The sequence below is a fragment of the Salmo salar genome, chromosome 14 (assembly GCF_965601325.2).
Source record: "Salmo salar chromosome 14, fSalSal1, whole genome shotgun sequence".
NCBI lineage: Eukaryota > Metazoa > Chordata > Actinopteri > Salmoniformes > Salmonidae > Salmo > Salmo salar.
Genome location: NC_138304.1, coordinates 88,555,438 through 88,843,795, shown reverse-complemented (window position 1 = coordinate 88,843,795; position 288,358 = coordinate 88,555,438). Strand labels below are relative to the sequence as shown.

General features: G+C 43.4%; 7 protein-coding genes and 2 long non-coding RNA genes across 10 annotated transcripts in view; 7 read left to right on the top strand and 2 right to left on the bottom strand.

Annotated features, from left to right (window-relative positions):
- Nucleotides 1-27,429, bottom strand: part of LOC106570409 (TBC1 domain family member 20) — a 42,381-nt gene extending 14,952 nt beyond the window's left edge. Inside the window, exons 1-4 of the mRNA XM_082961251.1 lie at nt 27,180-27,429; nt 22,272-22,406; nt 18,439-18,628; nt 18,023-18,121 (exon numbers count right to left, since the gene is read on the bottom strand). Coding sequence (XP_082817377.1) covers nt 18,023-18,121; nt 18,439-18,628; nt 22,272-22,406; nt 27,180-27,207 — 452 coding nt within the window. The 5' untranslated portion in view covers nt 27,208-27,429. The remainder of the gene's footprint in view (nt 1-18,022; nt 18,122-18,438; nt 18,629-22,271; nt 22,407-27,179) is intronic.
- Nucleotides 27,430-27,806: 377 nt separating this feature from the next.
- On the top strand, nt 27,807-56,296 carry dgat1a (diacylglycerol O-acyltransferase 1a). The gene is made up of 17 exons (XM_014142702.3): nt 27,807-28,161; nt 29,496-29,583; nt 39,624-39,664; nt 39,826-39,911; nt 40,172-40,224; nt 43,294-43,399; nt 43,599-43,727; nt 45,111-45,185; nt 45,360-45,463; nt 45,611-45,649; nt 46,031-46,072; nt 46,177-46,221; nt 52,568-52,680; nt 52,936-53,001; nt 53,212-53,299; nt 53,782-53,844; nt 53,989-56,296. The coding sequence occupies exons 1-17, from the start codon at nt 27,935-27,937 to the stop codon at nt 54,133-54,135; spliced, it is 1,512 nt and encodes a 503-aa protein (XP_013998177.1). The 5' UTR covers nt 27,807-27,934; the 3' UTR covers nt 54,136-56,296.
- Nucleotides 29,590-30,774, top strand: LOC106570410 (uncharacterized). Its single transcript, XR_001320664.2, has 2 exons — nt 29,590-29,936; nt 30,359-30,774. It is a non-coding gene; the product is annotated as an uncharacterized LOC106570410 (long non-coding RNA).
- A 113-nt stretch (nt 56,297-56,409) lies between the features above and the next one.
- Nucleotides 56,410-61,172, bottom strand: cfap20 (cilia and flagella associated protein 20). 2 transcript variants are annotated; one of them, XM_014142699.3, is made up of 6 exons: nt 60,728-61,172; nt 60,151-60,230; nt 59,938-60,049; nt 57,340-57,528; nt 56,778-56,888; nt 56,410-56,548 (listed from the first exon to the last, which is right to left on the bottom strand). In XM_014142699.3, the coding sequence occupies exons 1-6, from the start codon at nt 60,809-60,811 to the stop codon at nt 56,543-56,545; spliced, it is 582 nt and encodes a 193-aa protein (XP_013998174.1). In that variant the 5' UTR covers nt 60,812-61,172; the 3' UTR covers nt 56,410-56,542. The 2 variants fall into 2 exon arrangements, with proteins under 2 accessions (XP_013998174.1, XP_013998175.1); XM_014142700.3 differs by having other exon boundaries at nt 56,410-56,545.
- A 401-nt stretch (nt 61,173-61,573) lies between these two features.
- On the top strand, nt 61,574-105,856 carry trpn1 (transient receptor potential cation channel, subfamily N, member 1). Its single transcript, XM_014142698.3, has 30 exons — nt 61,574-62,018; nt 62,418-62,519; nt 67,127-67,222; nt 68,963-69,076; nt 69,476-69,580; nt 71,732-71,830; nt 72,046-72,147; nt 72,441-72,542; nt 73,157-73,255; nt 73,544-73,744; nt 73,921-74,022; nt 74,191-74,289; nt 76,034-76,162; nt 76,514-76,642; nt 77,065-77,181; nt 77,391-77,489; nt 77,854-78,054; nt 78,426-78,524; nt 79,008-79,214; nt 83,221-83,322; nt 83,557-83,655; nt 83,760-83,909; nt 84,164-84,271; nt 90,303-90,500; nt 95,748-95,957; nt 97,691-98,145; nt 100,214-100,636; nt 101,780-102,237; nt 102,928-103,080; nt 103,372-105,856. Exons 1-30 carry the CDS (start codon nt 61,881-61,883, stop codon nt 103,542-103,544), a joined length of 4,869 nt encoding a protein of 1,622 aa, XP_013998173.3. The 5' UTR covers nt 61,574-61,880; the 3' UTR covers nt 103,545-105,856.
- A 40,177-nt stretch (nt 105,857-146,033) lies between these two features.
- LOC145860400 (uncharacterized) lies at nt 146,034-175,210 on the top strand. Its single transcript, XR_014380440.1, has 3 exons — nt 146,034-146,184; nt 147,302-147,423; nt 174,678-175,210. It is a non-coding gene; the product is annotated as an uncharacterized LOC145860400 (long non-coding RNA).
- Nucleotides 175,211-175,282: 72 nt separating this feature from the next.
- Nucleotides 175,283-237,922, top strand: LOC106570404 (polyamine-transporter SLC45A4). Its single transcript, XM_014142697.3, has 7 exons — nt 175,283-175,515; nt 221,826-222,014; nt 226,014-226,193; nt 226,396-227,579; nt 228,074-228,173; nt 229,538-229,749; nt 232,775-237,922. Exons 1-7 carry the CDS (start codon nt 175,434-175,436, stop codon nt 233,135-233,137), a joined length of 2,310 nt encoding a protein of 769 aa, XP_013998172.3. The 5' UTR covers nt 175,283-175,433; the 3' UTR covers nt 233,138-237,922.
- Nucleotides 237,923-245,233: 7,311 nt separating this feature from the next.
- LOC123726821 (DENN domain-containing protein 3) lies at nt 245,234-279,593 on the top strand. The gene is made up of 23 exons (XM_045694871.2): nt 245,234-245,552; nt 256,485-256,889; nt 257,261-257,555; nt 257,869-257,984; nt 258,601-258,675; nt 259,005-259,126; nt 259,336-259,447; nt 259,658-259,777; nt 260,084-260,302; nt 261,265-261,276; nt 261,563-261,678; nt 266,334-266,489; nt 266,989-267,085; nt 267,208-267,311; nt 267,767-267,951; nt 269,133-269,660; nt 269,940-270,032; nt 270,914-271,173; nt 272,032-272,202; nt 273,241-273,370; nt 273,623-273,730; nt 278,968-279,110; nt 279,429-279,593. Exons 2-23 carry the CDS (start codon nt 256,809-256,811, stop codon nt 279,444-279,446), a joined length of 3,261 nt encoding a protein of 1,086 aa, XP_045550827.2. The 5' UTR covers nt 245,234-245,552; nt 256,485-256,808; the 3' UTR covers nt 279,447-279,593.
- A 4,561-nt stretch (nt 279,594-284,154) lies between these two features.
- The window catches only part of hnrpl (heterogeneous nuclear ribonucleoprotein L), a gene marked incomplete at its 5' end in the record, with an annotated part of 6,309 nt that continues 2,105 nt past the window's right edge, over nt 284,155-288,358 (top strand). The window contains 1 exon segment of the mRNA NM_001141048.1: nt 284,155-284,223. Within this exon segment, the coding sequence (NP_001134520.1) occupies nt 284,155-284,223 (69 nt within the window).

Here is a 288,358-nt window from a genome sequence, read left to right as displayed (position 1 = left end):
ACACCATTATACCTGTGAGCTTCCATCTCCTTGGCTCTGTCTCAAATAGCACCCTAGTGCACTACTTCCAAGAGGCCTTCCAAGACGCACCCATATTCAATATTTATCACTAGCCCTCTTATTCTCTACATTTTACATGGCGCCACTATCAAAAATAACTTTCTTTTATCAAGAACTGGGGAGGAACTGCACGCAACACAGAGAGAGAGAGAGAGAGAGAGAGAGAGAGAGAGAGAGAGAGAGAGAGAGAGAGAGAGAGATTTATGTGCTACAGCTTACCCCATAACATTTCAACACAACACACACCCAGGACACAGTGTAAATAAGACTAGGAGAATATCTAATACCATGGTAGTGTGTTTTAGTACATCACACACAACGCTGGAGTTTTAGAGGGATATAGTCACACAACTTTGACGAGCAGTCAAATAAAACACTGCTTCAGTTCGAGTCAAAATATCGTTCCTTGTCTGCTGCATTCCTTTTCTCCTCGGAGATGGATGAAAAACATGCCTAGCGTACAAAAAGGAAGTCCTCAACCATGCTCATAGTGACTTGTCAGTGCAGCAATCATATTGACGTGGAGACATCTTAAGAAGGTTGACAATCAAGACCCAATGTGACATTGAGAAAACAGAGAACAAAGTGACAGCACATCGGAAGGCGGTGGAATCCTTTGACTGGCTGACAGTTAGCTGTGGAGACAGGAAACCAGGGCCCGCTCTTAACTCAAAGTCTTCCCAATTAAATCTCACAGCATACATTCTTGTCAGACCATCAATTATACAAATGCATCAGGAGCCCCAAAAAATCTCTGTGATAAATAAGAAATCCACAGTCTTCCATCCTTTCTCCCTCATTTCTGTAGTCTCATACTACACACTAGTCCAGCTGGCTCAGGGGTACAGTAGCCTAGCTGATGGCAAGGCAGGTGGAGAGAGATAGAAGCAATCGATCGGGTGGATTTTTACTCCATATATCTTAGTTTGACTCAATTGTATATCCTGGCTGCGACAACCTACCTTTCCAAGAAGAACATACAGACTCTTACTGCCCCCTTCAGGAGAAAAGAGTGGGAAGCAGGACCTGTATTAATAAAGTATTACAGAATAGGTGCTGCTCTAGGATCAGTTTTGTATTTTGGATCATCATGAACAAGATTACATGAACAGGAGGGACCTGATCCTAGATCAGCACTCCTACTCTGAGTTCTTCATGAATATGGACACCGATCATTAGTCGCAAATGCAAATATACAGTGAGCTACAAAAGTATTGGGAGAGTGACAAACGTTTTGTTGTTTTGGCTCTGTACTCTTCGGATCTGAAATTATACAATGACTATGAGGTGAAAGTGCAGACAAAACAAACAGCAAATGCATCCAACAAGTTTATAGAGTCACAAGCTTGATGTAATCATTGTGTGCAAGGAATATGGGACCAAACACCAAACTTTTTACCCCTTGACTTTCTCCACATTTTGTTACCTTACAGCCGTATTCTAAAATGGATAAAATAAAACAAATCCTCATCAATCTACACACAAAACCCCACAATGACAAAGCTAAAACAGGGTTTTAGAAAAGTTAGCTAATTTATTAAAAATAAAAACAGAAATATCTTATTTACATACGTTTTCAGACCCTTTGCTATGAGACACGAAATTTAGCTCAGGTGCATCCTGTTTCCATTGATCATCCTTGAGATGTTTCTACAACTTGATTGGAGTCCACCCCTGTGGTAAATTAATTTGATTGGACATGATTTGGAAAGGCACACACCTGTCTATATAAGGCCCCACAGTTGACAGTGCATGTCAGAGCAAAAACCAAGCCATGAGGTGAAAGGAATTGTCCGTAGAGCTCCGAGACAGGATTGTGTCGAGGCACAAATCTGGGGAAGGGTACTGAAAAATGTCTGCAATGTTGAAGGTCCCCAAGAACACAGTGGCCTCCATCATTCATAAATGGAAGAAATTTGAAACCACCAAGACTCTTCCTAGAGCTGGCCGCCCAGCCAAACTGAGAAATCGGGGGAGAAGGGCCTTGGTCAGGGAGGTGACCAACAACCCGATGGTCACTCTGACAGAGCTCCAGAGTTCCTCTGTGGAGATGGGAGAACCTTCCAGAAGGACAACCATCTCTGCAGCACTCCACCAGTCAGGCCTTTATGGTACAGTGGCCAGACGGAAGCCACTCCTCAGTAAAAGCCACATGACAGCCCTCTTGGAGTTTTCCAAAAGGCACCTAAAGACTCTCAGACCATGAGAAACAAGATTCTCTGGTCTGATGAAACCATGATTGAACTATTTGGCCTGAATGCCAAGTGTCACATCTGGAGGAAACATGGCACCATCCCTACAGTGAAGCATGGTGGCAGAATCATGCTGTGGGGATGTTTTTCAGCGCCAGGGACTGGGAGACTAGTCAGGATCAAGAAGAATGCCCCTCTTCCCACAGGTGTTATTACTACCTCAGAGGGTTTAGAGCTTGAGGTAGTCACCTCATACAAGTACTTGGGAGTATGGCTAGACAGTGCACTGTCCTTCTCTCAGCACATATCAAAGCTGCAGGCTAAAGTTTAATCTAGACTTGATTTGCTCTATCGTAATCGCTCCTCTTTCACCCCAGCTGCCAAACTAACCCTGATTCAGATGACCATCCTACCCATGCTAGATTACGGAGACGTCATTTATAGATATGCAGGTAAGGGTGCTCTGGAGCGGCTAGATGTTCTTTACCATTCGGCCATCAGATTTGCCACCAATACTCCTTATAGGACACATCACTGCACTCTATACTCCTCTGAGATGGCGGCCTCGCTTCGCGTTCCTAGGAAACTATGCAGTATTTTGTTTTTTTATGTGTTATTTCTTACTTTGTTACCCCAGGTAATCTTAGGTTTTATTACATACAGACGGGAGAAACTATTGGATATATGAGCAACGTCAATTCACCAACATTACGACCAGGAATACGACTTTCCCGAAGCGGGTCCTCTGTTTGGTCCATCACCCAGGACAATGGATCGGATCCCAGCCGGCGACCCAAAACAACGGCGCCGCAGAAGGGGCAGACGGAGCGGTCTTCTGGTCAGGCTCCGTAGACGGGCACATCGCGCACCACTCCCGAGCATACTACTCGCCAATGTCCAGTCTCTTGACAACAAGGTAGACGAAATCCAAGCAAGGGTTGCCTTCCAGATAGACATCAGAGACTGTAACGTTCTTTGTTTCACGGAAACATGGCTCACTCGAGACTGGCTATCGGAGTCGATACAGCCACCTGGTTTCTTCACGCATCGCGCCAACAGAAACAAGCATCTCTCTGGTAAGAAGAAGGGCGGGGGTGTATGCCTTATGATTAACGAGACGTGGTGTGATCATAACAACATACAGGAACTCAAATCCTTTTGTTCACCTGACTTAGAATTGCTTATAATCTAATGCCAACCGCATTATCTACCAAGAGAATTCTCTTCGATCATAATCACAGTCGTATATATTCCCCCCCAAGCAGACACATCGACGGCCCTGAGAGAACTTCATTTGACTCTATGTAAACTGGAAACCACATATCCTGAGGCTGCATTTATTGTAGCTGGAGATTTTAACAAGGCTAATCTGAAAACAAGGCTCCCTAAATTTTACCAGCATATCGATTGCGCGACCCGGGCTGGCAAAACCCTGGATCATTGTTACTCTAACTTCCAGGACACATATAAATCCCTCCACCGCCCTCCTTTTGGAAAAGCTGACCACGACTCCATTTTGTTGCTCCAGCCTATAGACAGAAACTAAAACAGGAAGCACCTGTGCGTGCTCAGGTCTGTTCAACGCTGGTCCGACCAATCGGATTCCACGCTTCAAGATTGCTTCGATCACGTGGACTGGGATATGTTCCGCATAGCGTCGAACAACAAGATTGATGAATACGCTGATTCGGTGAGCGAGTTTATTAGCAAGTGCATCGGTGATGTTGTACCCACAGCATCTATTAAAACATTCCCCAACCAGAAACTGTGGATTGATGGCAGCATTCACGCAAAATTGAAAGCGCGAACCACTGCTTTTAATCAGGGCAAGGTGACCGGAAACATGACCGAATACAAACAGTGTAGCTATTCCCTACGCAAGGCAATCAAACAAGCTAAGCGTCAGTATAGAGACAAAGTAGAGTCGCTATTCAATGGCTCAGACACAAGAGGTATGTGGCAGGGTCTACAGTCAATCACAGACTACAAAAGAAAAACCAACCCCGTCGCGGATCATGATGTCTTGCTCCCAGACAAACTAAACAACTTCTTTGCTCGCTTTGAGGACATTACAGTGCCACTGACACGGCCCGCTACCAAAACCTGCGGGCTCTTCTTCACTGCAGCCAATGTAAAACAAGTAAAACATTTAAACGTGTTAACCCTCACAAGGCTGCAGGCCCAGACGGCATCCCCGGCCGCGTCCTCAGAGCATGCGCAGACCAGCTGGCTGGTGTGTTTACGGACATATTCAATCAATCCTTATCCCAGTCTGCTGTTCTCACATGCTTCAAGAGGGCCACCATTGTTCCTGTTCCCAAGAAAGCTAAGGTAACTGAGCTAAATGACTACCGCCCCGTAGCACTCACTTCCATCATCATGAAGTGCATTGAGAGACTAGTCAAGGACCATATCACCTCCACTCTACCTGACACCCTAGACCCACTCCAATTTGCTTACCGCCACAGACGACGCAATCGCAATCACTGCACACTGCCGTAACCCATCTGGACAAGAGGAATACCTATGTAAGAATGCTGTTCATCGACTACAGCTCAGCATTTAACACCATAGTACCCTCCAAACTCGTCATTAAGCTCACCCTGGGTCTCGACCCCGCCCTGTGCAACTGGGTCCTGGATGTCCTGATGGGCCGCCCCCAGGTGGTGAGGGTAGGTAACAACATCTCCACCCCGCTGATCCTCAACACTGGGGCCCCACAACGGTGCGTTCTCAGCCCTCTCCTGTACTCCCTGTTCACCAATGACTGCGTGGCCATGCACGCCTCCAACTCAATCATCAAGTTTGCAGACGACACTACAGTGGTAGGCTTGATTACCAACAACGACGAGACGACCTACAGGGAGGAGGTGAGGGCCCTCGGAGTGTGGTGTTTGGAAAATAACCTCACACTCAATGTCAACAAAACAAAGGAGATGATCGTGGAATTCAGGAAACAGCAGAGGGAGCAGCCCCCTATCCACATCGACGGGACAGCAGTGGAGAAGGTGGAAAGTTTAAAGTTCCTCGGCGTACACATCACGCACAAACTGAAATGGTCCACCGACACAGACAGCGTGGTGAAGAAGGCGCAGCTGCGCCTCTTCAACCTCAGGAGGCTGAAGAAATTCGGCTTGTCACCAAAAACACTCAAACTTTTACAGATGCACAATCGAGAGCATCCTGTCGGGCTGTATCACCGCCTGGTACGGCAACTGCTCCGCCCACAACCGTAAGGCTCTCCAGAGGGTAGTGAGGTCTGCACAACGCATCACCGGGGGCAAACTACCTGCCCTCCAGGACACCTACACCACCCGATGTCACAGGAAGGCCAAAAAGATCATCAAGGACAACAACCACCCGAGCCACTGCCTGTTCACCCCGCTATCATCCAGAAGGCGAGGTCAGTACAGGTGCATCAAAGCTGGGACTGAGAGACTGAAAAACAGCTTCTATCTCAAGGCCATCAGACTGTTAAACAGCCATCACTAACATTGAGTGGCTGCTGCCAACATACTGACTCAACTCTAGCCACTTTAATAATGGAAAAATGCATGTAATAAATGTATCACTAGCCACTTTAAACAATGCCACTTTATATCATGTTTACATACCCTACATTACTCATCTCATATGTATATACTGTACTCTATACCATCTCCTGCATCTTGCCTATGCCGTTCGGCCATCACTCATTCATATATTTTTATGTACATATTCTTATTCATTCTTTTACACTTGTGTGTGTATAAGGTTGTTGTTGTGAAATTCTTAGGTTAGATTACCCTCCTCTTGTCGTGTCCCGTGTATATATATATTTACATTTTTTTTTTCACTTATCTTTATATATATATATATATATTTTTTTTATTCTAAATACTCAACCTCAAAGCACTCTCCTGCAACCCGCCTCACCAATTTAAAAAAGAAAGTATTATTTACCTCATCTGAATTCCACAACAGAAGCTAGCAAGTGTTTAGCCATTTTCACTGGCTAACGTTGAAGTTCAGCTAGCCACGGTTAGCTGTCCTCAGCTATCCATTAGCTCGAATAGCTATCGCCAGTTTTTGTACAGCGCAACTCAGACCAGAGCATACCGGACCTATTCTCTCTCCTTTCCCCGATTTCTACCGCAGGCTCTGGACATTTACACCTGGATCTTGCAGCTAACTAGCTGCTACCTGAGTGACTATTGGCAACGTCGGTCACGGAATTAACACACATTATTACGGAGCTAGCCAGCTAGCCAGCTGAAGAGTTCCGTCAGCCACTCCTGGGCTATTCCTGAGCTAGCCAGCTGAAGTGTCTCCTGGGCTACAACTCACCTATCCTGACCCGTTTTACTGCCGATGCGGAGCCCCATCGGGTCTTCACGAATGGACCACCGACGTTATCTGCCCGAGGGAGTTATCCAACTGGCCCCTCCGTCGCGACGTAACCTGATCGCCCATCTGCGGCCCGCTAATCGTTAGCTGTCTTTTCGGCTGCGATCTGAATAGGTCTATCGGACACTTTTCTTGGGCCACTATAACTAACTATTTTGCCAACTTGGACTGGTCCCCCCTTCCACACGGAACCCCACTAACCCACAGACGGAAACGCACGAGGTGGCTAAAAACAGACCTCCCTCCCATCTTCCACCAGCTTGCTACCTATGGCCCGGCTAGCTGTCTGAATCTCACTGGACCCTTTGATCACTCGGCTAAGCATGCCTCTCCTTAATGTCAATATGCCTTCTCCATTGCTGTTCTGGTTAGTGTTTATTGGCTTATTTCACTGTAGAGCCTCTAGCCCTGCTCATTATACCTTATCCAACCTCTCAGTTCCTCCACCCACACATGCTATTGTAACAGTGTAGGTTCCGTCCCTCTCTTCGCCCCAACCTGGGCTCGAACCAGGGACCCTTGCACACATCAACAACTGACACCCCACGAAGCATCGTTACCCATCGCGCCACAAAAGCCGCGGCCCTTGCAACGCAAGGGGCAACCCTACTTCAAGTCTCAAAGCGAGTGACGTCACCGATTGAAACGCTATTAGCGCGCACCACCGCTAACTAACTAGCCATTTCACATCAGTTACACTATGACATCTTCTGGTTTCAATGATGTTTCTAGAGACAATATCTCTCTCATAATCACTAAATGCCTAGGTTTACCTCCTCTGTACTCACATCCCACCATACCTTTGTCTGTACATTATACCTTGAAGCTATTTTATCGCCCCCAGAAACCTGCTCCTTTTTCTCTCTATTCTGGACGTCACAGACGACCAATTCTTATAGCTTTTAGCCGTACCCTCATACTTATTCTTCTCTGCTCCTCTGGGGATGTAGAGGTGAATCCAGGCCCTGCAGTGCCTGGCTCCACTCCTACTCCCCAGGCGCTCTCTTTTGATGACTTCTGTAACCGTAATAACCTTGGTTTCATGCATGTTAACATTAGAAGCCTCCTCCCTAAGTTTGTTTTATTCACTGCTTTAGCACACTCTGCCAACCCGGATGTCCTAGCTGTGTCTGAATCTTGGCTTAGGAAGTCCACCAAAAACTCTGAAATCTTCATCCCTAACTACAACGTTTTCAGACAAGATAGAACGACCAAAGGGGGCGGTGTTGCAATCTACTGCAGAGATAGCCTGCAGAGTTCTGTCCTGCTATCCAGGTCTGTACCCAAACAATTTGAACTTCTACTTTTAAAAATCCACCTCTCCAAAAACAAGTCTCTCACCGTTGCCGCCTGCTATAGACCCCCCTCGGCCCCTAGTTGTGCTCTGGACACCATATGTTAACTGATTGCCCCCCATCTATCTTCAGAGCTCGTGCTACTAGGTGACCTAAACTGGGACATGCTTAACACCCCAGCCATCCTACAATCCAAGCTTGATGCCCTCAATCTCACACAAATTATTAATGAACCCACCAGATACAACCCCAAAGCCGCAAACACTGGCACCCTCATAGATATCATCCTAACCAACGTGCCCTCTAAATACACCTCTGCTGTTTTCAACCAAGATCTCAGCGATCACTGCCTCATTGCCTGTACCCGTAATGGGTCAGCGGTCAAACGACCTCCACTCATCACTGTCAAACGCTCCCTGAAACATTTCAACGAGCAAGCCTTTCTATTCGACCTGGCCCTGGTATCCTGGAAGGATATTGACCTCATCCCGTCAGTAGAGGATGCCTGGTTATTTTTTTAAAATGCCTTCCTCTCCATCTTAAATAAGCATGCCCCTTTCAAGAAATTTAGAACCAGGAACAGGTATAGCCCTTGGTTCTCCCCAGACCTGACTGCCCTTAACCAACACAAAAATATCCTGTGGCGTTCTGCATTAGCATCGAACTGCCCCCGCGATATGCAACTTTTTAGGGAAGTTAGAAACCAATACACACAGGCAGTTAGAAACGCCAAGGCTAGCTTTTTCAAACAGAAATTCGCTTCGTGCAACTCCAACTCTAAAAAGTTCTGGGACATTGTAAAGTCCATGGAGAATAATAATACCTCCTCCCAACTGCCCACTGCACTGAGGATAGGAAACTCTGTCACCACCGATAAGCCCACTATAATTGAGAATTTCAATAAGCATTTTTCTACGGCTGGCCATGCTTTCCACCTAACTACCCCTACTGCATTCAACAGCACTGCACCCCCCACAGCTACTCGCCCAAGCCTCCCCCATTTCTCCTTCTCCCAAATCCATTCAGCTGATGTTCTGAAAGAGCTGCAAAATCTAGACCCCTACAAATCAGCTGGGCTTGACAATCTGGACCCTTTCTTTCTAAAATTATCTGCCGAAATTATTGCAACCCCTATTACTAGCCTGTTCAACCTCTCTTTCGTGTCGTCTGAGATTCCCATAGATTGGAAAGCAGCTGCTGTCATCCCCCTCTTCAAAGGAGGTGACACTCTTGACCCAAATTGCTACAGACCTATATCCATCCTACCCTGCCTTTCTAAGGTCTTCGAAAGCCAAGTCAACAAACAGATTACCGACCATTTCGAATCCCACCGCACCCTCTCCGCTATGCAATCTGGTTTCAGAGCTGGTCATGGGTGCACCTCAGCCACGCTCAAGGTCCTAAACGACATCGTAACCGCCATCGATAAGAAACAATACTGTGCTGCCGTATTCATTGACCTGGCCAAAGCTTTTGACTCTGTTAATCACCACATCCTCATCGGCAGACTCAGTAGCCTTGGTTTCTCAAACGATTGCGTCGCCTGGTTCACCAACTACTTCTCTGACAGAGTTCAGTGTGTCAAATCGGAGGGCCTACTGTCTGGACCTCTGGCAGTCTCTATGGGGGTACCACAGGGTTCAATTCTTGGGCCAACTCTTTTCTCTGTATACATAAATGATGTCGCTCTTGCTGCTGGTGAATCTGATCCACCTCTACGCAGACGACACCATTCTGTACACTTCTGGCCCTTCTTTGGACACTGTGTTAACAACCCTCCAGACGAGCTTCAATGCCATTCAACTCTCCTTCCGTGGTCTCCAACTGCTCCTAAACACAAGTAAAACTAAATGCATGCTCTTCAACCGATCGCTGCCTGCACCTGCCCGCATCACTTCTCTGGACGGTTCTAACTTAGAATTTGTGGACAACTACAAATACCTAGGTGTCTGGTTAGACTGTAAACTCTCCTTCCAGACTCACATCAATCATCTCCAATCCAAAGTGAAATCTCGAATTGGCTTCCTATTTCGCAACAAAGCATCCTTCACTCATGCTGCCAAACATACCCTCGTAAAACTGACCATCCTACCAATCCTCGACTTCGGCGATGTCATTTACAAAATAGCTTCCAATACCCTACTCAACAAGCTGGATGCAGTCTATCACAGTGCCATCCGTTTTGTCACCAAAGCCCCATATACTACCCACCACTGCGACCTGTACGCTCTCGTTGGCTGGCCTTCGCTTCATAATCGTCGCCAAACACATTGGCTCCAGGTCATCTACAAGACCCTGCAAGGTAAAGTCCCCCCTTATCTCCGCTCACTGGTCACCATAGCAGCACCCACCTGTAGCACGCGCTCCAGCAGGTATATCTCTCTGGTCACCCCTAAAGCCAACTCCTCCTTTGGTCGTCTCTCCTTCCAGTTCTCTGCTGCCAATGACTGGAACGAACTACAAAAATCTCTGAAACTGGAAACACTTATCTCCCTCACTAGCTTTAAGCACCAGCTGTCAGAGCAGCTCACAGATCACTGCACCTGTACATAGCCCATCTATAATTTAGCCCAAACTACTACCTCTTCCCCTACTGTATTTATTTATTTTATTTTGCTCCTTTACACCATATTATTTATATTTTATCTCTGAACTTTCTTCAAACTACAAATCTACCATTCCAGTGTTTTTCTTGCTATACTTTATTTACTTTGCCACCATGGCATTTTTTTGCCTTTACCTCCCTTATCTCACATCATTTGCTCACATTGTATATAGTCTTATTTTTATTTTATTATTTTTTTTATTTTTTTTTCCTACTGCATTCATTGATTGTATGTTGTTTTACTCCATGTGTAACTCTGTGTTTTTGTATGTTGTCGAACTGCTTTGCTTTATCTTGGCCAGGTCGCAATTGTAAATGAGAACTTGTTCTCAACTTGCCTACCTGGTTAAATAAAGGTGAAATAAAAAATAAATTAAAAAAAGATTACTTGTTAGATATTACTGCATGGTCGGAACCAGAAGCACAAGCATTTCGCTACACTTGCATTAACATCTGCTAACCATGTGTATGTGACAAATAAAATTTGATTTGTAAACTGGTCATCTCTGTATAGCCGTCGCAAGACCCACTGGTTGATGCTTATTTATAAAAACCCACTTAGGCCGCACTCCCCCCATCTGAGATATCTACTGCAGCCCTCATCCTCCACATACAACACCCGTTCTGCCAGTTACATTCTGTTAAAGGTCCCCAAAGCACACACATCCCTGGGCCACTCCTCTTTTCAGTTCGCTGCAGCTAGCGACTGGAACGAGCTGCAACAAACACTCAAACTGGACAGTTTTATCTCAATCTAGTCATTCAAAGGACAATCATGGACACTCATGGACACTCTTACTGACAGTTGTGGCTGCTTGTGTGATGTATTGTTGTCTCTACCTTCTTGACCTTTGTGCTGTTGACTGTGCCCTATACCATGTTTTGTGCTACTACCATGTTGTGCTGCTACCATGTTGTTGTTATGTTGTGTTACTACCATGATGTGCTGTCATGTGTTACTGTCTTGCTATGTTGTTGTCTTAGGTCTCTCTTTATGTAGTGTTGTGTTTTCTCTCGTTGTGATGTGTGTTTTGTCCTATATTTATATTTTATTTTTTATTTTATTTTTTATCCCAGGCCTCCGTCCCCACAGGAGGCCTTTTGCACGTTGGTAGGCCGTCATTGTAAATAACAATTATTTCTTAACTGACTTGCCTAGTTAAATAAAGGTTAAATAAAAGGGATAGATGAACGGAGCAAAGTAGAGAGAGATCCTTGATGTAAACCTGCTCCAGAGCGCTCAGGACATCAGACTGGGGCGAAGGTTCACCTTCCAACAGGATAACGACCCTAAGCACACAGATAAGACAACGCAGGAGTGGCTTCGGAACAAGTCTCTGAATGTCCTTGAGTGGCCCAGCCAGAGCCCGGACTTGAACTCGATCTAACATCTCTGGAGAAACCTGAAAATAGCTGTGCAGCGACGCTCCTCATCCAACCTGACAGAGCTTGAGAGGATCTGCAGAGAAGAATGGAAGAAACTCCCCAATTACAGGTGTGCCAAGCTTGTATTGTCCTACCCAAGAAGACTCGAGGCTGTAATCGCTGCCAAAGGGCTTCAACAATGTACTGAGTGAAGGGTCTGAATACTTATGTAAATGTGATATTTCAGTCTTTTACTTTTAACAAATTTGCAAAAAAATATTTATCTGCTTTTGCTTTGTCATTATGGGATATTGTGTGTAGATTGATGAGGGTAAAAAAATATTTCATACATTTTAGAATAAGGCGGTAGCATAACAAAATATGGAAAAAGTCAAGGGGTCTAAATACTTTCCGAATCACATAAGTATTTACACCCGAGTCAGGGATTACATCTGTGAGTCTTTCTGTGTAAGTCTCTAAAAGCATTCCATACATGAATTTTACAATATTTGCACATTCTTTTTAAATTCGTTGCTGATCATTGCTAGACAGCCATTTTCAAGTCTTGCCATAGATTTTTCAAGCCGTACCTCAGGAACATTCCAATGTTGTCTTGGTAAGCAACTCCAGTGTATATTTGGCCTTGTGTTTTAAGTTATTGTCCTGCTGAAAGGTGAATTTGCCTCCCAATGTCTGTTGGAAAGCAGACAACCAGAATTTCCTCTAGGATTTTGCCTGTGCTTAGCTCTATTCCATTTCTTTTTATCCTAAAAAAAACTCCCTAAAACTGACCAATGACAAGCATACCCATAACATGATAGAGCCATGCTTGAAAATATGAAGAGTGGTACTCAGTGATGTGTTGAATTGGATTTGCCCCAAACATAACACTTTGTATTTAGGACAAAGTTCATTTCATTGCCACATTTCTTGCAGTTTTACTTTAGTGCCTTGTTGCAAACAGGATACATATTTTGGAATATTTTTATTCTGCACAGGCTTCCTTCTTTTCACTCTGCCATTTAGGTTAGTATTGTGGAGAAACTACAATGTTGTTGATCCATGCATTATCCTTCCTCTCCAGCAACTGAGTTAGGAAGGACATCTGTATCTTTGTAGTGACTGGTTGTATTGATAGACCATCAAAAGTGAAACTTCACCATGCTCAAAGGAATATTCAATGTCTGCTTTTTTTATTTGTATCCATCTACCAATAGCTGCCCTCCCTGGTCTTTGTAGTTGAATCTGTGTTTGAAATTCACTGATCCACTGAGGGACCTTACAGATAATTGTATGTGTGGGGTACAGAGATGAGTCACTCAAGTCATTCAAAAATCATTTTAAACACTATTATTGCACACAGAGTGAGTCCATGCAACTTATTATGTGACTTGTTAAGCACATTTTTACTCCTGAACTTATTCAGGTTTGCCATAACTGTCCTGACTTGCCCTCCTGGATGGAGGTCAAAGGTGCCAGCTAACCAACAGTTTCAAGACTCCCCTCTCCTGGGGGGAGTTGGCCAGTTTTATGACAGTCGTAAATACCTTGCAGGAACTGTCTCTCACTGGCCATGCAGTATTGAGGTGAAATAACCCTTTTGTTACAAGGAGATTCTTCCTGCCAAAACTACAACATCCAAAAGTGGAAAATTAAACAATATTCCTAACACAAAGAATGTGGGAAATGGTCGGGAGGGACTTAAAGAACAATCAAGTCAGAACATTTATTGTTTGGTGATATCATTTTTATTTATTTAACCATTATATAAATAGGCAAGTCAGTTAAGAACAAATTCTTATTTACAATGATGGACTAGGAACAGGAACTGCCTTGTTCAGAATGACATATTTTTACCTTGTCAGCTCGGGGATTCGATCTAGCAACCTTTCGGTTACTGGCCCAACGCTCTAACCACTAGGCTACCTGCCGCCCCAAGACGTTAGAACGGAAACGTTGGAACTTTAAGAGCTTTCACAATGTATATGTCAGAGATGCAGCAGGTGGAGGCGGCAGGTAGCCTAGTGGTTAGAGCATTGGACTAGTAACTGAAAGGTTGCAAGATCAAATCCCCGAGCTGACAAGGTAAAAATCTGTCGTTCTGCCCCTGAACAAGGCAGTTAACCCACCGTTCCTAGACCATCATTGAAAATAAGAATCTTCTTAACAGACTTGCCTAGTTAAATAAAGGACAAAATAAACATTTTGTAAAACGTATATGATGAACTATTTGTGAAAAGATATGAATGTGATTTTAGCCTTCTAAATGAGAAATTGTATTTCATATAAAGTTTTATCCAGTCAGTAACCACGCCCAGGTGAACACAGACATTATGCCGGCGTGATGGAACGCCCCCTTTGACCAGAGTGCTTAAAAAGGACTCGTAACTAAATGTACATGAGACCAAGCAGGCGGACGGTGTAAGCCCGACATCATGAATGGTTAGACTCTACTAGACCAGACAGAGTGGAGCGGGCTACACAGCTGATAAATGGTTTAAAACTACTAGACCAGACAGAGTGGAGCGGTGGCTACACAGCTGATAAATGGTTTAAAACTACTAGACCAGTATACGTGGAGCGCGGGCTGAATACGTGACAAATGGTCTAAAACTACAAGACCCTCTGAAACTCAACAGAGAAGACTAGACATGCACCGCCTGAAATGTAACGTAGTCTAGGAAATTCGACCGAAGACGAGAAAAGAAGAACATTTCCCTATCAAACAAGTCTGATGTATCCATTCCAACACACACTTCCAGAACAAAGGAAACCTACTACAACTACGAAGGACATGATGACCTCTGGTGGACAACTAGAGACTTACACAACCAGAGACTTTCTGTCGAACTATTCGTCACAGAAGGATCCGGCGATTTCAACAGAGAGACGACAAAGACATTCAAGCATAAATATGCACATTGCATTTCTAAATCTGAATGAGCGGTTGATAGGGTGCTAAATATCCATATTTACGATGAGCATATTATTCAAATGTATGTACAATAGTTGAATTCCTTTGTCTCTCCTTCTCCCGCTCTTTCTTTCCCCACCCCTTTCATTGTGTAACCAGCCGTCATATCGGGTTAGTCCACTAGGGACCTTTACATTTACATTTAAGTCATTTAGCAGACGCTCTTATCCAGAGCGACTTACAAATTGGTGCATTCGCCTTATGATATCCAGTGGAACAACCACTTTATAATAGTGCATCTAAATGTTTTAGGGGGGGGGGGGTTTAGAAGGATTACTTTATCCTATCCTAGGTATTCCTTAAAGAGGTGGGGTTTCAGGTGTCTCCGGAAGGTGGTGATTGACTCCGCTGTCCTGGCGTCGTGAGGGAGCTTGTTCCACCATTGGGGTGCCAGAGCAGCGAACAGTTTTGACTGGGCTGAGCGGGAACTGTGCTTCCTCAGAGGTAGGGAGGCGAGCAGGCCAGAGGTGGATGAACGCAGTGCCCTTGTTTGGGTGTAGGGCCTGATCAGAGCCTGAAGGTACGGAGGTGCCGTTCCCCTCACAGCTCCGTAGGCAAGCACCATGGTCTTGTAGCGGATGCGAGCTTCAACTGGAAGCCAGTGGAGAGAGCGGAGGAGCGGGGTGACGTGAGAGAACTTGGGAAGGTTGAACACCAGACGGGCTGCGGCGTTCTGGATGAGTTGTAGGGGTTTAATGGCACAGGCAGGGAGCCCAGCCAACAGCGAGTTGCAGTAATCCAGACGGGAGATGACAAGTGCCTGGATTAGGACCTGCGCCGCTTCCTGTGTGAGGCAGGGTCGTACTCTGCGAATGTTGTAGAGCATGAACCTACAGGATCGGGTCACCGCCTTGATGTTAGTGGAGAACGACAGGGTGTTGTCCAGGGTCACGCCAAGGTTCTTAGCACTCTGGGAGGAGGACACAATGGAGTTGTCAACCGTGATGGCGAGATCATGGAACGGGCAGTCCTTCCCCGGGAGGAAGAGCAGCTCCGTCTTGCCGAGGTTCAGCTTGAGGAGGTGATCCGTCATCCACACTGATATGTCTGCCAGACATGCAGAGATGCGATTCGCCACCTGGTTATCAGAAGGGGGAAAGGAGAAGATTAATTGTGTGTCGTCTGCATAGCAATGATAGGAGAGACCATGTGAGGATATGACAGAGCCAAGTGACTTGGTGTATAGCGAGAATAGGAGAGGGCCTAGAACAGAGCCCTGGGGGACACCAGTGGTGAGAGCACGTGGTGCGGAGACAGATTCTCGCCACGCCACCTGGTAGGAGCGACCTGTCAGGTAGGACGCAATCCTAGCGTGGGCCGCGCCGGAGATGCCCAACTCGGAGAGGGTGGAGAGGAGGATCTGATGGTTCACAGTATCAAAGGCAGCTTTCATTGCATTATTTAGTAATCAATGTATAATCTATCCTGTGTGTGTTTATGTGTGATTATTTAGTTAGTAAATAAATAATTAGGCCAATTTGTGTATCGCTGAATCATCATTTAGACTACCGTTCGTGCCGATTTGAAGTCAACGATGTTTAGAATGAGGTAATAATAATTAATAGATGACTAATGTAAGGATATATTCTGATATTCTTGAGTTAATTCGGGAAAGGGTAACTAATTAAACAAACTTTTTCCGAGGTGCGCCAAGATTGCTAATGACTTCATTGTTACATGATTAATTTAATCATCGTAATAATTAAACATATTTAATTGATTTGATAAAATAATCATCATCACATTAATGATATTCACGTCACAACATAACAAAGGAGTTGAATACTTATTGACATGAAAATAAAGGAGAGATGCACACTCTAGGAGCGCAGATGCAAAAATGTAATGTCTAACGTTTCGACAGACAAGCCGTCTTCATCTGGGTATAATCGCAAACACTGCAGGGTGACTCGTTTATATAGTGTCAAAAGACACAGGTGTCTGTAATCATGGCCAAGTGTGGCCTAATATCATTGGTTAATTCTCAAATATTAAAATGACATACAAAGAACAGCATACAAAAACAAATGGATAGCATACAATCATAGATTCATTTTAGACTACACAAGCTTACAAACAATTACAATGGCAAAGTCACAATAATCACAAGAATGGCTTCAGATCAAAGTCTACGTTGAGACCGAAGGGAGCAAGGGTCTTTAAATTAAAGATCCAGGCAGCCTCTCGTTTTAAAAAGAAATTATTCTTCTAGAATACTTATTGACAAACATTTCAGCTTTTCATTTTTAATTCATTTGTAAAAATGTAACTTGTGGGGTATTGTGTGTAGATCAGTAACACAGAACCTCTATCCATTTTAAATGCAGGCTGTAACACAACGAAATGCGGAAAAAGTCAAGGGGTGTGAATACTTTCTGAAGGCACTGTAAGTGAATTTGTCCCAATACATTTGGTTGAAAAAGTGCTGTAATTTCTAAACAGTTCACCCGATATGGGTGAAAATACCCTCCAATTAAAGCCGACAGTCTGCACTTTAACTTTGTATCATTTCAAATCCAAAGTGCTGGATTAGAGCCAAAACAACAAAAAAATGTGTCACTGTCCCAATACTTTTGGGCTCACTGTAGAAACTGATGTTGCTGATAGAAAATATATTATCACAAGGCAACAAGGTAAAACATCTGAATGTTTTTTCTTTAACACATAATAAAACAAAATAGATTCCACTGCTATCAACTGAAAAAACTTCAAAACTCTTGCTATGAATCAGAGTTTGATGTTGGGGAAAACTGGTAGAATTACTTCAAAGTGAACATGTATTCCTTGCAGCCATGCCTCGCTTCTTATCTGCCATTCAAACCTGCTATTTGATCTTTTCTCAAATAATCTGGAAAACTGTCTCTCCAATTTCCCTAAAGGACACAAGTAGACACAGATTTGGAGTTGAAGTCACACGAACTGTGATCTGTGCCTCTCTCACTGCAACAAATCCACTTAGGACGGCAGGTAGCCTAGCGGTTAAGAGCGTTGGGCAAGTAACCGAAAGGTTGCTGGTTCGAAACCCCGATCCAACTAGGTGGAAAATTTGCCGATGTGCCCTTGAGCAAGGCACTTAACCCTAATTCCTCCTGTAAGTCACTCTGGATAAGAGTGTCTATTAAAATGTTTAATAACAAAGATTTACCCGAGCATAAAATCATGTAGTTTTGGATCAACATGCTCCAGTATTGGCATCAGGCAGTTCAGTATGTGCTTGGTGCTGTCCATGGTAGGATCTATGAAACGAGGATAATGTGACCATGATAGAGAGGGGAAGCCATCTTTGGTGGTCAGAATAGGGTAATAAGCGCATAATAAGGGATATAATAACAGACCTGGGTTCAAATAATATTTGAAATCATTAAAATACTTGAGCTTGCCTGGTACAATGGAAGAGTTTCAAAATTGCCATGCCTGCCATGAAGCACTACAGGAAGGCTCAAGCAAATGATCAAAGTATTTTGGGAATCTTTCAAATATTACTTGAACCCAGGTCTGGAGGCCTGTGCCCTTATGTATTCATAAAGAGTCTCATAGTAAGTGTGCCTATTTTCTCATATCGACCTGAGTTGGTGGTTAGAGAGGGTCTCCACCATGGCGATGGCCATGCACTCCCCTACCACCAGTAGGAAGGTGACCACGATGTCATGGTAACCCTGGTAGTAGTGCAACGCAGGGTTCTTCTGTAGGACAACCAGGATGCTATCAATCAGCTGTTCCTGTAATACGTGCCTCTCGTCCACACGCATGCCTGAGGAGAGGGGGAGAGAGCAAAACTGTATCTGAAGAGATAGCCACAAAATCTATTGCGCTGATGCAATACATTTACGAACAACCAACATTTTGAAAGCAAGCTGCAATCACAAGGGTTTCAGATAATTGTGTCTAGATGTCAGTGTCTCAATACTTGGCAATAGCTTGCTTTCATCATCTACTTTACTTCAAGAGCGCTGTCTAGACACTGATACACACTGCCCATCTCTGGTCGATAGAAGGATTGGATTGTATTCTGTTTCCACCATATTAGTATTATTTTATCAGTGGGCATCATAAAGGGACGGAGATAAGTTAATGAGAAGGACATGTTTAAGGAAGCCACTTAACACAATATTGAGATGCCCCCCATGATGGGTAAGGCCCTGAGTTAACTGAGAGGGAGGACAGACAGTGACCTATCAGATCAATGCCACAGAGAGGGAGTTACCTCTATTTTATTCTATCAATGACACACTGAGTGAGTTAACAACTCTACTCTATCAATGACACACTGAGTGAGTTAACAACTCTATCAATGACACACTGAGTGAGTTAACAACTCTATCAATGACACACTGAGTGAGTTAACAACTCTATCAATGACACACTGAGTGAGTTAACAACTCTATCAATGACACACTGAGTGAGTTAACAACTCTATCAATGACACACTGAGTGAGTTAACAACTCTACTCTATCAATGACACACTGAGTGAGTTAACAACTCTACTCTATCAATGACACACTGAGTGAGTTAACAACTCTACTCTATCAATGACACACTGAGTGAGTTAACAACTCTACTCTATCAATGACACACTGAGTGAGTTCAAATCAAAGTTTATTTGTCACGTGCGTCGAATACAACAGGTGTAGACCTTACAGTGAAATGCTTACTTACAGGCTCTAACCAATAGTGCAAAAAAGGTATTAGGTGAACAATAGGTAAGTAAAGAAATAAAAACAACAGTAAAAAGACAGTGAAAAATAGCAGAAGCGAGGCTATATACAGTAGCGGGGCTATAACACTAGTGAGGCTACATACAGGCACCGGTTAGTTGGGCTGATTGAGGTAGTATGTACATGTAGACATAGTTAAAGTGACTATGCATATATGATGAACAGAGAGTAGCAGTAGCGTAAAAGAGGGGTTGGCGGGTGGTGGGACACAGTGCAGATAGCCCGGTTAGCCAATGTGCGGGGGCACTGGTTGGTCGGGCCAATTGAGGTAGTATGTACATGAATGCATTGTTAAAGTGACTATGCATATGATAAACAGAGCGTAGCAGCAGCGTAAAAGAGGGGTTGGGGGGAGGGGCACACAATGCAAATAGTCCGGGTAGCCATTTGATTACCTGTTCAGGAGTCTTATGGCTTGGGGGTAAAAACTGTTGAGAAGCCTTTTTGTCCTAGACTTGGCACTCTGGTACCGCTTGCCATGCGGTAGTAGAGAGAACAGTCTATGACTGGGGTGGCTGGGGTCTTTGACAATTTTTAGGGCCTTCCTCTGACACCGCCTGGTGTAGAGGTCCTGGATGGCAGGAAGCTTAGCCCCAGTGATGTACTGGGCCGTACGCACTACCCTCTGTAGTGCCTTGCGGTCGGAGGCCGAGCAATTGCCGTACGAGGCAGTGATGCAACCAGTCAGGATGCTCTCGATGTTGCAGCTGTAGAACCTTTTGAGGATCTGAGGACCCATGCCAAATCTTTTGTTTCCTGAGGGGGAACAGGCTTTGTCGTGCCCTCTTCACGACTGTCTTGCTGTGTTTGGACCATTCTAGTTTGTTGGTGATGTGGACACCAAGAAACTTGAAGCTCTCAACCTGCTCCACTACAGCCCCGTCGATGAGAATGGGGATGTGCTCGGTCCTTCTTTTCCTGTAGTCCACAATCATCTCCTTAGTCTTGGTTACGTTGAGAGATAGGTTGTTATTCTGACACCATCCGGCCAGGTCTCTGACCTCCTCCCTATAGGCTCATCGTTGTCGGTGATCAGGCTGTTGTGTCGTCTGCAAACTTAATGATGGTGTTGGAGTCGTGCCTGGTCATGCAGTCGTGGGTGAACAGGGAGTACAGGAGGGGACTGAGCACACACCCCTGGGGGGCTTCAGTGTTGCTACCTACCCTCACCACCTGGGGGCGGCCGGTCAGGAAGTCCAGGATCCAGGTGCAGAGGGAGGAGTTTAGTCCCAGGATCATTAGCTTAATGATGAGCTTTGAGGGTACTATGGTGTTGAACGCTGAGCTGTAGTCAATGAATAGCATTCTCACATAGGTGTTCCTTTTGTCAAGGTGGGAAAGGGCAGTGTGGAGTGCAATAGAGATTGCATCATCTGTGGATCTGTTTGGGCGGTATGCAAATTGGAGTGGGTCTAGGGTTTCTGGGATAATGGTGTTGACGTTAGCCATTACCGGCCTTTCAAAGCACTTTATGACTACGGACGTGAGTGCTACGGGTGTGTAGTCATTTAGGCAGGTTGCCTTCGTGTTCTTGGGCACAGGGACTATGGTGGTCTGCTTGAAACATGTTGGTATTACAGACTCAATCAGGGACATGTTGAAAACATCAGTGAAGACACCTGCCCGTTGGTCAGCACATGCCCAGAGCACATGTCCTGGTAATCCATCCGGCCCCGCAGCCATGTGAATGTTGACCTGTTTAAAGGTCTTACTCACATCGGCTACGGTGAGCGTGATCACACAGTCATCCGGAACAGCTGATGCTCTCAGGCATGCCTCAGTGTTGCTTGCCTCGAAGCAAGCATAGAAGTGATTGAGCTCGTCTGGTAGGCTTGTTTCACTGGGCAGCTCACGGCTGTGCTTCCTTTTGTAGTCTGTAATAGTTTGCAAGCCCTGCCACATCTGACGAGCGCCGGAGCCAGTGTAGTACGATTCAATCTTAGCCCTGTATTGACGGTTCGTCGGAGGGCATAGCAGGATTTCTTATAAGCTTCCGGGTCCCGCACCTTGAAAGCGGGGGTATGGGGTATGTACGTACAGACACTGTGGGGGGGACGTCCTCGATGCACTTATTGATAAAGCCAGTGACTGATGTGGTGTACTCCTCAATGCCATCGGAAGAATCCCGGAACATGTTCCAGTCGGTGATAGCAAAACAGTCCTGTAGTTTAGCCTCTGCTTCATCTGACCACTTTTTTTATAGACCGGGTCACTGGTGCTTCCTGCTTTAATTTTTGCTTGTAAGCAGGAATCAGGAGGATAGAGTTGTGGTCGGAATTACCAAATGGAAGGCGAGGGAGAGCTTTGTATGCGTCTCTGTGTGTGGAGTAGAGGTGATCTAGAATTCTTTTCCCTCTGGTTGAACATTTAACATGTTGATGGAAATTAGGTAGAACTGTGTTAAGTTTCCCTGCATTAAAGTCTCCGGCCACTAGGAGCGCCGCCTCTGGGTGAGTGGTTTCCTGTTTGCTTATTTCATTATACAGCTGACTGAGTGCGGTCTTAGTGCCAGCATCTGTCTGTGGTGGTAAATAAACAGCCACGAAAAGTATAGCTGAAAACTCTTTAGGCAAGTAGTGTGGTCTGCAATTTATCACAAGATACTCTACCTCTTGTGAGTCAAATCTAGACTTCCTTCGATTTCGTGCACCAGCTGTTGTTTACAAATATGCACAGACCTTCCCTCCTGATCTCGTCTGTTAGGAGGCCTCCCTCGCTGACGACCGCCCTCCGCAGGGTCTCAATGTCCACCGGGTCACTGTTCAGGGCCTGGAGGATCTCCACCAGCTTCAGCTTCTTCCACGACTCGTGCTCTGCTTGACAACAGAAAATATGAATTGAGATTATACATGTTGTTCAGATAGCAATACGGTCTTGACTGTGGGTGGACAGGGTTTGCTTGGATGATAAGATAACGCCAGAGCAAGGGCTTGTCTATGCTGGTACTGCAGGTTGATATCACTTTTTGTTAGTCAATTCCTTCCACAAAATGCTATTCAGTGTCAATTGTGCAAGTTAAAAGTGTGTACTTTCACACATTCTACTGTTACTAATTTACAGTGTGGCACATAACTAGTAAATATTAGTATCCCACCTGGGTCATTCCTACTATGCGGTGCCTTTTGGACCACATAACATTTGTGAAAAAAAGTATATATTTTTAATTTGTTTTGTATTCTATCAGAAAAAGGACATGTTTGACTTTCAGAAAAACATATTGTTCAAGCTCAGACACTTATCACCATATATATATATTAGGATTTATTGTTCACACATGGACCATGGGATATTTACACCCTGTTAGGGACATACACATAACTATCTGAAAGTGTTAACAATGCATGTATATATCTAGATTTAGATTTAAGACATTCAAAGTCCCTTACTCTATTACGTTAATTTATTTTCTTTAAATAATTAGACATCAATGATTATTGAGCGAAACGTGTGTTATTTTCGGAACCAGCGCTTCATTTGCACATTTTTCCTAATAAGAGTGAATAACAACAGAATTTGGTCAACATTTTTGCGTATGTATTTGACCCCTTCTATTTCTACAAGTTACCACAAAGATACACATAACATTTGATGATATTTTTTAATTATGATTTTTTTTTTAACACTGACCTAACAGGGTGGAATGAAGCATAACAGGGTGGAAAGCAATAACAGGGTAGAACTAACAACAATAATGAACAAAATATTGACACAATTAAAGATCTTTTGACCTTTGAAATCTGTGAAATGGTTAAAAAAAACATTAGATTTATAATTAGAACCACTTCCTTTTTATTTAATTTTCAATTTACTTCTTTGTCTTTTTAAAACATTGTCAACCTAAGTTGGTAAAACAACAAAAACATATTAAAACACGAGTATTCCATTAGAACAACATAGCTACATGTAAAACAATTCGATTGCATTTGAAAATCACTGTTAGTTCAAGTTTAATAACACTAATCAGGCACTTTATGATAAACAGACCCTACACATATTGCTCCTAACAATTCTGGGCTTACGGTTCAAGCTTAATAAAACGGTTATTCAAAAAGTTTAACAGCATTTATAAAATCTCTCATACATATAAAGATACATGAACCTTTAAAAAGTCCCCCCCTCCCCTTCTTCCCTCTCACCTCTCCTCCACTTCACTCCCTTCCAAAACTCTTCCCACTCCACCCCTCTCGCCTTTTCTCCACTCCATCCCCCCTCCACATACTGCAAGTCCCTTTGCTCCAGTTGTAGATAAATGGTTTCCAATGTGGTCTTTTATGTACCTCCAAGCTCTGGGATCAGCCATACTACCTGGTGGTCAGCGTACTTTGCGTGGGCTTGGTCTGAATAATTTGTTTATTCCATTACGGTGCATGCACTTGACCTGGATGTTATCCTCCTCCACATCTGTTATGATTCCAGGGTATGGCTCATTGTCATAGGACACCACACACCACTGACCAATACAGTGAGAGTGAATAGCCTCTGGTCACCACAGGGTTTCAACGGTGCAGACAGATCTTGGAGCATCAGGAGCTTCTAGAGTTGCTTCTGTGGGCTCCCGAGTGGCGCAGCGGTCTAAGGCACTGCAGTGTAAGAGGCATCACTACAGTCCCTGCTTTGTATCCAGGCTGTATCACATCCGGCTGTGATTGGGAGTTCCATAGGGCGGTGCACAACTGGCCCAGCGTTGTCCAGGTTTGGCCGGGATAGGCTGTCATTGTAAATAAGAATTTGTTCTTAACTGACTTGCCTAGTTAAATAAATAAAATAAAATCTCAAAGCAGGGACAGTCCATGACCCCCTCATCTCTTTGGCTGAGACAGGTTATGTCTCTGTACTTGATGTGACCTGGCAACACACATTTCACTTGATGCATCTTCATTGTGCTTTTCACTGCAGTTTTTGGATGAGAAAATCCCACGGCTGTAAAGGCCGTTAGCCATGAATTGGAGATTCTCGTGGGTTTAACATTGGTGCCACAACCCAAAATGGCATAAAGGTGCTGAAGAATGAGTCTTGACTTTCTGACAGGAACTTCCTGAGTAGATTCTTCATTGTCTGCCAGTGACCTTTTTTGCATCTTCTGTTTGTTTCGTGTGACAGTTTGTTTCCTCCCTGTAGTCATGTGACTCAGATCATCCCTTCTTGGATTCAGCAGTTGCCCAGTTTCTCTTCGTCCACACAAAAGGTACAAATATATCCATCCAATCCCGCCCTCTCCTTTGAAAAACCTAGTCGGTTCTTATTCACCATGTTCCCAATAGTTACTCTTGCAATCATCTGCCTCTCCTTTTCTGTTGTTGCGATATTTAGTTCTAATGTCTTCAAGCAATGAGTGTAACAGAAGGGTTCTTCTAATGGTTGGATGGACAGGATGATGCCTCAGCGTGGCATTCACTTTTAAGCGAGGAGATTTGGAATTTCCTTAACGCATTGGAATGTCTCGTATTTTTCTTTTTATCTTTTTCCAAGGTGGCTTGAAGTTTCTTGATCTCTTTCATAAGCCTTTTCTTTGTTTCTTTGATCTTGATGTCTTTGCCTAAAACACAGTAAGCACTGCTAGTATTGTAATCAGTAAACTAATCAATAAATCAAATTGACCAATCAGTTAATCAATTATTCAATGAATGAATCAATAAACCAATCAATAAAAACATGGGTATGTTTAGTAATATAGAATAGAGCACAAATATTGTGTACACAAAGCATTAAAGTGCCCAGTTTGAAGCTTGCTCTAACCTTGAGGGCCCTGGCATTGAGTCATGTTCAGGAAGTGGGGGAGGTGTGGGGGAGTGGGAAAAGATGCCTTGGCTGTTGCGCTGGTCTTTTCTTCTCTCTCTCACTGATATCTGCTATCCTCTTTTTGCTGTCTCAAGGTACTTTTGTCGTCTCTCTGGGTCTGCATCACGGCGTGCTCGGTAACACCGCTGCATTTCAGGAGCACTGAGTGATGGTGCCATTCCCTAACAAATGCATGTAACCGTTATAATAACTTAGACATAAACTCAGCAAAAAAAGAAACGTCCCTTCTTCAGGACCCTGTCTTCAAAGATAATTTTAAAAAATCCAAATAACTTTACAGATCTTCATTGTAAAGGATTTAAACACTGTTTCACATGCTTGTTCAATGAACCATAAACAATTAATGAACATGCACCTGTGGAACGGTCGTTAAGACACTAACAGACGGTAGGCAATTAAGGTCACAGTTATGAAAACTTAGGACACTAAAGAGGCGTTTCTACTGACTCTGAAAAACACCAAAAGAAAGATGCCCAAGGTCCCTGCTCATCTGCGTGAACGTGCCTTAGGCATGCTGCAAGGAGGCATGAGGACTGTAAATGTGGCCAGGGCAATAAAATCCAATGTCCGTACTGTGAGACTCCTAAGACAGCGCTACAGGGAGACAGGACGGACAGCTGATCGTCCTCGCAGTGGCAGACCACGTGTAACAACACCTGCACAGGATCGGTACATCCAAACATCACACCTGCGGGACAGGTACAGGATGGGAACAACAACTGCCCGAGTTACACTAGGATCGCACAATCCCTCCATCAGCGCTACAATGTAGAAAATAGTAAAAAAGAAAGAAAAACCATGGAAAAACTCAGCTGTATCACAACCGGCCGCGATCGGGAGTCCCATAAGGCGGTGCACAATTGGCCCAGCATCGTCCGGGTTTGGGGAAGGTTTGGCTGGCGTAAGCCGTCATTGTAAAAGAAAAATTTGTTCTTAACTAACTTGACTGTAAAGGTTAAATACAAGAACGGTTGTTATCTCTCCCAAAAATATTTTGACAGGGGCTGTTTTTTGAAGGGGTATTACTACAAACTAACAGTGGAAAGTGAAATCTGGGAAACAGAAAATCTTAAATACAGTAACAATAAATACAATAATCATGAAAAAAAGTATTGATGACAGATATTTTAAGTAGGACTATAAAATAATTAATAAATATTGTATTATTTAATGGCTTATTTCTCGTAGTCGATTAATAGCACCCGGCGACATGGTAAAAATGCATCAAATTCCTTTTGAGATCCATATCTTTGTGTTTTTATGGTAAAGGACATTAACTTTATACTGTAAGACCTTTGGAATCCACATTTTACACAAAATAAGGTGATATTTCCTGGGGACAGAAAAGGCAATACATAACAGGAATGACCCACTTATATTTTGCAGTCTTGCTTTGCTTCAACTGCATTGGCAACTTGACTGACTGACAGTATCAACTTTGACCTGTTTTGATGAAGAATACGTGATGATGATTCTAAAATGTAAATGTGTATATTGCCATTTAAGAATGGAAGGCTATTCTTATGGGGATTATTAATATAGGTAAATCCCATCCACGCTCTACTCTGGGTCAATCGATGGTCACGTTGCTTTGCTGTTCCACGTAGCATGTATGGCAGCTGACCAGCCGATATGCATTCACACAGGATTCAAACAGAGATCTGCTAAATACTAGTGAAACTATTCGTCTATTCAACTGTCAACTATCTATAAAACGATTCCCAACGTGCAATGTATGAGTACTTTATCTGCTATTTGTTAATTGAATACTGATTTAGTTAACTTACCTCTGTCTCTGAGTATTTCCATACCCATTCTCCCGATTTCCTGTACTTTGCTGGTGTTTCTTCCCCTTTTTCATAGCCTGTTAAAATTAATAACACATCAACAATACATATGTTGTGATACCGTCACTTGCTGAAGTAAATACAGGTTTATAATCGTTTGTCTAACAACAGAAAATAACAATTACACCGAATCCTCAGTTCGAATTGTGATCTACCACACAGCTGTTAATGTATCATCTGCTATTGTCCCAGGAAATCCACTTAACTTCTTTTGAGGAGGGATTTATCATTTCATGTTATCTGATTGGTGCAAAAGGATCCCAATTTAAAAATGCATGCATCTCATTGGCTCATTCACTTTCAATTGGATATCCATGAAGGCGGGCTCAGTGCACTAGCGCTTGTAACGTTTCACTACTCTTGTCTTCTGGCATGCAAATGAGTTGCCATGTGTGCACTTTGAGGAAAATCAGACTTTGATAAACAATATTCCCCACATTTTATACGCCATTTTTTTATTTAAAAAAAATAATGACTGTGCGCCGCGTCACAGCACAGAAAGAACTTCAACCCCCCCAGCACCTCCTATCAAGTATTGCTCCTCCCTCCTCAATCAGAATAATGTTGAGGTTTAAAACTGGGACTGCAGCCTTCTCCTCGACAGCATGTCGGGCTGGACTGTACAGCAGAGGCTGGAGGGAGACACGTCTAGTTCAATTCTAGCAAGGTACGGTTGAATGAATCAAATTTAAAAAATGGGTGACAGAAACGATAGAGTCCCCATGATGACACGCAGAACAAGGAGAACCACCATCTGCGCTACGCCAGCGGGTGCCAATTCTAAACAAGCCAACGGCAGCGCAGGGGAAAAAACTTCAAGCCAACCGAGCCACAGCAACCGGAAAGTGAAGGAGGAAAAACGGGTGAACGAGCCGGTCACTACACCACGCAAGGAGAGGAACAAAACCAGCGAAAGGTTTAGGTAAGCTTTTTGTGAGCTCAGCTCACAAACATGTCTTTAATTTACAGCTGTCGCTCATCTTTTGTTTAGAATTATATTTGTGTCATTTAGTAGACGCTCTTACCCAGAGAAATGTACAGGAGCAGTTGGGATTTAGTGCTTTGTTCAGGAATTCGAACCAGCAACCTTTTGGTTACTGACCCAATGCTCTTAACCGCAAAGCTACATGCCGCCAAATGTTTTCTAAACTTTAGGTGCAGGTTACTCATAATACAAGTTACAGGTACAAGCTACAGGTTCTTCATAATATAGGTCAAAAGGACTAATCTTTCATAGGTTCACTTACATCATGTATGATCTCACATCATGTATGATCTCTTTGCTTACATGTTTGCAAGAAATCTAGGCCAAATGTCCATAGGTTACCTTTGCAGATCAGGTAACTAGTTATGCTGCAGGAAATGTTAAATGTGCTAGACTAGTGCGACTGTGGCTGTACACTATTCAGTGATCCTCCAGCCTGGGCTTGTTTTGTGTAAGCCTATCACTTCCACTGCGAGGTGTCTTCTGGTTTCGCAATACCAAACAAACCCCCTTTACTCCAGTTTTCACAACTGGTGTCCTTGGCCTTCTGGCTTGGCCTTCTGGGAATTTCCAAAGTCCTAACAAAGTTTACAATCCCAAAGTGCAATATCCAGTGTTTTGGGAAATTAAATCTCGGCTATAGGCCTACTGCCAGGAAATATCTGTGACAAATGATGCAATGAATTCTGAACATTTATAATTCCCCCCCTAAAGCAATGTCATTCCTACAATCAACTATATGATCGCTGTAGACCTGTTTTAGCCTCTATTTATTTTTTTAAAGATATTATTTTATGAGACCATTCGTGATGTCTTCTGCTGTAAAAAGTGAACTGTGGGACGCCCTTCTCTCATTAAAGAGTCTGTAACCTCACATTCCTGCTCTCCAGAGACTACGTATTCCGACTGACACAAGTAGTCTGTCTCTCTCTCTCTGTTAATAACCTCTCTGGCTTCCTCCTCATCCATTGGCTACACAGTATTCCAGAAGCACCGCAGCGCGGGAACATGCTGGCATGTTCAGACACACACACACACACACTTAATTGTGCGCCGCCCTATGGGACTCCCAATCACGGCCGGATGTGATACAGCCTGGATTCTAACCAGGGACTGTAGTGACCGCTGCGCCACTCGGGTGCCCGCATATTAGGTGGGAGTAGAGGGTTGCCGCAGTGCAGCGCCAATGAGCAGTTTTTTTATTTGTATTTATTGAACTGAAGTTGATTAGTTGTACCTAATACTGTACATCCTTATTACTGTCTCTTCAGCTGCCATGTCCTCCAGGAGTCCCTGCTCAGCTCAGCCAGTGGTTACAGTAACTATAGAGGCATCCTCAACTGGTGTGTGGTCATGCTGGTAGGTGATAGCCTGCCTTCATTTTTCTGTAAGATTTGATCATTAATAATTATACTAAGCTATGTGGAATTGTTTTAAGAAATTCATACCAAGGATCATTTTGCTATTTCATTTTTATTGAAGTATCAAAAAAATATCTAAATGAATTGATCATTTTTGGCCTTACTGCTATAGCGGTCTTGAAGTTGCGTCACAAATCACCTAGCAACCGCACCAGGCACCATGTTGGAAGACGAGTTAGTCTGTTGGATGGCTGGCTATTTTTTGCTACCACAGGAAACTTCGGGAAGATTGCCTATTATTTAGTTTTTCATAAGACCCAGAAAATGGAGGCAGTGGGAGAACCTATTAAAGTAAGTAAATATATTTTGAAAATTATGTATTGCTAGCTAGCTAGAGCTTGCTACAGAAACTCAGTGTGCAGGCTAACTCAAATGAGCTGCTAACATAAAGTTCAGTAGTTAACATTAGCTGGCTATACAGCATGTAAAGTTAGCTAAGTGAATTAAATATCACCAGCTAACTATCTTGATGTATGTATAGTTGTAACTCCGAATGCATTTGTTGTTAGCTACCTAGATAATAGCCATGGAAGAAGGTGAAAGGATTAGTTAGTTCCAGCTGTCAGAGAAGGGGGAGTAGACATTGTGAAAATATTCTCCAGTTCCAGTCCCTAGTGAAAAACTGAGGACAGAAAGATATAGTAACATAATATTCAGTGCTGTTTAATTTGAGTATAATGCAGCCTGTTTCTTTTGATGTTTTCTGTCCTCAGATAGAGAGCCGTCAAACCCTGTCTGCAGATGAAGTCCCAAGAGAATAAGGGTACATCCTTGTATACCATGAATTATGCTGTATGTGTACCTACGTTAGCACATTTTGTGAACAGAAATACAGTTTAAAAGTCACACAATGTATAAACGTATTACAACTGGAGCTGGCCAACCCTGCTGGGTGTGCCGGCTACTGTTACAGCTCAGCACTAACACACCTGATTCAATGTATCAAACCTAATTAGTTAATAATAGAGTGTGCTATTGCTGGGCTGGAACAGAAGTCTGCTCCCCTGTGGATCAGTGGAGAGAGGCTGGTCACCTCTGGTATTGACTTTTTGTTGTTCACCTAAAATAATGATGCTTTAGTAATAGCCTACTTGTTAATAAAGTGTTAGCTTACTTGTACACTTTGAAATGGTGTGGATTTTTTTTAAAGTTAAGTGTTTTAATTGTTAACTTAACTATTACTCGAGATGAACTAGTGTGTTTTGATTAATCACAGATCACAATCCTGCAATAAACAGTGGAAGGGGAAGCTCTCATGTGTCTGTTTCTTTGTTGTATTCTCAAATGAACATTATCTTTCTGTTCAGTCATAAACTCTCCAGTTTTATTTGATTGTCACAATTTTCAGGATATCAGACATGTGAACCCATTTTGCAGCTGATAATGGCATGTAATGCAGCCATAGGCCTACAGCAGTGGTTCCCAACTCCAGTCCTCAAATACCCCCAACAACACACATTTTTGTTGAATCAGGTGTGTTTGTCCGGGGCTACAATGTACTGTTGGGGTACTCGAGGACCAGTTTTGGGAACCACTGGCCTAAAGTATGATGGCATTAGCCTTATGGACATTTGCAATGCACCCCTTGACATGGTGCATATGAAGCTGAGAATAGCTTAGCTCACACATTGTTTACATAATGTTCAGCTATATGTTCTCAATTTTTAAAAACCATTCCAGTGAACAATGTATATGGGGCTAATCATTATGCTGGATGTTGTACATGCCTTGTGCTGACATGAAATTGTTTAGTGCAAATCCAACCCTTGTAATCTAGGTGGTGAAATGTATGGAAGCAAGAGCTGATGGGATCCTTAGCTTTAATCATACACACAACTACTACCAAATTCAATGCCAGATACTTTTCTCCCAGAAGGTCTGAGTGGCACTTGGAGGTGCTACTGTGATAATGAAGATGGTTTGCCTAAGACTACCACAATTACATTGTCTATGCAAAATGTGTTTTTAAATTGTAAAAGAAAATAGTAGGGCTATAAGAAATACTTTTTATTCAATGGGGCGGGGCAAAGCAGATGACAATACTATTTATTTCACCCATACAACAATATAGCCTATTGTTAAAGTACAGTATGTTTACAATAGTATTTTAAACATTCCAAATTACATTTGAGATATACATATGGTTTAATAGGGCACTTTTGTCATGATGTGAAGGTGCTCTCGACTCATGGCACAACAGAATAATTCAGTCAAAAGCACAGCATATGACAACCAACTGAGGGATGTCTCCTTTTCATATCTGGAAAATAAGTAGACCCTGATGCCCCTGCAGCACTGCTCATCTTCACAGTGGGAGTCCAGTTGACATGGGTGTATTGATGGAGGTCCGTTGGTGAACCTACAGTAGTACATAAACAAATGAAAAGCACTCCTAATGTTAGAATATCACTTCTTCAGGTTACCTTTACCTTCATGGCACTTAAGTGTTTGGTGTTTTTAATTCATTCAGGTTTAAGTTTCATATAAATATTACATCTATTGCTGGGCTGGAACAACCAATAGTCAACACAGCAGGTTGTCCTATCCCATTGAGGCCTTTGTCCTATGCTGTAATGTCCATACATTGTCCCTCCTTCTGAATAAAGTTCTCAACAAATTATCATTGGGTTATTACATGATAACCACAAGTTTTTTTGGACAATATTCTCTAGGGACAATTTGCATCTACAATTTGCGTCTCCTGTTTTCATGGTCACGGCAAGAAGGGATCCAGCTTTTGTCAAGCGAACGTAAAATTTGATATTTCGTAGCAGATTAGGAGAATTTACGCAGCAGGTTAGGTTTAGGAAAAGGATTAGGGTTAGCTAAAATGTAAAAAAGCCGGATCCCTTTTCGGCATAGATCACAAGGTTATTTTATTGATCTGTTGTCAGTGTCGGTAGATGCTGAAGTGCGACATGGGTGGATGCGGTGGATTGAGATGCATCCAATGCAATAAAACCGATACTGTATCTCTGGTTTAAACAGATTTTTTTTGATTTTTTATGGGGATGTTTTGATTATGCAAATTATAGAGAATACAGTGCTGGCAACTGAGCAGTCATATTGGAGCCATTGATATAAATCTGCATGAACCCACATTGTCCTTTTAGACTCTCGAACTTCGACTGCAATTTTGTAGAACATTGAATACTCTTGTCAATTACTTCTCTCCTGTCTGAGGAAATCTGAAGACTCAACTCTGATCAGCTTTGGATGGATGGATGGATGGATAGTTGGTTCTGTCTGTCTCAGTAGGCCTACATTCCTTGCTTTCCTGCCAATAGCTACAGTTTTATTGATAGGCAGATATCAGTTTATCTTGGGCTGTTGTCTACACAGTGAGAATCATCAGTAACCCAACGATGTGTTATTGTCCTTCAGAGCTGTCTCTCAATAGCAATGGTAAACATTGTTGACTTATCTTATCCACACTACACCTGTGCATGGCAAACACAACAATAATCAGTTTGATAAGAGAAGAAACTTATCCCTGGCCCTCTTATATGTTCTTATGAGAGAGGAGTTGTATATGAACTGTGAAGAGACTTGGACTTTGAATGAGAGCTGAAGCATCTTGGTCATGTGTCACACAGCTTGCAACATTCAACTGGAAAGGCTAGCCAAGTCATTCAATCACTCTTTCTCCTTCGTGCTCTTTCACAATCTTTCTTGATCTCTCTCTTGCCGTTTTTAGAAAAACAAACTTCACTTTTTATATTATAGCAGTCAAAGAAAAGACGGTCACCACTCCTCTCTTGGCACTCTGGCAGTTAGGCTCTGTGGTGGGCATTTTAACACTAACGTGTCGTCTACCTGTTTCTTTTTACTGAGAGGAGCCTGTTAAGAATCTCTCCAGTGTGTCACCTTACAAACGTTGCCTGTTTTTACTAATACACCTTATCTGGTTCATGTAGCCTGCTGGAGGCTGTAGCCTACTGTATGTTAATCAGCACAACCAGGCATGCACAAATGTCCATCAGACAAACTGGAGGTCCACAATACCTAGGTTTAGCCTAATGCAGTCTCTGAAATTTGATCAATTTAAGTTTGCACTGTTCAGATAGGCAAGGTTCAAGTCATTGACATGGTCTGTCAGGTATGCTAGGCTGCTGGCATTGTTTAATGGAGTGGGCAGTAGCCAGAGCATTCATAACTCCTGTCAAGCATTTGATTTGTCAGTTGATGTGTTGCAGTTAATTCTGTCCCCCTGGGTAAGGTCAAATGAGGACTCTGAGGAGAGAATTTCTTCTTCCTCTGAGGATAGACATTTCCTGTTCTACTTCAAAAGTGTTAATGGAAGTTCAATGATATTTTATTTTTCCTGCAGAATATCCAATGATACGCATTTCTAACATGAGAATTTATTAAATTAATATGGACAGAATCTCATGTATTATAACTAAAAATAAACACCCAATTCTTTCTGTTTTGAAGAGAGACTGCAGGAAAAATCTTGCTGTTGCCTTCAAAGCATCTGGGCGAGAGAAGTTTAATTTCCAAAGCCGGCATTAATCCAGTCTTTGAAACATGATCGCTATGACATTCAAACAGCCCCCCCCCCCCCAATCATATTCCCTGGGAATCATTCCTACATTCTTTGTACCCACTAATGAATGGGTCTGAAACTCAAGTGGAAAGTTGCTGGCTAGAGGATGTGAGCTAGAGAAGAGATGTAACTGTTGCACGGAGGACCCTCTGTAGCGATCTTTTACATTGCTGGCTCACCAAGGATATTTTTCGGACATTATGATGCCCAGCCAGTTCGAAAGGGTTGGTTCCTCTGCACGTGCTGCTTAATGTAGGCCTGACCAGATATGCCTATTTCAATAAAGGGCTCTAGTCCTAGGCAATATATACAGTATGTAGACTGTTTCAATGGACCACAAATATTGCAGTTTCTGTATCTTATAGGTCATGCGTGTTAGGCTAGGTAGCCTTTGGCTACATGCATAATTGATGCTAAGCTATGTTGGTGTGCTTTAGGTTGATATTTTGAAGGGGCTCAAACATACAGGTAACCCACAGCTATAATTATTGTTTGGGAGAAATGGGAGTAATTTAGCGATTAGTATTTTTTATTTTTTTTTGTATTTATAAAAATATTTAAATTTTATTTTTTTTATTTATATGTTGCTCCTCAAATTGAACAAGCCCTTCTGAATAATGTAGTAAAGAAGTTGCTGCTGCAGAAACGATCCTAACCTTGTAATGAAGCAGTCTGTCTGGTATGCTGCTTGTACGTTGACTCCTGCTTTTCTTTTTTTAATATGGCAACAACAGCATGTCTATTTTCAGTTTGGAAATCAAACGGGGTCTGCACGTCTCCACTATCCAGGGCCAAGGTTTTGGGAACAGGGTTTGCTCTTTGTGTTGTCTCTCTGTGTGTGTGACTATCAGCTTTAGATGAACGTGACACCACCAGTGAGTGACCGCTGTGATATAGTCTATGGATAGCCTGCTAACATTTTAGCTTCAGTGAAACAATGTGAGCTATTGCAAGATCAGTCTGGTTTCACAAGGCTAGTCTATGGACCTGTTTTGTTAACAGCTCAGGGATGGGGCTAGAGAAATGTAACCACTCTCCAATTCATAGACCAGACAATAGATGCAAGGACTGACCATCCATGAAATCAAATGTGTAGTTTTAACCATGTTTTGAGGCTATACAGTGCTGGTTTACAATTACATTCTTTACAAACAGGGTAAAACAAATGTATATTTTTGGTTCTGATGAGGTACGACAGCTGAACTAAGTTCAAGACTCAAGTTATATTCTTCCAAGAATCAATGGGTATAGAAATACATTTTACAGTATAAGTTCCAAAAGGGATATATAAATCAGATTAAACCTTTAATCGAAGTGCTAGCTAGCCTGTGTGTAGCCTAACCAATCTAAAGAAAGATAACAGCTACACCATTGCATGGTGAGAAACACAAGGACGATTAGCCTAGATATTTCACCTCGATTGATCCCACATCTCAACCCGTTTTGTTTTTGCTGTAGTACAGAAGCAAGCTATGAACATATACTGTGTCATGTGCCGCTGCCTGATGTGGGTTGGTCCCCAGGGTTAGGTTCTGTTGCCAGAATGGATGATTGTTCTTATCAGCCTTTATAGCATTGAGATTAACATTTAAACTGCCGGGCCTCTCTTTACCCTCCCTTTACTAAGCCAATGGGCAGGCATTTTCACTGCAACATTCCAAAGTGTGGAGCGCAAAGGATCAGGGGTTATTCTTGGAAAAAGTGATATTTTGAAAGGGAGTTCATCTCTTAAATTGTAAGTTGTTTGGCAAAGGTAAGTGTTTTGGAAACCTTAATCTGCTCTTTCTGATACTATGTGAAATCAGAATGTCTTAACTGCATGTGACTCAAGAAGGATTATAAAGTCACTTTTTAACTGCTTATGACACATTATTTTTGATATTGAAAGTCAAACAACATGTGTTTTTTTTAATTTTTTATTTCACCTTTATTTAACCAGGTAGGCAAGTTGAGAACAAGTTCTCATTTACAATTGCGACCTGGCCAAGATAAAGCAAAGCAGTTCGACACATACAACAACACAGAGTTACACATGGAGTAAAACAAACATACAGTCAATAATACAGTAGAAAAATAAGTCTATATACAATGTGAGCAAATGAGGTGAGAAGGGAGGTAAAGGCCATGGTGGCAAAGTAAATACAATATAGCAAGTAAAACACTGGAATAGTAGATTTGTAGTGGAAGGAAGTGCAAAGTAGAAATATAAATAATGGGGTGCAAAGGAGCTAAATAAATACAGTAGGGGAAGAGGTAGTTGTTTGGGCTAAATTATAGATGGGCTATGTACAGGTGCAGTGATCTGTGAGCTGCTCTGACAGCTGGTGCTTAAAGCTAGTGAGGGAGATAAGTGTTTCCAGTTTCAGAGATTTTTGTAGTTCGTTCCAGTCATTGGCAGCAGAGAACTGGAAGGAGAGACGGCCAAAGGAGGAATTGGCTTTGGGGGTGACCAGAGAGATATACCTGCTGGAGCGCGTGCTACAGGTGGGTGCTGCTACGGTGACCAGTGAGCGGAGATAAGGGGGGACTTTACCTAGCAGAGTCTTGTAGATGACGTAGAGCCAGTGGGTTTAGCGACGAGTATGAAGCGAGGGCCAGCCAACGAGAGCGTACAGGTCGCAGTGGTGGGTAGTATATGGGGCTTTGGTGACAAAACGGATGGCACTGTGATAGACTGCATCCAGTTTATTGAGTAGGGTATTGGAGGCTATTTTGTAAATGACATCGCCAAAGTCGAGGATCGGTAGGATGGTCAGTTTTACGAGGGTATGTTTGGCAGCATGAGTGAAGGATGCTTTGTTGTGAAATAGGAAGCCAGTTGTAGATTTAACTTTGGATTGGAGATGTTTGATGTGAGTCTGGAAGGAGAGTTTACAGTCTAACCAGACACCTAGGTATTTGTCGTTGTCCACATATTCTAAGTCAGAACCATCCAGAGTAGTGATACTGGACGGGCAGGCAGGTGCAGGCAGCGATCGGTTGAAGAGCATGCATTTAGTTTTATTTGTATTTAAGAGCAGTTGGAGGACACGGAAGGAGAGTTGTATGGCATTGAAGCTCGTCTGGAGGGTTGTTATTAACAGTGTCCAAAGAAGGGCCAGAAGTATACAGAATGGTGTTGTCTGCGTAGAGGTGGATCAGAGACTCACCAGCAGCAAGAGCGACATCATTGATGTATACAGAGAAAAGAGTTGGCCAAGGAATTGAACCCTGTGGCACCCCCATAGAGACTACCAGAGGCCCGGACAACAGGCCATCCGATTTGACACATTGAACTCTATCATAGAAGTAGTTGGTGAACCAGGCGAGGCAATCATTTGAGAAACCAAGGCTATTGAGTCTGCCGATGAGGATGTGGTGATTGACAGAGTCGAAAGCCTTGGCCATGTCAATGAATACGGCAGCACAGTATTGTTTCTTATGGATGGCGGTTACGATATCGTTTAGGACCTTGAGCGTGGCTGAGGTGCACCCATGACCAGCTCTGAAACCAGATTGCATAGCGGAGAAGGTGCGGTGGGATTCGAAATGGTCGGTAATCTGTTTGTTGACTTGGCTTTCGAAGACCTTAGAAAGGCAGGGTAGGATAGATATAGGTCTGTAGCAGTTTGGGTCAAGAGTGTCCCCTCCTTTGAAGAGGGGGATGACAGCAGCTGCTTTCCAATGTTTGGGAATCTCAGACGACACGAAAGAGAGGTTGAACAGGCTAGTAATAGGGGTTGCAAAAATTTCAGCAGATAATTTTAGAAAGGGTCCAGATTGTCTAGCCCGGCTGATTTGTAGGGGTCCAGATTTTGCAGCTCTTTCAGAACATCAGCTGACTGGATTTGGGAGAAGGAGAAATGGGGAAGGCTTGGGCGAGTAGCTGTGGGGGGTGCAGTGCTGTTGACCGCGGTAGGGATAGCCAGGTGGAAAGCATGGCCAGCCGTAGAAAAATGCTTATTGAAATTCTCAATTATAGTGGATTTATTGGAGGTGACAGAGTTTCCAACCTCAGTGCAGTGGGCAGCTGGGAGGAGGTGTTAAATAGATTCAGGAAAATTCAAGGACAAAGAGGAGTGTGACTTTTAAAAATTGCAGAAATATGTTTGAAATTACAATTCACATGCAGTCTGTCGTGTCTTTGGCATCATTAAACTGAAGACTTTTATTTTTAGTTTATCAAATCAATTCTCTGAAAATTATTATTATTAAGTGATTAACTAATCAGGTAGATGTAATTAACTAGGAAGTCGGGGCACCAAGGAAAATATTCAGGTTACAAAGTTAAAGTTTTCCTAATATAACTTTCAGATATTTTAATATCTGATCAATTAGTCTTCTAATTAATGAATTATTCTTTACCTCACGTTTAGTCTCATTCCAAACGTCGTAAATTGTTGGTTATCTGCACGAACTCAGTCTTCACTATGAGTCATCCATACATCAATTGTCTTAAATAATGTATTTACTATCTAAATAATCACAGAAATGTATAAACAAACAGTAGATATAGTTATAAGGAAATGGAAATGGGTAGTTCAGAGTAACATTCAGCTATGTTGTTATAGAATAGATGTTTCGGCAGTTGTTGGTCTTCGCGTTCAATGATACCCGAATTCCTAGCTGCAGACTAGTAATTAGTATCAAAGATTTGTTCTTATTCTGTCGGTTCAATAGTCTCAGAGTTTAACCACATGGTATGGTTAAGAATTCAGCGATGGACTCAAACCTTAGCCCTCTCGTAATTGAGAGAAGCATGGTCTGAAGATAAATTCCCAAGGTGGGGGTTATATTCGGAAGAGCAGAAAGGGGCTGTCCCATGACGCCAGATCAATGTCTGTGCTCATGGGGCGGGCCTATGATTTAGTTGAACTCCAAAGGGAATTGGTTTCCTTCATTAAACAGTTTAAAATCACATTACATAATTTCACAAATAGTTTCATCTTTACTCATTCATTTTATACAGCAATTAGATGCAAGCCTCACAACTGAGACTCTTGTATAAACAGGGATATGGTAATGTGGCTGTATTGTCTCATGAGTTTCACAAAATTGTACCAAACGGACCAGTTCGTAGCTGGCTACTTCACCGACCGTTTATACATTCTCCAGAACATGAATATTGTTCAGTTCTGTGAGGTGGAAGAAGTTCCTTTGTGCTCTATGAAAACTCTCTCTCTCTCTACTGTCTGGCCATGAGGAAGAATCTCCTCCAGGAATTTATGACCTGCTTAACAGCGAGCGAGTGAGTGAGCTGTACCCAAAGAGGGCAACGTCATGACAAGTCAAAATGACTGCCTCGGCACTTGTAGTGTGTGGCGGAAGACTGACCTGTGACCAGTCTGTCTGTGTTGGTAATGAATGATCACTGGTCAGTCTTTTCCTTCATACAATTTTGTTTGTATGAATTTTGTTTACTTCTGATTGCAAAATCTCTTCTGTTGCAGGTCTTGTGCAATGCACGCCTTTTCCTGGAGAATCTAATAAAGTAAGTATCTGCAGCTTTAAATGACTAAAACAATTAGGCTGTCAACTTCAATATCATTTGTTAATCACTTCTGTCACGACTGCCGATCCTTTCATTTTGACCACAGCTTCTTTTGTAAAAGTAGTATCCATCAATATCTTCTTCTTTCCCTCCTCTGATAGATATGGGATACTGGTGGACCCCATCCAAGTGGTTTCACTGTTCTTAAAAGACCCATATAGCTGGCCTGCATCTTGCCTTATCATTGGTATGTAGACTAAACCGCTCTCCTCTTTGGCATGCTAGCTGTAGTATTGTGATTGTTGTACATCTTCCCAAATGTATTTATTTTAATGTCTTATTGTCTGGTTTTGGTTGCTTAGCAACCTAAGTCATTATACCCACTAAAATATCAACTGTTTTCCCACCAAGTGGGGGCTAATTTTCTAATTTGGAACAATATTGTATCAATATTACACAGCTGCCTTTTGTGGAGTACCCGAATCTAATGTGTTTATTTTTCCTCAGTTTCGAACGTGTTCATAATGGCAGCTTTGTACACGGAGCGGAGGCTATCAGTGGTGAGTGTCATGCCATAATGTCTGGGACTAATGTGAAGGATGTGCTGTGAAATCTCACGAATCTCTCTGTTGCTTGTGAACAAGTATTTCAGACCCCTGTTAGGTAGAGATGGTGGGGGACATCTGTTAAATAGGTTTTGTCAAGCATTCCCCCCCCTAATAAAAACCTGTGTGTGTGTGTGTGTGTGTGTGTGTGTAAATGCAACACGTAAAGTGTTGGTTTCATGAGCTGAAATAAAAGATCCCAGATATGTTCCATGTACACAAAGCTTATTTCTCTAATTTTGTGCACAAATTTGTTTACATCCCTGTTTGTGAGCATTTCTCCTTTGCCAAGGTAATCCTTCCACCTGACCGGTGTGGCAGAAGCTGATTTTGAACAGCATGATTACTACACAGGTGCACCTTGTGCTGGGGACAAAAAGGCCACTCTAAAATGTGCAGTTTTGTCACACAACACAATGCCACAGATGTCTGAAGTTGAGGAAGCATGTATTTGGCATGCTGACTGCAGGAATGTCCAACAGAGCTACTGCCACAGAATAATGTTAATTTCTCTACCATAAGCCGCCTCCAACGTCGTTTTTTAAAGAATTTGGCAGTATATCCAACCATCTCAGAACCACAGACCACGTGTAACCAAGCCAGACCAGGACCTCTACACCTGGCTTATTCACCTGCGGGATCATCTGAGACCAGCCACCCGGACAGCTGATGAAACGGAGGAGTATTTCTGTCTGTAATGAAGCCCGTTTGTGGGGGAAAATGTACTCTGATTGGCTGGGCCTGGCTTCCCCAAGGGCTAGGCCTATGCCCTCCCAGGCCCACCCATGGCTGCGTCCCTGACAAGTGAAGTGAAATCCATAAATTAGGGCCTAATGAATTTATTTATATTTACTGTTTTCCTTATATGAATGAAAAAGGAAACCGCACACTGCTCTTGACACTATCACTGATCTTTAATAAGCTTACGTATCGGCCTCACGGCCTTCATCAAAGCTCTGACTAAGGCCGTGAGGCCGATACGTAAGCTTATTAAAGATCAGTGATACTATCAAGAGCAGTGTGCGGTTTCCTTTTTCATTTCATTCATCTTTCATTCAACTGTTGCCATGCACCTGCAAACAGTTTGCTCAGATGTGTGAGTGCCTTTTTGATTTACTGTTTTCCTTATATGAAATGTAACTCAGTAAAATTGTTAGTTGCGTTTTTATGTTTTTGTTCAGTATATGTACAGTGCATTCAGAAAGTATTCGGACCCCTTTTTCCACATTTTGTTACGTTACAGCCTTATTCTAGAATGGATTACATTTTGTTTTCCCCCTCATCAATCTACACACAATACCCCATAATGACAAAGCAAAAACAGGTTTTTAGAAATTTGTGCAAATGTATAAAAAATAAACTATCACATTTGCATAAGTATTCAGAACCTTTACTCAGTACTTTGTTGAAGCACCTTTGATGGCGATTACAGCCTTGAGTCTTCTTGGGTATGACACTACAAGCTTGGTACACCTGTATTTGGGGAATTTCTTCCATTCTCTGCAGATCCCCTCAAGCTCTGTCAGGTTGGATGGGGAGTGTCCCTGCACAGCTATTTTCAGGTCTCTCCAGAGAAGTTAGATCGGGTTCAAGTTCGGGCTCTGGCTGGGTCACTCAAGGACATTCAGAGACTTGTCCCGAAGCCATGCATGCGTTGTCTTGGCTGTGTGCTTAGGGTTGTGGTCTTGTGGAGCGAAGGTTCACATTCCAAGTCTGAGGTCCTGAGCGCTCTGGAGCAGGATTTCATTAAGGATCTTTCTGTACTTTGTTCCGTTCATATTTCCCTCAATCCTGACTAGTCTCCTAGTCCCTGCTACTGACAAACATCCCCACAACATGATGCTGCCGCCACCATGCTTCACCGTAGGGATGATGCCAGGTTTCCTCCAGACATGACGCTTGGAATTTCAACTTAATCATACCGGAGAATCTTGTTTCTCATGGTCTGAGTCCTTTTTAGTGGCCTTTTGGCAAACACCAAGCAGGCTGTCATGTGGCTTTTTACTGAGGAGTGGCTTCCATCTGGCCAACTCTACAATAAATGCCTGATTGGTGGAGTGCTGCAGAGATGGTTGTCCTTCTGGAAGATTCTCCCATCTCCACAGAGGAACTCTGGAGCTCTGTCAGAGTGACCATCGGGTTCTTGGTCACCTCCCTGACTAAGGCCCTTCTCTCCCGATTGCTCAGTTTGGCCGGGCGGCCAGCTCTAGGAAGAGTCTTGGTGGTTCCAAACTTCTACCATTTAAGAATAATGGAGGCCACTGTGTTCTTGGGGACCTTCAATGCTGCAGAAATGTTTTGGTACCCTTCCCCTGATCTGTGCCTCGACACAATGCTGTCTCGGAGCTCTACGGACAATTCCTTTGACCTCATGGCTTGGTTTTTGATATGACATGCACTGTCAACTGTGGGGCCTTATATAGACAGATGTGTGCCTTTCCAAATCATGTCCAATCAATTAAATTTACCATAGGTGGACTCCAAGTTGTAGAAACGTCTCAAGGATGATCAATGGAAACAGGATGCACCTGAGGTCAATTTCGAGTCTCATAGGGTCTGAATACTTATGTAAATAAGATATTTCTGGTTTTTATTTGTAATAAATGTGCATATTTCTGAACCTGTTCACTTTAATTATGGAGTGTTGTATGTAGATTGAGTTTTTTTTTTAAATATAATTGTAGAATAAGGCTGTAACGTAACAAAATGTGAAAGTCAAGGGGTCTGAATGCACTGTATGTATGGAGTGAGTCAGTCCCTCTCCATTTTGTATTTTCCCCTCCATATGTATTCGATAGGACAGTGACTGACATGAAAGGAAGGAGAGGGTTTGCTAGAATAGCAGTGGGTTGGATTTGAAACCACACTCGCACAGGTACATGTATTCTGGAGGCACCAGTTTAGACCACTAGATCACCCCAGGCCCACAAAGGCCCATAAATTATTATACTGTATGTAGTAATTCTGTGCCCAGAGCACACGGTGTTTAACAATGTTTTTTTTTTGTTTTCTGTTGCTCTGCAGGGCACCATCTCAGAGACTACCGGAACATTCCTTTACTTGGTCAATCTGACCACCCTACTCTTTTTCCCATCAGCCACTGTGCTCATGCTGACCTCCATTACCCCAGGTGAGATGGCCTGATCATGATCTCACACACACACTTACACTGCATGGCCATATAAATAGGCCTAATGTTTCTGTGAGTAACAGTATATCTACTCCTTGACCTTATCAAAAATACTAAATGCCCCTCAGAGGATTTGTCTACTTCTAAAATAGTGTTGTAGTATTGTAAAGCTTGATAATATCTATTTTGTCTTGTGCAGTGGGTGGAGCCTTTGCCCTGTGTGTGTATACCATCCTCTTCATGAAGTTGTATTCGTATAAGGATGTGAACATGTGGTGCAGAGAGATTAGGCATACCAAAGCCCGCACCCTGACCCGCTCCCATTCATGTGAGTACTCCTGACCAGGTGTTTCTTCACACTTCTGTTTGTGTGTGCCTGCGTGTATAATCGAATAAGGAAAGTACAAATGGCAAATGGTACGAACAAAGTATACTGAACAAAAATATAAACACAATATGTAAAGTGTTGGTTTCATGAGCTGAACTAAAATATCCATATTTAGAAAAAGCTTTTCTCTCATTCTGTGCACAGATTTGTTTACATCCCTGTTAGTGAGCATTTCTCCATTGCCAAGATAATCCATCCACCTGACAGTTGTGGCATATCAAGAAGCTGATCTAACAGCATGATCATTACACAGGTGCACCTTGTGCTGGGTACAATAAAAGGCCACTCTAAAATGTGCAGTTGTGTCACACAACACAATGCCACAGATGTCTGAAGTTTTGAGGGAGCGTGCAATTGGCATGCTGACTGCAGGAATGTCCACCAGAGCTGTTGCCAGAGAATTTAATATTAATTTCTCTACCATAAGCCGCCTCAATGGAATTTTATCGAATTTGGCAGTACTTCCAACCGGCCACACAACCATATACCGTATGTAACCACACCAGCCCAGGACCTCCACATCCGGCTTCTTCATGGGTCGTCTGAGACCAGCCACCCGGACAGCTTATGAAACTGTGGGTTTGCACAACCAAAGAATATCTGCACAAACTGTCAAACCGTCTCAGGAAAATTCATCTGCGTGCTCGTCGTCCTGACCAGGTTTTAACTGCAGCCTAATGAATTTATTTCAATTGACAGATTTTCCTTATGAACTGTAATTCAGTGAAATCTTTGCAATTGTTGCATGTTGTGATTATTATTTTTTTTTTATATATATTTTTGTTCAGTGTACCAATGGCAGCAACTAAAATAAAGTGCTAAGGGTGCCATCTTTGTACACCCTCCTGAGAAAAATATCAACATTGTCCATCCTGGTTGATTGTATTTGATCTTTTCTCCAGTGCTGGTGTAATAATGTCAACTGGTTAGCATCTTCAAATTAGCCCTCTCAGTAACACAGATGCTGCCCGAGATCTGATTGGCTGTCCTAATTACTTTGACCTCCCCAAAAATGCGTGTGACGTGAGAAATATACGGGTATTTAATGAGCTGTATGACCCATTGCTGTATGAGTAACTTCTGTGACCTGTCTTTGGCTGGGCTGTTTACTGCGAAAAGCTTTCAGCGTTTGTTTAAATATGTATCTTTTGCCCCCTGAATAAATACGAACACACGCGCACACATGATTAAATGCACCCTTGTGCGGCAATGTCCCACTTTCTGAAACGTTACTGTGCTGCCATCTCCATCTACTGGTTGTTTAGAAGTACTGCTGTCAGAAATAATCTGTTTTGTACATCCATACGTTTTGTGTACCCATAGGTCCATCAGTCGCCCAATCAAATGGGTCAGCTGTACATACTCATGTGTCCTACCCTGGGAATCTCACACACAGAGGTCAGAACAGAAAGAGATATTGAACATAATGAGTATGACTAGTAGCTGTTTACAATTAAGTTAAATTAAATCCATACAGATTATACATTTCTGCATACAAAATTCTTATTTCAAAAGATGTACAATGAATTAATTACTTGAATGTGTTTTATTTTTACTGTCCACCCTCCATAGATATATATTACTTTGTGTTTGCCCCAACTCTCTGCTATGAGCTGAACTTCCCCCGGTCACCACGGATACGCAAGAGCTTCCTGCTCAGGAGACTCTTTGAGATGGTGAGGTCAAAGATCACAAGGAAAATGGAGAGACCTGGGAATGTGCAATTTGCGTGCTCCCTAAATAATATACACTACTGTCATGACAACATACTGTGTATGTAAATGCATTTTTAAAATCTAAAAGTGATCCGAAATCTTTTCCAGCTGTTCTTCATACAGTTACTGATTGGATTGGTACAACAGGTATGTTCATTATTATTACCTTGGTTAGTATTTGGTTTATTTTCACTCATCAAATTAGTACATTTTGATTAATGTGTGGCTTTATTATCAAGTAACAAGATAGTTAGAGTCAGCTAAATGACGTTGCAAGAGCAGCAGCAGCGATATTGCGACGCAAGACTTCGCTCTCACACAGTAACAGCATCTGCACATATGCATGGGTTCGCTTCACGCTCTTACGTGGTAGCCACGGGACCAAATCAGAGAAGTTGAGCCTCACGCTCCAACTCTTAGCTGTTGCGGATATTGACCAACTATACTTTTTACTTTGTACATCTGCATCATATCGCTGAGTCTACCTTAACCATGTCTCACAAAAACCTTTAACCATGTTTCTTTCAGTGGATGGTGCCGACTATTCAGAACTCCATGAAACCATTCCAGGTAAATATTAACGTTCTCCGTCTGTTAGACTTTTGTCTATTGGACTTCTCCATTTCTCTGTGCTTAAGGGTGACTTTGTTTCATGTACCCCCCCCCCATGGCAGGATATGGACTTTTCCAGAATGATAGAGCGCATGCTGAAACTGGCTGTGAGTGCAAATAAAGACATTACCTAAATCCATGTCACTTAACACTTAATCCATTTAATTTCTATCATTTTTCACATTTGTCATATTTTCCCATTGAAAAGATGTTGGTTCACCATACATACGTCATGAGCCATTTTCCCAGACAAAGCCTAGTCCAGGACTGAAAATACTTTCTCAATATACACTGAGTGTACAAAACATTATGAACACCTGCTTTTTCCATCATACTGTCCAGGTGAAGGCTATGATCCCTTATTGATGTCACATGTTAAATCCACTTCAATCAGTGTAGAAGAAGGGGAGGAGATTGGTTAAAAAAGTATCTTGAGACCTGAGCTGTGTTCGAATACTCCTACTAACCACACTAACTGTACAATTTGTGATGTGAACTGAGTATATTGTATGCTTATTGGTCATAGTATAGATAGTTAGTATGCCAGAAGTTTCTGGATGTTGTACTAAATTCTCCAAAATACGAAGGCAGCATTCCAAACACAAGACACACCCTCACCCCTCAAATTAAGTGGACACTTCTTCTGATGACGTCTGAGTATACACTTGCAGGGCGACGGAGGCAGGAAGGATTTTTTTTTGGACCGCCCTTGCCCGGAAATTTGTCACTCGGTCATCCCGCGATGGTTGTTTTCAGCCACCGGTAGCTTTTTGGTTGCTTTTATATGCACTACTGTCAGTTATGATAGCATGTCTACTTATATTAATTATATAATTATTTATACGCCTACTGTATGATTGCAAATTTAATGAGCTAACTAACATTAGCCTGCCTAGCTTGAACATCTGAAGAAGGAAAACATTTTATTTATACAATTTTCAAAAGCTAACCAAACATTACTTTTACGAAGTGTTTGTGCCGTCATGTGCATTAATACCACAATTTTTATAACTTATTTACATTTGTTTTTACTTATACTTGTATGTTAACTTCTCCATATTGATGTTGAGGGCTGCGTTTCAGTTATAAAAGACACACCCTCGTCCACTTAACCTCGCCTTATGGCCTTGGGGGAATCCCTGCGGCCATATTTGTCATAGGTCCAAATTATTAGCCAAGCAAGGGAAGTTTGCAATGTAAGCCCCTCTGCCCTTGTTTGTGAGTGTACAACTATGTTCACTTCAGGGCCTGAAACACCCCATAATTCAATTTGTGATGATAAAAACGAATGTATTAAGTTAGAAATGGTGCTGCTAATGCACACACGTTTCGTAAAAGTAATGTTTTTGTTTGATTAGCTTTTGGAAATTGTAGAAATAAAACATTTTCCTTCAGAAGTAGCTAGGCAGACTAATGTTAGTTATCTAATTAATTTGCTAGCTATCATACAGCAGGCATATATTAATAGTTAATATTTTTTTATTTAACCAGGTAAGCTAGTTGAGAACAAGTTCTCATTTACAACTGCGACCTGGCCAAGATAAAGCAAAGCAGTGCGACACAAACAACAACACAGAGTTACACATGGAATAAACAAGCATACAGTCAATAACACAATAGAGAAAAAAAGTCTATATACAGTGTGTGCAAATGGCGTGAGGAGGTAAGGCAATAAATAGGCCATAGTAGCGAAATAATTACAGTTCAGCAAATTAACACTGGAGTGATAGATGAGCAGATGATGATGTGCAAGTAGAAATACTGGTGTGCAAAAGAGCAGAAAAGTAAATAAAAACAGTGTGGGGATGAGGTAGGTAGATTGGGTGGGCTATTTACAGATGGGCTATGTACAGCTGCAGCGATCGGTTGGTTAGCTGCTCAGATAGCTGATGTTTAAAGTTAGTGAGGGAAATATAAGTCTCCAGCTTCAGCGATTTTTATATTTATTATTTATTTATTTTTATTTTTTAATATATATATATTTTTATTATATATATTTTTTGCAATTCGTTCGTCATTGGCAGCAGAGAACTGGAAGGAAAGGCGGCCAAAGGAGGTGTTGGCTTTGGGGATGACCAGCGAGATATACCTGCTGGAGCGAATGCTACGGGTGGGTGTTGTTATCGTGACCAGTGGGCTGAGATAAGGCGGAGCGTTACCTGGCATAGACTTATAGATGACCTGGAGCCAGTGGATCTGGCGACGAATATGTAGGGAGGGCCAGCGGACTAGAGCATACAGGTCGCAGTGGTGGGTGGAATAAAGGGCTTTGTGGACAAAATGGATGGCACTGTGATAGCAAACTGGATGCAGTCTAAATAGAGTATTGGAAGCTATTTTGTAAATGACATCGTTGAGGATCGGTAGGATGGTCAGTTTTATGAGGGTATGTTTGGCGGTGTGAGTGAAGGAGGCTTTGTTGCGAAATACGAAGCCGATTCTAGATTTAATTTTGGATTGGAGATGTTTAATATGAGTCTGGAAGGAGAGTTTACAGTCTAGCCAGACACCTAGGTATTTGTAGTTGTCCACATATTCTAAGTCAGAACCGTCCAGAGTAGTGATGCTAGTCGGGCGGGCGGATGGGTACAGGCAGCGAACGGTTGAAAAGCATGCATTTGGTTTTACTAGCGTTTAAGAGCAGTTGGAGGCCACGGAAGGAGTGTTGTATGGCATTGAAGCTCGTTTGGAGGTTAGTTAAGTGTCCAAAGAAGGGCCAGATGTATACAGAATGGTGTTGTCTGCATAGAGGTGGATCAGGTAATCACCCGCAGCAAGAGCGACATCGTTGATATATTGTAATGAAACAGCAGGGAGCAGGTTTCGAACCCTCGACCTTCAAGCCCGAAGTCCGGCGCGCTATCGACTGTGCCGCAAAAGCATGCTCGTCCGGCAGAGTCGATTTCCGCGCTTATAAACCCAGGGTCGTTACACTACTCCCTCCTTTCAAAGAGCGCGTCCTCGCGCTAGCTTGCGACTCAACGTCTTACAGGAACGCGCTCACCGGCCAAGCACACGCACTGTCGTGGATGCAAGGTCCGATCCCACTTCTGACACCAATGTAAAGAAACAGCAGGGAGCAGGTTTCGAACCCTCGACCTTCAAGTCCGAAGTCCAGCGCGCTATCGACTGTGCCGCAAAAGCGTGCTCGTCCGGCAGAGTCGATTTCCCCGCTTATAAACCCAGGGTCGTTACAATATAGAGAAAAGAGTCGGCCCGAGAATTGAACCCTGTGGTAGGTATAAAGTGTAAGTATAAATATAAGTAGACATGCAATCATAATTGACTGTAGAGCATATAAAGCAACCACAAGCTACTGGTTGTTGAAAACACTTATCACGGGATTGACGAATTTCTGGTCAAGGGCTGTCCATTTAAAATTAATTCCTTCCTCTTAATTACACTGCTAGTGTAAACTCGTTATGACACGTCATCAGAAGTGTCCACTTAATTTGAGTGCTGAGGGTGTTTGGAATGCAGCCAAGGTTTTACGTTTTGGCGGACTTTTCTTAGCAGATGTACAATCATCGGAATGTAATTATGGGGGGGGGGGTTTCAGGCCCCGAAGTGAACATAATTGTACACGGGCAAACTCGATCAAAAACGGCTGAGGGGCTTATGTTGCGAACTTCCCTTGCTTGGCTAATCGTTTGGACCGACGGTCATCGCGGGGATTCCCCCAGGGCATAAAGCGAGGGTTGTAGACGAGGGTGTTGAGTTTTAAACGTTAATGCAGTTCTTCAGAAAATGGGCGCGGCTTCAAGTTTTCAGAGTTGATGAAAATTGCGGAAAATATGCAGCTAAAGTCCGACGAGCGGACACATTCATTGTTTGAACTATGACAAATGTTTAAAAAAATGCTGAGCAATGTAATAAAGTAATGACTTTTCGAATACATTACGTTACACGTTAGGTTGGGTGCTTAAATGCTTGGATAAACCCTACTCCTCCGACAGAACTTGTGTGCTCTCAACGTTCCAAGAGCGAAACGCTCGCACAAGCTGATTGCTCTGGATTTACGAGCGCACTCTGGCACTCCAGATTGAATTTACAATTACACCCGAAATTGTAAATTGTTTAGCTAGACAGTTGTTATGCTAACAAGCTAGCAAGAGGTTGCATAGCAACAGCAACTTTCCGTAGACATGCGAAGCTCTAGTAAGCTCAACTGAAACGATCGTTTGTTTACAGTATACTAAAATAAACGAATGGTAAGTATTGTGTATATACTCATTAAGTATGTAGTATACAGTATGTTAGTATGGGTATTCGAACACAGCTATGGATTGTGTATGTGTGCCATTCAGAGAGTGAATGGGCAAGACAAACAATAAGTGCCTTTGAATGGGGTAGGGTAGTAGTATCCAGGTGCACTGGTTTGAGAGTGTCAAGAACTGCAACGCTGCTGGGGGTATTTTACGCTGAACAGCTTCCTATGTGCAACTCAATATTAGGAAGGTGTTCCTAATGTTTTTTTTACATTCTATGTACAGCATGTGTATATACTGCATCAGAAGTGTTTCTTAGTCCAAGACCAGGCTTAATTTGTGTTTGGGAAACTGGCCCTATAACTAAAGATGTAGAGAGAGTGCATTTGGAAAGTATTCAGACCAATTCACTTTTCCCACATTTTGTTACAGCCTTATTCTAAAATGGATTAAATAGTCCTCCCCTTCAATCTACACACAATACCCCATAATAAAGGAAAAACAAGTTCAGACATTTTTCATATATATATATATATATAGGGAAAGGGTCTGAATACTTATTTAAATGTGTATTTAAATAAGTATTCAGACCCTTTCTTTACTTTGTTGCACCTTTGCTAGCAATTACAGCTTTAAGTAATATTTTGGTATGACGCTACAAGCTTGGCACACCTGTATTTGGGGAGTTTCTCCCATTCTTCCCTGCAGGTCCTCTCAAGCTCTGTCAGGTTGGATGGGGAGTGTTGCAGCACATCCATTTTCAGGTCTCTCCAGAGATGTTGATCAGGTTCAAGTCCGGGCTCTAGCTGGACAACTCAAGGACATTCAGAGACTTGTCCCGAAGGCACTCCTGCGTTGTCTTGGATGTGTGCTTAGGGTCGTTGTCCTGTTGGAAGGTGAACCTTCGCCCCCAATCTGGAGCAGGTTTTCATCAAGGATCTCTGTACTTTGCTCTGTTCGTTTTTACCCTCGAGCCTGACTAGTCTCCCAGTCCCTGCTGCTAAAAAAACATCCCCACAGCATGATGCTGTCAACACCATGCTTCACCGTACAGACGGTGCAGTGGTTGGAAAAAGTACCCAATTGTCATACTTGAGTAAAGGTAAAGATGGCTTAATAGAAAATGACTAAAGTAAGTCATTCAGTAAAAGTCTAAAAGTATTTGGTTTTAAATATACTTAAGTATCAAAAGTAAAAGTATACATAATTTCTTACATTAAGCAAACCAGCCGGCACCATTTTCTTTTCTTTTTTACGGCTAGCTAGGGTATGCCCCTGGCTATCCATGGGGGAAAAAAACACACTGACATTTACAAACAATGCATTTGTGTTTGGTGAATCTGCCAGATCAGAGGCAGTAGAGATGAGCAGGAATGTTCTCTTGATAAGTGTGTGAATTGGAACATTTTCCTGTCCTGCTAAGCATTCAAAATGTAATGAGTACTTTTGGGTGTCGTGGAAAATGTATGGAGTAAAAAGTACATTATTTTCTTTAGGAATGTATTGAAGTAAAAGTTGTCAAATATAAATACAAAAAAACCTACTTAAGTAGTATTTTACACCAATGGGATGGTGCCAGGTGTCCTCCAGATGTAACGCTTGGCATTCTCCCCCGATTGCTGTTTGGCAGGGCGGCCAGCTCTAGGAAGAGTCTTGGTGGTTCCAAACTTCTTCCATTTATGAATGATGGAGCCCACTGTGTCCTTGGGGACCTTCAATGCTGCAGAAATGTTTTGGTACCCTTCCCCTGATCTGTGCCTCGACACAATCCTGTCTCGGAGCTCTACGGACAATTCCTTCGACCTCATGGCTTGGTTTTTGATCTGACATGCACTGTCAACTGTAGGACCTTTTTATATAGACAGGTGTGTGTGCCTTTCCAAATCATACCCAATCAATAGAATTTACCACAGGTGGATTCCAATCAAGTTGTAGAAACATCTCAAGGATGATCAATGGAAACAGGATGCACTGGAGCTCAATTTCGAGTCTCCTAGGAAAGGGTCTAAATACTTATGTAAATAAGGTATTTCAGTTTTTTTATTTGTAATACATTTGCTAAAATGTCTAAACCTGTTTTAGCTTTGTCATTATGGGGTATTGTGTGTAGATTGAGGATAAAAAAAGGTTTAATCCATTTTAGAATAAGGCTGTATTGTGAAAAAGTGAAGGTCAAAATACTTTTCCGATGTCCAGACTGTCTAATGGCACAAGGCTTTCCCTCCTCTCCCCTCTACCCCAACAGGTTCCCAATCATTTAATCTGGCTCATCTTTTTCTATTGGTTTTTCCACTCTTCCATGAACTTCGTAGCTGAGCTGATGCGGTTCGGCGACAGGGAGTTTTACCAGGACTGGTGGTAAGTGGATGACGATTCCCAGTTAGCCTTGCGTTATTTGTGCAGTGATACCATGTGAATTGTGCCATCTGTTTGGATTACATGTAGTGCTAGATGTAATGGTAAAGTAGCTTAGTCAAAACTCTTCTAAATAAAGGATTTTTTTACTTCAAGAATGAGGCTGCCCTGCGCCTCCTTCCCTCCATATCATGTACAGTAGTGACTAGATATTGAACTGCAACTTTGTCTCTGACCGAGTCACTTGTTGTTTTGCAGGAACTCTGAGACGGTCACTTATTTCTGGTCTAACTGGAACATTCCTGTGCACAAGTGGTGCCTCCGGTGAGTAGGAGTTGAAGAAATAAACATTGTGATTGGAACAATACCACCTCCTACAGTACTGACTTTGTGTGTGTTGTGAGTTGTATACAGTAAGTCCTGTAAACTTGTGACATTATAGCAGTTTTTAAGATGGCTATAAACAACGCTCTTGGTTATTGTCTACAGTTCCCAACTAATAAATAATTTATTTTCATCTCTTGTACTCCACAGCCACTTTTACAAGCCTCTCATGAGGAGAGGTGTGAATAAGTGGATCGCTCAAACAGCCATCTTCCTGGTCTCCGCCTTCTTTCACGAGGTTTGTGTGGGTGGCTGTGATTTGTGATGCCATCTAACACTCTGGGCGTGTTCGACATTGCAGCCGACTGACTGATCTACATAAATAACTACTCGGGCTCCCGAGTGGTGTAGCGGTCTAAGGCACTACATCTCAGTGCAAGAGGTGTCACTACAGTCCCTGGTTCGAATCCAGGCTGTATCACATCCGGCCTTGATTGTGAGTCCCATAGGGTGGCGCACAATTGGCCCAGTGTCATCCGGGTTTGGCCGGGGTAGACGTCACTGTAAATAAGAATTTGTTCTTAACTGACTTACCTAGTTAAAGGTTCAATATTATTTGTAGATCAGTCAGTCACAATTTACCCATGATATATATTATGGTTTTGATCCTCTCCAACATGGCCACTGACTCATAGTTTCACACTTGACTTAATCTGATGGCGTACATGTCAGTGTTTTTAAAGGCTGCATCGATTTGATAATCTTCCTCTCTCTTTTCAGTACTTGGTGAGCGTTCCTCTGAAAATGTTCCGACTGTGGGCGTTCATGGGCATGATGTCTCAGGTCAGAAACCCTTTCCTAAAAACAAAATGTATTTTTATAATCAAACAGTGGGTTTGACAACATGGTCCTCTGTTAATGGTTATACGCACATTTTAAAGCAGGTGGTTTTAGATTTTTCAATGATTGCCTCAACTTTTCTTTCAGATTCCACTCGCCTGGTTCGTCGGCCGCTTCCTGAGAGGTAACTATGGCAATGCGGCAGTCTGGATCTCGCTCATCATTGGCCAGCCCATCGCCGTACTGATGTACGTCCACGACTTCTACGTATTACATTACGTGTCACAATCATGAGCAGTTGGCCGCAAGCAGAGGAGCAATATATTATACTAAATAAGGAAAAATGTAAATGTTTATTTTGAAAGGGAAATGTTTTATATGAAGCTCGACTGATTAGTAAGAATGTACTACAAAAAGTTCTTGGCCTTCAGATGCCATTTCTCGAATGCACTGATACACTAGAGACACTTGGCTCTCGTCCTGTCATGTGCAATTGTTGTGAACCACTGCCCTGCCAAAGCTACAGAACATTTGTATGCCTTTTCTCTGTTTCTTACTTTAATAGTCTACAACTATGAAGATCAATGCAAAAAACTCTACAATACCTGTCAAAGTTTTGGACACACCTACTCATTCAAGGGTTTTTCCTTTATTTTTACTATTTTCTACATTGTAGAATATTAGTGAAGACATCAAAACTAATAACACATGGAATCATGTAGTAACCAAAAAAGTGTTAAACAAATCAAAATATATTTGAGATTCTTCAAAGTAGACACTTTTTGCCTTTGACAGCTTTGCACACTATTGGCATTCTCTCAACCAGCTTCACCTGGAATGCTTTTCCAACAGTCTTGAAGGAGCTCCCACATATGCTGAGCACTTGTTGGCTGCTTTTCCTTCTCTCCGGTCCAACTCATCCCAAACTCTCAATTGGGTTGAGGTCGGGTGATTGTGGAGGCCAGGTCATCTGATGCAGCACTCCATTCTCCTTGGTCAAATAGCCCTTACACAGCCTGGAGGTGTGTTAGGTCATTGTCCTCTCGAAAAACAAATGATAGTCCCACTAAGCGCAAATCAGATGGGATGGTATATCGCTGCAGAATTCAGTGGTAGCAATGCTGGTTAAGTGTGCCTTGAATTCTAAATAAATCAGACGGTTTCACCCGCAAAGCACCATCACACCACCACCTCCATGCTTCACCCAAGCAAGCCTCTTCTTCTTATTGGTGTCCTTTAGTGGTTTCTTTGCAGAATTTCTTTAACTTTTAACCATGCACACCTGTTAATTGAAATGCATTCCAGGTGACTACCTCATGAAGCTGGTTGAGAGAATGCGAAGTGTGCAAAGCTGTCAAGGCAAAGGGTGGCTACTTTGAAGAATCTCATAACATATTTCAAATATATTAACACTTTTTTTGGTTACTACGTTATTCCATAGTTTAGATGTCTTCACCATTATTCAACAATGTAGTAAAAATAAAAACCCTGAAATGAGTAGGTGTCCAAAATTGACTGGTACTGTACACCTATCGATATGCTGTTTATCATGGCTTTGATTATTTCATGATCTGAGTATTAAGTTGTGTATTTCATGTGGCTGCAGTAATAACCAGTTAAATGTTTGGGTGAACTATCCCTTTAATCTGTTTGCACTAAAATGCATGGTGTTTTCCAAGAAATTAGTGCTCTTTGAATGTATCCGCTAAAGGAACATGGTCCTCGTAAAATAAGTTGGGTGTTTTATTTGCCAATAGACATCTCATTATAAATAAATGGTGATCCAAACAGTAACAAACACAGTATGCATTTATATTTGCACTTCAAGTATACTCGTGACAAAGGTTCATTGAACTCATCTAGTTTCAATATGACATGTCTATACATGCTTTTCTTCAGCAAATATCTTACTGGTGCCTGACATCTCTACATGAGCCACAAACCAAATCGAGCCTGCATTTCACTTGTTTTACTTACTCCAAAGTGCTTAGTATTTTTTTCCTCCGGCTTCTATTGTCATGTGTTGTAGGAAATAAATATTGCGTGACTTCAGTTTGTTTTTGTACATGTTATTTTCATTCAGGACAGTTGTAAGAAATAATATGCTTCTATCCTCACCAAGTTAAAACAGAATGTATTATTTTGTTAATTTACAATTTCAACCCAAGTGTGTTTGATGGGCAGGTAATAGGTATTTTTAAAGCCTCAACATGTGACATTTGATAAATATTGTAATCTAATTTAAGTCCCATCTAGCAGGTGACATTTTCCCAGCACAGTCAGATTGGGTAAGTAGGTGAGGGCACGTTGTTTTCCATGCGGCTCCTATCACTTAGGAGACTGTTTCAGAACATGGCGTGTGTTTTATGTTTCTTTCATGTTCTCTGTGCTAAGAGTTTTGTAACAGATGCTGTCACTGCACAAGTTAAATAAAATCCTGCCTGTGGAACTGGAACCTGGCTATTTGTTTTCTTGTATGTAATAACCATGAGCTTACACTGACCAGTGCTTGTCAATCATTCTGAGGGTTTTCTCAGAATTGCAGATGTTCATGCTAAACAAAAAAACTGTGCATACAAAATGTTTATTGTGCAGAGAAAACAATCGCATGGTTCCAAAGCAAAAACATTACAACAAATGTAGACTATCTGCAAATATAATATTCACATCTGGAATGGGGAGGAGAATCGATTCAGCTGCCTTACTGCTGGAAAGAAACGTGTCAATTAGCTACAAGAACTGCAACAGATATTGTACTTTGACAGATCTTGCTCATTCTTTGAGATGCATACGAGACAGTGTTTGTATCCCTATATAGTGCACTACTTTTGCTCTATGGGCCTTGGTCAAAAGTAGTGCACTATAAAAGGAATAGGGAGAAACAGTCTGAGCTGTAAGCCTATATGACAACTGGCATGGACATTATTTGTACTCACCTTTGCTTTGTTCTGAACGGGTAGATAAAGTTTGAACTCCGCAGGGAGCTCATCTTCTGAGTACAGTCTGTCAGAGAAGTACACTCTCCGTATGCGGCAGTTTGCATGGATCTGGAACAAAAACACAGGCAAGGTATTGCAATATCGTATCTTGTCCAGAACATACCCTTACTGATATTTTAAAGCGTGGGGGAGAGAACTCAATATACATTAAAATGACTAAGACCAAATAGAAACATTGTAGAAATAATGGACCAACATTTCTACCATTTCACTAACAATCACCAAAATTACTTTAAAAATGGGGTGTCAAAGTGTGTATTACAGTAACAATGAGTTCAGTATCTTATTATTCCTCCACACACATTTGATGTAAGAGCTAGCCTGGTCCCAGATCTGTGTGTGCTGTCTCACCAACTCCTATGGTCACCAAACTTGCCATGGCAATGACCATAAGAGTCGGCAAGGCAGCACAAAGATCTGGGACCAGACTAGGTAAGAGATCCGTATATTGCATCTTGGACCATGACCCTACCCTGGTCCATGAGCCTTTCTGACTGACCTGTACGCGGAGTGTCTCGATGTAGTTGGTGCCATAGGCCCGCCGTGTGAAGTCAGACAGGTTAAACTGGATCTGGTTCCAGCCGTCGTCCAGCCTCATGGGCATGGTACAGATGAAGGGTTTCACCCGAGTGGTGCTCTGGTAGTTACTGGCCCGGAACCGCCTCCTCACATTCTTGTCATCCAACACCTGGGATTGTATTAAAACTTTCAGGTTTCAAACTGCATACTGCCTCCAGCTCCTTGCAAAGTTGTGTGTGATGCACTGATGAAGCCAGCCTTCCATTGGCGTTTGATGCCGCATTCAAAACAACTGGGAACTCTGAAATATCCAACCTCCGACTTCAGTGCGTTCTGGGAACTGGGAAAAAATAAAAAAGCTCTGACTGGGAAAAATAGTTTTGACCGGTCATCTAACTCGGAATTCCAACTCAGGAACTTGGGCCTAGAGCTCCGACTTTCCGACCTGAAGATCACTGACATGATTTGAACTCGTATTTTTCAGAGTTCCCAGTTGTCTTGAAAGAATCACAAGATGCTTCAGCAGTAGCTCTTGCAATATCTGACATATTTTCCACTCAAAGGCGCTACAGTGGGGGAAAAAAGTATTTGATCCCCTGCTGATTTTGTACGTTTGCCCACTTACAAAGAAATGATCAGTCTATCATTTTAATAGTAGGTTTATTTGAACAGTGAGAGACAGAAGAATAACAACAAAAAAATCCAGAAAAACACATGTCAAAAATGTTATAAAATGATTTGCATTTTAATGAGGGAAATAAGTATTTGACCCCTCTGCAAAACATGACTTAGTACTTGGTGGCAAAACCCTTGTTGGCAATCACAGAGATCAGACGTTTCTTGTAGTTGGCCACCAGGTTTGCACACATCTCAGGAGGGATTTTGTCCCACTCCTCTTTGCAGATCTTCTCCAAGTCATTAAGGTTTCGAGGCTGACATTTGGCAACTCGAACCTTCAGCTCCCTCCACAGATGTTCTATGTGATTAAGGTCTGGAGACTGGCTAGGCCACTCCAGGACCTTAATGTGCTTCTTCTTGAGCCACTCCTTTGTTGCCAAGGCCGTGTGTTTTGGGTCATTGTCATGCTGGAATACCCATCCACGACCCATTTTCATAGCCCTGGCTGAGGGAAGGAGGTTCTCACCCAAGATTTGACGGTACATGGCCCCGTCCATCGTCCCTTTGATGCGGTGAAGTTGTCCTGTCCCCTTAGCAGAAAAACACCCCCAAAGCATAATGTTTCCACCTCCATGTTTGACGGTGGAGATGGTGTTCTTGGGGTCATAGGCAGCATTCCTCCTCCTCCAAACACGGCGAGTTGAGTTGATGTCAAAGAGCTCCATTTTGGTCTCATCTGACCACAACACTTTCACCAGTTGTCCTCTGAGTCATTCAGATGTTCATTGGCAAACTTCAGACGGGCATGCATATGTATTCTTGAGCAGGGGGACCTTGCGGGCGCTGCAGGATTTCAGTCCTTCACGGCGTAGTGTGTTACCAATTGTTTTCTTGGTGACTATGGTCCCAGCTGCCTTGAGATCATTGACAAGATCCTCCCGTGTAGGTCTGGGCTGATTCCTCACCGTTCTCATGATCATTGCAACTCCACGAGGTGAGATCTTGCATGGAGCCCCAGGCCGAGGGACATTGACAGTTCTTTTGTGTTTCTTCCATTTGCGAATAATCGCACCAAATGTTGTCACCTTCTCACCAAGCTGCTTGGCGATGGTCTTGTAGCCCATTCCAGCCTTGTGTAGGTCTACAATCTTGTCCCTGACATCCTTGGAGAGCTCTTTGGTCTTGGCCATGGTGGAGAGTTTGGAATCTGATTGATTGCTTCTGTGGACAGGTGTATTTTTTACAGGTAACAAGCTGCGGTAAGGAGCACTCCCTTTAAGAGTGTGCTCCTAATCTCAGCTCGTTACCTGTATAAAAGACGCCTGGGAGCCAGAAATCTTTCTGATTGAGAGGGGGTCAAATACTTATTTCCCTCATTAAAATGCAAATCAATTTATAACATTTTTGAGATGCGTTTTTCTGGATATTTTTGTTGTTATTCTGTCTCTCACTGTTCAAATAAACCTACTATTAAAATTATAGACTGATCATTTCTTTGTAAGTGGGCAAACGTACAAAATCAGCAGGGGATCAAATACTTTTTTCCCCCACTGTATATCTGTATGCTGTAAGCATGTGATAAATAATATGCATACAAATATAATATGCATACAAATACTGTACACACCCGCCAATTTAATTCCACAAAATGATGCAAATTAATCTATAGACTGATAAGCATGACCAGTCAAATGTATTTATATCGACTGGTATTTACACCAATGAATAAGATAAATGATTATTTTGCAATGGGATTTTTTCTTATTCTCCTGGACAATTGACCAGCAGCAAATGTTATTTATCGCTTTTCCCCAAAAAATTGCATCTGACAAAAGCAGTCTATTACCGGCTAACGGAAACCTATTAAGACTTGATTAAAATAATTATAATACAATAAAGCACAGCTTTCATGATTGTACAGATGCAATGGCTCTGATTGTTGACTTGGATGATAACCTACCTGGACTTCAAAGGTGAAATACTTCTTCAAATTCTTTATGATCATAACCAAAAACGGGAGTTTGATGCCAAGTGTCTTCTTCGGGTCTGCCGGACAAGTGATGTAGGTTGTGCTGTTGAATTTAAGGACACATGGTTGGATGTAGTTGACTAAAGAAGAGATGCACAAACAGCAGACCTGCCAAAACGGGCTATGAAGATGGAACAAGCTTACCTGACATTTGTACCCTCCACTTCAAGCACCAGCGACTGAATGTCGTTGTCTGTAATCCGCTTTATATGGCCGTTCCTGACCTGTAACAGCACAAGCAACCGTTTGTAATGGGTTAGCTAGCTTGTACTAGCTAACGTTACTACTTTTAAGAAATGTGTGTGATTATTGAATGTGAACCCAGGAAAATAAGGGAAGCCCTGGAGAACTAATGGATATCTAACCAAGCTAATAAACAAACGTTAGCTTGCTAGCTAAGCCTTGATTAAGACAGTATGATTATGACAATACTGTAACATTGCTGTCAAATCTGAGCTAAAACAAGACGTCCTAGTGCTAGCTAAACACAGGGCAGTTTGAGGAACACAAAACCAGCTAACGTTAGCAAACTAGCTTATAGGTTTCTATTGCCATTGTCATGAGTAAGCTGGTTAGTTAGATGGCTAACGTTAGTTGCTTGCTCCCTGGAGCTTAGCACCATACCAAGCCCTGCTCTTTAGCTACCTAGCTAGCAAGCCGATGTCAAATTTGCTAGTTAGCAAGCTAATTTATGCGTAGGCTTGTGTAAGTCGTTGCTTACCTTTTTATCCCATATCTGAAGAGGTTTGCTCCCAATGCTATACAAGATAGATAGGAATCCACTTTGAAAGGTGTTTTTAAACATTTGCGCGTTTATAACACCGTCTCATCCACATCTGTTGTTACTAGTAACGTTACTTGTTGCTGATGTTACTTTAGTTTACTTGATTGATATTTTGCCTCAACTTCAAGTTCCGTGTGGCACAAAATAATGGTCATTCGTTCCGCCTAGCCAAACGACAAAAAAGAAAAGCGTCTTACATGAAAAGGAACTTCAGAAACCCCTCAATGTTACTAGTAATAAAGTATGCCGTCCAGCCCCACTGTCTATCTCCAGCAATATGAACAATGCCCTTGTTCGCTGTCTCCCCTTCTGCTATTTTTGAGTTGCTATGAAACGCAAGGCGTTTCACTTAGGACTTAATTGTTGACGCATATCAGTTACTATGGTAACACAAAGCTTTGGCGGGGATAACTGATGATGGTTTGCAACATTGTAACCTTATAATATAGCTCAATGACTGTATCACCATGCCAATTTCTACAAAGATTATTGCAACATTGTAACACCGTGTCACCCCCCCAACAAAAAATTATTGCAACCTCTGAATAAACAATGCTTATTGTTTTTTTTGTATTAGCCATGAAATAAAACAAATGATGTATTCTTCTAATCACAGGTGAAGGTTAAGTATGTGTTCTACTAACACAGACACAGGATGAGGATGAGGAAATGGAGGAGGAACAGTAAACTACCAAAAGGAGTTTACTAAAGCGCGTAGGCCTATCAGAGCTCTATGGTCATAATCATCATGTTTAGCCTACAAAATAGAGGGAAAAGTGGGGTTCTTGGCTAGTCTACAGACGAATCCAAGGTAACAAGAGCACAAAGGCGGAGTTATAAAAGTTTAACTAGTGGTGGATAGGGGCGGTGGATTTTCCCATGTTGGAGTTAACGGAATGCTGGTTATTATACCTCATACAAAGACGGGGAAACTTGAAGCACACATTCTACAATCAGAATGCTAATTTCGAATTACACCTGCCACGAGGACATAGCTTTTAACCACGCGCAATAAGAAAAAACAATATTCTCATTAGATGTACTAGTGTAAATTGTGCATTTAAAAAACGAATGGTAGCCTATGTAAAAGATGTCTGAGACATGTTCAGTCAACTCTGGGTCCAGCCAGCGACTCTTGCAGCTGTCTCTGAAGGGTGAATGGATTGCGCTCGAGCAGACAATCAAAGGGTTGGACAAGGGAGACCCAGAACTGACCGTAATCGATGAGGTAAATGGTTGTGGTTGTTTTTTTAAATAAACTGGGTTTTTTACCGGTTTATTATTATGATGTGCATCTGTATGATATGTAATGAAGGGTGGGACTTCGGTAAAGTCAATACATACAATTAGCTTAATGTTAATCAAATATATTTGGGCTATTAATTTATATATATATATATATTTATAGCCTACACATATTTGTGGGCTATAAAGAAAGATATGATTATTAGTATCTTAAAACCAGCATAATTTGCCAACATAATTTTTTTGGGGAAAAAATATATGCAACATTTTTATTTCAAGCATATCAAATAATTTATTTGAATTATGAAATGTTGGTGGATAGCTATTTGATACTATTGAGTCAGCTAATGAGATAGATATGGTTGATTCTTCTCTTTTCCAGGAGTCTGGCTTCAGTCTCCTGATGATTGCAGTGAGGGAGAACCGCCTGTCTGCAGTAGACAGACTACTGGAGTTAGGAGGCAGCCCTAGTGAAAGGACAAAGGTAAGAAATTACTCAAACTGGAAAGTGTTAATGATGATGAGGATGATGATGGACTGATCCAAGGGCAGCAGTCGGATTGTTTCCGACTGCTGTAAGCATATACCATAACGATGATGGACTGATCCAAGGGCAGCAATTCGACTGCTGTAAGCATATACCGTAACACCGTGATAAACTCATTGTAAAATTACATTGCAGGATGACTCCCAAGTTTATTTCCAGGCTACATATTAAGAAACAACTATGTAAGTATGCACCACTATTCTCATTCTAACTGGACACGAGGGTAGTGCAGAGGACTAGTGGGTAATGGGGTAGATCATAGGAATAGAATTGGTGGTATTGCTATTAGAACTCTATCTGTGGGGTAGATCAGGGTTGCTTCTGAGCTAAAGGTTGTTGGCAGAGGAGTGGGCGTACTGGCGGCACTGACCTTTACAGTAGAGACACTCACTAGGCATCTCTTCTGGGTCCTATTCTATTGCATTTATGATCCAGCTGGGCACAGCGAGTCACAATCAAAACAACACAATGATGAGAATGACAAAACAATAATTTGGTGTTCTATATCTCCTCATGAATAGCCAAACTTTTGGAAAATTACATTTTTTCACACATTTTATTTTTGTGGTGGAACAGGGATAGTAGGAACCTCCAGAATGTGTGATATAATATCTGCAGCCTCCCTTATTAAATAACGCACACTGCCATAAAGTGGTGACATAACTAGACAGACTAATCATTTCAGTAGGTGTTTTTCTCCCCATGTTCACTATAAAATAAATGATGTCACGTGTACAGCAGCTGTGATAGGCAGTAAAAATCTATGAAATCTTGAGCATTGAAGCAGATTGAGCACAAAAGCAGTTGAATATCTAAAAATACCATAGGCCTACTGACAGTGGGAATTGTTCCTTTATTGGGTGACATTTTTTAAAGCTTGTTTAGGAAAGTAGACTGCCCTTCCCACAGCGTCCACATACAATACTGCTTTATATGGCAATATTAACTCTTTGGAATTAGGATGATGTAGGCTACACAATTTTGTTGTTTATTTAAAGCTTTTATTTTAAGCATCCTGTTGACTTTTTCCCAAAGACAGAATGGGTTTTTCTGCTGATTACTTAGCCTGATTACAGATTTGTCTGCCGTCTTGTCCACTCCTATGGTAAACACCATAGACAGATCTGGGATCAGGCTGAGTAATCAGCAGAAAAACACATTCTTTCTTGTGGGAAAAAGTAAACATGATGCTTTTATTAGGTTATTTGTTTTTTTAAAGAACATTTTGTTTATCCTCTTGCCGATTCCTTAGGTAAATAGCGCAGACAGATCTGGGATCAGGCTAAGACTGACTGATGCCTAACAAATTCACCCCTCAATAAACTTAGTCAATCAGGATTTGCAAGTGTTTCATTGTTGGCCATTCATTGTGTTTAGCCTGATTGCAGACTTCAGGGTTACTCATGTGCTATGCCAGGCTGCCAGTGGCAGTAGCCATGACTTTAACCAGCCATAAGAGATAATCAAAGGCTCTTTTATAGACCTTTGCTGCCCAGATGGCTGACCGAGCAAGACATAATTAGCTGTAGCTTACCATAGGGAAAAATAGGAAATTATGAATCATTATAAAGGTTTACTGTATGCATCATAGTCTCCATTGTAAAGTCCCGGGCATGTTTCTATTTAGTATGAGCTCAAGTGTTGTATTTTCCGATAAATTTGCTCCCGGGTTCAGTTCATTTCATATTTTCATTTGATGCGTTATAGTTTATGATTGTAGTCTATTGTTGCTGTTCTACCCTAATGTTTCCACTTCAGCTCAAACCTACAATCCATGGAAACCCTTACTGACTTATGACTTATGGGGGAATTTAATGGTGTGCAAATGCAATCTCTCCACTCTATGCACAAAACCACCAGAAGTCTGGATTTAAGCCTGTAGCAATTTATTTTCATTGTATCTAGTGAAGCCACTTAAAACATTAATCATTGGTAGATATATTGGTAGATATATTGGTAGACATATTGGTAGATATATGGGTAGATATATTGGTAGACATATTGGTAGATATAGTGATAGACATATTGGTAGACATATTGGTAGATATATTGGTAGATATAGTGATAGATATATTGGTAGGCATATTCTGCAATTGGAATACAGTACATTACTATCATTCTCACTTTGCACAGTAGGCCTAGTCTGCAGCCAGCATGGCTAGGCCAAAACAAAGATCACATTTCCTGTAGGACTGCAGGATTACTTTTATTCAACTTATTTTTGTTCATTTTAATTCTTTTTTTAAATGCTTAATATCTTGGCATAATGTATTTGGCAATGTAGCCCAAAAAGTTGATGGTCCAAATAGCATCTGAGTCTAATATTTGCACAATTGACTCATTATTTATTTACACATCTTGACATCTTGACCAGAGCCCCATGCTATCTTAATTTGAACAGTTTCTCACAGCAGGACAATTATCCTGCAGCAACAGGAAATGTGAATTATCCATTATAATTAATTTAAATTTTTGTAGGGGTTGATACATTTTTAGATAGGATAAATCAATTCTGACTTTTTAAACTGGAAATTACAAACTTTCGAAGGGTTTTTTAAACCTTGAATACACTACAATTTGCATTACCTGCATTATTCTGTGACAACAGAGTGATCAAATTAAGATAGTACATCTGTAAGCAGAGACTTAATAAATGGTTTGTCCTAGTCGGTCCAGTAAACACTGTGTGTGCTGAGACATTAATCCCTTGTCCCTTGCAGTAGTGTGTGCAGATGTGCACAGCCCACAGCCCTGTCTGGAATGATTTAGAGCCGTTTGTCTGAGGCCAGAGAGCCAGAGAGCCAGAGAGCCAGCAGAGAACGTCTGATCTGAGAGGGTTTCTCTCGGGGTTTGGCAGTCTCGTCCCGTTGGGGTGGCAGAATGCAACGTCTGACCATGCCAACGTGTGTGTGTGTGTGTGTGTGTGTGTGTGTGTGTGTGTGTGTGTGTGTGTGTGTGTGTGTGTGTGTGTGTGTGTGTGTGTGTGTGTGTGTGTGTGTGTGTGTGTGTGTGTGTCTGAACATGCCAGCGTGTTCCCGCGCTGCGGTGCTTCTGGAATACTGTGTAGCCAATGGATGAGGAGGAAGCCAGAGAGGTTATTAACAGAGAGAGAGAGACGGACTACTTGTGTCAGTCGGAATACGTAGACTCTGGAGAGCAGGAATGTGAGGTTACAGACTCTTTAATGAGAGAAGGGCTGTCCCACAGTTCACTTTTTACAGTCTCTGTGTCACTTCCTAAAATCTTTGTTTTTATCCTGTCATTTTCTGGCCATTCTTTATGTTAGTTCAAAGATAGTTCTTATTCATTATTGAGTCGTTCTGTCCTTTATATAGAATATTTAGCTTCTCACCATTGCGCTGGTGTGTAACAAAGAATTTACTCTATATGAATTATGGCACTGGTAGAAAATCAGTCATGCTGTCAATTTTTTCCACACTGTTTGACAAGTTGTGTGTTTCCAAACATACTTTAATACTTTAATAAGCTTGCTACAATATGCATTTTTTTATGTGGAGCCAAGAAGTATTTTTACTGGGTCTCTTCAGTTAGAGAGAGGATGTATTTTGTAGATCATCATACATACACTCTTAGAAAAAAAAGGGCCATCTAGAACCAAAAAGGGTTCTTTGGTTGTTCCCATAGGAGAACCCTTTGAAGAACCCCTTTTGGCTCCAGGTAGAACCCTTTCCACAGAGGGTTTTACATGGAACCAAAAAGGGTTCTACCTGGAACCAAAAAGGGTTATCCAATGGGGACAGCTGCAGGACCCTTTTGGAACGTTTTTTGTAAGAGTGTACACGTAGCTAGCTTTCACACTGCTCCTCCTCTCCTTCTTTTTGTTGGCATGGCCTCATTGGAGTCCTTTCCAACTCGGTAAGTATTGGTATTTACTCTCAAACAAGGCTATTGTTGCACCCCAACAGAGCACTTACATTTCAGATTTGGACAGAAGTAAAACATTTGATAATAAAAATATAAAAATGATAGGTGGCTTGTGAAATATCTCATGGCCGGGTTGCAGACTGTCCTAAGGATTTTCTCTGTGGTGTGCCTCAATGTGAGGTTACAGACGTTATACATTACTCCACAAAGCAGCATGGGTAAAAAATGCTTCCCTCATAGAAAAACTGTAATCCCAGACTGATGGATTGGTGGCTGCAACCACATCTGCACTCGTTTGAGCAACTCTGAATCACATTATAGACTGATCATCATACTTCAATCATACATTAAGTCAGACTGCACAATGGAAGGATAATATTTACTGAGACCTGGCATGATCTTAAATGCAAATTAGGGTGGTGTGTGTGTGTGTGTGTGTGTGTGTGTGTGTGTGTGTGTGTGTGTGTGTGTGTGTGTGTGTGTGTGTGTGTGTGTGTGTGTGTGTGTGTGCGTGTGTGTGTGTGTGTGTGTGTGTGTGTGTGTGTGTGTGTGTGTGTGTGTGTGTGTGTGCGCGCAGTCTGAGCTAATCATCAATCTGCAATAATGATATTATGTTCGGCCAGAATTGACTATGTAGTCTCTCTGTTTGTGTCCTATAGGATGGCAGGACTGCATTGCATGTAGCTGCAGCACACTCCAAGGAAGACATTGTGAAGCTCCTGGTCAGAAAGGCAGATCCTGACTCACTAGGAGGGGTAGGTTGTCTCTAGCCCCAGTGTAAGCCTCTTTGTATTCTTTATTCTATATTGAATACATTTTATTTTATTCTATTCCATTCTCAATCTCACCCTTCTACTTTTACCTCCAAACCTATTCCCCCAGACATTGTGCTAAGGACAGCCCAGAGAGGATAGCATTTCTAAACAGGCCTGTGGTTTGGCTTACTTGGCCCTTTTTTCTCCTCAGTGGTAACTGAAAACTGCTATTATTTGTGTAAGTTTTGGCCGAGCTGACCTGTTATGACATCCTGAGTCTGTCTGACGGACAGGAACCACTATGGGCTTAGAGGACACAAATGATAGCCTGGTATCTTCAATAGGATCAAACTGTCTAGTGGGGTTTTGATGACTAATCTATAAGGTGGTTTGTTATAGCAATGTCTGCCCATACAAACATCTGCAGGTATTCATAGTTTCTGTTAAGCAGAGGCCCAACTCAGCCAACACTATACAGCATGAAAAGATGATTTTACATAAAGTGAGAGAGAGACAGAGAGAAAGTGAGAGAGTGTGAGTGTGAGAGAGTGAAAGAGAGGGAGCGAGAGTGAGAGAGAGAGGAGAGAGAGAGAGAGAGAGAGAGAGAGAGAGAGAGAGAGAGAAAAGAAAGAAAGAGAAAGAAAGAAAGAAAGAAGAGAAAGAAAGAAAGAAAGAGAGAAAGAAAGAAAGAAAGAAAGAAAGAAAGAAAGAAAGAAAGAAAGAAAGAAAGAAAGAAAGAAAGAAAGAAAGAAAGAAAGAAAGAAAGAAAGTGAGACAGTGTGAGTGAGAGAGAGAGGGAGCGAGAGGAGAGAGAGAGAGAAAGTGAGAGAGTGTGAGTGTGAGAGAGGAGGGAGAGGAGAGAGAGAAGTGAGAGAGTGTGAGTGTGAGAGAGTGAGAGGGAGAGGGAGCGAGCGTGAGGGAGAGAGGAGAGAGAGGGAGAGAGAGGGAGAGAGAGAGAGAGAGAGAGAGAGAGAGAGAGAGAGAGAGAGATAGTGGGAGAAAGTGAGAGAGTGAGAGGGAGAGAGAGAAACAGAGAGAAATAAAGAAAGAGAGAAATGTGCTTGAGGTAATCTCCAGAGGAAGAAAAGAGCCATGGTGGTTCTTGGCTCACAGCCATCGTACAGACCCATATTCCCAAGGGTGCTGACAATCCTGGACTCTCTAAGGAAACTAGTGGTGGGAAAAGTGCAGTCAAAATAATCAGCTGTTTCCCATACAGACAAAAATACAGAAACTGTGAACCGAACTGAATAATCCCCCAGTGTGATCCAAAAAAATGCCAAGATGATGATGTTTAGATAAATAATTAATCAAGTGGACAAAATGTGTTGGACTCAGACGCATCTTTGACATGGATTTTGGCTACATCACCAAAACACATTCCTAGCCATATCGCAGGTTGACGTTTATTGTCATACGTCTTGCCTTGGAGGCAGACCTGAGCAAATTCCACTAGATGGGGTAGCTGCAAAGTCAAACTTGGCTATATTGTAAAAAGTCATGAAAACACAAATGAACTTTTTGGTCTTACTTTAAGGTTAGGGTTAGGCATTATGGTTAGCAGTGTGGTTAAGGTTATGGTTAAGGTTAGTGTTAGGTTTAAAATCAGATTTTAGGACTTTATGGCTGTGCCAGCTAGTGACCACTCTGTAGTGCTCCCTCCAGAACAAGATTCTTGACAAAAAAACACTAACCTGCAACCATATCCCTCATTCTGTCCTCTTTTCTTCATTATACCAGCCCAAGGACCAGCTGCCTCTCCACTTTGCTGCCTCCCGAGCTACCCCATCCCTCGGTACCATCCAGACACTGCTCAAATTCTCCAGCAAAGAGGCCCGGCTCGTACCAGACAAGGTAGGGTATCTGCCACATGATACCGCAGCGGGACGCACTCTTCTCCGCCCTCTCATCCATCACTTCTCACCTCATCCGTCAATCAAATGTATTACTGTGTGGTCTCGAATGACTGGAATAACCGACTGTGCTGCATATATAAGCTAAGCACAGGCTGTGTCCCAAGTGGCACTCTATTCCCTATATAGTGCACTACTTTTGACCAGAGCCCTATGGGCCCTGCCTATGGACCATGGTCAAAAGCAGTGCACTATATAGGGAATAGGGTGCCATTTCAGATGCACCCACTGATTTTCACAGTATATTATCTTTACCCTGAGGAGATTTTCTGGCTCTTGACTGTGCTGGGTTGCAGCTCACAGACAGTCATTGTTTCCATCTCTTTGTGTCTGTGTCCAGGATGGCTGCATTCCACTGCTCTTAGCCGTCGAAGCCGGGAATGTTGGAATCGTTAGGGAGCTCCTTGGAACTCTAGCTGAGCCTCAGCTTAGGGCTCAGAAAACAGTAAGAGCCAACTAAGGTGTCTGGGGTTACATGGTTTCATTTAGGAATAAGAACTATACTGTATATATAGCATTCATAATAATAGCTACCTAATGTTTTTTGTCAAATATTAAAGTAAAGGTTAAGGTTTTAAAATAAGTTAGAAGCTCTGGATAGGAAATCTGTGTAGGTAAAATGAATGGACAGTTACATAAATCAAAATTAATTTGATATTAGGTTAGACCAAAATATATGCATTGGCCCAAAATGTACAACTTATCGTGTACTTTACAAACAATCAAAGTACAGAAGTGCGTTGGATACACCCACGCATGTCACATAACACCAGTCTAGTGTTTATAACATTATGTCACATAACACCAGTCTAGTATGTATAACACTATGTCACATAACACCAGTCTAGTGTTTATAACACTATGTCACATAACACCAGTCAAGTGTTTATAACACTATGTCACATAACACCAGTCTAGCATGTATAACACTATGTCACATAACACCAGTCTAGTGTTTATAACACTATGTCACATAACACCAGTCTAGTGTTTATAACACTATGTCACATAACACCAGTCTAGTGTTTATAACATTATGTCACATAACACCAGTCTAGTGTTTATAACATTATGTCACATAACACCAGTCTAGTGTTTATAACACAGTCACATAACACCAGTCTAGTGTTTATAACATTATGTCACATAACACCAGTCTAGTATGTATAACACTATGTCACATAACACCAGTCTAGTGTTTATAACACTATGTCACATAACACCAGTCAAGTGTTTATAACACTATGTCACATAACACCAGTCTAGCATGTATAACACTATGTCACATAACACCAGTCTAGTGTTTATAACACTATGTCACATAACACCAGTCTAGTGTTTATAACACTATGTCACATAACACCAGTCTAGTGTTTATAACATTATGTCACATAACACCAGTCTAGTGTTTATAACATTATGTCACATAACACCAGTCTAGTGTTTATAACATTATGTCACATAACACCAGTCTAGTGTTTATAACATTATGTCACATAACACCAGTCTAGTGTTTATAACATTATGTCACATAACACCAGTCTAGTGTTTATAACATTATGTCACATAACACCAGTCTAGTGTTTATAACATTATGTCACATAACACCAGTCTAGTGTTTATAACACTATGTCACATAACACCAGTCTAGTGTTTATAACATTACGTCACATAACACCAGTCTAGTGTTTATAACATTATGTCACATAACACCCAGTCTAGTGTTTATAACACTATGTCACATAACACCAGTCTAGTGTTTATAACATTGTCACATAACACTAGTCTAGTGTTTATAACATTATGTCACATAACACCAGTCTAGTGTTTATAACATTATGTCATATGACACCAGTCTTTTGATTCCCTCCCTCCCTTCATGCTCTAATGGCACTATTAAACTGCTCTCTGTGACATATTAAACCATGACTTGGTAATACAGCCCAAAGTAGGAGCATGTTTCCAATTGTGGCTAGCCTTGTAATAAGTCATGGTGAAAATGGGATAATAGGTTAACCGAGCACTTACAGAAAAAGAGCCCAGTTTTAAAGGAAAATCTGTGCAAATCTCCCAAACCACTTTATCGGGGTGTTTAATATGTTTTTAGTGTTTTTCAGTTTTTTATCATTTCTTGTTTGGGTGATTTACTGACCCGTGTGTCTTCTGAGGATTGTGTTCTGGGCTCCACCTCCAGGGGTTTACAGGCTTGGTCTGGCCTTTCTATTTACATGTGGTGTTTATGACACAACGCACAATGATTGTAATGTAATTATGTTCACTATTAAAATCGATTTTTTTACACATTACATATGGCAGCAACGTGCTGGCCTGGGAGAGAGGGAACATTGTTAAAGAGTAGATCTGGCTGACCATTTTTCTTCGAAACTGAGGATATAGTGGCCATTCTGTCCACATTGATAGGTAGCCTGGTCCCAGATGTCTTTGTGCTGTATTGCCAACTCCTATATTCTTTGCCATGACAACAGCTGTAGGAGTTGGCAGTACAGCACAAAAAGATCTGGGACCAGGCTACTGTGTAGAAACATTGCAACAAAGTGAGTCTGTGCAACATGATGTGTTTGATACTGTACTTCAGGGGAGTGGAGATGCAGCTCTCCATGTCTGCTGCCGAAAAACGGACCTGGAGATGGCCAAGGTCCTCATTGAGAATGGGGCCAATGTAGACATCCAAAATGTGAGTAGGCAGTGTATTAGTTTCCCCTTGCAAACAGGGAGACAAGACTATCACAGGCATGAGTAATCCAAGTTAATATACTGTTCTTTGCACTGCATTCTGTTCTGGTAAACTTTAATAGACAAGACATTGGTATGGAGACAGTAAAAACATCTAGCACAGCTATTGGATGTGGTTATTGTAGAGTTGTACATCTGTTGTTTCCTGTCTGACAGGAGGAAGGACAGACTCCTCTCCACATAGCTGCCTGGGAGGGAGATGTGCTGCTGCTGAAACTGTTCTACCAGAGCAAGGCCAACCCTAATATCACTGACAAGGTGGGGGAGGAAGGATGGAAGCCCAACTGTATTATACAAAAAACCCTATCTTCTGAATCCCATTGTTTCAGCCATGTTTTAGGCCGGGTTTTTTCCGGACAATGATTAGGCCTAGTCCTAATCAAAAGCATGCTCAATGGAGATTTTCCATTGAAAGTGCCTCTTAATCCAAGACCAGGGTTCATCTGTGTCTGGGAAACTGGCCCAATTATGTATTATATTGTAGTCCACCAGTGAGTTTCAATAGTTTTTTGCCATGTGCACCATAACATTATCTGACCTCTAACCTCCAGATGGACAGGTCACCTCTGCACATCGCTGCAGAGCGTGGCCACACCAACGTGGTGGAGGTCCTCACAGAGAAGTTCAAGTCCAATGTCCTGGCCAGAACTAAGGTAGGTTACCACCACTACATCTTAACAAGCCATATGTGCAGTTACAGTATAGGACTATGATCTCATATGGAACCATGATTAAGATAATAAAGTATATGAGTCTTGTGGCAGTTGTTAGATATACATTACATCTGTGTTTGGTTGGTACTGTAGTTACTGTGATGGTGTCTGGCTATAGAAGCTGTAGTAGTCATTAGTTACTGTGATGGTGTCTGGCTATAGAAGCTGTAGTAGTCATTAGTTACTGTGATGGTGTCTGGCTATAGAAGCTGTAGTAGTCATTAGTTACTGTGATGGTGTCTGGCTATAGAAGCTGTAGTAGTCATTAGTTACTGTGATGGTGTCTGGCTATAGAAGCTGTAGTAGTCATTAGTTACTGTGATGGTGTCTGGCTATAGAAGCTGTAGTAGTCATTAGTTACTGTGATGGTGTCTGGCTATAGAAGCTGTAGTAGTCATTAGCATGAATAATGTAAAGGTCAGAGTTGGAAATCCCAAGCATTTGACCCTCAAATTATAAAAATATCACATTTGTTTCTGTCTCTTTGTATGACCTTCTAAAACCAGTGTTCAGTTTTCCAGAGACTGTATATAAATGACAGTGTCTTCTCTTAGGATGGCAGCACCCTGATGCATATAGCCTCCCAGTGTGGACATCCAGAGACCGCCCTCACCTTCCTGAAGAAAGGGGTCCCACTGCACATGCCCAATAAGGTACAGGAAGTCCAGGTGTCCAATGGGCACTTTAAAAAAAAGTAGCATAAATCACTGGCCTGAAATTGTATTTGAGTATCACGTCTTCGAATGCACTGCATTGTACAGATACTGTATGAGAATATCCAAATATTTAGAATACATCATTATATATATATATATATATATATATATATATATATATATATATATATATATGATCCTTTCTTACTATGTTATTTAATGTATCCTATCAAATGAACCCTACCTATAATTGATGTATCATACCCTGGCATCACACCTCCACAGTCAGGTGCAATGTGTCTCCATGCTGCAGCCAAGCAAGGTCACACGGCTGTAGTGAAGTCTCTTCTCCTGAAGGGGGCACACGTGGACACCACCACTAAAGACGGCCTGACGGGCCTACACATCGCTGTGCAGAACTGCAAGCCCCTCGTGGTGCAGATGCTACTGGGCTTTGGGGCTCAGGTCCAACTCAATGGAGGCAAGGTGAGACATACACTTATGTCCTAGAAACATACACAATACAACATTTGTTCATTTGTGCTGTATATTTGACGATGGTGTGGAAAGTAATATGGTTTTTGTACCATAGTAACTGCTATTGTTGGCATGTGCTGCTAACCTTTACCCTGCCTTTGTCCTCCCTCTGCCCCTGCATGAAGGCCCGGGAGACCCCGCTGCACATTGCTGCCAGAGTGAAGGAGGGGGAAAAGGTGGCTGAGATGCTGCTGAAGAGCGGGGCTGATGTCAACGCAGAGCAGGAGGTTAGAGCTCTCCCTTCACTGTGGCCAGAGATGAGTGGGTTTATGAGATCAGAGGGCTTATCTGAATCTGAAAGCAAGGCTGTTTGATTGTGTTCCACATAAACTTCCAGCTTCTCTGTCTGTGTCTCTCTCTCTCTCTCTCTCTCTCTCTCTCTCCCGCTCTGTCAGAATGGGGAGACGGCAATGCATGTTGCTGCTCGCCACGGTGGACTGCGGATGATGAGAGCCCTGAAAGAGGAGGGAGGAGACCTCACCTGGAGATCTAAGGTAAAGTAGAAACACTTTTCTGTGTCTAACCAGTGTAACAATGACACATTGAGTCTATTTCCCGCTTTCAGTAGTCTAAAACACTTCCTTTTTGTGGTCATGTATGTGTTTTTTTCATGTTGTTGTACTGTATGTACAGTGGCTTTGGAAAGTATTCAGACCCCTTTACCTTTTCCACATTTTGTTATGTTGCAGCCTTATTCTTAAATGGATTCAATCCCCAAAAAATCCTCATCAATCTACACACAATACCCCATAATGACAAAGAGAAAACAGTTTTTTTGAAATTTTTGCAAATATAAAACAGAAATACCTTATTTACGTAAGTATACAGACCCTTTGCTATGAGACTCGATATTGAGCTCAGGTGCATCCTGTTTCCATTTATCATCCTTAAGATGTTTCTACAACTTGATTGGAGCCCACCTGTGGTAAATTAAATTGATTGGACAGGATTTGGAAAGGCAAACACCTGTCAATATAAGGTCCCACAGTTGACAGAGCATGTCAGAGCAAAACCCAAGCCATGAGGTCGAAGGAATTGTCAGTAGAGCTCTGAGACAGGATTGTGTCAAGGCACACATCTGGGGAAGGGTACCAAAAAAATGTCTGCAGTGTTGAAGGTCCCCAAGAACACAGTGGCCTCCATCATTCATAAATGGAAGAAATTTGGAACCACCAAGACTCTTCCCAAGACTCTTCCTAGAGCTGACCACCCCGCCAAACTGAGCATTCGGGGGAGAAGGGCCTTGGTCAGGGAGGTGACCAAGAACCCGATGGTCACTCTGACAGAGCTCCAGAGTTCCTCTGTGGAGATGGGAGAAACTTCCAGAAGGACAACCATCTCTGCAGCACTCCACCAATCAGGCCTTTATGGTAGAGTGGCCAGACGGAAGCCGCTACTCAGTAAAAGGCACATGACAGCCCGCTTGGAGTTTTCCAAAAGGCACCTAAAGGACTCTCAGACCATGAGAAACAAGATTCTCTTGTCTGATGAAACCAAGATTGAACTCTTTGGCCTGAATGCCAAGCACCACGTCTGGAGGAAACCTGACACCATCCCTACGGTGAAGCATGGTGGCGGCAGCATCATGCTGTGGGGATGATTTTCAGCGGCAAGGACTAGTCAGGGTCGAGGCAAAGATGAACGGAGCAAAGTACAGAAAGATCCTTGATGAAAACCTGCTCCAGAGCACTCAGGACCTCAGACTGGGGCGAAGGTTCACCTTCCAACAGGATAACGACCCTAAGCACACTGCCAAGACAATGCAGGAGTGGCTTCAGGACAAGTCTCTGAATGTCCTTGAGTGGCCCATCCAGAGCCCGACCTTAACCCGATCGAACATCTCTGGAGAGACCTGAAAATAGTTGTGCAGCAATGCTGCCCATCCAACGTGACAGAGCTTGAGAGAATCTACAGAGAAGAATGGGAGAAACACCCCAAATAGAGATGTGCCAAGCTTGTAGTGTCATACCCAAGAAGACTCAATGCTGTAATTGCTGCCAAAGATGCTTCAACAAAGTACTGAGTAAAGGGTCTGAATACTTATGTAAATGTCATATTTCAGTTTTTTATGGAGTATTGTTTGTAGATTGATGAGGGGGAAAAAACGATTTAAGCCATTTTAGAATAAGGCTGTAACCTAACAAAATGGAGAAAGTCAAGGGGTCTTAATACTTTCCGAAAGCACTGTATGTGCATGCATGTGTGTGTTTATATATGTGTGTGTTTCTGTATTCATAGGCTGGAGAGAACCCTCTCCATGTCGCTGTGCGCCACTGTCATGCCCATGTGGTGGAGGATATTCTCACCTATCTGACCAGTGAGAGAAGCCGTGAGGAAGCCCAGTGCTGTGTGAGCCAGGGGAATAGGGTGAGAATATGACTCATGATAATCATCAACATTTATGCCATTTCACAGACAGTTTTTATCCAAAGAGACTTATAGTCATGCGTGCATAAATGTTCATATGGGTGGTTCCAGTGGGATTAAAACCCGCCATTCTGACGTTGCAAGCGCCGTGCTCTACCGACTGAGCCACACAGGACCAGATGATGGGATAGCGGTTCTATTATAGAAATATTACTGTGATTGTTGTTCTATTATAGAAATGTTTTTCCATTTTCCATTTACATTTCACATGCAATTTTGCCAACTCCTCTTTGTATGTCACTTTATTTCTTGATTTTGACGTACCAGTCTTCTATTGTTGTGTGACTGCAGAAAGGGGAGACATCGTTGCACTTGGCTGCTGAGCTGCAGAAGGAGAGTGTCCACAGAGAAGGAGAAGACGTACACATTATCAAGACTCTGATGGAATATGACGCAGACATCACTGCAGCAACCAGAGAGGTATGGCACAAGGAACAGTCTGATGTCATGATTTGAATCTTTGTATTTTTGTGTCAACAATAGCTATAGCATTTTATTAATTTGTCCACAAACACCCTATGCATGGTGCCGATAGTGTTAAACAACTTGGTGGGAATTGTAACATGGATCATATTATGGAGGATCGCTACAATACAATCCCAAAAAATGTCAAGTTTTCAAGATAATACTTTCAGTATAGAGTAAAAACTGTGATGTTGATGTGTTTTGAGTGAATTATCCCTTTAAGCAATGCTGTACACTACAGCAGATGGAGGTACAGTACAATACGTTCTGTTTGGTTGCTGAATAGTAGTTAGATGTTCTGGTGTATGTTATTGAGGTGTACAGGTAAATCTGTGTCTCACTCTGTTGTTTCTCCCTGCTCTCGGCTGGTCCTGTAGTCCTGTGAGACTCCCTTTCACTACTGTGCCAGAGTGGGCAACACTGACATCCTACAGGAGATGCTCAACAGTGTTCCCTCCAGTCGCCTGCAGATGGCAGTCAACAAGCACTCCAAGGTACTGATAGAATTATGTTACTTGGGTGTTACTGGAGAGTTTCACATGATATTTAAATATTGGTTTACTGCTGTAAAATAACTTGTACTACTGTTAAATGTGTATTTTGCGGGTGAGTATAATTCCGAAGTGGCATGAACTGCCTTCTGCCTTTTGGTTATGTAGTGTTATTGTTTTACTGAGAGGGCACTCTCTGTGGGCCCATACAGAACGGCTGGTCCCCGTTGTTATTGGCTTCTGAGAGAGGTCACACAGAGGTTGTTAGAATCCTGCTTCAGAACCACGCCAGGGTGGACGTCTTTGATGAGGTGAGGGCCCTGGAATGTTTCAGACTTTTCCATTGGCTAATTCAATATACTGTACCACAACTTAACTCTGTCTCTTAAACTCTGCCACTGCCTGCTGAGCTGTAAAACGTTCATTTTGCTGAGTCACTGCAATGTGGTCATCTTGACTCAAGCAGGATAAAAGCCAAAGAAGATATGACATCGTCATGTCTGTGCTGCGTGCCCTAATAAACAAAACCCTGATGTATCCTACAGGACGGCGAGGCAAATCTCCACTTACAAAACCAAAACTAGGGTTTGTTATTGGACAAGTTTACATTGTCCCTCCCTGTTTCGGTTTCTTCCGTTTGGAGCCTAATGAACACAACTCTGATGTATCCGACAGGACGGCAAGGCAGCTCTCCACTTGGCAGCGGAGCGGGGCCACGAGGACATTGCTGACATTCTGCTGTCCCATAAGGCCTTTGTGAATGCCAAGACCAAGCTGGGCCTCACTCCACTACACCTGGGGGCCCAGAACGGCTCTGCCAGCCTGGTCAGACAACTGGTGGAGACACACCTAGCCAGCGTCGATGCTCTCTCCCTGGTCAGTGAGCTGAGCAATGACCCCTCATCTATGGAGGTCTTGAGAACATGTCCCTAGTCATAGGAAATAAAAGAGTACATTTGGTTATTATTGGGGCAGATGTATATATATTCTCGTAGGCATCTGTGTGTAACCTTGTTTAACCTGATCTCACAAGCTCACATTCTGTTCTATTATATTGAAGTGAAACGAAACGAGCGTTGTGGTCAGTCGAGTTTCACAAGGCTAATCTGTGTGCTCAGGGGAAATAAAGTTATTATCAAACACCTACCAAAGTCTCTTGCCATATCTTCCTCTTTCTTAAGAAACACTTTTATTTGTCCACTCCTGAGAAATAAGGTGTTCTGAACCTCTGTGTGTTTGACCCCCAGACTAAGCAGACACCTCTCCACCTCGCTGCCATCAGTGGACAGCTGGATGTGTGCAGCAGCCTGCTGCATCTCAGAGCAGACATCACTGCCACAGACATAGTGAGTCTGTTTCTCTGTCTGACACTGCCTTTGTCTGTGTGTGGCTGTCTGTGCCTATTTAAATCTTGTCTGTGCTAAATAGACAAATTAAAATGTAAATCTTTCCTGAAGGAAATTTCTCTGTAGTTGTAACTTCAACAATCTCATTTTACATACCAAGTCCTGGTCTAATTTCTTTGTTATTTTACCTGTGCCTTTCCTATCAGCATGGCCAGATTCCCCCCTGGTTGCATTTAACTATCATTCATTCATCCTAGCAGATGCACTTATCCAGAGCAATTAGGGTCAAGTGCCTTATTCAAGGGCACATCGACAGATTTGCCACATAGTCAGCTCTGGGATTTGAACCAGCAACTTTTCAGTTATTGGCCCAACACGCTTAACCACTAGGCTACCGGCCGCCTATCCATACATCCATTCATTGGTTAATTCAGTCAGTCATCCATCCATCCTTCCTTTCATTTATGTCTCTCTTGTCCCCAGCACGGCCAGACGCCCCTCCACCTGGCTGCAGAGAACGACCATTCTGAGGTGGTCAAGCTGTTCCTGAAGCACCGTCCAGAGCTGGCCACCCTGGCCAACGTGAAGGGGGCCACCTGCACCCATATCGCTGCGGCCAAGGGCAGCCTGGCAGTCATCAGGGAACTGCTCAAGTTCAAACAGGGGGGAGTGACCACGCTGAGTAACAAGGTCAGAGATCAGGGGTTAGAAGTCACAAGGAGTCAGGAAGTACTGTTTCTCTGTGCTTGGCTGAAAATGTAACATGGAAACAGAACAATAGAGAATGACAATGTTATAGAATAACACAATAATTACACATAGTGCTGCTCTATTTTTTGTTGTTGTTTTTTTACCTTTATTTATACAGGTTTTTCTCATTGAGATAACATCTCTTTTCCAAGAGAGACCTGGTCCAATAGCAGCAGGGGGAACAACATTTCAGACAAAACAACTTGCATACACTAACACAACATTAAACAAAACACATACAGTACAACAAAAACATTTTACGTAAAAAACACAAAAGTCTTGACTAAAACAGCTGTCCTAAAAATAATTACACTCTTCTATGATATATACATCGATCAAGTATTTAAACTCCACCAACAAAACTAGATCATCAAATTTTTAAATGTTCAGAAGAGAATTCTAGGACCACAGAGCTAAGTAACTAAAACTACCATGACCTGTCCTAATTTTTGGTACTGTTAGAAGCAAATGAGAATGGGACCGTAATTTATATTTATTTACCGACCTGACTAAAAAAGAGAAAGAGATAAAATGGCATTTTACCCAATATGGCCTTATAAATCAGTGTACAGTCGTGGCCAAAAGTTTTGAGAATGACACAAATTTTAATTTCCACAAGTTTGCTGCTTCAGTGTCTTTAGATATTTTTGTCTGATGTTACTATGGAATACTGAAGTATAATTACAAGCATTTCATAAGTGTCAAAGGCTTTTATTGACAATTACATGAAGTTGATGCAAAGAGTCAATATTTGCATTGTTGACCCTTCTTTTTCAAGACCTCTGCAATCCGCCCTGGCATACTGTCAATTAACTTCTGGGCCACATCCTGACTGATGGCAGCCCATTCTTGCATAATCAATGCTTAGAGTTTGTCAGAATTTGTGGGTTTTTGTTTGTCCACCCACCTCTTGAGGATTGACCACAAGTTCTCAATGGGATTAAGGTCTGGGGAGTTTCATGGTCTTGGACCCAAAATATTGATGTTTTGTTCCCCGAGCCACTTAGTTATCACTTTTTCCTTATGGCAAGGTGCTCCATCATGCTGGAAAAGGCATTGTTCGTCACCAAACTGTTCCTGTATGGTTGGGAGAAGTTGCTCTCGGAGGATGTGTTGGTACCATTCTTTATTCATGGCTGTGTTCTTAGGCAAAATTGTGAGTGAGCCCACTCCCTTGGCTGAGAAGCAACCCCACACATGAATGGTCTCAGGATGCTTTACTGTTGGCATGACACAGGACTGATGGTAGTGCTCACCTTGTCTTCTCCGGATACCCCAAACTATCGGAAAGGGGATTCATAAGAGAAAATAACTTTACCCCAGTCCTCAGCAGTTCAATCCCTGTACCTTTTGCAGAATATCAGTCTGTCCCCGATGTTTTTCCTGGAGAGAAGTGGCTTCTTTGCTGCCCTTCTTGACACCAGGCCATCCTCCAAAAGTCTTTGCCTCACTGTGCGTGCAGATGCACTCACACATGCCTTCTGCCATTCCTGAGCAAGCTCTGTACTGGTGGTGCCCCGATCCTGCAGCTGAATCAACGTTAGGAGACATCCTGGCGCTTGCTGGACTTTCTTGGGCACCCTGAAGCCTTCTTCACAACATTTGAACCGCTCTCCTTGAAGTTCTTGATGATCCGATAAATGGTTGATTTAAGTGCAATCTTACTGGCAGCAATATCCTTGCCTGTGAAGCCCTTTTTGTGCAAAGCAATGATGACGGCACGTGTTTCCTTGCAGGTAGCCATGGTTGACAGAGGAAGAACAATGATTCCAAGCACCACCCTCCTTTTGAAGCTTCCAGTCTGTTATTCGAACTCAATCAGCATGACAGAGTGATCTCCAGCCTTGTCCTCGTCAACACTCACACCTGTGTTAATGAGAGAATCACTGACATGATGTCAGCTGGTCCTTTTGTGGCAGGGCTGAAATGCAGTGGAATTTTTTTTGGGGGGGGGATTCAGTTCAATTGCATGGCAAAGAGGGACTTTGCAATAAATTGCAATTCATCTGATCACTCTTCATAACATTCTGGAGTATATGCAAATTGCCATCATACAAACTGAGGTAGCAGACTTTGTGAAAATTAATATTTGTGTCATTCTCAACTTTTGGCCACGACTGTATACCAGTGTTTCACCCTACGCAAGGTCAATGACGACCAGCCAACAGCGCTGTAGAGATCAAAATGATGTGTTATACGTTTTGATTTGTAATGAACCTGAGGGCTGCATGATACACTGAATCAAGTGGTCTCAGGGTAGTGGTTGAGCCCTGCATATATATAACATCACTAAAATCTAATTCCGCACATAATGTACATCGTACCAGTACCTTCCTGGCCTCAAAAGAAAAACAAGCCTTATGCCGGTAATAAAAACTATTCTCAGCTTGAGCTTCCTTGCTCTATAGTATGTCCAGCCAATGTAGCAATGACATGATTAGTAACATGCCTGGCATTTGAAAATACCATGCATTTTGTTTTACCCGAATTTAGAACCAGCTTTAAATCATACAGATTCTGTTGTATGATGTTAAATGCTCTTTGGGCATTTTCAAAAGCTAAAGCTAAACTACTACCACTTGAATAAAGAACAGTATCATCTGCATAAAAATGAACATCCGCTGTTTCAATAAGATCCCCAATGTTGTTGATATACAAAATTAACAACAGTGGGCCCAAAATAGAACCTTGCGGAACACTTGAGCACACCTCTTTGGACTCAGATTTACAACCATCCGCCATTACACATTGTGTAGGATTTGATAGGTAATTTATAAACCAATCTAGAGCATGACCAGTAATTCCACAACATGTTCTTGTCTGAAATGGAACATAGTACTGTAACGGTGTATGAATTATAATATGAATGGCCTGGCTGGCCATAGAAAGGAAAGGAAGGTGACAGAGAAAATATTCCCTTATTGATGCGCAATGAATCGGCTGAAAAGATTTGGCATGGGCCCTCGGATCCTCAAAAGGTTCTACAGCTGCACCATCGAAGATCTTGTTATGGCAAATGCTTGTTATGGCAAATGCACCGCCCTCAAGCGCAAAGCGTTACAGAGGGTGGTGCGGATGGCCCAGTAACTCACTGGAGAGTGATGGTGTCCTGCATCAGATGACTTGGCCTCTACAATCCCCCGACCTCAACCAAATTGAGATGGTTTGGGATATGTCAAACCGCAGATTGAAGGAAAAGCAGCCAACAAGTGCTCAGCGTATGTGGGAACTCCTTCAAGACTGTTGGAAAAAAAGCTGGTTGAGAGAATGCCAAGAGTGTGCAAAGCTGTCATCAGGGCAAAGGGTAGCTACTTTGAAGAATCTCAAATATAAAATATATTTTGATTTATTTAACACTTTTTTGGATACTACATGATTCCATTTGTGTTATTTCATAGTTTTAATGTCTTCACTATTACATTGGTCTGGTACTGGTACTCCCTGTAACAGCAGCACATTGATCTGGTACTGGTACTACCTGTAATAGCAGCACATTGATCTGGTACTGGTACTCCCTGTAACAGCAGCACATTGATCTGGTACTGGTACTCCCTGTAACAGCAGCACATTGATCTGATACTGGTACTCCCTGTAATAGCAGGACATTGATCTGGTACTGGTACTCCCTGTAATAGCAGGACATTGATCTGGTACTGGTACTCCCTGTAATAGCAGGACATTGATCTGGTACTGGTACTCCCTGTTTATAGCTCTATTCTTGTGTATTTCATTCCTCTTGTGTTACTATGTATATTTTCTGTATTTTTTAAACTCTGCATTGTTGGGAAGTAAGAATTTCACCTTAAAGTCTACACCTGTTGTATTCGGCACATGTGACAAATAGAATTTGATTTGATGTGATAATCAAAGGGATAAGGGGTGATTGATAAGCTTAGTCACCAGCTTGACTGTTTTATCCATTCTGTCCACTTTCCTTCATCCCCAGACCAATGGCTCCTGTCCTCTGCACCTGGCGTCTGCTGGGGGACACACCGAGGTGGTGAAGGTCCTCCTGGAGGCTGGGGCGTCTGTAGCTGAAGAGGACGCAGTGAGTGATGGAGAGAACACACAGCCTCACCTGGGGGGGACTGACCAAAGACTGACCACAGACTGACCAGAAATTATGCACTGTTACTGACTGTAGCTACATTTATTCAATTCATTTTTAGGGTGTCATACAAAACCCAGTCTACAGTAAAGAATAGCTCAGCAGAGATTGATTCATTCAAAAGTAGCTCAGATCAATTCATTCAAAAGCTCATTAACTTTCTCATCTTCCCAGGAAGGGATGACAGCCATTCACTTGGCAGCCAAGAACGGTCACACACACATCATGGACGTGCTGAAGGGAAGCCTCTCCTTTAAGATCACCAGCTCCAAGGTATCTGTCCCTACTCTTAAAACTAGAAAATGTTAACTACCTTATATACTGTAGTAGATACATTTGTTTAGGTATGTTGATTTAATGTGTAACTATGATCCCAGACAGGGTTGACTGCGTTGCATGTAGCAGCCCGTTTTGGTCAGGTGGACTTTGTCAGAGAGATCCTTACCAAGGTGCCGGCCACCATGCGCAGTGGCATCCCAAACAGCAACAGTGGGGAGGGAATACCAGTGCAGCAGCCCCCTTCAGAGGTAGGTAACTTTATAGTGCCAACCCCACAACTCACTTATGACCAGAAAATCAACAGTCTTCCCCCATGAATAAAAGAGTCCTTCATAAAAAGTCCTTCATTGTGTGTGTGTGTGTGTGTGTGTGTGTGTGTGTGTGTGTGTGTGGTGTGTGTGTGTGTGTGTGTGTGTGTGTGTGTGTGTGTGTGTGTGTGTGTGTGTGTGTGTGTGTGTGTGTGTGTGTGTGTGTGGGGGGGGGGGGGGGGGGGGGGCTCCAGTCAGGATACACTCCCCTGCACCTGGCTGCCCAGTCTGGCCATGAGAGTGTGGTGAGGATGCTGCTCAACTCCCCTGGTGTACAGGCAGACAAAGTGACAGACATACAGGTAAGCTTTTTTTCGTGTGTGTGCGCATGCGCGTAAGTGAATATGTGTAACGTTCGTCGTTATGGGTAGACCAAGGCGCAGCGTGAGTTGGGTTCATCATAATTTTATTTAAGGTGAACCAGAAAAAAACAATAAACAACACAACGAACGAAAAGTCTTGCAGGCTTCTAACAGCTATACAAAAACAAGATCCCACAACTGAAGGTGGGAAAAAGGGCTGCCTAAGTATGATTCCCAATCAGAGACAACGATAGACAGCTGCCTCTGATTGGAAACCATACTAGGCCAAACACAAAGAAATAGAAAACATAGAATAGAACATAGAAATACAAAATCTAGAATGCCCACCCAAATCACACCCTGACCTAACCAAAATAGAGAAATAAAAGTGCTCTCTATGGTCAGGGTGTGACAATATGTGTGAATATAGCAATGCGCAAGCCCCGCTCACCTGAGGATCTGTCTTTTTCAGGCATCAATTTCCTGTGTTTGAGGGGTGCAAAATCCACTAACCTTTTACTGCAGTGTGCTAAATCAGGGTCACACAGAGTGTTTCTTGGTAGTCTTAAACAAATCTACATTGAACAAAAGTTTACACCTCACACACATGGTTATGGGCTTAAAAATTATATATAGATATAGAGCTGAAATATACACAAGTTTTAGTTTGCATCCCAATACTTTATGTAAATCACAGAAAATTAAAATACAGGATTTTCTGAAAAAAAATAACAAAAGAAAAGTGTTTTAATTGAATTATGAAAAATATTAATAACATTCCTCCCATGAGGCCACTAGAGGGCACTTTGGTCATTTGACTGCAGGACTGGGCATCTCGCTGGGTTGATTGCTTTCCTTTTACTCTTCATACCTTTGCCTGTTGGTTTTTACCGTTAACGTTACGACCGCAGTGTCAAACACGTGTCAAACACATTCTGGTAATGGCTGAAATGGGCCAATGGAATACATTGTCTTTCTGTTGCATCTATAAGAACGCTAAACCTTCATCTGGGATTTAACGCATCATCTCGGCACTTACATCACAAGAAAGAAAAGAATTGTGGAATACATTTTTTGTGGAATTTAAAAAAGTAATAATTTCATACAGTTGAAATGTTTACAAATTAGATGCACTAAAATGAAAGTAACTTCCAAAAATGAACACTTGGATTATAGTGATATTATATCTGATCTCACAAACAATGTAAAGGATGTATAGATAGGTGTAATCTAGACCCAAGCCTGTTGATTTTTAATCTGAGGGTATCCTGCTATTGACACACTTGTTGAATTATGCAACAGAACGTGACAACAACAGTAATTCATTAATGAGGCAGTCTAGACAGAGCAGGTGAGTACAGGTAGACCTAGACAGAGCAGGTGAGTACAGGTAGGCCTAGACAGAGCAGGTGAGTACAGGTAGGCCTAGACAGAGCAGGTGAGTACAGGTAGACCTAGACAGAGCAGGTGACTACAGGTAGACCTAGACATAGCAGGTGAGTACAGGTAGGCCTAGACAGAGCAGGTGAGTACAGGTAGACAACCTAGACAGAGCAGGTGAGTACAGGTAGACAACCTAGACAGAGCAGGTGAGTACAGGTAGGCCTAGACAGAGCAGGTGAGTACAGGTAGACCTAGACAGAGCAGGTAAGTACAGGTAGACCTAGACAGAGCAGGTGTCTACAGGTAGACCTAGACAGAGCAGGTGACTACAGGTAGACCTAGACAGAGCAGGTAAGTACAGGTAGACCTAGACAGAGCAGGTGTCTACAGGTAGACCTAGACAGAGCAGGTGAGTACAGGTAGACCTAGACAGAGCAGGTGAGTACAGGTAGACCTAGACAGAGCAGGTGAGTACAGGTAGGCCTAGACAGAGCAGGTGAGTACAGGTAGACAACCTAGACAGAGCAGGTGAGTACAGGTAGACAACCTAGACAGAGCAGGTGAGTACAGGTAGACTTAGACAGAGCAGGTGAGTACAGGTAGACCTAGACAGAGCAGGTGACTACAGATAGACCTAGACAGAGCAGGTGGGTACAGGTAGGCATAGACAGAGCAGGTGAGTACAGGTAGACCTAGACAGAGCAGGTGAGTACAGGTAGACCTAGACAGAGCAGGTGAGTACAGGTAGACCTAGACAGAGCAGGTGAGTACAGGTAGACCTAGACAGAGCAGGTGAGTACAGGTAGACCTAGACAGAGCAGGTGAGTACAGGTAGACCTAGACAGAGCAGGTGAGTACAGGTAGACCTAGACAGAGCAGGTGAGTACAGGTAGACCTAGACAGAGCAGGTGAGTACAGGTAGACCTAGACAGAGCAGGTGAGTACAGGTAGACCTAGACAGAGACAGTTTTTCATGGTTGCGGCCCTGTTCAATCGCTTTATGTTAATGTATTAATATATGCAAATACCCCCAGTGTATTTATGCAAATTATGCATATATCAATTTCTTCAGTTTAACACAAAATAAATAAAAATACCTGATACCATTAGAAAATGTATATATGAGTGAATTATAAGAATTACAATATATATTATAGGAAAACTAATTGAATACCTGAATTACCACCAACATCCCTGAACTCTTTGTCTGTGGCAGTAAAATGTTTTAGGTGCTATAATTGTTTTAAAAACCTTTTAACAATTGTGATGGCCCCCCAAGTGGCACAGTGGTCGCACGACTCTCGACTCTCGACCTTCGCATCTCCCGAGTCCGTACGGGAGTTGCAGCCATGAGACAAGACTGTAACTACCAATTGGATACCATGAAATTGGGGAGAAAAGGGGTAAAAGTAAACACAAAAAAATATATATATATAAATAAACAATTGTGATGACCATTGCTAGTGCATTCGGAAATTATTCAGACCCCTTGACTTTTTCTACATTTAGTTACGTTACAGCCTTCTTCTAAAATGGATTACATTTTTTTTAAACTCATCAATTTACACACAATACCCCATAATGACAAAGCAAAAAATGTTTTTATTTTAGCAAATGTATTAAAATAAAAAACAGAAGTATCTTATTTACATAAGTATTCAGACCCTTTGCTATGAGACTCAAAATTGCGTTTAGGTGCATCCTGTTTCCATTGATCATCCTTGATATGTTTCTACAACTTGATTGGAGTCCACCTGTGGGAAATAAAATATATTGGACATGATTTGGAAAGGCACACACCTGTCTATATAAGGTCTCACAGTTGACAGTGCATGTCAAAGCAAAAACCAAGCCATGAGGTCAAAGGAATTGTCCGTAGAGCACCGAGGCAGGATTGTGTCGAGGTACAGATCTGGAGAAGGGTACCAAAAAATGTCTGCAGCATTGAATGTCCCCAAGAACACAGTGGCCTCCATCATTCTTAAATGGAAGAAATTTGGAACCACCAAGACTCTTCCAAGAGCTGGCCACCTGGCCAAACTGAGCAACCGGGGGAGAAAGGCCTTGGTCAGGGAGGTGACCAAGAACCTGATGGCCACTCTGACAAAGCTCCAGAGTTCCTCTGTGGAGATGGCAGAAACTTCCAGAAGGACAACCATCTCTGCAGCACTCCACCAATCAGGCCTTTATGGTAGAGTGGCCAGACGGAAGCCACTCCTCAGTAAAAGGCACATTACAGCCCACTTAGAGTTTGCCAAAAGGTACCTAAAGGACTGTCAGACCATGAGAAACAAGATTCTCTGGTCTGATGAAACCGAGATTGAACTCTTTGGCCTGAATGCCAAGCATCATGTCTGGAAGAAGCATGGTTGTGGCAGCATCATGCTGTGGGGATGTTTTTCAGCGGCAGGGACTGGGAGACTAGTCAGGATCGAGGGGAAAAATGAACAGAGCAAAGTACAGAGAGATCCTTGATGAAAACCTGCTCTAGAGCACTCAGGACCTCAGACTGGGACTAAGGTTCACCTTCCAACAGTACAAGGACTCTAAGCACACAGCCAAGACAACAAAGGAATGGTTTCAGGACAAGTCTCTGAATGTCCTTGAGTGGTCCAGCCAGAGCCCGGACTTGAACCTGATCGAACATCTCTGGAGAGACCTGAAAATATCTGATCAGTGACACTCCCCATCCAACCTAACAGAGCTTGAGATGATCTGCAGAGAAGAATGGAAGAAACTCCCCAAATACAGGTGTGCCAAGCCTGTAGCGTCATACCCAAGAAGACTTGAAGGCTGTAATCGCTGCCAAAGGTGCTTCAGCAAAGTACTGAGTAAAGGGTCTGAATACTTATGTAAATGTGATATTTCAGTGTTTTAGGTTTAATAAATTAGCAAAAAAATATATATATATGTTTTTGTTTTGTCATTATGGGCTATTGTGTGTAGATTGATGAGGAATAAAAACAATGTAATCCATTTTAGAATAAGGCTGTAAGGTAACAAAATGTTGGAAAAATCAAGGGGTCTGAATACTTTCTCAATGCATTTTACATGAGTGTATTGTCGTGTCTTTGGGGTACCATTAAACTGAAGACATGTTTATCAATTAACTCCCTGTAATTATTATCACGCGATCAAACTGATTCATCGTTTAATTGTAATTAACTAGGAGATCGGGGCACCAAGGAAAATAGTCAGATTACAAAGTTATAATTTTCCTATATTATAACATTATATATTATATTCTATCATAGTATAGGCCGATTATCTTCTGGTTTAAATGGTGTATTTTACCTCGCGTCCAGTCTCATTCCAAACGTCGTAAATTGTTGCATCTGCACGAACCCAGTCTTTACTAAGAGTCATCCATACATCAATTGTCTTAAAATCATTTATTTACTAAACTAATTAATTCACAGAAAGTATACAAACAGTAATTATCATCACAAAGAATTGGTAGAGTAATGTGCCCTAGTGGTCTAAAACAGGCATGGCTGGTCTGTTAGACAATGGGTCATAAACGGTCAGCTGAGGAGGTACACAGAGTTCATTAATATTAACAATTGACAATTGAACGCTCACTCATTCGGGAACAATTGCAATCAATATATATTTACGCTCAGTGTGTCGTCGGGATCCTTGTTGGAGCGTCGTTCTGTTGAAGAGTTCTCTCTCTCTCTCTCTCTCTCTCTCTCTCGGTTAGAATGGATCTTTCAAAGCGACATTCATTAATGTCGTCATAGAATGGATGTTTCGTTGGTCTTCGCGTTCAATGATATAATTTACTTAGCTGCAGACTAATAATTAATATCAAAGACTTGTTCTTATTCTGTCGGTATCAATAGTCTAAAAGTTAACCACGTGGTATGGTTCACTTTCAGTAGATGGGTTGGATGGTCAAACCTATTGGCCAACTCATCAATTGAGTGGAGGCCTGGTCTGGAGAAATGTAAATCAGGGTATAGTTTTATAGTGACCATAGGACAGGCTTGTCAAATGACGCCTGGTCCTGTCTGTGTACCTGGGGGCGTGCCGATGACTGAGTTAAGCTTGGTACAGAAATATAATTATATCACATTAACATCAGTACATAGCATCTCAATGTATTACAAATAGCTTTATCCTTATTAATACATTCTATACAACCATGTGATGCAAGTCTCATCTCTGAGGCTATTATATAAACCGTTTTATGGTGATATGGCTATATTGTCTCTTCTGAGTATCACAAAATTGTACCAAGCGGACCAGTTCGTAGCTGGATTCTTCACCAATCTTCCATACCTTCTCCAGAACACAAATGTTGCTTGGCTCCCCAATTCTGTGAGTTGGAAGAATTTCCTGTGTCTCTCTATGGGCCATGTGGCAAGAGATTCTCCTCTTAGAGTTTTTACAACCCTTTCACACAGGGCCTGGGTGGGGGAAGGTAGGTTGGGGGATGGTGCAAAGGGGGGAGGGGGTCAGCTGTCCTCCCTGTACTCAAAGAGGCCAACGTCATGACAGTATGCATTTTGTGCAAGGGTTTATGTGTAAATGTTTGTGTGCATGTGCGCGTTTTGCAAGCTTGTGTGTGAGCATATGTGTACGGTATATATGTGTGGGGATCTGTCAGACTGACCGTCCTCCTGTCCCTCCCCCTTCTCCTCAGGGCTCCACCCCCCTTCACCTGGCGGCCCAGAGTGGTCACATGTCTGTGGTGGGGCTGCTGCTGAGCCGCTCCAGCTCTCTGCTGCACCTGAGGGACAAGCAGGGCCGCACCTGTCTGCACCTGGCTGCCGCCAGCGGCCACGTGGCCATGGTCAGAGTGCTGCTGGGCCAGGGAGCCGAGATCAACCACACCGAAGAGGTAAGACTGACCTGGAGATGGAGATGTTATGGGGAGAATATGTGGATGTTATAGAACCATTATGGGGAGAGTATGAGGATGTTATGGAAACATTATGGGGAGAGTATGAGGATGTTATGGAAACATTATGGGGAGAGTATGAGGATGTTATGAGGATGTAAGGGGATGTTATGTAAACATTATGGAGAGAGTATGAAGATGTAAGGGGATGTTATGGAAACAGTATGGGGAACGTATGGGGATGTTATGAGGAGAGTATGAGGATGTTATGGAAACATTATGGGGAGAGTATGAGGATGTTATGGAAACGTTAAAGGGAGAGTATGAGGATGTAAGGGGATGTTATGGAAACATTATGGGGAGAGTATGAGAATGTTATGGAAACATTATGTGGAGAGTATGAGGATGTTATGGAAACATTATGGGGAGAGTATGAGGATGTTATGGAAACGTTAAAGGGAGAGTATGAGGATGTAAGGGGATGTTATGGAAACATTATGGGGAGAGTATGAGGATGTAAGGGGATGTTATGGAAACATTATGGAGAGAGTATGAGGATGTTATGGAAACATTATGGGAGAGTATGAGGATGTAAGAGGATGTTATGGAAACGTTATGGGGAGAGTATGAGAATGTTATGGAAACATTATGGGGAGAATATGAGGATGTTATGGAAACATTATGGGGAGAGTATGAGGATGTAAGGGGATGTTATGGAAACATTATGGAGAGAGTATGAGGATGTTATAGAAACATTATGGGGAGAGTATGAGGATGTTATGGAAACATTATGGGGAGAGTATGAGGATGTTATGGAAACATTAAAGGGAGAGTATGAGGATGTAAGGGGATGTTATGGAAACGTTATGGGGAGAGTATGAGGATGTTATGAGGATGTAAGGGAATGTTATGGAAACATTATGGGGAGAGTATAGGGATGTTATGAGGATGTAAGGGGATTTTATGGAAACATTATGGGGAGAGTATGGGGGTATAAGGGGATATTATGGAAACATTATGGGTAAAGTATTGGGATGTTATGGGGAGAGTATGAGGATGTTATGGAAACATTATGGGGAGAGTATGAGGATGTAAGGGGATGTTATGGAAACGTTATGGGAAGAGTATGAGGATGTAAGGGGATGTTACGGAAACATTATGGGGAGAGTATGAGGATGATATGAGGATATAAGGGAATGTTATGGAAACATTATGGGGAGAGTATAGGGATGTTATGAGGATGTAAGTGTCACGGGCAGGGGGTGTTTGTTTAGGGTGTTTCGGGGTGTTTTGTTTAATGTTCTATGTTAGTGTAATTCTATGTTCACTCTATTTGTTATATTTCTATGCGTAGTTTATTGGGTTGCCCTTCAATTGGAGGCAGCTGTTCCTCGTTGCCTCTAATTGAAGGTCCTATTTAATAGAGGTGTTTTTGTGATGGGATTTGTGCGTAGTTGTTTCTCTGTATAGTCATTTTGTCCTTACTAGACTGTTTTTTCGTCGTTGTTTTGTTTAAGTGTTTTATATCACGTTTCTTTATATATAAAGAAGAAGATGAGCACTTACATTCCCGCTGCGTTTTGGTCCACTCCATACGACGAACGTGACAGAACTACCCACCACCAACGGACCAAGCAGCGGAGGATGGAGCAGCAAAGGTATTTGGAATCGTGGACATGGGAGGAAATTTTGGACGGGGCAGGACCTTGGCACCAGGCTGGGGAGTACCGGCGACCTAAGGAGGAGCTGGAGGCAGCCAAGGCGGAGCGGCGTCATTATGAGGCATTATACGCACAGATTGGCAAGTGTGAGAGGCAGCCCCAATAAATGTTTTGGGGGGGCACACGGGAAGAGTGGCTAGGTCAGGTGATAGACCTAAGCCAACTCCCCGTGCTTATTATGGGGAGCAGCGGATCAAGAGAGCACCATGCTATGCGGATGTGCGCACGATCTCGCCCATGCGCACGCACAGTCCGGTGCGAGCGATCCCAGCCCCTCGCAAGTGCCGTGCTAGCGGGAGCACTCAGCCAGAAGGGGTTGTGTGCTCCAGACCTCCAGTGCTTATTCATGGCCCGGTGTATCCAGTACCAGCACCACGCACTAGGCTTCCAGTGCGTCAGCCCAGTCCAGTATGTCCTGTTCCTGCTCCTCGCACTAGCCTTGGGGTGCGTGTCTCCAGTCTGGTACCTCCAGTACCAGCCCCACGCAGTAGGCTTCCAGTGCGCAGTCCCCGTCCAGTACGTCCTGTTCCTGCTCCTCGCACTAGCCTTGTGGTGCGTGTCTCCAGTCTGGTACTTCCAGTACCAGCCCCACGCACTAGGCCTCCAGTGCGCAGTCCCCGTCCAGAGCTTCCGACGACAGTACCCCGTCCAGAGCTTCCGACGACAGTTCCCCGTCTAGAGCTTCCGACGACAGTTCCCCGTCCAGAGCTTCCGGCGACAGTTCCCCGACCAGAGCTTCCGGCGACAGTTCCCCGTCCAGAGCTTCCGGCGACAGTTCCCCGTCCAGAGCTTCCGGCGACAGTGTCCCGTCTAGAGCTTCCAGCGACAGTTTCCCGTCTAGTGCTTCCGGCGATGTTCTACAGTCCAGAGCCTGCAGAGACGGCCCACAGTCCGGAGCCTGCAGAGACGGCCCACAGTCCGGAGCCTGCAGAGACGGCCCACAGTCCGGAGCCTGCAGAGACGGCCCACAGTCCGGAGCCTGCAGAGACGGCCCACAGTCCGGAGCCTGCAGAGACGGCCCACAGTCCGGAGCCTGCAGAGACGGCCCACAGTTCGGAGCCGATAGAGACGGCCTACCGTCCAGAACCGGTGCAGCCAGAGTCGCCCTACAGTCCAGAACCGGCGCAGCCAGAGTCGCCCTACAGTCCGGAACCGGCGCAGCCAGAGTCGCCCTACAGTCCGGAACCGGCGCAGCCAGAGTCGCCCTCCAGTCCACAGCTCCCGGAGTCGCCCTCCAGTCCGAGGTCTCCAGTGACGCGCATCAGCCCGAGGTCTCCAGCGACGCGCATCAGCCCGAGGTCTCCAGCGACGCGCATCAGCCCGAGGTCTCCAGCGACGTGCATCAGCCCGAGGTCTCCAGCGACGCGCATCAGCCCGAGGTCTCCAGCGGGGGTGGACAGGTTAGGTTGGGGACTAAGGCCGGGGCCTGAGCCACCTCCGTAGTTGGATGATTGGGGAGGGGGGGGGTGTAGCACGGGGGCCGTCGGTGACGGTAGCCACCCTCCCTTCCCTCCCTTTAGTTTGGGATTATTTTTTGTTTGTTTTTGGGGTTATTGTATTAGGTTTTGTTTTGTTGTTTCAGGTGCATCCGGGATCTGCACCTTTGGGGGGGTACTGTCACGTCCTGACCAGTAAAAGGGGTTGTTTGTTATTATAGTTTGGTCAGGGCGTGGCAGGGGGTGTTTGTTTAGGGTGTTTCGGGGTGTTTTGGTTTATGTTCTATGTTAGTGTATTTCTATGTTCGTTCTATTTGTTCTATTTCTATGCGTAGTTAATTGGGTTGAGCTGTTCCTCGTTGCCTCTAATTGAAGGTCCTATTTAATAGAGGTGTTTTTGTCGTGGGATTTGTGGGTAGTTGTTTCTCTGTATAGTCATTTTGTCCTTACAAGACAGTTTTTTCGTCATTGTTTTGTTTAAGTGTTTTGTATCACATTTCTTTATATATAGAGAAGAAGATGAGCACTTACATTCCCGCTGCGTTTTGGTCCACTCCATACGACGAACGTGACAGTAAGGGGATGTTATGGAAACATTGTAGGGAGAGTGTGAGGATGTAAGAGGATTGTATGGAAACATTATGGGGAGAGTATGAGGATGTAAGAGGATGTTATGGAAACGTTTTTGGGAGACTATGAGGATGTTATGGAAACATTATGGGGAGAGTATGAGGATGTAAGAGGATGTTATGGAAATGTTTTTGGGAGACTATGAGGATGTTATGGAAACATTATGGGGAGAGTATGAGGATGTAAGGGGATGTTATGGATGTTATGGAAACGTTGTGGGGAGAGTATGAGGATGTTATGAGGATGTAAGTGGATGTTATGGAAACATTATGGGGAGAGTATGAGGATGTAAGGGGATGTTATGGAAACGTTATGGGGATAGTATGAGGATGTTATGGGGATGTAAGTGAATGTTATGGAAACATTATGGGGAGAGTATGAGGATGTTATGGAAACATTATGGGGAGAGTATGAGGATGTAAGGGGATGTTATGGAAACGTTATGGGGAGAGTATGAGGATGTAAGGGGATGTTATGGAAACATTATGGGGAGAGTATGAGGATGTTATGGAAACATTATGGGGAGAGTATGAGGATGTAAGGGGATGTTATGGAAACGTTATGGGGAGAGGATGAGGATGTAAGGGGATGTTATGGAAACGTTATGGGGAGAGGATGAGGATGTAAGGGGATGTTATGGAAACGTTATGCGGAGAGTATGAGGATGTTATGGGGATGTAAGTGAATGTTATGGAAACATTATGGGGAGAGTATGAGGATGTAAGAGGATGTTATGGGGAGAGTATGAGGATGTAAGGGGAATGTTATGGAAACATTATGGGGAGAGTATGAGGATGTAAGGGGATGTTATGGAAACGTTATGGGAAGAGTATGAGGATGTTATGGGGATGTAAGGGAATGTTATGGAAACATTATTGGGAGAGTATGAGGATGTTAAGGAAACATTATGGGGAGAGTATGAGGATGTTATGAGGATGTAAGGGAATATTATGAAAACATTATTGGGAGAGTATGAGGATGTTATGGAAACATTATGGGGAGAGTATGAGGATGTAAGGGGATGTTATGGAAACATTATGGGGAGAGTATGAGGATGTATGGAAATGTTATGGAAACATTATGGGGAGAGTATGAGGATGTTATGAGGATGTATGGAAATGTTATGGAAACATTATGGGGAGAGTATAGGGATGTTATGAGGATGTAAGGAGATGTTATGGAAACATTATGGGGAGAGTATAGGGATGTTATGAGGATGTAAGAGGATGTTATGGAAACATTATAGGGAGAGTATGAGGATGTTATGGAAACATTATGGGGAGAGTATGAGGATGTAAGTGAATGTTATGGAAATATTATGGAGAGAGTATGAGGATGTTATGGAGACATTATTGGGAGAGTATGAGGATGTTATGGTGACAATAATTAAAAAAACTATTCCAGATCACACACTAATTCCATTGACACCTGATACCCCCCCCCCCCCCCCCTAATTCTAGAGTGGCTGGACCCCGCTCCACTACGCAGCCAAAGCAGGCTGTCTGGACATGGTGCGGTTCCTGGTGGAGAGTGGGGCGTCGGCCAGTATAGAGTGCCATGGGCGACGAACGCCACTGCAGTACGCTGCCGGGGATAACCACCAGGGGACGGTTAGCTTTCTGCTACGACGAGAAGAGAACAACATACTGAGACTGCTGGAGGACAGGAAGGTTGGTGTTCTCTCTCTCTTTCTGGCTGTCGTTCTTTTCCTGAGCAAGGCTGTTAACCCACTGTTCCCCGGGCACCGAAGACGTGGATGTTGATGAAGGCAGCCCCCTGCACCTCTCTGATTCAGAGGGGTTGGGTTAAATGTGGAAGACACGTTTCAGTTTATACATTCAGTTGTTCAACTGACTAGGTATCCCCTTTCCCTTTCAATATTCTCCCTATAATTTCTACTTTCTTTCTAGTCTAACCACAAGATGTCAGCAAACCACAATTTTAATAGAACAGGCACTGCCAGAACATATTTAAATCAATGTTGCTGATCAGTACCTAGTTTGTGTTTGACCTGATGGTGTGTTGGTGTGTGTTGTCTGTAGTTTGTGTTTGACCTGATGGTGTGTGTTGTCTGTAGTTTGTGTTTGACCTGATGGTGTGTTGGTGTGTGTTGTCTGTAGTTTGTGTTTGACCTGATGGTGTGTGTTGTCTGTAGTTTGTGTTTGACCTGATGGTGTGTGTTGTCTGTAGTTTGTGTTTGACCTGATGGTGTGTGTTGTCTGTAGTTTGTGTTTGACCTGATGGTGTGTGTTGTCTGTAGTTTGTGTTTGACCTGATGGTGTGTTGGTGTGTGTTGTCTGTAGTTTGTGTTTGACCTGATGGTGTGTTGGTGTGTGTTGTCTGTAGTTTGTGTTTGACCTGATGGTGTGTGTTGTCTGTAGTTTGTGTTTGACCTGATGGTGTGTGTTGTCTGTAGTTTGTGTTTGACCTGATGGTGTGTTGGTGTGTGTTGTCTGTAGTTTGTGTTTGACCTGATGGTGTGTTGGTGTGTGTTGTCTGTAGTTTGTGTTTGACCTGATGGTGTGTTGGTGTGTGTTGTCTGTAGTTTGTGTTTGACCTGATGGTGTGTGTTGTCTGTAGTTTGTGTTTGACCTGATGGTGTGTGTTGTCTGTAGTTTGTGTTTGACCTGATGGTGTGTGTTGTCTGTAGTTTGTGTTTGACCTGATGGTGTGTGTTGTCTGTAGTTTGTGTTTGACCTGATGGTGTGTGTTGTCTGTAGTTTGTGTTTGACCTGATGCTGTGTGTTGTCTGTAGTTTGTGTTTGACCTGATGGTGTGTGTTGTCTGTAGTTTGTGTTTGACCTGATGGTGTGTGTTGGTGTGTGTTGTCTGTAGTTTGTGTTTGACCTGATGGTGTGTGTTGTCTGTAGTTTGTGTTTGACCTGATGGTGTGTGTTGTCTGTAGTTTGTGTTTGACCTGATGGTGTGTTGGTGTGTGTTGTCTGTAGTTTGTGTTTGACCTGATGGTGTGTTGGTGTGTGTTGTCTGTAGTTTGTGTTTGACCTGATGGTGTGTTGGTGTGTGTTGTCTGTAGTTTGTGTTTGACCTGGTGGTGTGTGTTGTCTGTAGTTTGTGTTTGACCTGATGCTGTGTGTTGTCTGTAGTTTGTGTTTGACCTGATGGTGTGTGTTGTCTGTAGTTTGTGTTTGACCTGATGGTGTGTTGGTGTGTGTTGTCTGTAGTTTGTGTTTGACCTGATGGTGTGTTGGTGTGTGTTGTCTGTAGTTTGTGTTTGACCTGGGTGGTGGTGGTGTTGTCTGTAGTTTGTGTTTGACCTGATGCTGTGTGTTGTCTGTAGTTTGTGTTTGACCTGATGCTGTGTGTTGTCTGTAGTTTGTGTTTGACCTGTTGGTGTGTGTTGTCTGTAGTTTGTGTTTGACCTGATGGTGTGTGTTGTCTGTAGTTTGTGTTTGACCTGATGGTGTGTGGGAAACTGAACTCCAACACTACTCTGGAGGAGCTAGTTCTTCACTCTGCTGCTCCCCTGGACACGGCCGTGCGTCTGTCCCGAGCCCTGAGCCTAGCCGCCCTCAGGGAGAAGGAGCGCTACGTGGACCTCCAGGCGGCAGCCCACCACTGTGAAAGCCTGGCCTCTGACCTGCTCAGCATGGCCTCGGCCGGGGGGAGGGGGGCCGGCGCCGTACTCACGGCGGTGGACCATAGAGGGGCCAGCGTGCTGGACTGCCTGATCGAGGGGAGGCAGAAGGGAGTGGTGGCCCACCCGGCTGTCCAGAAGTACATGACGGAGGTGTGGTATGGCAGTCTGCAGTGGGACTCCTGGAGGATCCTGCTGCTGTTTTTTGGCCTGCTGCTCTGCCCTCCACTGTGGCTGTTCGTCTCACTGCCTCTCAAACACAGGTACAGAGTAGACTTTCATAGATACAGGTTCATAGCCTTTATTAATGGGAGCCCTTTTGAGGCTAACCCACTGGACACACAACGTCATTTCAACGTGGAAATTTGGGTAATATTTGGTAGATATTGATAAATGAGATTTCAACCTTTATTTACCAACTCAGAAAGTCAGCCAGAAGTTTGTAGAATGACCAATGTGTTATCACTATGCTTTCAACCATCTAAAAGCAGAACCAAATTCCAATGGGAAAACAATGTCAGGTTTTTGGTTCATCTAAATGTGTTATCACTGTGCTTTCAACCATTTAAAAGAAAAATGGGAAAACAATGTCAGATATTTTGTATTTTTACAACAAATAGATGTGTTATCCCTGTGCTTCATCTAATAGCAGAACCAAATGACCTGGATAGCAGTTGAGATTACATTAAAAGTACATGGTGCAAGTGATCAATGCTGTTCGAGATTCTGCACAGATATTTATGTTGTGAAGATCTCCACAGACCTGAGACCTTTGCATGCAATCTTGAACATGCACGCTTTCTATGTTTACATAAGAATACATATATAGTTACAGTAGGCTAACCTCAAACTGTGGCCATGGATGTGTTACTCATTTTAAGGTTGAATAAATGCTGTTACATTAGTTTGTAGTTTGCCTTAACTTTAGGCTATTTACTGTATTACAAAAGAATATTGAATTGTGTTTTGTTGTCAACGCAACCAAATATCACCATTTAAAGGATAATGGTTGAATAGTTGATTTAGTCTGGCTTTAATTCCAGTTTTTCTACAAATCAATAATTTATATGTTGGATTCAAGTCTCCATCTCAACCAATAATCAAAGTTAAAGAATAGGATTAAATCAAATCAAACTTTATTTAAAGTGCATTTCAAGTTTTATTTGATTTAGTCCTATTCTTTAACTTAGATTTTTGGTTGAGATGGAGACGTGAATCGAACATATCTATTACTAATTTGTAGACAAACTGTAATTAAAGCCAGACTAAGTCAGTGGCACAGATGGAACTATCCAAGCAGAAGATGAATCTCCTTTAACTGTTCATATTTGGTTGCATTGACAACAAACACAATTCTATATCCAGTTTGCCTACAAATGAATAATTGATATGTTGGATTAACATCTCCAACTCAACCAAAAATCGAAGTTCAAGAATAGGACTAAATCTAATCTTATCGACGTTTAAATGTACTTTAAAGAAAGTTTGATTTGATTTAGTTGTATTCTTTAACTTAGATTTTTGGTTGAGATGGAGACGTGACTCTAACATATTAATGATTAACTTGAAGATTACATTTGAAATCAACCAAAGTTTGAAACCTTAGGGCTATATGTATTGTCTATTTTTAGTTAAACCATGGGTTGAATTGAAGCAATAGCTGTTGATGACATCCCAAATGCTGCATAGACCTAAATAGTCTCATTGATAATATATGACCTATAAAGTATGGTTACATTTCATTTGCTCTGTTAAACCTACCTTTTGGAATAATTTAGATAGATACAGTGAATATATTTAGTTATTACGAGATCTCTCAATAATCATTCTTGCGATAGCACATGGGTAGTAGTCAGTGACCAACGTCCACACTAAGCAGGACCAGGCTTGGTTAAAACCCTGCATGGGAGACCTAATAAATAGCAGGGGGGGGTTTTCTGATCATGTAAATTTTTTACAATGATGACATAATCCTGTGGTTGAGATTCCACCCTCAAAACAACTGGTTTTTTTTTTTTTTTTCACTTAGATTCCTTGTCACAATACATTGACAAATTACATTGAAACAACGTTGAGTCAACCAGTTTGTGCCGAGTGGGATGTGTTTACATTCAAACATTGTATCTCAAACTCTACCAGTTACAAAAAGAGAACTAAGACTCGCTATTTTTGACCAATCATGAATCAATTATTCAGCAATTAACTTAAAACATATAAACTCCTCCGGGGAATCAATGACAGTTTTGTATGATAGTTGATTGCCAGACAATATTATCTTGGGATTGAATATTATTTTAGGATTTAATGTAAAGTCTTTCAAAACCACACCAGGTTCAACACCATCCCCATCGTGAAGTTCATGAGCTACCTGGTGTCCCACATCTTTCTCCTGGCCCTCTTCATCCTCACCATCGCCTACCCCCCGCTGATTCCCATCCACATGGGTCACCTGCTGCCTGGATGGAGTGAGTGGCTGCTGCTGGCCTGGCTGGGGGGCATGCTGGTGTCTGAGCTCACTCAGCCAGGGGAGCGCCATGGCCTAGCCTGGATCCGAGTGCTTGTCCTGGGCTTCTCCACCGCTGCCTTGCTCTGCCATCTCCTGGCCCTGGTTCTCCAGCTCTGGCCCGACTACCATCTCCACTGCCTTTTCACCCGAAACGTCCTACTAGCCGTGGCCATGACTCTAGGCTTCATCCAGCTGCTGGAGTTCCTGACCTTCCACCACCTGTTCGGCCCCTGGGCCATCATCATCAGGTGAGAGAAGATCAGTGGAGAAAACTATACAAGTAGGCTATTTACTAGGTAGGAGCAGATCAACATGTCAGCAGGACTGATACTGCAACTAAACAGGTCTTCCTCTGCTCCTACAGTGCATTTGGAAAGTATTCAGACCCCTTGACTTTTTCCACATTTTGTTACGTTACAGCCTTATTCTAAAACGGATTAAATAGTTTTTTCCCCTCATCAATCGACACACAATACCCCATAATGACAAAGCAAATAAAGGTTTTTAGAAATGTTTGCACATTTATTAAAAAATAAAATCTGAGATATTACATAAGTATTCAGACTAGTTGAAGCTTTGTTGAAGCACCTTTGACAGTGATTACAGCCTGGAGTCTTCTTGCGTATGACGCTACAAGCTTGGCACACCTGTATTTGCTTCCGTCTGGCCACTCTTCCATAAAGGCCTGATTGGTGGAGTGCTGCAGAGATCGTTGTCCTTCTGGAAGGTTCTCCCATCTCCACCTCACTAACCAAGGCCCTTCTCCCCGATTGCTCAGTTTGGCCGGGCGGCCAGCTCTAGGAAGAGTCTTGGTGGTTCCAAACTTCTTCAATGCTGCAGAATTTTTTTGGTACCCTTCCCCAGATCTGTGCCTCGACACAATCCTGTCTCGGAGCTCTACGGACAATTCCTTCAACCTCATGGCTTTGCTCTGACATGCATTGTCAACTGTGGTACATTACTGTGGTACAGGTGTGTGGCTTTCCAAATCATGTCCAATCAATTGAATTTACCACAGGTTGACTCCAATCAAGTTGTAGATCAATGGAAACAGGATGCACCTGAGCTCAATTTTGAGTCTCATAGCAAAGGGTCTGAATACTTACATAAATAACGTATTTCTGTTTTTTATTTTTAATACATTTGCAAAATTTTCTAGAAACCTGTTTCCCTTTGTCATTACGGGGTATTGACTGTAGATTGATGAGGGAAAAACATTGAATCCATTTTAGAATAAGCTGTAACGTAACAAAATGTTTAAAAAGTCAAGGGGTCTGAATACTTTCCGAATGCACTGTACCTCTGTAAATATGTTGTTATTGTTCACTTAAGTATTATCTGCAATAATAAGGCCTTATTTTTGAATTTTTTTTGGCTTCTATCCTCATCAGTGACCTGATGAAGGATCTGGGAAGGTTTGCCGTCATCCTGGTGCTCTTCCACATCGCCTTCACCATGAGCTTGTGTGCCGTCTACAATGCCACCTTTGAGAAGCCAGAGACAGCAGGCCCCACCCCTCGGAACGTGTCGGTCCTGCTCTTCTTCGCCCTTTTCGGCCTGACGGAGCCTAATGACATGCCTATGTTGGAGGGCTCGTCCCCGGCTGCCAACGTGGTGGCCCAACTGGTGTTTGGCATCTACCTGGTGGTGACGGTGATCGTGCTGATCAACCTGCTCATTGCCATGATGAGTGACACCTACCAGCGCATTCAGGCCCGCTCGGACACTGAGTGGAAGTTTGGCCGGGCTGTGCTCATACGGGACATGAGTAGGAAGTCGGGCACGCCGTCTCCATTCAACCTCTTCACCAACCTCTTCTTCTTCGCCAAGGTGCTTTGCAAACATGGAGGTGACTTTCATACTAGTGTTCCTACCTTGTTCAGGGAATTCATAGATTCAATATTGGCAGTTTTAACCACTACAAATGATTGTTTCTCAAGGAGGCAAACCATGAGTGTAATGCTACATCATGTATTATATATACACTGAGTATACAAAACATTATGGACACCTGCTCTTTCCATGACATTGACTGACCAGGTGAATCCAGGTGAAAGCTATGATCCCTTATTGATTTCACTTGTTAAATCCACTTCATTGAAGAGGAGGAGACAGGTTAAAGAAGGATTTTTAAGCCTTGAGACAATTGAGACATGAATTGTGTATGTGTGCCATTCAGAGGAAGAATGGGCAAGACAAAAGATTTAAGTACATTTGAACAGGGTATGGTAGTAGGTGCCAGGCACACTGGTTTGTGTCAACAACTGCAACGCTGCTGGGTTTTTGACGCTCAACAGTTTCCTGTGTGTATCAAGAATGGTCCATCACCCAAAGGACTTCCAGCCAACTTGACACAGCTGTGGGAAGCATTGGAGTCAAAATGGGCCAGCATTCCTATGGAACGCTTTCCACACCTTGTAGAGTCCATGCCACGACAAATTGAGTCTGTTCTGAGGGCAAAAGGTGGGGTGCAACTCAATATTAGGAAGGTATTCTTAATGTTTTGTACACTCAGTATGTGTTATGTATAACCCCCCAGGTAAGATCTGCTCTACAGAGGGCCGGGACCTGATGACTGAAGAGGAGGATGCAGAGGGTCTGCCTGGGCCTGACCCCCGCTCTCTGGACATACCAGCTCACACCTCCCTGGGCTGGATGAGGACCAACAAAAGGACACAGATCCTACCTGAGGGTGAGGCTCTGAATGGACTGATCCATTTCAATTCACTGATTTCAATTGATTGAGATTCACAGATTTTATGTATTTCAATTCACTTCAATGAACTGTTCAAAGTAATTATTTGGTAATGCATATGTGATTTGGTGTTCTAATATTATCTGATACATACATACATGCATGGCACGTGAAAAAAAATACGTTTCAGCATATTACATTCTTGATTCTCATGAATAAAAGTTCCAACAAACAAATAGTTCCTACATTCTTGTTCCTATCTTTCAAGCTCTCTCTATGCCCCCCCAGATGGCCAGGCCCAGCCCCTCCCCTCTAGCTCCAGGCTGGCTGGCCAGGTTCGCGTGGAGCAAGTGACAGACTGGGCTGTGGTAGTCCAACGCTACCTGGCGCTGAGAGGACAGGGGGACAGAGCCATGCAGGAGAGGGACCCTGGTACTGGCCCTGCCCAGCACCCTGACTGATCCAGTCCATCCAGAACCAGGACTCAGTATCTCTGACTAACTCACCCACACTTGACTTATTAGGCTGTATCCTGATTCTCCACCTTTCTCCCACAGTATGCTCTTGCACACTTTCTGTCATGGATTTAACAATATTGGAAGCTCAAAGTGCACACTGTGGGAGAAGGGTGGAGAATTGGGATACAGCCTAAGAGCCTTACCCAGCAGTAAGTCTGGGTAAGGACCTTAGCCAAGCCTTGACGGGACACAGCATCTTTAGGAGCCTGCACACAGCTTAGCCCGACTCCCAGGACCCCAGCCTTGACATTAACATGAGCCTTGCATACTTACTGGACAGTATGACTCCAGCCCTGCCTTACCAATGGCCAATTCTGCCACGGCCTACTACATCACAGCAACAACCTGTGAAACAGAACTACTAGCACCAAACACACTGCCTTTATTTTCAGATGTCCGTGTATACATTACTCTCACTCACAATTGACCTGATTGTCCACAATCGTAAATCATTCGTGATCCAGAGCCCAGTTTTTCAAAATCTATCTGATCGGATTTCGGAAATCAGTATGATTTAAATGCAAAGAAATAGAATAAAAAGAAAGGGCATATAATTTAGTTATTCGTTCCATTTCTATGCATTTAATCCTATCCGATGGCCGAATTCCGATCAGATAACTTTTGAAAAACTTGTCCCAGGCTATGGTTTATAGCGTGTAGCTTCTGATATTGTCCAGTAGAGGTCAGTATTAAACAGCTTTCTGTCAGGGTCGTTTAATGAGCTGTGTGAGAGATGTATGAGCCTGTAAAAAAAATGCGAGAGAGAAGAGTTGATTTATTAGGGAAAGAGGATACCTAGTCAGTAGCACAACTGAATGCACTCAACCCAAATGTGTCTAACACATTTATCCCAACCCCTCTGAATCAGAGAGGTGCAGGGGGCTGTCTTAAACCACAGCGCCCGGGGAGCAGTTGTTGGGGGTTAATGCCTTGCTCAAGGGCAGAACAGCAGATTTTTACACTTTGCCGCTCAGGAATTTGAACAAGCCACCTTTCGGTTACCGGCCCAACACTCTAAACCACTAGGCTACTTGCCACACCACTATTATAGTGGAGTATTGTACTATCATCACTACTTTCATGCGACAGTGCCTTGATTATGCGTGATGTAGCATTTCATTATAATAACACTTTTCTAGGGACAGTATTGAGAAAAAATGTGTTCTTTGACAAATGAACCAGGTGTTACTGAAACACCTGTTATTTGTTTTACTGAATGGCAGTAGATAAGTGTCTATCTCAGCTCTGCCAATCAGGACACTTACCTGGAGACTACATGTCCACAAAAGCCTCCTATTTTACAATATACATTATATCATGCTTCATTCTACAGTTAAATATGTTTTTATAACATTTTTATGAATAGTGTGTATTGTAGTGACGTGTTTAGAGAAAAGTATAATTGTATTATCATGATATAACATGAGTTACTCAGTAACTCCATTACTTAATGAAAATGGTCAGACCTGTGAAATAGAGCAATAGGAGATCAAACCGGTCTGCTTTCTCTGCCACATTATTTACTTTATTATGGGTCACTCCTTCGCCCCCCTCTCCCCTCTCTCTCCCCCTCCACCTCCCCACCCTCTCTCTCTCCTCCCTTCCCTCTTCTATCTTGACATTATGGCTAGGAGCTAGGAAACAGGCCTGTAAACATAATACCTTCCACTCTCTTTATCATTGAACTAAATTAAACACTGCAGCCAACTGTGCTTCTTCCATGAATTACGCCAGAGATAAGTGGGGGAAATCCTTCGCTCTTCTCCTTCTATAAGATTAACCGCGAGGATGTTGTTTTTACCTGGTCAGACCAGGATGAGTACAGTGTGTCCGGGGAGTGAGATTGATGTGTTTGAAGCATATAAGAATTCACAATGAATAGGACATAGCTTAACGTAACTCTAAACAGAGAATGAAAATAGGAGGTAAATAACTCAGGGTGCATCTTATATGGCACCCTATTCCCCATATTTATTCAATGCTTTTGGCCAGAGCCCATAAGGTCATAGGGCTCTGGTCAAAAGTAGTGTGCTATATAGGGAATAGGGTGCCATTTGGGACTCAAGCCGAAGTTTCGCATCTTTCTCACCTCTTTGAGTGCCTTGCAGTACTCACTGACTCTAAAATGTCCAGACTTGTTGAGCCAACTTCTATGGTTCATAGAAACCTTAAAAAAAAATCTGTAACCCCTCATTCTATTGTATTGTTGATATGTTTTATACAACCTAAACTTCAATAAAGTTTTAAGTCTGTAATGTAAGGTATATTCACACATGCACACACACACATGCGCACGCACGCACGCAAACACACACACACTAACACAATCTGTTATTTGTGAAAGATTAAAATGTGTGTTTTGTATTGTCTATAGTTTGATGTGTGTTTTGTCTTGTCTATAGTTTGATGTGTCTTGTCTTGTCTATAGTTTTATGCGTGTTTTGTCTCATCTATATTTTGAGGTGTGTTTTGTCTTGTCTATAGGTTGATGTGTGTTTTGTCTTGTCTATAGTTTGATGTGTGTTTTGTCTTGTCTATAGTTTGATTTGGGTCTTGTCTTGTCTATAGTTTGATTTGTGTCTTGTCTATAGTTTGATGTTTGTTTTGTCTTGTCTATAGTTTATGTGTTTTGTCCTGTGTCACGCCCTGACCTTAGAGATAATAAAGTCTCTATTTTGGTTAGGTCGGGGTGTGACTAGGTTGGGTTATCTAGATGTTGTATTTCTATGTTGGCCTGATATGGTTCTCAATCAGAGGCAGCTGTCTATCGTTGTCTCTGATTGGGGATCATATTTAGGCAGCCTTTTCCCACCTGTTGTTTGTGGGATCTTATTTTGAGTTAGTGCATGTTGCACCTCTGTCGTCACTGTTTGTTATTTTGTTTATAGTATGTCTTGCGAAGTTTTCACATATTAATAAAGATGTGGAACGATACTCACGCTGCACCTTGGTCCTTCTCTACAAACAACCGTGACAGAAGATCCCACCAAAAACGGACCAAGCAGCGTGGCCAGGATGAGTAGACATGGGAGGAGATCATGAGTGGAGCAGGGCCCTGGACGCGAAGTGGAGAGTATCGCCGTTCAAGGGAGCAGATGTAGGCAGCAAGAGAGGAACGGCGACGATACGAGGAGTTAGAACGACAACGAAAGCCCGAGAGGCACGGGGAGATTGGCGGAGTCAGGGTTTAGACCTGAGCCAACTCCCCGTGCTTACCGTGGGGAGCGCGTGACCGGTCAGGCACCGTATTATGCGGCGATACGCACTGTATCTCCAGTGTGCATTCACAGCCCAGTGCGCTCGTTGCCGGCTCCCCACATTTGCCGGGCTAGAGTGGGCATTCAGCCAGGACGGGTTGTGCCGGCTCAGCGCTCCTGGTCTCCAGTACGTCTCCTCGGTCCAGGATATCCTACGCCGGCTCTACGCACTGTGTCACCAGTGCGCCTTCACAGCCCAGTGCGTCCTGTGCCAGCGCCCCGCACTTGCCGGGCTAAAGTGAGTATCCAGCCAGGACGGGTTGTGCCAGTTCTACGCTCCAGACCTCCAGTGCGCCTCCATGGTCCAGTATATTCTGCACCGGTTCTACGCACCAGGTCTCCAGTGCGCCTCCACAGCCCAGTACGTCCTGTGCCTGCTCCTCGCACTCTCCCTGAGGTGCGTGTCATCAGTCTGGTGCCACCTGTCCCGGCTCCATGCACCAGTTTTCCAGTGCACCTTCCCAGTCCGGAGCTTCCGGCGACAGTTCCCAGTCCAGAGCTTCCGGCGACAGTTCCCAGTCCAGAGCTTCCGGCGACAGTTCCCAGTCCGGAACCTCCTGAGACGGCCCACAGTCCGGAACCTCCTGAGACGGCTCACAGTCCGGAACCTTCTGAGACGGCCCCCAGTCCGGAGCCTCCGGCGATGATCCCCAAAAATAGTCGCCACCATGGATGACAGATCCGCGAGCAGAGCGGGGTCTACGTCCCGCACCGGAGCTGCCACCGAGGCTAGATGCCCACCCGAACCCTCCCCTATAGAGTCAGGTTTTGCGGCCGGAGTCCACACCTTTGGGGGGGGGGGGGGGGGGTACTGTCACACCCTGACCTTAGAGATCCTTTTAATTCTCTATTTTGGTTAGGTCGGGGTGTGACTAGGGTGGGTTATCTAGATGTTATATTTCTATGTTGGCCTCCTGATATGGTTCTCAATCAACGATAGACAATGTCTATCGTTGTCTCTGATTGGGGATCATATTTAGGCAGCCTTTTCCCACCTGTTGTTTGTGGGATCTTATTTTGAGTTAGTGCATGTTGCACCTCTGTCGTCACGGTTTGATATTTTGTTTATAGTTTATTGTATGTCTTGCGAAGTTTTCATATATTAATAAAGATGTGGAACGTTACTCACGCTGCACCTTGGTCCTTCTCTACAAACAACCGTGACATCCTGTCTATAGTTTGATGTGTGTGTTGTCTAATTGTTGGATGTGTGTTTTGTTTTGTCTCATATATAGTTTGATGTTTGTTTTGTCTTGTCTATAGTTTGATGTGTGTTTTGTCTTGTCTAGTTTCATGTGTGTTTCGTCTTGTCTATAGTTTGATGTGTGTCTTGTCTCGTCTGTAGTTTCATGTGTGTTTTGTCTTGTCTATAGTTTGATATGTGTTTTGTCTTGTCTATAGTTAGATGTGTGTCTTGTCCTGTCTATAGTTTTGTGTGTTTTTCCTTGTCTATAGTTTGATGTGTATTTTGTCTTATCTATAGTTTCATGTCTGTTTTTCCTTTTCTATAGTTTTGATGTGTTTTGTTTTGTCTATCATTTAATTTGTGTTTTCTCTTGTCTATTGTTTGATGTGTGTTTTGTTTTTTGTCTATCATTGAATGTGCTTTTGTTTTGTCTTGTATATAGTTTGTTTTGTCTTGTCTTCTCTATAGTTTGATTTTGTGTTTTGTCTTGTCTATAGTTTCATGTGTGTTTTGTCTTGTCTATAGTCTGATTTGTGTTGTCTTTCTATAGTTTGATATGTGTTTTTTCTTATCTATAGTTAGATGTGTATCTTGTCCTGTCTATTGTTTGATGTGTGTTTTGTCTTGTCTATCGGCTGATGTGTGTTTTGTCTTGTCTATAGTTCGATGTGTGTCTTGTCTTGTCTATAGTTTCATGTGTGTTTTGTCTTGTCTATAGTCTGATTTGTGTTGTCTTTTTCTATAGTTTGATATGTGTTTTTTCTTGTCTATAGTTAGATGTGTATCTTGTCCTGTCTATTGTTTGATGTGTGTTTTGTCTTGTCTATCGGTTGATGTGTGTTTTGTCTTGTCTATCGGTTGATGTGTGTTTTGTCTTGTCTATAGTTTGATGTGTGTCTTGTCTATAGTTTTAATGTGTGTTTTGTCTTGTCTATAGGTTTGATGTGTGTTTTGTCTTGTCTATAATTAGATGTGTCTTGTCCTGTCTATAGTTTGATGTCTGTTTTGTCTTGTCTATAGTTTGATTTGTATGTTGTCCTTGTCTATAGTTTGTGTTTTGTCTTGTCTTGTCTATCGTTTTATGCGTGTTTTGTCTTATCTATAGTTTGATGTGTATTTTGTCTTGTCTATAGTTTGATGTGTATTTTGTCTTGTCTATAGTTTGATGTGTGTCTTGTCTTGTCTATAGTTTGATGTGTGTCTTGTCTTGTCTATAGTTTGATGTGTGTCTTGTCTGTAGATTGATGTGTGTCTTGTCTATCGTTGGATGTGTGTTTTGTTTTTTATTGTCTATAGTTTGATGTGTGTTTTGTCTTGTATTTAAGTAGAAGTGTGTTTTGTCTTGTCTATAGTTTGATGTGTGTTTTGTCTTGTTTATAGTTTGATGTGTGTCTTGTTTATAGTTTGATTTGTATATTGTCTTGTCTATAGTTTGGTGTGTGTGTGTGTGTCTTGTCTGTAGTTTTATTTGTATTTTGTCTACAGTTTGATGTGTGTTTTGTCTTGTTTGTAGTTTGATTTGTGTTTTGTCTCATCTATTGTTTGATGTTTGTTTTTGTCTTGTCCATAGTTTGTGTGTTTTGTCTTGCTTATAGTATGTTGTGTGTCTTGTTTTGTCTATAGTTTGTGTTGTGTCTTTCTATAGTTTGATGTGTTTCTTGTCTCGTCTATAGTTTGATGTGTGTCTTGTCTATAGTTTCATGTGTGTTTTGTCTTGTCTATATGTAGATGTGGGTCTTGTCCTGTCGTCTATATTTTGATGTGTGTTTTGTCTTGTCTATAGTTTGATGTGTGTCTTGTCCATAGTTTCTGTGTTTTGTCTTGTCTATAGTTTATATATGTGTGTCTTGTCCTGTCTATAGTTTGATGTGTGTCTTGTCTATCTTTGGATATGTGTTTTGTTTTGTCTCATGTATATAGTTTGATATTTGTATTGTCTTGTCTATAGTTTGATATTTGTATGGTCTTGTCTATAGTTTTGATGTGTTTTGTCTTGTATATAATTAGATGTGTGTCTTGTCCTGTCTGTTTTTTGATGTGTTTTTTGTCTTGTCTATCATTGGATGTGTTTTTGTTTAGTCTTGTCTGTAGTTTGATGTTTGTCTTGTCTATAGTTTGATGTGTGCCTTGTCTTGTGTATAATTAGATGTGTGTTTTGTCTATTGTTGGATGTGCTTTTGTCTTGTATATAGTTTGATGTTTGTTTCGTCTTATCTATAGTTTGATGTGTGTTTTGTCTTATCTATAGTTTGATGTGTGTTTTGTCTTGTCTATAGTTTGGTGTGTCTTGTCTTGTCTATATTGTGTCTTGTCTATAGTAGTATGTGTGTTTTGTCCTGTCTATAGTGTGTCTTGTCTATAGTGTTATGTGTGTTTTGTCCTGTCTGTAATTTGATGTGTTTTGATTTGTCTATAGTTTGATGTATGTTTTGTCTTGTATATAGTTTGTGTGTCTTGTCTTGTCTATATTTTGATATGTGTCTTTTTGTTACGGCTTGGTAATCGTGGAGGAGGAATGAGGCGCAGGAAGCAGCGAACACAGGGTAGTGGTGTTTTTAATATACACTCACACAAAAAACAAATGTTCCCACACACAGGGGAGAAAATACATACGGCATCCAACAACGTCGACACGAACATAAACCGTCTGACAAGAAACAATCATTAATCCCGCACGAACAGGAGCGGGCCAGCTAAAGTAAATAGCCCCTCTAATGGCTAATTGACCACAGGTGTCACAAAATAAAAAAAGGGAAAAGCAAAAGGGAATCGGTGGCAGCTAATAGGCCGGTGACGACGACCGCCGAGCGCCACCCGAGCAGGAGGGGGCGCCACCATCTGTGGGAATCGTGACAGTACCCCCCTCCTGACTCGCGGCTCCCGCAGCGCGCCGACACCGGCCTCGAGGTTGACCCGGAGGGCGAGGCGCAGGGCGATCCGGACGGAGGTGGTGGAACTCCCTCAACATAGATGGGTCCAGGACGTCCGCCGCCGGCACCCAGCACCTCTCCTCCGGGCCGTACCCCTCCCAGTCCACGAGGTACTGTAGGCCCCTCGCCCGGCGTCTCGAGTCCAGAATGGCCCTTACGCTGTACGCCGGGGACCCCCCGATGTCCAGAGGGGGTGGAGGGACCTCCGGCACCTCATCTTCGTGAAGGGGACCAGCTACCACCGGCCTGAGGAGAGACACATGAAACGAGGGGTTAATACGGTAATAGGAAGGGAGTTGCAACCGATAACACACCTCTTTTATCATCCTCAGGACTTTGAAGGGCCCCACACACTGCGGCCCCAGCTTCCGGCAGGGCACGCGGAGGGGCAGGTTCCGGGTTGAGAGCCAGACCCTTCTCCAGGTGCGAACACGGGTGCCTCACTGCGGTGGCGGTCAGCACTCCTCTTCTGCCGCGCACTGGCCTCCTTTAGTGAGTCCTGGACGGCTCTTCAGGTCTCCCTGGAGTGCTGCACCCAGTCCTCCACCGCAGGAGCCTCGGTCTGACTCCGGTGCCATGGTGCCAGGACCGGCTGGTAACCTAACACACACTGAAAGGGTGATATGTTAGTAGAGGAGTGGCGAAGTGAGTTCTGGGCTAACTCAGCCCAGGGAATATACCTCGCCCACTCTCCTGGCTGGTCCTGGCAATATGACCTCAGGAACCTGCCCACCTCCTGGTTCACCCTCTCCGCCTGCCCATTGCTCTCGGGGTGATAACCGGAGGTCAAACTGACCGAGACCCCCAGCCGCTCCATAAACGCTCTCCAGACCCTGGATGTGAACTGGGAACCTCGATCAGAGACAATGTCCTCCGGCACCCCGTAGTGCCGGAAGACGTGGGTAAATAGGGCCTCCGCAGTCTGCAGGGCCGTAGGGAGACCGGGCAATGGGAGGAGACAGCAGGACTTAGAGAACCGATCCACAACCACCAGAATCGCCGTGTTCCCCTGAGAGGGGGGAAGATCTGTCAGGAAGTCGATGGACAGGTGCGACCATGGTCGTTGTGGAACGGGGAGGGGCTGTAACTTCCCTCTTGGTAGATGCCTAGGAGCCTTACTCTGGTCACATACCGAACAGGAAGAGACATAGGACCTCACGTCCTTAGCTAAGGTGGGCCACCAGTACTTCCCCCTTAGACTCCCCACTGTCCTCGCCTCACCAGGATGACCCGCAGTAGGTAGCGTGTGCGCCCACCGAATCAAACGATCACGAACACTGAGCGGCACATACATGCGCCCCACGGGAACCTGCGCAGGCGCAGGTTCCAACACCAATGCCCGCTCGATGTCTGCATCCACCTCCCATACCACAGGTGCCACCAGCCTAGACGCTGGAATGATGGGAGTTGGATCGATGGGCCGGTCCTCCGTGTCATAGAGACGGGACAGCGCGTCGGCCTTAGTATTCAGGGAACCCGGTCTATAGGAGATGGTAAACCTAAACCGGGCGAAGAACATGGCCCACCTCGCCTGACGTGGATTCAGTCTCCTCGCTGCCCGGATGTACTCCAGGTTTCGGTGGTCGGTCCAGATGAGAAAGGGGTGTTTAGCCCCCTCAAGCCAGTGCCGCCACACCCTCAGAGCTTTAACCACCGCTAGCAACTCCCTGTCCCCCACATCGTAGTTACGCTCCGCCGAACTGAGCTTCTTCGAAAAGAAAGCGCAGGGGCGGAGTTTCAATGGCGCACCCGAGCGCTGTGATAGCACGGCACCCACCCCAGCCTCGGATGCGTCCACCTCCACTACAAATGCTAAAGACGGGTCCGGGTGCGCCAACACGGGTGCGTCGGTGAACAGCGTCTTCAACTTCTTGAAGGCTCCGTCCGCCTCCGTCGACCATCGCAAACGCACCGGCCCCCCCTTCAGCAGTGAGGTAATGGGAGCCACTACCTGGCCAAAACCCCGGATAAACCTCCGGTAGTAATTGGCAACGCCTAAAAACCGCTGCACCTCCTTCACCGTGGTTGGAGTCGGCCAATTACGCATGGCCTTAACGCGGTCACACTCCATCACCACCCCTGTGGTGGAAATGCGATAACCCAGAAAGGAGACGGCTCGTTTGGAAAACTCACACGTCTCAGCCTTAACGTATAGGTCATGCTCCAGCAGTCTACCAAGCACCTTGCGCACCAGGGACACATGCGTGGAGCGGGTGGCGGAATATATCAGAATGTCATCGATATAGACAATCACGCCCTGCCCGTGCAGGTCCCTGAGAATCTCGTCAACAAAGGATTGAAAGACGGCTGGAGCATTTTTCAACCCATACGGCATGACGAGGTACTCATAATGGCCTGATGTGGTACTAAAGGCGGTTTTCCACTCGTCTCCCTTCTTGATACGCACCAGATTATACGCGCTCCTGAGATCCAGTTTTGTGAAGAACTGTGCTCCGTGAAATGATTCCACCGCCGTAGCGATGAGAGGTAGTGGGTAACTAAACCCCACCGTAATAGCGTTTAGACCTCGGTAATCAATGCACGGACGCAGACCTCCCTCCTTTTTCTTCACAAAAAAGAAACTCGAGGAAGCGGGTGAGATGGAGGGCCGAATGTACCCCTGTCCCAGGGATTCCGTGACATATGTCTCCATAACCGCCGTCTCCTCCTGTGACAAGGGGTACACGTGACTCCTGGGAAGCGCAGCGTTAACCTGGAGATCTATCGCACAATCCCCCTGTCGATGAGGTGGTAATTTAGTCGCCCTCTTTTTACAAAAAGCGATCGCCAAATCGGCGTATTCAGGGGGAATGCGCACGGTGGACACCTGGTCTGGACTTTCCACCGACGTGGCACCTATGGAAACTCCTAGACACCTACCTGAACACTCCTCTGACCACCCCTGGAGAACCCCCTGTTTCCACAAAATACGGGGATTGTGACCAGCCAGCCAGGGGACACCCAGCACCACCGGAAACGCAGGCGAATCAATAAGGAAAAAACTAATGTGTTCCTTATGATTCAAATCAAATCAAATCAAATTTATTTATATAGCCCTTCGTACATCAGCTGATATCTCAAAGTGCTGTACATAAACCCAGCCTAAAACCCCAAACAGCAAGCAATGCATGTGAAAGAAGCACGGTGGCTAGGAAAAACTCCCTAGGAAAAACTCCCTAGAAAGGCCAAAAACCTAGGAAGAAACCTAGAGAGGAACCAGGCTATGAGGGGTGGCCAGTCCTCTTCTGGCTGTGCAGGGTGGATATTATAACAGAACATGGTCAAGATGTTAAAATGTTCATAAATGACCAGCATGGTCAAATAATAATAATCATAGTAGTTGTCGAGGGTGCAACAAGCACGTCCGGTGAACAGGTCAGGGTTCCATAGCCGCAGGCAGAACAGTTGAAAATGGAGCAGCAGCACGGCCAGGTGGACTGGGGACAGCAAGGAGTCATCATACCAGGTAGTCCTGAGGCATGGTCCTAGGGCTCAGGTCCTCCGAGAGAAAGACAGAAAGAGAGAAAGCGAGAATTAGAGAGAGCATATTTAAATTCACACAGGACACCGGATAAGACAAGAGAAATCCTCCAGATGTAACAGACTGACCCTAGCCCCCCGACACATAAACTACTGCAGCATAAATACTGGAGGCTGAGACAGGAGGGATCAGAAGACGCTGTGGCCCCATCCGATGATACCCCCGGACAGGGCCAAACAGGCAGGATATAACCCCACCCACTTTGCCAAAGCACAGCCCCCACACCACTAGAGGGATGTCTCCAACCACCAACTTACCGTCCTAAGACAAGGCCGAGTATAGCCCACAACGATCTCCGCCATGGCACAACCCAAGGGGGGGCGCCAACCCAGACAGGAAGACCACGTCAGTGACTCAACCCACTCAAGTGACGCACCCCTCCCATGGACGGCATGGAAGAACACCAGTAAGCCAGTGACTCAGCCCCTGTAATAGGGTTAGAGGCAGAGAATCCCAGTGGAAAGAGGGGAACCGGCAAGGCAGAGACAGCAAGGGCGGTTCGTTGCTCCAGCCTTTCCGTTCACCTTCACACTCCTGGGCCAGACTATACTTAATCATAGGACCTACTGAAGAGATAAGTCTTCAGTAAAGACTTAAAGGTTGAGACTGAGTCTGCGTCTCTCACATTGGTAGGCAGACCATTCCATAAAAATTGAGCTCTATAGGAGAAAGCCCTACCTCCAGCCGTTTGCTTAGAAATTCTAGGGACAATTAGGAGGCCTGCGTCTTGTGACCGTAGCGTACGTGTAGGTATGTACGGTAGGACCAAATCGGAAAGATAGGTAGGAGCAAGCCCATGTAATGCTTTGTAGGTTAGCAGTAAAACCTTGAAATCAGCCCTTGCCTTAACAGGAAGCCAGTGTAGGGAGGCTAGCACTGGAGTAATATGATCACATTTTTTGGTTCTAGTCAGGATTCTAGCAGCCGTATTTAGCACTAACTGAAGTTTGTTTAGTGCTTAATCCGGGTAGCCGGAAAGTAGAGCATTGCAGTAGTCCAGCCTAGAAGTAACAAAAGCATGGATTAATTTTTCTGCGTCATTTTTGGACAGAAAGTTTCTGATTTTAGCAATGTTACGTAGATGGAAAAAAGCTGTCCTTGAAACAGTCTTGATATGTTCTTCAAAAGAGAGATCAGGGTCCAGAGTAACGCCGAGGTCCTTCACAGTTTTATTTGAGACGACTGTACAACCATCCAGATTAATTGTCAGATTCAACAGAAGATCTCTTTGTTTCTTGGGACCTAGAACAAGCATCTCTGTTTTGTCCGAGTTTAAAAGTAGAAAGTTTGCAGCCATCCACTTCTTTATGTCTGAAACACAGGCTTCTAGCGAGGGCAATTTTGGGGCTTCACCATGTTTCATTGAAATGTACAGCTGTGTGTCGTCCGCATAGCAGTGAAATGTAACATTATGTTTTCGAATGACATCCCCAAGAGGTAAAATATATAGTGAAAACAATAGTGGTCCTAAAACGGAACCTTGAGGAACACCGAAATGTACAATTGATTTGTCAGATGACAAACCATTCACAGAGACAAACTGATATCTTTCCGACAGATAAGATCTAAACCAGGCCAGAACTTGTCCATGTAGACCAATTTGGGTTTCCAATCTCTCCAAAAGAATGTGGTGATCGATGGTATCAAAAGCGGCACTAAGATCTAGGAGCACGAGGACAGATGCAGAGCCTCGGTCTGACGTCATTAAAAGGTCATTTACCACCTTCACAAGTGCAGTCTCAGTGCTATGATGGGGTCTAAAACCAAACTGAAGCGTTTCGTATACATTGTTTGTCTTCAGGAAGGCAGTGAGTTGCTGTGCAACAGTTTTTTCTAAAATTTTTAGAGGAATGGAAGATTCGATATAGGCCGATAGTTTTTTATAATTTCTGGATCAAGATTCGGCTTTTTCAAGAGAGGCTTTATTACTGCCACTTTTAGTGAGCTTGGTACACATCCGGTGGATAGAGAGCCGTTTATTATGTTCAACATAGGAGGGCCAAGCACAGGAAGCAGCTCTTTCAGTAGTTTAGTTGGAATAGGGTCCAGTATGCAGCTTGAGGGTTTGGAGGCCATGATTATTTTCATCATTGTGTCAAGAGATATAGTACTAAAACACTTTAGTATCTCCCTTGATCCTAGGTCCTGGCAGAGTTGTGTAGACTCAGGACAATGGAGCTTTGGAGGAATACCCAGATTTAAAGAGGAGTCAATTATCTACAAATTCTATCTTTTGGGAGGGGCAGAAAACAGTTTTCAACCAGCGATTGAGTTGTGAGACTCTGCTGTAGAGCTCATCACTCCCCCTAACTGGGAGGGGGCCAGAGACAATTAATCGATGCCGACACATCTTTCTAGCTGATTTACACGCTGAAGCTATGTTGCGCTTGGTGACCTCTGACTGTTTCATCCTAACATCGTTGGTGCCGACGTGGATAACAATATCTCTATCAATATCCCTTTCCCCTGCGTTACCATGTCCAGTGGCACCGTAGACTCCCTGACTAGCCCTGACCCTAATGGTCGGCTATCTAGGGAGTGCACGGGGAAAGGGGAATCTATCGGCACCCGCGGAATGCCCAGCTTAATGGCAAGTCCACGGTCCATAAAATTCCCAGCTGCGCCTGAATCGACTAGCGCCCTATGCTGGGAAGAGGGAAAAAATGTAGTAAACAAAACAGGTAAAAACACATGACCAACAGGGGGTTCTGGGTGAATCTGGTGCTGACTCACCTGAGGTGACCGAGAAGTGTTCTGCCTACCATCTCGACTCCCAGACTGGCTCCTCCAGCACCGGTCGGCCGTGTGTCCTCTCCGACCACAGCTGGTGCAGGAGGAGCCACCTCCTCCGGTGCCCCTTGGCACGGCCCCCCCTACCTCCATAGGGGTAGGGGCGGGGGTGCACGGGGGTGGAACGGGCAGGACCCTCTCCGAACGCCCGCGGGCAGCCAGCAAATTGTCCAGTCGTATGGACATATCTATCAGCTCGTCCAGGGACAGAGCTGTGTCCCGACAGGCCAGCTCCCTGCGGACGTCCGCCCGGAGACTGCAGCGGTAGTGGTCTATGAGGACCCTGTCGTTCCACCCCGCCCCAGCAGCCAAGGTCCTGAAGTCCAGCGCGAAGTCCTGGGCACTCCTCGTCTCCTGCCTGAGGTGGAACAGCCGTTCACCCGCCGCTCTTCCTTCCGGAGGGTGGTCGAACACGGCCCGAAAGCGGCGGGTGAACTCTGGGTAGTGGTCCCTCGCCGAGTCTGGACCGTTCCAGACCGCATTAGCCCACTCCAGAGCTCGGCCCGTCAGGCAGGAAACGAGGGCACTCACGCTCTCCTCCCCCGTGGGAGGAGGTCTGACGGTGGCCAGGTACAGCTCAAGCTGGAGCAAAAACCCCTGGCACCCAGCCGCCGCCCCATCGTACTCCCTCGGGAGCGCCAGACGAAGCGCGCCAGAGCCAGACGTCATGGGAGGCGAAGATGGCTGTATCGGGGGAGGTGGAGGTGGAGAGAGGATACCACTTCTCTCCCATCGGTCCATCCTCTCCATCATCTGGTCCATTGCCGATCCGATGCGATGGAGGACTGTCGTGTGGTGGAGTACGCGTTCCTCCATCGAGGGCAGAGGAGTGGCCGCTGCTCCCGCTGATTCCATGCCTTCTATCGTGGTGCGGGATTCTGTTACGGCTTGGTAATCGTGGAGGAGGAATGAGGCGCAGGAAGCAGCGAACACAGGGTAGTGGTGTTTTTAATATACACTCACACAAAAAACAAATGTTCCCACACACAGGGGAGAAAATACATACGGCATCCAACAACGTCGACACGAACATAAACCGTCTGACAAGAAACAATCATTAATCCCGCACGAACAGGAGCGGGCCAGCTAAACTAAATAGCCCCTCTAATGTCCCCCTGTGGCTCAGTTGGTAGAGCATGGTGTTTGCAACGCCAGGGTAGTGGGTTCGATTCCCACGGGGGGCCAGTACAGAGAAAAAAATAAATAAAAAATGTATGAAATGTATGCATTCACTACTGTAAGTTGCTCTGGATAAGAGCGTCTGCTAAATGACTAAAATGTAAATGTAATGGCTAATTGACCACAGGTGTCACAAAATAAAAAAAGGGAAAAGCAAAAGGGAATCGGTGGCAGCTAATAGGCCAGTGACGACGAGCGCCACCCGAGCAGGAGGGGGCGCCACCGTCGGTGGGAATCGTGACACTTTTCTATAGTATGATGTGTGTTTTGTCGTGTCTATAATTTGATGTGTTTTGATTTGTCTATAGTTTGATGTATGTTTTGTCTTGTATATAGTTTGTGTTTTGTCTTGTCTATAATTTGATGTGTCTTGTCTGTCGTTTGATGTTTGTTTTGTCTCATCTATAGTTTGATGTGTGTTTTGTCTCATCTATAGATTGATGTGTGTTTTGTCAGGTCCGTAGTTTGATGTGTGTCTTGCCTATAGTTTGCTCTTATGGGGACTGTATTATGACAGCTCTGTTCCAAAGAATCTCCTCAGGATGGTGTATAAAGAGGTGGTGTATCATGACTTCCGCCGAAGTCGGTTCCTCTCCTTGTTCGGGCGGCGATCGGCGTCGCCGGTCTTCTAGCCATCAACGATCCACTTTTCATTTTCCATTTGTTTTGTCTTGTCTTCTCACACACCTGGTCTCAATTTCCCTCATTACATGTTGTGTATTTAGCCCTCTGTTCCCCCCATGTCTTTGTGCGGAATTGTTTATTGTAAGTGCATGTGCACATTTTCTCTGGTGCGCGACAGGTTTTGTACCCATTTGTTTGTTCTGGTTTCCGGTGGTTTTATGAATAAAACTGCTCCGTTGATTACCCAATTTTGTTCTTCTGCGCCTGACTTCCCTGCCGCCAGATACGCACTCTCTTACATGGTGACCCTATTACTTTGTCTACTTCTTGACCTTCCTGCTTGGCCTTTACTGCATTACTAAGGTGTGTGTGTACCTGTGTGTGTGTGTGTGTACCTGTGTGTGCGCACGCGTGTCCATGCATGTTTCTAAAAGAAGACACATGTGGTGCTCTAACGTTCTTCCAATGTGTATCTAAGGGAGAAAATATCTCTGGTCATTGGGCCATATCTCCAGCCCTTAGGTCATCATCTTCAGTATAAAGCAGAAATGTCACCATTGAGCATGCCATAGACATAGGATTACACAAATGTGCAGTCCAATTTCGGTGATCTGAGGGCCTTTTCTTGTAATTATATTTCTATGGAGCAAATCAAATAAAATGTTATTTGTCACATGCGCCGAATACAACAAGTGTAGACCATACCGGGAAATGCTAACTTACAAGCCCTTAACCATCAATGCATACTCACCAAGAAACTTGGTTTGCTCAATAACATTACGTGACCTGTCATCATCATCATCACGTTCCTGGAGTTCCTGCTCCTCCTGGTGGTCATTGTGACCTTTACCCTCAGGGTGGCGTGCGGCCTGGCCGTCCTCTGGCTGATGCCCCAGAGCCGGGGCTGCCGGCAAGAGCGGTCAGGCTCCTGCTGGCAGTGTTGGTGGTGTTCGCCATCTGCGTTACGCCTTTCCACATGCACCAGGCACTGGTGTACTTCCGAGCGGGGGGCACAGCAGGAGGTGGTGTACCACACCACGTGACCTTGAGTAGTCTCAACAGCTGCCTGGACCCCGTGGTCTACTGCTACTGCTTGGACAGCTTCCACTCGGCCATGCGCCGGACCTGCTGGAAGATGGCAGGGGTTGGAGTGGAGATGGAGAGGACCAGTGGAGGGTGGACTAAGGAGTTTGAAAGGATCAGGGACAGCAATGGCTATTGCTCACAGTGTGGCCACACTGACTCTCACCCCCTGCACCCTGCAACAGATGGAGATGTCTGCATAAAGACAGGTGTGAGACGGAGGTAGGTAAACAGAAAGAAGGGAAGAAGGAGTGTTTTTTACAATAATGGCCAGTAGAGGGTATTGAACACTGCAGTTGGACTTCTAAGCAGTTGACCTTATGAAACCTTGAATATACACCCTTGTTTCTGGGCTATGAAGACCACAGGAGGTTGGTGGCACCTTAATTGGGGAGGACGGGCCCGTGGTAATGGCTGGAGTGGAAAAGGTGGAATGGTATCAAATACATCAAATATGCTGTTGCTATTCCATTTGCTCCGTTCCAGCCATTAGCAGCCTCCATTGATGAAGTCTCACACAGTACTTTGTGCAGCGATAATGAACCTGGACAGGATATGTGATTGATCTGAATCACTAATAGGGACTAAAAGGATTTGAATTGAACAGTAGCAGAACTTTTTCCAGAACATTATCAGCTGTTTATTTTCATGCCGGTGTCAAATGCTACTTTTGAACTTTTTACTTTGAGTTTCAAAAAGTATTTACATTATTATTGGTCACTTCTGTTCTATCTGTACTATCCACAAAATACAGCATTTGAGAATATTTGAACTATTCTCAAACCATGATGTCACCATCCCCATGCAGTTTCGTGATAGGCATAATGTTGAATGATCTTTAAAACACTTGCCTTACAAGTGCAAGCCCACCACAAACAACCCTAGTTTTAGTACTTATCCTCTTGATTTAATGGACAAATTGGTTCACTTGTTTATCTCACTACAGTGACCTGTTTAATTTAACCTCTCAGGACTTTCAATGTTCTCCTTGAATAACATCTCCCTTAAAGCTAGAGTCTGGGATTGGAAAACAACACAATGGCAGCCCAGCCACTATTTAGGTAAACAGTTGAGAGATGGGACTGGATAAATGCAACCACAGAGCTATAGATGCAAGGACTGACCATCCATGATATCAAAATTATAGTTTTAACCGTTTCGAGGCTATACACTTTGTTTACAAGCAAGCTTATATTTTTGGGTTCTGACAAACAAAACTTGTGATTTATACTTTATATTCTTCAATAATCAATGGGTATGTAATTCACTTAAAAGTATAAAAAGAGATATTCCAATCCCAGATTGCCCCTTTAACTGTCACTGAGTCAGAAAATGTAATGTGGTATTCTAAAGGTGAACTCTTTCAGGATGTGTTTGGGTCATTTCTCCATTTAGGACAAATGTTAAAGTCATTCCACAGGGGGCCGAATGTCTGCGGGTTTTTGCTCCTCCCTAGTCTTTGATTGATTAAGGCCACTGATTAGTAAGGAACTCTCCTCACCTGGTTGTCTAGGTCTTAATTGAAAATAAAAAAAAATCAGACTAGGCCCTCCATGGAATGAGTTAGACATCCCTGGTTTAGGGGAAAAGGCTGTAGGCCAGAAGATTGTCTTTTTGAATTATTTGTATTTATTGATTTATTTTTGCCACAAGGGGGCAGCATGAGACATGGATGGTTTCTTCCTATGGCTTACATTTACATTTTAGTCATTTAGCAGACACTCTTATCCAGAGTGACTTACAGTAGTGAATACATACATTTCATTTTCATTTCATGCATTTCATTTTTTTATTTTTTTGCACTGGCCCCCCGTGGGAATCAAACCCACAACCCTGGCATTGCACACACCATGCTGGCATTGCAAACACAATGCGCTACCAACTGAGCCACAGGGAAGGGTTGTCTTTGTGAGAATAACCTTTGGTCACATTTCTGCATTTGAACCTTCTAAGTAGTACTGTTTTATTTCTTTAACACATACTTCTGCTCATACCTAATTTACACTAAATCCTACAGTATAATACTTTCCTGTAAAGAGTTATCCATGTTACATTTCCAATCATCCTCTACTATCATTCAGTCTGTGTATGCTTGTCAGGTTTGTATTTGTGACATTCTTCCAAAGGATGTGAACAAGGCTCAGTCTGGGCTTTGGCGTTGTTCACACCTAGGTCCTACAGTGTGAGTATTACCATCCCGCCCCTGGCTGTGGCCCGTGGCCAGGTGGTTTGGCTGGGGTGACTGGGGGCCTGACGCAAAGGCCTGGACAGCAGGGTTGCGGTCAATTCAAATTGAAGTCCCTCAATTCAGGTAGTGATTTGAATGCAAAATTCTCTGCATTCACAACAGAGGAGGTTAGGCCCTAAGGCTACCTGGAGTATGGAAAAACAGAAGTAAGGATACTGTATAGCCTATATCCAAATAAAAAATGACAGGTCATGTTGTTATTCAAATCAAACTTTATTTGTCACATGCTCCGAATACAACAAGTGTAGACCTTACCGTGAAATGCTTACTTACAAGCCCTTAACCAACACTGCAGTTCAAGAAAGAGTTAAGAAAATATTTACCAAGTAGACTAAAATAAAAAGTAACAATAAGAATAACAATAACGAGGCTATACACAGGGGGCACCAGGAATCGAGTCAGTGTGCGGGGATACAGGTTAGTTGAGGTAATTTGTACATGTAGGTAGAGGTGAAGTGACTATGCATAGATAATAAACAGCGAGTAGCAGCATTGTAAAAAAACTAATGGGGGGGGGGGGGGGTTAATAGCCCAGGTAACCATTTGATTAATTGTTCAGCAGACTTATGGCTTGGGGGTAGAAGCTGTTAAGGAGCCTTTTGGTCCTAGACTTGGCGCTCTGGTAGCGCTTGCCGTGCGGTAACAGAGAGACTTTGGTGACTGGAGTCTTTTACAATTTTTTGGGCTTTCCTCTGACACCGCCTTGTATATAGGTCCTGGATGGCAGGAAGCTTGGCCGCAGTGATGTACTGGGCCATACGCACTACCCTCTGTAGCGCCTTACGGTCAGATACCGAGCAGCTGCCATACCAGGCAGTGATGCAACCAGTCAGGATACTCTCGATGGTGCAGCTGTAGAACTTTTTGAGAATCTGGGGACCCATGCCAAATCTTTTCAGTCTCCTGAGGTGGTAAAGGTGTTGTCGTGCCCTCTTCACGACTGTCTTGGTGTGTTTGGACCATAATAGTTTGTTGGTGATGTGGACACTAAGTAACTTGAAACTCTCGACCCGCTCCACTACAGCCCCGTTGATGATAATGGGGGCCTGTTCGGCCAGCCTTTTCCTGTAGTCCACGATCAGCTCCTTTGTCTTGCTCACATTGAGGGAGAGGTTGTTGTCCTGGCACCACACTCCCAGGTCTCTGACCTCCTTCCTTTAGGCTGTATCATCGTTGTCGGTGATCAGGCCTAAAACTGTTGTGTCGTCTGCAAACTTAATGATGGTGTTGGAGTTGTATTTGGCCACGCAGTCGTGGGTGAACAGGGAGTACAGGAGGGAACTGAGCACGCACCCCTGAGGGGCCCCCGTGTTGAGGATCATCGTGGCAGACGTGTTGTTGCCTCCCCTTACCATTTGGGTAGGAAGTCCAGGATCCAGTTGCAGAGGGAGGTGTTTAGTCCCAGGGTCCTTAGCTTACTGTACTATGACTGGCTGCATCACCACTTGGTATGACAACTGCTCGGCATGTATTGATGGGGAAGTTATTCTAAGTAGAGAAATGCAATTGAACGCTTCTTCAAGGTTTCCTTACCCTTCACTACAGGTCTGAGTTACTTTACTGTGTGTAAATCAACATGCACACACACACACACACACACACACACACACACACACACACACACACACACACACACACACACACACACACCAGTGGAAGCTGGTGGGAGGAGCTGTGGGAGGATGGTATCATTGTAATGGCTGGAATGAAATTAATGGAACTGAGTAAAACGTGTGGTTTCCATGTTTGACGTGTCTGATAACATTCCATTAATTCCATTCCAGCCATTACAATGAGCCCATCCTCCTATAGCTCCTCCCACAATCCTCCTCTGACATGCACTTCCTGTGCACCAGTCCTATTTTATTCAGGTGTTCGACAGCTATCCTACTGACCTCACTAAATCGTTACAATGTTATTTTATAGCACTCATGAAACCAGCTAAAGCAGTTTCAGGGGCCAACTGAGTAACAGGTAGCATACTGTGTTCATTGTGCAGTGATGAGCTTTCATGTCATGAGCCATCCCGTATGTACAGTATAATGAAGTCGAGGCTGATGAGGGGATGAATGGCTCATAATACGGAATGGAGTCAATGGAATGGCATCAAACATGGAAACCATTCCACTAATTCCTCTCCAGCCATTACCACGAGCTCATCCTACCCAATTAAGGTGCCACCAACCTCCTGTGGTATAATGTGAACTCTGTAACCCTGTATTGTCACACAGAGTTCACATTATACCCAGTTTATTATCTTGTGACAGTTTTTCTTTCTTCAGACTGTGTCACGTCCTGACCAGTAAAGGAGGTTATTTGTTATTGTAGTTTGGTCAGGGCGTGGCAGGGGGTGTTTGTTTTATGTGTTTCGGGGTTTTTGGTTTATGTTCTATGTTAGTATATTTCTATGTTTGTTCTAGTATGTCTATTTCTATGTTTAAGTTTCTTGGGTTGACCTTCAATTGGAGGCAGCTGTTCCTCGTTGCCTCTAATTGAAGGTCCTATTTAGTAGGGGTGTTTTTTCCTGTGTTTTGTGGGTGGTTGTTTCCTGTTTTGTGTATGTTGCACCTGACGGGACTGTTTTCAGTCGTTTGTTGTTTGTTTGATTTTTGAGTTCAATAAAAGTAATTATGAGCACGTCACACGCCGCGTCTTGGTCCCCATTAGACAACCTTCGTTACAGACTGGTATCTCTTGAAAGAGCCTTTCTCTTCCTAAGGAGTGCAACAACCCTGAACTTGTGAAACAGGATTAGTGAGTCAAATCAAATGTTATTTGTCACAAGCGTCAAATACAACAACTGTAGACTTTACTGTGAAATGCTTACTTACGAGCCCTTTCCCAACAATGGAGTTAAAAAGTAAGCACATTTACAAATAGATACAAATAAAAATAGTTACACAATAAAATAATAACAAGGCTATATATAGGCTATATACAAGGAGTACCAGTTCCGAGTCAGTGTACTGGGGTATGAGGTAGTTGGGGTGATTGATTGAGGTAATATGAACATTTAGGTTTGGTTAAGTGATTGATTGAAGTGGTATGTACTGTACATGTAGGTGAAAAGCAGAAAGTCCGAGTAGCCGTTTAATTAACTGTTCAGCAGTCGTATGGCTTTGGGGTAGAAGCTGTTCAGGAACCTTTTGGTCCCAGACTTGGCGCTCCGGTACCGCTTGCCATGCGGTAGCAGAAAGAACAGAGTGGGACTTGGATGGCTGGAGTCTTTAACAATTGTTAGATGCTTCCACTGACACCGCCTGGTATTGAGGTCCTGGATGACAGGGAGCTCAGTCCCAGTGATGAACTGGGTCGTACACACTACCCTCTGTAGCGCCTTGCGGTCGGATGCCGAGCAGTTGCCATACCAAGTGGTGATGCAGCCAGTCATGGTACAGGTTGGGATCTGGAACGTGCGTGTGTGGGGGAAGTAGAAAGCTGCAGAGTTTATTGCTCAGTTGTTGGTATCTGACTCAAGTGAAAGATAGCAAACAATGTCGACTGCAGGCTATGCAGTGCAGGTGCTCTGCAGTATATTGCAGTGTTCCCACCATTATGACACACTAGTATTAATCTCAGCAGGCCATATCAGTACCTCTTATGTGATCTGACCTACTGGGCCAGATTATTCCTTAGATTTCCAAAGTGGGAGCCATTCAACATATCTTATTTATGTGTAAAGCCAATGTTTGACTCTTCCTAAGCCATCATCGTAAAGTAAGTCTACCATAGGCTATTTGCTGGACCTATGGCCATTGTGATTACAATTCAGGTCAGGGACATTCATCCCTATGATGTATGATCACATGGTCCTTTATGGATTTCATGAAGAAGTATATTGAGACGTTGTTAGATATGAAAGGTTATGAGATTAAATGAAGTTAAATGATTCCTCATGAGACCTGCTCAGGGTTTGAGCCTCAGGCATACACCTATAGGCCTAATGACAAGATTTAAGAGACTGTTACCTACACTACTAAATTAAGGGTAGCATAAATACTAGTATGGTTTTACTGTAAATATTCAATTCTGCAACAACAAAAAAAGCCCATTATTTTCCCCTCTTAAATTGCATTAAAACTGTATAAGGTATGTAGTACCTTCTAGTATGCAAGAACATAGAAAAGTTACCTTGAATGAGAACGGTCTCTGGAAGTGTCTTAATCTTGTTTCCTCAACCTATGGCCTACAGCTGCCTTAAAGGGAAAATTCTTATTTCTGAAGATTAGTGCCTCCTCTGACAGCATTACCTTAATGAGTAATTAACTTCAGGGTCGTTAAAAGCTGATTTGAATGTTTTTCATCCCCCTGAGGAGTGTCAATCAGAATCACACACTTCCAATGAAGCTGACAGTTTCTAACAGAGAGGAAGTAAATTATTTTACTCAAGTTTATTTACAAAGCTGCAGTAGATCAGTGAGATTCACTCACACATGCACACACACAGTGGTGTATAGTACTTAAGTAAAAATACTTGAAAGTACTACTTAAGTAATTTTGGGGGATTACTGTACTTGACTACTTTTACTTCACTACATTCATAAGACAATTCAATAAGACAATCCATGCATTTTTCCTGACAATAAAAAGTACTTGTTACATTTTGATGGCTAAGCAGATGTAATGAACACGATGGGAGACAGAGAGCTGGTTTCAAGCGCAGGGTGCAGCAGGTGTTTATTGTAAAGGACCACAGGAGGAGGCAGGTAGCTGGGTCCAGGGACAGGCGGAAGGTCATACACAGGAGGAGGCAGGTAGCTGGGTCCAGGGACAGGCAGAAGATCATACACAGGGGTCCAAAAGGACAACAGTACAGGCAGGGAAAAGGCTAGTAACGTAGTCCGGGAGATCAGGCAATAGGTTGATAACAGGAAATCCAATAGGCTAAAGTACAGGCAGGGAATAGGCAAAAAGGCATCATTAGTGAGGCAGGCAAAAACTATCATACACGGGAGGCATATATCACAGGGAAACCCAGAGCGCTGAAAGACATGTGTCACAAAACAAACAATACCTCACAATGATGGGGTGCAAAGAACTGAACTAAATAGTGTGTGGTAATGACATACAGGTGTGTGAACAGGTGATTAGAATTCAGGTGATTGGGATCTGGAGAGTGAGCTGCGTTCAGGGGATTTAGGTGTTTGAGAGTGTGAGCTGGAAAGTGGGCTGGAAAGTGAGCTGCGTTCAGGGGATCTATGTGTTTGAGGGTGTGAGTTGGAAGCAGACGTTACAGCAGGACAGGAAAATGGTCCAATTTACACACTTATCAGGAAAACATCCCTGGTCATCCCTACTGCCTCTGATCTGGCAGGCTCACTAAACACACCTGCTTCATTTGTAATGATGTTTGAGTGTTGGAGTATGCCCCTGGCTATCCGTAAATTTTAAAAAAACTTGAAAATGGTGCAGTCTGGTTTGCTTAATATAAGGAATTTTAAATGATTATACTTTTACTTTTGATACTTAAATATATTTTAAACCAAAAACTTTTAGACTTTCGTTCAAGTAATATTTTACTGGGTGACTTTCACTTAAGTCATTTTCTATTAAGGTATCTTCACTTTTACTCAAGAATGACATTTGGGTACTTTTTCCACTACTACACACACACACACACACACACACATACACACACACACACACACACACACACACACACACACACACACACACACACACTACATACATACATACATACATACATACATACATACATACATACATACATACATACATACATACATACATACATACATACATACATACATACATACACTCACCGAGGCTTACACAACACAAACAATCAAATAAACATCACTGTTTAAAAAGAACTCTCATTGGTCCTGCTTCATTGACTTCAGTTAGCTACACATGGTTCAACAGGGTCAATACAGGAAGTCAAACGGAGTAACTGCCACTATGCAACAGCTCTGAGCAGACATTGTTGTGTGAATGTTCTATAAATGCATAAGTAGGCTAGCAGATAATCTTCTGCATGCAAGCCTGTTCCTGCCCTTTTTGTTTGAAGTTTTCTTTGTCGTCTCATTGTTTGTTCGTGCGTACGTCCCAAATGGCACCCCATTCCCTACATAGTGCACTACTTTTCACCATTACAGACACATTTAATGTGGTCGCATGCATTGATTTTAAAGTCTAAGGTATTTATAGACTTAGGAAACTAAGAGAGTCACAAAAGCAGGCTTTATTTGTTATTTGTCTCCAAATCCAAAATATCTTATCTTTCTTTAAGCTGACCATTTGGCAGGAAGCAAGAGGTGTGTTCATGAGCAATCTCAGGACATCAATCGTCTATTAGTTAAAAAGCAAATTACGTTTCTGCTATGAACGGAGTCAAGGTTAGGCTATTTATTTTTACTAGAGAGCTAGCATACTGTACTGGCATGAAATATGACTCCAACTGTTCACTTCCCCTCTGTGTTGGGTACACATACAGTCCAGTAGTCATCTAAAGGTGTGTGGAACTGTAAACACAACATAAACACTTCTACTGACTTTGCGTATCAAACAAGGGATGAATGAATGCATAGCAACAGAAATTGAATATCTGTCCAGTGTCCACCAAAAGTGACCAACCTAATGTGAGTCATCCTTGAAGTTTGTAGAAACAACCTTCAATGTGCTGTCCTCCGCTTGCCATTAGTCTTTTCATCATCCTAATGGATAAAAGTAATCATGTGCTCACACCTCTTATACTCTGGTGTCACTTTATCCACCATTAGCTTAATTAACATACTGTACATTCCTTATGAAAGGTGTTTAATTAACATACTGTACATTCCTTATGAAAGGTGCTTAATTAACATACTGTACATTCCTTATGAAAGGTGCTTAATTAACATACTGTACATTCCTTATGAAAGGTGCTTAATTTACATACTGTACATTCCTTATGAAAGGTGCTTAATTAACATACTGTACATTCCTTATGAAAGGTGCTTAATTAACATACTGTACATTCCTTATGAAAGGTGCTTAATTAACATACTGTACGTTCCTTATGAAAGGTGCTTAATTTACATACTGTACATTCCTTATGAAAGGTGCGTAATTAACATACTGTACATTCCTTATGAAAGGTGCTTAATTAACATACTGTACATTCCTTATGAAAGGTGCTTAATTAACATACTGTACATTCCTTATGAAAGGTGCTTAATTAACATACTGTACATTCCTTATGAAAGGTGCTTAATTAACATACTGTACATTCCTTATGAAAGGTGCTTAATTAACATACTGTACATTCCTTATGAAAGGTGCTTAATTAACATACTGTACGTTCCTTATGAAAGGTGCTTAATTAACATACTGTACATTCCTTATGAAAGGTGCTTAATTTACATACTGTACATTCCTTATGAAAGGTGCTTAATTAACATACTGTACATTCCTTATGAAAGGTGCTTAATTAACATACTGTACATTCCTTGTGAAAGGTGCTTAATTTACATACTGTACATTCCTTATGAAAGGTGCGTAATTAACATACTGTACATGGCTTATGCAAGGTGCTTAATTAACATACTGTACATGGCTTATGCAAGGTGCTTAATTAACATACTGTACATGCCTTATGAAAGGTGCTTAATTAACATACTGTACATTCCTTATGCAAGGTGCTTAATTAACATACTGTACATTCCTTATGAAAGGTGCTTAATTTACATACTGTACATTCCTTAGGAAAGGTGCTTAATTAACATAGTGTACATTCCTTATGAAAGGTGCTTAATTAACATACTGTACATTCCTTAGGAAAGGTGCTTAATTGACATACTGTACATTCCTTATGAAAGGTGCTTAATTAACATACTGTACATTCCTTATGAAAGGTGCTTAATTAACATACTGTACATTCCTTATGAAAGGTGCTTAATTAACATACTGTACATTCCTTATGAAAGGTGCTTAATTAACATACTGTACATTCCTTATGAAAGGTGCTTAATTAACATACTGTACATTCCTTATGAAAGGTGCTTAATTAACATACTGTACATTCCTTATGAAAGGTGCTTTAAGACCATGTGCTTGTATTTATAGACCCCAATGGACTGCACTGTCCAGTCCATCAGAGAGAGGGGGAGAGAGAGAGAGAGAGAGAGAGAGAACTGAGGTATGAGAGAGAGAGGAGAGGTCATGAGCAGATGAGCTCCTGCATTTTTCAGCATGTTCTTAGAAAAATATAGATTTAGTGTTAGATAAACTTGGATTTTTTTGTCAGGGACATATACAGGATGCTACCCTTTACAACATTACCTTCACTCCAAATCAAAACTCAAAACATACAACCTGATTTTGGATGGAATTACAGAATCACCTGGAAGGTTTACAACTACCAAAGATAATTATTCCAAAGCTATACAGCAAATGTTCTGGAAAACAACAGAAACCTGAAAACACCATCCAACCTGGAATTGAGTGAGTAATGTTTAGTCTGAAGCTAGATTTTATTTCCAAAAGCCAAGAAGAAAAATACATGACATTACTTTATAAGGACTGAATGCTAAATGAAGGCTGCCAAGATTGATACAACCTCAATTAGCACTGATGTGTCAAGTGAGCGGTGTCAAAGCCTTTTATCCCAATAATGGCAGGAAAGTCGCAGTCTACTCCAACCAAATGGAGAGGCCTTAGAAGCTGCCTCCCGCTGTTCAGAGGTAATTAAAATACAGAACCCTGTGTATGTAAATATGATAAGACACGAAAAGAGCACAAAATGAAGCTCCTTTGGAATTTTTTATTTTTTTTCAAAAGACACTTGCTGATTATTATAAAAATGGGAACATCAGCAACCTTATCTTCCACATAGACCATCCCCTGGCATGACACACATGCTATATTAGCACACTACACCTCTGTTAAGGGTGGTGGGGGGGGGGGTGTTACCGAGGGGTGGAAACTCAGGATACTAGACAACGAGGACTCTGAGTCAGCTAATATAAATCTATATAAGTCCGGAACAGTATTGGTACAGGGCAACCCCAAACAGTTTCAGCTGGACTTTCACCTAATCAAAGAATTCGCCCAGCAGGAGAAGCTCTCCCTTGAGAAAGATACCCCCACCCCGAGTGGGTCAGACCAGACCTCTTCATTATATAACCCCACAGAACAGCAACCCCCAGACCTCTTCATTATATAACCCCACAGACCAGCAACCCCAAGCGGAAAGTCAACCTCCCAGCATACAGTACTACTCCCCCATTGAAATGAAGGATACATTTACCTAGCTGGAGGTAAGGTAGGTGGAGCTGGAATAGCAGGTTCAAGTCAGCACAGACCCAGACAACAGTCCAGCACAACAACACCCCCATTAACCAGACCTAGACAACAGTCCAACACAACAACACCCCCATTAACCAGACCTAGACAACAGTCCAGCACAACAACACCCCCATTAACCAGACCCAGACAACAGTCCAGCACAACAACACCCCCATTAACCAGACCTAGACAACAGTCCAGCACAACAACACCCCCTTAACCATACCCAGACAACAGTCCAGCACAACAACACCCCCATTAACCAGACCTAGACAACAGTCCAGCACAACAACACCCCCTTAACCATACCCAGACAACAGTCCAGCACAACAACAGCCCCTTAACCAGACCCAGACAACAGTCCAGCACAACAACACCCCCTTAACCAGACCCAGACAACAGTCCAGCACAACAACACTCCCTTAACCAGACCCAGACAACAGTCCAGCTCAACAACACCACCCCCTTAACCAGACCCAGACAACAGTCCAGCACAACAACACCCCCTTAACCAGACCTAGACAACAGTCCAGCACAACAACACCCCCTTAACCAGACCCAGACAACAGTCCAGCACAACAACACTCCCTTAACCATACCCAGACAACAGTCCAGCACAACAACACCCCCTTAACCAGACCTAGACAACAGTCCAGCACAACAACACCCCCTTAACCAGACCCAGACAACAGTCCAGCACAACAACAGCCCCTTAACCATACCCAGACAACAGTCCAGCACAACAACACTCCCTTAACCAGACCCAGACAACAGTCCAGCACAACAACACCCCCTTAACCAGACCCAGACAACAGTCCAGCACAACAACACTCCCTTAACCAGACCCAGACAACAGTCCAGCACAACAACACCCCCTTAACCATACCCAGACAACAGTCCAGCACAACAACACCCCATTAACCAGACCCAGACAACAGTCCAGCACAACAACACCCCCTTAACCATACCCAGACAACAGTCCAGCACAACAACACCCCCTTAACCAGACCCAGACAACAGTCCAGCACAACAACAGCCCCTTAACCAGACCCAGACAACAGTCCAACACAACAACACTCCCTTAACCAGACCCAGACAACAGTCCAGCACAACAACACTCCCTTAACCAGACCCAGACAACAGTCCAGCACAACAACACCCCCTTAACCAGACCCAGACAACAGTCCAGCACAACAACAGCCCCTTAACCAGACCCAGACAACAGTCCAACACAACAACACCCCCTTAACCATACCCAGACAACAGTCCAGCACAACAACACCCCCTTAACCAGACCCAGACAACAGTCCAACACAACAACACTCCCTTAACCAGACCCAGACAACAGTCCAGCACAACAACACCCCCTTAACCAGACCCAGAGAGCTGGAGGTGGAGAGAGACAAATCTGCACTCTGTACTGTGGTGAGACAACATAAACAGGAGAAAGAGCAGGAGCAGGAGAAGAACAGAGCACTAGAGGAGAGGATCAGACTGCTGGAGGAGAGGGTGAGGGGGATGGAGGAGAGGATCAGACTGCTGGAGGAGAGGGTGAGGGGGATGGAGGAGAGGATCAGACTGCTGGAGGAAAGGGTGAGGGGGATGGAGGAGAGGATCAGACTGCTGGAGGAGAGGGTGAGGGGGATGGAGGAGAGGATCAGACTGCTGGAGGAGAGGGTGAGGAGGGATGGAGGAGAGGATCAGACTGCTGGAGGAGAGGGTGAGGGGGATGGAGGAGAGGATCAGACCGCTGGAGGAGAGGGTGAGGGGGATGGTGGAGAGGATCAGACTGCTGGAGGAGAGGGTGAGGGGGACGGAGGAGAGGATCCGACTGCTGGAGGAGAGGGTGAGGGGGATGGAGGAGAGGATCAGACTGCTGGGGGAGAGGGTGAGGGGGATGGAGGAGAGGATCAGACTGCTGGAGGAGAGGGTGAGGGGGATGGAGGAGAGGATCAGACTGCTGGAGGAGAGGGTGAGGGGGATGGTGGAGAGGATCAGACTGCTGGAGGAGAGGGTGAGGGGGATGGAGGAGAGGATCAGACTGCTGGAGGAGAGGGTGAGGGGGATGGAGGAGAGGATCAGACTGCTGGAGGAGAGGGTGAGGGGGATGGAGGAGAGGATCAGACTGCTGGAGGAGAGGGTGAGGGGGATGGAGGAGAGGATCAGACTGCTGGAGGAGAGGGTGAGAGGGATGGTGGAGAGGATCAGACTGCTGGAGGAGAGGGTGAGGGGGATAGAAGGAGAGAATCAGACTGCTGGAGGAGAGGGTGAGGGGGATGGAGGAGAGGATCAGACTGCTGGAGGAGAGGGTGAGGGGGATGGAGGAGAGGATCAGACTGCTGGAGGAGAGGGTGAGGGGGATGGAGGAGAGGATCAGACTGCTGGGGGAGAGGGTGAGGGGGATGGAGGAGAGGATCAGACTGCTGGAGGAGAGGGTGAGGGGGATGGAGGAGAGGATCAGACTGCTGGAGGAGAGGGTGAGGGGGATGGAGGAGAGGATCAGACTGCTGGAGGAAAGGGTGAGGGGGATGGAGGAGAGGATCAGACTGCTGGAGGAGAGGGTGAGGGGGATGGTGGAGAGGATCAGAGTGCTGGAGGAGAGGGTGAGGGGGATGGAGGAGAGGATCAGACTGCTGGAGGAGAGGGTGAGGGGGACGGAGGAGAGGATCAGACTGCTGGAGGAGAGGGTGAGGGGGATGGTGGAGAGGATCAGACTGCTGGAGGAGAGGGTGAGGGGGATGGAGGAGAGGATCAGACTGCTGGAGGAGAGGGTGAGGGGGATGGAGGAGAGGATCAGACTGCTGGAGGAGAGGGTGAGGGGGATGGCGTGTGACAGAGAACAACTCACTAGAGAGGTGGCCACCCCCACAGAGAAGCCAGCAGAACAGCCCACCTCAGCTCCCAACAAAAGTCTCGACACCACAGCAGAACAGTCCACCCCAGACCCAGACCACAGTGGGACAGACAAAGGAAGAACCCCAAGCCCAGGGGATCTCACCCTGGGTTGTGACTGTGCCTCAAAACCAAGTGTTTACCTGGCCCACCACTCCACCCTGGACTTGAACAGCCTTTATAACCAGGTCCACCTATACAAGGCAGCAGTGCCCACCTTCGCCCGGACCCTAAAAGACAGCCCCAACACTTCACACAGGAGCAACCGATCAATGGACACCCCGCCCAGACCAGCAAGACACTATCCCAGACCCAAGAGCAGGAACCTGGACTTGATCAAAGAGGGCGGCAGGTAGCCTAGTGGTTAGAGCATTGGATTAGTAACCGAAAGGTTGCAAGATTGAATCCCTGAGCAGACAAGGTAAAAATCTCTTGTTCTGCCCCTGGACAAGGCAGTTAATCCACTGTTCCTAGGCTGTCATTGAAAATAAGAATTTGTTCTTAACTGACTTGCCAAGTTAAATAAAGGTTAAATGAATTGGAAATACAGACATTGTCATCTGACAAGAAACATGGTATAAAGGAGATCCCACTGGTTGCCCTCTAGGTTACAGAGAGCTGGTAGTCCCATCCACCAAACTACCAGGTGGGTGGTATAAAGGAGACAGACCCACTGGTTGCCCTCTAGGTTACAGAGAGCTGGTAGTCCCATCCACCAAACTACCAGGTGGGTGGTATAAAGGAGACAGACCCACTGGTTGCCCTCTAGGTTACAGAGAGCTGGTAGTCCCATCCACCACACTACCAGGTGGGTGGTATAAAGGAGACAGACCCACTGGTTGCCCTCTAGGTTACAGAGAGCTGGTTGTCCCATCCACCAAACTACCAGGTGTGAAACAGGGAAGGGACTCAGGGGGTATGCTAATTTGGTATAGAACAGACTTAACTCACTCCATTAAATGAATCAAAACAGGAACATTTTACATTTGGCTAGACATTCAAAAGGAAATGAGCTTAACAGAGAACAATGACCTCCTGTGTGCTACCTATATCCCCCCACTAGAATCCCCATACTTCAATGAAGACAGCTTCTCCATCCTGGAGGGGGAAATCAATCATTTCCAGGCCCAGGGACATGTAATAGTCTGTGGCGACCTAAATACCAGAACCGGACAAGAACCTGACACCCTCAGCACACAGAGGGACAAATACCTGCCTGGATGTGACAGCATTTCCTCCCCCTTATGCCCCCCTAGGCACACCTATGACAACATAACCAACAAAAACGGGTCACAAGTCCTGCAGCTCTGTCGCACACTGGGTATGAACATAGTCAATGGTAGGCTTCGAGGGGACTCCTATGGTAGGTACACCTACAGCTCATCTCTTGGCAGTAGTACTGTAGACTGCTTTATCACTGACCTCAACCCAGAGTCTCTCAGAGAGTTCACAGTCAGCCCACTGACACCCCTATCAGATTACAGCAAAATCACACTCTACTTGAACAGAGCGATATTCAATTCTGAGGCATCAAAGCCAAAGGAACTGAGTAATATTAGGAAATGCTATAGATGGAAGGAATGTAGTGAAAACCTACCATGTAAACCTACCAAAAAAACTATTAGGCAACAACAAATTCAATCACCTTCGCGACAACTTCCTGGACAAAACATTCCACTGTAATAGTGAAGGTGTAATCATAACAGTATATTTGACCTCTCAGCTTCCCTATCAAATCTAAAAATTCCAAACAGAAAACTGAACAAAATGAACAACAATGACAAATGGTTTGATGAAGAATGCAAAAACCTAAGAAAGAAGTTGAGAAACCTATCCAACCAAAAACACAGAGACCCAGAAAACCTGAGCCTACGCCTTCACTATGGTGGATCACTAAAACAATACAGAAATACACTACAGACAAAGAAGGAACAGCACGTCAGAAATCAGCTCAATGTAATTGAAGAATCCATAGACTAACCACTTGGAAAACACTAAACAAACAACAACACGAAGAATTATCTATCCAAAATGGAAATGAAAGGGTAAACCACTTCTCTAATCTTCTTGGCTCTATAAAAAAGAACAAACAGCAAAAACATATACATGATCAAATATAAATCTTAGAATCAACTATTAAAGACTACCAGAACACACTGGATTCTCCAACTACCTTGAATGAACTACAGGACAAAACACAAACCCTCCAACCCAAAAAGCCCTGTGGTGTTGATGGTATCCTCAATGAAATGCTAAAATATACAGGCAACAAATTCCAATTGGCTATACTAAAACTCTTTAACATCATCTTTAGCTTTGGCATATTCCCCAATATTTGGAACCAAAACCACACCAATCCACAAATGTGGAGACAAATTTGACCTCAATAACTACCATGGGATATGCGTCAACAGCAACCTTGGGAAAATCCTCTGCATTATCATTAACAGCAGACTCGTACATTTCCTCAGTGAAAACAATGTACTGAGCAAATGTCTTATTGGCTTTTTACCAAATGACCGTACGACAGACCACGTATTCACCCTGCACACCCTAATTGACAAACAAACAAACCAAAACAAATGCAAAGTCTTCTCATACTTTGTTGATTTCAAAAAACCCTTCGACTCAATTTGGCATGAGGGTCTGCTATACAAATTGATGGAAAGTGGAGTTGGGGGAAAAACATACAACATTATAAAATCCATGTACACAAACAACAAGTGTGCAGTTAAAATGGGCAAAAAGCACACACATTTCTTCCCACATGGCCATGGGGTGAGACAGGGATGCAGCTTAAGCCCCACCCTCTTCAACATATATATCAATGAATTGGAGGGCACTAGAACAGTCTGCAGCACTTGGCCTCACCCTACTAGAATCTGAAGTCAAATGTCTACTGTTTGCTGATGATCTGGTGCTTCTGTCCCCAACCAAGGAGGGCCTACAGCAGCACCTAGATCTTCTGCACAGATTCTGCCAGACCTGGGCCTTGACAGTAAATCTCAGTACAACAAAAATAATGGTGTTCCAAAAAAGGTCCAGTCGCCAGGACCACAAATATAAATTCCATCTATACACCGTTGCCCAAGATCACACAAAAAACTATACATAGCTTGGCCTAAACATCAGCGCCACAGGTACAGTTGAAGTCAAAGGTTTACATACACCTCAGCAAAATACATTTAAACTCAGTTTTTCACCATTTCTGACATTTAATCCTAGTAAAAACTCCCTGTTTTAGGTCAGTTAGGATCACCACTGTATTTTAAGAATGTGAAATGACAGAATAATAGTAGAGAGAATGATTTATTTCAGCTATTATCTATTTCATCACATTCCCAGTGGGTCAGAAGTTTACATACACTCAATTAGTATTTGGTAGCATTGACTTTAAATTGCTTAACTTGGGTCAAATGTTTTGGGTAGCCTTCCACAAGCTTTCCACAATAAGTTGGGTGAATTTTGGCCCATTCCTCCTGACAGAGCTGGTGTAACTGAGTCAGGTTTGTAGGCTTTTTCAGTTATGCCCACAAATTTTCGATAAGAATGCAGTCAGGGCTTTGTGATATCCGCTCCAATACCTTGACTTTGTTGTCCTTAAGCCATTTTGCCACAATTTTGGAAGTATGCTTGGGGTCATTGTCCATTTGGAAGATCCATTTGCGACCAAGCTTTAACTTCCTGACTGATGTCTTGAGATGTTGCTTTAATATATCCACATAATTTAGCTTCCTCCTGATGCCATCTATTTTGTGAAGTGCACCAGTCCCTCCTGCAGCAAAGCACCCCACAACATGATGCTGCCACCCTCGTGCTTCACGGATGGGATGGTGTTCTTCGGCTTGCAAGCCTCCCCCTTTTTCCTCCAAACATAACAATAGTCATTATGGCCAAACAGTTCTATTTTTGTTTCATCAGACCAGAGGACATTTCTCCAAAAAGTACGATCCGTGTCCCCATGTGCAGTTGCAAACTGTTTTTTTATGTCAGTTTTGGAGCAGTGGCTTCTTCCTTGCTGTGCGGCCTTTAAGGTTATGTTGATATAGGACTTGTTTAACTTTGGATATAAATACTTCTGTACCTGTTTCCTCCAGCATCTTCACAAGGTCCTTTGCTGTTGTTCAGGAATTGATTTGCACTTTTCACACTAAAGTACGTTCATCTCTAGGAGACAGAACACGTCTCCTTCCTGAGCAGTGTGATGGCTGCGTGGTCCATTGGTGTATATACTTGCGTACTATTGTTTGTTCAGAGGAACATGGTACCTTCAGACATTTGGAAATTGCTCCCAAGGATGAACCAGACTTGTGGAGGTCTACAATTCTTTTTCTGAGGTCTTGGCTGATTTATTTTGATTTTCCCATGATGTCAAGTGAAGAGGCACTGAGTTTGAAGGTAGGCCTTGAAATACATCCACAGGTACACCTCCAATTGACTCAAATTATGTCAATTAGCCTATCAGAAGCTTCTAAAGCCATGACATCATTTTTTGATTTTTCCAAGCTATTTAAAGTCACATTCAACTTAGTGTATGTAAACTTCTGACCCACTGGAATTGTGATACAGTGAATTATAAGTGAAATAATCTGTCTGTAAACAATTGTTGGAAAAATCACTTGTGTCATGCACAAAGTAGATGTCCTAACGTACTTGTCAAAACTATAGTTTGTTAACAAGAAATTTGTGGAGTGGTTGAAAAACAAGTTTTAATGACTGCAACCTAAGTGTATGTAAACTTCCGACTTCAACTGTAACTTCCACAAAGCTTTGAACGATCTGAGAGACAAGGCAAGAAGGGCATTCTGTGCCATCAAAAGGAACATAAAATTTGACATACCACTTAGGATCTGGCTAATAATACTTATAGAAAACATTTATAGAACCCATTGCCCTTTATGGCTGTGAGGTCTGGGGTCCGCTCACCAACCAAGAATTCACAAAATGGAACAAACACCAAGTTGAGACTCTGCAAGCAGAATTCTGCAAAAAATATCCTCCATGTACAATGTAAAACACCAAATAATGCATGCAGAGTAGAATTAGGCCGATACCCGCTAATTATCGAAATCCAGAAAAGAGCCGTTAAATTCTACAACCACCTAAAAGGAAGCGATTTCCAAACCTTCCATAACAAAGCAATCACCTACAAAGAGATGAGCCCGGAGAAAAGTCCCCTAAGCAAGCTGGTCCTGGGACTCTGTTCACAAACACAAACAGACCCCACAGAGCCCCAGGACAGAAACACAATTAGACCCAACCAAATCATGAGAAAACAAAAAGCTTGACACATTGGAAAGAATTAACAAAAGAACAGTGTGCTATTTGAATGCTAGAATGCTATTTGGCCCTAAACAGAGAGTACACAGTGGCAGAATACCTGACCACTGTGACTGACCCAAACTTAAGGAAAGGTTTGACAATGTACAGACTCAGTGAGCATAGCCTTGCTATTGAGAAAGGCCGCCGTAGGCAGACCTGGCTCTCAAGAGAAAACAGGCTATGTACACACTGCCCACAAAATGAGGTGGAAATTGAGCTGCACTTCCTAACCTCCTGCCCAATGTATGACCATATTAGAGACACATATTTCCCTCAGATTACACAGATCCACAAAGAATTCGAAAACAACCCAATTTTGATATACTCCCATATCTACTGGGTGAAATACCATTTCAATTTTATTCATTTTTATTGTTTATTTCACTTTTGTATATTATCTACTTTACTTGCTTTGGCAATGTTAATATATGTTTCTCATGCCAATAAAGCCCCTTGAATTGAATTTAATGGAATTGAGACAGACAGACAGACAGACAGACAGACAGACAGACAGACAGACAGACAGACAGACAGACAGACAGACAGACAGACAGACAGACAGACAGACAGACAGACAGACAGACAGACAGACAGACAGACACAGACAGACAGACAGACAGACAGACAGACAGACAGACAGACAGACAGACAGACAGACAGAGAAACTGAGATGAAGACTGAGGGGAGAGAAACGTAAAGACAGCGAAGCAGAGAGAGAGAGAGAAGCAGAGAGAAAAAGCAGAGAGAAAGAGAGAGAAGCAGAGAGAGAAAAGCAGAGAGAAAGAGAGAGAAGCAGAGAGAGAAAAGCAGAGAGAAAGAGAGAGAAGCAGAGAGAGAGAAGGCCGATATTACCTACTTCACTTGCTTTGGCAATGTTATCATATGTTTCCAATAAAGCCCCTTGAATTGAATTGAATTGATAAGCAGAGACAGAGAAAAGCAGAGAGAGAGAGAAGCAGAGAGAGAAGCAGAGAGAGAGAGGACCAGAGAGAGAGAGAGAGAAGCAGAGAGAGAGAAAAGCAGAGAGAGAAGCAAAGAGAGAGAGAGTGTGAGAGAGCAAACTAGAATGCTATTTGGCCCTAAACAGAGTGTACACAGTGGCAGAAAACCTGACCACTGTGACTGACCCAAACTTAAGGAAAACGTTGACTATGTGCAGACACAGTGAGCATAGCCTTGCTATTGAGAATGGCCGCCGTAGGCAGACCTGGCTCTCAAGAGAAGACAGGCTATGTGCACACTGCCCACAAAATGAGGTGGAAACTTAGCTGCACTTCCAAACCTCCTGCCAAATGTATGACCATATTAGAGACACATATTTCCCTCAGATTACACAGATCCACAAAGAATTCGAAACAACCCAATTTTGATATTCTCCCCTATCTACTGGGTGAAATACCAGAGTGTGCCATCACAGCAGCAAGAAGTGAAGAACAAACACCATTGTAAATACAACCCATATTTATGTTTATTTATTTTCCATTTTGTACTTTAACTATTTGCACATTGTTACAACATTGTATATAGACATAATAGGACATTTGACATGTATTTATTATTTTGGAACTTCTGTGAGTGTAATGTTTACTGTAATTTGTATTGTTTATTTCACTTTTGTTTATTATCTATTTCACTTGTTTGGCAATGTTAACATATGTTTTCCATGCTAATAAAGCCCTTGAATTGAATTGAATTGCGAGAGAAGCAGAGAGAGAGAGAAGCAGAGAGAAAGAGAAGCAAAGAGAGAGAGAGGGAGAGAAGCAGAGAGAGAGAGAAAAAAACAGAGAGAGAGAGAAGCAGAGAAAGAGAGAGAGAATCAGAGAGAGAGAGAGAGAGAGAGCAAACTAGAATGCTATTTGGCCTTAAAAAAACTAAGCACACTAGAAGCAGAGAGAAGTAGAGAAGCAGAGAGAGTGAGAGAGAGAGACGCAGAGAGAAGCAGAGGTGAGAGAATCAGAGAGAGAGAAGTAGAGAGAGAGAAGTAGAAAGAGAGAGAGAAGCAGACACAGAAGCAGAGAGAGAGAGAAGCAGAGAGAGCGAAGCAGAGAGCGAGAGAAGCAGAGAGAGAAGCAGAGAGAGAAGCAGAGAGAGAGAAGCAGAGAGAGAGAGAAGCAGAAAGAGAGAGAGAAGCAGGAAGAGAGAGAAGAGAGAGAGAAGCAGAAAGAGAGAAGAGAGAAAAGAGAGAGAGAAGCAGAGAGAGAGAGAAGCAGAGAGAGAGATAAGCAGAAAGAGGGAGAAGCAAAGAGAGAGAGAAGCAGAGAGAGAGAGAAGCAGAGAGAGAGAAGCAGAAAGAGAGAGAGAAGCAGGGAGAGAGAGAAGAAGAGAGAGAGAGAAGCAGAAAGAGTGAGATGAGAGAGAAGAGAGAGAGAAGCAGAGAGCGAGAGAAGCAGAGATAGAGAGAAGCAGAGAGAGAGAAGCAGAGAGAGAGAAGCAGAAAGAGAGAGAGAAGCAGAGAGAGAGAAGCAGAGAGAGAAGCAGAGACAGTGAGAAGCAGAAATGGAGAGAGAGAAGCATGGAGAGAGAGAGAAGAAGAGAGAGAAGAGAGAAGAGAAAGAGAAGCAAAAATAGAAGCAGAGAGAAAGAGAGAAGCAGAGAGAGAGATAAGCAGAAAGAGAGAGAAGCAGAGAGAGAGAAGAAAGAGAGAGAGAAGCACAGAGCGAGAGAGAAGCAGAGAGATAGAATGTCCTGTTTGGCTCTTGTCTTCTCAATGGGCAGCTTTATTGTTCCGCCGGGTGTGAAAGTGACTGAGAAGAAACGGACACGGGAGATAGTTGTATACTTGACAGAGAGGAACAATAGGATTCTGTTGGGTCTCCAGGAGCGCTGTGGCCTTCCTGTCCTCACACTCTCTGGTTTGTTTGTGTGTGTGTGTGTGTGTGTGTGTGCGTGTGTGTTTGTGTGTCTGTGTGTGTCTGTGTGTCTGTCTAGGTCCCTGATAGAAGAATTTGTATGTTTAAGATAATGACTAAAGTATTCCACCCTGAAACCATATAATTGTATGAAATGTGTTAGAGTCATAATCCAATAATGTGTGTGACTAGGCCATTGTGTTACTATTTCGCAATATGAGCTGGGTATAGTTGAGACATTCAAGGACAACTGAACTGCCGACTTGTGATAACGGTGAAACTAATAACTGGAAAGAGGCCTCCCCACCCTTGGGAGGAGAAAAACTGTTAGAAATGGCTTGCAGAAGATGATGAAACATGTTGCAGAAGTGTGATAAACAATGTATGTGAACTTTAGAAAAATACAGCCCACCTAAAGAGAGGTGGCGTTTCTACTGATGTGAGTTCATTTGTGTGTGTGTGCTATAAAAAGATTGTGTTCTCATTTTGAAGACAGAGCGCTCTCTGAATAAAGTATTGATCTATTGCAGAATCTGAGACTTTGTCTAATTCTTCATTAACCAGAGCCTTACAACCTCTGGGAATTGGTCAAAGCTTGAGTGATAGTTGAGTTCAACCATTGAGATAGTAAAATTCTCTTGACAGTCCCAGACACTGCAGTTAGGAGTTTGGCTCCCAGTGACCTTCCTTGACTTCCTTGTTAACCATCATCTCTTTTCAGTACACTGTGTCATACATAGACGACTTATCTCTTGATTTTTTTCTCCTGGGAGCTTTGTCGTACTGTAGCTCAAAGCTGAGAAACAAACAATGTGTTTTGATGTATGCAGTAAAGAATGATGGTGGAAAAGTTTTTGTTCTATCTCGGGTAATCTCTCGTGGACAGACCGACCAAATTACGAGAGATTTTAGGATATGTGTAACCCTGGCATCCAGACTCCAGCCAGCAGGCAGCAATCGACTGTGTGGTCATGTTGTGCTTTAGCTAACTGTCAAGCAGGAGGTCTTTTGTGAGATTTCCCACTGTTTTGTTTTTCTTATGCGTATATTACACCAGGAAACTCATACCTGGCGTCCTTGACTCGTTTTGTTTTAATTTCCCCCCTGTCCTGTCTACAGAAAACCTTGTTCCCAGATACTCATACCTCATCCTTACTGCTTACATCAGATAGGCCTAGTGAGTCGTCCTTTATTTCCACCCTTCCCCTTTCACCTCCAGGTTACACTATTTGATTCTCACCATAACATTTTAAATTTCATTACACAAAGAGCACCTCCACCTCCTCTTCACCCCCTGTGTAGTAGGCCTGTGGTAGGACTAGGTCCTTCACCCCAACACAGGATTTTTGAAAATTAATAAGATATTGTACAAATGATTTAGAGCCCAGTGGAGCCCAGTGCATAACATATGAAAGTATTTTGCAACACAATTCCATAATTAGGCTTTTGTGTCATTAGTAGAAGGCTATTGTAACAACTAATTGAGACCTACTTTATGTTTGCGCCACTAGAAAAATACAACCCAGCATCCCATGCTGACCGGTATTGATCCTTGGTGTAACCGATGTGAAATGGCTAGTTAGTTAGCGGTGGTGCGCGCTAATAGCGTTTCAATCGGTGACGTCACTTGCTCTGAGACCTGAAGTGGTTGTTCCCCTTGCGTTGCAAGGGCCGCGGCTTTTGTGGCGCGATGGGTAACGATGCTTCGTGGGTGTCAGTTGTTGATGTGTGCAAGGGTCCCTGGTTCGAGCCCGGGTTGGGGCGAAGAGAGGGACGGAACCTACACTGTTACATTGATGCGGTTGACCCGGATGATTGGTTGCTGCGGAAAAGGAGGAGGTCAAAAGGGGGGTGAGTGTAACGATGTGAAATGGCTAGTTAGTTAGCGGTGGTGCGCGCTAATAGCGTTTCAATCGGTGACGTCACTTGCTCTGAGACCTGAAGTGGTTGTTCCCCTTGCGTTGCAAGGGCCGCGGCTTTTGTGGCGCGATGGGTAACGATGCTTCGGGTTGGGGCGAAGAGAGGGACGGAACCTACACTGTTACATTGGCATGACTGGGACCTGCTGCTCTACTCTGGATGAAAATAGCAGAAGTGCCACCCCCATGCACTTAACACACATTCCTCGTTTTGCTAAGTTCGCCGTATTGTATATTGCTCTCAGTAAAAAAACGATGTTTATGGTCATTAGCACAGAATACGAGCCTGGTCTCATAGACTAGACGTAACATAGTAAATGTAAACACTCAACTTAGTATGATATGTTACGTTTAGTATGGTTACATAAGACAGATAGTTACAAACCTTTTATTAAGTGGGCTAAATCAGGGTCACACAGAGAATTTCTTGGTATTCTTAAAACAATCTATTTGAAACAAAAGTGAACACCTCACACACGTGGTTATGGGATCAACAAAAAGAAGACTCCTCTACCATGTCAGATATAGAGGTGAAATGTATTACATTTTGAGTTTGCATTCCAATATTACACTTTATATACATCACAGAAGACTGAAGTATAACAAAACTGTTTGACATAGAAACACAGAATTCTCTGCAGGTTTTCTGAAATAATGTTTATTAATTATTAAAAGAATTTCAGAATTAGTAAACAGCAGCATACCATCCTGCATCCCACAGCTGGATTGCCCATTAAACTAAGCAGGGTTGGTCCTGGATGGGAGACCAGATGCTGCTAGAAGTGGTGCTGGAGGGCCAGTAGGAGGCACTCTTTCCTCTGGTCTAAAAGAATATTGCATGGATTGGGGACATTGCCCTGTGTAAAGTGCAGTCCTTTAGATGTCAAGATAAACAGCTGTTCAGACTCTCTGTGGTCGCTAAAGAGTAGGGCTGTTAACCTGTTGTTCTGGCTAAATTCCCAATCTGGCCATCGTACCATCATGACCACCTAATCATCCCCAGCTTCCAAATGGCTCATTCATCCCCCATCCTCTCCCTGTAACCATTCCCCAATTCGTTGCCATAAATGAGAATGTGTCTAGGTCAATTTACCTGGTAAAATAAGGGTAAAAAAAAGTATGTTCATAACAAAATACTAAAAGTGTTATTAAGAATGTTATAGTATTTAGACTGTTAATGCAAGTACAGAGTACAGAGTACATTCATGCATATGCAAATAACGTGAGATAACGCCCACTATGTTTTTATTTTCTCCTTTAAATCGAAAACCCCAGCCCTTTATGCAAATCGCTCATCCCGTCAGCGGAAGCTGGCTGTAAGCTTATTTCCGACAGATATTCCTTTAAAGCTGTGGCTTGACTGCAAGACGTCCCAGAGGATCCAGTCGATGCACCAATACAAAAATACATTTCGAGGGGACGTAAACAGTATATCACAACAGTAACGAACGAAGGAAAGAGATACCGATAACTGGGTAAGCATAGTGCATGTTTTAACAGATGACATTATTATAATTTACAAGCTCAAGTTACTAAGCATCTCAGTTTTCTTGCTGCATCAGAAGGTTTCGCTCGACTAACCGTCAGCTATGCTATGCACTTGTGTTGTAAGCAACATCGAAATGCCTGCAAGTTCCGTGGTAGGCTATAATAAACACGTATCCATATGTAGTATTGTTACTACACTCTACTGGAATGAACTGACGACCTGAAGTTTGTTGATAACATTGAATACACAGCGGGATTAATAAATACATTTGAGTGCTCGTGCAACTGTTGACGATGGATGCTCTTGACAGTAGCGCTAGAGGGTAATTATTGGGCAGTTGCAATTACAAATGGTCATGTTAACCTTTTCATATAAATATTTCAAAAGCACTTGTTCATTATTCCACGAGACCTGTTACTCTTTTCTACCGTGGCATCTAGTTCAACCGTACAGGTCCGGTGCGCCTATGAAACGTAAAGGCAATGTTTTGCAATTGCAAAACTTTTTTTTTTCATACATTAATAATATCATTTGAAATTGAGAGTAATGTTTTGGCATGGAATTAATACAAAGATGCACCAGAAAAATGGTTTGCTGCCCATTCTTTTGGTTGAAATTATGTTATGCAATTGCAATCAATCAATTTAGCATGATGCATGTGTCAGGAGGTTTGAAGCAATTTATGAGCAAAGTACATAGCCGTTTTCATAACTGTGAAATCAAACCAGTTAATAATACAGTAATACCAACCAAGTGTGTTTGTCGGTCAGTATGTCGAAATACAGTGGTATCGCTAGCTTTTACTCTTCAGCGTAACTGAATGTGAGTCGATATCATGTGTGCGTCATGTGAGTCTCTGTATTTACTGCAGAGTCCAGGTTCAAGTCAGGGAAGTGGTGGATATTAAAATCCGATGTAAATCGCTCTTTGCTGAGTGAGATGCAAACCAGAAGGCTAGAGAGAGCCTGTGGTATGTTTATCTCCTATGAGGATTACCCAAGTGCCCCTAGGGTGGTGGTGCACCAGGTGCTCTTTGCTATTCACTCTGCTTTCCTGAAATGTGTTAGCTAACCTTGCCACTATGGATAATTTGTCTTTTGCAGGTGCTAAGAAGACAGCTGCTCCTCTTTTCCAAAAGGACGAGGCGCACAACGTCTTTGGAACAACTGCTGTTGCATGCAGTCATCTGCAGAGGTTACTGTATGAAGCTTTTAAGGCCTTTTTGGTGAGTCTGTCTGGATGTTTTTATAACTCATTCGTTTTTACATTATTCAGGTTAGATACAAGATGCAGACCATGTAGATACACACACACACACACACACACACACACACACACACACACACACACACACACACACACACACACACACACACACACACACACATCTACAAACACCCTTTCAGACACTCTCCTGAGCGCTAATCTGGTCCGATCTGGTTTCAGCCCGTGACTGCGTGTGGACGCATGTCATGAAGAGAAACCTTTACTTCCCATTAATGGTATTGATCACTAAACACTCCCGCTGGCTCAGCAGTCGCTCTCACAACGCAGCAGAGAGACGGAGAACCACAGACACTTGTTCTTATTCGTTGCAGACTGTCTATGTTGCGTCAACACCCCTGAATAAAGCAAACTACGACACAACACAGAAAGGTTACATTGGAGCATGAGCATAGGCTACTAAAGTTGAAATGTTCTTCCTTTCATAACCCCAAAGATCACTGGACTGCACTCACACACAACTTGTCCCTCCGGCTCTGTTTCTTATTGCAGCTTAAAACTGCTGATTAAAACTTTCTGTCTGACTGCTCCACGCTGAGGCTTGTGAAATCACCTAAAATGGGTGAAACACAGCTCTTAAAAACAATTCTACATTTCAGTTTTGGCTATCTTATGTTGTCTTTGGTAGTTTGCCTAATTCTTTTGATTTAAGGGTGTGACTATATCATTTCATCAGCATCATACATTGACAGTGAGTTTAGAAAAAGTAGCCCTAGGCCTATATTTGGAATATTCTACTACTTGTTTGATGTGGAAGACATCAGATATTACGGGCATATGGTCCAGATGATTACAATATTATAGTTATTATAATAATCATAATTATGACGCTATCAGGTCAGTGTTGTTGTCCATGTCATCCTAACATCATAACACACACTTCAGTGTGAATCCCAACTTTGTCATTAACAAAGATATTGACCACAGATAACCCCACCCACCTCACTGAGATCCCAACAGAGCTTCCAAGTACAGGACACTGTGTGTCTTGAATTACACAGTCTATTTGTGCAGTGTGGTGTGAGTTTTTCTCAACAGTCTTCTTTTATCCCTGTCGGCTTTCTCTTGTGAAGTTGTGTGACGTCATTCTAGTCCACTCTAGGCTCAGTAGGCCTTATATGGGATGTTGTTCAACCACAATAGAATATTGGATTAAAGTCAGGCAAAAAAAAAATCATTTTGTTTACTGTTCATGTCACAGTGACGGCTGAGAGAGAGCAGATCTGACTCCGGCCAGGCAGCCACATTGTTGGAGCTCGAGCACATTCAATATCTAAATCGATATCAGATAACATGCATGCAGTATGATGCCACTGAGGTTTAATAATAGCCCTGGTTCTAATGCAGAGGGCAGCTACAATATGCTCCTGATCTGTCCTGTCTGACATGGCAGCTACTTCATTCTGGTTCTAATGCAGAGGGCAGCTACAATATGCTCCTGATCTGTCCTGTCTGACATGGCAGCTACTTCATTCTGGTTCTAATGCAGAGGGCAGCTACGTTATGCTCCTGATCTGTCCTGTCTGACATGGCAGCTACTTCATTCTGGTTCTAATGCAGAGGGCAGCTACGTTATGCTCCTGATCTGTCCTGTCTGACATGGCAGCTACTTCATTCTGGTTCTAATGCAGAGGGCAGCTACAATATGCTCCTGATCTGTCCTGTCTGACATGGCAGCTACTTCATTCTGGTTCTAATGCAGAGGGCAGCTACGTTATGCTCCTGATCTGTCCTGTCTGACATGGCAGCTACTTCATTCTGGTTCTAATGCAGAGGGCAGCTACGTTATGCTCCTGATCTGTCCTGTCTGACATGGCAGCTACTTCATTCTGGTTCTAATGCAGAGGGCAGCTACGTTATGCTCCTGATCTGTCCTGTCTGACATGGCAGCTACTTCATTCTGGTTCTAATGCAGAGGGCAGCTACGTTATGCTCCTGATCTGTCCTGTCTGACATGGCAGCTACTTCATTCTGGTTCTAATGCAGAGGGCAGCTACGTTATGCTCCTGATCTGTCCTGTCTGACATGGCAGCTACTTCATTCTGGTTCTAATGCAGAGGGCAGCTACAATATGCTCCTGATCTGTCCTGTCTGACATGGCAGCTACTTCATTGACTGTCATGCTTTGTACTGTTTGTACTGGTCTTGTCACACAGTCATTATAGACCTTGGTCTGTAATAGTTATTATAAAACTAGGTATATAGTTATTATAGACCATGTTATAGACCAGGGGTATTCAAATCTTACCCTACAATGTCCAGACTACTGCTGCTTTTCTGTTCTACCTGATGAAAATGCATAATTGCACCCACCTGGTCTCCCAGGTCTAAATCACTCCCTGTTTAGAGGGATAGAATTTAAAAAAGCATTGGAACTGGCTTCGAGGTCCAGATAAAAATGTGAGGTTTTTACACCCTAGTCAGTTTTGATGAGTTTGACAGATGAACAAGTATTCAAATTCAACATGAGTTGAGGCAAAGCCACAGAGATCAAATCACATTTTATTTGTCACATGCGTCCATTTTTTTTAAAATTGAGCCTTTATTTAACTAGGCAAGTCAGTTAAGAACAAATTCTTATTAACAATGACGGCCTACACCGGCCAAACCCGGATGACGCTGGGCCAATTGTGCGCCCCCATGGGACTCCCAATCACGGCCGGTTGTGATACAGCCTGGAATCAAACCAGGGTGTCTGTAGTGATGCCTCAAGCACTGAGATGCAGTGTCTTAGACCGCTGCGCCACTCAGGAGCCCAAGTGTAGACTTTACCGTGAAATGCTTACTTATGAGCCCTTTCCCAACAATTCAGTTAAAAAGTAAGAAAATAGTTACATACTAAAATAACAGTAACGAGGCTATATATAGGCTATATACAAGGAGTACCAGTTCCGAGTCAGTCTACTGGGGTATGAGGTAGTTGGGGTGATTGAGTGTAGTAGTATGTACATGTAGGTTTGGTTAGGTGAATGATTGAAGTACTATGTACATCTAGCTAGGGGGTGAAAAGCAGAAAATCCACGTAGCCATTTGGTTAACTGTTCAGCAGTCTTATGGCTTTGGGGTAGAAGCTGTTCAGGAGCCTCTTGGTCCCAGACTTGGTGCTCTGCCACCGCTTGCCCTTTTGGTAGCAGAGAGAACAGACTGGGACTTGGGTGGCTGGATTCTTTGACCATTTTTAGGGTCTTCCTGACACCGCGTGGTATTGAGGTCCTGGATGACGGGGAGCTTAGCCCCAGTGATGTACTGGGCCGTACTCACTACCCGGATGCTGAGCAGTTGCCATACCAAGCTTTGATTCAGTCCGTCGACATGCTCTCAATGGTGCAGCTGTAGAACCTTTTGAGCATCTGAGGGCCCATGCCAAATATGTTCAGCCTCCTGAGGGGGAAGAGGCGTTGCTGTGCCCTCTTCACAATTGTGTTGGTGTGTTTTGTTTCTTCCACATTGTGTGCACGTGATAAATGACATTGCTCTCTCTTTTCCTCTGCATATGACCAGTTAGCAGGTGTCTCTACAGAGCAGAGGCTCTGCCTTATTCCTGGGCTGCCTTCCTGGCTGGGTGCTCCTCTAATGATATTTAAAGGACCTCTCAATAATGCACAACGCCTGCTAATAATAGACTAGGTCACAGTGAAGGAGGCCTTTCAGGACGAGCGTCAGTTTCGCTATCTTTTCTCTTCTCTCTCTTGATGTGCTCGCTTTTCCCTCTCCACCCCTTCACACTGCTGCTGCCTGCTCATAAGATGGCCAGAGCTGTAGTTATGTTACTGCATCACAACACAAACTCAGCCAGTCCAGCTCCTTCTATGGAGCCTGCCCTGCAGCAGGAGGATTCTGCCTCAACTGAGTGTGAAAGTCTGAGAGGAGAGAGTGCATTTCGCGTTGTTCCTATCTGAGCTCAACCTTAATTCATGTTCTCTGGTTCTCAGGGCTGTGATGTTTTTCAGTTATTTCACTCATGTTTGAGCTGCCCGTCTACCTGTACCTCAGGAGGCTGCTGAGGGGAGGACAGCTCATAATAATGTTTGGAATGGAGTGGCATGGAACACATGGAAACAATGTGTTTGAAACTATTTCATTCCAGCCATTACTGTGAACCTGTCCTCCCCAAGTATGATGCCACCTGTGCTGTGTACTACAGAACTGTACAACAGGTATAGGTCCTCTCTTCACACTGAGTAGCTACTGAGGGCCCTCCAAACAACAAACTATCTACAGGGCGCAGTTGGTTTTCTTTGTTGTGTCTGGTGATACCTGAGTATTGTTGATGATAAACCATTCAGATACTGGCAGCTTTTCTTCTCTCGTGCCCCTTTTGTAATGAGAGAAGTGGGAGGTTTTGCCCCCTCGTCTCCTGTACCCCCTCGTCTCCTGTACCCCCTCGTCTCCTGTACCCCCTCCCCCCTCGTCTCCTGTACCCCCTCGTCTCCTTTACCCCCTCGTCTCCTGTACCCCCTCGTCTCCTGTACCCCCTCGTCTCCTGTACCCCCTCGTCTCCTGTACCCCCTCGTCTCCTGTACCCCCTCGTCTCCTGTACCCCCTCGTCTCCTGTACCCCCTCGTCTCCTGTTTTCCATAATTCCCATCAACAGTTTCTCCAACCCAGGTATCTCTCTCAGAAGCTTGGGTGACAGGACTTGGCAGTAGTAGAACAACATTAAGGCAGCAGCCAGCTAGGGACTGAGGACGGACTTCTCCTCTCAGACAACACACATGCACTGTGGCTGGTTTGGTTGGCAGAAAGGCTCCCTTGTAGTGTTTGGAAATGACTGTGCCAGATCTGTTAGGGTGCGGTTGAGATGAGACGTGCCGTCACCATCTTTCCACATAGGTGGGTCACTGTTCATTTAGTGATGAATGGATGATTTTCAAGATACTGGTTTTGCTTTGTAATTCAGTTGAATGTGCACTTGTTAGTGAGATAGGATAACCATCATTATTTTTGTGTTGAGCATTGTCAACTGTCCATGGTTTAGAGGAATAGATAGGGTGTGAAGATGACAGTTTTCACACAGCCACCTGAGCATGGAGATATAATCTATTTCTATGCACCTGAGTGTGATGTTTGACATGGATCTGGCACGGAACATTGTCACATGGAGCACCAGGGCAGCATACTCTGAGGACTGATTTTAAGAAATTAAATATGGATTTTACTAATCTCTTTCCCGTCTTACCACTCACAGCTTTGCCAGCTGTCTCCTGCTATGTCAACTGAGGATGGAAGTCAACATTTGTGTTTATTTAGTGACCCGTGGGCTTGGTTTTCTAATAACCTGACCTCGGTTGCATTTCTCTTCTGGTCTTAAGATTTACTGTAACTCAGTTGGTCGAGCATTCGATTTACTGTAACTCAGTTGGTCGAGCATCAGATTTACTGTAACTCAGTTGGTCGAGCATTAGATTTACTGTAACTCAGTTGGTCGAGCATTAGATTTACTGTAACTCAGTTGGTCGAGCATTAGATTTACTGTAACTCAGTTGGTCGAGCATTAGATTTACTGTAACTCAGTTGGTCGAGAATCAGATTTACTGTAACTCTGTTGGTCGAGCATCAGATTTACTGTAACTCTGTTGGTCGAGCATCAGATTTACTGTAACTCAGTTGGTCGAGCATTAGATTTACTGTAACTCAGTTGGTCGAGCATGTATTGTATACTGTTTTTTTGTGGTGTGGTTTTCCTATAAGCCCATGGGCTTCCAACCACACCTGCACACCCTTTTCAGTTTTTATCTCTATTGTTGCCTATCACTTGTTTTTAAATGATTGAATAAATAAATGCCAGGATGGTGGGTTCAATTCCCAGGACCACCCATACGACTTTAGGTCACTTTATATAGGAGTGTCTAATAATTGCCATATACATGTATATTATATAAGGGAAAGGGGGATACCTAGTCAGTTGTCCAACTGAATGTATTCAACTGAAATGTGTCTTCCACATTTAACCCAACTCTGAATCAGAGAGGTGCTGGGGGCTGCCTTAATCAACATCCACGTCTTCGGCACCCAGGGAACAGTGGGTTAACTTCCTTGCTCAGGAGAAGTACGACAGATTTTTATCTTGTCAGCTTGGGGATTCGATCCAGCAACCTTCCGGTTACTGACCCAACGCTCTAACCACTAGGCTACCTGTCGCCATATATATTAGCTACATTATATTTTTTACATATTCTTGTTCAGTGGGAGTTTATAAGAACCAGTTTATCAAAATAATTTATGATATTGGTTTAAATATGATGTTATTTCAACCTCCTCAGACAAATGGTCACAATCTATTAATCAAACTTCAAGAGCTCTGTATCTATCTTGTTTCCTGGTTGCACCTACTGTACTACAGTGTACCTGTTTGTCAGCTGTTATGTAACACTCTGGACTTCAACAGGCTAGGCTGGGATAGGTGTTGTCCTGTGTCGAGCATGCCTGGACAACTGGGATTAAATAGCGCAGAGGGTATTAGCATAGGGAAAAAGGGTTATCTGTAGCTGAAGTTCCTGGAGTTGTTGTCACCACCAGGCTCTGGGAAAACCAGTTAAGGTACCTTTCACCATACCAAATAGCCAGGATGAGATGGGAAGTTGCATTGAATGGTGCATGCAGTAACACCACTTTAGTGTTAATCTTTAGTCTTATAAAACATTAAGAACACCTGCTCGTTCCATGACATAGACTAACCAGGTGAATCCAGGTGAAAGCTATGATCCCTTATTGATGTCACCTGGTAAATACACTTCAAATCAGTGTAGATGAGTGGGAGGAGACAGGTTAAAGTAGGATTTTTAAGCCTTGACATGAATTGTGTATGTGTGCCATTCAGATGGTGAATGGGCAAGACAAAATATTTAAGTGCCTTTCAACGGGATATGGTAGTAGGTGCCAGGCGCACCGGTTTGTGCCAAGAACTGCAACGCTGCTGGGTTTTTCACGCTCAACAGTTTCCCGTGTGTATCAAGAATGGTCTATCACCCAAAGAACATCCAGCCAACTTGACACAACTGTGGGAAGCATTGGAGTCAACATGGGCCAGCATCCCTGTGGAATGCTTTCCACACCTTGTAGAGTCCATGCCCTAACGAACTGAGGCTGTTCTGAGGGCAAAAGGGGGTGTACAACTCCATATTAGGAAGGTGTTCCTGATGTTTGGTATACTTTTATATACTGTGTATATAAAATGTTTATTTGAAGAATCTATAGTCCCACTATATCAATTACATGTTGATTTTGAAGGCAGGCTATGTGAGACTCCTGCCGGGCCGTTGCATTTGTTGTTGTAGGTAGCTAGTAGCTGATTCTACACACAGGCTGCAGTTGATTCCCACGTCTGTGTATGCGTAACCTAATGTAGCAGGAGTCAAATAAACACCTGAAACTAGATCCCCTACATACTGGTCTTGACGAGAAGAAACGAAACTGTCGGGAGGTTCTCTTCTGCACTGTTTAATGGAGGAGGAGTTAATATGGAGTAGGGATGCACCGATTTTACATTTTTGGCCGATTCCGATATTTTCCTTGCCAAAAAAAAACGATACCGATATTTGACATTTTAGCAGCCTTTTAAGCATTCTAGTACAGTTAAATAGTTGAAACAAAGTGTAATTTGTTCAGTAAGGAACAGATTGTTTAAAAACTTGTAAATTAGAAAAATTACACATCAATGAATGTATTTTATCACACAACAGACACAAATATTTTAGCTGCCCCGCATTATGAAGATGGTTAAGTTGTTGGTGGCTCTTCTTACTATCCAATCTTGACTGTATGGAGAAACTTCAAAATGTTTTGAAATAAATATTGGTTTAAACTAAAATGCAGTTAATCATTTTAGCTTTAACTGTTTGAAAAAAAGTACTGTCTCTAGGCTGTCATAAACTGCTATAAATGGCACAACTTAAACTTTTCAAATGTGCTCAACTGACTTGACGAGTAAAATGAGAGAAATTTACAACACATCTCATCTTTCATTTAGGAAATAAAAAAATAAAACAACACAACTGCTTTGTCTTAAATGAAATGAAAATCTTGACCTATTATACCAGCCATGAATGAACAACAGAAAAGCCATTGTGCTTAGTCAATGTTTTCCAGTGCCATTAGATGGCTGGGTTACAATATGACTGCCCATTTACAATTTTAACATTTGGGGGAGGTTTTCTTCACAAAGAGGACCAGCTTGGCTTTGTCACGAGAGTCTGTTTCTTTTTTTGTCTACAATGTGTGAAACTGCACTGAAAAAGCGCTCACTGTCCACACTAGTACAGGGAGCACCAAGATACTTGTGCGCAGCTTTAGCTAGGATGGGGAAACGGTGCTTGTTACTTCTCCAGTTTCTAAGTGCATCTTCATTCCTGGGAATAGTAGGTGCTGTCAGGTATCCTAGGATCTGTAGATAAGTACATCTTCATTCCTGGGAATAGTAGGTGCTGTCAGGTATCCTAGGATCTGTAGATAAGTACATCTTCATTCCTGGGAATAGTAGGTCCTGTCAGGTATCCTAGGATCTGTAGATAAGTACATCTTCATTCCTGGGAATAGTAGGTTCTGTCAGGTATCCTAGGATCTGTAGATAAGTACATCTTCATTCCTGGGAATAGTAGGTTCTGTCAGGTATCCTAGGATCTGTAGATAAGTACATCTTCATTCCTGGGAATAGTAGGTGCTGTCAGGTATCCTAGGATCTGTAGATAAGTACATCTTCATTCCTGGGAATAGTAGGTTCTGTCAGGTATCCTAGGATCTGTAGATAAGTACATCTTCATTCCTGGGAATAGTAGGTTCTGTCAGGTATCCTAGGATCTGTAGATAAGTACATCTTCATTCCTGGGAATAGTAGGTCCTGTAAGGTATCCTAGGATCTGTAGATAAGTTCATCTTCATTCCTGGGAATAGTAGGTTCTGTCAGGTATCCTAGGATCTGTAGATAAGTACATCTTCATTCCTGGGAATAGTAGGTCCTGTCAGGTATCCTAGGATCTGTAGATAAAGGGGAGGGGGGTTAGTACATTTAATACAACATATTGCATTATTCTTGCATTCCAAAGGATCATTAGGCATAGATCAACATTGGCAAATGTTGGCCGATGAAGTAACAGAAAATTTAAAATACAACGCTTCTCTCTGACACACACACTGACCAAAAAGTTATTTTGTTGGCATTTATGTATGGCCCCATTACCAGTAAAACATAATCAAAACCTATTTATTTCACTTACTAGCTGTTCAGTCGTTTCATTCTCAACCAGGATTTCATCATACATGTCAAGCAGTGAAGTTTCAGCCATGTCTGTCCGTGGACTCTTCTGTTGTGGGTCTTCTTCTTCGGTGTGCACTGTCACTGTCTATTTCCATCTTGTCCAGCTGTGTCTAACATTTCACGTAAACCCTGTTTCTTGTCTGCATCGAAGTAGCGGTCCTTGTACCTAGCGTCTGCAGCAGACGTGATACCCTCTGTCATGGCATTGAAACGCCTGCTAAACAAAACTGCCCACACAGACTGTGGGGTTAACTTGCAAAAGTACTTTACTAGACACTGTGAACAAGCAATTCGGTGGAATTCTCCCTGGAGTACTTTTGTAAGTTTTCACCCCACGGTCTGTGTGGGCAGTTTTGTTGAGCAGGCGTTTCAATGCCATGACAGAGGGTATCACGTCTGCTGCAGACGCAGTTGAAAAGCTTATTTCTCGAGTCAGTTGTTCGAATGGCACTAGGAGTGTGCTCATGTTTTCAATGAGAGTCCGCTGGTTTGTACTGATTGTTGCAGGTAACTCCTAATCGGCTGCGTACATGCCAAGCACTCGTTTTTGTTCCAGCAGGCTCTCTATCATGTAAAGTACTGTTCCATCTGTTGGAAATGTCTTGCGTAAGCCTTTTCCTTTTCACTCCAAGCTGTTCCTGTATTGCTTGCCTACAAGCAATACAGATCATTTATTCGTTCGACATGGTGCTATCTTTGTGTCGGTAAAATTATTTATGTGGGAAATGGCGGTGGAAACGCCTTTATGAGCAAATATTGATATAATAAACAACATATCGGAGTAAATTTGGAGTCATGCGATGATATAGTGTGTGGTCCTCCCACTACGACTCGGGGAAACCATGAAGTTTATTAGGCTACAGATGAAATAAGTTATCATAAACTTTGCAGGGTGGTGAAAGTGCACGGTGATGAGCTTGATGCTGCTTTCCAATAAATATCAAGGGTCTTATTCTGGAGATGATGAGGATCGATGCTTAACTGCCTGACAAATAAAAAAATATATTCTTGCTCTTATCCATAATAGTCTCATCATGTAGACTAGACCAGGAGTTCCCAAACCTTTTCACTCAGGGCCCCCCTTCCAGCATTGGGGAACATCCCACGAGTGCACACACGCCACGTCTATTTCTATGGGCACAAGCACTGTTCATGACACAAACTGTTCACACCACTCTTGTAGAATTCTGCAGGTTTTAAAGATCATTTCCTGCAATTCTACACATTTTGTCATGGGGTGCAAAGAACATTTAGCAGTTTTAAAGCTCATTTTATACATTTTGCCATGTCTAATTTGTATTCATGTGATATTTGAGTGACAAAAATCTATGGGCTAAAAAAACTAAAGCTGTGTTCGAATAGCCATACTGACTACTACATACTTATGAGTGTATATACTACATACTATTTGTTCATTTTAGTATACTGTAAACGAATGGTAAAACCAATCGTAATCTTTCAGTTGAGCGTTAGAGCTTCGCCTGTCTACCGGACGTTGATGCTGTTGCTATGCAACCTCTTGCTAGTTTGTTAGCATAACAAATTACTAGCTAAACATTTTACAATTTCAGGTGTTTGTAAATTCAATCTGGAGTGCCAGAGTGCACGATGGGCGTTCGTAAATCCAGAGCGTTGTCAGATTGTCCATCCGTAAATTCAGAGCGTTTCGCTCTCGGAGCATTCAGAGCGCACACTGGACGCTCTGGCTGAGGAGTAGGGTTGATCCGAGCGTTCAACGGCAGTCAAGCGCCCAAGCTAACTGACTAAAGTTGGCTAGCTGTTTCCAGACACAAATTATATAACACTTCACTCTGACCATTTTACTCGTGCTGGTTAGGCTGTTTTCATGTTATCCAGAGCGTTGGTATCTGTCCTGCTGGAAACAATTTAAATCACACTTTTTTTTTTGCTAACGTTTACTGACACTGACTGGCCATATTCAACAGGTGATGAATATGGCCGAGAGTGCTTTGAAATCTGAGTAGATACATAATTAACAATGTCCATTTGAAACGCACAAGAACTATACCACTTAGCTAAGAAGGATGTGAATAATCAAGTCAATAAATGTTGGGTAGTTAGCAGATAGTTAATATACTGTCTGGCAAGTTCGATGTATAGGTAACTAGCTAACGTACCAGTAAAGTACATACTGCTGTAAAGCTATGTGATTCGTAAGGATAGTGTAGCTAACAAATTGTCAGCCAACATAACGTGTAACGTAACTTATTTGAAAAGTTATTACTTTAATACTTTGCTCAGCATTTTCTTAACATTTGTCATAATTAGTTAAAGCAATGAATTTGTATCCGGCGATTTCTGAAGAATTGCATTATGGGCCATAAAAGCATGGAAATAGTGTCCACTGCATGTATACTTTGTATTTTGGCGAATTTAGTACGACATCCGGGAACTTTTGGCATACTATATCCATACTATGACCAATAAGCATACTACATACTCAATTCACGTCACAAATAGTACGGTTATGAGTATTTGAACACAGCTTAACTAAAAAATGGGCTAGTGGATCTGGACATTTCTTAAAAGTTATAAATAGCTCTCTAAGGTCTGTAATGACTAACATGACAAGAGGAACTGATGATGCACTACCTAATTTCGTTGCACCTTGTGCATTGTATTATTACAACTTTCAAGAGTAAGTTTAAAGCCGGACTGCCGCCCCACAGTTTGGGAAGCACTGGACTTGACAACCCGCACAGCCTACCCGCACTTTATATGCTAGCTGTTAGCTAGAGCGCAGGTGCCAAGGCCAGAGTAGTCACATTTAGCTATTTAACGCAATAGTTTTTGTGCCAAAACTATCGGTAGAGTTGCAAATGCGATGGAAACACTTTGAACTTAAAATGTTTATTTGGTATTGAAAGCTTAAGTGGAAAGTTTCATTTTGTGTTTACTACTTCATTACGCACTGATTTTTATCCGGAACAAGTCCATTTGGGGGAAACATACCACGGGTGGGAATATGCGCATATTTCTAGAATATTCGCATAAATTCTGTCACCAATTGGATGGAAACCTAGCTACAGCCTCTTTCCATTTTCCCTCAACTGAAACATCTGGTTATTGGGGACTCGGCAGATGCTAGTGTGTGTGCATGCATGTGTGTCAGTTAGGTCAAGCCAATGCTGAGCTGGAGGTTTTGGTTTGACCTTCATCAGAGGTGCAGGTGTGTGTATCAGTAGCTATCAGAGCAGACCATGGGGTGCTGTTCTTCATGCACACTGGCCAGAATATTCTGTCCTCGTTAGGCTTAGGCCCAGCCTAACTCGTGGTGTTTTTTTTGGAACGTGGTTGTTATGTTGTCATGGAAAGACTGCTGCATCACCTTGAATGAGCCTGGCACGCCTGCTTGTTTTTACGTTTCAGTGCAATAGATCACTGCATGTATGTGTAACGGGAAGGTCAGGGCTGTTTCCTTTCCTAAACAAAATACTGTGGTGTAGGAGGTTTGCCGTTGGATTGTTTTGAGTTAATTGTTGTGGTGGTGTGAGAATCTACTGTGGTCTTAATGAAGATAACTGACATTGCACCACTGAGAGGGATCTATGAAATCTTATTTTATTGGATGTTTTCCCGCTTGTTATTTCTGTGGTCTTTGAATGTCCCTCTCATTTTGCTTCAGGGCCTTTCCTTCAGCTGTGGTTGATCACAGCTACTTTGGTATAAACCCTAAGGGGATCAAATACCCTGACTAGGACTAAATTCCCCTTTTCCTTCAATTGATTTGTGCATTAAAAGATGTAGGCCAACATGGCAAGAGTAGTGTTTATGACATGGTTTCCTTCGAGGGGAAACTGAGAATAAGGCTAGAGGATGATTTGTGAACCATTTTGATGAGGGACTCAACGAGCTGCCCTGACCAACACCCCAGGGAGGCATTCAGTAATGCAGTTTCATCCACTGAAAGAATGTAGTCTTCTCTCTTAAAGTAAGACTCGGAAATACTTGGTAACACTACCTATTTTCCAAAGACGAAAGGCCTTCTAGGAAAGTCCACTATATGACCCTCATGATTGTATAGGCCTAGCTAGCTGTGCTTAGTGAGGTGCTGACAAGCTAGAAGGGCGGACAGGCAGAGGAGGCCCACATGGAATTAGGGTGGCCAGCGTCCGTCTGCTAAATATAAAGCCAGGGATGATAGCCTTATAATAGTTGTCCTGTAAGCTGCCTTGTACCTTGCCACAACAACAGAGAATAGGTAATTGACATGGCAGTCAGGCTCCATGCCGTCTCAGCCATGTTGTTGGCTACATAGGCCTACAACATAGAGTGGAACAGTATGGTTAGTATCCAAGATAGGTCATAGGTCCACTCTAACCCTTACAGCTGATGACTTTGCATAGCATGACCTCACACATTTGACATGGAATAGCCAAAATGCCCTGGAGCATGTGTTGTTTACATGCTGTAACCATAGTTTTGTACGTTTTGACATTTCATCCTGTCACCACCTCCCTATCTAGAAAAGCATGCTCTGTTATGCAAGTTACTCAAAATATGCCACTCAAAGCAGAGAATGTTGTTTTTATCAAATAAAATGTTATTTGTCAGAATTCTTTACCAAAACAATGTGGAGAAAGACAGCAACTCCCAAGAATGGACCTCTGAAAAATATCACAGTTGCAGTCCATTATTGGATGTTGCTGACTTCTGCCCTCTTTTTGAAGACTTCTAGTAGCCTGTCCATTTACTCAGACAAGCACTCCATTCTCACAGCGCTCTTTGGTAGCACCGGCATACCTGCATAAATTACCAACACTTGACTTGGGAATGTGCTTCATTTTTTTTTGTCTTACAAATGAACTGGCCTCCCATGTTTTCACCTTAAAATGTCTGGATCGTTGACACAGCAGTTTCTTCCACTGCTTTCTGTAAGGTAATTCCACCATTATACATCACAAGGCAGGGTTGTTGCTGCAGTCAGACATCAAGCTGGTAAACCTGCTGATGTGGTGATCTACATAGCACATTGTGTCACTGTGCGCGCGCAGAGTCTCCGCACATGCGTGTGTGTATGGCTGTATATGTGGGAGAGGGAAAGTATATTCAGGTGAGGTTGTGCGTGTGAGGGGGATTTGTCATACTCCCTGTTCACATACGCCTTCTGTCCCAGCCTCACACACTCTCCCTCTGCTGCAGCTGTGATACACACACACACACAATCATCATCCCTGCCACTTTGTTTAAAGTCCTACTGTATTATCAGGCTGCAGTGGGGCAGTGAGTCTCAACAAATCCATACATTTTTCTTCTGATCTGCCACTTCTCTAAGCAGGGCGGGATCTGATCTGTCTGTCTGAGCTCGAAATGAAATGGATACTGTTATGAATGATGGAATACTGTACACACAGCTACACACTGCCCTGGGATTCTCCCTTCTCAGAGCTTTGAGATACCTAGCAGTCGAGGGAATGGGACTAGGAAATAATTTAACGATTTAAAAAATAATATACAGTGCATTCGGAAAGTATTCAGACCCCTTGACTTGTTCCACATTTTGTTACATTACAGCCGTATTCTAAAATGGATTAAATAAAATGTTTACCTCATCAATCTACACACAATACACCATAATAACAAAGCAAAAACAGGTAGATTTTTACTCATTTATTCAGACCCTTTATACAGTACTTTGTTGCAGCACCTTTGCTAGCGATTACAGCCTCGCGCCTCCTTGGGTATGATGCTACAAGCTTGGTTCTTCCATTCTTCTCTGCAGATCCTCTCAAGCACTGTTAGGTTGGATGGGGAGCGTTGCTGCACAGCTATTTTCAGATTTCTCCAGCAATGTTCAAGTCCGGGCTCTGGCTGGGCCACTCAAGGACATTCAGACACTAGTCCCGAGGCTACTCTTGCGTTGGCTTGGATGTGTGCTTTGGGTCAATGTCTTGTTGGAAGGTGAACCTTCACCCCAGTCTGAGGTCTCGGTTTCATCAGAACAGAGAAACTTGTTTCTCATGGTCTGAGAGTCCTTTAGGTGCCTTTTGGAAAACTCCAAGCGGGCTGTCATGTGCCTTTTACTGAGTAGTGGCTTCCATCTGGCCACTCTACTATAAAGGCCCGATTGGTGGAGTTCTGCAGAGATGGTTGTCCTTCTGGAAGGTTCCCCCACCTCCACAGTGGAACTCTGGAGCTCTGTCAGAGTAACCATCAGGTTCTTGGTCACCTCCCTGAACAAGGCCCTTCTCCCCCGATTGCTCAGTTTGGTCTGGTGGCCAGCTCTAGGATGAGTCTTGGTGGTTCCAAACTTCTTCCATTGCTGCAGACATTTTTTGGTATACTTCCCCAGATCTGTACCTCTACACAAACCTGTCTTGGAGCTCTAAGGACATTTCCTTTGACCTCATGGCTTGGTTTTTGCTCAGACAAGCACTGTCAACTGCGGGACCTTATATAGACAGGTGTGTGCCTTTCCAAATCATGTCCAATCAATTTAATTTACCACAGGTGGACTTGTAGAAACAAACTCAATGATGATCAATGGAAACAGGATGAATACTTATGTAAATAAGTACACATTTACAAACATTTCTAAACTTTTTTGTGTGTAGATTGATGAGGAAAAAAAATATTTAATCAATTTTAGAACAAGACTGTAACGTAAGAAAATGTAGAAAAAGATCTGAATACATTCCAAAAGAACTGTATATGATCAGGACTTGTATCCCTGACCTAGAGATGTGGTATGCGGTGCAGTGAGTTATAACTGGACCTGTGACCAGAACGTTACAGCAGGTCAACCCCCTAAGCCGACCATCTAACCTTGGTAGCTCGACAAACACAATTTAAATGGACGGTCAGTGAGTCATCCAGTCTACAAAATGGCCACCATGCAACAATAGGTCAGATGGGTCATGGCTTGGAGCAGGATCGCTGGCTCATCAGACTTCATGATGGTTGAAGCGATCAATAGGTAGGCAGACTGCACTAATCAAAGACCTCATAATGGATCAATATGTAGGCAGACTGTACTAATCAATGCCATATGTGAGTTCAAAGACAACGATTCAAATACAAACCGCCAAGAGTCCATTGGTGGCTCATTGTGACATGGCTACGTGGCTCTGAGACCACTGTCCGTGGGGGACGCACAGCCCTAGTGCGCACCTCCCCAAGATTCCCAACCAGCACAGCTCTGCATTAGCATCTTCTATTCATTTGAATGGGGTGGCGGTTGGAGAAATTGCTTGAGCCGTGCTAAGAATTCCAGAAGTTCTTAAAGCCAACGGTCCAATATTCTAAACCACTACTGTGCGGACATGTAGACCTACATTTTTTGGGACTTTTATGAGTGCTTAAGGCAGTGGTCACCAGCCGATCGGTCCATCTCCAAGGCTTTCCTAGTCCTTGCTTCACGCTGTTTGCGGTAGAGGTCGACCGATTAATCGGAATGGCCGATTTTAATTAGGGCCGAGTTCAAGTTTTCATAACAATCGGAAATCTGTATTTTTGGACGCCGGTTTGGCCATTTAAAAATCAATCAATCATAATCACAAGTTAACTACACATGGTTGATGATATTACTAGTTTATCTAGCCTGTCCTGCGTTGCATATAATCGCTTAGGTACACGTTGCTCCAACCATAAACATCAATGCCTTTCTTAAAATCAATACACAAGTATATATTTTTAGACCTGCATATTTAGTTAATATTGCCTGCTAACATGAATTTCTTTTAACTAGGGAAAATGTGTCACTTCTCTTGCAAACAGAGTCAGGGTATATGCAGCAGTTTGGGCCGCCTGGCTCGTTGCGAACAGTGAAGACTATTTCTTCCTAACAAAGACAGCCGACTTCGCCAAACGGGGGATGATTTAACAAAAGAGCATTTGCGAAAAAAAACACAATCGTTGCACGACTGTACCTAACCATAAACATCAATGCCTTTCTTAAAATCAATACGCAGAAGTATATATTTTTAAACCTGCATATTTAGCTAAAAGAAATCCAGGTTAGCTGGCAATATTAACCAGGTGAAATTGTGTCATTTTGCGTTCATAGCACGCAGAGTCAGGGTATTTGCAACAGTTTGGGCCGCCTGGCTCGTTGCGAACTAATTTGCCAGAATTTTATGTAATTATGACATAACATTGAAGGTTGTGCAATGTAACAGGAATATTTAGACTTAGGGAGGCCACCCGTTAGATAAAATACGTAACGGTTCCGTATTTCACTGACAGGAAAAACGTTTTGTTTTTGAGATGATAGTTTCCGGATTCGACCATATTAATGACCTAAGGCTCGTATTTCTGTGTGTTTATTATGTTATAATTAAGTCTATGATTTGATAGAGCAGTCTGACTGAGCGGTGGTAGGCAGCAGCAGGCTCGTAAGCGTTCATTCAAACAGCACTTTCGTGCATTTGCCAGCAGCCCTTTGCAATGCTTCAAGCATTGCACTGTTTATGACTTCAAGCCTATCAACTCCCAAGATTAGGCTGGTGTAACCCATGTGAAATGGCTAGCTAGTTAGCCGGGTGCGCGCTAATAGCGTTTCAAATGTCACTCGCTCTGAGACTTGGGAGTGGTTGTTCCCCTTGCTCTGCATGGGTAACGCTGCTTCGGGTGGCTGTTGTCGATGTGTTCCTGGTTCGAGCCCAGGTAGGAGCGAGGAGAGGGACGGAAGCTATACTGTTACACTGGCAATACTAAAGTGCCTATAAGAACATCCAATAGTCAAAGGTATATGAAATACAAATCGTATAGAGAGAAATAGTCCTATAATTCCTATAATAACTACAACCTAAAACTTCTTACATGGGAATATTGAAGACTCATGTTAAAAGGAACCACCAGCTTTCATATGTTCTCATGTTCTGAGCAAGGAATTGAAACGTTTTTACATGGCACATATTGCACTTTTACTTTCATCTCCAACACTTTGTTTTTGCATTATTTAAACCAAATTGAACATGTTTCATTATTTATTTGAGGCTAAATTGATTTTATTGATGTATTATATTAAGTTAAAATAAGTGTTCATTCAGTATTGTTGTAATTGTCATTATTACAAATAAAAAATAAAAAATCGTCCGATTAATCGGTATCGGCTTTTTTTGGTCCTCCAATAATTGGTATCGGCGTTGAAAAATCATAATCAGTCTACCTCTAGTTTGCGGTATGTGCACTTGATTCAGCTGTCCTGCGCGCCATGTAGTCGAAGTTTTCCCATTTTTAACTATTCCTTGCGCCTGAAAGTACTAACTCTGCCTACCCGGCAGGCCCAGAGAGAAAATCAAGTTCACCTATAGGCCTACCGCTGGCCAATCCGATAGCTCAGATCACTGTGTCTGCAGCTTCCACAAGCCCACAGTGAAGTTGATATTCGACTGTGATATTTCACAACTTTTTCAAAGCCATGACTAGAGTCTACAGAAAATAGCATTTTTTTTTTTATGAGTTCATGATTAAGATTTTATTCAGCACTGTCAACACTTTATTCAACTTTTTTTATAATCCTTAAAACGCCCTCTCCCTAACCACTCGCGCTACAAAGTGTATTGATAGGCTTGCATTTTTGTTACGGCTTGTCTTTCTAATATCGAGGAGTATTTCACGTTCTGGTCATACGAGTAACAACATGAATTGGTGCATGAGTCAGAAATAATGAAGTGCGGCTTGTTTTGCCATCAGCTGGAAGACAGTGTCCCCTTTTTGGTCAGTCTGCAGAGGGAGGAAGAGCTGAGGGATGGTGAGAGGCCACCTCTCTCTCGCTCGCCCTCTCCCTCCCTCCATCTGCTGAGACTGACCATCAGATGCAGTCACCATCAGCCCAGTAAAAAAAAGCAAATGATTTTAATCTGTGACTCGCAAGTAATACTATGTATTACCAGTGTGATTATATAACTCGCATTTTGAAATAATATCATTTTAAAATGGTCTGAGAAAAACAACCATTGGTGGGGCAATTCAAGAATACCCAATATGCAGTGATAATGTATTGAGATGAATGTATTTTTAAAAAAATTAAAAATTAAAGTAATATTTTTAAAGAAAAATCTGAGTGGTAGATCTCGGCCTGCATTTTGTCTCGAAGTGATCTCGGCTCAGAAAAGTTTGGTGACCACTGGCTTAAGGCGTCACCAGTGCGCACAGCCCAGCTCTCCCAGGGTGTTGTCGGTGGCAGTTGTTAATGTGCCTGCCTGGTTGGCACAAATTTAAACCTGATAGCCTGTCCCCCTCACTCAGTCAGCTGGCCTCCCAACACCACCAATGTAATCCATATCTGGGCCTCTATTTTGGTTAGCCAAGCAGTACACAGTGTATACACACACACACACACACACACACACATTCACGTATACACACACTCACATATAGCCTACATACTCACAATCACAAACAACATCCAGAGAGGGTGGCGTTGGTCAGGTAGGCCAACAGCTGGAAGTCGGAAGTTTACATACACTTAGGTTGGAGTCAATAAAACTCATTTTTCAACCACTCCACAAATTTCTTGTTAACAAAATATAGTTTGGGCAAGTCGGTTAGGACATCTACTTTGCATGACACAAGTCATTTTTCCAACAATGGTTTACAGACAGATTATTTCACTTATAATTCACTGTATCACAATTCCAGTGGGTTAGAAGTTTACATACACTAAGTTGACTGTGCCTTTAAACAGCTTGGAAAATTCCAGAAAATGATGTCATGGCTTTAGAAGCTTCTGATAGGCTAATTGACATCATTTGAGTCAATTGGAGGTGTACCTGTGGATGTATTTCAAGGCCTACCTTCAAACTCGGTGCCTCTTTGCTTGACATCATGGGAAAATCAAAAGAAATCAGCCAAGACCTCAGAAAAAGAATTGTAGACCTCCACAAGTCTGGTTCATCCTTGGGAGCAATTTCCAAATGCCTGAAGGTACCATGTTCATCTGTACACACAATAGTACGCAAATATAAACACCATGGGACCACGCAGCCGTCATAACACTCAGGAAGGAGACGCGTTCTGTCTCCTAGAGATGAACGTATTTTGGTGCGAAAAGTGCAAATCAATCCCAGAACAACAGCAAAGTACCTTGTGAAGATGCTGGAAGAAACAGGTACAAAAGTATCTATATCCACAGTTAAACGAGTTCTATATCGACAAAACCTGAAAGGCCGCTCGGGAAGGAAGAAGCCGCTGTTCCAAAACGGCCATAAAAAAGCCAGACTACGGTTTGCAACTGCACATGGGGACAAAAATCATACTTTTTGGAGAAATGTCCTCTGGTCTGATCAAACAAAAATAGAACTGTTTGGCCATAATGACAATCGTTATGTTTGGAGGGAAAAGGGGGAGGCTTGCAAGCCAAAGAACACTATCCCAACCGTGAAGCACGGGGGTGGTAGGTTCATGTTGTGGGGGTGCTCTGCTGCAGGAGGGACTGGTGCACTTCACAAAATAGATGGCATCATGAGGAAGGAAACTTATGTGGATATATTGAAGCAACATCTCAAGACATCAGTCATGAAGTTAAAGCTTGGTTGCAAATGGGTCTTCCAAAAAGACAATGACCCCAAGCATACTTCCAAAGTTGTGGCAAAATGGCTTAAGGACAACAAAGTCAGGGTATTGGAGTGGCCATCACAATGCCCTGACCTCAACCCTATAGAAAATTTGTGGGCAGAACTGAAAAAGCGTTTGCGAGCAAGGAGGCCTACAAACCTGACTCCGTTACACCAGCTCTGTCAGGAGGAATGGGCCAAAATTCACCCAACTTATTGTGGGAAGCTTATGGAAGGCTATCCGAAATGTTTGACCCAAGTTAAACCATTTTTAAAGGCAATGCTACCAAATACTAATTGAGTGTATGTAAACTTCTGACCCACTGGGAATGTGATGAATTAAATAAAAGCTGAAATAAATCATTCTCTCTACTATTATTCTGACATTTCACATTCTTAAAATAAAGTGGTGATCCTAGCTGACCTAAGACGGGGAGTTTTTAATAAGATTAAATGTCAGGAATTTTGAAAAACTGAGTTTAAATGTATTTGACTAAGGTGTATGTAAAGTTCCAACTTCAGCTGTAGATAGTGTCGGGTCTGTTCTAAAGACATTATCATCACACTGATCTTGATTCCCTTCCTGAAAGAACATGATGTTGCAACTTCTGTTTTGTAGCTGCATGAGAACAACAGTTTATCCTTAGACTTGTTGTTTTGCGTTGGGGAACATAGACGGTTATATGGTTATACTATTTGAACTTCTATGATTGCTGATGTTGGGTGGCCTGACAGTGAAAGCAATCTCTTCCAGTATCCTAGAACTGAAGGTCCCTTCTCCTGACCCATTCTGTCACTCAAGACTGTGAGCTTGATAAAATATCGGTTTCACGATATTTGACTGTTAATTAACATAAGCACATTTAGCATCTCCTGGCTTCCACACGCCACTGATGCAGACCTTTGGAACATCTACACTACCGTTCAAACGTTTGGGGTCACTTAGAAATGTCCTTGTTTTTGAAAGAAAAGCATTTTTTTTGTTGCCATTAAAATAACATCAAATTTATTAGAAATACAGTGTAGACTTTGTTAATGTTGTAAATGACTATTGTAGCTGGAAACGGCCGATTCTTTATGGAATATCTACATAGGCGTACAGAGGCCCATTATCAGCAACCATCACTCCTGTGTTCCAATGGCATGTTGTGTTAGCTAATCCAAGTTTATCATTTTAAAAGGCTAATTGATCATTAGAAAACCCTTTTGCAATTATGTTAGCACAGCTGAAAACTGTTGTTCTGATTAAGGAAGCAATAAAACTGGCCTTTAGACTAGTTTAGTATCTGGAGCGTCAGCATTTGTGGGTTCGATTACAGTCTCAAAATGGTCAGAAACAAAGACCTTTCTTCTGAAACTCGTCAGTCTATTCTTGTTCTGAGAAATGAAGGCTATTCCATTCGAGAAATTGCCAAGAAACTGAAGATCTGCTACAACGCTGTGTGCTACTCCCTTCACAGAACAGCGCGAACTGGCTCTAATCAGAATAGAAAGAGGAGTGGTGCACAACTGAGCAAGAGGACAAGTACATTAGAGTGTCTAGTTTGAGAAACAGACGCCTCACAAGTCCTCAACTGGCAGCTTCATTAATATGGTCACTGTAACAGCCCTAGTCACAATGTTGTTTTGTCTTGGCCCTTTGATCTCACTAGACATAGGCTATATAACCTTGTCATATTTCAGTCTACAGAGCCAACAGATTTCTCATTAGCTTTTGTCTTACACAACCAAACGCTTCAGTTTTGACCTTGAGGACTCTGACCTTTCACAACGAGAGAGAGAGAACAACCCCCCCCTTATCTCAGCCACCTCCCCCAACCACACACAGTTCCCTCAGCCTCTCGTTCCCCAGCTCCCCTCCTGGTGTGGATGCAGGCAGGGTGGAGGGTGTACGATGTGACTTATGTAACTGTCCTGTGTCAGGCAGCAGGCACACAGCAGGCAGGCTGGGAGGGCAGATAGTAACAGGGTCTTTTTACCCACACTGATAACACACCGACTGAGCCCCTCTGTCATGCTCTGTCCTTCAGAATGTTTATGCTGAGGCCTTTTGTTTGCTTTTCTCTCATACACATACTGTTAAGCCGAGAAGAGACTAGGTCGTTATTCTGCCTGGCAACAGCTGTATTGAAAAGGACTAATGGCCTATTCCTCACATCTGCTGTTCTTCTTTGCCACTGCAGCATAGGCACTAGTGGAAATGCTACAGTGGTTGAATGTTAGTGGGAAACTATTGGATTGCCTTACCTTGTCATGTGACTAGGTTAGCTAAATGGATACGGTATAAGTTCCTTTTTATAAGGGTTCTAAATCTGAGACAGTTGAAGTACTGTTAGTGGATAACCCAGTCCCATAGCAGACCACTCACATAGCAGACATCATTCAGAGAATAAAGACAACACCAATTGCCCAAAGCGAAATAAATACCCTTCAAACAAACTCTCTTCCTACCAGCTTGTGTTTTCTTATTGCATCAAATGAGGAAACTCCTCCAAAGACTCATAAGATGAAAGCCTATAATGCATTACAATCTCTCACCGGTCTCCTTCTCAGGTCTCCTTCTCTGTATATAAATGAAAAGCACCAGAGAGAGAGACTGTTTTAATGTTAGTGTGGGCATTGGCTGGTGGATTCTCAGATGGCGCATGCATTAAACGAGCAGTTCCAAGACTCAATCATTCCTATGTAGCCTATAGACGTGACCCCTCATGTAGTCACGCCTCTCAGCCTCTCGTCAGCATGTCCTCTCTCTCTCTCTCTCTCTCTCTCTCTCTCTTTCTCTTTCTCTTTCTCTCAAAACTACTGACTGACAGGCAGTGTGAGCGCTAGGCCTAACCCAGAGAGCCTCTCCGGCACATTCAGATCCCCCAGTCAGCGTGCATTGAACCCCCATGACCCTCCAAGTGCTAACAGGTCTTGATTGACTGGTTCCGGAGCCACTATTCTGACCCCTTGTAACTGTCACTTATGGTATTTTTTGCTTGTTGATGGCTCTTATGGATGCTTAGCTAGTATAGTGTTAAAATGGTGGTTATTGATTAAAGCTTACAAAGGGATAAGTGGTGTAACCGGTCACAGAAGACCCAGTGTTTTGCCTGCATTACTTTGGCCTAAACCTAGGCCTAAACCTAGGCCTACATGACTATGTTGTATCAGAGGCCTTTGCTCAATCACTGCAAGCCACTGATTCTCTCACACAGACCAGTCTATCTCCTAGAATGCGTCCCAAATGGAACACTTGACCTGGGCCAATTGGTACTATATAGAGATTAGGGTACAATTTGGATCGCACACCTGGTCTCTTGGACATCTTTCATCAGGTAGAGAGAGCCACTGATCTCTCATGAGGAAATGGGCCCCATAGAGTGAGGATGGATAGCCTGGCCTGCAGTAGACCAGTGTTTCTTAACTCCAGTCCTCCAGTACCCCCAACAGGCCCACTCCTGTCCTCCACTACCCCCAACAGGCCCACTCCTGTCCTCCACTACCCCCAACAGGCCCACTCCTGTCCTCCAGTACCCCCAACAGGCCCACTCCTGTCCTCCAGTACCCCCAACAGGCCCACTCCTGTCCTCCAGTACCCCCAACAGGCCAACTCCAGTCCTCCAGTACCCCCAACAGGCCCACTCCAGTCCTCCAGTACCCCCAACAGACCAACTCCTGTCGTTCAGTATCCCCAACTCCAGTCCTCCAGTACCCCAACAGACCAACTCCAGTCCTCCAGTACCCCCAACAGACCAACTCCAGTCCTCCAGTACCCCCAACTCCAGTCCTCCAGTACCCCCAACAGACCAACTCCAGTCCTTCAGTATCCCCAACTCCAGTCCTCCAGTACCCCCAACAGACCAACTCCAGTCCTCCAGTACCCCCAACAGACCAACTCCAGTCGTTCAGTATCCCCAACTCCAGTCCTCCAGTACCCCAACAGACCAACTCCAGTCCTCCAGTACCCCAACAGACCAACTCCAGTCCTCCAGTACCCCAACAGACCAACTCCAGTCCTCCAGTACCCCAACAGACCAACTCCAGTCCTCCAGTACCCCCAACAGACCAACTCCAGTCCTCCAGTACCCCAACAGACCAACTCCAGTCCTCCAGTACCCCCAACAGACAAACTCCAGTCCTCCAGTACCCCCAACAGACCAACTCCAGTCCTCCAGTACCCCCAACAGACCAACTCCAGTCCTCCAGTACCCCCAACAGACCAACTCCAGTCCTCCAGTACCCCCAACAGGCCCACTCCAGTCCTCCAGTACCCCCAACAGACCAACTCCTGTCGTTCAGTATCCCCAACTCCAGTCCTCCAGTACCCCAACAGACCAACTCCAGTCCTCCAGTACCCCCAACAGACCAACTCCAGTCCTCCAGTACCCCCAACTCCAGTCCTCCAGTACCCCCAACAGACCAACTCCAGTCCTTCAGTATCCCCAACTCCAGTCCTCCAGTACCCCCAACAGACCAACTCCAGTCCTCCAGTACCCCCAACAGACCAACTCCAGTCGTTCAGTATCCCCAACTCCAGTCCTCCAGTACCCCAACAGACCAACTCCAGTCCTCCAGTACCCCAACAGACCAACTCCAGTCCTCCAGTACCCCAACAGACCAACTCCAGTCCTCCAGTACCCCAACAGACCAACTCCAGTCCTCCAGTACCCCCAACAGACCAACTCCAGTCCTCCAGTACCCCAACAGACCAACTCCAGTCCTCCAGTACCCCCAACAGACCAACTCCAGTCCTCCAGTACCCCCAACAGACCAACTCCAGTCCTCCAGTACCCCCAACAGACCAACTCCAGTCCTCCAGTACCCCCAACAACACATTTATGTTGTAGCCCTGGACAAAAACACCTGATTCAACTTGTCAAGAGTTTGATGATTAGTTGACAAGTTGAATGAGGTGAGTTTGTCTGGGGCCACAACAAAAATATGTATTGTTGGGGGTACTGGAGGACCAGAGTTTGAAAAACACTGCAGTAGAGGATGCCAGAGGGGGTATAAGGAGATGAGGATAGCATCCAGGGTAGCATGAGGAGGCCAAGGGAATCACTGTAGGGTTGAATAGCAAGGCTCACTTTTCACTTGTATAACAGTGGTACTGTAACCCCCAAGGCAGCTGTAACCCTATAACTGTAAAAATGTCCTGAAGTGTGTAATCAATGTTCTGAATGGTTCTGGGGAATGGATGACAATGTGATAAATTAGCTGATTGATTTGTCCTCTGGGGGAGCTTGTTTGAGGAGCATGGGAATGTTGGGTGTCAGAGTTGGTGCCTTACTGGATCGATTAGGCCTAGCTCCTGGCTGGTTCAGTGAGCTGAGTGAGACGGACTAATGTTTAGAATTGCGTTTTGAAGGGATTCCTTCTCATCATTCAGCAGAAAAAAGGAAGACTAAAGAATAACACATAAAAAAGACTAACACATCTCTCATTACCATACAGCATCGCGTTAATTGAAAGTTAATCAGAGTTCTTTCATTCTCTTTTGCCTCAGGAATCTCAATATCAGCTCTCATCAGCCCCCTCCCACCCAAACCCATGTGGTCCGTTTTCTGTCTTTCAATTACTTCTAGGAGTCTCACAGAAAGAGCTTTACCTGTAATAGTAGGCCTATTGTTTGTGTGGTATTATAAAGTTTCACGTGTCAAGTCTTTACAGGGTGTTGTAGTCCTGCCTCTGTAGCCTGCCGTTTCCCCTCTTAATCTCTCCAGGGGTCCCAGCCCCAATCCTCTGAGTCATGCTAATGCCTAGCTGTTTGTTCATAGCAGAGCAGCACACACACACACACACACACACACACACACACACACACACACACACACACACACACACACACACACCGAGGGGTTGTTTTTTTCAAGTTCCGTTTTATTTGTCACATGCACAAGTACAGTGAAATGCTAAACTTGCAAGCCCTACCCAACTGTGTAGTAATGGCCCCTCAGGTGCTTTACTCATGCCTTGACTTAGAGGATAAAGGAGCGGAATGCCCCCGGGAGGTGTGTGTGAAACGTGGGCCCTCTCCCTTTACATAGGCCTAATTTACCCTGTATGCACACGTCTCTGGCCTGGGGTTGAAGCATTCCTAAGAGCCAGATTGCTATGAAGCAGAAACTAGACCTATACATGGTCCATTTTCAAATCTTTTATTCACCTCAGAGTTTTGAAAAATATTGTGAATCTGTTTGCACCTTTTCCACAATCAGCCCAAGCTGACCCATATTCTTCTCTATTAGACTAGTGTGGTTCAGTTTTCCACTGACTTACTGGAAGTTTTAAAAATATTACTGTCCACACACTCTGGCGGCCACCATTTTAATAACTGTCTCTCTGTCCCCATCTCTCTCTCTCTCTCTCTCTCTCTCTCTCTCTCTCTCTCTCTCTCTCTCTGGCCTGGCTTCCCTCGGTGCACCCTGGGTACTGCAGAATGATCGGCCACTCGATGGGGATTCACCGAGGAGCTCTCACCTGTGTCGCCTCCTGCCCTCCGCCCCGCCGCCTGCCCTCCCTCTTCTGCACCTGCTCCACACACATCATGAAACTGGTATTAACTGAATGGCAATTGATATGGATTTTTACTGATTCCAGTAGACAGTGAAGCAACAAAAACACAAAAAGGGAGGAAAAGCCATATCTCATTTTCACACGTCCTTCTTTACACCAAATAAACCTGCCTGTGGGGTGCTGTTCTAGGCTGCGCTGCACAGGCCCACCCTGAAAACAACCCAGCCTCTCTGGAAAACACGAGGAATGTATTGTACGCTTTGAGAGATTCTTCTTCCTACCTGATTACCTCGTTTGAGGACATCGACGGCAGAGGGAGCTATACTTTGAGGACCAGCTCACACCAGGCGCCACCAAGCCACTGGTGTATGCATACAGATCCATTTTTAATATATTTTTTATATATATATTGTTTTTCTCTGGAGCCTGAAGCGCTGTGCGTTTGGCTGTGTGCATGCCGAAGAAGAAGAAAATGGCTCCCCAGAACTCTGAGGCGGATGCTATGCAAGTGCAGGGGGTGATGGTGGTCCCTGCTGCTAAGAAAACCACCACAGGTTCTGCCTGCCACAGGGGATAGAGGAGGAGGAGGAGGTGGAGGAGGTGTGGTGCTGGAGTCATGCCAGGAGGAGTCGGTGAGCGAGGGGTCTATAGACCGGATCCCCCTGCAGCCAGTGGGTGATGCACGGAGCCGTCATGTTCGGACGAGAGTTCTGCTACGCCATGGAAACGGCCTTGGTTACGCCTGTACTGCTGCAAATAGGTGAGAGAGATATGAGACGGCACTGTGCAGACGCATGAACATTATAAACACATGTAAACACATACACGCACACACACACACAGAATCCAGAATTATATGGACGACCCGCGTGACAGGTAGGTGAATTCCCATACTGTACACATGCTGTTGAAGCTGTAAAGACGGCGCATCCCAACCATCGTAAACACTGGATAACAATTCAATCATGTCGTCATCATTCCTGCTCCCTTCCTGTGTCCCTGTCACATCCACAGCCCTAATAACAGGCCTGCCTAGGAAAGAGAAGGCTGAGGTTTTGTCAGCCGGTTATTGTCATGCAAAAGGCTACCGGTCTTGCAGTAATTGACCGTTAATTAACATAAACACGTTTAGCATCTGATGCTCGCCTTTGGAACATCTACATTTTAAAAAAGTCTAATAAATCAATTGAATATAAACCATCACAATAAATCCATTATTTATTTTAGGCAGGTCTAAAGAAACATGACATGAAGAAAATGTATTTCAGATGAACAGAATATGATTTGGCCAACTGTATGTTATCTGGCTATGCTCCATACCATAGGCTGTACGTAGGCTTGTTCATTTAGCAGACAGGATATGCTTCTTAGTCCCATGACATTATTTTATAGTAACAAGAATATAATTGTACTTAGCTGAATAAAATAGAAAGGATAGTTTCCCATTGAGGAACGAGTACAAATATGAAGTGGTTATGTTGAGCATAAAAATGTTAATTTGAAACATGTCCTATATGCTAGATTCAGTTATTTGGCAACATTAGTTGTGAATGATACAAACCTTAGAATGTTTTAGAAATCAAAACATATATGGGCTGCATGATGCAGGCTGTAATGATTTGAGAAAGTTGCAAAGCTCGCACTCTGTTCCTTGTCTCAGTCTACACAGCTGTTCTCTCATCAAGTCATCATATTTTCACCCATCAGACTATTCTCTATTTAATCTTGTCTTTACTAATATGTCAAATTTGTTTCGATTTAGAATTGCCTATTATCAAATGGGCAGGAACATGGGCAGGAACATGGGCAGGGGAAAAAGACATGTCATCTGTTTTCACTCGAATAGCGAATGAAGGCTGCGTGCTTTCCCGCCGGTCCGTTTTAAATGATGCCTGGCAGGCTACTTCGGTTTTATAGCGGAGCTGTGCTTAATATGAGCAGCTGAGAAATACATTTAAGAACACTTATTTCGGTCTATGTATTGTGTAACGGCACAATCAATTTTAAATTCCGGGTATTTTTAGCCAGCAGCATACCACCCTGCATCCCACAGCTGGCATGCTTCTGAAGCTAAGCCGGGTTGGTCCTGGCCAGTCCCTGGATGGGAATCCAGATGCTGCTGGAAGTGGTGTTGGAGGGCCAGTAGGAGGCACTCTTTCCTCTGGTCTAAAACAATATCCCAATTCCCCAGGGCAGTGATTGGGGACATTGCCCTCTGTAGGGTGCTGTCTTTCGGATGGGATGTTAAATGGGTGTCCTGACTCTCTGTGGTCGCTAACGATCCAATGCCACTTATTGTAAGAGTAGGGGTGTTAACCCTGGTGTCCTGGCTAAATTCCCAATCTGGCCTCATACCATCACGGCCACCTATCATCCCCAGCTTACAGTTGGCTCATTCATCCCCCTCCTCTCCCCTGTAACTATTCCCCAGGTTGTTGCTGTAAATGAGAATGTGTTCTCAGTCAACTTACCTGGTAGTAAATAAAACATCTGGGTTTGGTCCCATAAGCCTATATGTATTCATTAGCTCTAATACTCATATGGGTGTTTTTAATTAATCATCCCCTTAGAATGCGCTGTCCATTTCGTTGTTAGGCTTTGAAACAGCATCCACAATGACCATGTTTACAGCCTGCTGTCTTCAAATTGATCACCACAGCGAGGTGTTTTAAATAGAAATCACTATACTGTTTTGATGTGATTTTTGATTGTATTTGCATTGCTGTCAGAGTGTTTAGAGGGACAATAGACCCCTGAGTACCAGGCCATCAGGACCTGATGGTCGTTAGCAAGTTAGGTACTACCAAAGCATGTCCAGAGTGCATAAAAGAACATTAGTGACTCACCGGTCACATGGCCATGACTCATGACTGCTGGTGTGGCGGTAATATGGTCACCACAACAGCCCTAGCTGAGGTCCTTTTACAGCTGATTAGACTTTCAGATTAGATGCTATCAGTGCTGTAAACAGTAAATCATACTGTTTGACTGGCCAAGGGGCATCGGTTTGGGCTGCAGTGTATAGACACTGGATGTGCGATTTAGCAGAGGATTAGATTAACCACGTGGGGGGATGCTGGTGGATGCAGTGATACACCAGTGATCTCCTTGACTAATGACAGTGAACTACAGCTGTAGATAAAAGATCTCCAAATGATAAATGCTTTTTCAGATCGAGTGAGGGGGAGGGGCTGTGTTTCCATTCGTCTAGCTGCTACATTATTTATGCCATTGAGTCTATACAGATAAAATAAATCATCTGTGATTGACACCACTCAGTTGATGAAACAGACCTACTTCTTGGGACCTAACCGTGTCGGTGTGTTAGTTGATGAAACAGACCTACTTCTTCAGACCTAACCGTGTCGGTGTGTTAGTTGATGAAACAGACCTACTTCTTCAGACCTAACCGTGTCGGTGTGTTAGTTGATGAAACAGACCTACTTCTTCAGACCTAACCGTGTCGGTGTGTTAGTTGATGAAACAGGCCTACTTCTTGGGACCTAACCGTGTCGGTGTGTTAGTTGATGAAACAGGCCTACTTCTTCAGACCTAACCGTGTCGGTGTGTTAGTTGATGAAACAGACCTACTTCTTGGGACCTAACCGTGTCGGTGTGTTAGTTGATGAAACAGACCTACTTCTTCAGACCTAACTGTGTCGGTGTGTTAGTTGATGAAACAGGCCTACTTCTTCAGACCTAACCGTGTCGGTGTGTTAGTTGATGAAACAGGCCTACTTCTTCAGACCTAACTGTGTCGGTGTGTTAGTTGATGAAACAGACCTACTCCTTCAGACCTAACCGTGTCGGTGTGTTAGTTGATGAAACAGACCTACTTCTTCAGACCTAACCGTGTCGGTGTGTTAGTTGATGAAACAGGCCTACTTCTTGGGACCTAACCGTGTCGGTGTGTTAGTTGATGAAACAGACCTACTTCTTGGGACCTAACCGTGTCGGTGTGTTAGTTGATGAAACAGACCTACTTCTTCAGACCTAACCGTGTCGGTGTGTTAGTTGATGAAACAGACCTACTTCTTGGGACCTAACCGTGTCGGTGTGTTAGTTGATGAAACAGACCTACTTCTTCAGACCTAACCGTGTCGGTGTGTTAGTTGATGAAACAGACCTACTTCTTGGGACCTAACCGTGTCGGTGTGTTAGTTGATGAAACAGGCCTACTTCTTCAGACCTAACCGTGTCGGTGTGTTAGTTGATGAAACAGGCCTACTTCTTCAGACCTAACCGTGTCGGTGTGTTAGTTGATGAAACAGACCTACTTCTTCAGACCTAACCGTGTCGGTGTGTTAGTTGATGAAACAAACCTACTTCTTGGGACCTAACCGTGTCGGTGTGTTAGTTGATGAAACAGACCTACTTCTTGGGACCTAACCGTGTCGGTGTGTTAGTTGATGAAACAGACCTACTTCTTCAGACCTAACCGTGTCGGTGTGTTAGTTGATGAAACAGGCCTACTTCTTCAGACCTAACCGTGTCGGTGTGTTAGTTGATGAAACAGGCCTACTTCTTCAGACCTAACCGTGTCGGTGTGTTAGTTGATGAAACAGGCCTACTTCTTCAGACCTAACCGTGTCGGTGTGTTAGTTGATGAAACAGACCTACTTCTTGGGACCTAACCGTGTCGGTGTGTTAGTTGATGAAACAGACCTACTTCTTCAGACCTAACCGTGTCGGTGTGTTAGTTGATGAAACAGGCCTACTTCTTCAGACCTAACCGTGTCGGTGTGTTAGTTGATGAAACAGACCTACTTCTTCAGACCTAACCGTGTCGGTGTGTTAGTTGATGAAACAGACCTACTTCTTCAGACCTAACCGTGTCGGTGTGTTAGTTGATGAAACAGACCTACTTCTTCAGACCTAACCGTGTCGGTGTGTTAGTTGATGAAACAGACCTACTTCTTCAGACCTAACCGTGTCGGTGTGTTAGTTGATGAAACAGACCTACTTCTTCAGACCTAACCGTGTCGGTGTGTTAGTTGATGAAACAGACCTACTTCTTCAGACCTAACCGTGTCGGTGTGTTAGTTGATGAAACAGACCTACTCCTTCAGACCTAACCGTGTCGGTGTGTTAGTTGATGAAACAGACCTACTCCTTCAGACCTAACCGTGTCGGTGTGTTAGTTGATGAAACAGACCTACTCCTTCAGACCTAACCGTGTCGGTGTGTTAGTTGATGAAACAGACCTACTCCTTCAGACCTAACCATGTCGGTGTGTTAGTTGTTGTGGTGTTTTTAAGTATCGTGCGTTCTACTTAATTTTTCAATTGCAAGCATGAAGTAAATTTAAAGGAAATCAAACCATGTTATTATCAAGTGTAAGAACATCAGGCAAGTGGGGAGAAGGCAGAGGCCCCCTCTGAGCCCCCTCTTACAGTAGGCCGAGCTGTATTCCATCATGGCTGATGTCAGTGTTGATGCCATTGATGCCAGTGTTTTGAAGGTGTAACTAGCTGGCTGTTCTGTCCTCTCCTCTAAGCTCGCTGTTACGTCTGCTTGGGGATTACAGCTCTCTGCAACACCACAATCCTTCCTGTCCGTAGCCTCAGAAAGACGTCCTACTTACCTCACGGGTGGGGTGTGAAGGAAGAGATGAAGAGATATATATATAAAGGGCGAGGTGGAAAGTGTGAGAGAGAGGACTCAGCATTCTCTGGCCAGAGCTCTGACTGGGCGCTAACCTTGTTTACAACTGTAACAAAGTCACATCTCCAGCAATCCTGGAGCCGTATGTGTTCCCTGGCAGCCACTCTCACGCTACATCTCAAATGGCACCCTATTTCCTATATAAGGCACTACCTTTTACCAGACCTCCTCACTCAGACAGACTGCGTTTCAATGATGGTGTGGAGAAGTAAAATATTTTTCTGGGTTACGTAAGTCGGCCATGGTACTGGAGCTGAGTCCAGTCCAGGGAAACACCCCTGTCTAAGTGAATTAGTGTTTGACTTGAGTAATGTCTGGTAGTGTTCATCATAGGGTGAGACGATGCCTTGTCGTCTGTCATTACGATCTGTTAAAATGTCCCTTCATTCTCTCTTGTAGAGTATGCAGTCAGACAATATCACACTGGTTGATGTGGGTTTTTTGGGGGGGGGTTGGCCACATGACAACCCAATATCCTACACTTGATTAAATTCAATAAATACCATTGTACATTATCAGGGTGCATCCCAAATGGCACCCTATTCCCTATATAGTGCCTAATATAGTACACTACTTTTGACCAGACCCCTATGTGTGCCATTTAAGATGCAGACTCAGTTACTCTACTCCATAGCAATATGCAGACACAGGCCCCTAGTTCAACTAGATGGGGCCCCCCAGGGAATAACCTAGGTACCTGACTACCCTGTCCCTTGCATTCTGACCATCAGTTTCCTCACATAGTTTTGAGAAACACAGAGGAGTTGTATTGTTGTTGATGTGGAGGTCAGGATGGCCTCCTGATGTAACTCCTGTGTAACTGCACCTCACCTGTTCAGCCATCAACAGGCAGGTCTCATAGGTGATGTTGACACGACCAACTGTAGTGAAGGGAAATGGGATGTTCCACTACGACGGTTCAAATACACTTATTCATATGTCAACAAACATCACTGTAGGATGGTGAGAGTCAGATTCAATTGAACTGATACAATTTAAGACACCTCAATTCCTTAGTGTCTGGTAGTTTTGATTGCTGTTCAGCATTCTAATAATGTCACTGTTTGATTGAGGTCTCGCCTTAGCACCTTTTTCTTTCACTGATGGTTTTACATCAACCTTAAAGTATGAGTCGCAACGTGTCAGAGTAAATGTAGAATTATTTCATTGATTACTGTAATAGATTTGGCTAAGTGCAACTGCTCTCACTGTTCAGTGCACTCTCTTAGCAGCAGCAGTTTCACACAGCTGTTTGGTAATGTGCTTCGCCGTTTACAGGATCTTTTTTCCCCGTCGGTTTTCTTGAAGATCATTCCGCGACCCACACGATGCAGCGCTGTGGTTCAGCAGCAGGTGATGCGCTGTCAGCCACTGACTTGTCATTCCCACTCGCGATCACTCACCACTGTCATCAAATGGACTCAAGCTAGCCACAAGTTCTGACTGAGCTCCATCGTCATGAAACGCAAATACAGCGATGAGTTTCTCTCTTGGTTTCATACAAACTTTGAGAAATAACAAGGAGCGCCCACAATGTGTTTTGTGCGGGAAGTGCTTAGTAATAAGTCTCTCAAAACTAACAAATTAATATAACGAAAGGTCCTGACCAAATCCCCAGCATGACAGTAAACCCAGGGAGTTCTTCCAGAACAATGCAGAATGCTTCAGGAAGCAGTGCTTCGACAGTGTAAAAGTCAGCTAACAAGGCATTGTTGTCATTTTATAACAGGTGATGATGAGCAGAAATAAGGGAGTACTATATCTCATAGTAGTAGATGTGAGTTTCTCTTTCAAACAATCCCCTGGCCTTGTACACAGCTAATAGCTAACGTTAGCCAAAGCAAGCTAGCTACTGATAGTGTAACAGTAAATACAGATGAAGATGAAAAATCATCAGGCCTACTGTGTATCTTACTGTATAAATTATTGTTCAAAACAAATCTAGATTGGAACTGTTGCTGTTAAAATACAAGTAATCATTTTTATTCTGAACTGGAATAAACTGATTGAAGCAAGATGCTTTTTGAGGCAAACACTCACACAGTTCTGGGTTGTTCATCTACAGCAGGAAGTGGTCTCCTGCCTGACTGAGAAAGCAGTAGATGTTCTGGTCCAGTTTGGCACCACGTACCTATGCGAGTCAGGGTTCTCAACTCTGACATACTTAAAAAACAAGTACAGAAACCGTCTCAATGCTGAGTATGACCTCAGTGTAACACTGTCAGAAACTGAGCCCAGAATAGACATGTTTGTTGAAAAATTCAACCTGTGTGATTTGATCAATCAGTTTATTCCAGTTCAGAATAAATTAATATTTATTGTATTTTAACAGCAACAGTTCCAACCTAGACTTGTTATTAACAATACTTTCTACAGTAAGATATACAGTAGGCCTGAATCTTTCATCTGTACTGTTGTACTATCAAAAACTCTGTGTGTGTGTGTTCTGTTATACATATGTGTGATGTGATCAATCAGTTTATTCCAGTTCAGAATGAAAATGATTTATTGTATTTTAACAGCAACAGTTCCAACCTAGACCGATATGTAAGAGTGTTTTTAATGGGAAAAAAGAACATGAATAGCTATTTATATGGGTATTTAATTGTTATTTGTTTTAGCCTATATAGCATTTGGTTTAGCCGTAAATGTAAGTGAGGACTTGGTGGACTGTATATTCTTTAGGTTAGGGTCTACTTTGTGTTCTCTGCCGTGTGCTGGTATGGGCACAGATGACAGACAGGTAGGATTCCAGTTGAGGTGTTTAATAATGCTGGAGATGCACAGAACAGCACCGCACAGTGTATGTAGTATGGATGGGCTAAGGCACTTAGTGGTCTGGCAAATATCAACAAGGACGCGCACTGGCCTTGGCTAACAATGAAAGCTAACTGGTGGGAAAACACAAGGATGACTGGAACTTTCTCTCACTTCACTTCTCTCCAGCTGATCTTCTACTCTAACCTGGTGATCGCCCAGAATGCTCCACTTCACCAGTGGGCAGAGCTACAGTTTTGATATGTTGTACTAACATTACTGATATGATTAACTACAAATACTTCACAGCCTTTTGTACAATAAGGGCAATGAAATGTACCAATATTTACGCATAGTTGCATATGTTCATAAGCTTGGGTCCCAGGAAAACACAGAACTTCTCATTTAGGTCCCAGGCTGAAAAAGTTTAAAAACCCTTGTTCTACATGGAAGCCAAAGGTTTCTACGTGGAACCAAAAGGGTTATCCCATGGGGACAGCCAAATAACCTTTTTGGAACCCTTTTTTCTACGAGTGTCATAACAGTGTCATGGATCTTTAAGTGTAATTTATGCTGAGTCAGGCTGTGTATGTTATGTCAATCTGGTCGGTCTAATCTGTCTGCCTGTCTTGTCTGTCTAGTCTGGACCAGAGGACCTTCCCTGTCAGGACCTTCATGCCAATTCAGAGACATTATGCACTCAGAGTAAGGGAGGGAGGAATGAAAGGGAGGGAAGAAGAGAGGGGGATAGTGATAACAAGAGGTAGGAAGAAAAATGTATGAAATGTATGCATTCACTACTGTAAGTCGCTCTGGATAAGAGAGTCTGCTACATGACTAAAATGTAAAAATGAAGAAGGGGAGAGGGAGGAGGGTAGGACGCACGCAAGGTTTATGGAACAAATCAACATGTTTTAAATGTATGCCCAGGCTGTTGATTCCCTCAGCACGCAAAGGTGTGTGGTTGTGTGTGTGGTGGGGGGCCCCTTTCCCACAGTCCCCCACCCTCTGTAGTCCCTAAACACAGGGAACTACCTCAGCAAAGAAGTCTGGGGGTGTTGGAATAATACTCTAACATTGTTGGGAATATAGTTTTTTTAGCTGTCTTCTAAAAGGTACAGAAATAAAAAGGAAAATGGCAGTTCCACTGCTTTGTAATGTTGGTAATACCGTTGATAAGTGTTTGTGGTCTGAGTCTCCTGTGAATGTTTGGCTGGCAACTCAACAGAGCTGCGGCTTTTCCCAACAGGAACCTACTCATGGCTCCTAAACGTGGGAACAGGACAATCACAGGAGAATAATAACCCTGTTTCGGGGCTTTTCACTCGTTTTTTTTTTTTTTACCACATTCATTGTTTATTATTTTCTTCACAGAATGTTAATGACCACAATGTGACATTTGTTTATATGAATAAGCCTAGCTCACAACATCTGAACCAGATAATATATGAGAACTACACAGTACATGAGAATACAGCTAGTATTACAGTCTACCTGAATAAGCCCTTGAGCTAATAACATTGTACCAGCACCAGACAATGTATGGAAATAGAAGTATTAACATTAGTCTATAAATTGAATCTACTTTATAATCTACATACATGGATACATACTCCGAGTGTACAAAACATTAAGAACACTGCTGTTTCCATGATATACTGACCAGGTGAAAGCTATGATCCCTTATTGACGTCACTTGTTAAATCCACTTCAATCAGTGTAGATGAAGGGGAGGTGACAGGTTAAATAAGTATTTTTAAGCCTTGAGACAATTGCAACCTGGGTTGTGTGTGTGTGCCATTCAGAGGGTGAATGAGCAAGACAAGATATTTAAGTGCCTTTGAACAGGGTATGGTAGTAGGTGCCAGGCGCACTGGTTTGTCAAAAACTGCAACGTTGCTGGGTTTTTCATGCTCAACAGTATCCCTTGTGTATCAAGAAATGTCCACCACCCAAAAGACATCCAGCCAACTTGACACAACTATGAGAATCATTGGAGTCAACATGGGCCAGCATCCCTGTGGAACGCTTTCGACACCTTGTAGAGTCCATGCCCTGACAAATTGAGGCTGTTCTGAGGATTATATGGGGTGCAACACAATATTAGAAAGGTGTTCCTAATTTTTGTACACTCAATGTGTATTAATAATACCAGTATACATGACATCCGTCCTCAATTTAATCTGGTCCTGTTATATAAAAGAATGGCTTAAGGTTGTGGATTTGCACTCTAATCTGCGTGAAGCCAGGCTTGCTTGACAGTATGTTGGGATGCTGAGTGTTGGTTTAGATGGATCAACATTATGTGACTTAAAGATGCACTATGCCGAAATGGCTCCGCAATTTCCTGGTTGCTAAAATGCTAATTGCCTCATTTCAGTTTGACAAAACAAGCAAGTATAGTGTAGATAATCATTATACCATCTAAACCACTGTGGCATATATATTATCCATAAGCAAAAGTATTGTGTTTTCAGCTGTTTGAAACTGGTGTACAAAACCGAAAGTAAAAGATGCAAAAATGAGAATGACAGATCTACAGTATAACACACATTTCTATGTGAATTTGGTTGGGTCGCCCAAAAAGTTACGCCTAGTTTCCTGAATCGGGTCACATATGTATGTCGCAAGTCATGACTTCACAGGAGAGCCGTTTGAAGGTTAAAAAAATGTTGGGCTCAAAATGCGATTTTTGGCAAAAATTTCTTCTCGAACATGTGAACTTTCATGTGCCTTAATAACAAACTTGTATGCCATCTGTAAATACGAAGAAAAAAAAAGTTAAATTACGAGCCTTGTTGGTTAAGCCACAGAAAAAGTCAGCAACCTTCCCACTACCCATGATTGGCTGAGATAATGAGTGGGCCGAGAGATGAGTTCGGCTTGGTCTGCTTTATAGAAGGCGTCTGTCTATTTGAGCTCGTTAGTCTGTGTTGGTTATCCTGTCGAACGCGGCTTTTTAAAAAATGTATTGTGTAGTGGAGCTGCAAAATTGTTGCTCTCTACTTTCTGGAGGATCAGTGGAATTAGAGTATGATAGCTAAAGAGATGGAGAAAACACCTGTCTGTGGATTATATCTTCAAAGGGCAACCGTGGTATGGCATTCCTGACAGGGAGACGCATCCATCATGCATGATGATAGTCTAGCGTTGACTAGCTACATTTTCAGATATTACACGTTTCTAATTATGACAAAGTGGTTTAATTTCAAGCTAAAGTGTACTGTTAGCTAGCTAACGTTAGCTGCCTGGCTCCCTAACTGATGTTATTATTCGTATCCCAGAGCCGTTTGCTTTTCTAGTTAGAGCCTGATGTTAGCTAGCTAACATTGAACCTGGTTGGTTAGCTCCCAGCACTGTGGCACTATTCATTGTTGTTTAACTAGGTAACGTTAGCTGGCTGGCTCGTTAGCTAACGTGACGTGTGTGTACAACACCCATTGAATATGGCCGGTGTCAGTAAACGTCTGCAAAAAAAGCGTAATGAAATTGTTGCAGCAGAGTTTAGGCTGTTTTCTTGTTATCTATAGGTAAACAACTCATCACTCCGAGAGCGAAACGAGATGGGTGGGGCTAAAGTTTAAGAGGGTGTGAATGATGCTTAACTTCTATGGGCTACGTGGGACGCTAGCGTCCCACCTGCGGGACACAGCCAGTGAAATATCAGGGCGACAAATTCAAAACAACAAAATGTCATAATTCAACTTTCTCAAACATACAACTATTTTACACCATTTTAAAGATACACTTCTCCTTGATGTAACCACATTGTCCGATTTCAAAAAGGCTTTACAGCGAAAGCAAAACATTAGATTATGTTAGGAAAGTACATAGACAAAAATAATCACACAGCCATTTTCCAAGCAAGGACATGTGTCAATAAAACCCAAGACACAGCTAAATGAAGCACTAACCTTTGATGATCTTCATCAGATGACACTCCTAGGACATTATGTTACACAATACATGTATGTTTTGTTCGATAAAGTTCATATTTATATCTAAAAACAGCATTTTACATTGGCGCGTGATGTTCAGAAAATGTATTCCCACCAAAACTCCCGGTGAATGTGCACATCAATTTACAAAAATACTCATCATAAACGTTGACAAAATATATAACAATTATTTAAAGAATTATAGATGGACTACTCCTGGATGCAACCGCTGTGTCAGATTTTAAAATAGCTTTACGGAGAAAGCACATTTTTCAATATTCTGAGTACATAGCTCGCCATCACAGAAAGCTATACAGACACCAGCCAAGTTCGGGGCAACCTAAACTCAGAATTAGTATTAGAAATATTCTCTTACCTTTGCTGATCTTCGTCAGAATGCACTCCCAGGACTGCTACTTCCACAAGAAATGTTGTTTTTGTTCGAAATAATCCATATTTATGTCCAAATACCTCCGTTTTGTTCGTGCGTACAGATCACTTATCCAAAGGCATAACGTGCGAGCGCGGAACCAGAGAGGAAAGCCAAAATGTTCCATTACCGTACTTAGAAGCATGTCGAACGCTGTTTAAAATCAATCTTTATGGTATTTTTAACGTAAAATTGCGATAATATTCCAACCGGACAATAGCATATTCATTGAAGAAGAAAAAGAAGGAACAACGCGCTCACGTGATCGAGCATATCCAATCCCTTTGTTGCCAGGCAGTCCACTCAGTAACTGAGCTCCTATACTCTGCCCAGTGACAGGAGAATGCTCAAACCACTTTCTGAAGGCTGTTGACAGCCAATGGAAGCCTTAGGAAGTGCAACGTGACCCCACAGAAACTGTAGTTTCGATAGAGAATCAAAAGAAGAACTACAATTCTCAGACTTTCCACTTCCTGGTTGGATTTTTCTCAGGTTTTTGCCTGCCATATGAGTTTTGTTATACTCAGACACCATTCAAACAGTTTTAGAAACTTCAGTGTTTTCTATCCAAATCTACTAATAATATGCATATTCTAGTTTCTGGGCAAGAGTAGTAACCAGTTTAATTTGGGTACGTTTTTTCATCCGGCCGTGAAAATACTGCCCCCTACACCCCAACAGGTTAATGGGTGTAGACAAAGAAGAGCTCTTCACTAGATACCAAAACATTCAAAGACCATTTTCTCAAAAGTGAGTTTACAAGTTGATCAACTTTCAAAGAATAATTACTTTCCCATTGTTCCTCAAATGCAGTGTCTGATATATCATTTTGTAGCTCTGAGTCTCTACTTTTATCCAATGTAAAAAACACAATTTCAAATGTTGCTACATAAGACCGAATCCAGGTGGTGAGGCACAAATTGCAGCTTTCAGTGTTAACACAGGGGGGAAGCGTCTCTTAGTCCAAAACAGGTGACGAAGACTGTGTCCTAAATGTCACTCTATTCCCTTTATAGTGCAATACATTTGACAAGAGCAAAACAAATAAAGTATTGTGCACTACAGGGAATAGGGTGCCATTTGGGATGTATCCTGGGTTGTTCATACGGAATCCAATACAACTTTCTTCCTTTTCCAATCCCAGTTTTTCCTGCAGGCAAAGCTGGGTTGAGATGATGTCATTACAACCAATTTTGCCTTGTGCCTCGGTTAAGATTGTTGTATTTTTTCATTTCAATCATTCAAACGGACATTTTCAGCACATGGAGTGTTTCAAACGTATCCAGAAAAACGGTCCAATGTTTTTTGTCTTAGACCTAATATGAAGTATACAGTCCATATCAATGAATTAGTCAGGATCTCTGTTACCTGATAGAATGACTTTTAATTCATCAGTGTTCTCTGTCTCCCAGTTTGTATTATGTCATAACGAGTGGTGGGCCATCTGTCGTGTTGTTACGTTGGTGGACAGGTGTTTGTTGCCTAAGAGGCATCCAGACTAGCTATTTATAATGGGTGCTTCGATATCTGCTATATGTCCATGCACCGCTCCATGGAACCCAGCACTAGGGAATTGCTCTGTTTACGTCTGAACTCTCCCTCCGCAGTGCAGTGCCATGGAATGGTGTCGGTGTGAGTGTGTGAGCAGTCCATAAAACAGCAGGCATTTTAGATTGCCAGCATGAACTCCGTGGACAGTCAAACGTGCCTATTTATAGGTTTTTATTATTGCGTAATAGCTGCAGCAGAACTTGTGATTTATTAATACATCCATCATGCTGCATAGTATGCAAAAAGAAAACTAGTGTATACTTCATTTGAGGCAGAATATTTCATATACCCCAACAACAACAAAACAGCACATTTGTAGGACAGCCTGTCATGTAGGCTGTGTGTCTGTGATATTTTCCACACGCAGTGTGAAATGAGTACTTCGCAGGTTTTTCGTCTGCCCCTTGAATGAACAGTAGGCATATCGTATGATCGGTTATAACACCACGCCATTGGCTAATCCCTGGTATCCCTGCCCTATGGCATGTTGTCCAGAAATGCCAACTATTTGCAATGGCAGCAAGGAGGCTTCTATGTTTCCATCCGTGTTTTCCTACCTATGCTGAATAAGAAGAATCACCACAAAGAGATGGAGATTGGGAGGTTTGCTAGGTATGGTGGGAATGTGTGAGCTGGCACATTTTGTTTTCACCCCCCACCCCTGTTTTTCTCTGCAGAAGAATTTTTGGGGGTGAGGTCACTGACAAACCCCAAACTCTCAGCTGATGATGGGAGAGAGGTGGGGGGACAGGTGCTGTTTCTAATGAGGCTGGAATTTGTGGAATTGCAAGGCTATGTTGTTGTGGTTCTATGTCAATATAGTTTCCAATAGTTTTCTTTCCACAATCCCCATCCAACATTCCTGCATACCATGCAGATCGAATTCTGGGAAAGAATTAGGCAGTGGTGTAAAGTACTTTTAAAGTATTTTTACTTAAGTTGTTTTTTGGGGTATCTGTACTTTACTATTTATATTTTTTACTACTTTTGCTTCACTACATTCCTAAAGAAAAGTATGTACTTTTTGCTCCATACATTTTCCACGACACCCAAAAGTACTCGTTACATTTTGAATGCTTAGCAGGACAGGAACATGGTCCAATTCACACACTTATCAAGAGAACATTCCTGGTCATCCCTACTACCTCTGATCTGGTGGACTCACTAAACAGAGAACATCCCTGGTCATCCCTACTACCTCTGATCTGGTGGACTCACTAAACAGACAACATCCCTGGTCATCCCTACTACCTCTGATCTGGTGGACTCACTAAACAGAGAACATCCCTGGTCATCCCTACTACCTCTGATCTGGCGGACTCACTAAACAGAGAACATCCCTGGTCATCCCTACTACCTCTGATCTGGCGGACTCACTAAACAGAGAACATCCCTGGTCATCCCTACTACCTCTGATCTGGCGGACTCACTAAACAGAGAACATCCCTGGTCATCCCCTACCTCTGATCTGGCGGACTCACTAAACAGAGAACATCCCTGGTCATCCCTACTACCTCTGATCTGGAGGACTCACTAAACAGAGAACATCCCTACTACCTCTGATCTGGCGGACTCACTGAACACACATGCTTCATTTTTAATGATATTTGAGTGTTGGAGTTTGCCCCTGGCTATCCGTAAATAAAAAAATTAAAAATAAAATGGTGCCGTCAGATTTGCTTAATATAAGGAATTTGAAATTATTAATCTTTTGATACTTATGTATATTTTAGCAATTATATTTACTTTTGAGGATATTTAACACCAAATACTTTTAGACTTTTACTCAAAGTATAATTTTACTGGGTGACTTTTACTTGAGTCTTTTTCTATTAAGGTATCTTCACTTTTACTCAAGTATGACAATTGGGTACTTTTTCCACCACTGGAATTTGGTTCGTTGGACATAGTTAGTTGGACATTGAATTCCAGGAAAAATAATTAGTTGGATACAGTGTTGGGTAGTAGTGAAGTACGTGTAGTGCAACTAGTAAATAAACTACATTTTGCAGTAGCTTGGTCATAGTTGAACTAAATTCAAATCTTGGTAGTGTTTCCACTAGTTAATTACTTTTTTGTCATGTGGTGGTGTATCTAACTACTGGAACTACAGTCTCCAGCAGGTAGCCTAGTGGTTAGAGCGTTGGGTCAGTAACCGGAAGGTTGCTGGATTGAATCCCTGAGCAGACAAGATAAAAATATGTCGTTCTGCCCCTGAACAAGGCAGTTAACCCACTGTTCCCTGGGCACCGAAGACATGGATGTCGATTAAGGCAGCCCCCCGCACCTCTCTGATTCAGAGGGGTTGGGTTAAATGTGGAAGACACATTTCAGTTGAATACATTCAGTTGGACAACTGACAAGGTATCCCCTTTACTACTTTAAAAAAAAAAAAATATTTAAAAAATATGGGTGAAATAGACAAGAATTTCCTTTCTTTTTTTAGGATCAGATGAGCCTTGTCTTTATTAATAGGCTAAATTACATATTTTAATGAAATTAAATCAAATTGTATTGGTCACATACACATGGTTAGCAGATGTTAATGTGACTGTAGCGAAATGCTTGTGCTTTTTCTTCTAGTAACGCCTGACCCCAGAGTAGTCTATGATATTTCAAATTTTTGATATGACAAGAAACATAACTTCTTCTAGTGTGAAGTAATTGGTAGTTTGGTAAACTATGAATTCAGAGTAGCTTCCACAACACTGGTTGGACATTGTACCAGTGAGTGTAGTATAGCCAAGATGACCAATATGTTTGTAGATGATCTCGCTGAACAATACATGCATACCGTATGTCCAATCTCAGCAAAGTCATGGTAGCCACAGACCAAAGAAACCGTATGCAATGGCAATAGATCTCAGAAATCTATACTGCTATGCTACACGCACACTCTCGCTCTCTCTCTCTCTCTCACTCACTCACTCACACACACACACACACACACACACACCACATACAGCCCCCTCAGGGCATCCATTACTGCCAGCGCTCTGCCCCCCTCTGTCAATGCATGCAGTGTCTAAAAGGTGAAGATCCTTTTCCATTAGGGTACTCTGTGGATAAATGAAATGAGGTAATGGTATCTATGGCATCTATCTATGGGTAGACTAGATAGTGGGCCTTTTGTCTGCTTGCCTTGCCCTCTCCCAGTTCGTTAGACAGCAAGGAGAGATTGTGTCATTTCTCTAACTGCTGTTCTCTCTCTGTGCAGCTCAGGCAAAGCGAGGGAGAGTTTGTGCTAGACTCATCTCATCACCTTCAGATCAGTTCTGTCGCTTGCTTTAGTTCATATTAAGCTAGGGGGTTCTCCTTTCTTTAACGTGTGTGTACACTAACTAATAGAGGCTGAGAGAGCCTGCTCCAACGCAGCTCACAGCCTGCTGCCAGCCCCCAGCCATCAATCACTGTGTTTTGGGTACGTCACATCTCACACATTAGATGGAGCTGAGACACACTCACACATACTGTCTTTCATAATAGCTTTAATGATTGGCCATGTGAGTAGCAACAGTCATTAAAATTGTAAAAAGGTTTTAAAAACATTTCTAATAAATGCAACAGTTGGCCAATGGATAAAGATACTCCAAACCTTTTTTTTTATTTTTTTATCCATCAGATATTGATTGAATTATAGTGCATATCATTTTTTCGGGCACAGACAAATAATTAATGGAGTTCAGGGATTTTGTTGGGAATTCAGGTATTAAATGTATCGTCAAATGTTTAAAAATAATAATGAAAAAAACCTTAGAATGCACTCATACACTTTCTAATGGTAACAGGTACATTTTTAATAGTTTGTGTTAAAATAAAGAATTGTAAGTGTAAGATTTGCATAAATACACTGGGTTAGTTTGCATATATGAATAAATTAACATGAATGGGGGAACAGGACTGCAACCACGAAAACATCCTCTGTCTAGGTCTACCTGTACTCACCTGCTCTGTCTAGGTCTACCTGTACTCACCTGCTCTGTCTAGGTCTACCTGTACTCACCTGCTCTGTCTAGGTCTACCTGTACTCACCTGCTCTGTCTAGGTCTACCTGTACTCACCTGCTCTGTCTAGGTCTACCTGTACTCACCTGCTCTGTCTAGGTCTACCTGTACTCACCTGCTCTGTCTAGGTCTACCTGTACTCACCTGCTCTGTCTAGGTCTACCTGTACTCACCTGCTCTGTCTAGGTCTACCTGTACTCACCTGCTCTGTCTAGGTCTACCTGTACTCACCTGCTCTGTCTAGGTCTACCTGTACTCACCTGCTCTGTCTAGGTCTACCTGTACTCACCTGCTCTGTCTAGGCCTACCTGTACTCACCTGCTCTGTCTAGGCCTACCTGTACTCACCTGCTCTGTCTAGGCCTACCTGTACTCACCTGCTCTGTCTAGGTCTACCTGTACTCACCTGCTCTGTCTAGGTCTACCTGTACTCACCTGCTCTGTCTAGGTCTACCTGTACTCACCTGCTCTGTCTAGGTCTACCTGTACTCACCTGCTCTGTCTAGGTCTACCTGTACTCACCTGCTCTGTCTAGGTCTACCTGTACTCACCTGCTCTGTCTAGGTGCTACCTGTACTCACCTGCTCTGTCTAGGTCTACCTGTACTCACCTGCTCTGTCTAGGTCTACCTGTACTCACCTGCTCTGTCTAGGTCTACCTGTACTCACCTGCTCTGTCTAGGTCTACCTGTACTCACCTGCTCTGTCTAGGTCTACCTGTACTCACCTGCTCTGTCTAGGTCTACCTGTACTCACCTGCTCTGTCTAGGTCTACCTGTACTCACCTGCTCTGTCTAGGTCTACCTGTACTCACCTGCTCTGTCTAGGTCTACCTGTACTCACCTGCTCTGTCTAGGTCTACCTGTACTCACCTGCTCTGTCTAGGTCTACCTGTACTCACCTGCTCTGTCTAGGTCTACCTGTACTCACCTGCTCTGTCTAGGTCTACCTGTACTCACCTGCTCTGTCTAGGTTGTCTACCTGTACTCACCTGCTCTGTCTAGGTTGTCTACCTGTACTCACCTGCTCTGTCTAGGTTGTCTACCTGTACTCACCTGCTCTGTCTAGGTTGTCTACCTGTACTCACCTGCTCTGTCTAGGTTGTCTACCTGTACTCACCTGCTCTGTCTAGGCCTACCTGTACTCACCTGCTCTGTCTAGGCCTACCTGTACTCACCTGCTCTGTCTAGGTCTACCTGTACTCACCTGCTCTGTCTAGGTCTACCTGTACTCACCTGCTCTGTCTAGGCCTACCTGTACTCACCTGCTCTGTCTAGGCCTACCTGTACTCACCTGCTCTGTCTAGGTCTACCTGTACTCACCTGCTCTGTCTAGGTTGTCTACCTGTACTCACCTGCTCTGTCTAGGTTGTCTACCTGTACTCACCTGCTCTGTCTAGGTTGTCTACCTGTACTCACCTGCTCTGTCTAGGTTGCTACCTGTACTCACCTGCTCTGTCTAGGTCTACCTGTACTCACCTGCTCTGTCTAGGTTGTCTACCTGTACTCACCTGCTCTGTCTACGTTGTCTACCTGTACTCACCTGCTCTGTCTAGGTTGTCTACCTGTACTCACCTGCTCTGTCTAGGTTGTCTACCTGTACTCACCTGCTCTGTCTAGGTTGTCTACCTGTACTCACCTGCTCTGTCTAGGTTGTCTACCTGTACTCACCTGCTCTGTCTAGGTTGTCTACCTGTACTCACCTGCTCTGTCTAGGTTGTCTACCTGTACTCACCTGCTCTGTCTAGGTTGTCTACCTGTACTCACCTGCTCTGTCTAGGTTGTCTACCTGTACTCACCTGCTCTGTCTAGGTTGTCTACCTGTACTCACCTGCTCTGTCTAGGTCTACCTGTACTCACCTGCTCTGTCTAGGTCTACCTGTACTCACCTGCTCTGTCTAGGTCTACCTGTACTCACCTGCTCTGTCTAGGTTGTCTACCTGTACTCACCTGCTCTGTCTAGGTCTACCTGTACTCACCTGCTCTGTCTAGGTTGTCTACCTGTACTCACCTGCTCTGTCTAGGTTGTCTACCTGTACTCACCTGCTCTGTCTAGGTTGTCTACCTGTACTCACCTGCTCTGTCTAGGTTGTCTACCTGTACTCACCTGCTCTGTCTAGGTTGTCTACCTGTACTCACCTGCTCTGTCTAGGTTGTCTACCTGTACTCACCTGCTCTGTCTAGGTTGTCTACCTGTACTCACCTGCTCTGTCTAGGCCTACCTGTACTCACCTGCTCTGTCTAGGCCTACCTGTACTCACCTGCTCTGTCTAGGTTGTCTACCTGTACTCACCTGCTCTGTCTAGGTTGTCTACCTGTACTCACCTGCTCTGTCTAGGTTGTCTACCTGTACTCACCTGCTCTGTCTAGGCCTACCTGTACTCACCTGCTCTGTCTAGGTTGTCTACCTGTACTCACCTGCTCTGTCTAGGTTGTCTACCTGTACTCACCTGCTCTGTCTAGGTTGTCTACCTGTACTCACCTGCTCTGTCTAGGCCTACCTGTACTCACCTGCTCTGTCTAGGTCTACCTGTACTCACCTGCTCTGTCTAGGTTGTCTACCTGTACTCACCTGCTCTGTCTAGGTTGTCTACCTGTACTCACCTGCTCTGTCTAGGTTGTCTACCTGTACTCACCTGCTCTGTCTAGGTTGCCTACCTGTACTCACCTGCTCTGTCTAGGTTGTCTACCTGTACTCACCTGCTCTGTCTAGGTTGTCTACCTGTACTCACCTGCTCTGTCTAGGTCTACCTGTACTCACCTGCTCTGTCTAGGCCTACCTGTACTCACCTGCTCTGTCTAGGTTGTCTACCTGTACTCACCTGCTCTGTCTAGGCCTACCTGTACTCACCTGCTCTGTCTAGGTTGTCTACCTGTACTCACCTGCTCTGTCTAGGTTGTCTACCTGTACTCACCTGCTCTGTCTAGGTTGTCTACCTGTACTCACCTGCTCTGTCTAGGTTGTCTACCTGTACTCACCTGCTCTGTCTAGGTTGTCTACCTGTACTCACCTGCTCTGTCTAGGTTGTCTACCTGTACTCACCTGCTCTGTCTAGGTCTACCTGTACTCACCTGCTCTGTCTAGGTTGTCTACCTGTACTCACCTGCTCTGTCTAGGTTGTCTACCTGTACTCACCTGCTCTGTCTAGGTTGTCTACCTGTACTCACCTGCTCTGTCTAGGCCTACCTGTACTCACCTGCTCTGTCTAGGTTGTCTACCTGTACTCACCTGCTCTGTCTAGGTTGTCTACCTGTACTCACCTGCTCTGTCTAGGTTGTCTACCTGTACTCACCTGCTCTGTCTAGGTCTACCTGTACTCACCTGCTCTGTCTAGGTCTACCTGTACTCACCTGCTCTGTCTAGGCCTACCTGTACTCACCTGCTCTGTCTAGGCCTACCTGTACTCACCTGCTCTGTCTAGGCCTACCTGTACTCACCTGCTCTGTCTAGGTTGTCTACCTGTACTCACCTGCTCTGTCTAGGTCTACCTGTACTCACCTGCTCTGTCTAGGTTGTCTACCTGTACTCACCTGCTCTGTCTAGGTTGTCTACCTGTACTCACCTGCTCTGTCTAGGTTGTCTACCTGTACTCACCTGCTCTGTCTAGGTTGTCTACCTGTACTCACCTGCTCTGTCTAGGTTGTCTACCTGTACTCACCTGCTCTGTCTAGGTTGTCTACCTGTACTCACCTGCTCTGTCTAGGTTGTCTACCTGTACTCACCTGCTCTGTCTAGGTTGTCTACCTGTACTCACCTGCTCTGTCTAGGTTGTCTACCTGTACTCACCTGCTCTGTCTAGGTCTACCTGTACTCACCTGCTCTGTCTAGGTTGTCTACCTGTACTCACCTGCTCTGTCTAGGTTGTCTACCTGTACTCACCTGCTCTGTCTAGGTTGTCTACCTGTACTCACCTGCTCTGTCTAGGCCTACCTGTACTCACCTGCTCTGTCTAGGTTGTCTACCTGTACTCACCTGCTCTGTCTAGGTTGTCTACCTGTACTCACCTGCTCTGTCTAGGTTGTCTACCTGTACTCACCTGCTCTGTCTAGGCCTACCTGTACTCACCTGCTCTGTCTAGGTTGTCTACCTGTACTCACCTGCTCTGTCTAGGTTGTCTACCTGTACTCACCTGCTCTGTCTAGGTCTACCTGTACTCACCTGCTCTGTCTAGGTTGTCTACCTGTACTCACCTGCTCTGTCTAGGCCTACCTGTACTCACCTGCTCTGTCTAGGTTGTCTACCTGTACTCACCTGCTCTGTCTAGGCCTACCTGTACTCACCTGCTCTGTCTAGGTTGTCTACCTGTACTCACCTGCTCTGTCTAGGTTGTCTACCTGTACTCACCTGCTCTGTCTAGGTTGTCTACCTGTACTCACCTGCTCTGTCTAGGTTGTCTACCTGTACTCACCTGCTCTGTCTAGGTTGTCTACCTGTACTCACCTGCTCTGTCTAGGTTGTCTACCTGTACTCACCTGCTCTGTCTAGGTTGTCTACCTGTACTCACCTGCTCTGTCTAGGTTGTCTACCTGTACTCACCTGCTCTGTCTAGGTTGTCTACCTGTACTCACCTGCTCTGTCTAGGTTGTCTACCTGTACTCACCTGCTCTGTCTAGGTTGTCTACCTGTACTCACCTGCTCTGTCTAGGTCTACCTGTACTCACCTGCTCTGTCTAGGTTGTCTACCTGTACTCACCTGCTCTGTCTAGGTTGTCTACCTGTACTCACCTGCTCTGTCTAGGTTGTCTACCTGTACTCACCTGCTCTGTCTAGGCCTACCTGTACTCACCTGCTCTGTCTAGGCCTACCTGTACTCACCTGCTCTGTCTAGGTCTACCTGTACTCACCTGCTCTGTCTAGGTTGTCTACCTGTACTCACCTGCTCTGTCTAGGTTGTCTACCTGTACTCACCTGCTCTGTCTAGGTTGTCTACCTGTACTCACCTGCTCTGTCTAGGTTGTCTACCTGTACTCACCTGCTCTGTCTAGGTCTACCTGTACTCACCTGCTCTGTCTAGGTCTACCTGTACTCACCTGCTCTGTCTAGGTCTACCTGTACTCACCTGCTCTGTCTAGGTCTACCTGTACTCACCTGCTCTGTCTAGGTCTACCTGTACTCACCTGCTCTGTCTAGGTGGTCTACCTGTACTCACCTGCTCTGTCTAGGTTGTCTACCTGTACTCACCTGCTCTGTCTAGGTTGTCTACCTGTACTCACCTGCTCTGTCTAGGTCTACCTGTACTCACCTGCTCTGTCTAGGTCTACCTGTACTCACCTGCTCTGTCTAGGTTGTCTATCTGTACTCACCTGCTCTGTCTAGGCCTACCTGTACTCACCTGCTCTGTCTAGGCCTACCTGTACTCACCTGCTCTGTCTAGGTATACCTGTACTCACCTGCTCTGTCTAGGTCTACCTGTACTCACCTGCTCTGTCTAGGTGGTCTACCTGTACTCACCTGCTCTGTCTAGGTGGTCTACCTGTACTCACCTGCTCTGTCTAGGTTGTCTACCTGTACTCACCTGCTCTGTCTAGGTTGTCTACCTGTACTCACCTGCTCTGTCTAGGTTGTCTACCTGTACTCACCTGCTCTGTCTAGGCCTACCTGTACTCACCTGCTCTGTCTAGGTTGTCTACCTGTACTCACCTGCTCTGTCTAGGTCTACCTGTACTCACCTGCTCTGTCTAGGCCTACCTGTACTCACCTGCTCTGTCTAGGCCTACCTGTACTCACCTGCTCTGTCTAGGTCTACCTGTACTCACCTGCTCTGTCTAGGTTGTCTACCTGTACTCACCTGCTCTGTCTAGGTTGTCTACCTGTACTCACCTGCTCTGTCTAGGCCTACCTGTACTCACCTGCTCTGTCTAGGTCTACCTGTACTCACCTGCTCTGTCTAGGTCTACCTGTACTCACCTGCTCTGTCTAGGTCTACCTGTACTCACCTGCTCTGTCTAGGTTGTCTACCTGTACTCACCTGCTCTGTCTAGGCCTACCTGTACTCACCTGCTCTGTCTAGGTTGTCTACCTGTACTCACCTGCTCTGTCTAGGTTGTCTACCTGTACTCACCTGCTCTGTCTAGGTTGTCTACCTGTACTCACCTGCTCTGTCTAGGTTGTCTACCTGTACTCACCTGCTCTGTCTAGGCCTACCTGTACTCACCTGCTCTGTCTAGGTTGTCTACCTGTACTCACCTGCTCTGTCTAGGCCTACCTGTACTCACCTGCTCTGTCTAGGTCTACCTGTACTCACCTGCTCTGTCTAGGTCTACCTGTACTCACCTGCTCTGTCTAGGTCTACCTGTACTCACCTGCTCTGTCTAGGTCTACCTGTACTCACCTGCTCTGTCTAGGTGCTACCTGTACTCACCTGCTCTGTCTAGGTCTGCCTGTTGACACCTGCTCTGTCTAGGTCTACCTGTACTCACCTGCTCTGTCTAGGTCTGCCTGTACTCACCTGCTCTGTCTAGGTCTGCCTGTACTCACCTGCTCTGTCTAGGTTGTCTACCTGTACTCACCTGCTCTGTCTAGGTTGTCTACCTGTACTCACCTGCTCTGTCTAGGTTGTCTACCTGTACTCACCTGCTCTGTCTAGGCCTACCTGTACTCACCTGCTCTGTCTAGGTTGTCTACCTGTACTCACCTGCTCTGTCTAGGTTGTCTACCTGTACTCACCTGCTCTGTCTAGGTCTACCTGTACTTACCTGCTCTGTCTAGGTCTACCTGTACTCACCTGCTCTGTCTAGGTCTACCTGTACTCACCTGCTCTGTCTAGGTCTACCTGTACTCACCTGCTCTGTCTAGGTCTACCTGTACTCACCTGCTCTGTCTAGGTGGTCTACCTGTACTCACCTGCTCTGTCTAGGTTGTCTACCTGTACTCACCTGCTCTGTCTAGGTTGTCTACCTGTACTCACCTGCTCTGTCTAGGCCTACCTGTACTCACCTGCTCTGTCTAGGTCTACCTGTACTCACCTGCTCTGTCTAGGTCTACCTGTACTCACCTGCTCTGTCTAGGTCTACCTGTACTCACCTGCTCTGTCTAGGTCTACCTGTACTCACCTGCTCTGTCTAGGTCTACCTGTACTCACCTGCTCTGTCTAGGTCTGCCTGTTGACACCTGCTCTGTCTAGGTCTACCTGTACTCACCTGCTCTGTCTAGGCCTACCTGTACTCACCTGCTCTGTCTAGGTCTACCTGTACTCACCTGCTCTGTCTAGGTTGTCTACCTGTACTCACCTGCTCTGTCTAGGTTGTCTACCTGTACTCACCTGCTCTGTCTAGGTTGTCTACCTGTACTCACCTGCTCTGTCTAGGTCTACCTGTACTCACCTGCTCTGTCTAGGTTGTCTACCTGTACTCACCTGCTCTGTCTAGGTTGTCTACCTGTACTCACCTGCTCTGTCTAGGTTGTCTACCTGTACTCACCTGCTCTGTCTAGGTCTACCTGTACTCACCTGCTCTGTCTAGGTCTACCTGTACTCACCTGCTCTGTCTAGGTCTACCTGTACTCACCTGCTCTGTCTAGGTCTACCTGTACTCACCTGCTCTGTCTAGGTGGTCTACCTGTACTCACCTGCTCTGTCTAGGTGGTCTACCTGTACTCACCTGCTCTGTCTAGGTTGTCTACCTGTACTCACCTGCTCTGTCTAGGTTGTCTACCTGTACTCACCTGCTCTGTCTAGGTCTACCTGTACTCACCTGCTCTGTCTAGGTCTACCTGTACTCACCTGCTCTGTCTAGGTCTACCTGTACTCACCTGCTCTGTCTAGGTCTACCTGTACTCACCTGCTCTGTCTAGGTCTACCTGTACTCACCTGCTCTGTCTAGGTCTACCTGTACTCACCTGCTCTGTCTAGGTCTACCTGTACTCACCTGCTCTGTCTAGGTCTGCCTGTACTCACCTGCTCTGTCTAGGTCTGCCTGTACTCACCTGCTCTGTCTAGGTTGTCTACCTGTACTCACCTGCTCTGTCTAGGTTGTCTACCTGTACTCACCTGCTCTGTCTAGGTCTACCTGTACTCACCTGCTCTGTCTAGGTGGTCTACCTGTACTCACCTGCTCTGTCTAGGTTGTCTACCTGTACTCACCTGCTCTGTCTAGGTTGTCTACCTGTACTCACCTGCTCTGTCTAGGTTGTCTACCTGTACTCACCTGCTCTGTCTAGGTTGTCTACCTGTACTCACCTGCTCTGTCTAGGTTGTCTACCTGTACTCACCTGCTCTGTCTAGGTTGTCTACCTGTACTCACCTGCTCTGTCTAGGTTGTCTACCTGTACTCACCTGCTCTGTCTAGGTTGTCTACCTGTACTCACCTGCTCTGTCTAGGTTGTCTACCTGTACTCACCTGCTCTGTCTAGGTTGCCTACCTGTACTCACCTGCTCTGTCTAGGTTGCCTACCTGTACTCACCTGCTCTGTCTAGGTTGCCTACCTGTACTCACCTGCTCTGTCTAGGTTGTCTACCTGTACTCACCTGCTCTGTCTAGGTTGTCTACCTGTACTCACCTGCTCTGTCTAGGCCTACCTGTACTCACCTGCTCTGTCTAGGTCTACCTGTACTCACCTGCTCTGTCTAGGTCTACCTGTACTCACCTGCTCTGTCTAGGTCTACCTGTACTCACCTGCTCTGTCTAGGTTGTCTACCTGTACTCACCTGCTCTGTCTAGGTCTACCTGTACTCACCTGCTCTGTCTAGGTCTACCTGTACTCACCTGCTCTGTCTAGGCCTACCTGTACTCACCTGCTCTGTCTAGGTCTACCTGTACTCACCTGCTCTGTCTAGACTGCCTCATTAATGAATTACTGTTGTTGTCACGTTCTGTTGCATAATTCAACAAGTGTGTCAATAGCAAGATACCCTCAGATTAAAAATCAACAGGCTTGGCTCTAGATTACACCTATCTATTCATCCTTTACAATGTTTGTGAGATCAGACATAATATCACTATAATCTAAGTGTTCATTTTTGAAAGTTGCTTTCATTTCAGAGCGTCTAATTTGTAAACATTTCAACTGTATTAAATTATAACTTTTTTAAAGTCCACAAAAATGAACACCCATCAAAATAAAGTTATCTTACTTCTCTTTCTTGTGATGTAAGTGTCTAGATGATGCGTTAAATCCCAGATGGAGGGTTCTTATAGATGCAACAGAAAGACAATGTATTCCATTGGCCCATTTCAGCCATTACCAGAATGTGTTTGACAGATCATTACAAACATTTCCACGGTCGTAACGTTAATGTCAAAAAAAGACAGGCACAAGCAAGAGTGTGAAATATATTGACTATAACAGACCAAGTAGAAATGAAACAAGGGATGTGAACCGATATGTGGTACATGGGCCATGTTGGCCTCTTGTTTTTAATATCATAAACATTACCATTCTCTTTACAATCAACCTTTTTTCTCCCTCTGCTTATCCCCCAGTGCGTTTAGCATTGTTTCGTGGTCTGTGAGTCTTTTCTTCAGTTTCCCCAAAACAATCGGTGCCGGGTGAACCCAGACCCTTTGGCTAGAGAGAGACCTATTCATTTTGGGTTTGTATTATTTCAGTATAGCCATCGTCATCTCTCTCCAAACCTTGAACCATCTGTGTCTACAAAAGCAGGAAACCCCCACACTGTGACCCATTTGGTTCCAGGAGCCCGTTGGGTTCAGCCCGTTGGGTTCAGCCCGTTGGGATCCTAAACTGTCTGAATGGGATGTAATAGACAATGTGAAATGAGGTGTAGTGTCTCGATGATCATGTCTCTGTGCAGGGTTGTTGTGTTGGCGCAGAACGCTGCAGATGCTACTTCTGTGGTTTACTGGCAGTTTAAAAAAACGACACTGTACTATAAGAAATGTATCATTTTTATTTAACTCTTCAGATTTTATTTTGAACTGTTAGTAATCTGACTTTGAGTTAAAGTCACTCATGTCTTTGTGCTGTGTAGTTGGAGGTAGAATCCTCTACCTCTATGATCCTGCACTGCCAGGACTAGGTGGCTGGTTACTGACTACTGCAGTGTTATGTAACACTGCTGACTTGTGTGTGTGTGTGTGTGTGTGTGTGTGTGTGTGTGTGTGTGTGTGTGTGTGTGTGTGTGTGTGTGTGTGTGTGATTCATGCAGTTTTAATTGTCCTCTTCAGGAGGTGGAAAATTAGCCGGGTGGATGCCGCATAAAAAAAAGATCCTGTTATATTAGAAGTCAGCTCAGAATCCAACAACCAGAGCTGAGGACGGCCCCTCTCTCCTAGGTGCGCACACACACACTGCTAACACACCATACTGCAGCTTCGCTGGCACAGAGCAAATGACCTCTCTCCTAGGTGCGCACACACACACTGCTAACACACCATACTGCAGCTTCGCTGGCACAGAGCAAATGACCTTGACAGCAGTACTGTTCTACGTGTGTCCTGAGAAAGGGGACAGACAGTGTGTGTGTGTGTGTTTTCTGCGTGTATTGCGGTACTGCGGAGCTAGCTCTTGTTATGGCTGTATTCTATTCCTGGCAGTACCCACCTGCCCCGAATCCTGAACATCTCCTTTCTCCTCATAATGATCACAGCAACACAAATGATCATCATAATGTTTCTCTACCACGCCAATCATAAACCCAACCCCCCCAAATATCTCTCTCTCTCTCTCTCTCTCTCTCAGAGAGAGACATGCACATACACTCAGTGTGGCAAACAAACAAGCTGCCGTGTGGGTGTTCTATCCGTCTGTCTCTTCATTGAGAGTCAGATCCTCTGCTCGGTCGGCGGAGCCTGACAAAGCTCTTAATCACGGGGTGCACTTTAAACCATCCTAAGTAATGAAATAATGTAATGCCGAGTCCAGGCAGGCAGATGTGCCACTGATGGCTTTATTGGCAGGAGCAGGCTTCTCCGCCTGTCGTCATGTTTCACTCCTTAACCAAATCAAATTTAGTTGATACAGTTTGTTTAGATTCTTCCATTTTCTGTTTAGTTTTTCTGGAGGACAGGATATGTAGTTGTCTGTTGCTGATAGTGATCTGGCTAAGCTACAGAATAAGTTACATTTTCTCTCCTCGGGGAAGCTGAGGTTGTTAACGTTCTAATTGTTTGTCAGAAGCGGTGGCTCTAACCACTGCTCCATACCGCTCTGCAGTCTGGGAAACCACTGCTCTGTTGCCACCATCCAACAAATGTTGTGTGTGAGTGGAAACCCATCTCTTTTCGGAGGAGGAGGTATTTTCATAAAATAGTTTCCTCACTCACACTCCCCCAAACACTATGACTCACATCCCACGACCCTGTAAGCCACTCTCCTCCCCCTCTGCCACTCCTCTCTTCCACCGCTCTCACCTCTCAGGGACTCTGCTAGAGAATTGTCATCTCTCTCTCTCTCTCTCTCTCTCTCTCTCTCTCTCTCTCTCTCTGCTTCTCTCTCTGCTTCTCTCTCTCTCTCTCTCTGCTTCTCTCTCTGCTTCTCTCTCTCTCTCTGCTTCTCTCTCTGCTTCTCTCTCTGCTTCTCTCTCTGCTTCTCTCTCTCTCTGCTTCTCTCTCTCTCTGCTTCTCTCTCTCTCTCTGCTTCTCTCTCTGTCTGCTTCTCTCTCTCTCTCTGCTTCTCTCTCTCTCTCTGCTTCTCTCTCTCTCTCTCTCTCTCTCTCTGCTTCTACATCTTCTACATCTTCACTCAATATTCTTTGTTGAGCATCACTGAATTATTCATTGGCTGAGACCACTGCTTGCAGAGCAGCTGTCCCTATTGTTGGAGACACAGTGAATGTTGTGAAATGATCATGAACATTTTTCATCCAGAACATTCATCTGCTAGCCAAGATCGACCCTTCTCTCTGTCCCTGTTGCAAAGGATTTTAAACTGCCATCCCAGCTAGGCTATACATTGCTCGTTGTCAAGGTGTTTTTCTCGAAGAGGGCTTTGTTAGCAGTTGTTAATGCGTACGTCAGTGCCCTACTATATAGGGAATAGGGTGCCATTTGGGACTTGACCAATGATTTGTACTGTAAACACAGTCTGAGGCCAGTCTCTCCGTGTTGAGGCCAGGCACACTGTTATGCACCTGACCAAGTCTGTCTGGCAGCAGCACAGCCCCAGAAAGCACTTGTTTCCTGTGGTTCTCTATCATCCAGCCTGCAGCCTGTGGCTACTTCACTTAACCCCCAAGCCCTTCCCTTCCCTTCCCCTCTCCCTCTTTCCTACACTCCCTGACCTGCTTTCACTTTTCACACCAACCATCAGGACCGGAACACACTTTCTTGGCAGTTTAATTTTCTCATGAAAGCCCTGAAGTTAAATTGGTTGGCTGGGAGCGGTGAGGAGCGGATGACATTGTTTTATGCGAAATGGAAGGAGGGAGAAATGAGTCAGGCAGAAAGCTGAGTCATGGGATCATGCAGTTATGTATAGGTAGTTCGATTGGACTGTGTGAGTCATTTTGTGTGTGTGTGTGTGTGTGTGTGTGTGTGTGTGTGTGTGTGTTTTTTTTTTTTGTGTGTGTGTGCATATGTGCATGCTTAGGCCTTGACACATGTTTTGATTGCCGGGTGCATTCAATGTGCCTTTCAGTACATACCTGAACAGCTAACGCAGCCCATGGCATTTCTATATAAGGTGTTATGACATGAGACGTGCCAGCCTCTAGACACTTAAGCACTCCATTCCTCAGAACATCTTCGAAGAACTTATAAAAACCTGTCACATCCTGACCAGTAAAGGGGCTATTTTTTATTGTAGTTAGGTCAGGACGTGGCAGGGGTATTTGTTTAGAGTGTTTAGGGGTTTGTTATATTATGTGTTTATGTAGAAGGGGTATTTGTTTAGAGCGTTTCGGGGTTTTTTGGGCTATGTGTTTATGTAGAGGGGTGTTGGTTTAGAGTGTACCGGGGTTGTAGGTTCTAGGTTATTGTATTCTATGTTAGTTCTAGGTTGTTTACGTCTATGTTCAGTTTATTGATTTGACCTTCAATTGGAGGCAGCTGTTTCTCGTTGCCTCTGATTGAAGGTCCTATGTATAGGGGTTGTTTTGTATGGGGTATTGTGGGTAGTTGTTCTTAGCACTGCTGTATTTAGCCTGCAAGACTGTTAGTTTGGTCGTTTCTTGTTTTGTTTATTTAAGTGTTCACTAATAAAGTTAAGATGAGCACTCGACCCGCTGCGCCTTGGTCCATTCACTACGACGAACGTGACAAAACCTTTGTTCGTCTTCATGTCCCATCCACTTCCCGACATGAACCATAGTTAAATCACCTCTAAGTGTCTCAGCCAAGTGTAAATGTCATTATTATTGACTGGAGCCTAATGGTTACTTTACTGGGTTGAGGAGGGTAAACTGACCAAACACATTGCTTACCCAAGATGCAATGAAAGCATTAGTGTCTAATGACCATTGTGGAACTACAGTGCCTTCAGAAAGTATTCACACCCCTTGACTTTTTCCAAATGTTGTTGTATTAAAAGGTGGGATTAAAATGTATTTAATTGTAACTTCCTGTTGACGATCAACACCAAATGTTAAAGTGGAAGAAAAAGATGGAAAATTTGTACAAAAAAAATCTAATAAATAACACCTTGATTACATAAGTATTGAATCCCCTGAGTCAACACGTTAAAATCACCTTTGGCTGCGATTTACAGTTATTAGTCTTTCTCTAAGAGCTTTGCACACCTGGATTGTACAATATTTGCACATTATTATTTTACAAATTCTTCAATCTCTGTCAAGTTGGTTGTTGATCATTGCTAGACAGACATTTTCAAATCTTGCCATAGATGTTCAAGCTGATTTAAGTCAAAACTGTAATTAGGCCACTCAGGAACATTTCAATGTCGTCTTGGTAAGCAACTCCAGTGTATATTTGGCTTTGTGTTTTAGGTTATTGACCTGCTGAAAGGGGAATTTGTCTCCCAGTGTCTGTTGGAAAGCAGACTGAACCAGGTTTTCCTCTAGGATTTTGCCTGTGCTTAGCTCTATTCAGTTTCTGTTTATCCTAAAAAACACCCTAGTCCTTGCCGATGACAAGCATACCCATAACATGATGCAAACACCACCATGCTTGAAAATATGAAGAGTGGTACTCCGTGATGTGTTGTGTTGGATTTGCCCCAAACATAACGCTTTGTATTCAGGAAATAAAGTTTGTCATTGCCACATTTTTTGCAGTTTTACTTTAGTTCCTTATTGCAAACAGGATGCATGTTTTGCAATATTTTATTCTGTACAGGCTTCCTTCTTGTCACTGTCATTTAGATTAGTATTGTGGAGTTACTACAATGGTGTTGTTTCATCCTATCACAGCCATTAAACTCTGTAACTGTTTTAAAGTAACCATTGGCCTCATGGTGAAATCCCTGAGGGGTGTCCTTCCTCTCTGGCAACTGAGTTAGAAAGGACACGTGTATGTTTGTAGTGACTGGGCGAATTGATACACCATTCAAAGTCTAGTTAATAACTTCACCATGCTCAAAGGGATATTCAATGACTGTTTTTTTTATTTTGACCTTTTTTTAGGATTCCCGGAATCAGGAGGGAATAGACAGGAAATTGTCCAACCGGGATTTCAGGAATGTTGCAACCCTAACCTAGACTGACTAAACACACAGTAAGGCCTGGACTGGTTAGTGCTATCCGGGATCCGCTATGTATTGTTTTTGCTATCCGGAACCTCAGGACGGTCCCTAACCTTAACCCTTACCGTAACCCGTACCTTGACCATTTTAAATGTCAACTTCAATGGGGGGTATAGATGTCCCAAGGATCCCGGATAGCAAGGACTACGGCTGACCCCATTTAGATGACTGGTCGATTGTTTGGTCGATAGGCTGCTGGTCGACCAATATTTTTTTTAGTCAAGCAGTGGCAAATATATGAAGATTTATGGCACACGAGACACCTGTCTGATTCACGCCTGTCTCAGTGGACTAATCCATTGCAGAGGCCGCAGGGATGGCACACCAGTATCACCAATGGTACATTTACTGTTAATTCCCATCATTTCTAATCTACAATGTTTGGTAATTTCTGTTAATGCATTCAAATTATTATTATTATTATTACAGTTGTCATTGTAGGAGTGGACACTTTGTTTGCAGAGCTACCTATGCTACACTTACTTACATGTACACATGACCTCGACTAACCTGTACCTCCGCAAATTGACTCGGTACTGGTACCCCTGTAAATAGCCTATTATTTTATTGTATTACTTTTTATTATATTTTTTACTTTAGTTTATTTAGGAAATATTTTCGTAACTCAATTTCTTGAACTGCATTGTTGGTTAAAGGCTTGTAAGTAAGCATTTCACAGTAAAGTCTACACCTGTTGTATTCGGCGCATGCGACTTGAATTGACATGTGATTTGATTAGACTTGTGAGAAAAAAGTTTGTTTATTTCATTCCATTTACGCGTTGTCAATGTATTCATTGACAGGAGCGCTTCAAACAAAAGACAATCTTAAGTAAGGACACGCACCTGATTATGCATAGAGGTAGGTCTCTAGTCTACGTGGTCTGCGTGCAAATGTAGGCTTATAAATGTGCACATTTGGGGATCGGATAGTATTTCTGATTGTCTTAACTCACCATCACTGTGTAGCTCCTCAAAGTATTTTTTTTTCTAAGCCTCAAACAGCAAGTAAACAAAGTCTGTTTTTACATCCATTGAGAATGACAATAGTTCCTCAATGTAGCCTATTTGAAAAGTATTTCCAGCGCGCTCCCTTTTGATAACCACCAGGGTTGCGCATTTTGGGGAATATTCAGAGGTGGATACTTGCCTTGGGAATTAACGGAAATATATGCAAATTAATACCATTTAAATGTAGATGTTTTTTGCGTTGGATATATTTACCATATCATATGGCGACATAAACCTTTTACCTTATCCTAAGTAGACATAATTGCAAATGATTAAATCCTTCCAATAGACATAAAACAAGCGATTTAGTTACGAATTTAACTTTATTTAAATGAGTTGACTCTTCACATGGGATGATTTCACTGAATAACAAAAGAAAGGGAATATTGAATGATCACAATGATCCATCGCATCTCCCAAAAACGTTTTCAACATCTGTAAAATTATAGTCTAGAAACTAAAGCTTTGGTTGTCTTCCTCTCAGGATTCCACGTCTTCTCCCTGGACCTCCTCAATGTCCAGCTCTTGAACATCAGACTCTGAGGCCTCATCTTCAATGTCACTTTCCAACCTGGCTCATTTTCAGGCTCAAAAAGCCTCAAATTTGCCCGGATGGCCACCAATTTTTCAATCCTTGTATTGGTCAGCCTGTTGCGTGCTTTGGTGTGTGTGTTCCCAAACAAGGACCAGTTGCGTGCTGAGGCGGCTGATGTTGGTGGGATTTGGAGGATGATGGAGGCAACAGGGGAAAGGGCCTCGGATCCACAAAGTCCCTTCCACCAGGTGGATGATGAGATATGTTGGCACGACTGCCATATTGCATCACCATCCCAAAGTCCTTGCTTGTAAGTGTACTTCGCCAGACTGCCAAGAACCTTGCCCTCATCCAGGCCAAGGTGGTGAGACACGGTAGTGATGACACCATAGGCCTTGTTGATCTCTACACCTGACAGGATGCTCTTGCCAGCATACTTGGGGTCCAACATGTACGCTGCAGCGTGTATGGGCTTCAGGCAGAAGTCTTCATGCTTTTTGATATATTTCAGAACTGCAGTTTCCTCTGCTTGGAGCAACAGTGAAGTGGGCAGGGCAGTACGGATTTATTCTCTTACATCTGCAAGCAGAGTCTGAACATCAGACAGGATGGCATTGTCTCCCTCAATCCGTGCAATGGCTACTGCTATAGGTTTCAGGAGTTTCAGGCTGCTTACCACTCTCTCCCAAAATACATCATCCAGGAGGATCCTCTTGATGGGGCTGTCCATATCGGCAGACTGTGATATGGCCATTTCTTGGAGAGACTCCTTCCCCTCCAGGAGACTGTCAAACATGATGACAACACCACCCCAATGGGTGTTACTGGGCAGCTTCAATGTGGTGCTCTTATTCTTCTCACTTTCCTTGGTGAGGTAGATTGCTGCTATAACTCGATGACCCTTCACATACCTAACCATTTCCTTGGCTCTCTTGTAGAGTGTATCCATTGTTTTCAGTGCCATGCTGTCCTTGAGGAGCTGATTCAATGCATGAGCAGCACAGCCAATGGGTGTGCTGTGAGGGTAGGACTCCTCCACTTTAGACCAAGCAGCCTGCATGTTCGCAGCATTGTCTGTCACCAGTGCAAATACCTTCTGTGGCCCAAGGTCATTGATGACTGCCTTCAGCTCATCTGCAATGTAGAGACCAGTGTGTCTGTCCCTTATCTGTGCTCTTGTAGAATACTGGTTGAGGGGTGTAGATGATGTAGTTAATTATTCCTTGCCCACGAACATTTGACCACCCATCAGAGATGATTGCAATAGTCTGCTTTCTCTATAATTTGCTTGACCTTCACTTGAACTCTGTTGAACTCTGCATCCAGCAAATGATTAGATAAAGTATGTCTGGTTGGAGGGTTGTATGCTGGGCAAAGAACATTCAGAAATCTCTTCCAATACACATTGCCTGTGAGTATCAGAGGTGAACCAGTTGCATACAGAGCAAGACATTCATCAGCATTTCTCTGACTACGTTCCTCCATTGAGTCAAAAGAACTTCTGATTCCAGGAGGACCATGAGCTGTTGCTATCGATAAGGTGTCTGATTCATCATTTTCACCTTAAATATAAATAGAGGGACTTTTGTCAGGTTGCTTGTTGTGAGCGCTGAGGGAACTTTATGCACTTGGCCAGATGATTCTGCATCTTTGATGCATTCTTCACATATGATTTGGCACTGTATTTGCAAATGTACACGGCTTTTCCTTCTACATTAGCTGCAGTGAAATGTCTCCACACATCAGATCGTTCCAAGGCGCAGCGTGCGTAGAGTTCCACATTCTCATTAATAGTGAAACTTACAACAAAGAATATAACAAACGTGCAGTAATGCAGTGCACAAGGCAACTATACAAAAACAAGATCCCACAAAAACCCAGTGGGAAAAGGCTGTCTAAATATGATCCCCAATCAGAGACAACGAATGTTACAAGTTTCTTGCAGACAGGCCATGCGATGCCAATGTGATTCATAGGATATTTATTTTTATCAGGATATTTTCTGCATGCAGGCTACAATGTTTTTATTTGTTGGTTTATGTAGGCTATGTTTACATATTGGCAATGGCAATAGAAGTTATTTTTAGATTTGTATCATTTTCATTTAGATAAAGTTTTGATTAACCAGATGATATTGATTTTGAGATGAAGACTTTATATAAATTAAATGAAGCTGTTCCACGAAGATGTGCATATGAAAATCACAACTGGCACGCAGATCAGTAGACATGGTACGATAACTTGGCACTCCAAATGGAAAAGGTTGCCGACTGCTGGTGTAGCCTATTACCGGCAACTTCAGGAGCTTAATGTCAGAATCTGTGAAGAGCAGCGGGAGGAGCGGTGTTGGGAACATGTTTTTTTCTACTGATTAGGCTATATAGATTTCTGGTTCCTTCTTTGGTAATTTGTGTCTTCATTTTTAGTCGCAGTGCTTAATGCATCAGACAAGCTCAGTAGCCTACTTATGTTTGATTTTATTCAAACATTGGGTGTGTCTATATATGGAAAATACATGTTTTAAAATTTCAACCAATCGGTTGGTCGAAGGAACAGACGACTCGGTTGACTAAGATGTTTTTGTTGTTGGTGACAGCCCTAGCAAGGACTATATGTATACAGAGTAGACTAATGAGACATCTGTACTCTTACACATGGGAAGCCATTGTGTGTCAAATGGTAATGGTGTGAATAAATCAACCTCGTTGATTGAGCAGATTGTGATTTGCCCCCTTGCCACGTCGTTATTACCCACTGTGGGTTGTCTTCAGTCTCTCTCTAGCTCCCTCTCCATATTTCTCTCTCTCCCGCTTGCTCTCTCTCCCTCTTTCTTTCTTGCTCCCTCTCTCTGTCTCTCTCTATCCCTCTTCCCTCTCTGTTTAGTTTTGCAACTCACTAGTTTCGTGAGCGCTCTTTCTGACTTGGTGTAAACCTCTCTTCTCTGTCTCGCTATACCACGGTAAATATTTCCTGAAGTGGCGGGAGTCACTTTGCTCTTAGTGGGCCTATTGTTCGCCATTTTTGAAACGGTGGAGAAAAAAACTGGTCTTTATTTACTATAATCTGGCGTCCTGTTTGGATGATTACCCCGGCTGCTTTCCCAAAGAAACAAAATGCTTACCGACAGATTTAAATCTGTTTGCGCCATTTTGTGTTTGTGTGTCTGACAGACGGCAGGTCGCGAACAAAACAAACAGTGATAGATAAATGAACAAAAACACTTTTTTGGGGCACTGTGAGTAACCTCAACAAAAACCTGCAGGAAGAAGTTGACTCATTGATTGGTCATTGAGTGGACATGTCTACAGGAAGACAGTCTACAGGCAGCAGGAAGTAGTTGGGTTTGGGTCACTGTGGAGCTCTGGGTTCCCAAGCCACCCGGGTCATGGCCATCAGCAACGATCAGGTTCATGTGAACCAGAATGTGACCAGGGCTTCAGTCACTGTGTGATCCTGTCTAGTGTACACTCTAGGACTGATAAGACCATGGAACCACTTCTCTTCTCACACCTCCCACACACACCTCCCACGCTGGTTGGACTGAGCAGTTACATCTCCATACCTGAGAGATGTTTTTCTAAACAAGGTTATACCATTTATGTTCTAAGCTGGTATAAGTGTACTATTTTATTGATTTAAGCTGGTTCCAGAGTTTTTAGAATAGAATGTGAGACTTGTCACTCGTTCCCACTGGCAAAGCAACACTTTATACAGTGCCTTGCAAAAGTACTCAGACCCCATGAATTTCTTCACATTTTATTGTGTTACAAAGTGGGATTAAAATGGATTTAATTGTCATTTTTTGTCAACAATCTACACAAAATACACTGTCAAAGTGGAAGAAAAATAACATTCTCTAAAGATTAATAAAAATGTAATAACAAAAAAATGGTTGTGCGTAAGTATTCACCCCCTTGGTTTAGGCAAGCCTAATTTAATTCAGGAGTAAAATTTGGCTTAACAAATCACATAATAAGTTACATGGACTCTCTCTGTGAAACAATAGGGTTTGACATGATTTTTGTAGGACTAACCTTTCCTCTGTCCCTCATACATACAACATATGTAAGGTCCCTCAGTCAAGTATTGAATTTCAAGCACAGATTCAACTACAAAGACCAATGAGCTTTTCAAAAGCCTCATAAAGAAGGACAGTGTTTGTTAGATGGGTAACAATAACAAATCAGACATTGAATATGTTAAGCATGGCCAAGTTAATAATTATGCTGTGGATTATGTATTAAACCACCCAGACACATCAAATATAGTCGTCCTTCTGAACTGAGCTGCAGGACAGGAAGGAAACTGGTCAGGGATGTTACTATGAGGCCATTGGTGATTTTAAAACAGCTTCAGAGATCAATGGCTGTGAGAACTGAGGATGGATCAAAACATTATAGCGACTCCACAATAATGACCTAAATGACAGAGTGAAAATAATACAAATATACAGAATATTCCAAAACATGCATCTTGTATGCAACAAGTCATTAAAGTAATACTGCAACAACAACAAAACAAGGCAAAGGAATATAAGTTTTAGCCTAAATGCAAAGCCTTATGTTTCGGGCAAATCCAACAAAACACATCACTGAGTAACTTCCTCCTTATTTTCAAGCATGGTGGTGGCTGCATCATGGTATAGGTATGCTTGTCATCTGCAAATATTGGGTAGTTTTTCAGAATAAAAAAAAACGGGATGAGTTAAGCACAGGCAAAATCCTAGAGGAGATCCTGCTTTACAAAAGACACTGGGAGAGGAATTTACCTTTCAGCAGGACAATAACCTAAAATACAAGGCCAAATCTACACTTGAGTTTCATACCAAGAAAACTGTGAATGTTCCTGAGGGGCCAAGTTACAGTTTTGACTTAAATCTGCTTTAAAATCTATAGCAAGCCTTGAAAATTGCTGTTTAGCCATGACCCCCAACATTTTGACAGAGCTTGAAGATTTTTTTTTAAAGACTAATGGGCAAATATTGCACAAGCCAGGTGTGCAAAGTAAGCTTTTAGAGACTTACCCAAGAAGACTCTGCCAAAGTTGTTTCTAACATGTATTCATCAGGGAGCTGAATACTTATGCAACGACTATATTTTACTTATTTAATTAGAATTTATATTTTTTTGTGTATTTTGTGTAGATTGTTGACAAAAAAATGACAATTAAATACATTTTAATCCCACTTTGTAACACAAAATGTGAAGAAATCCAAGGGGTCTGAATACTTTTGCAAGGCACTGTATTATAAATGCTCACTTTGTCAATTCGTTGGTAATTTTCTATTAAACATTGTCAGAGTTATTTTTTTACACTTGAAACGTTTCACTCCGTTCACTCCATAGAGTGACTGTCGGTTTGTAAGTGCACCCTGCAGCCTGACTCTCTAACCCACATAGCAAAGCAGGGCAGATGAATGGAAAAGTACTGCCTAGCCTTGAGCCTTGCGCAGACTTGGCTAGCAGGTTCTCCCTCTGTGGGCCTGTGGCACAGGGCAGGCCTGCACCATGGTGAGGTTAAAGCCTTTACGAGCCTGTCCCTGAGGTTTTGGGACAGGGTTGCCTGCGGCTTAGCCTCACGACCTTGTCGTGAGAGAACATGAGCACTTTGCAGAACTGACGTTGTTGCAGGTCTGGTTCGTGTTAATACTGCACATTCAGAGCCAAGGTGCGAATCTGGAATCTCTCTTTTCTCTATCAATCTCTCTCTTTTTCTCTCTTTCTGCTGAGTTTTTCAGGAGGGCCGATCTCAGTCCTCTTTAAAGTGAACTCTAGGGTACAAAAAAGAGCTAAATACCTTCTCTTTTTATTCACACTGCCCTTGCCTTTGATTGAAGACTCAACTCTTTTGTCAGTTCACTTCACTCATTCACATTGCTATGGAACCAAGATCTTTTTCTAACATTCAATGCATTCTGGGACAAGCCATTTCATCATAACTTGTTATTGGACAGCTAGATATACTTACTTGCATTTTGTTAAAATATTAGACATAATAGTTGTAATCAGAAGATTCTATTAACATGAACATATTATTGGTAACAGAATAAATAGCAGAAGAATAACTGAAGATTAAATAATGCTCTAATTGAAAATTGTACACCCAATGTAGGCTACTGCCTCTTTAAGAGCTAGAATAGATTTTGTTCTCTGTTGTGATTCTCACCAAATAGGTTGTCTTCTCACACTGTTCAAACTCTTTAATCGAATATACAGTTTATGAAGCTATCTTAGCCTATAGATCAGATGTTGCAAACAAATGATCTGAAGTAAAATCACACATTTTGTCATTTCTGTCTGTCCTTGACAATCGCAAATCAATATCCAAAAAGTGTTTTTACGCAAACCTGCACATCATCTGTCTTGTGGCACCAATGTGAGAGGTTATGTCAGGGGGAACGGTGTTGCAGTAGAGTATGGTGCGGGAATAATGACAAGCGAACCTGAGGAGCTTTGTTTTCACATTGCCCTAAAAAAGGGAACCGGATCCTGGAATTCAAGCGAACCGAACTCCGACTACCTCTCGAGATGGTCTCAGTTCGGTTCGCTTCGGGGGCTCTTTTGAGGGGTCCAAGTTCCTGTGGAGTGTTCACACCTCACCAAAAATTAAGCGAACCGCACTGAGTTTCCAAAAATTGGCTGAAAGGGTCCAAGTGTGAAAACACCCTACTCTTACTGTTTCTCTCTGGTCAATCCACCTGTCATTAGAATGATCAGAACTTTTAACTAGCCTATTGTCTAAAGTGTTCATCTGCTATTGTAGCATTCCAGTGCCCAAAACATGGGGTCATTACACACTTGCAAAACAACCTATCTGTGGAGAGGGCATGAAGAGGGGTTGTGGCCTCATCTAACATGACGAGGGGGCGTGGCCTCGTCTAACACGCCGAGGGGGCGTGGCCTCGTCTAACTTTGTTTACGTTGTTTTGAGGAACCTAAACTATGAATGGACAGCTGGTATATTTCAGTGTGACTAAATGTTTCCAAATATCAATTTGTTGGATAAGATGATGGATGAATGAAAATCATGCCGTGGCCATCAACATATGTTATTACATGCATATTACTAGCATACTACCATTTGTGTACACCAGGACTCCATTCTGTGCCTGGCCAGTAACTAATGATTTGGCCCACATCACCAAAGCTGCCTTGTCATTCAGCAATCACACTACGTAACAGGGATACTTTGGCCGATGTCAGTCAGTGAGATGACAGTTAGCCTTTAATAGCCCAGAGAAGATGAGAGAGTGTGTGTGTGTGCATGTGTTTGTGCCATCCCTGTCCTGTCCCGCGCCTCAATTCTGTTATGACCAGCCTGATGGGAGGATTAAAGAGCAACGTGGCTCTGTGTCGTCCAGCCTGTGGACTGATTCTCTGGCCAGGCCCCCTGTCACTGTCCTTCCTCTCAACAACCTCCACCCTGGTCCCCCCTGAGCCTAATCAGCATCTATATATAGAGGGTGTTGATCTCATGTCTTACACCCTCAGCAGTCAGTGCACTACACACCTCTGGATGGCCCCTCCATTCAGTTCATTGGTTTCCTATGGAAATATGGCCTGAGGCTTTTTTCTGTCTTCAATGATTTACCTGTTGCTTTATTGGATAATTACAATGGTGTGACCAATGAAAAGAGTATGTGAATCAAATTGACTATGAGTATGGCATGCATAGCCTGACTAGGGGTGTGTGAATTGTGCAAAAAGATGCCTACAAGACTGAAGGTGAAAGGTGTATGAAAGGTGTCTATACATATGACAGTGTCTAAATGGGTACAGGTCTAATGTTTAATTGACTTTGCTGAAGGTTAGTCTGTTCAGATTCTGTGTTACTGACTGTGTGTTGTTTGAATGTGGATCACAGGTTCTTGGGTTGTGTCCATCACTCTGACTTCACCTCCTTTAAGACGCCCCCAATCTCTTCCCCTTTTACATAACCTTAATCACCAGCTACGTGCTGTTTAGGGGTTACGTAATATGTGTTTGTGTGTGTGGACTGAGGTGACAGGACTTGAGGCACTTCGAAATGTGGAATCATTTGGAGCTATAACCTGTAACCCCCTGTATTTTTATTTGATTTGTTTATTTGTAAGGGACCGTGTACACAATGCTATTGAACCAGCTTTTTATCTGTAGTCCCTGGGCTAGTTGTGAGAAGAGAGGGTTATCTTGGGTATCTTAAAGTGATACATCAGGATTTTGTCAATGAAGCCCTTTATCTACTTCCCCAGAGTCGGATGAACTCATGGATACCATTTGTATGTCTCTGCGTGCAGTTTGAAGGAAGTTTTTAACCAGCGTTAGTACAATGACTGGAAGTCTATTATAACTGCTAGCATGCTAGTTCTGCAAACGCAAGTTAGCATTGGCTTGCGGAACTACCTCTAACTTCCTTAATACTGGATGTAGAGACATACAAATGGTATCCATGAGTTAATCTGACTCTGGGGAAGTAGATAAAAGGGATTAATTTCCTAAATCCTGAAGTATCCCTTTTAGGTATCTTGAGAATAATGTTAAAAAGCCTATTTCCTTATTTGATCATTTGCCTGTGGTTGTATTAATTTATTATTATGTTATTGTCTTTTACAATTGTGATATTATCATTAGGCCTATACTGTGCGTGCGTGCCTGTGTGTATGTGCATTTAACATGCGTGTGTAATCGAGGGATGAGAGCTTCACAGCCCTGATGAGCCTTATTATCATATGACCTCTACCTCATTTCAGCTACAGACAGCCTCTCACCAGTATCTGTTTGTATGGATTTGTTCTCATGACCTGAGCTCCATATAAGGCTAATGACTGGGTTCATAAGTATACACACTGCTGTGATCGAAGACACACGCAACACTTATGTCTCACACACACTCATGTAAAACTGCTGATCTCATTCCGCCATGTTTCTCTCACAACCCTGCTCAGCTGATTCTATCAGTTTACTGTATAGTACTGTACTGTGTATTGGCTGCTTCCCAGAGCCAGACGTGGGCACATGTCAGAGGCCTGCCCTCTCTCCTATATAGGTCATCTCTCTTAGAGAAGCAGGAAACAAACACACACTGTTCCCCCCCTAACAATGAAAGGTGTATAGTGGCTGGGCTGGTCAGAGCCAGCCGGAGGGAAGTCTGCCAGCATAGCCAGCCACACAGAGAGGATCAGGATTACTACAAGTACAACTGGGCTGCACTGGACTGTGTACCAAATAGCTTTATTTACTGTTAGCTTCTTATTGGAGCCTATTGGAATTCAGAAAAGGGAATAAAATCAGTCTGGGTATAAAGGCCAAGCTTGCTTCAACCCTTCCTGGTCTGAGGTAAGGCTATACCAGCCTGATGTTGTCCCCACTCATGTGTGTCCACACAGTGCCAAATATTACACCTGTTTTGAATTTCTCCTTCTCTCTTCTGGCTAGACCATAGCCTTGATCCCCTAGTCTAGGTCAGTATGGTCACAAACAGTTCACACTGTCACAAAAAGTTAATCTAGGGCCTGTTTCCCAACACAGACTGAGCCTAGTCCTGGACTAAAAAGTACACTACATGACCAAAAGTATGTGGACACCGGTTCGTTGAACATCTCATTAATATGGAGTTGGTCCCCCATTTGCTGCTAGAACCACCTCCACTTTTCTGGGAAGGCTTTCCACTAGATCACTGGTTCTCAATCCTGGTCCTGGTGACCCAAAGAGGTGCACATTTGTTGTTTTTGCCCGAACACTACACAGCTGATTCAAATGATCAACTCATCAAAAGGCTTTGATGATTTGAATCTGGTGTGTAGTGTTAGGGCAAAAACAACAAATGTGCACCCCTTTGGGTCCCCAGGACCAGGATTTAGAACCACTGCACTAGATGTAGGAACATTGCTGTGGGGACTTGCTTCCATTTAGCAACAAGAGCATTAGTGAGGTCGGGCACTGATGTTGGGCGATTAGGCCTGGCTCGCAGTCAGCGTTCCAATTCATCCCAAAGGTGGTAGATGGGGTTGAGGTCAGGGCTCTGTGTAGGCCAGTCAAGTTTTCACAACCATCTTGAAAAATCATTTCTGTATGGACCTCGCTCTGTGCACGGGGGCATTGTCATGCTGAAACAGGAAAGGGCCTTCCCTAAACTGTTGCCACAAAGTTGGAAGCACAGAATCGAATTGTATGCTGTAGCGTTAAGATTTCCCTTAATTGGAACTAAGGGGCTTAGCATGAACTATGAAAAATAGCCCCAGACCATTATTCCTCCTCCACCAAACAGTTGGCGCTATGCATTGAGGCAGGTAGCGTTCTCCTGGCATCCTCCAAACCCAGATTCATCCGTCGGACTGCCAGATGGTGAAGCGTGATTCATCACTCCAGAGAACGCATTTCCACTGCTCCAGAGTCCAATGGCAGCAAGCTTTTCACCACTCCAGCCGACACTTGGCATTGTGCATGGTGATCTTAACCTGTTAGGGATAGGGGGCAGTATTTTCACGGCCGGATAAAAAACGTACCCAATTTAATCTGGTTATTACTCCTGCCCAGAAACTAGAATATGCATATAATTAGTAGATTCGGATAGAAAACACCCTAAAGTTTCTAAAACTGTTTGAATGGTGTCTGTGTGTATAACAGAACTCATATGGCAGGCCAAAACCTGAGAAGATTCAATATGGGAAGTGCCCTGTCTGACCATTTCTTGTCCTTCTATAGCCTCTTTATCGAAAATACAGGATCTCTGCTGTAACGTGACATTTTCTAAGGCTTTCATTGGCTCTATGAAGGCGCCAGAACGTTGAATGATGGCTCTGCAGTCTCTGGGCGAAAAACGGCAGGGGTTTTGGTGAGTGATCCTTCTGAGAACAATGGCACTGGCGTGCGCGTGCATGTGACGACTCCATGTTTTACTTTCAGTGTTTGAACGGATACAACGTCTCCCGGTTGGAATATTATCGCTATTTTACGAGAAAAATCGCATAAAAATTGATTTTAAACAGCGTTTGACATGCTTCGAAGTACGGTAATGGAATTTTTTTTTGGCACGAAACGCGCCGGCGCGTCACCCTTCGGATAGTGACTTGAACGCACGAACAAAACAGAGCTATTTGGATATAACTATGGATTATTTGGAACCAAAACAACATTGGTTGTTGAAGTAGAAGTCCTGGGAGTGCATTATGACGAAGAACAGCAAATCTAATCCAATTTTTCTTATAGTAAATCTGAGTTTGGTGAGTGCCAAACTTGGTGGGTGTCAAAATAGCTAGCCGTGATGGCCGGGCTATATACTCAGAATATTGCAAAATGTGCTTTCACCGAAAAGCTATTTTAAAATCGGACACCGCGATTGCATAAAGGAGTTTTGTATCTATAATTCTTTAAATAATTGTTATATTTTTTGTCAACGTTTATCGTGAGTAATTTAGTAAATTCACTGGAAGTTTTTGGTGGGTATGCTAGTTCTGAACAAAACATGCTAATGTAAAAAGCTGGTTTTTGATATAAATATGAACTTGATTGAACAAAACATGCATGTATTGTATAACATAATGTCCTAGGAGTGTCATCTGATGAAGATCATCAAAGCTTAGTGCTGCATTTAGCTGTGGTTTTGGTTTTTGTGACATATATGCTAGCTTGAAAAATGGGTGTGCGATTATTTCTGGCTGGGTACTCTGCTGACATAATCTAATGTTTTGCTTTCGCTGTAAAGCCTTTTTGAAATCGGACAATGTGGTTAGATAAAGGAGAGTCTTATCTTTCAAATGGTGTAAAATAGTCATATGTTTGAGAAATTGAAATTATAGCATTTTTAAGGTTTTTCGTATTTCGCGCCAGGCGCTACCATTGGATATTGGCAATGCCTGTCCATAAGAGGTTTTTAAGGTTGTGTGCAGCTGCTCGGCCATGGAAACCCATTTCATGAAGCTCCCGAAGAAACAGTTTTTGTGCTGACCTTGCTGTCAGAAGCAGTTTGGAATTCGGTAGTGAGTGTTGCAACCAAGGACAAATGATTTTTACGCTCTACGTGCTTTAAACACTCGGCGGTCCCGTTCTGTGAGCTTGTGTGGCCTACCACTTCGGGGCTGAGCCGTTGTTGCTGCTAGACATTTCCACTTCACAATAACAGCACTTACAGTTGACCGGGGCTGCTCAAGCAGGGCAGAAATTTGACAAAGTGTTGTTGTTGTTGTTGGAAATGTGGCATCTTATGACGGTGCCACGTTGAAAGTCACTGAGCTCTTCAGTAAGGCCATTCTACGACCAATGTTTGTCTATGGAGATTGCATGGCCATGTGCTCGATTTTATACACCTGTCAGCAACCGGTGTGGCTGAAATAGCCAAATCCACTATTTTGAAGGGGTGTCCACATACTTTCATGTGTATATAGTGTATGTGCAGTCCAGTAGAGAATCTCCATTGGGTGTGGTTTTAGTCTGGGATACTAGCCCGTAAAGTATATGTTCTATTTTTTGATCCTGTGTTCCAAGTCCTCCAGAACAGTGATCCTATATGCATCTATGCTGCACACAGTTCCAAACTGCTGCCTGTTTGGATGATGATGATTATGATAAACCATAACCTTATACCCCTTGTTTCCTTCCTGTCTATCTCCAGGTCTTCCAGAACAGTATTACAGTCTGACATGGTTCCTGAGCCCCATCCTGGGTCTGATCTTCACACCTCTGATTGGCTCAGCCAGTGATCGCTGCACCCTGAAATGGGGCCGGCGACGCCCTTTCATCCTGGCCCTGTGTGTGGGGGTGTTGTTTGGAGTAGCACTCTTCCTCAACGGGTCACTCATAGGTGAGACTGGGAGTTAGGCGGGGGGGGGGGGGATGTGGAGGGTAGGGCGGCAGGAGAGACGAGGCGTCCCACCCCTGGTACACCCTATCAACAGCAGGTGAAATATCAAGGGTGCCAAATTTGAAAACAATTAAATGTCATAATTCAAATTTCTCAAACATACAACTATCTTACACCCTTTGAAAGATAAACATCTCCTTAATCTAACCACGTTGTCTGATTTCAAAAAGGCTTTACGGCGAAAGCATAAAGTTGGATTATGTTAGGACAGTACATTGAAAATAGCTGTGTGTAATGTTTTGTCAATGCAAAGACAGGCGTCACCAAAAGCAGAAAACCAGCTAAAATTATGCACTAACCTTTGACAATCTTCATCAGATGGCACTCCTAGGACATTATGTTAGACAATACATGCATTTTTTGTTCTATCAAGTTCATATTTATATCCAAAAACAGCGTTTTACAATGGCGTTGATGTTGAGGAAATATTTTCCCCCCAATACCGCCAGTCAATCAGCAGAACAAATTAAATAATTACTATTCGAAAACATTGGTAAAATATTATATTGTCATTCAAAGAATTATAGATTAACATCTCGTGAACGCAACCACATTGCCAGATTTAAAAATAACTTTACTGGGAAATCACACTTTGCAATAATCTGAGTACTGCGCTCAGAAAAATAGGCTTGGCGATACAGACTAGGCGCCATGTTGGAGAGATCTAAAATCAAAAATACTATGTAAATATTCCCTTACCTTTGATTATCTTCATCAGAAGGCACTTCCAGGAATCCCAGGTCCATAACAAATCTAGTTTTGTTCGAAAAAGCTCATAATTTATGTCCAAAAAGCTCCGTGTTGTTAGCGCATCCTGTAGGCTACTCAAAAACATGAACGACGCCCGCCGGACTTGTCTTCACCAAAGAGGGGGAAAAAAATATTTACGTTCGTTCAAACATGTCAAACGTTGTATAGCATAAATCATTAGGGCCTTTTTCAATCAGAACTTCAGTAATATTCAAGGCGGACGATTGCATTCTCTTTTAAAACGTATAGGAACGAGAGTACCCAAACGTGCACTCGCGCGCCAGAGTAGTATCGGCCATCCGCTTATGACCAACGTTCCAAGTCTCTTGTTCGGTCAGTTTTCACAGTAGAAGACTCAAACCACTTTGTAAAGACTGGTGACATCTAGTGGATGGCGTAGGAAGTGCTCAATGATTAATAAGTCCCTGTGTGTTTCAATGGCATAGGCTTAAAAGTAATTCAACACATCGGATACCCACTTCCTGTTAGAAATTGTCTCAGGGTTTTGACTGCCATATGAGTTCTGTTATACTTACAGACACCATTCAAACAGTTTTAGAAAATTCAGAGTGTTTTCTATCCAAATCTGTTAATACTATGCATATCCTAGCTTCTGAGTTGGTGTAGGAGGCAGTTAAAAATGGGCACATATTTTCTTCAAAATTCTCAATACTGCCCCCTATCCCCAACAGGTTTTAAGGTCAAAAGTTTAACCAATTGATCGTTAAAAAATAAATGATTGATCAAATCTATTCAGTTGAGCAGTTTGCCAGTTTAGAGAAGTTAGGTTATTAGATACAACCATCCTCAGCTGCATTTGCCGTTTTTACCCAATGGGAGTAATTGTGTTGAAATGTTTTTTTATTTGAGATGAAAGGCTTCACTTTACAGGAGCACTGGCAGTCACCTGCCATCCCCTGCTGGAGCAGAGAACACTGATGCCATTTGAGACCCCGCTAGACAGCCACATCCTCTATTAGGGACAGGAATTCACACTAACCCTATAGACTTGTAGTCTGACAACCTCCAGGAGTCGAAAGACATGACAGGCACACACCCACCCACACATCTCAAATTAACCGTCAAGTCCTATCTGACGGTTTAAACCCTTGTTGCCTGTGTGTGTGACAGGAAAGTGATTGAGTTCACAGAATAGGCTAATGACATCCTCTGTTGTTATCCATGATGTCAGCCGGCCAGCCAGCCAGCCAGTCAGCCAGTCAGTCAATCTTTTAGCCTCACCTAATAAGCAGTCTTCTGAAGTGTGAGTTGTGATATGAAGCATATTGAATTGAAAATGATCTCTGGCTGTGTGTCACTAATGTGGTTCTCCTGAGTTTAGAAACCAGAGTAAACAGATAGCCTGGTTCTATAACTTCAACTGTGTTCTAATGCAACACACACACACACACACACACACACACACACACACACACACACACACACACACACACACACACACACACACACACACACACCAAGTTCCACTTCTATCAGGAGTTTCACATCCTACATTAACCTACTGGCTACTCATTATCAGTGGAAGTGATCCTAAGTGCCACTATCTGTGCAGGCGGAAGAGGGAGAGAGAGAAGGGTTCCAGTTTGCTCCGTGCTTGAAAGGCACAGCAGAGGGGAAGATCAATAGATATCCCATAGAGTTGATTTGCTGCCGGCTTCAGAACAGTCAACCAATTAGGACTGAAGAGTCTGGTAGTAGTGGAAGGGAGCAGTGCCCTCACTATAGCCCTACCAGAGCGGCTATTTGTGCGTCGTCAGCCTCAGCTGAAGTCCCAGTGCAGTGGGTCATAGGCTACAGACTCCGGTGTACGCTGACCTGCTGGGCCGAACGGTGTGTGTGAACTCTGTCAGTCTCTGTGACATGGGAAAGGACTAGGAACCAGTTCACAGGGAAACGTTTCCTGTTGTGCCCCCTTTCTTACCTTTCATTGCCTATCTGGAGCCGCTTCCTGTCTCCAGCGCTAGCACGCTGCTCGTCGGCCCGTCGGCCACGCCATTGTCAGGAAGAAAGTCTTTGCTTGCTACGTACACACTGGCTGACTACACACAGGCTCAGACAGTACAGACTTCAGTACTACAAGTCTTTTTTTTCTTCAACCTTTACACTTCTCTTCCTCTGTGGTCGTTGTTAATTGACTAAATATTTTCTAAAGAGGGTTGTCCCTTTAATGAGAGTTGGAATAATGACTTGTTTGTTGTTGTGTCCTAGGAATGGGGAGTTCCTCTGGGCTCAATGTTATGATGGAAGTAGTAAATGGGAGTTTACAACTAAGAGTTTAGATTCACAGTAGGCCAGATTTGCAATGACACTAATGACACTTACAGTACAGGGACGATGTTTTACACCAGTGAAGCGCAACGTTTCTGGCTAGTGTTTATTTTTAGATGATATTTTTATCAATTAGATTTACGCGTGACGCTTGTACTGATAACTCTGCATTGGAGTGAACCAGGGCAGGAGTCTCTTTAAATAGTATACACTGACGAGGTATCATATTGTCGCTGTTGGATGAAAACCTCTTATCTACAAAACAGAAACTTTTCAGGAAATGAAGAGAGAAAAAAAACTGCCATATTTTACCGTTAACGAAGTTACAATTTTCAAAAGTTCAGAAGCTATTTATAATACATTTTCTTGGTTCTAGTCATGAAATGTTGAGAGTATGTTGAGGGGGTTACTGCTTTCAATACATGTAAAAATATGAAAATGGGCAAAAATGGAGTTAGGTTTTCATCACACAGCGACAATCTATATATTCCCTGTAGCCCTGAGGGTGATCATCCAATCAACCTTATTGTGTTCTTCCTGGCCTCTGAGGTGGAATATACCATATACGGCTACGTGTGTGTGTGTGTGTGTGTGTGTGTGTGTGTGTGTGTGTGTGTGTGTGTGTGTGTGTGTGTGTGTGTGTGTGTTAGAAGGCAGTTGCATGCCATAATAGTAACCCACTATTCGGGTATTGATTCACATGTGAATATCTCGATCCAGCTGTGTTCTCATTGTTGGAGAGCTGCAAAGTAACTAGGATGGATATAGCTTATCAATATGTATACTGGATTGGCAGGATGCGGTCTCTGTGGCGAACTTTCTATCTGTGAATTAGGCCTATGTTTTTCTGAAGGTGTTGTACCAGCTAGGATACTAACTCTGTCTCTGGTTGTGTTCCAGGTCTTGCCGTCGGCGACGTGCCAAATAACCAGCCCATAGGCATTGTTCTGACGGTGCTCGGTGTAGTAGTGCTGGACTTCAGTGCAGACGCAACGGAGGGTCCCATAAGGGCCTACCTACTAGACGTGGCAGACACTGAAGAACAAGACATGGCCCTCAACATCCACGCCTTCTCCTCTGGTACAACACACGTCTTAGTAGCACTCACCTTGTATTTCAGGATGTTTCCATGCCCATACCTTTGTCTGTGATGTCTGTGAAAGTTAAGAAATTGAATATTCTCAAACAGGAAATTCAGCTGAAACGGAGATCCATGCTATGTTGTGTTATTAGAGGTGCTAACAGTGTGTTTGTGTATTCTGCATGTGTGTGCCTGGGCCAGGTTGTGGGGGAGCGGTGGGCTACGCGCTAGGCGGTCTGGACTGGACCCACACATTCCTGGGCTCAATCTTCAAGTCCCAGGAGCAGATCCTCTTCTTCTTCGCCGCCATCTTGTTCACTATCTCTGTGGCGCTGCATCTGTTCAGCATCGAAGAGCAGCGGTACAGCCCCCAGCAGGACCGGCTGGACGAGGAGGCCGACGCCGCCTCTTCCACAGCCCACAAGGCCAACTGCTCCCTGGGGAAGCTTCATGGCCACAACACCCCCCACATGGAGCTCATCGGAGAGGAGGACATCTACGACCCTTGCGATCGTTACGACCGTTATGAGTTCTACAGGGATGGTGATGGGGAAGAGGATGGGCGCTCATTGCGCGACATGGACATGGACTTCCTGGATGTGGAGATGGTGAGGTCCAAGTCGGACTCAGTGCTGCAAATGGCCGACGCCACACTGGATCACCTGGACCACGACGCTCTGTCCCTGCTTCACATTGAGCCCTCCATTTTCGCTGACCGCCTATCGTCCTACCACGGCTCTCCACCACGCCGCAGCAGCAGCACAGGCAGCCAGGACCTCCTCAAAACCTCCAAAAAGATCTGCCGGCTGTCCCAGTTCCTGCAGGAGCAGGACCGCGACGGGGAAGAGGCGCTCCTCAACAACCAGCTCAACGAGCAGAAGACGCCAAACGGCCGAGCGCATGCCAACGGCTTGGGCCAGGGCGGCAACGGGCATGCCCACATGGTCATGAAGAACTCGGCCAGCACAAACGCTTCCATGCGGCACCGCAGACACATCTTCTACCGCCAGCCTTCCTGCACCTTCTCCTACTACGGCCGCGTGGGTTCCCACCGCTACCGCTACCGGAGAGCCAACGCCGCGCTGCTCATCAAGCCCTCGCGCAGCTTGAACGACATCTACGAGGTGCAGCGGAGACAGAAGAGGAAACAGCAGAACCCCAGAGCGCGCCACCAGTCAGGCAACACCAACTCCAGCGGGGATACAGAGAGTGAGGAGGGGGAGACGGAGACCACGGTCAGGCTGCTGTGGCTGTCCATGCTGAAGATGCCTCCAGAGCTGATGAGGCTCTGTGTCTGTCATCTCCTCACCTGGTTCTCCATCATCGCTGAGGCCGTCTTCTACACTGACTTCATGGGCCAGGTCATCTACCACGGCGACCCCACGGTAAGGCTACTGGGACGTCAAGGACCAATATTTATATTTATTTTACCTTTATTTAACTAGGCAAGTCAGTTAAGAACAAATTCTTAACAATGACAGCCTAGGAACAGTGGGTTAACTGCCTTGTTCAGGGGCAGAACGACAGATTTGTACCTTGTCAGCTCGGGGATTTGAGCTTGCAATCTTTCGGTTAGTAGCCCAACGCTCTAACCACTAGAGCGTTGGGCTAGTTATGCCACGTTATTATATAGCCTGTTGTATTTATTTGGACATAAATGTACATGTCTTTTTTTTTATGTCTTCTGCAAATAAAAAATGATTAATCACACAAACTCAATCTCCGGTTGCCAGTTCACTCCCCACCAGGATTTTGTTGCCGACCTGGGATTTGAACCGGATACTCTCTGGTTGCTGGCCCGCCTCTCTCTAACCTCTGGGATACCGGCCTCCCTTTCTCTATCCCTAACTAAAGCTGTTGTTTTCCCTCCTCTCTCCAGGCTCCCGCTAACTCCACGGAACTGCAGAACTACCACAAAGGAGTTCAGATGGGCTGCTGGGGGCTGGTCATCTATGCCTTGACCGCTGCCTCCTGCTCAGGTCACTGACCAGTCATTGAGTAGAATAAATGGATGGATGGATGAATGGAAGGAAGGAAGGAAGGAAGGAAGGAAGGAAGGAAGGAAGGAAGGAAGGAAGGAAGGAAGGAAGGAAGGAAGGAAGGAAGGAAGGAAGGAAGGAAGGAAGGATGGACGAATGAACTAACTAACAAATTAATTAAGTGACCAATGACTGAGCGCACCAACCTGGTCTCAGAGCATTTAGTTTTTTTCTGTATGTAAATCCGAGACACTCCATTTACTATGATATGTTACATTTCGTATGGTAAGCGTTACAAATTTGCAAAATGTACAATATGTTACAAATTTGCAAAAACTACAGTATGTTACGAATTTGAGCTAGGTGGCTAATGTTAGCTAGCTGGTTAACGTTAGCTAGGCTAGGGTTAAGGTTAGGGTTAAGTTTAGGAGTTAGGTTGAAGGGTTAAGGTTAGGGGAAGGGTTAGCTAAAAGGGTTAGGGGAAGGGTTAGCTAAAAGGGTTAGGGGAAGAGTTAGCTAAAACACGCTAAGTAGTTGCAAAGTAGCTAAAAAGTAGCTAATTAGCGCAAATGCTAAAGTTGTCCGTGATGAGATTCAAACTCGCAACCTTTGGGTTGTTAGACGTTCGCGTTACGCGCCCACCCACCCTACTTTGTTTTTTTCCTTAAGTAACCATCTGTCTTATGTAACCATGCTAAACGTAACATATCATACTAAGTTGAGTGTCCTGGATTAACTTTTACTATGTTGCGTCTAGTCTATGAGACCAGGCTGAGCGCACAGGGCCCAGACACAGGCTTGTGCAGGTCTGTGTGCTCTGAGGCAGCCATAAAGTCCTTTCTAAACAATGTGCTCAGTCTGCATCCGATGTGCTCTCTGTCGCTCTGTTCGCATGCTGGACGGTTAGACTAAGACAAGCCAGTGAGCTGAGATGATCTGTGCAAGTGATACAGTTACTCAATCAGTAAAAATAAATTGTAGTGCTTTTTATAATTGGACTATTCACAAAGAACTGTACAGCAACCCAGCACCTAAACACCCAGCGTAAGTCACAAGAGGAAATCTGTACTAATTGCTGGTCACTTAATCATGGTGAATGTCGTCTAGTTGACCCACAGTGTGGATAAGACTTACAGGAGTCACCTCTTGTAAATTAACCAACTCTTATACGAGGCCATATGAAATCTAGGCGTCTTTGTAGGTTCAGGCCTTGGCCACTGTGCTTCTGATCTGCATTGCTTGCTCTTTGTGGGTTTAGGCTAAGTATCTTTAAAGCACTTTGTGACAACTGCTGATGTAAAAAGGGCTTTATAAAATGATTTGGCCTCCCTTTGTTTATAAACTATTATATTGTATTGTTTCAGCCTTACTGCAAAAGTACCTGGACAACTTTGACCTGAGCATCAAGGTCATCTACGTCCTGGGCACGCTGGGCTTCTCCATCGGTACGGCCGTCATGGCCATCTTCCCCAACGTCTACGTCTCCATGGTGATGATCAGCAGCATGGGCATCATCTCCATGAGCATCTCATACTGCCCTTATGCCCTCCTGGGACAATACCATGAGATGAAAGAGGTAAGGATGTATACTAGTTAGTACTCCTGGGACAATACCATGAGATGAAAGAGGTAAGGATGTATACTAGTTAGTACTCCTGGGACAATACCATGAGATGAAAGAGGTAAGGATGTATACTAGTTAGTACTCCTGGGACAATACCATGAGATGAAAGAGGTAAGGATGTATACTAGTTAGTACTCCTGGGACAATACCATGAGATGAAAGAGGTAAGGATGTATACTAGTTAGTACTCCTGGGACAATACCATGAGATGAAAGAGGTAAGGATGTATACTAGTTAGTACTCCTGGGACAATACCATGAGATGAAAGAGGTAAGGATGTATACTAGTTAGTACTCCTGGGACAATACCATGAGATGAAAGAGGTAAGGATGTATACTAGTTAGTACTCCTGGGACAATACCATGAGATGAAAGAGGTAAGGATGTATCCTAGTTAGTACTCCTGGGACAATACCATGAGATGAAAGAGGTAAGGATGTATACTAGTTAGTACTCCTGGGACAATACCATGAGATGAAAGAGGTAAGGATGTATACTAGTTAGTACTCCTGGGACAATACCATGAGATGAAAGAGGTAAGGATGTATACTAGTTAGTACTCCTGGGACAATACCATGAGATGAAAGAGGTAAGGATGTATACTAGTTAGTACTCCTGGGACAATACCATGAGATGAAAGAGGTAAGGATCTATACTAGTTAGTACACACACTGATATAACAGGTTAGTTAGTACACACACTGATATAACAGGTTAGTTAGTTAGTTACACACTGATATAACAGGTTAGTTAGTTAGTTACACACTGATATAACAGGTTAGTTAGTTAGTTACACACTGATATAACAGGTTAGTTAGTTAGTTACACACTGATATAACAGGTTAGTTAGTTAGTTACACACTGATATAACAGGTTAGTTAGTTGTACACACCGATATAACAGGTTAGTTAGTTACACACCAATATAACAGGTTAGTTAGTTAGTTAGTTACACACCGATATAACAGGTTAGTTAGTTAGTTACACACCGATATAACAGGTTAGTTAGTTAGTTACACACCGATATAACAGGTTAGTTAGTTAGTTACACACTGATATAACAGGTTAGTTAGTTAGTTAGTTACACACTGATATAACAGGTTAGTTAGTTACACACTGATATAACAGGTTAGTTAGTTAGTTAGTTAGTTAGTTGTAACAGGTTAGTTAGTTACACACTGAGAACATGTTAGTTACACACTGAGAACTAGTTAGTTAGTTAGTTACATACTGAGATAACAGGTTAGTTAGTTACACATTGAGATAACAGGTTAGTTAGTTACACACTGATATAACATGTTAGTTACACACTGATAACGAGTTAGTTAGTTAGTTACACACTGAGATAACAGGTTAGTTAGTTAGTTAGTTAGTTAGTTAGTTAGTTAGTTAGTTAGTTAGTTGTAACAGGTTAGTTAGTTACACACTGAGAACATGTTAGTTACACACAGACAACTAGTTAGTTAGTTAGTTACATACTGAGATAACAGGTTAGTTAGTTACACACTGATATAACAGGTTAGTTAGTTAGTTACACACTGATAACAGGTTAGTTAGTTAGTTAGTTGTAACACGTTAGTTAGTTACACACTGAGAACATGTTAGTTACACACAGATAACTAGTTAGTTAGTTAGTTACACATTGAGATAACAGGTTAGTTAGTTACACACTGATATAACATGTTAGTTACACACTGATAACGAGTTAGTTAGTTAGTTACACACTGAGATAACAGGTTAGTTAGTTACACACTGAGATAACAGGTTAGTTAGTTACACACTGAGATAACAGGTTAGTTAGGTAGTTACACACTGAGATAACAGGTTAGTTAGGTAGTTACACACTGAGATAACAGGTTAGTTAGGTAGTTACACACTGAGATAACAGGTTAGTTAGGTAGTTACACACTGAGATAACAGGTTAGTTAGGTAGTTACACACTGAGATAACAGGTTAGTTAGGTAGTTACACACTGAGATAACAGGTTAGTTAGGTAGTTACACACTGAGATAACAGGTTAGTTAGTTACACACTGATATAACAGGTTAGTTAGTTACACACTGATATAACAGGTTAGTTAGTTACACACTGATATAACAGGTTAGTTACACACTGATATAACAGGTTAGTTACACACTGATATAACAGGTTAGTTAGTTAGTTAGTTACACACTGATATAACAAGTTAGTTAGTTAGTTAGTTAGTTACACACTGATATAACAAGTTAGTTAGTTAGTTAGTTAGTTAGTTACACACTGATATAACAAGTTAGTTAGTTAGTTAGTTAGTTAGTTAGTTAGTTAGTTAGTTAGTTAGTTAGTTACACACTAATATAACAGGTTAGTTAGTAGACTGGATCAATTATATAACAGATGATGTTCAGAAGAAATGCTATTCACTTTTCACACAGTGTGAATTAAAATCAGGTTAATCAAATCATTGGCAGCAATCCATACAACATTTGGCGTCAAGATTTTCTTTAACCACATGTTCCAAGATGTTGTTTAGTATACATACGTAGTTGATGTCTCATTAGATACACTTTAAATCACATACATTAGAGGTAACATCTGCCGAAGGACGTTATTGCAGGCCCATATCCAAGAGGACAGAGTTGAAGATGCCAACAGACGTATGTTTAATCTGCTGACTGTTATGATAACCTCTGTATGCTGTATGGTGTGGTGTCAATCCACAAACGGAAACCTTTGTCACCTTTATGCCAAGACTAATAGAGCATTTCAAGGCCAGATTCCATCAGAACATGCCAGAACAGGTTATACAGGTTAAGATCATAGCTCCATTATATACAAATGTCTAAAGAATATTTTATAATTTATTTAACCAGGTAAAAGTCAGTCAGTCAAAAAACGTGTATTTTACAATGACATCTTGGCAATTATTTGATACCATGTCTCCTCTCTCCTTCTGTCTTCCCCCCTTTCCCCCTCTCTCTTCCCGCCTTTCCCCCTCTCCCAGTACATCCACCACAGCCCAGGGAACTCCAAGCGGGGCTTTGGCATCGACTGTGCCATCCTGTCATGCCAGGTGTACATCTCCCAGATCCTGGTGGCATCGGCGCTGGGCGCGGCGGTGGACGCCACGGGTAGCGTGCGGGTCATCCCTATGGTGGCGTCCGGTGGCTCCTTCCTGGGTTTCCTCACAGCCTGGTTCCTGGTCATCTACCCGAGCCACGGCGATGCGGAAGCCAAGGGTGAGCAGAAAGCTTTAACAGGGCCCTCCTCTGATAACAGCAGCACAGAGAAACCCAGTGTTCTAAAACTGACCAAGAAAGGCGCCGCCACCACTACGTGTAAAGTGGAGTGCGAATCCACTCTGTGATGGGGGGGTTACTGTTACCATAGCAATGCAAACGACATCAACAAACGATGAAAATAAAAACTGACATTCCCTTTTCCGCCACCCAAGACTGTGCTGCATGGCATGGGCTTGACCGACCTGCTCTTTCTCTGAGACACATGGGCCAGGATGTTTTAAGGTTTCAATTTGACTTGTTTCATTTAATATGGTGCCTCTCTCGTGTCGCGGTCTCAGGACTGTGGTGTGGCGAGGAGAGGACAATCATCTCTCCCTCTCAGGGCCACTAGGAGCCGCCATCAAGGCGGTCCGACTGGATAGGACAGATCAGGGGACAATGGATACACGCGACCGACCGTCGTTCACACGCTGAACTGGGATCTCTCGAAAAGACATGCACTTCACTCTTGCACTTCCATTCATGGGTCAAGACAAAAATAGTTGAAGAGATATTTTATTCTTCTAATAAGTGAATCATTTGAAAATACTGAAAATTGCTCTTCCTTTTGATTGAACATTTTATTTAGTTTATTTTACTCTATATATTTTTGACATGATATTGCAGAAGGACATTGTAATCACCAAATGTGGCCAGGCCCGGTATAATTTACAGGGTTGATGTTTTACTTTTTGGACTTTAAAGGTTTTTAGTGGCTTTAAGAGGAAACGGCACAGGTATAAGGAGGGGATTTCTTGGTTAGGAGAGCATCTCCAAAGTGAGGAGCGAAAGAAGGCATTGTTTGGTAAATAGTTCTCTTATTTATTTTATTTTAGCACATACTAAGTTGTCATAAGACCAGTTACACTATATCTACACGTAGATATCTTTATCCTCTTTAGTAATTCATACTAAGGATCCTATTTTCCACCTTTAAGTATAAATCCTTCTGAGATCACGTCCTCAAGGGCATTACCATTGACGGAGAACAGAAACACTTCAAGGAAATGCTTAAGAGAAAGAATCTCAGTGCTGCGTTGGAGTTACGGAGGAGTGCATACCAAACGAAGGAGAGAAGCTGAGGAGCACTGTAAGGAGCTTGGAAGGTTTTCTGTCTCAGTGAGAAGAAACAGATTTCGGGCTTAATTTCCCTTACTACTACTTATTTTTCTTTCTCTTGTTTCAAATGCAATGTTAATGGATTGTGTCACTCGCTGCACAATTTCAGCTGTTGTCCTTTTTTTGAGGATGTTACTAAACTAGCTAGATGTTTGTCAAATGTAGGAGTGAGGTTAGATGGAGGGTTGGTGGAGGAGCCCTTTGGCAGAACTTAAGCTGTGCAGGAATTGAAGTTGGTTATTTTCCTACCACATAGGTCTTCTATTTTCAGTTTCTAACTGAATGAAAACGAAGTAATGGGTCTTAAAAGAAGAGTAATATCCTCTCACTTTTGTAGTCTGTTTACATTTTAGAAACCTGGTTGCTGCATGGTTTGGGCCATGTGGCAAGTTGTGCTGTGCTCTGAAGCAGCCCTAGCTAAATGCTAACCCGCCATGTTGGCTCTGCATGGCCTACATGCAGTGTATTGGGAAAGTATTCAGACCCCTTCCCTTTTTCCACATTTTGTTACGTTAAAACCATATTCTAAAATTGATTACATTTAATTTTTTCCTTATCAATCTACACAAAATACCCCATAATGACGAAGCCGAAAACAGGTTTAGACATTTTTGAAAATGTATTAAAAATAAAAAACAGATACCTTATTTACATAAGTATTCAGACCCTTTGCTATGAAACTCGAAATTGAGTTCAGGTGCATCCTGTTTCCATTGATCATCCTTGAGATGTTTCTACAACTTGATTGGAGTCCACCTGTGGTAAATTCAATTGATTGGACATGATTTGAAAGGCACACACTTGTCTATATAAGGCCCTACAGTTGACAGTGCATGTCAGAGCAAAAACCAAGCCATGAGGTTGAACAAATCGTCCGTAGAGCTCCGAGACAGGATTGTGTCGAGGCACAGATCTGGGGAAGGGTACCAAAATATGTCTGCAGCATTGAAGGTCCCCAAGAACACAGTGGCCTCCATCACTCTTAAAATGGAAGGAGTCTGTAACCACCAAGACTCTTCCCAGAGCTGGCCGCCCGGCCAAACTGAGCAATCGGGGGAGAAAGGCAGTGACCCGGTGGTTATTGTGACAGAGTTCCTCTGTGGAGATGGGAGAACCTTCCAGAAGGACAACCATCTCTGCAGCACTCCACCAATCAGGCCTTTATGGTAGAGTGGCCAGATGGAAGCCACTCCTCACTAAAAGGTACATGACAGCCCGCTTGGAGTTTGCTAAAAGGCACTTAAAGGATTCTCAGGCCATGAGAAACAAGATTCTCTGGTCTGATGAAACCAAGATTGAACTCTTTGGCCTGAATGCCAAATCTCACGCCTGGTGGAAGCCTGGCACCAGCCCTACAGTGAAGAATTATGGTGGCAGCATTATGCTGTGGGGATGTTTTTCAGAGGCAGGGACTGCGAGACTAGTCAGGATCGAGGGAAAGATGAACGGAGCAAAGTACAGAGAGATCCTTGATGTAAACCTGCTCCAGAGCGCTCAGGACCTCAGACTGGGGCAAAGGTTCACCTTCCAACAGGATAACGACCCTAAGCACACAGATAAGACAACGCAGGAGTGGCTTCGGGAGAAATATCTGAATGTCCTTAAGTAGCCAGAGCCCGGAGTTGAACCCGATTGAACATCTCCGGAGAGACCTGAAAATAGCTGTGCAGCGACGCTCCCAATCCAACCTGACAGAGCTTGAGAGGATCTGTAGAGAAGAATGGGAGAAACTCCCAAAATACAGGTGTGACAAGCTTGTAGCGTCATACCCAAGAAGACTCGAGGCTGTAATCGCTAACAAAGGTGCTTCAACAAAGTACTGAGTAAAGGGTCTGAACACTTATGTAAATGTGATATTTATTTTTTTATTTTTATATATATACATTTGCAAAAATGTCTAAACTTGTTTTTGCTTTGTCATTGTTGGGTATTGTGTGTAGATTGATGAGTGTAACAACAAAATGTAGAAAAAGTCAAGGGGTCAGAATTCTTTCCAAATGCACTGTATACCCTGAGCTGGAATGGGGGCTCAGTTTCATTCTTGTATAGAAGACATGGTGGGCTGAGGGTGGAAGCAAGTCGAGGAAGTAGAGCTCCACTGTAAAACTCATTGGGGCTAAATGTCCAGTTGGTGTGTCTGTTGCGTTGAGCGTATATGCTGGTTATGGCTTTACAGGCCCATGTGTCTCTGCTGTGACAGGTCCCAGGAGGTTTAACCAGAGCCTTCTTAGGGCTCTCTAGAGCTGGGACTACCCAAAAACTATCCAGGTTGGCTGTGTTTCTACAGGAATACTTACCGTATACGAGATATAGCTTCCTTCTACTTCGTGTTTATTATATTAAACAGTTAGAGTACATCGCTCTGTCGTCTCTTGTTTAGCATACATGTTAATCCATAGAGGTAGATTTGTGCAAGTGTAATTTAACCTTTATTAATAAGTGTAAAACGTGAAAACAATAAGCTGAAATCTTTTCAGTGTTGAGGAGATTTATACCAAACTTGAAGTGAAAACAAACAGAGAGCATCAAGTTTTTTGACAAATCTGTCAATCGTTGCAATAATGTTTTCTGCCTCAGTAAGCAAGAGTGGAAGTGTTAAGACTGGGGTCAGGTGACCTTTTAGACTGCCTGGGTGGATGTAGCCTATGTGTATCATAGTTATATGAAAAAGAAAAACAACAACCATGTACTTGGAGCTAAAGATAGTATTGGTTTGGTTTTTAAGAGAACCACACCTTGTTGAATACTTGAAGTGCAACTTGAGTGTTTCTAAGATGCAAGGAAGTGTATGAAAGTTTTCCTGTACCTCTTGCCGTCGACTCTGGAATGTTAAGATAGTGGCCTACTTGAAAGGCCTCCTGGGAGTTGGCATTTTCTTTGATTCCATCAGGTGACAATGAAAAAGTCATGAATGTAAAATCTTTGTTGTTTTGTGATGGGTGGAGGGTCTGACATTGCACAGAACTTGCAGATACAAAGTTTGAAAAAAAAAAAAAAGAATAATCTTGCAAAAGAAAAAAAATCGAAACTGTGGATATTTATTTTTAGATATTTTCTCATTAAATGGACACTTTCACTTTATTTAAAGATATACAAATACAGAGAGAGATATTTACAGTTGTAACAAATGCAAGAGAGGCATGTTACAGTAATCAGAGGACTGGAATGTGTTTGAAACACGTGTGTGCGAATGAGTGTGTGTGCGTGTTAGATTTCAATCTCACCTGTTTTTCCTGTTCCTACGTCTCCACAATCATCTGGTTTACAATTCACTTTACTTTCAAAGCTTGAGGTCGCGCTGCATTACCAACATTTAATTGTACATATTTTTACACAGAAATATCTTTGAATAAGTATAGGCCTAGTTCTTAAGATCAATTTCCCTGCTGTTGCTTTTGATTGGAAAATGCTATCATTCATCTCTCATTATGTTAAAGATACCTTTTATAAGATCATCTGATTTTAGGACAATGGGAATTGCATATATTTTTTCTGTTAATGAAATTAAGCACAGATGTTACTTAAAAATGTAATAATGGGGAAAACAGAGTATATGCAGTGTACTCTATACCTTGTCATGAAAGTTGTAAATATTATTTTAGTTTATTTTGCTGCTATAAAAAAGCTGATTATTTGTATTAGTTTTTTTTTAAGTACTGTATATACGTTGTGTAAATATGCTTGAGCCTTCATATGTAGAAGTATGGAAGAACACTGTATTGAATGCACCTTTAAAAAAACTCTTAACCAAAGAGCTTCTGTCTCTTTATTATTAAACTACACTTTCATACATGACATTTTGAAGACTAAGTATTAGATATGTATCTACACATATACTGATAAACTGCATCACCAGCATCTCTGAAAAACTGTACAAGCATAATATAAAGTCATGTTAACGTTAGAGGGTGGTTTGTTTTTAGGTCAACATGAGTAATTCCAACATACTGTAAGACCGTGGGTTGTCCGAAGGTCTTGTAGATGAAGAAGCGGACACGACAGCTATCAGTGCATTAGACGGACAAATGAAGCGACTCAACATAATTTATCAGGGGATATCAAATGAATACAAAATGGGAGAGGGAATAGTGACACCTCCACACCATATTCCAGTCCCACAATACTAAAGTCTTAGTCGCTTAAGGGTCAAACCACAGGTCATCCCCACTGATAGATAGGCAAAGTGAGCTAACCACAGCTTCCTCTTTCAATTAAAGCCACGCTCTGTAAGAACATGTTTGCTTATGATAAGGTGAAACAGTTGTTGTCATAGGCTACATTAGTTGTATATAATGTATGATATGCCACGGCTGTCAGTCAATCAGCATTTAGATCTTGAACCACCCGATTTATAATACTACTTAAATCAATGGGTATATTTGCTAAACATTTTTTACTGGAAATCTACCAGACTGCAATAATATGACTTGGACATAAAATCATATCTACCATACATAATCTACATGACACCTTGAGGACAAAAATGTCCACTTGTCTGTGAATGTTGTCAATAGTCGCTTATACAAGGCTGCCATCTTGTGGTGTTGTACTGTTACATTTCTCACCACTGGATACTATTCTGTATTTCATTTTTTCTTCTTGCCGCTGGATGGTCGCGTTTAACTGCATAGCAACCAGCAGTCCTATACAATCTTATTATAGTCATCTTAATTGTAACATATGATTGTAGTTGTAGCCTCCAATAGAACTCTCAATTGAATCGCAATACATTTTTAACACGTTTGATTTCAATTAGTTATCTGTGTCGGCATGCATAGGCTATTACTCCTGAATCAAATGTAAATCTGTGCAGGCTATTAGCCGCCTTTTTACCAAGAAGTTGTATGGAGCCAGCAACAGATAGTGGTCATACAGAAGCAGGCGTTTACATTCCTCAATTTGATATGGAGATATGTCGAAGACTAACAGATGAACTCAGGATACTCTTGAACTGTTGCCAATAGTAGCTGCCCGCGTAGTAGTGTGATTCTGTTTGGTTCTTTATTCATTTAGTCTGTGAACTGTGATTAACACACTCCAGTAGGTGGTGGCACGCAGCTATAACGTTTGTTTGCGGACTGCCAAAATATCGAAGAAGAAGAACCAGCACCAGCAAGCGGTGGTACATTTGCTCCACTTGAGCTAGTGATGGGAAGTTTGGGTCTTTTTACTGACTCGGATCTTTTTGACTTGATCAGTAAAAATAACGAATCTTTCGACTCATTTTGTTAATTTGAGTCAGTAATGCCCAGAGCACACATGGCCACCTTCCGGCGAACAAGGAACTGAAAACTCGAAAGAGTCATGAGCAAATTGGAGCTGTCATTTGTGATTAAGACTTGTAAACTTGTGCTTTAAACAATGTACATTGGTTGATTGCTAGGCATACAAATAAGATTTTGTCTTGCTACATTTGAAACGAGGTATAGTTATGGCGGCTACCGGACTAGATTGTGAACGGCTTGATGGCATGCATTGCTTGACAGCGGTGAGAGTGAAAAGTTGCCTGTCGACTCGCCCTAAATTCTTCCGCTGCTGTGTCGTTTGCTACACACTTCCACAGATGAAGAGGAAAAGAGATGCCCAACTCAGCGGAAAATCTGTCTCCCTCCAGCAGATGGCAGTTTATTTGGTGGAATGTACGTTCCGTGATGCTTACGTTGTTAAGAGTGTACTGATATAAATAGGACATGTATCTTGTCATAAATGCATAATTCAATTTAAGGGGCTTTATTGGCATGAAAAACATGTTTACATTGCCAAAGCAAGTGACATAGACAATAAACAAAAGTGAAAGTAAACATTACACTTCCAAAAGTTCCAAAAGAATAGACATTTCAAATGTCATATTATGTCTATTTATATACAGTGTTGTAACAATGTGCAAATAGTTAAAGTACAAAAGGGAAAATAAATAAACAAATGTAGGTTGCATTTACAATGGTGTTTGTTCTTCACTGGTTGTCCATTTCTTGTGGCAACAGGTCACAAATCTTGCTGCTGTGATTGCACACTGTGGTATTTCACCCAATACACATGGGAGTTTATCAAAATTGGATTTGTTTTCAAATTCTTTGTGGGTCTGTGTAATCTGAGGGAAATATGTGTCTCCTAATATGGTCATACATTTGGCAGGAGGTTAGGAGGTGCAATTCAGTTTCCACCTTTCTCAATAGCAAGGCTATGCTCACTGAGTCTGTACATAGTCAAAGTTTTCCTTAAGTTTGGGTCAGTCACAGTGGTCAGGTATTCTGCCACTGTGTACTATGTTTAGGGCCAAATAGCATTCTAGTCTGCTCTGTTTTTTTGTTAATTCTTTCCAATGTGTCAAGTAACTATCTTTTTGTTTTCTCATGATTTTGTTGGGTCTAATTTTGTTGCTGTCCTGGGGTTCTGTGGGGTCTGTTTGTTTGTGAACAGAGCACACTGAACAGAGCCCCATGACCGGAAACATGATCGAATACTGTAGCTATTGGCCTTCCTGTGACATCGGGGGCTGTAGGTGTCCTGGAGGGCAGGTAGTTTGCCCTCGGTGATGCATTGTGCGGACCACACCACCCTCTGGAGAGCCTTGCGGTTGTGGGCGGTGCAGTTGCCATACCAGGCGGTGATACAGCCCGACAGGATGCTCTCAATTGTGCATCTGTAAAAGTTTGTGAGAGTTTTAGGTGACAAGACAAATTTCTTCAGCCTCCTGAGGTTGAAGAGGCGCTGGTGCGGCTTCTTCACCACTCTGTCTGTGTGGGTGGACCATTTCAGTTTGTCCATGATGTGTACGCCAAGGAACATAACTTTCCACCTTCTCCACTATCTCCACTACTGTCCCATCGATGTGGATAGACAGGTGCTCCCTCTGCTGTTTCCTGAGGTCCACGATCATCTCCTTTGTTTTGTTGACATTGGTGAGAGGTTGTTTTCCTGACACCACACTCCGAGTGCCCTCACCTCCTCCCTATAGGCTGTCTCGTTGTTGTTGGTGATCAAGCCTACTATTGTTGTGTTGTCTGCAAACTTGATGATCGAGTTGGAGGTGTGGATGGTCACGCAGTCATGGCTGAACAGGGAGTACAGGAGGGGATTGAGCACACACCCTTGTGGGGCCCCAGTGTTGAGGATCAGCGGGGTGGAGATGTTGTTTCCTACCCTCACCACCTGGGGGCGGCCCGTCAGGAAGTCTAGGACCCAATCGCACAGGGCGAGGTTGAGACCAATGGCCTCTAGCTTAATGATGAGCTTGGAGGGTACTATGGTGTTGAATGCTGAGCTGTAGTCAATGAACAGTATTCTTACATGGGTATTCCTCTTGTCCAGATGGGATATGGCAGTGTGCAGTGTGATGGCTTTTGCATCGTCTGTGGACCTATTGAGGCAGTATGCAAATTGCAGTGGGTCTAGGGTGACAAGTAAGGTGGAGGTGACATGATCCTTGACTAGTCTCTCAAAGCACTTCATGATGAAAGGGGCGATAGACATTTAGTTCACTTACCTTTGCCTTCTTGGGTACAGGAACAATGGTTACCATCTTGAAGCATGTGGGGACAGCAGACTGGGATAGGGATTGATTGAATATGTCCGTAAACACACCAGCCAGCTGGTCTGCGCACGCTCTGAGGACGCGGCTAGGGATGCCGTCTGCATCGGCAGCCTTGCGAGGGTTAACACGTTTAAATGTTTTACTCACGGCCAAGGAGAGCCCACAGTCTTTGGTAGCGGTCCGTGTCGGTGGCACTGTATTGTCCTCAAGCGCGCAAAGTTGTTTAATTTGTCTGGGAGCAAGACATCGATGTTCACGACGGGGCTGGTTTTCTTTTTGTAATCTGGATTGTCTGTAGACCCTGACACATACGTCTCGTGTTTGAGCCGTTGAATTGCGACTCCACTTTGTCTCTATACTGACGCTTAGCTTGTTTGATTGCCTTACGGAGGGAATAAGTGCACTGTTTGTATTCGATCATGTTTCCAGCCTCAGGATATATGGTTTCCAGTTTGCATTAAGTCTAGTGAAGTTCCTTGATGGCTGTCTTGGTATCTGCTTGCGGGGGGATATTCACGGCTGTGTCGATAACCGAGGAGATGGGCATTTGATTGTGAGGAATTCTAGGTCAGGTGAACAAAAGGACTTGAGTTCTTGTGTTACAATTACACCATGAGTCGTTAATCATGAAACATACACCCCCGCCGTTCTTCTTACCAGAGAGATGTTTGTTACTGTCCGCGCAATGCGCTGAAAATCCTGTTGGCTGTCCGGACTCCGACAGCATGTCCCCAGCTAGCCATGTCTCTGTGAAACAGAGTATGTTACAATCCCGGATATCTCTTTGGAAAGCAACTCTTGCCCTAATTTTGTTGACTTTGTTAACAAGGGCCTGGACATTAGCGAGTAATATACTTGGAAGCGGTGGGTGGTGTGCATGCATCCGAAGCCTCACTAGAAGACCGCTCTGGCACCCTCTCCTCCGACGGCATTGTTTTGGGTCGACCTCTGGAATCAATTCAAATGCCCTGGGAGGTGCAGACAAAGGATCCGCTTTGGAAAAGTAATATTCTTGGTCATAGTGCTGGTTGTGCTGGTAAGTTGACGTCTCTCTGATATCCAATAGTTCTTCCCGGCTGTATGAATTAACACTTAAGATTTTCTGGCCTAACAATGTAAGAAATAATACATTTAAAAAAATACTGCATACTCAGCTAGCAATGAGGAATCGGTCCAGAAGCGGCCCTCATTAGGGGACCGGAACTGATTGAATCGGCCCAGAATCGGGTGTCGGACTCGGCCCTTAATCAAAATGAATGACAGCACAGAATCGTCTACCAGAATTCATTTCCGTCTACCAGAATTCAGCCGACTTTGCCGGCATCTTACCAGAATCCCCCCAGAAGCGGCCGATGCAAATTTAAATAAATGTACACAAAATTACCCGATTTAGTAATTTTAAATATTACTATTATACATTTTATACATACAAATTATACCCATCTACAAAAAAAAATATATATTTCGGAGGAAACACCATACACCTGGTGACCATATCAGCGTGCATGCGCCTAGCCCGCCACAGGAGTCGCTACAGCGCGAAGGGAGAAGGACATCCCGGCCGGCCAAACCCTCCCCTAACTGGGCCAATTGTGCATCACCTCATGGGTCTCCCGGTCGCGGCCGGCACGGGTCTCGAACCACCATCTGTAGAAATGCTGCACCACTCGGGAAGTTCCATCCACAAAGTTTTAATGCTTATCAATTGCTTTGCACAAAGTATCAAAATACTAAAATACTACATAGGACTCTTAAATAATTTCATTTAAATGTTAATAGTATTTTTTGATCACCTAAACAATGAGGAAAATATGGAAAAATAAATAAATAATGAAATGTTAATTATATAAAGCAGCCCGTGTAATCATATGCCAGAGAGTAGCCCCAATCGGCCCGTGCCCCAAGTAATACATTTGGGCCTGATAACTCTCACCGAATCGGCCAGAGCTCAATCCCTGCATCCTAGCCATAAGTAATACTGCCCGAAGGCGGCCCAGACTCGGGCCTTATGACCTCTGCCGAGTCTGACACTCTGCCAGAATCGGCCCAGATCCACTGTGCTAGCCGGGTAGTTTCCTAAGGACTAGAAGCAATGCGACCCTCTCTGTCAGCCCATCTTACTAGGAATATGATATATGTTTTTGTTATTTTTTATAAAGCCAAAAAGATTGGAGAAGTGGTTTATCCATACATCTCCGTTTTGGATAGATAACTCTTTGTGTTGTTGTTTGTTTCGAGTTTTCCAATTTTCCCAGAAGTGGTTAGTCTATGGATTATTCAGTTACATTGAGCGGATTTCTGACGTGCTGTTTTTACGTCGTATTTCTGTGTTGTTTTAGTGATTCGTGGGCGAAGGTTATCTGGGTCTCTATGTGTTCTATCTTTGATACTTCTCGCAGAGAAGAAACTAACGTCCGTAAGCGTGGTGTAGCGTTTGGGCAGAAGGAGTTTGTGTTGCCAGGCAATACGATAAGCAGTTGTTCACGAACTGCAGCCCCCCCCCCAAACAATTCGCTCTCGTGTTTATTGAGCAGAGGCTGTGTATGTTTTGGTTCTACAAAGCTGTGTCCATCAGTACATTAAAAAAATCAATTAATTGCAGTCATTATTGCACCATGCCATCAATGATCAGTTCTAAACATGCATTTTTCTTCTCTATGCTCCTTATATCTTTTCCTGCGAGCATCCGCTGAGCAGGAGGAGCGTAAATGAATCCTGCTATAGGAGTCAATGCAGCTCATCCGGCTCCGTTCACGTAAAAGAGCCGGCTCATTTGGCTCCCAAACGCCTGTTGGTTCAAAACGCTTAAAAATCAACCTCGATCCACAGATCACCGGATGTTTAAATGTGAAGCATCCGGTTGGCATTTCCACTCACTAACAAATATGGTGATGAGAGGAAGACCAGTTGCCGGCAGTGAGAGAAGACGGTGCGAGATACATTTTGGCTGACATTCTGCACATTTTGTCATCGAATAAACATTTGATCTCCATACAGTTGTCTGTTTACAAATATAGACTATGTAACAAACAGTGGACTGCGTTTTGTAGACTTTACCCTTTGACAAAGTAAAAATAAAATTACGTTGTTTAGGAGGAGTGCAAGGGGAATTGAGTTATTGCACATGTGAACTTCACAGAGTAGGCGTTCCATAACTGAAATATGCAAATAAATGCTAGAACGCGCCAATAGAATCTCAGTAGCTCGTGGTTGGGTCTGCCCACCTTGCGTGTTTTGCCCACTATAATTAGTTTTCTCCCATTGGAAACTACAGGTTCCAGTCTATCTTGGCTTAGTTATACAAATCTTTGCTGGAACGAAGAAAAAAATTGCAAATCTCCAATGTAAAGCCCAAAAGGTAGGCTACCATTATGTCAGATAGTGAAATGCGCGTTCAAATAAAATGGTAACTTACCTGGCCAAATTATTATATGGCCTGCAAAAAAAAACAAGTATATATTTTTTACACACTGAAACACATCAGCGTGGACCAGATTGAGCGCTGCTCAACTATTTATTGTTTCTGCAGTGTGGATTCACTATCTTTAGATCATTATGTTGTAACTTATCTGCAGAAAAACGTTTTGAGCTCAAAAAGCAGTAGTAGCAGTATGCACACCAGGGAGTCAAATACACGGCTCTTTCGCCAATGCGATTCGCATCGAGACGTTCACCACAAAAGAGCCACTCAAGAATAGTTCGCGAACAACCCATCATTAGTGGAATTGTTCTCTCGACGGCGAGCTGTTTAGAGCTACGTGTGCAGGTTATCCCCAATTAAGCAGGATTTGACGCCTTCATTATTTCTCCAACAAAGACACCGATGAAAAATAACCGATTGAATAGAGGTTGGTGATGTCTTGTGTTTTCTACACGTGTCATAAAAGCGCTAGCTTCTAGCTATATGTTCGCTCATTAAACTCAACTCCTGTTTCCTTCACTATGGAGTTGATTTTATTCAGCTAGCTAACTATATGTCATGTTCTATTTGATATATAAACCCTATTGCAGGGACTGGCAACTGGTGGTTGCCCCTTTTTTTTCTCCTTTGTTTTTTAGTAACTCAATTGGGCTCAATTTACTGTTGCGAGTTAGAATAACGTAATTATAATATAGAAGGTGGCATTTCGAAATTTGGTTGTGTATTAGCAGTTTTTCTGTCAGTCACTGATAGTCTAGCCTGGTCTCAGACTAGACGTAACATAGTAAAAGTAAATCTGGGATAACCAAATTGGTATGATGTGTTATGTTTGGGATGGTTACTTAAAGCAAAAACGACAGGGTGGTAAATCTGAGTGGATGGGTGGGCATATAACGCGAATGTCTAGCAACCCAAAGGTTATGTTTGAATCTCATCACGGCCAATTAAAAGATTTTGCTCATTAGTAACTTTTCAACTACTTGCTACTTTGCAACTACTAATTTGCATGTTAGCTAATCTTTCCCCTAACCCTGCTGAGCGATTAGTGCTTTTTGGGGTCGGTTCGATTGATAAAAAATAACAACAGATTTTTGTTTTGATTATTTGGGTTGAATGCTGTAACACAGGATAAAACTTCCTAAAAGTCCCATGATGATAGTGACTGCGCATTGCTGCTTAACACTTAACCTTCATTTATTCACATTACTTTAATGAAATATTTCAGTTGTGTAAATTACATTTGTTTTATTTGATGACTTTATCATGTAATTCCAAGTCATCTCATCTCTATAGAGCTGTTGCCTTTGCTGTTTGACAAATTAACTATTTTGTAGTTCTTCAAAGTACATAAGGCATACTTTTATGACTACTGATTGGCAACTATCAATCACTTAGATCATGTATTTTCAGGTAGAAATACCTCGTGAAGCAACAGCTGCTCTCTATATCCCCTCACGATCGTGCTTTCTTCTCCATGTCTGCCCCATACTAACCTAACGTAGCAGGCGTAAAAGAAACACAGACCGGAGAAGTACACTATATATACAAAAGTATGTGGACACCCCTTCAAATTAGTGGATTCGGCTATTTCAGCCACACCCATTGCTGACAGGTGTATAAAATCGAGCATGCAGCCATGCAATCTCTATAGACAAACATTGGCAGTAGAATGGCCTTACTGAAGAGCACAGTGACTTTGAATGTGGTACCGTAGGATGCCACCTTTCCAACAAGTCAGTTCATCAAATTTCTGCCCTGCTAGAGCTACCCCGGTCAACTGTATTTGTGTGCTGTTATTGTGAAGTGGAAATGTGTAGGAGCAACAACGGCTCAGCCGCAAAATGTTAGGCCGCAGAAGTTCACAGAACGGGACCGCTAAGTGCTGAAGTGCGTAAAAGTCGTCTGTCCTCGGTTGCAATACTCTGAATTTCAAACTGCTTCAGGAAGCAAGGGCAGTACAAGAACTGTTAGTCAGGAGCTTCATGAAATGGGTTTCCATGGCCGAGCAGCCGCACACAAGCCAAAGATCACCATGCACAATGCCAAGCATCGGCTGGAGTGGTGTAAAGCTCGCCGCCATTGGACTCTGGAGCAGTGGAAACGTGGTGAATCACACATCACCATCTGGCAGTCCGATGGGTAAATCTGGGTTTGGTGGATGGCAGGAGAACACTACCTGCCCCAATGCATAGTGCAACTGTAAAGTTTGTTGGAGGAGGAATACTGGTCTGGGGCTGTATTTCATCGTTCCAGCTAGGCCCCTTAGTTCCAGTGAAGGAAAATCTTAATGCTACTGCATACAATGATATTCTGTGCTTCCAACTTTGGCATCAATTTGGGAAAGGCCATTTCCTGTTTCGTCATGAAAATGCCCCCATGCACAAAGCAAGGTCCATACAGAACTGGTTTGTCGAGATTGGTGTGGAAGAACTTGAGCCCTGACCTCAAACCTTTCGAACATCTTTGGAATGAATTGGAACGCTGACTGCAAATCGCCCGACCTCACTAGTGCTCTTGTGGCTCAGTGGAAGCAAGTCCCTGCAGCAATGTTACAACATCTAGTGGAAAGCCTTCCCAGAAGGGTGGAGGCTGTTTTGGCAGCAAAGTGGGGACCAACTCCATGTTAATGCCCATGATTTTGGAATGAGATTTTTGACGAGCAGGTGTCTGCATACTTTTGGTCATGTAGTGTAGATGCGCAATGGATTATGTTCATTGTAGGCAATTACCATGTGTTAAGCTCTGAACTGTCAAATATTGGCCTGTTGGAAACTAACTCCCTACTACATCTCACAGTTCAGACATAATTTACAGACAAACCATGTGTGTTAAGTGAATCCGCCAGATCAGAAGTAGTAGGGATGACCAGGGATGTTCTCTGTTTAGTGAGTCCACCAGATCAGAGGTAGTAGGGATGACCAGGGATGTTCTCTGTTTAGTGAGTCCACCAGATCAGAGGTAGTAGGGATGACCAGGGATGTTCTCTGTTTAGTGAGTCCACCAGATCAGAGGCAGTAGAGATGAGCAGGAATGTTCTCTTGATAAGTGTGTGAATTGGACCATGTTCCTGTCCTGCTAAGCATTCAAAATGTAATGAGTACTTTTGGGTGTCGTGGAAAATGTATGGAGTAAGAAGTACATACTTTTCTTTAGGAATGTAGTGAAGCAAAAGTTGTCAAATATAAATAGTAAAGTATAGATGCCCCAAAAAACTATTTAAGTAGTACTTTAAAGTATTTTTACTTAAGTACTTTACTACAACGAGTATTGTCAAAGCTGAATGCAGCTTATGCTGTCGTATATAATGTAATCACTTTTTCCCTTGTTGTGTTAAGTTTAAAATGACGCGTCTTCAATGAGATGTCTACACACACTTATAGATTAGGACAATGATCTGTCTACCTGTCAGGAGACTATAAATATCCCTTTATCAGCAACCTCCATGAGGCACACCCCTGCGACTTACCTGAGAACTAGAATGACCAGTGTCATACTGACTGTCACACTACCAGGGAGGAGGACTCAGAGGGGCCTGATTGTACCGGCTGTATGTTTGGCACCCCTGGACTAGACTGTATATTAGGGCTCCATAGGCAAGTTTATTTTTGGCAAATCCTATTTTAAGACCCATGTTTTGATATCATGCATGTACTGTAGTACAGTGCCAGGGTTTCCAGTAGGCAGTAAAAGCCGGCTTTGGGCCTATTCAAAAATAGGAAAGCCGGTAAATAAAATTTGCATTGGGTATTACTGCTTTTTTGCCTATTTAATTGTGCAAATACCAGTCACTGTAAATACATTTTACTGGTCATGCTTATAGGTCAATTTGCATAATTTTGTGGAATTAAATTGGTGCGTGTGTAGGCTACAGTATATTCATTATGTAACTTATTTATCACACCCGTACAGCATACAGTCTGAGCGGAAAATCTGTCAGACGGGCAAGAGCTGCTGCAGCTTCTCAAATGGCAACGGAAGGCAGGCTTCATGAGCGCGTCACACCACTTTGTAATGATCTGGAGGCACTAGGCTATGCATTTTGAAAACATATACTTCATTTGTTTTAACCTGTTAGGGCTAGGGGGCAGTATTGACACGGCTGGATAAAAAACGTACCCGATTTACTCTGGTTACTACTCCTGCCCAGTAACTAGAATATGCATATCATTATTGGCTTTTGATAGAAAACACTCCAAAGTTTCTAAAACTGTTTGAATGGTGTCTGTGAGTATAACAGAACTCATATGGCAGGCCAAAACCTGAGAAGATTCCATGCAGGAAGTGGCCTGTCTGACAATTTCTTGCCCTTCTTGATTATCTCTATCCATTACAGAGGATCTCTGCTGTTACGTGACACTTCCTACGGCTCCCATGGGCTCTCAGAAGGCGGCAAAAAGCTGAATCGTGGCTTTGCAGGCTCTGGTTGAAAAAAAGTAGCGCGTTTGGGTAGTGGCTGGTTACAGTACTGTGAGATAGTTCCACTAGGTGCAAACCAGATGGGATGGTGTATCGTTGCAGAATGCTGTGGTAGCCATGCTGGTTTAGTGTGCCTTGAATTCTAAATAAATCACAGTGTAACTAGAAAAGCACCATCACACCTCCATGCTTCAAGGTGGGAACCACACATGCGGAGATCATCCGTTCTCCTAGTCTGCGTCTCATAAAGACACGGCGGGTTGGAACCAAAAATGTCAAATTTGGACTCATCAGACCAAAGGACGGATTTCCACCGGTCTAATGTCCATTGCTCATGTTTCTTGGCCCAGGCAAGTCTCTTCTTATTTGTGTTCTTTAGCAGTGGTTTCTTTGCAACAATTCGACCACCAAGGCCTGATTTCACGCAGTCTCCTCTGAACAGTTGATGTTGAGATTAGAGGTCGACCGATTAATCAGAATGGCCGATTTAATTAGGGCCGATTTTTCAAGTTTTTTTCTGTGTGTTATGTTATAATTAAGTCTGATTTGATAGAGCAGTCTGACTGAGCGGTGGTAGGCAGCAGCAGGCTCATACGCATTCCTTCAAACAGCACTTTCGTGCGTTTTGCCAGCAGCTCTTCGCTGTGCTTCAAGCATTGAGCTGTTTATGACTTCAAGCCTATCAACTCCCGAGATTAGGCTGGTGTAACCGATGTGAAATGGCTAGCTAGTTAGCGGGGTGCGTGCTAATAGGGTTTCAATTGGTGACGTCACTCGCTCTGAGACCTTGAAGTAGTTGTTTCTCTTGCTCTGCAAGGGCCGTGGCTTTTGTGGAGCGATGGGTAACGATGCTTCGAGGGTGGCTGTTGTCGATGTGTTCCTGGTTCGAGCCCAGGTAGGGGCGAGGAGAGGGACGGAAGCTATACTGTTACACTGGCAATACTAAAGTGCCTATAAGAACATCCGATAGTCAAAGGTATATGAAACACAAATGGTATAGAGAAATAGTTCTATAATTCCTATAGACCTAAAACTTCTTACCTGGGAATATTGAAGACTCATGTTAAAAGGAACCACCAGCTTTCATATGTTCTCATGTTCTGAGCTAGGCACTTAAACGTTAGCTTTTTTACATGGCACTAATTGCACTTTTACTTTCTTCTCCACACTTTGTTTTTGCATTATTTAAACCAAATTGAACATGTTTCATTATTTGAGGCTAAATAGATTTTATTGATGTATTATATTAACTTTAAAGTAAGTGTTCATTCAGTATTGTTGTAATTGTCATTATTATAAATAAAATCGTCCGATTTAATCGGTATAGCCTTTTTTTTGGGGGTCCTCCAATAATCGGCATCGGTGTTGAAAAATCATAATCGGTCGACCTCTAGTATTTTGTGAAGATTATTACGTTACAGGCTTAAAATGTCCTCAGTGGAAAAAGGGTAGGGGTCTGAATACTTTCTGAATGTAGTGTATATGCAGCAATTTAGCAATTAGAACTTTTGTGGAAAATTCGATCCAAAAGATTATGCAAAGACTAAAGTTTTAATATTAATGTTTAATCAAGCGGCTGCAAGGGAGCTCTGTCTCTGGGCGAAGCCAGGGAAGAAACTGTAAGTGGTTACATGTCCCTTTTTATATATAGTGTTACATTTTTTTTTAAACAATATGATTCTATTATTATACAAGCAACAGTTCCAGAACGCAATGGCCTTGTGTTAAGGTGCAGACATAACAGGAGTCTATTAAATGCATTTCATCACAGTTCAACACAGATGAGAGCATAAACCTTGAAGTTAAAACAGCTTACCCCAAATTCTGCCACCACAACTTGTTTATCTGTAATGGTTATGATAAATGAAGCATTGTGCGCCATTGGCATGCAGATAAATGCGCAATTTTTTTTTGAATGCTGGCCTTGTTATTTTTATTATTCAAACAGTCAAAACATTTCAAATGCCCATCCCTGTTGGAAATTACTTTTTTTGTTTGTTGCTTATCCCAACTCCCACTGAGACACCCGAAGGGAGTGGGGTCACGGCCAGGTTCGCCATTGTACAGTGCCCCTCGAGCAATTAGCGTGACGTGCCTTGCTCAAGGGCACAGCTTATTTATTTATTTATTTATTTATTCATTCATTCATTCTCACATACACGTACACAGTGCCTGGCAAAAGTTTTCACCCCCTCCTTGGCATTTTTCCTATTTTGTTGCATTACAACTTGTAATTTAAGTGGATTTTTATTTGGTTTTTGTGTAATGGACGTACACAAAATAATCCAAATTGGTGAAGTGAAATGAAAAAAATTACTTAAATGTTTTTGGGGAAAAGTGGTGCGTGCATATGTATTCACCCCCTTTGCTATGAAGCCCCTAAATAAGATCTGGTGCAACCAATTACTTTCAGAAATCACATAATTAGTTAGATTGCACACAGGTGGACTGCAGCACCACTAAGCAAGGGGCTCCACCAAGCAAGCAGCACTATGAAGACCAAGGAGCTCTCCAAACAGGTCAGGGGCAAAGTTGTGGAGAGGTACAGATCAGGGTTGGGTTATAAAAAAATATCAAACTTTGAACATCCCACGGAGCACCATTAAATCTATTATTAAAAAATGGAAAGAATATGGCACCACAACAAACCTGCCAAGAGACGGCCGCCCACCATAACTCACCAGGCAAGGAAGGCATTAATCAGAGAGTCAACAAAGAGACCAAAGAGAACTCTGTAGGAGCTGCAAAGCTCCACAGCGGAGATTGGAGTATCTGTCCATAGGACCACTTTAAGCCGTACACTCCACAGAGCTGGGCTTTACGGAAGAGTGGCCAGAAAAAAATAGGAAAGCATGTTTGGTGTTCGCCAAAAGGCATGTGGGAGACTCTTCCATAGGTTTGGGGAAAGTACTCTGGTCAGATGAGACTAAAATTGAGCTTTTTGGCAATCAAGGAAATCGCTATGTCTGGTGCAAACCCAAGACCTCTATCACCCCGAGAATACCATCCCCACATTGAAGCATGGCGGTGGCAGCATTCTATTTTTCATCGGCAGGGACTGGGAAACTGGTAAGAATTGAAGGAATGATGGATGGTGCAAAATACAGAGAAATTCTTGAGGGAAACCTGTTTCAGTCTTCCAGAGATTTGAGACTGGGATGGAGGTTCACCTTCCAGCAGGACAATGACCCTAAGCATACTGCTAAAGCAACACTCAAGTTGTTTAAGGGGAAACATTTAAATGTCTTGGAATGGCCTAGTCAAAGCCCAGACCTTAATCCAATTGAGAATCTGTGGTATGACTTAAAGATTGCTGTACACCAGCAGAACCCATCCAACTTGAAGGAGCTGGAGCAGTTTTGCCTTGAAGAATGGGCAAAAATCCCAATGGCTAGATGTGCCAAGCTTATATAGACATACCCCAAGAGACTTGCAGCTGTAATTGCTGCAAAAGGTGGCTCTACAAAGTATTGACTTTGGGGGGGTGAATAGTTATGCACGCTCAAGTTTTCTGTATTTTTTTGGTCTTAATTCTTGTTTGTTTCACAATAAAAAAAATATTTTCCATCTTCAAAGTGGTAGGCATCTTGTGTAAATCAAATGATACAAACCCCCCCAAAAAATACATTTTAATTCCAGGTTGTAAGGCAACAAAATAGGAAAAATGCCAAGGGGGGTGAATACTTTCGCAAGCCACTGTATATACATAGATCTCGTTTTTTTTCTTCACCTTGTCAGCTCCGGTATTTCGAAACAGCAACTTTTGGGTTACTGGCCCAACGCTCTCAAGTCCATGCTACCTGCTGCTTGTCATGTGAAAAAGCTCATAATCGATGATTATAATTGACTGTGAGCTTTTAAATATCCTCACAACATGAAAATTATCACGGGTCAATCTTATTGGTTTGTTTCGCTAGCATTCCCGGAAGTCTCGCGATGTTGCACCTCTGGGTTGAGAAACTCTGTGGCAGAAGCGTGAGCAATTGACCAGTGAGAATTCTCAATCTGAGCTTTTTCAGACTTTGACATGACAATCACAGCCAGTCATAAGCTTAAAAATGCTCTCAATAATAATCGATTGTGAGCTATTTCAAGCTGTGAGCTTTTTTACATGACACCACCCCTATTTGTAGTAGCAGTGTAATTCTTTACATGTTAAATAAAGACCTATGAGCACTACATGCAGACAAAATGCTAGTTATTAGAGGATACAATGGCAGTTATTAAGAGGACGATATCTAAACTATGTAAACAAAGAAAATAAGTCTCACTAAATGATTCCAGTAACTTGTGGAAGTAAAATTTTCTGAGAACTGATCTAGCTATGCTTATGCATCAATACTGATACAGGCCTATGACATACACTGAGTGTACAAAACATTATGAAAATCTGCCCTTTCCGTGACTGACCAGGTGAATCAAGTTAATGTCACATGCGCAAGTACAGTGAAATGCCTTTCTTGCAAACTCAAAACCCAACAACACAATCAGTAAGTGTATTACTAGAAAAAAAACACGAGAAATAAGAATATGAAATATGAAATACACAAAGTAAGCATACTATATACAGAAAATATTTGTCAGTTCCAATAAAATGTTTACATGTGCAGGGGTACTGGAGTGATGGTGGTAGATATGTGTGGGGTACGGGGGGTGGAGAGGGGAGGGGCTAGGCAATAGGATAGAAGATAGACTAGCAGCAGTCTGCGAGTGGGTGTATAGGATCAGTATATGTGTGAGGTGAGCAAATGATGGCGTGAGTGTGCATAGAGAGTGCAAATATTTAAATTAAAGGTCAATAAAGTTTTTTTTGTTAGCTATTCATCAGTCGTATTGCTTGGGGATATGAGCTGTTCAAGAGCCTGTCAGTGTCAGACTTGAAGCACTGGTTCCGAATCCAGGTGAAGCTATGATCCCTTATTGATGTCACTTGTTAAATCCACTTCAATCAGTGTAGATGAAGGGGAGGTGACAGGTTAAAGAAGGACTTTTAAGCCTTGAGACAATTGAGACATGGATTGTTTATGTGTACCATTCAGAGGGTGAATGAGCAAGACAAAAGATTGAAGTGCCTTTGAGCAGGGTAGGGTAGTAGGTGCCTTTGAGCAGGGTAGGGTGGTAGGTGCCTTTTAGCAGGGTAGAGTGGTAGGTGCCTTTTAGCAGGGTAGGGTGGTAGGTGCCTTTGAGCAGGGTAGTGTAGTAGGTGCCTTTGAGCAGGGTAGGGTATTAGGTGCCTTTGAGCAGGGTAGGGTAGTAGGTGCCTTTGAGCAGGGTAGGGTAGTAGGTGCCTTTGGGCAGGGTAGGGTGGTAGGTGCCTTTGAGCAGGGTAGGGTGGTAGGTGCCTTTGAGCAGGGTAGGGTGGTAGGTGCCTTTGAGCAGGGTAGGGTGGTAGGTGCCTTTGAGCAGGGTAGGGTGGTAGGTGCCTTTGAGCAGGGTAGGGTGGTAGGTGCCTTTGAGCAGGGTAGGGTGGTAGGTGCCTTTTAGCAGGGTAGGGTGGTAGGTGCCTTTGAGCAGGGTAGGGTGTAGGTGCCTTTGAGCAGGGTAGGGTGTAGGTGCCTTTGAGCAGGGTAGGGTGTAGGTGCCTTTGAGCAGGGTAGGGTGTAGGTGCCTTTGAGCAGGGTAGGGTGTAGGTGCCTTTGAGCAGGGTAGGGTCGGTCGTGGGTGCCCTTTGAGCAGGGTAGGGTCGGTCGTGGGTGCCCTTTGAGCAGGGTAGGGTCGGTCGTGGGTGCCCTTTGAGCAGGGTAGGGTCGGTCGTGGGTGCCCTTTGAGCAGGGTAGGGTCGGTCGTGGGTGCCCTTTGAGCAGGGTAGGGTCGGTCGTGGGTGCCCTTTGAGCAGGGTAGGGTCGGTCGTGGGTGCCCTTTGAGCAGGGTAGGGTCGGTCGTGGGTGCCTTTTGAGCAGGGTAGGGTGGTAGGTGCCAGGTGCAGAAGATTGTATGAAATGTATGCATTCACTACTGTAAGTCGCTCTGGATAATTGCGTCTGCTAAATGACTAAAATGTAAAATGTAATTGTCAAGAACTGCAACGCTGCTGGGCTTTTCACGCTCAACAGTTTCCAGTGTGTATCAAAAATGGTCCACCAGCCAACTTGACACAACTGTGGGAAGCATTGGAGTGAACATGGGCCAGTATTCCTGTGGAACGCTGTTTTGTACACTGTGTTAATAAACTGATGTAGGCTATATATGTCTGACATCTTCAAGTGGACAGAAGAATGCAGACAGATTGTAATTCACCATCTGAGGCTTCAGAACACAGTCCTCAGAGGAATGTGTAACGTCGGTTATTTCTTCTGAGGAAAAACTATACCTAGAAATCTTCACTCCTAGAATGGTTCCTTTGTGTAACCTATATCCGTGAGTCATCAGTGAAGGCCTATCTCTTCTCTACCATAGCCAACAGCAGAGGAAAATAGGTAGGCGAAGATATGGGGAAAACATGTCTTAGGTCAGCGTTTCCCAAACTCTGTCCTCAGGATCCCAAGGGTGCACGTTTTAGTTTTTTGCCCAAACACTGCACAGCTGATTTTAAATCATTAACAAATCATCAAGCTTGAATCTGCTCTGTAGTGCTTAGGGAAAAAAACGAAATGTGATCCTGAGGACAGAGTTTGGGAAACACTGTCTTGGGTAGTTTGAGGTTCAACTCTAAACACTTCTGGTTTGCATCTAAGGGAATGATCAGGTTTAGATTTTCAGTTGAATCTTTTGTCAAGTTACGGTAAGAAGTGTTTCTTGATTTCCTCCCCTGGGCTTCAGATGCATTTGAAACATTTTAAGGATATGTTTGTGGTTAGCTGCCTGAGTGATCAGGCCCCAACATCTGGTGGGATGACAATGTGTTTAAGGGGGTGTAGTGACTACCAGGCCGGCAGGCAAGCTTCTCAGTGGCTTATAGAATGACTAACCTAACTGACTCAAGTCTGTCTGTCTCATTTCCTAGACCTGAGGTCATGGTCTGGATGATTCTACTGAGATGGGCCTAGGTGGTTCTGGTCCAGATGGGTCCTGTGAAGAAATGGGTGGAAGAAGCAGGACGCCTATCATTCTGACTGTAGTCTGGATGTATGGACTGTAGACAGACACCATTGTTTTACGTCAGATGCTGTGACTCTGTCCACACGGTTGATCTTACGTTGTATAGGAGGAGTGTTACGAAGGAGTGACGCCACCTGTTGGACTCCAAACAGAAGACAATGCTGTAACCAGACAGTGTGTGTCTACCAAGCTATGGTATCTGGCCGGCTCTGCTGTTGTCTAGGCTCTGATGGCAGATATTCCCTCTGGACTGCTGGAGGCTTGTGTAGTGGTTGGAGCAGCCTGCGATAAACTCAGGGAAGTCCATCAGGTAGATACTGCTGACTCAATCAATGGACTGATGCATGGTGGGGACATACACTGTTCATTATTGTGGGCTTAGGCTACCACCACATCATATCAATCATATACTAACAACACTGGAATAGTGGTTAAGAGCGTTGGGCCAGTAACCGCAAGGTTGCTGGTTTGAATCCCTAAGCCGACTAGGCAAAATCTGCCGGTGTCTTTGAGCAAGGCACTTAACCCTAATTCCTCCTGTAAGTGACTCTGCATAAGAACGTCTGCTAAATGACTAAAATGTAAATGTAAGAAACATACTTATACATCCATATGTAGGTCTATATATGATAAGTTATGTACAGAATGTTAGATATTGAAAATGTTTCCACTTCCTGCCAGTCCCATCAGCAGGGTAAAATCAAAGAGCTCCCCCTGTTGGGGGCAGAGGTACTACAGGTTCACGCCCCACCTTTCGTGACCAAGGAGAGTGCGAGTAGCGAGACCCAGGGTCACGCCCCGGCCTTCAGCAGGGTCCAGAAGAGGCGCTCCTTCATCAAGAAGAAGAAGGAGAGGGCTGGAATAGCTAACGGAGAGACAGCCAAGGGTAGCGATGGAAGGGGCGACACCACCACAGAGGACATCAGTGTCCCCAAGGACCTGGACCTCATTGCCCTGCCACAACTCTGCTTCCCAGGTGACACAGCGCGATGTCGAGAAGTCGCTGTTTTGATTCAAACTAGAACCATGCTAGTGAAATAGCTAGACAAGGATGGATGAAAACTAGCTGTCTAGCTAAATCCCAAATACCTTTAGTATTGAGATGTTGATTACTGTACGATATCCCTGTCTAGTAAATTAAATCCATCAAATTAGGACAAAACACGGCACATACACTATGAGCTGATTATCTACGTTCTGATTATCTCACACAACTATATTTGAAGCAGTGATGTGATTCCTCTTGTCATGCTTATATGAGACCTTGTGGGTTTTCTTCCATTGACCAGGTGGTCTTCAGATAGCCAGCGAGCAGAGAGAAGACTCGTACCATTACCTCGTGTTTACTGATGTCTTTGGGAACAGGACACATGCTGTAGTGGTGCAGTACTACAGGCCTATACAGGTGAGACGGCTCACCAGCTGAGCTTTATTCATGCCAACTGGAATGCTTTGGATTCTTGGAAACAAAATTGTTTAAACAAAGGGGCTTACTGTTACATCCCCTGGGTATGTAGCCTATATTAGCTAGGTTTAGATAATCTAAAGATGGATTGATTATGAGCATGGACATCTGAAGCCTTTTAGGGACAGGTTTCCTGTCCGCTGCTGAGTTAGTCTACTTAAAATGCAGGTTGATGAATCTTGTCCTGGAGGCAGAGCTGAGCGATATTTTTTATTTTTTTTATTTTACCTTTATTTAACTAGGCAAGTCAGTTAAGAACATATTCTTATTTTCAATGAAGGCCTAGGAACACTGCTTTGTTCAGGGGCAGAATGACAGATTTTTACCTTGTCAGCTCGGGGATTCGATCTTGCAACCTTTCGGTTACTAGTCCAACGCTCTAACCACTAGGCTACCTGCCGCCCCCGATTTCCACTTTGCCAGCTGCAAAGTCAAAATTGGCAATATATCATAAACACGTTTCTGTTGTTATGAATGTTTAAGGTTAGGACTCAGCATAAGGTTAGTAGTGTGGTTAGGTTTAAAATCCGATTGAATGACTTTGTGACTGTGCCAGCTAGTGACTACCCTGCAGAGCTGCCTCCAGTATATGAGTCATCCAAATAAATGGCATCCTGCACTAAAAATGCAGGTATGTGTATTACCTGTCAGTGTATTGTTTAGAACACATGTTAATTAAACTCATTCATGGAGGGCCGAGTGTCTGCAGGTTTTTGCTCTTCCCTTGTACTTGATTGATGAAATAAGGTAACTAATTAGTGTGGAACTCTCATCACCTGGTTGTCTAGGTCTTAACTGAAAGGAAACACCAAAATCCTGCAGACACTAGGACCTCCATGGAATGAGTTTGACACCCCTGGTTTAGAAGGACAAATGACATGGTAGACCTACAGTAATTTCACCATTCCAGAGATCCTCATCTGGTCACTGATTTGGTTGTTTGCTTCCCCGTTTTTTCAGGATGTTGGGCACCAAAATGGCCACCGGTCGTCCTCCAAGTCGTCCCGTCTCTACACGGCATACGGCATCTGTGTCATCTCTAAATACCCTTACTACAATGCTCTCCGGGACTGCCTGTCATGGTGAGAACAATTCACTGTTCTCCTACTCCTCTAGGTCTTTGTGTTGTTCAAATAAACACCGGAAGAGAATACCAAACAGTACATGATATCAAAATAAATCCAGCCAGACTTGGGCCCTCATCATGAAGTGTCTGATCAGTTAACTTATCTTAGGCACCTATTGACCTTTTTATGTTAATGTTTTTACTGAACGGCGTCCCTCCTCCCAGTCTCTTGACCCAGCTCAAGCCCAGCTGGATGGGGGACTTTGAGGAGAGAGTGAAGGAGTTTTCAGCCAAGCTGGCTCTGGTGCCCATTCCCCCACCAGGGCAACTTCATGTGGTGAGCCAATTGTTTTTCTCTCCATCTCGCTCTATGATATACGTGCATTATTAAACTGTGCTATATGCCATTTAGCGCCATGCTCTACCAAGTGAGCCATACAGGACCACATCATGTTTCTCTTCTATTGTCATGTGTTATGTTGGTAATGTTCCAGCAACATAATCTCTGTGTTGTTGGTGTCTGTGTTGTTCCTCTGTCCTGTCCCAGGTCTTTAACCTCAGGCCTCTTCAGATTGGGCTTCCCTCCCGGGAGGATAAGGACCGGCCGGCTGTTGACCTGGACCTCCATCTGCCTTTCCTGTGCTTTAGACCCCGACAGCTCCTCCAAGTGAGGACAGACAGTACATAGCTGTCCCACACAGCCTGATTCTACTGCTATTAAACTGCCTAACCCACTACACAATCTGTTCTTTCAATGCAGTTAAAGAAATGAGATTATGTGCAAATATACAGGATGTTTCTGTCAACCTGTTTTGATTGGTAAAAGATGTGTATATCTCTATATCAATGTGTGTGTGTGTGTGTGCCTGCCTGCCTGTGTGCCTGCCTGCCTGTGTGCCTGCCTGCCTGTGTGCCTGCCTGCGTGCCTGCCTGTGTGCCTGCCTGCCTGCGCTGGTGTCTCTGTGCTCTTCAGATCATTACCAGCCTGTTGACAGAGCAGAGGGTAGTGCTGTTGTCCTGTGACTGGGCCCGGCTCACCCTGCTGGCAGAGAGCCTGATGCTCTTCATCCACCCCCTGGTGTGGCAGCACCCCTTCGTACCCATCCTCTCACGCCAGATGCTGGACTTCCTCATGGCGCCCACCGCCTACCTCATGGGCTGTCATCTGCACCACTATGAAGAGGTGGCTGCGGTAAGGATGGATTTTCACTACATGGCCATGCTAGAATGGTGTGATGTGATAGTTATAGAGATGGTTACTGTGACAGTTATCACTATAATGGTGGTTAAAGTGGTGGTGGTGATGGTTAAAGTGATGGTTAAAGTGGTGGTGGTGGTGATGGTTAAAGTGGTGGTGGTGATGGTTAAAGTGGTGGTGGTGATGGTTGAAGTGGTGGTGGTGATGGTTAAAGTGGTGGTGGTTAAAGTGGTGGTGGTTAAAGTGGTGGTGGTTAAAGTGGTGGTGGTTAAAGTGGTGGTGGTTAAAGTGGTGGTGGTTAAAGTGTTAAAGTGGTGGTGGTTAAAGTGGTGGTGGTTAAAGTGGTGGTGGTTAAAGTGGTGGTGGTTAAAGTGGTGGTGGTTAAAGTGGTGGTGGTGATGGTTAAAGTGGTGGTGGTGATGGTTAAAGTGGTGGTGGTGATGGTTAAAGTGGTGGTGGTGGTGGAGGTGATGGTTAAAGTGGTGGTGGTGGTGGAGGTGGTGGTTAAAGTGGGGGTGGTGGTGGAGGTGGTGGTTAAAGTGGGGGTGGTGGTTAAAGTGGGGGTGGGGGTGGTGGTTAAAGTGGGGGTGGGGGGGATGGTTAAAGTGGTGGTGGGGGGGGTGGTTAAAGTGGTGGGGGTGGTGATGGTTAAGGTGGTGGTGGTGGTGGTTAAGGTGGGGTGGTTAAAGTGGTGGTGATAGTGACCTCTACCTGGGACGGCAGGTAGCCTAGTGGTTAGAGAAGTGTGTCTTGAGCAAGGCACTTCACCACCTAGAACTGCTCCAGGGGCACTGCACTGTGGCTGACTCATTTTCCCAGCCCCTCATAGGTGTGTGTCTCTGGGGCTTGGGTTGAGCATAAAGACACATTTCTGTTCTCTGTAAGTTGATGGACAATAAAGTACATCTTCTTTTACCTTCCCTTACCTCATGGTCTGCCACCTGCACCACTACAAGGAGGTAGCCGCGGTAAGGAGCACTCACACCATAGTGGAGAATGTTTACACTTCTCAGTCTGGACATTTTTCTGGCATCAGTGATTTATTTCTTACTTAATACCCAGATTTATCATGCTTTATTAAGATGTATCATTTATTTTCAGTTTCTACTTGCTTACACGGTATAGAGGATATGTGGTTCAATGTCCTAACTAACATAAAGTGCAGGCGTTAAGAGTCAAGTTAATTTTAGCTTATCCACTTGATTTGTCCCTAATCCTTTGTTCTCTTCCGTCTGTGTTTTCCCTACATGACAGGAAACGGATGATCTGATCCTGGTTAATATTGATGATGGGACCGTGTCGTCTTCCTGGTCTGATGGGATTGACCTGCCCGATGTCCCGATGGCGGCCGCAGAGTGTTTTATAACACGGTAGGACAGGAGACCATCTGGGGCGTGTTCATTAGGGCTTGCCGTTGCAAAACATTTCTTATTGGACTGTTCAGAATGTCTTTCCCCGTTTCAATCTGTTTTCTTTCATTTGGTGCCTAATGAATTTTACCTAGAGGACAAGACTCACGGTTAATCTGCTGTCCTAAGATAAACTCGGCAAAAAAAGAACCGTCCTCTCACTGTCAACTGCATTTATTTTCAGCAAATTTAACATGTGTAAATATTTATGAGCATAACAAGATTCAACAACAGACATAAACTGAACAAGTTCCACAGACATGTGACTAACAGAAATGGAATAATGTGTCCCTGACCCAAGCGGGGGTCAAAATCAAAAGTAGCAGTGAGTATCTGGTGTGGCCACCAGCTGCATTAAGAACTGCAGTGCATCTGCAAATTTGACAGTCCTTGTTGTGAGATGTTACCTCACTCTTCCACCAAGGCACCTGCAAGTTCCCAGATATTTTTGCGGGGAATGGCCCTAGCCGTCACCCTCCGATCCAACAGGTCCCAGACGTGCTCAATGGGATTGAGATCCGGGCTCTTCGCTGGCCATGGCAGAACACTGACATTCCTGTCTTGCAGGAAATCATGCACAGAACAAGCAGTATGGCTGGTGGCATTGTCATGCAGGAGGGTCATGTCAGGATGAGCCTGCAGGAAGGGTACCACATGAGGGAGGAGGATGTCTCCCCTTTAACGCACAGCGTTGAGATTGCCTGCAATGATAACCAGCTCAGTCCGATGATGCTGTGACACACCGCCCCAGACCATGACGGACCCTCCAAATCGATCCCGCTCCAGAGTACAGGCCTCGGTGTAACGCTCATTCCTTCAACGATAAACGTGAATCCGATCATCACCTCTGGTGAGACAAAACCACGACTTGTCAGTGAAGACCACTTTTTGCCAGTCCTGTCTGGTCCAGCGACAGTGGGTTTGTGCCCATAGGCGACGTTGTTGCCGGTGTTGTCTGGTGAGGACCTGCCTTACAACAGGCCTACAAGCCCTCAGTCCATTGCGGACAGTCTGAGCACTGATGGAGGGATTGTGCGATCCTAGTGTAACTCGGGCAGTTGTTGTTGCCATCCTGTACCTGTCCCGCAGGTGTGATGTTTGGCTGTACCGATCCTGTGCAGGTGTTTTTTTTTATACGTGGTCTGCCACTGCGAGGACGATCAGCTGTCTGTCCTGTCTCCCTGTAGCGCCGTCTTAGGCGTCTCACAGTACGGACATTGCAATTTATTGCCCTGGCTACATCTGCAGTCCCCATGCCTCCTTGCAGCATGCCTAAGGCACGTTCACGCAGATGAGCAGGGACCCTGGGCATCTTTCTTTTGGTGTTTTTCAGAGTCAGTAGGAAGGCCTCTTTATTGTCCTAAGTTTTCATAATTGTGACCTTAATTGCCTACCGTCTGTAGGCTGTTAATGTCTTAACCTGTTGGGTCTAGGGGGCAGCATTTGCACGTCTGGATAAAAAAAATGTACCCGATTTAATCTGGTTACTAATCCTACCCAGTAACTAGAATATGCATATACTTATTATATATGGATAGAAAACACTCTAAAGTTTCCAAAACTGTTTGAATGGTGTCTGTGAGTATAACAGAACTCATTTGGCAGGCAAAACCCTGAGACATTTTCTGACAGGAAGTGGATACCTGATGTGTTGTATTGACTTTAAAGCTATCCCATTGAAAAACACAGGGGTTTAGGAATATTTTGGCACTTCCTATTGCTTCCACTAGATGTCACCAGCCTTTACAAAGTGTTTTGAGTCTTCTGGAGGGAGATCTGACCGAACAAGAGCCATGGAACGGTGATGTCCCATTAGACACCTGGCGCGCTACTTCATGTTGGGTACCCTCGTTCCAATACGTTATAAAAGGCTATGCATTCGTCCACCTTGAATATTATTCATGTTCTGGTTAAAAAAGGCCCTAATGATTTATGCTATACAACGTTTGACATGTTTGAACGAACGGAAATATATTTTTTCCCCTCGTTCATGACGAGAAGTCCGGCTGGCTTACATCATGTGCTAACGAGACGGAGATTTTTGGACATAAATGATGAGCTGTTTTGAACAAAACTACATTCGTTATGGACCTGTGATACCTGGAAGTGACATCTGATGAAGAGAATCAAAGGTAATGGATTATTTACATAGTATTTTCGATTTTAGATCTCCCCAACATGACGTCTAGTCTGTATCGCAACGCGTATTTTTCTGGGCACAGTGCTCAGATTATTGCAAAGTGTGATTTCCCAGTAAGGTTATTTTTAAATCTGGCAAGTTGATTGCGTTCAAAAGATGTAAATCTATAATTCTTTAAATGACAATATAATATTTTACCAATGTTTTCTAATTTTAATTATTTAATTTGTGACGCTGACTTGACTGCCGGTTATTGGAGGGAAACGATTTCCTCAACATCAATGCCATAGTAAAACGCTGTTTTTGTATATAAATATGAACTTGATAGAACTAAAAATGCATGCATTGTCTAACATAATGTCCTAGGAGTGTCATCTGATGGAGATTGTAAAAGGTTAGTGTATCATTTTAGCTGGTTTTATGGTTTTGGTGACCCTGTCTTTGACTTGACAAAACATTACACACAACTCTTGTAAATGTACTGTCCTAACATACTCTAAATTTATGCTTTCGCCGTAAAACCTTTTTGAAATCGTAAAACGTGGTTAGATTAAGGAGATGTTTATCTTTCAAATGGTGTAACATAGTTGTATTTTTGAAAAATTTGAATTTTGACATTTATTTGGATTCAAATTTGCCGCTCTTGAAATGCACCTGCTGTTGATGGAGTGCACCACAGGTGGCACGCTAGCGTCCCACCTAGCCCCAAGAGGTTAACCTCTATGGGCTAGGTGGGACGCTAGCGTGCCACCCGTGGTGCACTCCATCAACAGCAGGTGCATTTCAAGAGCGGCAAATTTGAATCCAAATAAATGTCAAAATTCAAATTTTTCAAACATACAACTATTTTACACCCTTTGAAAGATAAACATCTCCTTAATCTAACCACGTTTTACGATTTCAAAAAGGTTTTACGGCGAAAGCATAAATTTAGAGTATGTTAGGACAGTACATTTACAAGAGTTGTGTGTAATGTTTTGTCAAGTCAAAGACAGGGTCACCAAAACCATAAAACCAGCTAAAATGATGCACTAACCTTTTACAATCTCCATCAGATGACACTCCTAGGACATTATGTTAGACAATGCATGCATTTTTAGTTCTATCAAGTTCATATTTATATCCAAAAACAGCGTTTTACTATGGCATTGATGTTGAGGAAATCGTTTCCCTCCAATAACCGGCAGTCAAGTCAGCGTCACAAATTAAATAATTAAAATTAGAAAACATTGGTAAAATATTATATTGTCATTTAAAGAATTATAGATTTACATCTCTTGAACGCAATCAACTTGCCAGATTTAAAAATAACCTTACTGGGAAATCACACTTTGCAATAATCTGAGCACTGTGCCCAGAAAAATACGCGTTGCGATACAGACTAGACGTCATGTTGGGGAGATCTAAAATCGAAAATACTATGTAAATAATCCATTACCTTTGATTCTCTTCATCAGATGTCACTTCCAGGTATCACAGGTCCATAACGAATGTAGTTTTGTTCAAAAAAGCTCATTTATGTCCAAAAATCTCCGTCTTGTTAGCACATGATCTAAGCCAGCCGGACTTCTCGTCATGAACGAGGGGAAAAAATATATTTACGTTCGTTCAAACATGTCAAACGTTGTATAGCATAAATCATTAGGGCCTTTTTTAACCAGAACATGAATAATATTCAAGGTGGACGAATGCATACTCTTTTATAACGTATTGGAACGAGGGTACCCAACATGAACTCGCGCGCCAGGTGTCTAATGGGACATCATCGTTCCATGGCTCTTGTTCGGTCAGATCTCCCTCCAGAAGACTCAAAACACTTTGTAAAGGCTGGTGACATCTAGTGGAAGCAATAGGAAGTGCCAAAATATTCCTCAGCCCCTGTGCTTTTCAATGGGATAGGTTTAAAGGTAATACAACACATCAGGTATCCACTTCCTGTCAGAAAATGTCTCAGGGTTTTGCCTGCCAAATGAGTTCTGTTATACTCACAGACACCATTCAAACAGTTTTAGAAACTTTAGAGTGTTTTCTATCCATATATAATAAGTATAAGCATATTCTAGTTACTGGGTAGGATTAGTAACCAGATTAAATCGGGTAAAAAAAAATTATCCAGACGTGCAAATGCTGCCCCCTAGCCCTAACAGGTTAACGACCGTTCCACAGGTGCATGTTAATTGTTTATGGTTCATTGAACAAGCATGGGGAAACAGTGTTTAAACCCTTTACATTGAAGATCTGTGGAGTTATTTGGATTTTTACAAATTATCTTTGAAAGACAGGGTCCAGAAAAAGGGATGTTTCTTTTTTTGATGAGTTTATTACAATGTGTATTGTAATGAATAAGGGAAGGGATGTTATGCAGATAAGCGTGCCACATGTTTTCAGAATATTTCACCAAGTCGAGCATTGGAATAGAAAATGTTTTGTTACCCCTCCCCATTAAGTGTGGGTGTGTCTGGGTGTGTGTGTGCAGGGTGGAGGGTCTCCAGGTGCACTATGACCTGGAGGTGTGTCACCTGGGGGCCAGTACAGAGGTGAACGAGAGGAGGGCCCAGAGGAAGCAGTGGCAGAGGAAACTCAACACACACATCCTGAACATCACTCTGGAACTCATCGTCAACATCTTCAGGTCAGCATCATTTATGAAATTGTATTTGACCTTTATTTTACCGGGCAGGTCAATTAAGAAGAAATTCTTATTTACAATGACTGCCTGGCAAGAGACAAAAGGCATCAAATCTATACTGTTGTTCACTGTCGTTTACTATGACTTAAAATATTATATTATTACATAATTGTTACTATTGTAACCTAATTGACATGCTTCAATTATATTACTTTGATAATTGAGACTCACATTGAGCATATCTAGTCATACATTTTGGGTTGGACCAAAGATGCCTATTTCTCTCACAAGCAAAGCCTTTTGATTATCAAATTAACTATTTAGAAAATAGTGACATTCTAACACTGTTACTTATCCTATTAAATCTTGCTTTATTACAACTAATACAATTGCAATTCCCTGTGCAAAATCACAGCAATATCCTGTAAAATATCAGGACAGGTAAGCTAATCTAGTGATTATTACCCCCCCCCCATACTCCACACCCCAACCACCACGACAGAGAAGTCCACGATCACCTCAACTATGAGCACAGAGTCTTCAACAGTGAGGAGTTCCTTAGGTCTAGAGAGCCAGCAGACCAGCCATTTTACAAGAAGGTATGATACAAATCCTGGTCTGTCAGTTCAGTGAGACGTCAATCTCTGTTTGACTTCTAACTTACAATATTTGGGGCAATGTTTTCTGTCCAGAATGTGATCCAATTTTGTCTTCTTTGCAGGTGTTGGACACACACATCTTCCACTCATTCCTAAAGGATCGTCTAAACAGGAAGATGGACGGGTTCACACGTATGGAGCTGAGTACTCGGACAGAAGCTTACAGGTGAGAGGGAAGATGAGTTTAGCATAAATATTTACCTTTAAACTAGTAAGAGTTTTTGACCTTGCAAATGGAATTAGATTTCAATTTGGTTTAAAAAAAATAAAAAATATCCTAGCACTAACACACTTGATTCAACTTTTCATCACCCTTTAGAATCAGGTGTGTTAGTGATATGGCAAAAACAAAAATGTGCACCCCATTGGGTCCCCAGGACCAGGATTGGGAAACACTGCAGTACTGTATCTTCAAACGCACATCCCAAGTCCTTCCCGGTATAAGCACAGCCTTTCCCCTGACGTCTGTCCTCGCTCCGGTGACATTTCCCCTAGGTACAGATCTAGGATCAGCTTCCCCTCCCCCAACCCTAACCTTAACCATTAGTTGGGAAATGCTAAACTGACCCAAGATCAGCATCTAGAGGCAACTTCACCCTCCACCTCTGGCCTCTTCCCCAGGCTGAGGTCCATGACAGAGTCTCCGCGGCGGCCCACCATGCAGGAGTTGGCCCGTAAATACACCAGCCCAGAGAGCCGGCTCAGCAAGAGGCTGGGGGCCAGCCTGCCCAACCTGGGGGAGAGTGGGGGGTCTCTGGTGGGGCCCCTCAGGCAGACCTCCTTCAAGAACATACAGGTGGACAGCGGTAGGTTGAGGTGGACAGCGGTAGGTTGAGGTGGACAGCGGTAGGTTGAGGTGGACAGCGGTAGGTTGAGGTGGACAGCGGTAGGTTGAGGTGGACAGCGGTAGGTTGAGGTGGACAGAGGACTCATCTTTGTATCGGTGCCATTGTAGCGTCTGTGATAGCATGGGCATTTTAGAGTTGTCAATTTTATTAATTAGATGATTTCTCCCAACTTCTAGGAATCCCCACCCAGTTGACTACTTGGTGGAATGGTGGAAGCCCTTAATGCTAAAACGGGTTATATACATGAGTCCTCTATCTCTGACAACAGGCACAACTTCGATATGTTTTCCAAAGTTGGCGAAATGTCATGTGCGTCAACTTCATATCAGTGTATTTGTAACAACCTAACCAATGCGGGACTTGTATTTGATCAGATAAGCCTCAAGTAGCAAATTAGCAATTGCATTTATTTTTTGTTCAAATTCTACAATCATTGACCTCCACACCAGAATTCTGCACTTCGTGGGCATATTTTTGTGGAGTAAAGCCTCCCGTTTTGCCTCATCCTCTCTGCTACTACCATCGACAGGCGAAGAATTTAACTCGGGAAGGGGCTGTGTGTGTGTTTGTCACTCATTTTGCCCCGTGGGCCGCAATCGTTCTTCAACGAGGTCCGGAGGGCCGCACTGGAAATGTATTATATATTATAAAAATAGTTTGCAATGCTCCCTGACGGTCTAGTGATTTATTAGCCTTCTGGACTGTCAAGAAACCATTATCATTCTACACAGTTTTGATGTGGTGAAATGGTTTACTCAAACCACTCAGACTGGATTCAACACCCCTGATAGAACTTAGAAATCCCTCATGAGATTGGTTTAACTGTTGTACCCCATCAGAACCCAAAATACCATCTTGTTTTACTCCAATGTTTGTAAACAAATGAAATGTAAACAAGCACTCTATAGCCTCAACATGGTTAAAAGTATAATTTGGATACCGTGGATGGTCGATCCTTGCAATCATAGCTCTGTCCATGAACTTGAGAGTGATCAAACATTTCTCCAGCCCTATCACTCAGCTTTTTACCGAAGCTGTGGTCGGGACAATGCTTTGTTATTGTTCCAATTGCTGATTGACCCTTTTAAAGGTTCCTCTGTATGAATGGATTATCTAAGATTATCTATGGAACCCCATAGGTATGAAGTCTCCCCAGAGGCCAGTGAGATTGTTCAAGCTTCCTGAGTTCCCCCCTCCGCTGGCCTACCACTACGTCCAGAATTACTACCAGGAGATGATCACCCTCCTGGGCAAGGCCATCAGCGGGGCGGCCTCCGAGGACTCCTCTCTCCTGGCCCGCTATCACTACCTCAGGGGCTTCGTCAACACCGTGGCCGGTAAACGCCTGGACGCTCTAGAAGACTTCCAGAACCTCTACAAGACAGACACAGACATCTTCCCTGGCGAGCTGGTCAACGCGCTGGTGGACTCTCTACAGGAGGGCGAACAGGCACTGGCTGACCGCCGACCTGAAATCAAACGGCTGATTAGTCGAGTGAAGAGGGACCATGAGAGGGAGCGGGCGCGCCATGTCGACCAAGGTGTCAAGCGGTTCCAACTCCCCAAAAAGCACATGCAGTTGGAGGACTTTGTGAGGCGCGTGCAGGAGTCTGGGATTGTCAAAGACCAGGGGACCATTCACCGGCTGTTTGAGGCTCTCACTGTGGGTAAGGAAGTCATACAGACTCCAAGCTTAGAAAGAGGGAAATAATGAGAGAGGGTTGTCGTTCTTGGTGGAGGTTTTCTTCTATGTTAGTTTTGCAGTAGCCCCTTGTTGTATGGGACTCATCATGAACGTAATCCAATTGATAATACTTGGCCTATACTCCGTAATCAGTCCAGTCCCTGTGATCGATGTGTTAATACCTTACTACATGTAGAGTGAATGCCATGCTAATTCATCTGACTATTGAATCTGCTTCATTTCTTATCCTTTACCTGATCAGAATGTTGTAAGAGCAGCTTGGGTTGGCATGGTGGTGGTTCTGCGGTGAAGGCTTCTTCCCAGTCTATCTTTTACCTTGATTCCAATCTGGAGGGTAAGCATAGCATTATGCCCTGCCTGCTTGCAGAGTGTGCTGTGCCCAACTCCTACCTTTGTGTGTGTGTGTGTGTGTGTTGCTTTGGCCTGTGTGTTCTACTTAATCAACTATCCCTTCAGGTCTTAAATCTGAGATGTGTTTGCTTTTAACATTAGTATCGCTTCAAACACCTCCTCACATAGCATTCATGGCTGACTAGTTAATATTTTCCTTCTATGTTTTGAAGGACGAATAGCATTCCTCCTCTGTGTTCAATTGACTGTTACAGGACTCTTATCTTAAAATGGTCCATTGGACTGTGAGTAGCCTCATGGAAGTGTGTTAAAGTGCCTCACATTTCACTTTACATAGGAGTCATACTGTGCACGTCCAGTAGGGCCAGGGACGATATCAGTATCGAAACAAATCATGAAGCAGATTTAACATCTTTAGGAAAACAGATCTAATGTTTGAAACAAACAAACATCGTTATGTTGTCATCCAGAGTCTCATGTATTTATTTTCCAAGCTATAGAACACTATTTTACATATAGCAGGTTTTTAAAGAGTTTAGTCTGCTCGTGTTTTCAATTTTGCCATGGAAAAATGATTGTTATACTGGTATCGTCCCGGCCCTAACGTCCAGTGAGCTTTGTGTGAATCTCTTGCTCCAGTACACCCACACACCATGAACTTGCTCCACCAGCCAATCAAAAAAAGGCTGTTTAATGTGGTTCCTAATATAACTCCTTCCCCAACCCTGCTAGCTTATCACCTGTCCATTCTAGCTCATTGATTATTGTTTTGAATGGGAAACCTAGTTGAATCCCACCCAGTTTACAGTGAATGTAAACTGCTCCTATGGTTGCAAACCCCTAACTCTAGACTGTCCCCTGCAGGCCAGCAGAAACAGGTGGACCCGGAGATTTTCCGCGTGTTCTACACCTTCTGGAAGGAGACGGAGGCCGAGGCTCAGGAAGTGGCCCTGCCGGCCTCGGCCCTGGAGCACCTGGAGGCTAATGAGTGTGTCTTCAAGCTGTCCTCTTCGGTCAAGACCAGCCACGGCGTGGGCAAGATCGCCATGACACAGAGACGGCTGTTCCTGCTGACCGAAGGACGACCCGGGTACATGGAGGTCACCAAGTTCAGAGACATTGAGGTGTGTTAGGACCTAATTGATCTACGTTACTACTACACTTTATGTCATAGACTGTATATTATTTATGATACTATATATTTGTGTAGAAATTACTACAGTATGTGAATACATTTAAGGCTCTCGGCTCCATAATGAAAACATATATTTTATTGACTCCGTCGGGGTCTCAGCTTACTGTTGAAATAGTAGAATACACAAGGTGCATTTAGAAATTTGGTTGTACATCACCAGTTTTTCTCTTGTCAATGACTGCTAGTCATTCAATTAGCCACGTCAGCTAACGTTTTTTACATTGGTAGCGGCCAGCTAGCTAAACTTAGTAATCATGGTTGAATTACTGGCTGGGGTGGCCCCATTGATTTTGTTAGTCAGTCGCTCTCAGATATCATATTAAAAACGGCAAACACTTCTCTCTGGCAAAATGTGTAGAATTGTAGGAAATGAGCTGTAAAACATGGTGTATGCATGGGTACGCAGTTCAGAAGTTTTGTGGCCCCCACCCCCATCAAAGTTGCCCATCCCTGCATTAAGCTATACAATAAAATGAATGTGTTTGATGTGCTTATAGATGTAATCTATGCTCCTCAATGCAGCTAATGTAGACAACTAGATCTGTTTTTTAAAACACTATTTCATGTACTGTCATATCATTGAGAAACAGGACATTTTCCTGGCTCTATCCATGTTATGATTGCTTATAGCAAGTGTTACAGTGCACTGTTAGTATGTCGTAAGGCTTTATACATGTGTACCATCATACAAAGTATTACCAAATATGATATTACAAATATGAATGTCAAAGATGGTGTTAGGTGAATAACCAGGCTAGTGAATAACCGGTCGGCTTTTGTACCTCAGGAGGTGAAAATCTCCTCTGCTCCCTTCCTACTGCTGAGGATCCCGTCTCTGAAGATCAAGACCACCCTGAGGAAGGAGACGTTTGAGGTCAACCTGAAGTCAGAGGTTGACCTCTGGCACCTCATGGTCAAGGAGATGTGGGCTGGAAGGAAGATGGCCGACGACCACAAGGTAGTATGTCAAAATGTGACTGGGTCTCTGGGTGCGTGTCAATTTATATACATTTTTTTTCCTGAATTGTGCACTCGTTCACTACTTCCCACAATTCTAGGAATTGGGTTGGTGCAGGCATGGGCCTTATTTCACCATACGTCTTATACTGTACTAGACATTTCCTTTCAAATCAGTAAATGGAAGTGAACAAGGACACCCTTGGGGTGGAAGGAGAGAGAATTGGGACATAGCTTCTCTCTCTCTCGCTATCCCGCTCTGCATACGACTATGTATGGCCAGTATGTAGCTACACTATAAAGGGAGTTTTTCTTTAGCAGCACAGATGGCCAACGTTAGCACTAAAACCTCTCTGGTAGATTGGACTCTAGCTCAGTGGGTGTGGTTGACATTCCATGTAAGAGGGGGAGCTATGGAGTTTCATATGGGCTTGGCTCTATTGTTCAGCCAGTCCAAAGTCTGCACTACTCTCCAGCCTTCAGTTTCCACTATTAAACTGCATGAAACAACGTGGCCGCTTCTGGCCCCCGGCCCATCTCTCTTCATGTATTGTCGTCTTCTCTGTTATCACTGGAAAGACCGCATTTCCCAGGGTTAAGTTCCGTCTTTCTCTTTAATTAAGGCCTCATCCCCTGCTGCCTCCAGCTAGCCTAGCTCCGGATCTGTTTGTGCTGTCGTGGCATGACAATAACTACATTAGACAAGGAGTTGGTAAGACCGCACCAACAGATCTGGCACCAGGCTAGCCTCCCCCAACGCATGGTTCAGATGCCATGGAGTTACCGTAAGAGCCAGTTAGTCTGGTTACAAACTACTGGCCCTAGAGATATTTTGCTTTCTATTCCTCCTTTTCTTTCATGTTTCCGTCAGCATGATGTCATGGGAAACAGACTCTTGTACATCTGGAGTATGCATAGAATGTGTGACGTTCATCATAATTCATATACATATGAAGAGAATCTCAAATCTGTGTTTCTCTCTTTTTCTGTCTCTCTCACTCTTCCTCTCCTACTCTCTCCCTCTACCTCGCTCTCTCAGGACCCCCAATATATGCAGCAGGCTCTGACCAACGCCCTGTTGATGGATGCAGTGGTTGGCTGTCTGCAGTCACAAAAGGCCATTTTTGCTGCAACCAAGCTGGCACACTTTGACAGAATGAAACTGGAAGGTATGGCAACTGAGATATTTGTGGAACTATGAATTAGGTTTAAGCAGCTTGTCTCTCCCGAAGTTGATATTTTCACAGGGACAAAAAGACACTGGAAAAACATCAGATCATACCAAAAAATCCCCAAACATTTTAGATCATTTGAAATAAATAGCTTTACAGAAAGCACATGTTCATGAGTCTGGTTTCTCAGGAGATTTTTTTAATTCATTTCAAACTTTGACCTCTGAGCTTTCTCTCCATCCTGAGCAGTCCCGCTGATGGTCCCTAAAACCACGTCAGAGACCCTGAAACACAAGATCAACCCTTCTCTGGACCTGACTAGCCCCCAGGCGGTGGATGTTCTGCTCTACACCCCAGGTAATCTCTCAGGCACTCTGTCAGTCATGACATCAGACACCATACCGTTCCTGTTCAACAAACTGGTAACACTACATATCTGTAGAATGATTTCCCAGTACTACAAACGCCCTACAGGATGCTCAGTAAATCAAGTAGGTGCTGCTGGTATTTCCCATTCAACCTAAACTCTCCTCCAGTCTAGGACATACCACGTACCCTCACACAGTACTCCTCACTTCAACCTAAACTCTCCTCCAGTCTAGGACATACCACGTACCCTCACACAGTACTCCTCACTTCAACCTAAACTCTCCTCCAGTCTAGGACATACCACGTACCCTCACACAGTACTCCTCAGGTCATGGTAGTACACCTCAAATCTGTGTTCTGTAGTCGAGGTATTGCATGACAACAACACCTGAGTCATGTTGTCTGTGTCCTGGTAACATATGTCACACTCCAAGACCTGGTTTTAAATACTATTTAATAATCGTTCAACTACTTTGTTTGTTTTAATCTGCCTTGATTGCCAGGTGGGTGGGGTTTGCACTTTTGTGACTATTCAATTGGTTCCATTACAATAGGCAAGCTCAATCAAGCACAGCTAAAGTATTTTATTTTAAATGGTGTTTGAACCCAGGTCTGTCACACTCCCTACTGCTGCTTGGCCGGTGACGGTGACAGTGTCAGGTTACAGGAGGAGGCTTGGCAGAAGGGGCCAGAGGCGTTTTTATTTTATTTTACTGCCTCTTAAACAATTAATGAGGCACAGCTTTTCCCAACGCATCACCACCAACCACTTCCTGTTGTGTTCCTTAGTTTCATCCTTAGTTTCATGCAGTGGTTACTGATAGTAGACTCCTATAGTAGTCACAATAGAATCACTGTGATTGTTCCTCCTACTCAAACCACAAATGTTTATTACAGTTGAAGTCTGAAGTTTACATACACCTTAGCCAAATGCATTTAAACTCAGTTTCCTAGTAAAAATTCCCTGTCTTAGGTCAGTTAGGATCACCACTTTATTTTAAAAATGTGAAATGTCAGAATAATAGTAGAGAGAATGATTTATTTCAGCTTTTATTTATTTCATCACATTCCCAGTGGTTCAGAAGTTTACGTACACTCGATTAGTATTTGGTAGCATTGCCTTTAAATTGTTTAACTTGGGTCATTAGTTTCGGGTAGCCTTCCACAAGCTTCCCACAATAAGGTGGGTGCATTTTGGCCCATTCCTCCTGACAGAGCTGGTGTAACTGAGTCAGCTTTGAGGCCTCCTTGCTTGCAAACGCTTTTTCAGTTCTGCCCACACATTTTCTATAGGATTTGAGGTCAGGGCTTTGTGATGGCCTTTCCAATACCTTGACTTTGTTGTCCTTAAGCGATCTTACCACAACTTTGGAAGTATGTTTGGGGTCATTGTCTATTTGGATGACCCATTTGCGACCAAGCTTTAACTTCCTGACTGATGTCTTGAGATGTTGCTTCAATATATCCACATAATTTTCCTGCCTCGTGATGCCATCTATTTTGTGAAGTGCACCAGTCCCTCCTGCAGCAAAGCACCCCCACAACATGATGCTTCACTGTTGGGATAGTGTGCTTCAGCTTGCAAGCCTCCACTTTTTTCCTCCAAACATAACGATGGTCATTATGGCCAAACAGTTCTATTTTTGTTTCATCAGACCAGAGGACATTTCTCCAAAAAGTACGATCTTTGACCCCATATGCAGTTGCAAGCCGTAGTCTGGCTTTGTTATGGCGGTTTTGGAGCAGTGGCTTCTTCCTTGCTGAGCGGCCTTACAGGTTATGTTGATATAGGACTCATTTTACTGTTGATATAAATACTTTTGTACCTGTTTCCTCTAGCATCTTCACAAGGTACTTTGCTGTTGTTCTGGGATTGATTTGCACTTTTCGCACCAAAGTACGTTCATCTCTAGGAAACAGAACGCGTCTCCTTCCTGAGCGGTATGACGGCTGCATGGTCCCATGGTGTTTATACTTGCGTACTATTGTGTGTACAGATGAACGTGGTACCTTCAGGCGTTTGGAAATTGCGCCCAAGGATGAACGAGACTTGTGGAGGTCTACAATTCTTTTTCTGAGGTCTTGGCTGATTTCTTTTGATTTTCTCATGATGTCAAGCAAATAGGCACGGAGTTTGACGGTAGACCTTGAAATACATCCACAGGTACACCTCCAATTGACTCAAATGATGTCAATTAGCCTATCAGAAGCTTCTAAAGCCATTACATCATTTTCTGGAATTTTCCAAGCTGTTTAAAGGCACAGTCAACTTGGTGTATGTAAACTTCTGACCCACTGGAAATGTGATACAGTGAATTATAAGTGAAATAATCTGTCAGTAAACAATTGTTGGAAAATGACTTGTCTCATGCACAAAGTAGATGTCCTAACCGACTTGCCAAAACTATAGTTTGGTAACTAGACATTTGTGGAGTGATTGAAAAACAAGTTTTAATAACTCCAACCTAAGTGTATGTAAACTTCCAACTTGAACTGTATATTACACAGACCTGTATTACACTATCTGACACAATGAGATGTTTGATTCTGACTTCTGTATTAATTTCACATCTTGAACATCTAACATCAATCGTTTGAATCAGCATTGTTTTTCTGACTCATTTGTACGGTTCGTGTTTTGACTGGGCACGTCATAAGAAACATGCTCTAGTCTGCAAGGCTCTTCAGTCCCAGCACTCGGTGTAAAGGAGCCTGTGTCTTAACCTAGTGACATCACAGAACCAACAGCAGCTTCTTTGTTTAACACAGTGTCCCTTCTCCCTACTCCTTCCCCTGGTCCTCTCACAGACAGTGGTGTGTTTGTCTGAGCCTTCCCCCTGATTGGTCCATCTGTAACCAGTTAGAAGGGGGTATGGTAGTGGCCATGGTACGGGGCCTGGCCATGACCCTCTAGGCCTGTGGTTCTCAAACCTCTTCTCGGAGACCCCCAAGCTGTTCCATGTCTTTGAACAATTCCAGAGCTAGCACACCTGATTCAACTAATCATCAAACCCTTGAATAGGTAAATCAGGGGAGCTAGTTCAGGGCTACAACAAAGTTGTGAAACTTCTGGGGGTCTAGGTGGAGAGGTCTGAGAAGCACCGCTCTAGGCACTGGTAATAGTGCTGCGTCAGCACAGAGCACCATTGAAGTCCCAGCTCTCAGGGACTAAATGTAGGTCACTTATGTACCCTTGGACAGAGTCCAGATTCCCTCCCTCCTGTTCTGTTCATCACTCCTCCCCAAGAAAGGGAGGATGTGACACATCAAGTTCTTTTCTTTTTCCTATTATGATTTGAAAAATAAATGTTAGGCCGTAAGAGGAAATGGAACAGCTAGGCTGAAGCTGGACAGATTTAGGTTGTATTCCATAATATGGATTGATGTCTGAAAAGTTCCATATGTGTGCCATTGTGTAACTAAATGTTAACACTTCTTCTCTGTGTGTGTGTGTGTGTGTGAGAGAGATGTATTAGAATATACGTATTTATTATAAATAAAGAATATTCAATGCATTTCAGCCTTCATCAGGGATTTTTTATTTATTTTTTTACTTAACTGTATACAGTGCAGTCAGTATTCAGACCCCTTGACTTTTCTCACATTTTGTTAGGTTACAGCCTTATTCTAAAATTGATTTAATTTTTAAAAAAATCCCTCAATCTACACACAATAGCCCATAATGACAAAGCGAAAACAAGTTTTTAGAAATTTCTGCAAAAAATAAAAACATTCCTTATTTAAGTATTCACACTTTGATAAGAGACTCGAAATTGAGCTCAGGTGCATCCTGTTTCCATTGATTAACCTTGACATATTTCTACAACTTGATTGGAGTCCACCTGTGGTAAATTCAATTGATTGGACAAGATTTGGAAAGGCACACACCTGTCTATATAAAGTCCCACAGTTGACAGTGCATGTCAGAGCAAAAACCAAGCCATGGGGTTGAAGGAATTGTCCTTAGAGCTCTGAGACAGGATTGTGTCGGCACAGATCAGGGGAAGTGTACCAAAACATTTCTGCAGCATTGAAGGTCCTCAAGAGCACATTGGCCTCCATCATTCATAAATGGAAGAAGCTCTTCCTAGAGCTGGCAGCCCCTGCCAAACTGAGCAATCGGTGGAAAAGAACCCAATGGTCACTCTGACAGAGCTCCAGAGTTTCTCTGTGGAGATGGTTGTCCTTCTGGAAGGTTCTCCCATCTCTGTGGCAGTACACCAATCAGGCCTTTATGGTAGAGTGGCCAGACGGAAGCCACTCCTCAGTAAAAGGAACATGACAGCCCGCTTGGAGTTTGCCCAAAGGCACCTAAAGATTCTCAGACCATGAGAAACAAGATTCTCTGGTCTGATGAAACCAAAATCTAACACTCTTTCCTGGATGCCAAGCGTCATATCTGGAGGAAAACTGGCACCATCCCTATGGTGAAGCATGGTGGTGGCAGCATCATGCTGTGGGGATGTTTGTCAGCGGCAGGGACTGGGAGACTACTCAGGATCGAGGGAAAGATGAATGGAGCAAAGTACAGAGCTCCTTGATGTAAACCTGCTCCAGAGCACTCAGGACCTCAGACTGGGGTGAAGGTTCACCTTCCAACAGGACAACTACCCTAAGCACACAGCCAAGACAACACAGGAGTGGCTTTGGGACAAGTCTCAATGTCATTGAGTGGCCCAGCCAGAGCTCGGACTTGAACCTGATCGAACATCTCTGGAGAGACGACGCTCCCCATCCAACCTGACAGAGCTTAAGAGGATCTGCAGAAAAGAATGGGAGAAACTCCCCAAATACAGGTACATACTCAAAGCTGTAATTGCTGCCAAAAGGGTTTAAACAAACTACTGAGTAAGGGGGCTGAATACTTATGTAAATTAGAATCTTTTTTTTGCAACGTTTTCTAAAAAACTGTTTTTGCTTTGTAATTATGGGCTATTGCATGTATGTTGGGGGGGGGGGGGACAATTTAATCCATTTTAGAATAAGGCTGTAACGTATCAAATTGTGTGAAAAGTCAAGGGGCTTGAATACTTTCCAAATGCACTGTAGTTACCATCTCTACTAGTCAAGCCATGAGCTACTTACTGTATTTGAATCAGACCTACTGTATATAGACTTTTTCAGCATGTGAGAAATATTCTGCCATGCTTGTAGGACAATAGATGCATAGAAAATGCAGATTCAGGGGTTCCTGCATTCAGCAATGTTTTTGTTCACATTCTCAGGCCAGCTGGGCGTGTCGTCTGACTCTGAGGGTGATGGGAACCCCAAACTGTGGTGTGCCCTGAGTGACGGGAAGGTGGTGGTGTTTGATGCAGCCAGCTGGTCCATGCAACAGAACCAAGTCCAAGTGGGAACTTCACGAGTGGTAAGGCTGTGGATGTGGAATGGGGATGGGACCACTATTTTAAAGGAGTAGGCAAATTGAAGGGAGGAGGACAATTTATAGAATTATCAAAAAGCAGTAGTAATTCACTTACCACATTTAGTCATCTTCTTGGTCCCGTTTGGCTATATTTAGTGTTCGTGTAGATGAAAATAACTAAGGGATTCTGCTGACCCCTGGTGGGTACAGTATGTTATGACTGAAATGACCTGCTTGGACCTGCTTCTATGTTTTTGAAATGGTACGGTTTTAAAATGGTGTTTTATGTCTGAAATGTCTTGGTGCCATGGTTTGAAATAGGCAGGCCACCTGGTTTGAAATGGGCAAATGTTTTGTCCAGAACTGCATGCTGGGAGTGGACCGGCAGCAAGTGTGGATTGGCACCCAGGATTCAGTGATTTACATAATCAGCACCCGCAGCATGTCCTGTAACAAGCAGCTGAGAGACCACCGCAGTGAGGTCACAGGGCTGTCCCTAGGGGAATGCAGCGAGAAATACAGGTGAGGGGTGACAATGACATGCAGTTGAAAACTATCCGGCTGGCTTTAACTGGCACATTTACAGTAATGTTGATTAATGAACACTGTCCTTGTAAAATGAAATGTAATATAGTGAAGTAACATACAGCTACTACTGGCATCATATCCATAGAGAGATGTTTTTTTTAGGACCGCATGATAACGGCGGCAATGAGCAGTCCCAGCTCGAAGTAAAATAGTTTTAAGTATAACATCCTTTCTTTATGCCTGGGTAGTGTACATTAGGCACCAAAAGGAGGACAACGGACTGAAGCAGGGAGCGACTATCTGAACGTGTCCAATATGAAATGCTCTTTCCAGTTTTAAAAAACATTTTGCTACTGTGTGCCACACTAAACACGACCCTGCTGATTTTTTCCCCTGTGGTTATTAATAACATTAATCTTTACCTGAACATGTATTCCCTGTTGCAGCCCAAAGGTGGCATACTCCTGCAGTGCGGAGGGTACAGTGATGGTGTGGGACGTGTCCACGTTACAGGTCAGGAAACAGTTCCGGGTCTCCTGCGACCGTCTCCAGTCCATTCAGCTCTGCAATGGAACCCTATGGTGCTGTAAGTACAAGCATAAAAATAGGGTACTTAAAGTGACTTCTGGCTGTACTATACTTCTGTATATATTGTTTTATATATTTTTTTTATTTGACCTTTTATTTAACCAGGTAGGCCAGTTGAGAACAAGTTCTCATTTACAACTGCGACCTGGCCAAGATAAAGCAAAACAATGTGACACAAACAACAACAGTTACACACGGAATAAACAGACATAGAGTCAATAACACAATAGAAAAAGTTTATGTACAGTGTGTGCAAATGAGGCAAGATAAGGGAGGTAGGGCAATAAATAGGCCATAGTGGCAAAATAATTACAATTTAGCAATTAAACACTGGAGTGATAGATGTGCAGAAGATGAATGTGCAAGTAGAGATACTGGGGTGCAAAGGAGCAAAAAAATAAATACAGTATGGGGATGAGGTAGTTGGATGGGCTATTTACAGATGGACTATGTACAGGAGCAGTGATCTGTGAGCTGCTCTGACAGCTGGTGATTAAAGTTAGTGAGGGAGATATGGGTCTCCAGCTTCAGTGATTTTTGCAATTCGTTCCAGTCATTGGCAGCAGAGAACTGGAAGGAAAGGCAGCCAAAGGAGGAATTGGCTTTGGGGGAGACCAGTGAAATATACCTGCTGGAGCGCGTGCTACGGGTGGGTGCTGCTATGAAGACCAGTGAGCTTAGATAAGGCGGGGCTTTACCTAGCAAAGACTTATAGATGACCTGGAGCCAGTGGATTTGGCGACGAATATGAAGCGAGGGCCAGCCAACGAGAACATACAGGTCGCAGTGGTGGGTAGTATATATGGCTTTGGTGACAAAACGGATGGCACTGTGATAGACTGCACCCAATTTGCAGAGTAGAGTGTTGGAGGCTATTTTGTAAATGACATCACCGAAGTCAAGTATCGGTAGGATAGTCAGTTTTTCGAGGGCATGTTTGGCAGCATGAGTGAAGGATGCTTTGTTGCGATATAGGAAGCCGATTCTAGATTTAATTTTGGATTGGAGATGCTTAATGTGAGTCGAAGGAGAGTTTACAGTCTAACCAGACACCTCAGAATATGTGGACAACTACAAATACCGAGTCAGAACCGTCCAGAGTAGTGATGCTAGTTGGGCGGGCAGGTGTGGGCAGTGATTGGTTGAAGAGCATGCATTTAGTTTTACTTGCATTTAAGAGCAGTTGGAGGCCACGGAAGGAGTGTTGTATGGCATTGAAGCTCTACTCGAGGTTAGTTAACAGTGTCCAAAGAAAGGCCAGAAGTATACAGAATGGTGTCGTCTGCTTGGAGGTGGATGACAGATGGATTCTTAATGATTGTTTTAATTGTGATTTGTGATTGTTATTCCTCCCACATCATTCAGGTGCCAGAGACTGCATTATGGAGGTGTGGAAAAACGGAATGTTACATCGCAAGATCTGCCTTCCTGAGCAGCTCTGTGGCTCCCCAACTGCCTTCAGCAGCTTCCTGCTCTACCATGAGGTGGGTAGTGTCTATGGTGATATAGAGATATACAGTGCATTCGGAAAGTATTCAGACCCCTTGACTTTTCCCTAAAAATGTCCCCCTTCATCAATCTTCACATGATACCCCATAATGACAAAGCAAAAACACATTTTTAGAAATTTGATAAGCTGAGATATCACATTTACAGAAGTATTCAGACCCTTTACTCAGTGCTTTGTTGAAGCGCCTTTGACAGTGATTACAGCCTCGAGTCTTCTTGGGTATGACGCTACAAGCTTGGCACACCTGTATTTGGTAGAGTTTCTCCCATTCTTCTCTGCAGATCCTCGGGATCAAGTCCGGGCTCTTGCTGGGCCACTCAAGGACATTAAGACACTTGTCCCGAAGCCACTCCTGTGTTGTCTTGGCTGTGCTTAGGGTTGTTGTCCTGTTGGAAGGTGAACCTTCACCCCAGTCTGAGGTCCTGAGAAGAGTTTCATCAAGGATCTCTCTGTACTTTGCTCTGTTCATTTTTCCCTCGAACCTGACTAGTCTCCCCAGTCCCTGCCTCTGAAAAACATCTCCACAGCATGATGCTGCCACCACCATGCTTCACCGTAGGGATGGTGTCAGGTTTCCTCCAGACATGACGTTTAGCATTCAGGCCAAGGAGTTCAATCTTGGTTTCATCAGACCAGAGAATCTTGTTTCTCATGGTCTTAGACTCCTTTAGGTGCCTTTTGGCAAACTCCAAGCAGGCTGTCATGTGCCTTTTACTGAGGAGAGGCTTCCGTCTGGACACTACATTAATGGCCTGATTGGTGGAGTGCTGCAGAGATGGTTGTCCTTCTGGAAGGTTCTCCCATCTCCACAGAGGAGCTCTGTCAGAGTGACCATTTGGTTCTTGGACATCTCCCGGGCACAAGGCCCTTCTCCCCCGATTGATCAATTTGGCTGGGCGGCCAGCTCTAGGAAGAGTCTTGGTTCCAAACTTCCATTTAAGAATGATGGAGGCCACTGTGTTCTCGGGGACCTTCAGTGCTGCAGAAATGTTTTGGTACCTTTCCCCAGATCTGTGCCTCGACATAATCCTGTCTCGGAGCTTTACGGCCAATTCCTTTGACCTCATGGCTTAGTTTTTGCTCTGACATGCACTGTCAACTGTGGGATCTTATATAGACAGGTGAGCTTTTCCAAATAATGTCTAATCAATAGAATTGACTACAGGTGGACTCCAATCAAGTTGTAGAAACTCTCAAGGATGATCAATGGAAACATGATGCACTTGACCTCAAACATTTCTAAAAACCGGTTTTCGCTTTTTCATTATGGAGTATTATTGTTTGTAGATTGAGGGTGAAAAATTATGTAATCAATTTTAGAAGGCTGTAACATAACAAAATGTGGAGAAAGTCAAGGTGTCTGAATACGTACTGTGTGTGTATATATCTCTATCCATCGATCTATACATATATACTGAGTGTATATAAAATGTTAAGAACACCTGCTCGTTCCATGACATAGGCTGACCAGGTGAAGCTCTGATCCCTTATTGATGTTACTTGCTAAATCCACTTCAGTCAGTGTAGATGAAGGGGAGGCGACATGTTAAAGAAAGATTTGCGACATGGATTGTGTGCCATTCAGAGGGTGAATGGGAAATACTAAATATTTAATTGCCTATGAACGGGGTATGGTAGTAGGTGCCAGGCACACCAGTTTGTGTAAAGAACTGCAACGCTGCTGGGTTTTTCATGCTCAACAGTTTCCCTTGTGTATCAAGAATGGTCCACCACCCAAAGGACGTCCAGCCAACTTGACACAACTTTAGGAAGCATTGGAGCCAACATGGGCCAGCATCCCTGTGGAACGCTTTCGACACCTTGTAGAGTCTATGCCCTGACGAATTGAGACTGTTCTGAGGGCAAAAGGGGGTGCAACTCAATATTAGGAAGCTGTACCAAATATTTGCTCTACTCGGTGCATAGTCACAAAGGCAATTCAGTCGCTATAAAACACTAAAATTGTCCTCCTTTTTGAACAACCCCACGTGTGTGTGTGATGAGCTGAAATATAAGATCCCCGAAATGTTCCATACGCACATAAAGCTTATTTCTCTAAAATTTAGTGCACAAATTTGTTTACATCCTTGTTAGTGAGCATTTCTCCTTTGCCAAGATAATCCTATGCCAGGTGTGGCATATCAAGGAGCTGATTAAAAAGCATGATCATTACACAGGTGTACCTTGTGCAGGAGACAATAAAATGCCACTCTAAAATGTGCATTTTTGTCACAACACAATGCCACAGATGTCTCAAGTTGAGGGAGTGTGCAATTGGCATGCTGACTGCAGGATTGTCCATCAGAGCTGTTGCCAGAGAATTGAATGTTCATTTCTCTACCATAAGCCGCCTCAAACGTTGTTTTAGAGAATTTGGCAGTACGTCCACCCGGCCTCACAACCGCAGACCACGTGTTGCCACGCCAGCCCAGGACCTCCACATCTGATTTCTTCACTTGCGGGATCGTCTGAGTCCAGCCACCCTGACAGGTGATGAAACTGAGGAGTTTTTCTGTCTGTAATAAAGCCCTTTTTTGGAGGAAAACCTCATTCTGATTGTCTGGGCTTGGCTCCCAAGTGGGTGGGTATGGTAAAAGGCAGAGGTGGGATCAAGTCATTGTTTTACAAGTCACTAGTAAGTCTCAAGCCTTAGCACTCAAGTCCCAAGTGAAGACAGGCAAGTCTCAAGTTCTAAATAATGTGCTCTTCCCCAAATGTAATACCATTTCATATTTTTAACAAGAGTAATAGTTAGTATATTAAATTTACGCAAATCATGAATGCATTTAAAAATATATTTGTTTTCCAAATAAACTTAATATTTCCATGGAAATAAATGAAATGACCTGCTTGTCAATATGACAACAAAAACTAAATATTGTAGTGCTCTCTCCTCTCTCCAGATATACTCTAGACACCTAAAACAACCCTGCCATCAAGTTACAATCATTTATTAAAAGGTACATCAAAAAACTGCTACTGAACTTCAAGTAGGCCTACAATTTGAACACTGGCCTGAATATCTGTGGGGAAAAAATACAGTTCCAAAAGATGGGAGATAAAACCTGCACTGCACCCCCCCCCCCCCCCCCATATAGCGATCGACTATCGAGGATCGCTATGGGGCGCAATCGGGCGACGTAGGCTTGTACACAATCGCCCAACCTTACACACACACAACCTCTCTGTGTGTGGTTACTGTATGTCAATGGTTTTAGGAACAGCAGTTGTAGCTCAATCTTAGGTGCATCTTTCCAAGGGCTCCGTCTGAATTCACCTGCCGACGTTCCTCTGCACTGCCACACGCAACTTTTTCTCCGTTGGCACAGTTTCATTTGGCTGCTGTCAGATTCAAACTGTAATCCGTTAAATGAAGAGTTGATGCGCTGCACACTTTTCTTTTTAAATAGCATAATTTTTTATATTTGGGCTTGGGGAGGGTATCAAGTCAGTTCGAGTCAAAAGTCCAAGTTAAGTCACGAGTCATTGGTGTTAAGGTCGAAGTCGAGTTGCAAGTCTTATTTTTTTTTTTTTTTTTTTTTTTGTCAAGTCTAAAATCATCAATGTGACTCGAGTCCACACCTCTGGTAAAAGGTGCCAGGCGCACCGGTTTGAGTGTGTCAAACTGAGGCTAGTGAAATGCGTATATACACTGCTCAAAAAAATAAAGGGAACACTAAAATAACACATCCTAGATCTGAATGAAATAATCTTATTAAATACTTTTTTCTTTACATAGTTGAATGTGCTGACAACAAAATCACACAAATAATCAATGGAAATCCAATTTATCAACCCATGGAGGTCTGGATTAGGAGTCACACTCAAAATTAAAGTGGAAAACCACACTACAGGCTGATCCAACTTTGATGTAATGTCCTTAAAACAAGTCAAAATGAGGCTCAGTAGTGTGTGTGGCCTCCACGTGCCTGTATGACCTCCCTACAACGCCTGGGCATGCTCCTGATGAGGTGGCGGATGGTCTCCTGAGGGATCTCCTCCCAGACCTGGACTAAAGCATCCGCCAACTCCTGGACAGTCTGTGGTGCAACGTGGCGTTGGTGGATGGAGCGAGACATGATGTCCCAGATGTGCTCAATTGGATTCAGGTCTGGGGAACGGGCGGGCCAGTCCATAGCATCAATGCCTTCCTCTTGCAGGAACTGCTGACACACTCCAGCCACATGAAGTCTAGCATTGTCTTGCATTAGGAGGAACCCAGGGCCAACCGCACCAGCATATGGTCTCACAAGGGGTCTGAGGATCTCATCTCGGTACCTAATGGCAGTCAGGCTACCTCTGGCGAGCACATGGAGGGCTGTGCGGCCCCCCAAAGAAATGCCACGCCACACCATGACTGACCCACCGCCAAACCGGTCATGCTGGAGGATGTTGCCGGCAGCAGAACGTTCTCCACGGCGTCTCCAGACTCTGTCACGTCTGTCACATGTGCTCAGTGTGAACCTGCTTTCATCTGTGAAGAGCACAGGGCGCCAGTGGCGAATTTGCCAATCTTGGTGTTCTCTGGCAAATGCCAAACGTCCTGAACGGTGTTGGGCTGTAAGCACAACCCCCACCTGTGGACGTCGGGCCCTCATACCACCCTCATGGAGTCTGTTTCTGACCGTTTGAGCAGACACATGCACATTTGTGGCCTGCTGGAGGTCATTTTGCAGGGCTCTGGCAGTGCTCCTCCTTGCACAAAGGCGGAGGTAGCGGTCCTGCTGCTGGGTTGTTGCCCTCCTACGGCCTCCTCCACGTCTCCTGATGTACTGGCCTGTCTCCTGGTAGCGCCTCCATGCTCTGGACACTACGCTGACAGACACAGCAAACCTTCTTGCCACAGCTCGCATTGATGTGCCATCCTGGATGAGCTGCACTACCTGAGCCACTTGTGTGGGTTGTAGACTCCGTCTCATGCTACCACTAGAGTGAAAGCACCGCCAGCATTCAAAATTGACCAAAACATCAGCCATGAAGCATAGGCACTGAGAAGTGGTCCGTGGTCACCACCTGCAGAACCACTCCTTTATTGGGGGTGTCTTGCTAATTGCCTATAATTTCCACCTGTTGTCTATTCCATTTGCACAACAGCATGTGAAATGTATTGTCAATCAGTGTTGCTTCCTAAGTGGATAGTTTGATTTCACAGAAGTGTGATTGACTTGGAGTTACATTGTGTTGTTTAAGTGTTCCCTTTATTTTTTTGAGCAGTGTATATATTTTTGTTATATTATTATATCAAATGGAATAATGAGGATCAAAGATCATACCCCCAAGACATAGTAACCTCTCACCATATCTGTAATCATGGTAGCTTCCACATTAATGTAGATGTCTTTTATATACATCTACTATTCTTATTTACAATAAAAGTGACTACAAAATGACACTATGCATTATTTACCATTCATTTCTATTGGGCACATAATCAAACAAAACCAAATTGACTTCAAATGTATCCAACAAGTTTGTAGAGTCACAAGCTTGATTAACAATCTGCGGGACACTATTCAACAGCCAGTGAAATAGCAAGGTGGCAAATTCAAAACAACAGAAATCTCATAATTCAAATTTGTCAAACATACTATTATACCCCATTTTAAAGATACACTGCTCGTTAATCCAACCACATTGTCCAATTTCAAAAAGGCTTTACGGCGAAAGCATAGCATTAGATTATGTTAGGACAGCGCCTAGACAAGAAAAACCACACAGCCATTTTCCAAGCAAGGAGAGGCGTCACAAAAAACAGAAATACAGCTAAAATGAATCACTAACCTTTGATGATCTTCATCAGATGGCACTCATAGGACTTCATGTTACACAATACATGTGTGTTTTGCTCGATAAAGTTCATATTTATATCCAAAAACCCCATTTTACATTGGCGTGTAATGTTCAGAAATGTTTTGCCTCCCAATGTTTTGCCTCCTTTCGGTGAATGAGCACATCAATTTACAGAAATACTCATCATAAACATTGATAAAATATTCAACTGTTATTCAAAGAATTATATATACACTTCTCCTTAATGCAACCGCTGTGTCAGATTTCAAAAAAGCTTTACGGCGAAAGCAAACTTTGCAATCTGAGTACAGTGCTCAGATATCAAAACAAGCCATACAGATACCTGCCATTTTGGAGTCAACAGAAATGACAAAAATGACATAAATATTCACTTACCTTTGATCTTCATCGGAATGCACTCCCAGGAATCCCAGTTCCAGAATAAATGTTTGTTTTGGTCGATAAAGTTCATCTTTATGTCCAAATACCTCCATTTTGTTCGTGCGTTCAGTCGAGTAATCCAAATCCACTGTGCTCGCGCAGTGAGTTCATACGAACAGTCAAAAGTTATATTACAGTTTGTAGACACATGTCAAACGATGTATAGAATCAATCTTTAGGATGTTTTTATCATAAATCTTCCATAATATTCCAACCGGACAATTCCTTTGTCTTCAGAAATGAAAAGGAACACAGCTAACTCTCACGTGAGCGCACATGATTGAGCTCATGTCATTTTCTCAGTCATCTGATTCCAATGGCTCTTTTTCTCTCCCCATTCACAGTAGAAGCATGAAACAACGTTCTAAAGACTGTTGACATCTAGTGGAAGCCT

Coding starts and splice junctions, on each gene's coding strand:
- cfap20 (XM_014142699.3), bottom strand. CDS start 60,811: ATGTTTAAAAACACCTTTCAAAGTGGATTCCTATCTATCTTGTATAGC. Junction 60,050..60,150: donor GTGGAGGGTACAAATGTCAG/GTAAGCTTGTTC, acceptor TAAATTCAACAG/CACAACCTACATCACTTGTC. Junction 56,889..57,339: donor TCGAGACACTCCGCGTACAG/GTCAGTCAGAAA, acceptor TTTTTGTTCCAG/ATCCATGCAAACTGCCGCAT.
- dgat1a (XM_014142702.3), top strand. CDS start 27,935: ATGGGTGACAGAAACGATAGAGTCCCCATGATGACACGCAGAACAAGG. Junction 52,681..52,935: donor GAGTTTTACCAGGACTGGTG/GTAAGTGGATGA, acceptor GTTGTTTTGCAG/GAACTCTGAGACGGTCACTT. Junction 53,300..53,781: donor TCTCCGCCTTCTTTCACGAG/GTTTGTGTGGGT, acceptor CTCTCTTTTCAG/TACTTGGTGAGCGTTCCTCT.
- LOC123726821 (XM_045694871.2), top strand. CDS start 256,809: ATGGCAGATATTCCCTCTGGACTGCTGGAGGCTTGTGTAGTGGTTGGA. Junction 259,448..259,657: donor CACCAGGGCAACTTCATGTG/GTGAGCCAATTG, acceptor GTCCTGTCCCAG/GTCTTTAACCTCAGGCCTCT. Junction 270,033..270,913: donor CCTTGATTCCAATCTGGAGG/GTAAGCATAGCA, acceptor TGTCCCCTGCAG/GCCAGCAGAAACAGGTGGAC.
- LOC106570404 (XM_014142697.3), top strand. CDS start 175,434: ATGCACGGAGCCGTCATGTTCGGACGAGAGTTCTGCTACGCCATGGAA. Junction 227,580..228,073: donor TCTACCACGGCGACCCCACG/GTAAGGCTACTG, acceptor TCCTCTCTCCAG/GCTCCCGCTAACTCCACGGA. Junction 229,750..232,774: donor AATACCATGAGATGAAAGAG/GTAAGGATGTAT, acceptor CCCCTCTCCCAG/TACATCCACCACAGCCCAGG.
- trpn1 (XM_014142698.3), top strand. CDS start 61,881: ATGTCTGAGACATGTTCAGTCAACTCTGGGTCCAGCCAGCGACTCTTG. Junction 67,223..68,962: donor ATCCTGACTCACTAGGAGGG/GTAGGTTGTCTC, acceptor TCATTATACCAG/CCCAAGGACCAGCTGCCTCT. Junction 83,910..84,163: donor TGCAGCAGCCCCCTTCAGAG/GTAGGTAACTTT, acceptor GGGGGGCTCCAG/TCAGGATACACTCCCCTGCA.